This window comes from Thunnus thynnus, chromosome 23, assembly GCF_963924715.1.
Source record: "Thunnus thynnus chromosome 23, fThuThy2.1, whole genome shotgun sequence".
In the NCBI taxonomy this organism is placed as follows: Eukaryota; Metazoa; Chordata; class Actinopteri; order Scombriformes; family Scombridae; genus Thunnus; species Thunnus thynnus.
The window spans coordinates 6,737,844-6,976,429 of NC_089539.1; the positions used below are offsets into that span (position 1 = coordinate 6,737,844).

The 238,586-nt window shown below is 40.3% G+C and overlaps 11 protein-coding genes and 2 long non-coding RNA genes across 20 annotated transcripts in view; 7 read left to right on the forward strand and 6 right to left on the reverse strand.

Annotated features, from left to right (window-relative positions):
* Window positions 1-39,178, reverse strand: part of arid2 (AT-rich interactive domain 2) — a 40,677-nt gene extending 1,499 nt beyond the window's left edge. Inside the window, exons 1-21 of the mRNA XM_067581157.1 lie at window positions 37,060-39,178; window positions 36,843-36,936; window positions 35,817-35,914; window positions 22,475-22,608; window positions 17,175-17,393; window positions 16,722-16,789; window positions 14,897-14,966; window positions 14,341-14,591; window positions 12,859-12,955; window positions 12,551-12,760; window positions 11,987-12,151; window positions 10,444-10,522; window positions 9,784-9,918; window positions 8,849-9,063; window positions 4,646-7,110; window positions 2,466-2,620; window positions 2,170-2,308; window positions 1,842-1,927; window positions 1,383-1,506; window positions 759-850; window positions 1-274 (exon numbers count right to left, since the gene is read on the reverse strand). The exon at window positions 1-274 is cut by the window's left edge and continues 1,499 nt beyond it. Of these exons, the coding sequence (XP_067437258.1) occupies window positions 163-274; window positions 759-850; window positions 1,383-1,506; window positions 1,842-1,927; window positions 2,170-2,308; window positions 2,466-2,620; window positions 4,646-7,110; window positions 8,849-9,063; window positions 9,784-9,918; window positions 10,444-10,522; window positions 11,987-12,151; window positions 12,551-12,760; window positions 12,859-12,955; window positions 14,341-14,591; window positions 14,897-14,966; window positions 16,722-16,789; window positions 17,175-17,393; window positions 22,475-22,608; window positions 35,817-35,914; window positions 36,843-36,936; window positions 37,060-37,151 (5,100 nt within the window). The 5' untranslated portion in view covers window positions 37,152-39,178 and the 3' untranslated portion in view covers window positions 1-162. The remainder of the gene's footprint in view (window positions 275-758; window positions 851-1,382; window positions 1,507-1,841; window positions 1,928-2,169; window positions 2,309-2,465; window positions 2,621-4,645; window positions 7,111-8,848; window positions 9,064-9,783; window positions 9,919-10,443; window positions 10,523-11,986; window positions 12,152-12,550; window positions 12,761-12,858; window positions 12,956-14,340; window positions 14,592-14,896; window positions 14,967-16,721; window positions 16,790-17,174; window positions 17,394-22,474; window positions 22,609-35,816; window positions 35,915-36,842; window positions 36,937-37,059) is intronic.
* A 10,652-nt stretch (window positions 39,179-49,830) lies between these two features.
* Window positions 49,831-78,900, forward strand: gas2l3 (growth arrest-specific 2 like 3). 2 transcript variants are annotated; one of them, XM_067581650.1, is made up of 9 exons: window positions 49,831-49,954; window positions 62,309-62,364; window positions 69,937-70,123; window positions 71,248-71,366; window positions 72,286-72,427; window positions 74,029-74,092; window positions 74,175-74,316; window positions 75,406-75,510; window positions 76,211-78,900. In XM_067581650.1, exons 2-9 carry the CDS (start codon window positions 62,341-62,343, stop codon window positions 77,597-77,599), a joined length of 2,172 nt encoding a protein of 723 aa, XP_067437751.1. In that variant the 5' UTR covers window positions 49,831-49,954; window positions 62,309-62,340; the 3' UTR covers window positions 77,600-78,900. The 2 variants fall into 2 exon arrangements, with proteins under 2 accessions (XP_067437751.1, XP_067437752.1); XM_067581651.1 differs by lacking the exon at window positions 49,831-49,954 and adding an exon at window positions 59,933-60,103.
* Window positions 78,901-81,033: 2,133 nt separating this feature from the next.
* tm7sf3 (transmembrane 7 superfamily member 3) lies at window positions 81,034-95,098 on the reverse strand. The gene is made up of 12 exons (XM_067582536.1): window positions 94,828-95,098; window positions 91,266-91,420; window positions 87,438-87,588; window positions 86,922-87,042; window positions 85,012-85,183; window positions 84,676-84,853; window positions 84,398-84,484; window positions 83,696-83,776; window positions 83,388-83,540; window positions 83,171-83,271; window positions 82,599-82,761; window positions 81,034-82,482 (listed from the first exon to the last, which is right to left on the reverse strand). Exons 1-12 carry the CDS (start codon window positions 94,901-94,903, stop codon window positions 82,229-82,231), a joined length of 1,692 nt encoding a protein of 563 aa, XP_067438637.1. The 5' UTR covers window positions 94,904-95,098; the 3' UTR covers window positions 81,034-82,228.
* Window positions 95,099-96,053: 955 nt separating this feature from the next.
* On the reverse strand, window positions 96,054-100,348 carry fgfr1op2 (FGFR1 oncogene partner 2). The gene is made up of 6 exons (XM_067582537.1): window positions 100,084-100,348; window positions 98,504-98,640; window positions 98,111-98,228; window positions 97,715-97,857; window positions 97,471-97,584; window positions 96,054-96,886 (listed from the first exon to the last, which is right to left on the reverse strand). Exons 1-6 carry the CDS (start codon window positions 100,106-100,108, stop codon window positions 96,749-96,751), a joined length of 675 nt encoding a protein of 224 aa, XP_067438638.1. The 5' UTR covers window positions 100,109-100,348; the 3' UTR covers window positions 96,054-96,748.
* Window positions 100,349-100,371: 23 nt separating this feature from the next.
* Window positions 100,372-105,380, forward strand: med21 (mediator complex subunit 21). 2 transcript variants are annotated; one of them, XM_067582538.1, is made up of 5 exons: window positions 100,372-100,480; window positions 100,832-100,946; window positions 102,027-102,127; window positions 104,030-104,050; window positions 104,428-105,380. In XM_067582538.1, exons 1-5 carry the CDS (start codon window positions 100,439-100,441, stop codon window positions 104,605-104,607), a joined length of 459 nt encoding a protein of 152 aa, XP_067438639.1. In that variant the 5' UTR covers window positions 100,372-100,438; the 3' UTR covers window positions 104,608-105,380. The 2 variants fall into 2 exon arrangements, with proteins under 2 accessions (XP_067438639.1, XP_067438640.1); XM_067582539.1 differs by lacking the exon at window positions 104,030-104,050.
* A 1,973-nt stretch (window positions 105,381-107,353) lies between these two features.
* LOC137176028 (serine/threonine-protein kinase 38-like) lies at window positions 107,354-124,240 on the forward strand. Of its 2 annotated transcripts, none has more exons than XM_067582052.1 (14): window positions 107,354-107,725; window positions 114,899-115,038; window positions 115,441-115,492; window positions 115,589-115,711; window positions 115,887-115,970; window positions 116,320-116,443; window positions 116,913-117,067; window positions 117,200-117,302; window positions 117,430-117,491; window positions 118,475-118,592; window positions 118,791-118,914; window positions 119,087-119,182; window positions 119,301-119,392; window positions 119,664-124,240. In XM_067582052.1, the coding sequence occupies exons 2-14, from the start codon at window positions 114,905-114,907 to the stop codon at window positions 119,786-119,788; spliced, it is 1,392 nt and encodes a 463-aa protein (XP_067438153.1). In that variant the 5' UTR covers window positions 107,354-107,725; window positions 114,899-114,904; the 3' UTR covers window positions 119,789-124,240. The 2 variants fall into 2 exon arrangements, with proteins under 2 accessions (XP_067438153.1, XP_067438154.1); XM_067582053.1 differs by lacking the exon at window positions 107,354-107,725 and adding an exon at window positions 110,419-110,511.
* Window positions 124,241-124,562: 322 nt separating this feature from the next.
* LOC137176029 (uncharacterized) lies at window positions 124,563-130,592 on the reverse strand. 2 transcript variants are annotated; one of them, XR_010925777.1, is made up of 4 exons: window positions 129,147-130,592; window positions 126,550-126,700; window positions 125,757-125,825; window positions 124,563-125,050 (listed from the first exon to the last, which is right to left on the reverse strand). It is a non-coding gene; the product is annotated as an uncharacterized lncRNA (long non-coding RNA). The 2 variants fall into 2 exon arrangements; XR_010925776.1 differs by lacking the exon at window positions 126,550-126,700 and having other exon boundaries at window positions 129,147-129,648.
* Window positions 130,593-130,840: 248 nt separating this feature from the next.
* LOC137176027 (basic helix-loop-helix ARNT-like protein 2) lies at window positions 130,841-154,728 on the forward strand. Of its 3 annotated transcripts, none has more exons than XM_067582049.1 (18): window positions 130,841-130,948; window positions 131,151-131,308; window positions 141,086-141,197; window positions 141,315-141,353; window positions 141,438-141,479; window positions 141,713-141,870; window positions 141,955-142,037; window positions 142,131-142,223; window positions 143,952-144,069; window positions 144,246-144,395; window positions 147,464-147,698; window positions 148,158-148,264; window positions 148,524-148,674; window positions 148,919-148,974; window positions 149,084-149,195; window positions 149,445-149,535; window positions 150,151-150,247; window positions 151,686-154,728. In XM_067582049.1, exons 1-18 carry the CDS (start codon window positions 130,938-130,940, stop codon window positions 151,841-151,843), a joined length of 1,971 nt encoding a protein of 656 aa, XP_067438150.1. In that variant the 5' UTR covers window positions 130,841-130,937; the 3' UTR covers window positions 151,844-154,728. The 3 variants fall into 3 exon arrangements, with proteins under 3 accessions (XP_067438150.1, XP_067438151.1, XP_067438152.1); XM_067582050.1 differs by having other exon boundaries at window positions 147,464-147,673; window positions 148,158-148,259; XM_067582051.1 differs by having other exon boundaries at window positions 130,854-130,948; window positions 131,198-131,308.
* A 7,549-nt stretch (window positions 154,729-162,277) lies between these two features.
* On the reverse strand, window positions 162,278-187,222 carry zgc:162331 (uncharacterized protein LOC793007 homolog). Its single transcript, XM_067582171.1, has 5 exons — window positions 185,806-187,222; window positions 166,373-166,564; window positions 165,635-165,788; window positions 165,332-165,517; window positions 162,278-164,382 (listed from the first exon to the last, which is right to left on the reverse strand). The coding sequence occupies exons 1-5, from the start codon at window positions 186,077-186,079 to the stop codon at window positions 164,040-164,042; spliced, it is 1,149 nt and encodes a 382-aa protein (XP_067438272.1). The 5' UTR covers window positions 186,080-187,222; the 3' UTR covers window positions 162,278-164,039.
* Window positions 187,223-199,562: 12,340 nt separating this feature from the next.
* On the forward strand, window positions 199,563-224,053 carry slc13a4 (solute carrier family 13 member 4). Of its 2 annotated transcripts, none has more exons than XM_067582552.1 (16): window positions 199,563-200,044; window positions 208,445-208,573; window positions 212,306-212,442; window positions 212,584-212,759; window positions 213,083-213,146; window positions 213,655-213,694; window positions 213,820-213,891; window positions 214,001-214,185; window positions 217,681-217,800; window positions 218,045-218,146; window positions 218,577-218,678; window positions 218,975-219,084; window positions 220,079-220,200; window positions 220,357-220,518; window positions 221,585-221,722; window positions 221,951-224,053. In XM_067582552.1, exons 1-16 carry the CDS (start codon window positions 199,922-199,924, stop codon window positions 222,086-222,088), a joined length of 1,920 nt encoding a protein of 639 aa, XP_067438653.1. In that variant the 5' UTR covers window positions 199,563-199,921; the 3' UTR covers window positions 222,089-224,053. The 2 variants fall into 2 exon arrangements, with proteins under 2 accessions (XP_067438653.1, XP_067438654.1); XM_067582553.1 differs by having other exon boundaries at window positions 213,658-213,694.
* Window positions 224,054-224,911: 858 nt separating this feature from the next.
* On the reverse strand, window positions 224,912-226,517 carry coa6 (cytochrome c oxidase assembly factor 6). Its single transcript, XM_067582555.1, has 3 exons — window positions 226,316-226,517; window positions 225,728-225,883; window positions 224,912-225,426 (listed from the first exon to the last, which is right to left on the reverse strand). The coding sequence occupies exons 2-3, from the start codon at window positions 225,869-225,871 to the stop codon at window positions 225,328-225,330; spliced, it is 243 nt and encodes an 80-aa protein (XP_067438656.1). The 5' UTR covers window positions 225,872-225,883; window positions 226,316-226,517; the 3' UTR covers window positions 224,912-225,327.
* Window positions 226,518-226,556: 39 nt separating this feature from the next.
* On the forward strand, window positions 226,557-232,214 carry LOC137176326 (uncharacterized). Its single transcript, XR_010925853.1, has 4 exons — window positions 226,557-226,638; window positions 226,711-226,756; window positions 227,643-227,784; window positions 230,467-232,214. It is a non-coding gene; the product is annotated as an uncharacterized lncRNA (long non-coding RNA).
* Window positions 232,215-235,135: 2,921 nt separating this feature from the next.
* ptprz1b (protein tyrosine phosphatase receptor type Z1b) overlaps window positions 235,136-238,586 on the forward strand; it is a 58,738-nt gene continuing 55,287 nt past the window's right edge. Inside the window, exon 1 of the mRNA XM_067582550.1 lies at window positions 235,136-235,397. Within this exon, the coding sequence (XP_067438651.1) occupies window positions 235,334-235,397 (64 nt within the window). The 5' untranslated portion in view covers window positions 235,136-235,333. The remainder of the gene's footprint in view (window positions 235,398-238,586) is intronic.

Genomic DNA, 238,586 nt, shown 5'->3' on the forward strand with positions numbered 1-238,586 from the left:
GTGGTGGGGAGGGTTAAGGGGGCACGGCAGGCACGGCAGAAGGAGGGTCTTCGTTCCGGTTCCTGCCCTCTGCTCCCCTGCAGACCCGCTACAGCTCACCGGTGGCTTTCTCCTCTCGTCTCAGAAGAGGGATGAGGGGTGGTAGAGGTTGTCCTTTTGGCGTTAAGCCTGGAGCGAGCGCGTCAGTTCGTAAAGGCATTTGGCGAGCGTGGTGGAAACCTCCATGTTACTTAGCGCGAGCACGGAGAGGTGCGTTTCATGCCTCTTTACCAACCTGGGAGACAAAGGCGGAAAGGAATCAACACAAAGATAGTGTGTTCTCCCACAGTCCATCAGAAAACATTGACATCTAATCCAAACTGCTAGGGGTGAGCAAAAATAACTGAAACACAGGCATAAAAAAAATGATGAAGACCCTGTCAATACTCCCTGCTCTGTAGGTGGTTCTCTCCAACCGCCAATAACTATCCAGGTAGAGTTTGCAGAACTCCACTTTTAAAAATCATCCAACAACCCTGACTTGGCTTGTTACAACTTATGTGCAGCTTCATTCACACTGTAAATAAGCTAAGAGTGCCACAACTATCAATACTAGGATGAGGGTTGGGTCAGATATTTCTTGCCATGTTCATTGATGTCAAAGTTATATAGTTGGTGGCTCCCAGCTATTATTTGGTCAAAAAAAAAAAAAGGCTACAAGCAACAAAATCACTTACAACTGAACAAAAAGTGAACTCAACACTGAACAGGACACTTACATGCGACCACAGTCAGAGTGCTTGGCGATGTTCTTTAACGTTAAGGCAGCAGTTAGTCGTATGTGTTTGGTCACTGGTCCCTCTTTCTCATCCTGGAAGAGGGAACAAAGAAGAAATATGTTTAGTTTTATAGATGATAAAGGTTCGGTAGGTGTTGCGGTTGAAGACAGGCACTTGTTTGGACATATGGACAGATAAGACAAATGGTGCCTTTTATTGGTAGTGAGACAAGGACACTAGATTCATCTGACTGTCTTTACATCCATGCCCATTCTTAAAATGGTATATCACTCAAACAGTTTGTCTTTACAGTAGCAAATGCCACAATATGAGGAACCGTGAGTTTCTGAAACCTGCAGAATTTCTTTGATTCTGAAAGTTTGCCAACACTTTGTGCAAATTCCAATCTAATGAAGACTTGGAAATAACCAAATTCATTCCCTCCAGCATCTTCACTCAATCCTGTCCTGTGTATGAACCAAAAAGTGTAGGAAACACACAGGGATTTAAATCCACCATGACCAACACAGAGATTTATAAATCATACAAATGTATGTGTGTCAGAGAGAATTAGAAAAGAAACTCTGGGAGAAATGTGGTCTTGGTCAGAACCGCTCTACTCACAGTGAAGTCCCTGAAGACCAGGTTTCGAGAGCCTCTGCGTAGGGCCATGAGAGCTGCACTCGGATGATTGACGATTGCTTTCGGTGCTCGCGGTGCCGGAGTACTGCCTGCCACTGGCGGAGTCCTTCACAACAAATCATGCATAAACATCACACATTAATATCAGTGGTTAAAAATTCATTATTTTTATCTGCCATTAGACTACATTTTGGTTTAATATCCATCTAAATATTGCACCTAAATGAAATCGACCAGTCTAGAGTACAGAAAATGAGTTGAAGCCAGGTACAGCCAGACTTTCAGAGCAGCAAAACGTATTCTTAATGCCTCAGGCAATGAACACTTTAATAAAAATTCAGTGACTGACATTTTATACATTCTCATTCAACTACCAAGTACTGTATAAGGCACAGTCTCACACATCACTCACATAACAACAACAGAAAAAGGTATACGTACTGGGAAGAAGTCTGATTGGGACTCTGCGCCTGCTGCTCCTCTAGTTTGAGTCCAGCCAGCAAAGCCTCTCGAGAACAGTGCTTATCCTAGAAAAGACAAAACGCAAAGATTTTAGATCAATCTTGCACAGTGTTTTGTGGTTAGTTGTTTTATACGGTTGGTACGGTATCTTTTAATACTTCCACTGGACGACGCCAAAGTCAGAAACAGTGAACAGCTACCTTGAGAATTTGGGGAGTTGTAAACATAAAGTAAATCAGCTGTAGCTGCAGATATGGTTCCAAAGCCCAACCTATCAGTCTTCCACTATCAGTTTAAGGGGTCGTACCTGTAGATGCGTGATGAAGGACAGTCTCTGCCGAGGAAAAGGTTCACATCCCTCCCATTGACACTGGCCTCCATACACATCTTTTCCGCCATGTTGCGTTGCCGCGTGGTAAAACACCTGAGACGGCGTTTCAAACCACCTAGAGGAGAAAACACGGGACGAATCAGCAGAAGCTCCACAGCGTCTCAACTGAGGTTGATTATAAAGCAATGAACAAGAAAGAGAGAGAGAGACGGTTGGGTCCGCTATTAATCACTGGAGTAAAGGCAGCCTATCTACGCCGTACTGACACGTACCGTTTACAGGATTGCCACAGACACTTGAAGTTTTGCCCCTCTTTCCTGCTTTGCTCGGGTGGTGCTGCGGGGGTTTGCTGTGTTGGGAGGCGAGGGCTGTGGTTACCTGCTGGTGCAGGCTGGGATACAGGGGGCGGGGACGGGGTAACGGTAGGCTGTGGAAGAGACAAGATTGGAAAAGCCAAATAAATATTCAGCATGAGAAAAAAATTAAGACATCTTGAAGTGAATACAATAAACACATCTGGAAGATTAAACACTTAAAGATTACAACACCTTTCAACTATAATGTGACACAAAACACAATTCACTGAGGTCTTACTTACGCATGTTAAGTTAGAAGAATTATATTTCCCTTACATGGCGGCTATTTTTTAAGAATGAGATGATATCAAATCGTTGTTGGCTGAGATGTAACCTTGGCCCGTCTATTGGCAGAGGTTGTTCTCTCAGCTGCTTTGCTATAGGAGGTGGGTATCAGTGAGAGCCACATGGTCTTAACTGGCCTCACCTTCTTAACCTCCAAAATAACTCATCACATCTGGACCGTGCGAGCCCACATGACGTGTGAAGTGTGTGGATATTTTATTTTTGTTGTTGTGAGTTCAGTGCGACTTGAAAATTGTTTGTACTGCACCCTTTTCGCTCCTAAACACATGCCTTTTCAAGACGTATGATCGACTTGTTTAAAGTTTATGAACCGCAAACGATGAGAACGACAGATTTTCAGTGTCTGCAACCCATTTCCAGCGTAACATCATTGAGCTGACACTTTTCCTGTTACAGATGTTCTGTTATATAACAGAAAAGATGCATCCAGACGCATATTTCTATCACCTGCTCTTTGACACGTGGTTCATCAGTTTCGTGATTCGCACAGCTTTTGTCATAACTGTACAGTGCAACACGGTCACAGCATTTAATACATTAAAGCCGTGCCAAAGAATTGTAATGAGAAACATGATTCCACTCGACTTGTACGACCTACAATAAACACATGTGGCAGTGTTTAGTGTCAGAATTACTGTTTTAAATCAGCCCTAAACTAAATCACATTTTTTCACTTCCATCTTTAACACACATGCAATCTTTTCAAGCTGCAAATTTGTGGTTCCACAATATTGTCACACTTAAGTTTGTGGCCTGACACTAAAATATTACACATCAGAATCAAATACTGAAACCATATTAAAAAGGTACTCTGGAGTTTCTGACCACTAGTGGTAGTGTAAGGCAATGTTTTCCTGAGCTGTCTATGATTATCACAATGTCAAACATAATTTAAAAATCCTGTAGTCTTTGCTCAGTAGTAAAATGTCAATGGTGCTGTGTTCCTGAAAGCCTCATAGCATGTTGTAGCAAGAACAATGTCCCCCACGTTAACACCGAGTAGTGATACAGCTCATTATTTGACACTATGACCACAGAACAAGACCACAAACTAGAGCTTCTCGATGAATCAATTATAAATTATATCTTTCTCTATTGTAAAATGTCTTTTCTGTAGAAATTGAGCTGTTATAACGTGCATGAACTGATTATTTTACCTGGCCTGTCCTAACGACAGCAAAGTGCATGTGTTACTATTTATGCATACATATCTCAGTTTACAGGAGTGTCCTAATGATGGCTGGCTAGCTATCTGTCAACTTTCACATCCACGACAGGCATAGATTGAAAAAATATAAAACTTCTCACCAATCAGCGCTCTCAGTTTTACATTTGTTTTCGTTTATACTGTCGCTGTATCTCGGAAGAGATCAGTTTGATGTCTTGTCCAATAAAAAACAAACACTAGGGGCAAACTGAGCTGCCTCTCAGTTTGTTCTCAAACAGATTACAGTTGATAAACAACTTCATAGTCATAGCAGTACATATACAAATTAACAAAAAAAAGGATATGCATATGTTTTGAAGTGGGAAATACCACCAACATCTGACGGTAAGGACACACAATGTGTCTGATGAGTAATGCTGAATGTAAACAAACACGTTTCTTTGCAATGAAAAAGCCAAAGAGTACCTACTACTACAAACACACTCACCACAGACAAGATACATGACTTAGTAAGTACTCTAGTGTAGACACAGTTTGTGGCAGACCTGACACCAAGTCACACTACTAGAACACATTGTGGATAAATGTGGCTTACTGTGAAACTAACCCTACAATGACTCACCGTTGAGCCAGCTGCCTGTGTGGGCGAGCAGTTCCTCTGCTGAGTGGCGTTCTCTATTGCTACTTTGGCTACTGTGCTTGGGTCTGTTCCTGCTGGCACCGCCACCATGGTGGCACTGCTGCCGGCATTGTTGGGGTCACTGATGGTGATGATCCGCACTCCCACTTTGTTGGGGATCCCCGAGGATGCTGCCGCTGCACTGCGGTCCTCATTCTCAGCTGGCCTCTTGAGGCCTCGAGCCTCGGAGGCCACTCCATTTGCAGGAGAGGCAGCAAGACTCTGGGAGGTAACATTAACAGTGGAGGGGAGGGAGGAATTGGGTAGCAGTTGCTGTCTTAGCACAGGCACAGCGTGGCCTGGCCCCAAAGGTCCATTGGTTAATTCCGAGGGAGGCTTGGTGCCTACTGCCTGGGGTCCATTGGCCAGGCGCTCAGCCTGCTGGGCTTTGGCAGTGTCCTGCTGGGGAGGGGGAGGGCTAGGGAGAGGGGGGTTTGAGCTGTGACTCTTCTCAGAGGGGCCCACCTCCCCATTCCCCAAGTACTGTTTGGAAGCAATGTGATTTGGAATGTTTTTGTTAAAGTTGCCACCACTGTCACCCCGATCAAAGTCACACACCCCGTTGACTAAAGTCTTTTTGGGGTCGGGGTTGCCCTCCAGAGGGGTGTTCGGGCCAGGGGAGAGGGCCTGCTTCCCATTAGCAGGGGGACTCTCCGTAGCCGGGCCATTGAGTGCCCCCTGGCTGTTCCCTGAGTGGTATGGAGGTAGATTAGACTCCATGCACTTCCGACCATTTAGCAGCTTGGCACCTGCCGCAACATCGCCATTACTGGTTTTGCCATTGGAGGAGTCTCCTTCTGCCAAAGAGGAGTTCTCCATCACCTCTATCTTCCTCTCATGGATGTGCAGCCCTGTGGCATCCTTGGCCTCCTCCTCCTTTTGACAAATGATCTTGTCTCCTCTGAGGGGAGCTGGCAGTGGTGGTGGGGGTGGGGGTGGAGGTGGAGCTGCAGGGGCGTGGTGGGGCACCGTTCCAGTAGAGAATGGAGGAGGGGGAACACCCGGGGCCACCGCCCCCTGGCTGACAGCAGCAACAGCAGCAGTAGAGGTGCTGAAGCCAGTGTTGGGGACCACGGTGAATGTCACTTGTGCAGCTGCCGTGGGGCCCTGGATGATGGTAGCTGCCCCTGAGCTACTAGTGGAAATGAGCTGGCCTGGCAAGAGCTGGACTGTCTGGAGGGCCGGGGCTCCTGCAGCAGGAAGCTGGCCAGGAACCAGCTGAACGTTGAGCTGCTGAGGCTGAGGAGAGGGTCCCTGGGTGCTGTAGCCTGCCTGGTAGATGACCTGTGGACTGGGGGCTATCGTGCTGTTGGGAGGGGGCACCTGTGGAGCGGGTAGGATTAGTTTTCCTCCCGGCGTAGAAGGCCCTCGCTTTGGAAGCAGTAGCTGTTTGATCAAGCTGGACTCAGTGGAGGTAGGCTGAGAGGGAGGAGTTTGGGAAATAATTTGGAGCTGTGACTGCTGTTGATGCTGCTGTTGATGCCGTTTCATGGACAGTGCGTGGCTGACAGTTTGATTAGGCTGGACCTGGGTACTGGAGTGAGAGGCAGGAGGCGGGCAGGGGCTGGAAGCAGGTCCAGGCTGCCCGGCTATCTGGATAGTCTGGGCACCAGGAATGGCGGAGGGGTTGGCAAGAACGATCTGGTGTATGGCAGGGGTGTAGGCGGGGTTCTGCTGGGGATTGGGACTGACTATTACTACACTCTGCGCCTGCTGTTGAGGCTGCTGGTTAGGAGTGGCTATCGTCGTTGCTGGTCCACCTGACTGGTTTGGCGCTGGTTTGGGGGCGATATTCTGAAATGTGACACGTGACCCCTGGGAATTGGGCACACCTGCGATACTTAACGCCTGACCAGCTCCCACCTGGATGGAAGGGGAGGGTGCTGATACTGCAGCAACACACTGAGACTCTACCTGGGGAGCTCCACCCTGCGGCCCAGACAGGGGAGGGGTTTGAGGCAGGGGTGGGTGCTGGGTGATTGGGGGGCACACACCTTGCACCCTGGCGGTAAGGATGTGGCCCTGTGGTACCTGCTGAAATAGCGTGACAGGTGTCCCTGTGGGCAGCATGGGGGAGTGTTGCTGTTGTTGCTGAGCCGGAGGTGGGGCGGCAGGGTTCTGGGGGCTGTGGTTCTGGGTGGCCGGTGCCGACGTTGGAATCTGGACCACTGGACCAGGTCGGACCTGCTGCTGCTGCTGTACTGCTGCCAGAGGATTTGGTGGTAATTGCGGTGGTAACTGTGGAGGCACCTGTGGGGGCACAGGGTGCCGGGAAACAGTCGGGTGGCTTGCATGGGGAGGTTCCTGTGTAGTGAAGGCCATTGATGGGGCGGCACCTCCGGTGCTGAGGCTGGGGCCCGGGGCCCGGACAAACAGAGGTCCAAGGATGGGATGCCCGGGAGGTAAGCCTGGACACACATTAACACATAAACACACAGAAATGTTTAGGTCCAAGAACAAACAACATAAGCCCCCATTATCCTAGTTTAAAAAGAGCGTTTTCAATCTTTTGATTGACTTGTACAAAACCAGAACACTGTAATGTAAGTAGGGCCTCAGTGCGAGCTGGACGCAGACCGACAAAACACTGGAAGCACGAGCCACATCGTGGTGGCCAGCAGGGGGGAAAGGAGAAGGAGGCACCTGCACCGAGACTCCTCTCTCCCCCGCTGCTTCCGTCATCTCTCTCTTCGCTCTCCTCACCCCATGGCTCCTATCGGACCACCACCGAGGTTTCCTTAAGCTAACAACACCCACCCCCCGACCCCAAAGAAAGGTAACGTAAGGTGCTTTGATTTCTAACAGCATGCTTAAACAATCCTGGTGACGGGTGCATGATCACATACATTAATATATCACTTGAGGTGTTGTTTGAGTGAATAACAAAAGTCGCTGCCTGAATCAGGCAGTTTATTCTGCTAATGTGAAGTAATGTACAGTATGTACCAGTGGGCCTTTAACAATTGACAGAACAGGTCAATAACTAGGACAACACAATTGTGTAGTACAGCATGCAATGCACATGTTAACTAGATAGAAGTGTACAATATATATGGTGCAACACATTTGCCAACATGAATAATACAGGAGCCAAAAAAACTTCAGACTCAGACATATTTTAAAACCAGGAATTGGCTGGAGATTTACTACTGTACTCTGACTCTTAATTAATAGCAAGGAGGCATTTTCTGTTTAATTCACATCATCCCCTTAATCAACCCAAAGTGGGTCACATTTTTTGAGCTAGGTTGACTTTGTTGCTCAATACAAGCTATAATTGCTGTTCACATGATCCTTAATCCTGTGTACTTTAGCAACAATGTGTTGTGATCATTTCCCAAAAACATTAAACATGTAGTATAGCTGAATGGCCTGGTTCCTGCAGTTTTTCTAAACTTGTTTAATATGCTTTGATATATTTGAGATGCTAGCAAAGAGAAAATACCATTCAAACAACCAAGTGCACAGTATACTCAAATATTCAAAGAATTACCTTGTATGTTGTTTCAACCACAGATCTTCAAAATCATTTCAATTTTATAGATGCAAAACAAACAATGCACCACTGCTAAATGTCTTCTGTGTTCATGACATGTGATACAGCTTAGCTGCTTCCTTTCAATTTCCCATGTAAGCTCCTCCAAGTGACTTCTTTTCCTTTGATCATTTTCTCAATATGTTTGCCTTTGTAATTAGTTCAGCCATCTTGGTCCCACTGGTACCAGCTCTGCTCTCTCTGCAAATCTGCCAGCATCCTTCTCCCCAATATCACTTTTTTGAAGAGCCTTTTCTTTTCCTCCATAGTTCTTCAGCTTCTGACATTGTTTGTGCGATTAACTAAAAACCTCTTCTGTCAAGCACATCAAAACTGACCCGGAGGGAACATGTTATAAAAGTCAGCATCTTAGGTGGTCAAAAAAAGATCTGATGCATACGATTTTGTTAACTAGACAGATGGACTTTGATAATTTCATAACTTACTCATTTACACCCCAGGAAAAAGTTAACAGACTGGTAAATTATTAAGTAATGTAAACAAAACTAGTGCAGTTCGACAAAAAAAATGCCCATGTGTCTATCCAGTCTGATCAACGACAGTTCAGATATTCACAGGAGTGATGACAAGATTTGAATTCTTTGTTGTACCTGGAGGCGGGGCCTGAGGGTCTCCAGGAGCTTCCTGTTTAGCTGCTGGAGAAGGTGCTGCACCCGGATTCTGCTGCTGCTGCTGAGGCTGCTGGTAGTACAGCTGGATGGGCAGGGGGATTGACCTCCGCCTTAGCCCTACCAGGAGGATCTGAACTTGGCCGTTGGCCCTGGGCTCCTCTTGCCGCCGCATTGTGTGGTTTGGAAACACAGTCCTGTGGTGGCAGGGGCAAATTGGATCGTCACATGGGTAAACTGCATAGCTAAAATGCTAAAGGAAAGGTATTGCAATTCTCTTGCAGATTTACTGATCCTGTTTTACATTTTTTAGACTTTTTTTTTTAATTAATTCCCTTAAAGCCTTTCTGATGATATAGCACAGCTGCTATTTAATTCATAAAAAGATTTTACATTTCCTGTTCTACACACCCAGTAGAGAGTGCATACCCTCATGGAAAATAAATCTCATACAGGAAGCAATGTGCTTTATTTTCAAAGTTGCATTTGCTCTAAGTACTTCTGTGTCAAGTAGCCTGTGAATATATCATGTGGTACAGTCTTATCAAGCTGCTTATATTCAGGTTATTTATTTTTTCCTGTTGCATAATATGCACACTTCATATGTACGTTTTATTCAGACCTTTTTAGATAAAACTCTACAAGCCACAAATGTCTCCCATGCACTCTTAGACTAAGAAGCATCAATAAAACTAAAGATGCCTTCCAACAAAACATGCTACTATGTTGCTAGAGGAGTTATTGTCATTGTTAAAACCCACAACAGCTATGCTTTGTTAAAGCTGCTCTACAAGAGGCACGGATTTCCGTTGTTATTTCTGTTTTTTATCTTGACTCTGGTCAGGGAGCAGACATTACTCAGAGCTCTGTACTGGTGGAACATAAAAGCATCACACAGGGGAGGAGTCGGGACTGACCGCAGACATTTGAGGAAGCCATTGGAGTTCAAGATGTTACTTCGCCCCATTTTGCTGCACATGCCCAGGTACTCGGAGTACATTTCTGATCGAGACACGGAGCCCTCAGGGTTTGTCTCAAAGTGTGCGTTTAGCCTGTTGGAGAAACACAGACCGTAGGTAGAGTGGTTATTATGCAAACAAAGAAGCAATGTCTTATTTAAAAACAAGAAGAATGAAAAAAAAAAAAAAAAAAAAATCATAACGCATTCCAAGCGGGTCGACCACTAATGGGCTCCTCCAGTCTGCTTGTTGAAGTGTCCTTGGGCAAGATACTGAACCCCAAATTGCTCCCAAAGGCTGTGCCATCGGTGTGTGAGTGTGTGCTGAATGAGCATTAGAACTCCTGATGAGCAGGTTGGCACCTTGCATGGCAGCCTCTGCCATCAGTGTATGACTGTGTGTGTGTGTGTGTGTGTGTGTGTGTGTGTGTGAGAATGGGTGAATGCTGGCATGTAGTGTAAAGTGCTTTGAGCGGCCGGAAGACTAGAAAGGTGCTGTATAAATGCAGCCCGTTTACCCATTTACAGCATTAGAATAGAAAATGAAAATCAATACTCTATCTGTATCTATACTCGTTCTTCATTTCAATCATCATATGTCTAGATAAATCATTCTTACCATTGCAGTGTAAATTTCTCCCCATCTAGTTCAACAATACCAGGTGGTGGTTGAGTGGACTGAGCTGGGACCCTTGTTACTGCGGAGACAAAAAGAAAAACCAATGTAGGTAAATTCCTCCGTGTGATTTACTGAATGCTGAAAGAGGGCACTACAAAGCAAAAGAAAAAAAACACTGCCTATTGATTCAATAAACTTCAAGTTTGTTGCCTTCCCCAGGCCGTCCACTAGATGTCAGCAAACTAATAACTTTGCATTAGTGGCCTGTGGAGCACACTGACTGCAAAGGAACAACACTTCCAAGGTTAGCAGGGTTTGAGTCCCACCAGGGGTCACTTGTTATTTCACACACTCATGGCGCTGCCAGCAATTTGGGAAGCTGCTTTCACATCTGCACTTGATTCCTTTGCCACCTGCTTGTATCATGTTGGGCGGAGACAAAAGGACGATCGATTTTAAACAGAAACACATCTCAGCTTTTTGAATTGTTAAACAGGTAATGGAACTGGTGCAAGAGAAACCTGTCCATTTGATTAGATTCCCCCCCATAAAAATTCAAAGCAATGTATACCAGGTTACAAAGAAAAAGGATGTCATAATGCAGGAGGCATTTCAGCCAGGACTTTGGTACAAAACAAACAAGTTTTAGGAAAGGATACAGCACACGGCTCTAATGTTAGAATCTTGAGTAGCTGAGCAACAGGTGAGTTAATCAGTATAAGTGACTAAATGTTACAGCTTTGGGCAGTTGTGTACTATTAAACAAGTTTTTCTCTCTCTGCCCTAAAGACACAAACACAGAGTGAAATAAAGAGCTGGTTTGAGTTTAATAGATTTTAATAGACTGACCAAGTATCAGCACAACTGAAATTTAATTTGGTTTCTTCTCGGGTTAATTGTGGTGAATCTACTCTGTAGTAGTTTTAGTCAAGGTTGTTCAAGGTTGACTGAAGCTCATCTGGCTCAAACGTAACGTTTATGGGATTCCTCTGTTACTCTCTCTCTTTATACCATGGTTCACATACTGCGGCCACATTGTCATTATTATTCATATGTGATTAATTTGCAGAGAAATGTCCTTACGATCCTGGCATCTGAACTTCTATGAGCAAAGCCAGACTTTTAAAAAACGGCTAATATGTGTAATTTCACATATTTTGCACAGCATGTGAATAAGCTATATGCCAGATTTCCAGTGAACCGTAACAGTTTAAAAAGATTCAAAGTTGCATTGATTTCCCACACCTAGGTGTTAAAATTCACACATGAAAATCCTTTATTATTGCTAAAATCGCTGGTTAAGATCAGCCAGCAACAATCAGCTCTGCTCTTAATCTGACCATTACACACTCTACTCAAAGCAAAACAAGGATTGTATTATCCAATCATTTTACCCTCCTTGTAATTTTCCTGTTTGCCTTGCAGGGGGCAGAACGTACAACCCTTGTTGAGACAGAAACTTTGTCACAATTTATTAGCCTAGAGGGACGGGTGTCACAGATTGTGTATGAGGGACAGACGGAGGCGCTGCACAAACACTCACCAGGCGCTGGTGTTCCCTGCACGGCTGCAGGTACCTGCTCTACCAGCTGTGGTCGGACCTCGGCTGCCTGTTCGGCGTTGGCCTGATGCTCGATCAACCGCACCGCTGTTAGGGCGTCTGGTCCAAACGTATGAAGGTCAACCGATACTAACCGCACTAACAGGTCTAACAAGAAAGAAAGAGAAAGCACAGAGGAGCTTAGTTGAAACATGCAAGGACATTACAGCTATTACAAAGATATCCAGTGAGAACACAATTCAAATCCAAGCAGAGAAAAGAACACCTGAATACTTCCTGGGTAAAAGGAGAGCTAGATTGAAATTTGAGCCAGTTACTCATGAGTGGAGAGACTAGAGTGACAAAACTTGGCAGGCAGACAAAATACCAAATCTACTAAGCCCATGTGACTTAAGATTTCAAGCCCTGGGTTCACTTATTAAGTAGAATTAATCTGAATGACTCAAAATTAGGCAGTAAGTAAACTTTTCCACCATGGTTCATTTAGACCACAGATCACATGTTGAATGATGGTTAAAAACAGATATGATAACAGAGGATTCTTACCTATGCTGTGGTCGACAGACGCGATCTTGCTGCAGGGAATCTCTCCGAGCTGGGCCAGCAGGTACAGCACCTCCAAGGAGGCCATGAGGAGCATGAGGTCAGGCAAGGTGAGGAGCATCATTACCTCCCTGTACGAGTCCTGGTCCACATACTCGCAGATTAGCACGCCATTGTCCTCTGCTTTGCTGAGGTTGCCCAGGATCTCCATGGCTAAAGGAAACGCGACAACAATCATCACATTGAGGCCAGAGTTTGATGTCTGATCTACATCTGATTTATGCAAACAAACCCCGCAGAGAAAAACTCACCTCTCATTTTGAGGAACCTGTCTCTGGACATCAAGCATTTGGTGATGGTGTGAAAGATCAGATGGGTCGTCCGAAAGTCAACGGGATCCAGCTGAAGCTACGAGAAGTCAGGAGAAGATTTATTCGAGGATCCCACCGACCAATGAGTCAGCTTCAAAACATTTAGCAGAGTGGACAGACTGTCCTCCGCAGTATTATTCATTGAGATAACAGGCAAGCTGAGTAAGAGACACACTTTAACACCTATAGTATAGCTTTTACTATAGTTAAAAGCTGCAAGTTGGGAGGCAAAAATACAGCAATTTCATCATGACTCATTACAGGTCTTCACAACAAATAGTGAACCAAAAAGGTGCTCTAGTAGTATTTATATTGTTAACATTCAAAGATAAACTAAGGCTTTGCAGTACCACATCTACAGAATGTTTTAAGTGCCCAAGACCCAACCATCCAACTAATGACATCAAAGGCTTAACTGATTGTATCAGAGACTATATGCATGCAGTTTCTAAAAATAGAGGGCTGATTTGGGCTCATCTCTATATCTCATATTAATAAATCTGATACTGAAGCACTATGGCTTCAGAGCCAGCCAATATTTCACAAACATTTTCCATTTCTATGGTTTAAAAACAACCTTTTTTTTCTATGTTGGACTTGATGGTTTGGCCTGTATGTTTGTTACTACTAGGAGATGTGATGATTCACCTTGGGTCAAATTAATGTGTTAAAATTATTCTAAATAACAGACTGCCTCATGTGTCACAACACACCATCTGGCAGCCGTAGTCCTCATTTCTTCAGGTAGCTGCAGGTAGAGCTACATTTGATTTCGTTTCTAAACATACCGCCGCTCTGTCCCAGATGAACTGAACAGACATGTCTGTTTTTAACAGGAGCTCATTATTTATTCATTAATCCGTTTGATTTTGGAAGATAATATAAGCTTAGTTGCTTAGTGGCTATTCAGTAAATCATGACACTTTGTTGTCAATGCCACACGTTTTCATATTAACACGAGCTGTTTGCTTCATTATTCTGCTAGAAAACAACAAGCAAGTGATTCAAGTTATAACATACCAATGTATCATTCATGTCGAAAGCTCTAAACACCCCCACACACACACAATCTCTTATTAGTTCACTCAAACCTGTTCAGACCACCGCACCACAGACTGTTATGAAGTAGAGACAAGACGGTTTACTGTGTCACACTAACCTACATTTGGAAACATATCTTTCTCATCAGACACCTCATTTTTACTATATTACGGAAGTGACCCAAATCCATAACATCACGTTTCAAAAAGGTACTTATTCAAAGTTGGGTTGGTTATATTTGGCGAAGTGCTTTGCCACTGATTCGTAGTTGTGACTCTACATAGTTTTTCAGCTCTTCTGTCATACTGTAAAATGTCTCCATATTAATTTCCCTTTTTGCTCAACAACGTCCGAACCCCGAAACAGTAACACCAGACCCACCTCGGCAGCCACGTTGCCCAACGTGTCGAGTCCGAGCTGTCGGAGTGAGATGAGGTTACAGTGGGCACAGAGCAAAAGGAAGCGCAGGCACGTTCGGTTGGCCGCCAGCAGCTTGACGTTGGCCTCCTCGAAGGATAGGTTTCGCAGGATAACGGCAATCTGCAGCACCCGCTGGGCCTCCATATCACTGATACCAGAGTTCCGCGGCGGGTGGAAGAGGCTCTGCCAGCGCTCCTCAGACGACGTACCATCTGAAGACAGAACAGAAGAGGAACCATTTAGAGCTCCATGCTAGGTAAAAGGGAATGTGAAATGTGAAATGTGTATGAGATGGGGAAAGACAGGGAATATAATCTTTTTAAAAACCAAATGAGATCCATCCCCGTTCTCAATTACAGGTATTACAAAAGATAAATTAAAAAGGGAGTCATAGTAAAGAAAGTCTGTGCACTTGAGCATGTCACAGCATTTTAGGTGTCAATAAATACACTGTGGGAGCACACAGGAATGAACGCTTTTATTGCTTTGTGTGGCTTTTAGCTGTAAGGGCGTTTACCTTGTGCTGGGCTGCTCTTGTCCCAGATCAGCTCCCTGACTTCAGCGTCCTCTACCACCTCTTTCCAGAACTGCAGAGAAAAAAGCAGCTGTTAGTAACACATCTTGATGGATTGTAGTTACTCAATTATAGCCAAATTAGACTATGTTAAATTAACTACATAAAATGACTCTCATGTCATCACCAAATCAATTGTAACAACCCAAATCTCATGTTAGCAAAGCATGACTATCACACAAAAACCCACAAACTCAGGTTACTGGGATATCAGTTTACAGCCCGGTAGGCACTGCCAAGCTATACGCTTAATCTGACAGTGGTGCCATACCCATAATCATGAAACCATGCACCATGTTGTTAAAGTTGAACTGAAATTTGAATCCTCTACACTTTCTACTACAGAATCTATAATGATGCTGCAGCAACTGCGCATATTTTTCCATTTTTTTCAAAAGAGGATTAAGTTGTTTTTTGGGCATATTTGTGGAAACAGCGATTAAGCTTCAAGCCTCTGGGTGGGCATTTCCCATGGCTGTAGTTGACTGACACCTAAGGGCCGGCGTTGCTAGGAGACCGCCACGGTGCACTACTGACTGGAGTCTGTTACTGTCACTGTGTAGACTACAAATGTTGATATTTCCTCCCTATTTCAATGAGCCTAGATAGCACTGGTTATCACTTGTTAGCTGTTAAAGACACTTGTCCATTTACAACACTTACATTTGGGAGGACCCATCATGCTCTTAAGTTTGTATTCCACTCAGAAAGGGGAAGCTAGTTAGCCAAGCTTGCTAACGTTAGCAGGGATCCTCACTAGACAGCACCTTTTGTTCATTGTACACTCAGTGTTGTGTTCGTCACACGTTATTCAAAGGATGGAGTCCTAGAGAAATGTAGGAAGTACTCTGGTCACAGATGGAACTAAGGCTAACAATGTCAGCTGATGGGTTAGTTCAACTTCACAGTCTGAGTAGGAAGACCAGCCTTCCCTTGGATAAACCTCTCATGTTAGATACAATGTGACCATGAGCAAGATACTAGCTTCCTGTCGGCACTAGCTCTAGCTAACTGTAACCTCTGCGCTGTCTTAAAGTCCCAGTGTAACAAAAGTTGTAATCCTGTGTTTGCAATTGTTCATTTATCTCGTTATACGCCAAATATCTGTCAAAAAAAAAAATCAGACTATTTTTAAATCCCTGTATTTCCTCTTCCTGTAAAACCGTTTCAAATGTTTGACTCATCCTGCACTCAGGGACATTTACTAAAGTTCATCCAATGAAATGTGACTTTGGGCGAGTAAATAGCCACATTGGTCATATTAAACCTGTTTCACCGTTTGTGGGTCATAGCAGCTAACAGAGCGATATGAAGAGAGATAGGAGTAGCTCGGTATTGTACTTAACTCTGTAAGCCCTGCCCACTTTTTAGCAGTCCAATCAAATTTGATTTAAATCCCTCTTGTAACTGTACGTCTCTCAAATATTCCGTTTCACTGGGGAAATACGTCACAGTACAGAAGCTACAGAAGCTCCAACTTCTGTTTCACTGGGACTTTAAGGACTTAAAAGCCAAGAGAACTCACTCCTGCATCTAAAATTGATTGATTTCAAAGTGAATTGACCTCCATCCTGTTTTAAAGATGCCTCAGAGAACACTGCTCTCTGAGGTTCCACTGTGAGGAGCAACCACTATATTTCTGGCAGTTTTTGGTTCCAAGCAGCGTTAATTATATATACAGAACGGTCAAATAAAAAGACATATCCACTAGAACACATAACGGGTCACACAATAAAGATTTCTTCTTCTTTTTTTTTTTTTACTTTACCCTGACAAAGTCCCGGCAGGTTTTCTCCTTCCAGTCCGTCCCAAATACCCCGGAGAAGCTGCCTAGCGCTACAAAGGCACAGAGGGATGGTTAGAGGAAGCATCAAGAGTTTCAGCTTAGTATTCTTTGTCTCCATTCTCTTGTTCTTCAATTCCCCCTTAATAAATTATATCTAAGAAATGATAAGAAGCTAGCACCTTTGATCCTAGAACAAAGAGATGAGAGAAGGAGGCAGCAAATGGGGAAATATTTGCAGAGTCTTACCTGCAGAATAATTGTTCTACTCTAGAGCTGCACAATTAAGATTAAAATTAAGGTTTTTCTAAATAAAAGTACTTCTCTCAATAATTTGCATGCAACGTAAATGCACTTTTGACATCCACCATTTTCAATTACAGCAGACAACTAATTAAGTGAAGAGAGAAAAAAAAAAAAAGAAGCTCAGGAACGTACAGTCATCAAAGACGCCAGCGTGGGCCAGCAGCAACGTGACCAGTTTGGGGTCCTTGTCCAGCTGCATGGCATGCTTGCTCTCATTGGAAAGCAGAGTGCAAACGTTAACAGCAAAGTCCACTTCGTTGGGTAGGCCCGAAAGAAGAGACAGCACCAGTTTGTTGTAGTCACACGGCGGAGCAAAATCCGTAGACAGTCCATAGCTTTGGCGGAGATAGTCTGGTGGGAAAATAATAAACCGGATACGTTAGGGTAATGCTCCCAAAACTTCCAACTGGCAACTCATAAACTTAAATGTGGTGATGTAATACTAAGAGTTAAATACAGTTGTAGAAACGGGGAAAACAGAAATGGTTCTGTTGTATTTAAAGACTCACAATGAGGAAACTGCATATCCAGCCATCAAAGCAAAAGTGGCACATAAATTGCTTCAACATGTTACGCTGATGTGAAATATAAACCGTAGTCATGGTTACTACTACTGGAGTAGCTAGGGTGAAGAAATGAAGCATGCGAAGGCAGACCATAGTTGAAGAAAATGTAGATTTGGCTTTTAAAAAGGTGAAAAGTGAATATTAGTTATAGAATGAGAGATACAGAGGAAAGCCCTCAGTTGTACTACTGTTGCCTCTGTACACCTTTAACCAGTTTAGCCCAGATTTATTTTCCTTTAACTGAGTTTAAGCAAACCAAATGGGGCATTAAACTGTTGGGTAAAAGCTGTCTTTACTTCAAATTAGTTCGATGAGCCGTGTCTTGTCTGACCACGGAACATGAATGTTCTCTTAACTTTTAATTGTGTTTGTCTCTGACTCAAACTCCATGATGGGCTTTTTATAATTAAAAGACTTCTAATTCTAAATACAGTGTGTGGGAATAGAATCATTACATGAATCTTATTATTCAGCAGCTCTCAATGATAGATGATTCAGTCTGTGAGAGTGCAATCTACTGGATTAGAAAAAAAAAAAGAAAAAAAAAAAAAAAAAGGTTTCCTCCCATCCTGCGGTTTGATTTTCTATTATCAATCATTCTGTGTGCATAGGTGTCATTTTCAATACACTGGATGTTTCAATTTGCTGCAGAATCTTTGTAGACGGCTGCCTCTGGAAACCAATCATAACAGAGAGAGGAGTCCTGCTGAGTGAATTTGATTTTCATGCTGAAAAAGGTTTGCGCAGGCAAATTTCATTCAGCAGAGTTGCTATTATAGCTGCAACTGCTCCGTTCAAAACCCGCCTGTCTCTACTCGTCCTCCCCCAACACCTGCACTGTACAGCATCCCATCTGACACACGAGTAGGCCTGGGCACCATCTATTTTGTCATACCTTCCTGACATTTCACTGGGGTATATGAGGGTTTTTGTGTTAAAAAAAACAAAAGTAAACATAAAAAAAGCTGAGCTGCTGGTGATAGAAGTAATTGTAGCATGTATGACATTGTCTAGCCTACAATACTCTGTGTCTAATATGCAATTAGCCTACTTAGACAAGTCTTTCTGGGTTTAAATACTTGTACTTGTGAATAGATAGGAAATAAGTGCCTTTCTTCCATAGATCCTTGCTGGAGGACCCCATGACACTTGTTGCCGCAGTGGATACGACGCATCAGTGGGCTGAAGGGAGATGATGATGATGTGCTGGGTGGTGGTGGCAGTTGAATAAAATCATCTGGCTAATAAACTGCTTTTGTAGATGGAAGAAGAAGTCATCAAGATAAAGTTATAAGTGGAACTCGGGACTAAACCCAAAATGCTCCCACACTGCTGCAGAGGCATTTGTCTTTTTTTTTTAATAGTCCTGTAACATTATCTCCACCACTCACAGTCGCCAGTTCCACCAGTAAAGACTGACCTCTGGTGGCGCGTGCTGTGCACAATGATACATCACCTCAATACAACATTAAATAGAAAGAGGAGCGTCTGTGTTTTTGACGGTAGTGAAAATCATACCTTCAGGATTTCTACATATCCAGGTATACTGTAATAACTTGATACCGCCCAAACCAACACACAAGACATTATAAGTGAAGGGAACTAACAGTTGTTGTAGGCCTACAATCAAAACATGATGAGGCAAAGCAGACCACAGCTCAGCCAGACATTTCCAGAGCAACTGTCCAATAATGAATCACCACTGAGTCTCACCGTTTCAGCCCGGTTCTCCGACCTGACATTTCAAATGTGATTATTCCGGTGATTTATCGAGTACTAGAATAAGAATATTTTAAAAAATGCAATGACACAACAACATATTTACTCTATGAGTTGATTCGGCAAACTTGTTAGCAAACAGCTGCCGATTGACACATAACACTATGATTCATTTGGAGTTGTGTTTCTGGCCACCTGTCTAATGCTCACTCTCTTTTGGCTCTGCTTTTGGTCTCCACCAACTCCTGAGGGAAATATCTGGCTCTTCAGCTGCTAAATGCTCCGCTACGTTCACCAGCTAAGTCGCTAAATGTATGTTGGTGCCGGGCAGGTGGTGTACAGTGGGGGGTGGGGGGGTGTTTTTTTTTTTTTTTTTTTTTTTTTTTAGAGTTTTACAGCTGCCTGATGCAACGAGTGTGGTGTGAGTGAAACAACGGTAAATTTGTGGGCTGGAAACCCAAAACAATGAGCTAGTTACTATAATTCCCAAAGTACCAAGTCCCAAGGCATGTCTGCAAAATTTTAATTCTGAATCCTACAAGCGAAGCATTAGAGAAGCATCATTACTTCAAACTTACGATAACAAACTTTCAAAGAGAGTAGCATTGTCAAATGTTGGGGGGGGGAGCCGATGTGTTCTTTAATGTCTGACACCACAAACAAAAGTTCACCACTGTTTGTCGTGTGTCTCTTCCCGCCCCGGTCGTGTTTTGGAGTCAATGGGCTCAGCAGGCAGCGGGGCTGACAGAGAAAAGAGCCTTCGATTAAAAGGTTAGAGGCTCTAATCTAAACTGAGGTAAAGGGAAAAAACCAACAAGTGCTTCCCTCTTCCCTTCATCAATAACTGCTGTCAGGACAGTCAATCGCTTCAGAGCACAGCGAGACTAATGGACAGCTCGCATTCACTGTTGTGTGAGCGCCGTTTGACAGTACAGACAAGAGGTTGGCCTTGGCAAGTTGCACAAAAAACATTTTGTTTGAAATGTGATGTGGTTACTCAGAGGCTGCCCTTTCATGATGAAAGGCGGCAGCACGCTTAGGCTTAAAACATGATTAATCAATGCTTTTTTTTTTGTGTGTGCAGGCAACTTCCAAGAAAGGTGGAAACGAGCTGGAAGACTAACAATTACTGTAAACGCATGCTTCATAGCCTTGGTTCAAACACGGCAGCACTTAGCAAGGTGACTACTGAATTAAGTGAGTCACTATGCAATAAAAGTGATAAATGTGACGTACAAATAAAGTAGGCTCATGAACTGGACAAGTAACAAAAAACGGAGAAGAAACAGAGAAATTTCTTCTTTTTTCCTCTCTAAACTTTGCAATAAATGTTTTTTCTCCTCTGAAAAGCGAGTATTACTGAGGCAGACTTAACTGAACGGCCTGACGAGGCGGTTGGGATGTTAATAGTTGGTGTTCAAGACTACCTGCGTCATGAGATTATGAATAAAAAATCTCCATGTAGATTATGTTCCAAAAACTGCAAGCTTTTTTAGCAAACTTTAAATTGGCAGAACAACACTAACCAAGAGGTAAAAATGAAAGATGAGAAACCAACAGATGAAATTTAAAGAAAAAAAAAAAAAAATCAAAAGAGATGACTGCTTAATTGGAAGATGTTTGTACTGGTTTGAAATGTAGGAATATAATCAATTCGATGGTAGTTTTAGCTTCAACCCCCCCCAGCATTCACATTAGATAAACAAATGAACAGCTGATATGTTTTCATCACACACTACAGTGGATTTTCTAGCAGTTGAAATTAAGTGTTTGACGAGTGGAGCAATTTGTCAGCAACCGTGCAGCATGTAGCCTATTAGAGAAATTAAAGCTATCTGGACCTTAAAATTACAGTGTGCAATCATCAGGGTTGGCACTTTTTTTTTTTGTGATGATAGATTTCAAGGACTTTTTAAGCACTTTTCAAAGACAAATTATTTCAAAATTAAAGACCAATAATTCACACGGATGTTCACAAATAGCAGTCTAACCCAGCGCGGTGCTATACAAAGACTTGAAGGCTTTACTTTAATTAGATGGTGGTAGAAATTTAAGGCCAGGCACCGCTCGGGAATAAGGAAAAGAAAATCCTTTTATTCCATCAGGATGAAACTTTGCCAGATTAATATAGACCCAAATACAAAACTTTTTTTTATATAAAAAAAGAAATATAACAGGAAGAACATGTCGTCTTTATTGTCAACAAACTTCTGCAGCATCTCGACACATTGCATAATTATTTCAACAGCGAGCGCACGCTTTCATTCATTATTTTCTCCTGATAGCTGGTTGTTTTTGGCGTACATGACGATAGCTTGCGCCACTGCAGGCTGTGTGTGTGTGTGTCACCCATCCCTAACCAGAGAGGGGGACTAAACAATGCGGGTTACCTAGGTGACCAGCCGCATATTTGAACTAGAAACACCTATGAGAGAGCGCGACAGCCGATGACACAGCGCAGCCGTCAGCGAATCACTGCAGATGTATGAAAACGGCATCATTAGGTGAATTCTGAGATGACGGAGCACACGAGGCTCAAACTCTAGTAGGCTTTGAAGGACCTCTTTATTGCTCCAAGCACTTACAATATCTTGATTCTTTTTTTTTTTTTTACTTAAATCCAAACACTTTCAAGTACTTTCCAGACCCGTGGCAACCCTGAATCATTTCCTTCCTCATGGTGTTTTTTTTTCCCCTCTCTTGTGAAATAAACACAGCCGACATCGAAACAAACAGCTATTATTGGTTGAGAGACATCTCTATGCATATGCTTGACCTGTGGGCTGACCGGTTTCCCATGCATCTCACATACAGCTGTGATGAAGTGATGCTTTGCTGTAATCACATCTGTGAGGATTAAGTGTTTGAGTTGGCCAAGGGGCAGAGAGAGAGAGAGAGAGAGAGAGAGAGAGAGAGAAGACGGAGAGACTGACGGAGTGAACTTCAGAGAGAAAATGAGAATCTGAGTGAGACAGAAAAAACAAGAAAGTATGCAAATAGAAATTAAATCCATCTACCAGATACAGAAGTGAAAAAGTGAAAAGAAAAAGACAAAACAAAAAGAAAGTGAAAAAACAACAGCTGAACTCATGAATCAGAATGAAAAAAAAAAAAAAAGCTTGTGAATAACAAGTACAGCCTGCCTACCTGATACAATGTGTTGCTGGTAGTTATAAGAGCTGGGAATTGCACCAATTGGAAGAGAGGCTTTGGGATTCCCCGGCTGCGCTTCCTCATCATCCTCGCCGAAGTGGTGGACTTTCTCATACTTCTCCAAGTATCTGTGAAGGGGGGGGGAAAGAAAAGAAAAAAAGAAACAAAACATTCGATGAGCCAAGACTTGCTTGCTGTGAATTTGTTCTCTACTTTCTCTCCAACACTTGAGTCACTTTAAGATTTGTTTTCTTCATGTATGCGGGGCAGGCAACATTTTCCTACGAGCGCAGACGCCTTGAAGCCCAAGCGTCGTTCCTTCCTCTGTGATACTAGAGTACACACTGAGCTTCTATCGACTAAACACCAAGAATCCCCCATTAGAGGGGAAACGGTTTACTCTGCCACAGACTCTCACAGGCTGTCTCCTTCTCTGGTTCACTGCAACAACGTGAAATGTAAATGTATGAAGCTACTGCAGGTTTAAGTGGATGGCTTTGTCTCTTTAAGATTGATAAGCCTGTTTAGTTTTAAGCTCTGTTGTTGTATTAAGTTTGGGGTGGCTCCATCATGTTTTCTGTGCTTTAACTGAAGAGTATTCACACTACAAAAGAGAAGCTGCAGTGTTAAAAGATACAGAGAGAACATATACCTCTATTTGTTTAGGATTTCAGTAACTGGACTGTAAAAATGTAAATAATACACAATAACGAGGACATCATGTGGAATGTTAAAGGTGCCCTCTGGAGCATTCTTCTACACAAACAAAACTTATGTTTATATTCAGTATTATTCACCAAGATGTGTTTTCTCCAAGTCTAACACACGTGTTGAATGCATTTCCTTCCTCATAAAACATGTGCAAAACACCTTTTTTTTTTTTTTTTTTTTAAATCCAGTATGTTTATTAGCTAGCAGTCTTCTTCAATGACTTAGTTGGCACATGGCTAAGTTTGGTGGTGGATCACTGCAACCGACTGTCAATCGGCCAAACAGCATGAAACCGATGGCAGCACATGAGTCGCATCCGTCGGCCCATGCGTGATACAAACAAAAAGGGAGACCCCATCTGTAATGTAGTGCTCAATGACCCTACTGGTGGTTCAAAACTCCACAGGGTGCCTTTATGGTAGAAGCACACAAACTACCCTTAGAGAAATTAATTATGTTAAACACCAACCTGCTTCTTTCAATTTAAAAGCTACTGTATGGGGACATTTTTGATTTTTTTTTTTTTTTTTTTACAGTACACCAGCTGTTATACCACCCACATGTAAATCATATTACATATTTATAGGAGGAGAAACAAGCCGTCGTTGATGCGAGACAGAATCCTTAAATAAGAGTCACAGCTTTTAGATTATTTCAAATAGGGTGAGATGAATCACTATTTCTATATCAGGTTGTATCACAAAGGCTCTACAGCTGTACGTATCGTCAAGGAGACGACTCGCTGATGCAGCAAACCCCCACACTCTTTGCAATTAAAACATGACGAGGGGAAATTAATTCATGTGACTTTATAGGGCAGCCTACTGTACCAGGACAGTCAGTGTGACTGTCCCTCAATATGACGACTTAACCTTTCCTCTAATGCTTCTGACATACAGAAAACACTCATATTAATCAGTGGAACAACAGGATACCGTTTCTATCAGCTGACAGCAGGACACTGAAATGATTCAACGTAAACTCAACCAAACTACAAAGAGATAAACAAGTGGATAGCGAGCAGTGCAAGCAACCAGACAAAGAGCACCACCTACAGACAGCCAATCACCAACAGAAAATTGGAGGGAAAAGACTTCACAGTCTCTCCCATACTGTCAGAAAAACCACAGTAACAAAAACTGAGACAGTTGGAGAATTTCAAAAGCTAAAATCTTTTAGATTCTCGCTTAAATTCCAGATAAACATGAATCTACTAAAGGCAAGATATGTACATGAGTGTGAAACACTAAAGTGGGGCCATCCATGTGTTACTCTGCACATTCAGTGTAAATCACACAGGTCGATAGTCATTCTAAGATGCAGTTTGATGGCCACTTACACTCAGCACTGCTAGTTTAGAAGTTGTTTTCTGGCTTGACAGAGCTGGTGACCACCGTTTTTTTACCAAGACTGTGGTGCTTTCAGCCACATGAAGCATGATCCACTTAGGAACTGAGGCTAAAAATGAGCACCACATGAGATAAGCATGTCTTTGCATGACACAGAGCTGACGAGTGTCACTGCAGCAGAGAGCAACATTAGTCAGTTACATGACTGTGGGATCTTACAGTCATAGGGCAGTGGTGGCCTAAAGGTTGGAGGAGTGAGCTTGTGACCAGAAGGTTGTGGGTTCTATCCCCAGCAGGATAATTCAGGGGGGGGGCAAAGTGAAAAAGCAGCACTTGCCCCTCCCTCATTACCACCACTGAGGTGCCCTTAAGCAAGGCCCTTAACCCCATCTGCTCCAGTGGAGCTGCTCAGTTGCCGGCACATCAGACTGTGGTTGTAGTGTAATAATCATGGTTGGGGGGGTCTTTAGGGGGGAGCTAGCAGGTCAACAGTATATGCAACACAGAAGTGGTTTACATCATCTGAAAGCTGGGAACCTGAAGATTAATTTGAGATGCAGCACTGTGTGTCAAGTTTGTCTAGTCATAAATCTGTAATAAACATTGTGTTTTGGTTAGGCACCTATTCAAATTTTGAAAGTTTATAGTGTATAAGGGCTGAGGACATTATGATGGAAGTATATGATGGCCATTCACATGCTCAATTATGTCTCCGAAATTGCTGCAGCAATCTTTGGGTCGATACAATTTGTTAACTGTAAAATTTTACAATTTTTGACCACTCAAAAATGGATAAAAATTGTCAAAAAAAATCCCTCTAAAATACCACATTAAGACACCAAGAGGAACACTGAGATTTGGCATCAAAAACTTTTGACATTTAGAGATTTCTGTAAGAATGTTTGGTGATTAGATGGTGAGCATTTCTGTTTGGGGAAATTGCTCAGAAACCCCCTTATTGTCAATATACCTAAAAAAAAAGTCATCCTCTGATGCCCAAGGTCTCTAGTTTGTGGTTGTACAGTTTCATGAGACTGTGATTATCAAAGACATCACAATAGCTCAATTTATACAGTGAAAAAAAATGGTCTCACTACAATGAAACGGCTACTATGAGGACTAACGTCATCACACATGAATACAATCGGGCTCATTGAATCCACAACAGTCTCGGCTTTGCAGTCACACCAAATTCATGCAATTCCAAGACTGTTTAGGGACCCCGGTATGCTGAAATATATTTACACCATTTTCAGAATAGGCAAAAATAATACATTTATACTGCATGCAAAAAATCTGCATGGTTTTTACCCCAAACTGCATGGGATTAGCATGAAGTGGGCATGTCTGTGAAAGGGAAGACCCATTTTCATTCATGCCAGTTCTTAGCTTAACTTTGGATTGTTATTTCGCCTCCTACCATTGGATGCCTCAGGTCATCTAGTTTCATATGATACCAGAATCTTTACTCTAGCTTTCAAACTCAGCCCCCCACAGCTTCTGAAAGACAGTAGTGTTGGCAGAGGACACCAGCATCCTTGTTGAGATTAAGAGGTTAATACAAGTGATGTAAACGGGGTTATTTGAGTAATATCACTTCCCATCTCAACGGTGCAACAGTCTGTAGTAGAAACAAGTGACACAAGCAGCTGTGAGCCAACATCAAGCGAGCAATTCATCTGTGACTGTAATCCTTCTCCGTTCTCGCGTTCTCGTGAAGTTTGCACTCGACTTGATAAAAATATTCTCCACGAGCATGCAAGCATCCACTCAGGCTTTCTTGGATTTGAGAAACATCTCATAATAAAACGGGGGAAATCTGCCAGACAAACAAAACACACACACACACACACGCACACACACACGCACACGCACGCAGCGAAATACCTCAGCGGTGATAGTGTGGTGAACCCTGCCTGTGCGGCCGTGAGTCACCGAGCGAGCGAGTGCCTGTTTCTGAATGAGGCCCCGCTTGTTCATCATGGCCAAGGTAATCCCCCGTCCGCTGGCTGCTGGGTGACACGCTGGACTATAAATACACTCAGGCTTCATTTGTAGAGAGAGAGAGAGAGCGAGAGAGAGAGAGAGAGAGCGAGCACAGAGAGCGGGAGAGATAGGCCCCGCTCCTGAATGCAGCGTCATCAACCGCTGTCTGGGCACAAGCAGAAAGAGGCTAAAGATGGGTGGGTGCACAGGGGAGGGTGGGGGGGGGGGGGGGGGGGAGCTGGGGAGGGGGTCGACTGCAGCTGCTTGTGTCTGCACTTCCCCTTTTTTCATACACGCGTGATGAAAGGAACATCATTCCCCTCCCACTTGAGTAGCAGGCAACAACCAACCAGCAGAAACCACCGGGCTTTCATCATTTCTACTCCAACCGTTTAGGGAAATGTGTGTTTACTCTCGCTGCTAATGCCGAGGCGTGTTTCACCTGTACGTTTTTCCCTCCAAAAAAAAAACCAAAAAAAACAAGTGCAAAGGGTGGGGGGGGGGACCGACAAGGCTTAAGAAGCGATGAAGAGAGATGTGCGGTTGCAAACAGCCACTGTCATTAGGGGTTGTGTGTTATTTACGGTCATCTGGATCACACGAGTGCAGATACTCCTGGCTTCAATTACTCTCAGCTGCCTCGCTGCCCAAATGCCCTCAGTGTGGTGGCAGTGGTGGTGGTGGTGGTGGTGTGTGGGAGTCGAATGCCCCCTGCTGGATGTGGATTCAGACATACAAACACACACCCACTACCGATTTCTGGAGAGAAATGTTTGCTGGGAGTTAATGGAGCCCGCCGTCCGACACGGGCTGATGTGGTGGAAGGGTGGGGGGGGGATTTGCTTTGTCAATAATGACAAGATGGTTTATTGAGCAAATTGAGAAAATACTGTAAAACTTCAAGTGCAGACCACAGAGTGTAGTATGAGGCAAGTAAGTTGACAGCACTCATAAGACTCATATCCTTGACAGGCTTCAAATAATGAAAACCTCAGATACAGTAGTAACATTGTGCTCTGATGGTATTCCTGCACAAGTGCATCGCTTGGAAAGGTCAGCACAGAAGATTAAGCAATACTAATATGACTCCAATCTTTCAGGATTTCAAACATCTCCAGTCATGTCCAGTCTGGTCAATCTGGTTGTTTGTGACATTTACTGGGGTTCAAACTGGAGCCTTTTGTGGTAGAAGAATTTTCACACCAGTGCAAGTTCCTCCAGGTGATAGTTGTCAGGGAGAAAAAGTGCTCGTTTAGAGACCAAAGTTTGTACTTTTTTTTTTTTTTTCCAGACATAACCGCAAGTGTTGGCAATGATATTTTCTAAAAAAAAAAAAAAGGTTCCTTTTCCGTAGAGTAGTGTTGCTTTTCTATAGTGGGGAGCTACGGCTGGTGACCACTCTGGTTCATTGCCTTAGACTGTACATTTTTTATTTTGTAATTCTGTAAAAAGCTCCACTTTTTTTTGTCTAAAATGACTTTAGACGTTGTGTCTTCTTTCTCTGAGCATATCATTAATCATAAATGGGGTTTTTTTTTCCCTTGTCAGCGGTGAGGCTCAATGAATGCATGAGTTTTTTAAATTATTATTAAGTGGCATTAGAGGCAGTGTGCAGAAAATGACACTGGTGGAGACTTATAAGTAGTGTATCTCTGGAAATAGTGCTCACCACAACAAACCCCACTGGGGATTTTCTCGCCATATACATAAAGGTCTCCTTCTCACGCAAACATGTTAGGGACATTCTCTTGAATATTCTCTCTGACCGAGATACTGATTTCTTACACTTGGCCTGGACTACATGAAACAGAACAGAAAACTTTGCAAGTAAAATGACTACTTCCACTCCAGACCCACAGCCAATAGCTATATCTAAAGTCTACTAAAAGCTACCAGCAAAGAATCCATGCAAGTGCTAATGTTTTAACCGTACCCGCCTTTTAAAAAAAGTGGTGTAACAGATTCTAGCCAGATTGAAGCGCCACTGTCAAGTACAACGCAGAGCTGTCCATCTGCTGGTTAGCAAAGAGACTGAGAGAAAGAGATTAGGCTATCAGTGGTGGCCAACACTGCTGGAGGGCAGGTCAAATTACAGACAGGCTAAAAACACAAAGTCTTAAGAGCTTTCAGATGTTAAACGTGATAGCAAGTTTGCGCTACAGTTCTTATTTTGTTAAGAAGTCTCTCATTATGCTGTATATAAAAAAAAGAGGCAGAAACAGACATACTAGTCCACACAGTCTCGTCTTTATCCAGAACCGGTTGTCATCAGAGCATCTCTAAAGTCTGAGCAGCAGCAGCTCAGATGAGGCAGGGGGGAATAAAACCACAGCTAATGCAAGCCAGATCAAAGGCCACTTCATCCAGATGTTTCAGATGAGCAGGGGAGTCTATCCACATACGCAGTGAGGAGTGTAAGAGCAACACTGATGATGGTAACCAGAATAATCCCGTGACAGGTGTGAAAATGAACAACCGCCAAGCAGAACGAGATAGTGATGTGTGTCTGTGGTGTAAGGCTGGGAGATAGTTCGATGTTTTTTCTTTGGTTTTCTGTTTTCAGTAAAAACAGTGATGTCATAATAATGCGATATGTGAATATGTCTTTAACTTAACAGTTCAGGTGTGCTTCACTTTTTGACATTACATTAAACATTAACCATACAGCAGCCTCCAAATTATTTTAAATGTCTGATACATTTTTGGTGATTGCCTGTTCCAAACTCTGTCCATGTCTCCATTACAGGTGTAACAGTACAAAAAATTCACTGTTGGGTATGTACTTTGGTTTTGGGGTCAGAGTTCGGTACAATTTCGGTAACAGGGGGAAAAAAAATGGTAGGAAACATTTTGGTCCTTTAGTTTGAAAAATGTAAACATCTAACAACGGCTCATTGGTTGTAACTTTTAATGAAAGTTGAGTTGTGCTGCAGTGGAAGAAGGAAAACAACCTTTCTATTTCCTGCAAGGAGTCAGGACACCTGCTGACAGCCGACAGTTGTATGATGATTTATGATTAATCAGAACTGCTTCTTAAGACGTCTTATCCAACTACATCAGAAATCAAATATGTTTATAGTTGTTCAAATCGGCTTCACTCGAAGGCGACCGGCAGAGAGGGGAGGGGGATGGGGAGACGCCATATCAGTGTTTCCCCTACTATTGCCATGGAGGGGCCGCCCTTCAGACAAGACCCCCCACCCTCCTGATAGAAACAAAATGTGTATGTTATTTAGCTAATGTATGTGCACACTTTACTGTAAGTGCAATAAAAGCTTTGAGAGTAAAAAGCCAACATGAGTAATTTATTAATGTAATCCACGCAAAAGATGGACAGACGACGTCCCCGAACATCTGAAATTCAGGACAAAATAGAGAGTATTAGTCTTCCATGAAGGCGGAGAGTAGCTAGTGTGCGGTCGAGACAGAGAGAGAGAGAGAGACTGTGTGTGATGGTGAGGCTAGTGACCAGAGCAGAGTATGAAGTTAGCAGTAGATCTGTGAACATAACAGTGCAGCGTGTGTACAGTTTACGTTATTTGTCGGTGAATAAATGCTACAACTCCTCAAGACCCAAGTCAAGTTCCTGTGTCCTGCTTGCCACCTGCTGATTAAAGTGAAGGGAGTTAGCCTCAAAGTTAGCCACCATGGGTTAGCCTAACCTAAACAGACTAATAATGACAGCAGTAACACTACATGAACATGGGTAACCAGGGTAACTATGCTCAGCCAGCGCACATACGTCCATGAGCATGCTACCTGCATTCTATAGCTAAGTGGTGCACTGCAAAAATGTTCCAGGTGGAACTCCAGCGCTAGATTTTATTGTTCCGCATGTCAGATTAAGTGGATTATTTAACTATTTTGACAGTAATTGTTTGGGTCAGGGAGCGTACCCAGCTGAGGATAGTCTCATACCAAACCCATCATCCTGTACCCAACGGTTTGGGGCGACTACACATACCGTTACACCGCTAGTCTCTGTACAGTGTCATTAAATGATAGAAAAGCTGCCTCAAGAGTTTCTCCATCTTTGGTTCAGAAACTTTCATGGCATTGTTTGATATGCAGTCAGGGCCACAGGAGATTTCTATGACTGATACGTTTGACATTTTTTCCATGAGAAAATTAATTTAATATGTTTGAAATGGCATTAATTAAAATGCAGTTGCAGCTCCTTTCATGGCTAAAAAAAAAATGAGGAAAAGAGTATGTCATGCTCAAATTCACATGACAACTAAAAAACACATCTAATTGCTGGGGTCATGGGAGTTTTAGGCCCTGAATGTGGGCTCACAAGCTAGAAACGGTTTAGGAGGATTAATATTAAAATGTGAAACATTCAAATCTTGACTGAATTGAGTAAACCTGTATATTTGAGAGCACCTGTTACACATAAAGCACTGAAAACGGTTATAGTGAAATAATATGAAAGTGTGAAATGATGATTTTGCTGTATAGATTTTGCTGTATAGGAAGCAGCATGTTCAACTCTGAAAAAGAAAGATTACTGTGTGGTAGTTGATTCAGCAGAAAGAGGTGTCATAAAGTGCTGGTTTCTTTTTCTCTAATCACTGAGGACACTGAAAACTGGCCTTGGCAGCAGAGCTGAAAGAATAATATGCTCATATTCTTTTTTCAGTTTTAGTAAAAAATGAAAGAAAGAAATTGAGAACGTCTCCTCTGCAGGTGTTATTAATCACAGAAATGCTATTAATTAGCCCCAATGGTATAGCGCTGGAAGTCTGCAAAATTCAAATGTTAAGTCGGTCTTTTGCATTGAACATATGTACCTACCATACGTAGTGTTTACTCAACACAGATGGAAGTGGAGCAACAGGATGTAAATGGCTGCACTGAAGCCCTTGAGGGAAAGATGTATTTTTGGTGAGCATTCATTCATAAATGGTGCAATGCTCCTTTTGCACTTTGTAGTCGTTGGTTTACGTTGCACTGAAAGGCCGACTCTCTCCAAGTTGCCACTGAAGTAATTTGTGATTTTTTTTAAACTTAGCTATGACTTGGTGTATTACCTTCACTTGAGCATGCATGGCTGGATGGTGATCTCCAAGTTGCATAAAGTTTGAGGTGTCGGATCCTTCAGCAGTGACCTTTCTTCTGCAAGTTTTACAAATTGGACATCCGTCTTCTGTCCGTTCTTTATGTATCCAAAATACTTTTTTTTTTTTTTGGTGGATACATCGCTTCAATGTCAGGTCCCTCGATCTTTACCAGAACACTTCTTATCTCCTTAGACTACTGTAGCCCCCTTCCTCAAACACAAGTAAAGTGACAGGATGTGTAACTTTGCGTACCTGAACTTGTTGCAGCACGGCCTTTTAAGCTGGTAGACCAGGCTTGTTTTGGTTCCGCCTGCAGTTTGACGGTTATGCCTATGAATATATTTTTTCAACTGTCTAGTTTTGTTTAATTTTCCTCGCAGTACAACTGTTGTTCATAGAAAAAATACTACACCATAATATGTCCCTTTGAAAGTGAGAACAGAAACCCATATTTGCAAGATTGTGGTGTTTTAAAGTGTGGTTAATAGTGAAATCAGTTAATCATCCCTAATGACATGAGAGTATCTCAGAGCAACGTTCTCTTGTGTTTAAATTTCTAAACATGCAAAAAAAAAAGTCAGAAAAACCATTTCTGTTGAGATAAAAGGCACAAAAACGATAGAGAAGTTGAAGATTTGCGCTAACGCAGAAGATAAAGAGAGTGGTTCCCCGATGTTAGTGCCTCCTGGGCCTGATCTCCTCCCGATGGGGATGCAACGAAGAGGGCAAACAAAGGTTGAACCAGGGTATCCGTCACCTGACTTGGCTTCTGTATACAATGCGCTGCAGTTTGGAGAATAAGTCAAAGACTGTGGCGACATAAGAGGCCTTATTTCAAAACACCTCTCATTGACTCTCAAATTACAGTGTGTGTCTAGATGAACTGAATGGTGTTTTACTGAAAAAAAAAAAAAAAAAAAAATCAGGACTCAGTTGCCCCACGAGGGTTAAGAGCTTAGTACGAACCACTTCCAAAAATCATATGAAACTAATAACGGAGGAGAAAACCATGGAGACGTGAAAAAGCCAAATCAGTGTAGCCACATGAAAAGTGGAAGCAGCCTTTTTGTAACTCTAACCAGACCCATTGAAACACAGCGCGGAGTACAAACGTGTAGAATGAATGTAGTCAACTTATGGAAGTGTAAAAAGATTCTCTAGCTGGAGCGGGACTCACAGAAATAGATGTGGGGAAACAGGCAGATCCAGATTAACATTACACTGGCTGCTATATTTTAAAACTTCAAAATAAAAGGCTGTTAAATCATTTTCAAAATGTTCCTCTACTTTTCAGACTTTCAAGCATTTTCCTAGCCGTGGCATTTCATGTTCCAGATTTTATTGAAACACTTGCCCTTTATATCAGCAGTTCTGATTGGCAACATCTTACTGCATGTCTTATTGATCAATAACTCACTCGCTCTCACACCTGAACACTTCTTCATTTTTAAAAAGAAACGTATGTCTTCTGCTTGTGGTAATGAAGCTGGACTTAAACAGTGCTGCGTTTCTTCAACTGTGCCCTTAGTGTGTCAGTGTGATTTGATGCCAACGCTTTGATCCAGAGTGCGGATCCTTCCACCCCCCCCCCCCGAAGTTGGAAATGAAATCAGCACCGTTGGTAGGACTGATGTCGGAGCAGCGCTTCAACAAGTTGAAAACGAGCTGGAAAAATGTTTCTGGCAAGCATCTCTCACTTATTACCGAGTGACATTCAGATATCAAATAGACAGCAGCAGGAGCTGGCACTGAACTTCAGCGCTGCTTATTACTCCGCTCTGAGTGGGAAGTGCTGACCAGCACCGAGCCACATCACGATCGTCCTGTTCGTTTCACACAGGAGAAGAGGAAAGAATGGTCGACACGCACACACCGTCCTGTAGCAGAATCAGGTCGCAAGTTTGATCCCTGCTCCTACCTGCCAGCTCTTTCAAGAGAAGTCACTTTATTAAAAAAAAAAAAAAAAAAAAAAAAAGCATCAAGTACTAGAGTTGACAGCTTGAAACCACAAATGCCTAAAACTGAGCCAAAGTACAATATCATTCAATATTACTTGATATCTAATCATCATCTATTGTTCTTTGTTGTTTCATTCACAAGGAAAAAAAAATGCCAACACAGCTTAAAAATGCCCGGGCAGCCAGTGGTTACAGATGGTCATTGGATTGGATAATCAAGATTAACACCTGATATTAGCAAACATCCACCCAGCTTAAGTGTCCTTGAGTGAGACACTGAATCTGAACCAGTTCCAGTGAGAACATATCTGCCGTGTAACTTGCTATGACCTCTGACCAACTCAGATGAGGGCAAAATGAAAATTTCCTCCGCAGTGATTAAATTATGAGTGAGGAAAAAAAAAAAAAGACTAATTTCTATCCGCTAGTAGTCCTGGAGTGATCGCACTCTGTCAGCAAAAAGGCAGCGTGAGGGAGGAGAGGATAGTCTCTCTATTATCAGCCTTAGTTGAAGCAAGACCAGTCTAGCTGCCTGCTGCCTCTGACATCCACTACACCCGCGCTGCCTTAGATAAACTTTACAAAGTAGCTCCGACGGTTGTTGCGACACGAGTGGGACATCCAGCGTGTCGGTTGACTCAGCTGTCAGGCTTTTCTTTGCTATACCTTCCAAAAATATTTTTTTTTTGTGGGAATAATTGCATTGACTTAGAGGGTGAACACAAGCTGTTCTAGCTGTTCTTAGAAACACAGGTAAAGATTTCAGGAAAAATCATTAATTCTTAAAAAACAGCTGTGAGCTTAACAAAATAGCTCCCTACGATTCTCTGCTTCATCTTGTCATCTGCAGAAGAGGGATCGGATCAGACTGCTGGTATTTATAAACCGCTGTCTGACATAAGATAATAGACATTAGTTGGCCTGTGTCCTCCTACATTTTTTAGAAGCTCAACAAATCAGATCACTGACTTTCTGTGAAAGCCACTTCAGGCGCACTCAAAAAAAAAAAAAAAAAAAAAAAACTGAACCTGTTGGACAAAGACAAAAACAGATTCCTGTAGGATAGTGTTTTACTGAGCCTAGAAGGATAAGTTCTACTTTGAAATCAAATCCCAGAAACCCAACATCCTTCTACTATCGCTGCTTCTACCGGACGCACACAGCTAAACCACTGTCTTGCCAGCTGTCTGAGCTTCCAAGCCGACCATTACACTCAATTACATGATCTTGCTTTATAAAAAAGAAAAAGAAAAAGCTTTAGAGAATATTGTCATGCACACAAAATATGTAGCAGGTTAACGGTGGTTTGTGGTCATTATGGTTCTCAGGAGGACCAACATTACCTACAGTGGCGCTGCATGCCTACTGTACATGTGCCTGAGGTGTTTCTCCCTGCAACCAACACTGATGGAACTTATAAAAAAGGAACTACAAGTCTCATCAGCTGTGCACAGTTAAGAGATCAAATTAGCTGCTACACATTCAACATGCATCAAAAGCCAACTTAGATGAAGTGCACAGATAATTAGTCTCTGCTTATGATATCAACCAGTGATCTGCAGTTGCCCGTAAAAAATATCCGCGAGTGGCTACACGAGTTTCTCTGCTACAGAGGTGTAATCCCCTGCAGGCAGGTGCTAGTGATGGGAACAATCGTTGTATGGGAGGTGGGAGGGGAAGAAAAGGAGTACAGAGAAAGCAAGTAACACCAAAACCACAAATGCCAGCTGTTGGAGAGAGCTGCATTTACACCAGACTCCCATCACTGGCAGCTGACTGTGTTGAGACTTGGAGGCAGCATGCGATACACATTACAACACCAAGATCAGCGCGATCATTAGTGCTGTACCAAAACCAAGAAGCCCTCTGGCTACACCATTTACAGAAAGGGATAACTCTCACTAATTTATGATTTATAGCCGTTACAGACAAAATGCTCCTCGATGATGTTCTTCAAAAGTATGTTCCAGACTTTAAAAAATACAGAAGACACATGTGATCACAGATTTTTTTTTTTTTTGGTAAAAAGATATATAGTTATTTTTAAAGTTCTTACATGGAAAAGGAAAGTGAGTAAACATCCACTTTGTCATGACAAATGTACACAATACAGACCTTGCTTTGACTGTCAAAATATTGCACTAGTGCTGCTTCCTAGCAGAGGAGAGCGAAGAGGCTAGATCCTGCTGACTGCATCTTAACATTTGTAAACACTTCCCACATGCTACCTGAGAGGAACAGAGCTGCATGGCCATGCGAGGTTACTTACCGAAGGTAGTACTGTTTTAAAGCAAATGCAGCGTTGGAACAACTCCTTGGAAAGTTAAACTCGTCTCCAAGTTCAATCCATTGGTTTTTGTCAGAAACCTGAGAGGGAGAAATGAGTGCGTTAGGAGATAAAATACCGGCAACAGCAATAAAAAAAGAGCGGTTACACTGCAACCATCTGGTCTGCTACAGGTTCCCACAATGAGGCAATATCAGAATCCCTAATCAATAACTTTCTCAAACTGCTGAAAACATGTAAAAATGCTGAACAACATGAAGTTATCCGGCAGAGCACTTGGTACAATAGCGTTTAATTAGCTAACAATGTGTTTATTATCCGAAACATATTTACATTTGACACATCAGTGAGTACAACTGCCTGACTCCCTTTAGGATACTATCGTTACTGTTGAGGCTAGTTAGCAGTATAGCTAACAAGCTAACTTGACTTTTTTCCATTTTTGGCGTTAAAACCAAACGAGGCCAAACTCCCAACAACCATCCAAAAACAAATGCTTTTAGCTTGCGGCGAGCCGTGTGATTTTTAGAGTAGGTTTTGTACCGTTTACTGTATTCACTACATGGGCCTGTGAGGCCTACATTTTGTGATCAGCCATGAAGCCGAAGAAAGATGGCTATGGCGAGAAAGAGAAAAAAATCAAGCTTTCCCCGGGTGGAAACTGCCGGTAAAAGCCCGGGCGAGACGCTATGTCCTCCGCGGTGTTTTGCGAGGCCGGGCTCCGTGCCGATAATCGATGTTAAACGTGCCCGCTAATTTTGAGTCGCTCCAACTGCACTCTGACTCCGAGCGGTTGGACTCTCAATTCAAAACCACACAACAACACAAGCCACCACATTGCATAGAGATACACGGCAAACTAGCACAAGGCCAACACCGACACACTAACGTTGTGTTTTTTTTTTCTGGAGGGTTACACTTGTCCCGGGGTGCCCACACGGAGTTGTAGAGTGGTCCACCGACAGACAGCAGAGTGTGGAGAAAAATCCACTTTTAGTTCCCACTCACCTTAGCAAATCCACCCAAAGAGACGACTCTGATATAGAGAGCATTCAGATCCAGCTCTTTCCCACCCACGATAGGAATCTTCTTAAACGGCGATCTGAGGGAATAACACGGGAAATAAATGGACATATGTTTAAATAACAGTTGTGGGAAACTCACAGTCACATGCAATGCAGATTTAAAGTTGTATTTCTCGGGGATAAAGACGCCCCAATCTCACCCTCTGCTTTGGTGAAATTGCCGCAGCTCGTCCAGGAAAGCCTGTCCTTTCCTTCGCTGATCTGGTAGATTTTTCCCCGTCGAATTTGCCATTGTTTTTGCATGCAAAAACGGTTAAACCCCACTTCAGTCGCTTCTTAAGACACCAAGGATCCCATACTCCGCCGGCGCTCAGTCATTCGCGAAGCTGAGTGTTTAAAAAGTTAAAGAAATAGCTGGTAGCAAGAAGAGCGGCAGCTCGCTAATAAAGACTGATGCACACAGAAAGCAAGCCCGATTCAACCCCGGACTAAGTTCCAGCGAACAGTCAGAAATACGACCGATTTACCGGCAGATTAAAAACGCCATGGCAGAACGTGTTGAATTAATGCTTTTGGTCGCGGTTGTATTCGTTTGGAGTGGTTTGACAGTGTGTTACGGACGCAGCTCCGAGGCTATCGCACACACTGTAGAGCGGCAGAGGGATCCAGTTCTCAGACAAAAAGATGAGAAGGCCGCGGCGCCCGGCCTGCCATGCGTGCAGCGCCCTCTGCGGCCAAATGCGGCACTGCGCCGGCCAGAGCTGAGCGGCCGCTGGAACAATAGAGACTGTTTTCTTTTTTAGGGACCGTCTGACAACTCGTCTCACTGTTTGGAAAACGGGTCAGGAGGTACTTGGAAATGTCCCGTGGGGGGAGGGGATAACACTAATTAACATAGGTCCCTTGTTATCCCAACTTGGCGCGTAATGGAGGGCAACTCTACATTTTATTGGTAAAATACTATTTTATTATTCTGAAATAAAGCCTAAGTATGTGTATAACTGGCTTCAAAATTAGTATCTTACTTCACTGTTATTAGTTAAGTGAAGACAGGGTTTCCCACTTAGAAAACAAAAACTACTGTCACCTTTAACAAGGCCATGATTAAATACTTTTTGAAGTATTATAATAAATAATCATTTCAAATAAAATAAATTCATTCAAATATGGAGTTACTTAAGACTGCGGAAAGTCATATAGCTTGTTGACATTTAATATTTATCTCAACACTTCTAACTTCTTTGCACTATTCGTATCCTGTTTACAATTCACAGAAACTGTTTCACCTGTATATAGTCATTCCTTATGTATATTTATGAAGATTTGTTGTGTTGTTATTCTGTGTAAGTACAATGAGAGCCACTAAAACAAATTCCTTGTATGTGTAAACACATTTGGCCAATAAAGATGATTATTCTATAATAAGATATGGTATAGGAGCAAACTTCTGATGTCCAACAGAAATAATTCCTCTCAACATTTAAGAATAAAAACAGATCACTACTTCTATGAATACAAGAGTGATTGTTGTTTACTGGTTGCCATGTGCTTTTTCATGATTGACATCTGAAGGCTAAATTATTCATTTATTCACAAATATTCTTCCGAAATGCATCAATCTTTGTGTCTCATTTCATATTGAACAGTGTCGCAGTGCATCTGTGGCGGAGACTCTTAATTAAAAGCATGACACATATTGATTGATTTTCATGTTCAGCTCTATGCCGAACTTGATTTGGCTTAGTCTGACATATAGTGTCACTTGTTTTGCAATGTTGTTAATTTTGGAAGATTTTCTAAAAATACATAGACGTATTATGCTTTAAATTCAAATGCATTATCATTATTACGCACTTCTTCACTACCTGTTAAAGTATCAGTTTATTGTCTTAGATGTTAAAGTTTTGATTACTCACATATGGTCACTTCAGTATTTTGTGAATATTTTCTTGGAGCAATTTGCTGCTAAATATGTGCAAGCGTTGTGTTAAGCTGCTCCTATCCCTTGCTGACCACTTCACAAACGACTTTTTTATCTCATGGGATGGTTGAAAATTACTCCTGATCCCTTTTCCCTGCGACTAGCAAGGCGGATATCTTGTTGATGGGGTTACATTCAACCATTACACGTACCCCCTTTGCTCAATGAAAAACCTGTCACAAAATGGCGGAGACGTACGTTTACAGACCCCATTTTGAGGAATTGACACTAGACAGCGGAAAAGTGTTTGTCGTTGCGTGTGGTTTTCTATTTAGACCTCTTTTTTGTGCAAACAAACTGCGGCACACCGGAGTTTAACCTCACGGCCGTTTGGACTCCCCGCCCGTCGACCGAATTCTGGGCTAACTGGGCCGGTCGTTATATAGCATCGATAGCTTAGCAAACGGTAGCTAACTTAGCAACATTACCACCAAGCTGTTCTGAGCAGTTTGTGTTAATCCTATTAGCTGCTGACATCTCACGTTAACAGAAAGTTTATCTACTGTTCGTGCTGTGACCATATCAATATCAACCACTTTCCATCAAATAAATTCTTGTTTAAAGCGTTAGCATCGGCGCGTCCGATTCCAGTCCCCTCTTAAAAACTGCCAATATTGCTAACAATGTTACCTTCAAATGCTAGCAGCTTACCAGAAACCCCAACCATGCAAACTGGGATAATAAGATAATACGGTTTATCAACTTCATTATGTTACAGCTAACCCTGAGCTGTTTTCGCCGCAAGAAAACTGCGTCCATTTAGATTCGTTGTTGCTAACAGGCTAGTTAGCCGCCGTATTCGCCTTGCATACAAGCTGAATAGCTACTTTATTTGGTTTCCTTTTAACACTAAATGGTTCATGATAGTAATAATGATGCGACTTGTAGCTAATCAATAAACTGAATTGATGAATTAGCGTCGTTGGTCTCTACACTGCGTCTATTTGCCGACTTTGCGGGTGTAGCTACCACCACTGTATATGCAGTGTATTGTTGGCTAACGCTAGATAATGATCAGCACTGTATTTGTGAATCAGAGAGCTCAACGTTTAGACTGACAAGTAATAAATGTTATAAGTGTATAATTGTATTGTCAAGATGCGTGAAATGTTTTTGTTTCACTTGCTTGTCTGCTTAGTCATAATTTTGTTAAAGTCACTAATAGCTTCTTATTTACAACTGTAATATTGTGGCCAGTTCCCTATTGACAAACTTGCTCTTTATTCCACTCTAAATGACAAGAAGATGCACTTTGGTTGCATTTTAGTTGCAAGAAATGAATTGATGGACTTACTGTTTAGTAATTGTTCACATAATCAAGCAAAAATACTGTTGTATTATGAATGCTTTGATAGAAAATGGCCTGATTATTCTGATGCATAAATGCATTCTTTATGGTAGGTATAAGGTGCATTTGGGAAAGTAAATCAGTGCTGTTCTGCAGTTTTTCGTCTTACGTGTATTTGTGTATCTCTTTAGGACAGTGGTTCTCAACCTGGGGTCCTGGAATCCCCAGGGGTCCTTGAAGGGGCTCCAGGGGGTGCCCAGAAAAATGGGGAATATTTTAATTTCACTATTATTTGATTGACTATAAGTTAGCCCAATGAGAGAATGTGAAAGAATGACTACTGGTTGATTTGTTTCACAATCTTCACTGTTAATCTGCCAATCTACAGTATAGACAGTTATGGAATAATTAAATCTTATCAGATGGGGATCTCTGAGACTATATCTTATCAAACACAGGTCCACGGCCTGATGTGTATCAATTTGGTAGTCCCAGGTAATTAGCTTATCTTTTTTTCTTTTTTTTTTTTTAACAGAATCTAGGGATTTTTTCTTGGATAGATTTTCAGATTCCTATGTGATAGATGGACCATTTTGCCTGCAGAAAAACAACAGTTTCCACCAAAATATAGGTACAGTAAAATTAAGATATTATATGTCAGACCTGATATTGCAGTGGAAACGTAGGGTAAAATTTTGCACCTGCCATTAGCAATTAAACAACAACAACAACACATATTTCATACATGAACTTTCATGTTTCAGCTTAATTCAAAGTACCCTAACCATTCACCCCCAACAAATCATCATAATAGGCAGTCACCAGATGAATATCAGGTATATTTCCAGAAGTATTAATTTATGCTTTTATTCTTAAAAGATGATATACAGTATGTAAATTAATTTGTCAGTTCTTGAATTACATTATGAATGAATTTCATAAAGGTATACATCAGAAATGTAGGTTTAAAATCTATAAACATAAAACACACTGAACTTCAGTCCTCACCTCAACATCTTTGCAGCCAACCATTTATACTGCATTTTAAAAGTGATGAGTGGTGTGCAGTGACTGTGAATGTGCACTTAAAAGCAACACGGTCAGTTATGCCATCACACAGAGGTCCTCATCTGATGTGACAGCCAGTCCTCTCCTGGCATATGGCGCAAATGGGGCCAGTATGCCCAAGCTGCCTCCAAGCACCCAGACAAAAGATCCCAGTGGGAGGCTAACCGCGTGTAACGTCCTTACACTTCCCTGCTCACTGTGGCTTCCTCGCCTGAGGTTTATGTCTCTAAAGTCAGGGGGGGTTGGGAGGTGAGGTTGTGCTTGAGTTATTGGGTGGAAAGTGGCTCCATCTTCTGGCGGTTAGGCATCATGTCTAAATGACTAGACGGATTCGCATCGTTGCTTTAGGAACATACTTGAAAGGGATCAGTTGAGAGGTTTTACACTGGATACAGTCACAGTTGGAGCATGATGCATCCTGGGAGATTAGGGGAGGGAGCAGTGAGTGGTGACCTGGTGGCGACAGTGATCCTGATCTAGCCGGAAGTTATGCTGTGTTTATTGTGTATTTGTCTTTTGTTTTTTTTTAAAGTCAGTCTTATCTTTGCACAAGATTGTTGTGGATAAAATATTCATATATACATACATACATAATATGCATTTTGCTACACATCAAACAAGAAATAAGTAGCAGGCCAGAGAACTAAATGTTGTCGCCTCTTTATAAAGACTGCACCAGAAGCTGAATGATGAGAATTACAACTGCATTAAAACTTGTTAAACAGTCAACAGTAATTTATCCATCCAAATGTAATTTATCTATCATAAACTACAGTTATATAGTTTGTTTTCTGAGTTATGCTGGTTTTCTTTCTTTTTTTTTTTTTCTTTTTTTATTGGTGCAGAGTGACAGTACATACTTAGAGCTGTCCACTTGTGATCAGATCACCCAAGACACATGTTAATGCTAGGTGTGAACAGGGCCATAGAGACCAACAGAGGTAAAGACATAACATACACAGCTTACAAGCAACCACACATACCATAATGTGTACATTCAAATAGAGGAAACATCACAAAAACAGACAAAACAAATACAAAATAACGATGATTATAATAGAATAAAAGATGAAAAGATGTGATTATAACACACAAACCAGTTATGAACGTGTTTATGCTGGTTTTTTATTGTTTGCTCATAGCAAAGGGGATATGTAAATGCAGCCTATTAATGCGACTGAATAATCACAGTGGGCATTGTATTCTTGATCCCAAATTGAATAATTACTTGAATTAAATAGATGTTTAAAACTTTGAGTATGCTCCATAAAATATGTACAATATTGTATTTTGAGCTCGTGAACTCATAGATAGCCTTAGAGTAAAATGTATCCTGTATTGGTTTAGGTCAAACCCAAAAGCTAATATTGTAAGTTTTGACCTAAAGGCTTTGAGTTCACTGTATGTCAATTGGTTTTGGTGATTTGATTAATTACAAATTTGTAAGAGAATATGCACCACACAAGTACAATATGAAGTAAGGTGTGTGATGGATTATTAGCGGTCTTGTAGAGGGGTCCTGTGATAAAATATAGTTGTACAGCTTTATTATTTTAGTTTAGATTATGCTCACAGTGTGCATTTTCCCAATAAAGTTATTTTGTAGACAAATTTCCACAATCAAACACTTGTTGTAGCCTAAGAATCCTGGTTGCACTGTACTTAAAAGGAACTTAAGGGCGATAAAGTGCAGACATTATGCACAGAGAGCAGTGGGTGGGGGGTTAGAAGGCCCCAGGGCCTCCTAACCGGTCGGTCACCAAAGGTCACTGACGCACATCAGGGGATGATGTGAAATTATTTGAAAGATTAGTGGTTGAAAGACCAGTCTTCCACTTTCTCCACTCTGTTGTCTGGCAGCTGCCTTTAACAGCTAATATTAGCGTATGCATGCAAGTCAGTCTGACACAGTGGCTTTGATCTTTGTTAAGTTAAGTTAATTATGTCCACTGTAAATCTAAACTGGTTGGTCTTTAGTTATTACATTTTATTTTAATGTCATGAATTCAAGTGGCAGCAAGTCATGTAGGTCCAGGAAGCAGTATAATCTCACTGGACGCTGTGTTGTGATAATGGTGACCTTTTCGTGACCATCTCCACATTTTCACATCCCCTCGTCTCTTGTGGACATTTTCTGTGTTGCCCTTTGATTAAATGTTGCAGGAGGTTACACAACAAACCTTCCCCCGATTCCTCTTCAGAGGACAATTCACAATCTGGTTCATCAGCAGCATTGTCTCTTGGCTCTGAAATACCCTTTATCTTTAAAGCTCTTATCCTATATCACTGTTGCAGTGCTGAATAAAAGGTAATGCTTCTTAGTCAGTAAATTTTCTGGAACTCATTAAGTGTGTGTCTCAAAAAGCAGTTAAAGACGTTTTGTTTAGGCTTTGTCTGTATTAACATAATGTAAATTACACTTTTGTTTCCAGAAGTAAACCACAGAATACACAGGAAGGATGAGAATGTGTCAGTAAGGGGCACCGTTCACATATAAATATACTTGAAATTGTATTGTCCACCAAGACATGTTGGTTTCTAACCAAACTGAATATTTAAGAATAAGGATGATGCTTAAGAGATGTGGAACCTAACATGATGTCAGTCTTCAAAACAGGCCTTATATGACTAATCACGAGAAAGCTGCTGTCTTTGGGGGTGAATTTCCCTGCTCAGTGGTAGATCATCAGTGCTATTGAAGAGGGGGAAGGTGTTTCAGACTCTCTACACTCTTTTCCTCCACGTCTGAGATTTAAACCACCACCTTTTAAATCACAAGCACACACAAGAGCTTTTCACTGCATGTAATCAGATCATTCTTTTCTGTGCTTGATGATGATAAACTTCCATACATTCATAAAAGGACTGACCTCACAGTCTTACAATAAATGAATGAACCAGATTCAAGGAAATAAAACTCTAGTTGTGAAAAATAAGTAAAAGAGCAAAAGGTTTTAAATGGACAAATCAAAACAAAAGATGTGTCAACATTTTTTTCTGCTGCTATTTGCAATCTTTTTCTTCCTTTTTTTTTCAAAAATAGTGGCCAAACTATTTAATTAATTGAAAACTGATGCGTGTGTTTGTCCATTTTCATCACTAGGTGGCGCTTGTGTTTAAAGGTTGGGAGCTAGTTCAGGGCAGAGGCATGTTGAGGATTATCATGAAATATATCAGTCTGTCAAAATATTCAGTATCATCTTGATTGATTGTATGTTTAATGCAATGATTTACTTGTTTTTGTAGTTTTTGGTTTCTGTTGTTGCTGCTGTTCATATAGTAATCCAGCCACTGGCAGACTGGTTGGGCTAAAAAATACCAATACCCCCACAGTAGAGCAAACATGATAAAATGCCCTCTAAGATGCCCACACAAAGGAGAATACAGACCAAAGTTCTGTAATGGCTGTCTTAGTTATGGTAAATCAGGATGAAGGGCCCTCATGGGTGCCCTTTCAGTGGACGAAAATGCTACAGTGTCCTGTAAAGTGCCCACACAAGATGTAATGCAGTGCCTTATAAGCTGCCATTGTAATGGGGTGAGCTGGAGGTTCTATATGAGTCCTTCCAGTGAAAAAGAAAGTGGAAATAGTTTCCTCTTAGGTGCCCTCAGCTGTGAGAAAACATGATGCCATGATGAGTGCCCTTTCAGTGAACAAAAGAACATGGTGAAGTGCCCTGTAGGGCACACTGTATGGGAAAAAACATTGTGAAGTGCCCTTCCAGTCAAGAACATGAGATACTGTTCCCTATAAGATGCTCTTACGATGGAGTAAACTGGCTATTATGGTAGAAATTAATGTATACTTTATGTAGGCTGACCATTAGGGAAGTAAAGCACCCTTACATGTTGTAGCTGATATTATTCCATCCAGTTGATTTTGATACAGTATTAGTTTGCTCAGTCACGCCTCTTTAGATTGTTCTATTGTCTTTGGGTCAGTGCAGTCTAAGCTGCCAGTGATAACTGCATCTGTTGAACAATCATTCTCCAAACTGAAGCTGATCAAGATCCAGCTTCAGATGCTCTCAGATCTTCTGCTGTTGTCCATTGAGAGGAGCATCCCAATGGACCATAACGAGGTCATTAAGATTTACAAACTCATGGCCAAAAGAATTCTCTTTTGATTTCACCAATCTTGCTTCTCACTTCCCTGATAAGACTGCTCAAAACAGCTAACTCTCAAAATTATTAATAGTCCAATGTGTTTACTACAGATGTGTTTGAGAAATAAACATTTTAAACATTACCAATTCCCTGTATTTTATTACAGAGATGTCTACAAAAAATGTTTAAAAAGTAAATTCTTTTTACTACAGAGGTGTTGTTTTCCTTATACTCTGAGTCTTAACTAGGGATGTAGCCTTTTTACCAAACATGCATCGTTGTTCTGTTTTGATGGGGGCCCATTGAATGTATCAGGTACCCTTTATATTTTTTTGCCTCTGCCCCTCAGACAGCCTGAGTCTGCCAATGGATTCAGCCTATATACAGGTAATGCATGAGAGCTTTCCCATTTCCTGTTCAAGATACTCATGGTGTGGTAACAAGACTGCTCCCAGCTGGCCCTTAGTTCAGAAGGTGTTTAGTAGGTGATTAAGGAATTTGTTTCATTTGAGTTTTCCACAAAACCTTCTACTGCTGGAGCTTCAGCTCTAAATTCCCAGAATACACCCTAAAAACATTAAGCATCTTTTTTTTTTTACTGTGATCACTAAATGGAAGTGATGTTGCAACACTCCAACAGATCCTTCTCACAATCTAGCGCCCAGCTGTCTATATAAAGTATAAAGTATGTAATTACTTTCATACTATGCTGTATGGCAGTTAGTATACAGTACAAACATAAGAGAAAGCCAAATACTTTACAATTATGATTTTAATACTTTATTGCATATATATCTTTTATATGTCTGGATTCGTCTCAACAACTTGCACAATTTAAATTAATTTCCCACAGCATTGCATTACATTCTGAGACGAGAGTATCTACCAATACCGCATTCAAAAATCAAGCTAATTTATTATGTATACTGGCATTTTTTTTCTAATTATATTAAGAATACTCTTTGTAACATTATTGGCAATTGGCATGTTTGAAAACATAAAGGATAGCCTGCAAAAATAATTTTTTTAATTCATATTAATACTGGAGCCATCTGACATCCACAGTTTAATTTCTTTCACTTCATAATTATGTTCAGCTATAAATAGCTCCATGCACATTGCATTGTGGGACACAGTGTCCAATAACAACATGGACATTGTTTAACCTTTAAGTTTATTTCACTTGTGTACTGCATGTGCTTTGCAAAGCACAGAATTAGTATATATGATATGAATGTGGGACAGACGAGTCTCAGCAGGGTGAACACAGCTGTATCTAATGACATTAATAACTTGTTATCAGCTGCAGCTGTGTCGACCCCTCTGTGAAAAAGGCTTTTTCTGTTTGTATTGTTTGTTATTTACTTTTCAGAACTTTTTTTTGAGGATAAATTTGACTCCAGAGAGATATGTTGTTGAGCTGATGGGATTATGGACTCTTTTGGCATCTTTTTTTACTCTAAGTTGTGTCGTAATGTTCATTGTGTGCCTGAAATACAACACGTTTTCCACAGAAGTTTGACTTGTTACGACAGGAAACACACAGGTGTATCTAATAACACTAACGATGACTTCACTCCATTCATGTCTCAGGAAGCCACGCCAGTGAGGAAGCTTGTCCTATAGATGCGGGGCCCCGGAACAAGCCAACATTAATGCCTTTAATTGCTTGTGAGCTTTTCATCCAATGAAACATCTGCCATGAAAAGACTGACCATAAAATAGTTAAATACCCTTCAAACAAAGGAATTATATGAAACACATCCCCAGTGTTATGTGGCTTTTTCACCTGCTTTAAAGGAAGTATTGCATTGAATGTGTTTCCACATTTGTTTGTATAAAACAGACGAACTGGATATTTCACAATCAGCATTGGCTACAGAAAAGAATGCCCCATTAAGAAATGGTTCAAGGACGTCACAGCACCACCCGCACTGATCGATAGCTGGGTTGATTTCTTTGGAAGTGCAGTGTCGAAACAATAACACTTGTGGTTTTCCTGCTGTGCCAACCAATATCAGATTTTGGGAGAACTCAAACAAAGAATACCCAGAAAAACTAAATAAACAAATGCCCAAATAATGCTAAATGTCTTCTGAAGTCTAAACCTGTGTGAGAAACACACAGTTGATCAATAAAAACCATGTGCATGGACTGACATCATTTGGACCGAGTGTGCATTGCATCCAGGTTTTAGCACGTAATCTCTCTACAGAACAAACATGAGACTCAACATGAGAGTGAGTTTAATTTTATTTGAACGTTGACTGGATTTGTCTCAATAGTGTAGGATTGATTCAGAAATCACTGAGGGAATTCTCAAATTTTTGTTATACATTGTCATGTTTTATCTTAACTACGTTTATCTTTGGTTTTTGATTAAGGATCAGTTGAGCTGAGTTTGTTTAAAACGTGCTATTTACTTAACATGATGTTACTGATTAGCAGGTTATCAGGTCAGGAAGGCTGTGGTAGGTTGAACACTGTGTTTTCGGAGTGAAACGTGCCCTTGACTGAACCCTGGCACACAAGGCAAATGTTTAATCTTCAAAACAACACATGAATCCATTAAAGGGAGAGGCATCCTGCAGTAAAAGGACAATTAAACTCACTACAGTCAACACGAAAAACAAGTTTCTAAAAACTAGTCATCTACTGTAGTTGTGTGTGTTGTTGTACATTTTGACGACAGAACAATATCCAGTGTCAGGGAGCGTAAAAGGGTCGGCTGGCCCGACAGCTGGAAGACTGGCTGTTTCCTGAAGTATTTATAACAAAAAAAAGGTTCAACTGTAGGCTGCCATGGTTTCAGTCCACAATGGCAAGGGTGCGGCTGAAACACAACACAAACCAGTCCTCCTTCCCACTCATGAGACGAGACAGTCCTGAATAGCCCCTGAAGAGACACCTGGATGAAGGGGGGCTTGTCCGCCTCATTGTTTGCCACAAAGTAGGCCAGTGTCACTTTATATATGGCTCAATGATGTTTGTATGGAGACACAATGGTAGTCAACATCATTACCGTTCATTCACTATTTTCAGGGATGCCATGAAACAAGGGGCCCCTAATGACAGCTGAGGTAATACTGTTTACATGAAGTATTTTTTGCATTGCACAATGTGAACCAGATGTCATAGTATCTACCAATTAGACCTGAAAACATAACCAATGTTCCACACCTTTCTCACCTTTGTCCTGCACTTTCTTTTCAGTTCACAATCTGATTAGCATTTATTTTTCTTGTTGTCTTGTTCTGTCCACATTTTGTCTCATTCTCAACTTTTTCTGCCAGTCTTTCTTCGCAGTTCGTCCATAGTAGTTGAAACCATTGACTCTGTTTTGTACATGCATCACTATCAACAACAATCCTGCACAGAGGTTGAGATCTATATTAAACCCTTTTTGTTTTTGTGACATTTTGTGACTTTGTTTACTCAGTGTTTGTGGTCCAACAAACCTCACGACTGTATGTATAAAATTACTAACAATAATTGCACAATTTTTTCTATTTTATCCATCAAATATATTTGTTTCTTTTCTTCCAAGCTTATAAAAACCTAATATGTAGTATTAAAGTATTAAAGTGGTGACCTGTCCCTTTGCCACAAACTGCACTTCCACATTTGATGAAGGTGACAAAATACAAATATGACCATAAAGCATTGCTATCAGACCAGATAGGGAAATGTGTCATGTTTTATGTTATATGGACTTTGCATGAACAAATATACAGTCATTTTGTTTGCCAAAAAGTCACTCACAGACAATGCCAATGTACAGTTTGATGTCCCACACAGTGACATTACTTATCTATATATTTGGGGTCAGTTATAGATCCCAGAGAGGTCCAAACTCCCTGTTGGACCTTTTATGAACAAACAACACAAATCAGATATAGAGCATCAAATCCACTTTTTACAGCTGGAGTCTCAGAGCCCTCAGACAGAAGTAATGTGTCATATTCAGAAGCAGACTTCCAAAACATCATTTCAGTTTATGGGTTTTAGAGAATTCTCATAAAAGGCCATAAAACTGATAAAACAATAATAAGGAGTCCTCCAGACCCCAAACAAAACATTATGGTTAAAATGTATTGTACGAGTGCACTATTATGGAATTATAAACATATAATAGATTAAAAATATGATAAGAACACAGGTAAAGTACACAAGTGCAACTAAAAAAGCATGTAGAAAGTGGTTGGATTCCTAGTAGCATCTCTACAACAGTTAAATGAAGAGCTGAAAAGTAAGACTGCAAACAAAGAAAGTGAAAATAGAAGGAAATTTTTTTTTAAAAGAATCACTATACTTAGCTTATCCCAATAACCAACCACTTAAACAATGTTATCTAAAGACGTGGGACGCTTTTATAGCTCCAGCCACTTCTGTTTCATTGCTATGAATGGGTTTTCATCATTCAGTAAAATGACACTCAGGTGAGCGTGTGACCCCGCCCCCAGCGTACGGAGCGCTCTGATTGGCTGATTCGAACAGCGCTGCCCACAAACACACAACATTGGAGAACAAGAGTAACTCCCGATGACTGGAGTACCAACTCAAGATTTCCACAAGGAAAAAAAACGCTTTATATCGATACAAACGGCCCCGGCGTTTCTTCAGGAAGACTTCAGTCCCTTCACTGTTGCTGGTAAGTTTAAAAAGCCTTACTTTATCTCATTGCGGAATTACCGGGGAAAGTTATCCGAAAGTTTTCTCCGGTTTCTCCCCAAAATCCATGATGGAGCCTCGTGGAAGCTGTTAACGTGGTTCCGAGCAAAATGTAAAAAAAAAAGCCGCTATTTTAATATGAACTGAAGTCCAGTGTGTTTTTATGAAAGTGTAACTCTCGTAAAATATAATTACTTGTTTGTAAGCTGCTTGGAGCTACAAAAGAACACTATATGAATTATAATGGAAGTTAAATGTTAGGTTTTTTGCCTAAAATGTTTGCGACAGAGATGACTGTTAGCTTAAAGTCTATGGTAGCCCAAGTGACATTCACTTTCACCTAAACGCTGTGGTTATTGTTGGTTAAACGCTTCATTTTCCTTTTCACAAGAGCCATAATCAAGTTTAAATGAAGAGGGTGTAATTTTAAACCAATTTGCAGCTCTGCATTTGACTTTACTTTTACGTAATGGCAGGTAATTGACTCTGACAGGTCTGTGCGTGCTTGTGTTGAGCATGAAACAACAGTGTGCAGCATGTACACATTTATCCCTGATTTGCAGGTGGGAATGCATAGGTAAGAGGATCAGTGTTTACTGGTGCATAATATATAATCTGAGAGCTAGTGGCTGCTGATGTGTTGGGTGATAAATAATGTGAGGTGCGGTGGATGATGGGATTAAGTGAGTGTTGTGTTTGTGGAGAGTTCGTTGGTTGGTTAAATGCGCTTTCCTGTGGGAGAATAGCAGGCACTCATGATGCTGTTTTTGGATCAAAGCACACACACACTGATTAACATGCTTTATCCTGCTGGTGTGCCAGGACAATAAAGTTAGTTGTATGAAATATGAAGTCTTGAACATTTGACAATCCTGGTTTCCTGTTGGAGGAAAAAGGATGAAGTAAAGGCTCAGCAGGTGCTTCCTGCAAAGGGTGTGACAGCAGGGAAAGACCATTCATACACACACACTGCACTTCAGATACTGGTCATGAATTTATGGTGATGTTTATTTGTGTCCTTACGACAGCAAGATCTCTTCTCTTGACTTTGTGAATGGCTGTTTAATTTTAATTTGTGTTTCCACTATGATGTCTAGTCATTGGATTGGATTTTCTCCAGAAAAAGGAAGTAGATGAATGAGAACAGGCGTGTCATTATTATTCATCCTCACATGTTGTTCGTGAAAAATAAATATTGCTCCACTATAAAATTTTATTGTTCCACACTTGTATATCTTATCAACATCACATCCAACGATCGCCAACCTCACTATTGATCCAAACACCAATCAGCTGATGGGTAGTGTGACCCTGCTGGCTTAACCTGCTCAGCTGTTCACAAATTAACTGGTATCATTGAGACTTAACTCAGTGATCAGATTAGTGTGCTTCTTCTACCATGTTGAAATGTTAAGTTGTTTGAAGCTGCATTAACCAAGATCTTGTCAAAATCTACCTCCATATAAATCATATTAGCCTGAATCACAAAATGAAGCTGCAACAGTGAACAGTTCTTTTCCCACTGTTACTATTCTTATTTGCCCAAAAGAAATCCTGTTGTCAGTCTGGAGTTTCTCCAACCACAGAAGAGTCACGAGTTTAGACTTGCAAATTAACTCAGTGTGTTTTCTGAAAAGGCACTAAGTGAACACTGCTCTAGAGAAAATTGGACTCGCCAGCGTTAGATTTATTGTTTCTTTTCTATTTGCTTTCCTCTGGTGCATCTCAGAACTAACAGATTGCTAAATATGACTATTTAAAGCTGCGCTAATTAATTTTTTCTAAGTTAGTGATGGAAAAAAAAAATACTGATGTCTAATGTGAAAGGTGTTGCTCAAAGTGACAAACACAGAGAATTATCACTAAACTCTGCAGTTCTCCTCAGCTCTGTGGCTGGTTTTAGCATCTTTCAGCTCATTGTTTGGCTATAAATCATTCCTTATGTTGCTCTGTGTCTGCTGGATGTGTAAATAGGCAACTGTTTGCAAAAATGTGTGCTGTATCAACATTAATATGTCAATATTGTGCGTACAGCTTGTTGTACCACCGCCAAGTGGCCAAAAATATACATTTACTGCATCAAACTTCTCAAACTATTGCTTCTTGCAGCCATTTAAAGCTACAATATACAGAATAATATACAATATAAGTGCAGCTTTAGATAATTTAGAAGATTGTATTACAAGAGCAGTATACAGCTATGTATGTAGCTCTTTATGTTAGGTAAGGACAGTGCTGTTTGAACTGCACTAAAATCTTCAACTGGGCAGGATGACCGTGTACTAAAAGTGTATCTATTAAATGAACTTCTTATGAGTCCAATGTGACTTTTGTTTACAAGCCTGGATTCATTGTAAGTTGGCCGGCGAGCAAACCGATAAACAAATAAAAATGCAACAAGGTTTTCTACAATGGCTCAGACCAAAAAAGTGAAAGCTGAAAGTGTCACTGTAATGCCGTCGTGGTTTGAACTGCGCAACGATCTGTCACCACATCACTGACAATACAGTACGACAGTGTGTTTTAGACTAAGCTGTCACTGCCCAGCTTTCAATGAATGAGCACACAGAAGTAGCAACCCCAATTCTGCCTATCTTCATTATCACCATCTGCCTGATCTTTGGCATCAGGCCTGGCATTTTGGGCCTGTCCAGCCCCCCGAAAGAAGTTAAGACAGAGGCGTGCGCACACACACACACACACACACACAAAACGAACCACAGATGAGACAAAGAAGGGCACATATGGGCTGCGATGCTGCGTGTGTGGACACAATAGAGATGATAATGAAATCTCAGATTACCCCTCATTTATTTAGGGTACAGTTTATTGGAAGGGAGTGGGGGGGGGGGGGGGGGGGGGTTAGGGATAAGCGTGTGTGTGTGTATGTTAGGGATGTTTCTGATGGTGGATATGTTTGGTTCCTGTAAATCTAAAAAGCTGCACAGAAGAGCTGACATCATGCATTATTCATACATGATGGTTTGGATTAGTGACATTTGTATGAGTTCATTTCCAAAATGTTTCTTATGTTTAGGAAAACAAATAAGCTTTAAATACAGAATAGACTGACTGAAGGAAAAAAAAAAAAAAGTTAGCATTTTTGTCAACCACTACTGTTCCTTTTTTAAAATGTTAAAAATATCAACATGTCCTTCATGTCCTTTATGTTTGAGCTACCAGTCATTGAAAAAAAAAAAAAAAAGTAATATCTTTTAAAAGTTTTAGAATTCATCTCAGTAAACCTGATTTATTTGTTGGTTGTCTCTGGTCATGCTGCAAAGAAGCAGTCGCTGAACCAGTTGAACTGAGTTGAACTCAACTTATGTCACAGTCATGTGGTCGATTAGTTTCTGCAGACCAGTTCATGTCATAGCTCATATGAATGAAGGTCAACTGTTGTCTGAGGATTCAGCTCCTCCTAAATTACATAAAGTCTTCAAGTCATTGTTGACCTGTCAGTGTCAGTCTTGCACCCTAAACTGTAGCTTCTTTTTTGAAATGATCAGAAATTATTTTTTTCCCAAACAAACCTTAAGACCATCATCCAAGATGTGAGATAACTCAGCTATCTGTATTCTTTCAATACTATAATACAGCCTCATGTGGAGGGTGGTGAAAAATGTCTATTTGTGTAGATTGATATCACAAGTCAGTTTGTGGTCATAGATATTGTCATTTCCTGTCAGCACAGCCAGTTTGAGGACTTTGTTTTATTTGAGCACTTCTCTGTTCTCATTTGTTTCCATATTTGTCACTTAAAAACATCCTTTAATCACGGAGTTTCTCTCTACTCACTGAGGACCTAACAAGGAGGGAACACAGGTTTCTCCCAGCATGGTCTTAACTCTGGTGAGGCTGATTAAGATGAAAGGTGCTCCAGTTTTTAAATCCTACCTTTCTTCCCACCACACACACACACACACACTAACCAGGATTATTATGTGACAAACAAACCTGGCTAATCAGGCTGAACACGATGACCCCTCAACCTTTCACGTCTCCTTGGCCTGACCTTCTGTGAAGAGTTGGGAAAGGGGGGACGTGGCTGTTTGGGCTACAGAGGCTTATCTCAACTGACCCTGATAAGGCTTGTTACATGGAAATACTGGGGCTGTGAGTTTGGAGGTTGTACATTTCAATTTGTGAGGGGGGAAAAAAGTTAATTATTGGCAGAACTTTGTGATGCAGCATAACATATTCAGTATGATTTAAAATATCAGTTACCAGTAAAGGATATGGAATTCAAATGATTAATATGTTGACAATAAAGGAGGAGCCCTGCCATAATTCATAAACTGTATTTACACTGGCAAGTTTATGGTAGTAGATGTCCATTACAACGCCCTGTCGGTTTTGGCAGCTGGACAGATGTCACGTTTTTGAAATCAGTTTCTGCAAGCCTTCGTTCTTTCCTGGTTCGCCTTTCTGTCAACAGTTTTATATCCCAGTTCCCATTAACTGCTGGTGATGCACTTCTGTTCATTATGAGACGACCATCAGTTACAAACTCTAACAGCTGAGGAAACATCAACGGTCAAGTCTGCAGTGATCTCAGGTATTTCAAACTGCCAGCTCGCTGGGCGACTGAAGCAATGATGTAATTGCAGTTAGCTGGCCTCGTGTGTGTGTGTGTGTGTGTGTGTGTGTGTGTGTGTGTGGGTGTGGGTGTGTGTATGAGGTCAGCAGAAACGGCTCAGAGTGGGCATCCTGCCAGGCCTGCTGCAGCTTAAAGGATGCCGTGCCTGTGTTGGCCACCGCTGATTGACTCAGCTTCACTGATTGCAGACAACGTGTAGGAGGAGAGTTTAAAGAGGAGGAAGACAACACTGGAAATGGAAAATGGTTAAACTGGTGACATCATGGAACTCCATTGGAGACCTGGCTTGTTGGGGTTTGGCTGTTGCTCAGTTTAGTATTTTTGTCAAAGTCAGTAGTCTGAGGAAGACATGTTTCCAAATGTAGGTTACTGGGATATAATAAACTCTCTTGTCTTTGAGCTGAGGCCTCTGCATGTTTCAAACAAAGCAGATCATGTGATCTGTCACCTGACTACACATCACCCAACCCATTCATTCATATATTTCCCTAAAGTCTAACTAAAGTTAGAGGTGTGGAAAGAAACCATAGAGAACGACAGGCTATCATCTCTCCTTTTGAACACTTGAGTCACTGTATATTTTCTCTGCCAAAATATACAACTATTGCTTATATAGTTAGCTGCTGTTTCAAGCTTTGAAATGTGGCAAAATCCTTTCATCAAGTCTGCTAAGATTTATTGTTCTTTTGGCTTCCTGTAACTTGTAGACTCTGCAGGAAACCCTGAAGTTTAAAGTCCCATATACTTGAATAGTTAAGTCCTCTCTACGGAGAGACTTTGTTTACTTTAATTACTGGATTGAACATATTATCATTATAAGTACTTCATGAGACTGTAATGCTTACAGCAGAGTTACAGTTGCACAAAGGTGTCCTCTGACAAACAAGTCGGTTGACCCAATATGCTTTGCGTAAATTCACAGCTGATTGTATCTTCTGTTTACGGAGGGGTTTGACTCCAAGGATCATGTTGGCGGTTGTGTCGGCTTACGTGCAAGAGGTGTTGTGCTGCCAACTGATTGTCCCTTTTTAACCGACCTAGAGTCAGTTGCGTCGGCTCCTTTGCTGGTCAAGATTATGGAAAGCAGAGCAGGAAGCCTGATTCTTAGTCAGCACCAAGGGGCTTTGAAATCCCGAAGCTGACCCGGTGGCGTGTAGTGAGCTGTGGATTACCATCAACAAATCAAAATGGGATTGGCAGGTGGCTCCCACTCATTCAAGCCTTTAAGATGGGCTTTACTTACAGTGTCTCACCTCTAAAGGAAGACCGTTCCAACAAGGGCAAGAGGAAGGAGGCCAAGAAATGTTTAAATCCTTCTTGAAAGGGGGGATAGTCTTTTACCATTGGAAAACCATGGTAAGCAAGCGTGTACAGGCCCAGGAGGAACTGAATTGCTTTTGAAAGTAAAGTTCCATTAAAGATGTGGGGCTCACTTCTTCAACAGACCGTTGACGTATATTTACTTTTTTCATTCTCCTCCACTGAATGAATTTCCCACTCGACACAGTGCAGCCGGGCCCCATCTGTAATGAAAGGGGGGAGGCCGGGCTCTAAATGAAACGCTCCTCCGACAGGGTAATTAAGTCCAGACACAAAGGCTCAGCAGGAAGGAGTTTAATAGAGGAGGAGTTGGTATTCTCCGGGGGGAAGTTGGATCCAGGAGAACCCTTTTGGACTGCAGGGAAGGGGAAAGGATCTGGATGTTCACTGGCTCCGTGTACTGGCCTGAAGCCACTTCACACCATGAGTACTGGGGACACACACAAAGATATTACTCATGCATTTCTGTTTGTTCAAGTAATCAAATTAAATTCCTAAAAATAGGTCTTTCTCTCATCAAAAACCTCTTTTTAATAAGACTTTATCAAACAGAATCCTACTTGAGATATTTAGATGTAAAAGATATAAAACAGTGTCTAAAGGCCGGGGTGTGCTAGAAACACCATGGTTCATACAACCTGCTGTTGGACAATGTCTAAAGGCAAAACTGTTTATACCTGTTAGAAATGGCCACAACTGCAGGCCCGACAGAAGTTTAAGTTCCACCTACCTTTTCACCTCTGCACACCTGGCCTATCACTGTGGGACGCAGGTGTGATCATCGGATTGTCGGTTTCAGAAAGTTACAAAAATTGTTCTGATGTGGGGAGAGGGGGTTTCAGACATTATTCAAAAATCCAACATCACTTCGAAACACTCTGAGGCTCCGTCACTTGCATAATGGTGAAGAGTTCAGCCAAATACAGTTTTAAGTTGTTTTGATTTGAGGGGGGAAAAAAGCAGAAATTAGATGAAGACATCATGAGAAATCTGCAAAGTAGGAATGTTTTTCCATCTAAAATCTCTCTGGGCGTCCAGAGCCAACTAGTGAGGTATACAAAGAAGTGTGTACAGAACACATATCATCTTTTAACACATGCTCTAATTAAATGATAAAATAATTTTAACCCATATTTACTGTTTTTATTCCCCTGACACAAATACAATGCCACGTGGTGGAAAAAAAATCAAAAAGGACATCACTGCCTGAACGGTATTTTTAACTCATTACATAATGCGTTCTCATCTCTTTTTTGCACTTATGCACGGGTGCTCGCATGCATTACCGGAGTGCCGCGGGCCGCATGCGTGCGCCACGTGCTGCGTGTGTGTGTGTGTTATGATGACGGAGCGTCGTAGAGGTAGATGCACTCTGCTGTCTGGAATAGCGCTGATCCTCTTAACTGATTACTGGCTACGACTAGAAAGAGGCGACCTGCGTGGGGAACATGCGGACAGATGTCTCGCCCCCTCCCTCAGCAAAACACACACATATACACACAGTATCTATGTTTAGTTCAAGCTATAGGGAAGCTGGGACTAGATCCCCTTTCCTTTTAATAGACTCCAAGTCTATTATACTGGTCATTTGTTTCCGGACAAAGGCAATTCCACTAATTTATTCAGCACCTTTTCTAGGCAGGAATTAGACAAGTGTCAGGCACCCTAAGGAGAAAATAGACCCTTTAATAAGGAAAGGTAGGTGAACTAGTTGTGTCAGTTTAAATCAATACATCCCTTTACATCAGACAATTTGTAAATGTTCAGTTGAAGATGTGTTGGGGGGGAAAAAAAAGTTCAAATGCAGTTACAACAGTATAGAATCTGAATTTTACCCCTTTACCTGGAATCTGTGTTGTCTGTAACTAAAGGTGCATTGCTTTTACAAATGTAACATCTGGAAAGGTCATCTGACTTCTTAAAGTGGTCGATTCCATTAAATCCGGACTCAAATAGTAGTTTTCCTGAGGGGGATAAGACCTGAAACAAAGCTTTCATTCCACTCATAACAAGAAATACAGGTTAGTCAACCCAAACCTGAATAGGGTCTTTTGTGTACCAGGTTTCTGTGCCTCAGTTACTCAGTTAATCCCTGCTTTTAGAAATATAGAAATATATATATATGCTCATATTCTCCAAAACAGAACCTAATGTTTTAAAAATCTTTATGGAGAAATGGGGTCTTTAGAAAATGGTAAAATCCTAGTCAATTCTGTGAACAGGGTTTTTGCAGAAGTGTCCAATATAACATTGTTCATGTGAAACGCAGCTCTTTTGCATTCATGAGCCAAACAAACGACAATGTAAGTTGATCCACAAAGAGGCTCAACTGCATACTTGACATCTAAGAACATAATCTCAAAAACCGCTAGAACCTCTGGATGTGAAATCTTGTTTGCTGACAGATGGAGGAAAGTGACAGAGGAAACGGGATGTATCAGAGGGATGCGAGAAGAGAGATGGCATTGTCGGACTTTTTTTTTTTTTCTCTCTCCCAGCGACCGTGGGGGAATGTGCGTGGTAGTGCTCAGCGCACTGCCCTTTCCACTGGACCACTCCCAAGTTCACCACCACTATAAAATGTGTTTTGTCTTCGCCTCCCCTTTTTGGCATCGATTCTCTCGCCCTCCTCTGTGCTTGACATTTGACAGTGCGTGGGTGCCTTTGGTCCCTGTAGGTAGTCGTGCTCTCAGGCTCCGCCGGGGCCCCAGATGCACACAACTGGAGTCGAAAGCCAAAGATTTACCCTTTGTCCTCTGTTGTTGAGTGTGACCCTTCACAAACGCCCCCATGCTGAAAAGAAGCAGAGCCATTCTGGATTGTTCCTCTCTTCTGAAATCCGAAATGTCGTTGTTCCATCACTGTTTCTGGTTATTCCGCTTCATAGCCATGAGGACATTTTCCAAACAATGCTTTAAAAGACTTCACTACCCCTTCTGAGATCCTCTCAGGCTTGGACAAGCTTTTCAGTGTTGGTCAATGACCTTTCTTAATCAGTCAGTGATATTTCCATCATTCTTTTTACAAATCAAGTTATTTTCAGTTATTTCCGGCAATCACTCGGAGCACGTTGTGGTTTCGTTTTCCAAATTTCGGTCATTTGATCCACTGTTCATTGTAGTGTGTGCCACAAATAGAAGAGTTTCCATAGTTGTGTCTTACCAAAAGTAAATGGTACAGTGAAGACTTCAGGCTAATTTAAGGTGTTCACTCCTTTTTTTTTTTGGTTTCAGTGTTCACTCTTGTGCATGATTTAGTGCCTCAGGACATTTGATGCAATACTGTATCTAATTCAGTATGTTCAGAATGAGAGAATGACAGGGTGGATCCACTGCAGTCCCCGGAAGTCTTAATTGCCTTGTTAATACGGTACGTCTGAGTCAAACAACTCAAAACAGAGCCGGTTGCAACAGCTGTGGAAAACAAACGTCTGTGCAATGTCATGTGCTCTCTTGGAGTCTGCTCTCTCTCCAAGGCGCTTTTGTTCCAACACTTTTCCACAAAGACGGCAAGTGTCACCTTTTTCTTGATGCCTACAGCGCAACGGCAAACCATCAAAATACACCAAAGCCAGAGGCTCTGCAATTATTGTTTTCCTGCCTCCCACCTTAAACTTTCTGCTGAGTGCTGGTCTGGGAGGTTGGAGGAGTGCTCTGGTGGGCCTGGTGGGGGTGGGGGGGGTGGGGGGGGGGGATGAAAAGGAAGTAGAGGTAACCCCCCACCTCACCTCCTCTGTCCAATTTCATTCCATCCCGTTGCAGCCTGGCTGGGGAGTTCCTGGTTTGGCTGCTGGCTTGGAGATGAGAAGGAGGTGTGTGTGTGTGTGTGTGTGGTGAGGAGGGTGGCAGGCTAACAAAACAATGGAGGCTTTGTGAGAGGGTCCCGCCGTGACAGGATTGTTAGGGGGGGAGAGCAGGGGGGCAGTCAGGGCTTAGCGAAGCGTAGCCACTTCATTAGTCAGGGCTCTCCTTTTGCACCTCCTCCTCCCTCCCTCCCTCCCTCCCTCCCTGTCATCCTCTCGCTGCCTCTCCCTCACCGCTCACTCGCGGAAACCACAGAGGCAGAAGCCGCTCCGGCCGGATAGCGCTGAGAGCAGCGCAGGGTTTCGTGGCTCAGTGTTGGTAGCGGTGCCTAGGATGTGCTTCTGATGCTGAGCGGAGTTGTGTGGCGCAGTTTCCTCGCTCAGTACCGTACAGTTTTTGTTCCGAGGTAAGTCGTCTCATGTTGTCATCCTTCCCGTCCCATCCCGTCCTTGGCTGCTGACTTGCATCCTCCCCTCGGAGCTGCAGTTTTGGTGTCGGATGACTGGACGCAGCACTCTCGGGCAGGCCTTTTGATGAATAATTGAGGATGTGATTTTAGTGTCTGTGGTTATGGAGGCTTTTCTGCATGAGAACACAGAAGTTTTTCTGTTTGTCTATTAATTTCATCACTGCGCATGATGACATCAGTGGAAAACACTATCACATATAAATACTGCAGTGTAGAAGTTTCACAAACCCATTTTGGTGTTGAATTTTAGGATCATATGAGATGATATTTGTGTGTATGTATGTCAGTTTGAAATGGATGGGGGGGGGGGGGGGGATGGTGATGGGGGACTATTGCCTCAGCTGTGTTGACCAAATTATCAGTGTTATTAGGATCTACGTGCTGGTGATTGCTTTCTCCCCCCACCCACTGCCTCTCTTTGTCAAACACACATACACACACACACACACACCCTCGGGGACAGTTCAGCATTGGGGTAATCCTTCACATCCTGTGTGGGAAAGGGCAGAGAGGAGCACTGAGACTAACCCCGTCACTTCCTCGTGAGAAAGTCTGATCTACTAAAACTCACTGTGTCTCCAGTAAAAACAACGTCCTGGCTGACTTTTACCCAGAGGGCCGTTCGCAACATCCTGTGTTTATTCTGTTTAACCGTCGCTATAATGTCCCCTCGTTACTACTATATATCAGGGCTTGTGGCATCACAGCTACATGGTATTCAACATCAGCAGCTGACTCACCAGAATACCTGCAAAAAAGCAGAATTAATATCTTGTAAACTTGATTATACACTCATTACACAGTGAAAAATACTGTAAAGACTGATTTTTCTACGCTTCAACTAAATCACTATGGCAGTGAGGGAGAATAGTTAGAATAACAACATGTCTAAAATTAGTTTAAAAGAGTGAATGGACTTGATGAGATAATCAGGGTATGTCCTGAATGAAGCTTAAAAGTTGCTGCATGGAACTAGTAAAGCTTACAGTTCTTCTTACATCTCGTCCCATTAGTCAGAAGATCTGGTGTAGGGCTGGACGATTAACCAAATTTATTGAATTACTGATATCATTAAAACAACAAAGTGTCTGAATTAAATATACTGAAACTGAGAAGGAACCAATAAATGTCTCCACTTCAGATATATATTTATACTGTAATCAACAAGGGCAATGATATCATAAGAAAGCCACCATGAGAAAGACATTATCTACTAATGTATGGGAAAAATAATTATTGTTGCCTTCATCATTATTGAGGTAGACGTGACAGTTAACTGTGATATAGACTTTAGATCATGTCGCCCACCCCTGGGTTGGTGGGTGAATTATGATATAAAGCACATTGAGTTTACTTGTACTTAAATGTACTATATACATTTTGTTTCTTGCCTTTGCCTTACTCCAGTGGATGTTGATGCAGTTTACTTTTTAAGAAATAGTTTGACATTTTAGGAAATGCACTAATTGGCTTTCTTGTCAAGAGTTTAGGTGAGAAGATTGATGCCGCTGTCGTTTGTCTGTTTAAGTATGGAGCTAGAGCCGGGGGCAATTAGCTTAGCTTAGTTTAGCTTAACTTAGGATAAAGATGTAAATTGGGGAATGTGCTAGCCTGGCTCTGTTTATTAAATCTTTAGAGAACCTCTAAAGCTCACTGGTCAACATGTATGTTGTTTATTTACTCCATACATGAATCATTCAGCACTCCTGTGCTGTGTCTCCACTGGTTGTCTGGTGACAACAAGACTTCGGGAAGTCACTGCTTCAGGCTGTTGAAATATTTCCAGCTCATAACTCTTCTGTGTCCTTTCTTCCAGTGTTTACAATAATAAGCTTTATAATAAACTTCATTCATTTATTATGCTAAACTAAACTTGTCATGTCCTGGCTCCATTTAATGCATAGCCATGAGAGTGCTATTACTTTTCTCAAATACCTCTGGGGAAAGAAAGCAAATAACCATATTTGTTGCTCGCTGCATAATCAGATACCATGTGCATCATGATAAGCACTTTTCAGGAAGACAGATGAAACTTTGAAGTCCTTGTTCACACTCTCTCTGAACTGCAACGTGATAGAAGCACAACTGACATTTTGATATAATCTTTTTTTTCACCCATATCTCTGTCTTATCTTTCCACAGAATGAAGAAGTGAATAATCTGTGTTCGCAGTCATGGCTGTCCAGGCTGGCATCCAGGTAGGTTCATCACCATTTTGACCAATCCTGTGGACATTTTGGACCTTAGGCACTACTTAGCATGTGCAGCTACATATGCGTACCAAGTTTAAAATCTCTGCATTGTAGTTGGGCTGAGTCCTTGTTACAGAGGCCTCTTAAGGCCAGTCAGCACCATCGTTGGTGTCCAAGCAGTGAGTCATCACTATCTGTGGGCCAAAATGGGGTAGAAGTTCCCAGCCAGAGTCGTTCCAATTAATAAAGAACTGCAGACATCTGTCTCCTACTCCAACAACTGCGGCAAGCCCACCTGTGTTACAGCATGCCGTCTCGTTGTTGTTATGCATGTCTGACGTTCCACTGCTTGGACCCTGAGGAGTTTCTCCGCACATTTTTTAGGGGGAGTGGGTGGACTGTGCAACACTTTTCCTTCCCCTCCCAGCAACGGAGTGCCAACCATCCGAAAATCCAAAACAAACGTATCGTGTTACAGATTTGTCACATGGCAGCACCTCTTTAAAAATGCCATTTGTTTAGACTTGCTTTTGTGTAATTTTTCTATTTTCTATTTATGTCTGTTTTTTTATTGCGTTTTGTCTGTATGTATGGTTATGCTTCATTTCCTCTGTGAAGCACATTGTGATGTCTCTGCGCTCGAAAAGTGCTATATACTTACTCACTCTTTAAGAAAGCCTTTTCTCTGTCATCTGGCTTGGAAAGTCCTGGCCCTTCCCACCCGTCTTGGACCATGGATATGCAAAATATGTATCCCAGCGCTATGTGGATAACGTGGCAAGAACCCTCTCAGACTAATCTCGACATGTTGACGAGGCAATGAAAAGCCTCCCCGAGTTGTTGATTAACTGTGGTTGGATGCTGTAGCTTCTGACGCACCAAATTTACCCCAAGATCCTGTTTATTGGAAGGTTTGTTCCAGGCGATCTTTATGTTGGTGTTTGTAGTTCAGTGTTGCCGCAGGCTGCCTTTTGTTTCCCCAAAATGATTGTTTCTTTGTGCAAACTATGATTGATTAGTTATGAAGAAATAAGCCTTCAACTGACAATTTCAGGGTAACTTTTTGCTTTTTTTAAGCTTAAATTTGTTTTTACATAAGTGCATTCCATTAGTTATGACATACCTTTCAACACCAAAAAGCTGATAAAACCACTGTGTTGATTTAGGCAAAAACATAACTGTGAACAAGAAGTGTCGGAATGCTGGTATCAGTCACAATCACTCATCACAAAGATGCTTTTTTCAGCCACATTCTGAAAAATTAACTGAAAGTTGACAGTGTAAAAGGGTAAGGGGATGCAGAAAACAAACTAAAAAAAACTGTAACAGCAAATCTATTTTGTAAATCTCAATTTTGATACTTGAAAGGGAAACTGCACCTTATAAAAAGCGTCTTAGTTTGTAGAAAACAGTGGTTCACAGTAGTCCAAAGTGGATGATGATTTTGGTGTTGCGTGTTATCAAAGACACTCTGTGAATATTGATCCATATCAGATTGTAGTGATTCTGCAGAGACTGTAACACTGCAGTTACTTCCAGAGCTCAGCTCAGGGCTTCACTGCCCATGTAGAGCAGTCACATTGGATAACTGGTCTCCCTCTGACTGCTCTGCTCATCCATGCTGAAAATGTATTCACTCATGGAAGTATAAGTTGCATATGTGCACATCTATTAATGCAACAGTATAGGATAGTATACTACCAATGAAAAACATAATATCCGCATGTTTAAGTCTCGTGCCTTATATGGCTGAACAAATCTCAAATGTTTTGTAATGGCCACGTGCCTTGTTAGTATTTTCAAGAAAACCTAATGTGACTTGAATTTTTCTCAAATCTTTTACCTTAAGTTCAAATAGAAAGTGAGGGCATTCTCTTTGTTTGTGTATTTACTGACTTACTAGGTAAATATCCGGCCCTTTAGCTGCTAAATGTTCCACTATGTTCTCCAGCTGGTCGCTAACTTTGTCTATCTGCAGTTTGTTGCTGTGTAGGTAGATTACGGTGGGTTTATCAGAGCTTTCTCACTGGAACTAGCTGCTGGAAATGAGTCTGATGAGACCAGATGGACTCAACCAAAACTCTAAAGTTACATCCATAAAACCAAAACAATAAGCTGAAGGACGTTAAAATGCTCTGTAGATCTGAGGGGAACTGCAGAGTTCCGTGATAATTCTCAGCGGGTACATCACTAATAGTGAGCCCTTTCTCATTACACATAGTGATTTGACCCATTGTTTATCTAAACCTATTGAAAAGTGCAGCTTAAACTAAACTAACAATTTGTGACATGTGTAGTTCAGTGTTGGTGAGTCCTGTCACTCACACAAGTGGTGCAGCTTTTGTATGCGCTTTTTCTACCAAAAAGAATGCCCGAAATGCTTAAGTAGCTCTTTTAATATATGAAAAGAGCATTTTTTATATGATCCTAAAAGGTTAAAGGTCAACAACCACGTCATTCGAAGTTTTTAAAAACTGGGATGGCTAAGTAATTGCAAAGGAAACAATATTTCACTTGTTTTAAAGGAAGAGAGAAGCTTAATATTTGACAAAGCTATAGTGTAAAAACAGTCCATTTTTCTTTTTTCTACAGGCTCTTTCATCACACATACATAAATTATTGACATACGGCATGAAGAAAAGGTTTTGTAATACAATGAACAGATGATGGTCATGAGAAAAGCTTACATAATAAGCAAGAAAAATACTAGTGAACATTATAGTCAAGAGAAAAGATCCTGATAATACAAGAAACTCTGAAGTATAAAATTTAAAACCCTCTACCCTACTGTACATTTTCTGATGTGTTCTTGTTTCAAATCTATCTACCTAAAATGCTAATTTTATTTTATTTTTTTTTTAAATTCTGTTTCATACTTTATATTTAAAAACATATTCAATCCATGATGACATTTGGAATCTATGGCTTCATCAATCATTAGGATACCATCCCACTGGACTGTTTTTCCAGGAAGTTTGGAGGCCTTCAGTATAAGTGGGTCTGGTTAAGAGCATCAGCTGAACTCATAGAGCGTAAATATGACGTACAGGCACAAACTGATTCAAATCTCAACAGTAGATTGTATTTCTTTGCAGGATTACCAACTCACATTCCTGCGCCTAATGAGGACAGAGGTGGTGTAAGAAAAAAAGATTAACTGAGAATGCCCTGAGAGCGATGCAGATTTTAGTTTACAACATTAGTCTGCTTTAAAACCTGAATGCTCACTGGGGACCTCTATCCAGTCAGGTGACAGAGTACAAGGTTGGATTATCCCCACTGTTCAGTTGTCTTTTCTAATCAGCGCAACATCTTTTACATAACTTCTAAACGTTACACTGCGCTGCCTTATTTTCTAATTAGCTGGATGTCGGGAAACACATATGTTGTTGTGAACCTGCAGAGCACTGCAGGCAGCAGCCTGCCCTTCTGAACTGTTATGTAATGTGTGTGTGTGAGTGTGGGTTGGTCGGTTCATCTCTTTTGAAGTGAGGTAACCTTTTCAGTTTAGAACATCAGGTGTTTTTGCCACTTTCTCCCATGTGTGTGTTTGTGTGAATCAATCTCACATATTTTTTCTCGTCCTCCACTTCTAGGTTCAAAGGTCACCCTAGCAGGGTAGAGTGTGAGACAAAAAAAAAAAAACAGCAATGACGTCCTTTTTGACATCTATTCCAAACATTGTTTGCATGTCCCTAATCCTAACACTCCACTAACTGAAGGCCTCAAGGGCTGTTGGATCCACCTGACAATCAAATTACACAGTGAATGTATCAGATTAGCCAGTGATTCAAAGTTCAACATTAAAAGGCTTCACTGATTTCACACATGAATCTGTTTACTTGAACAGTTGTATAACGTCTTCTGTGGTTCTGGCAGAGGGGATCTAGATTCTGTAGAGTTTCATTATGGGAATTGAAGGAGCCAGCATTTTTGGAGCTTGACCCTTACTAGGGATTAAAAGTCTAGATATCTTTAGACCATTCTTTTTTCTTTTTTTTAATTCATCTCTTGTGAGTCTCCAAATTTTCTGGAAGTACAATACTCAATCACTGCAGTAGCCCTTTAAAGTCACTTCTTTTACAGTTTAAATGTAATGTAATGTAAACCACTTTTTTTGTGAGCCAATCAAATCTGATGGATTTGACTTCAGTCCCTCTTGTAATTATATCCTGCCCACATATTCCGTTTCACTCAGAAATTAGAGCATAACCACGATCTTTGGAAAAGTTACGTTTTTGCCAACTGATATCTAAATATATCCACCACCTACTACAGTATCGTTCTGCTAGCTACTACGACCCTCAAGCTACTGGTCAAGTGTGGTTTTATATGATGGGTGGGGTTAGATAGTCCCCCACAAATCACATTTAATTCGATAAATGTATGTACACGCCCCCAAGTACAAGATGAGCTATCAAAAATATTAACAGAAAAAATTTTTTTTGGTTAAATTATATAACAAAATATTGAAAACAGTGAACAGTGTTTCCTCAAAGCAGAGTTTAATCAGTGTGCAGTTAAGACAAGTTTCCATTTACTGAAGGAAATCAATGTTTCACTTTGTTTGGAATAAGAAGTTCCCTCAGTAGACTGACAGGTTTTGGTTTAAGAGTTAAATGCCAAATTTTAAATGGTTCTACTTAAATGAGACTAATTGACACACGCCTCATAAATTAGCATTATGAGATTGAAACTCCATGTCGCTCCCTGTGTTCCCATTTGAATTTCCCCTAATGTCCAGTAAGTTAAGAAAGTTTGGCCACACAGTCCGACAATGCTGCTTTGAAGTTACATCACACTATTTAAATTGACTTACACAAAGTATCCTAACCAGTGTTGTTCTGGCAACTCTGAGCATCAGCAGATGTACATTACTGTATAACGACCTCTCTGTTCCACTGCCCACAAGGTTTCCTGTTTGTGGGCAGAACGAACATGATGGATTAAAGGCCTCAACAAGACTCAGCCTTGTTTCAAGCACAATAACGCCTTGGATGCAATGTCCCAGTATTGCTCGATGACATGTGATGGACGCAAAGATTAAAGGCTGTATCTTAAACAGATGTCAACAAACTGGACGGGGGGAGGAGGGGGGGTCATCTAGAAGTGAGTTATGTAATGTCTGGACAAGTTGTCATAGTGCACATCTGCTGCTGATTTCTAGATTACCCCTCCCTGTGCCTGTAAACAATTAAAGAGTTGAAATGTTACTATTTTGTAAATATGAATTATATCCTTTTGTGTTGAAAGTACATCTAGCTATCTAAGTAAACAGACTACACAGATACTTTTCTGTGTCTCTTTTATATAAAAAACTTTATGGATAGTCCATATAAAAGCAGAGACAGCAGAGAGCTGAAGTATGAGAGTAATGGTAGGAACGAGTGTGACAGCAGGGATGGATATGAAGGGACATCAGCGTCAAGAGCTGCGATCAGTGTCTCGCTCCAGGCACTGAGCCCCGCACTGTGAACCAGAGCTAAACACCCATTTAAGCACTCAAGTGCAGCAGTGTCCGATTGTCTCTTTTTTTCACCCCTTTGAGTCTGAAGCAAAGGAAAAAGGTTGTCTTTGAGTTGGCAATGAAACATGATAAAAGAGTGATAAGTGAGCATGTTGGGGTCAGGTGATTGGAGATGGGGATGAGGTTGTGTGATCTTGAAACACAGTAAAGCACAGTGGTTACCAGGTCAAGTTGGAGCACGGTGGCGGTGTCGGAGTGTGCTGTGCGTGCTGTGAGCTCCACTAGAGCATAGAAGTGATTGTGGTGTGACGGCATCCCTGACCCATCCGCTCTGCATGGATGGGTTATAAAAATTCCTCTAATATTCTCACAGTACAAGGCTGAATGGTAACTAGAACAGCTCGAATCATAATGGTGTAATGTTGGCTCTTAGAGACAGTGTGCTGTGGAATAACTGCTCACCTACATTCAGGACTAAAAGAAACCCATAATACGGTGTTCCAAAAAACAGCTCACAGCATGCTAACAGTTGCTAATGAGCATTAAACACAAAGCTCAGTTTAGGCTGATTGGAATGTCATTGACCTGATGATTAAAAAGTTAATGGATTGCTAAAGTTATTACAAGTCATCCTGAGGAGGACTCGTGAGTGTTTGTACCAAATTTCAAGGCAATCCATCTAATAGTTGTCGAGACATTTCACTTTCAAATTTCAACCTCATGGTGGCGGTAGAGGAAAAGTCAGGGCACCACTAAAGTCATTAGGAGTCATTGTCTGGGAACCACGAATGTCTCCAAACTATTGTGACAATTCATCAAGTAGATTTTGAGATATTTCACTGGATAAGTAAAATGCTTGACCTGCTAGTGATGCTACAGGAAAAGTCAGGAGATAGCCAAAGTCGTTAAGATTCTTCCTCTGGGCACCATGAATATATGTACCTAATTTCATGGCAGTTCATTGAATAGTGGGTGTTTTCACACCTATAGTTCATTTGTTCTGGTCTGAAACAGTTGATGAGTTGGTGAACTTGGTGCGTTTTCCCTTTTTGGTTCGGTTTCTTTTCACACAGAGAAAAATCAAAGTGAGCCAAAATGCAGCACCACAAACCACGTGAGAACGTTCACGTTACTCATTAGTCAGATGTGTCTGGGGAGGGAGCAAGACTGTAAATACAGGAAGAAGAAGGACGTCCACTGGCCAAATACGACGTACTACGATGTGCTAGTCCAGGGCCGACCTCGATTCATTCTCCGGCTAGTTGTTAGCAACTGTTAAATTCGCTCGGTTGTTTTGGTCTGCACTCGAGTATGACTGCTATGTTCACAACTGCCCAAACAAATTGCGCCAAAGTGGAAAACCAATCACAGTTCGATTTAACTGGACTAAAAAGTGCAGGTGTGAAAACACCCTTAGTGGTGCTAAGGGAAAAGTTAGAGGATCGCCAAAGTCTTTAGGGTTCATCCTGCTGGGGCCATGAATGAAATATCATGTCAATCTGTCCAATAGTTTTTGAGATATCTGACAAACATCAACATGGCTAAAAAGATTTTTGACAAAAGTTTAAATGTTTAAGCTGAAAACCTTTTTTTAACACTCCAAATGAAGACATCCCATAATTAAATAATACTGCTTTAAAAAGGACTAGTGATTTTACTGTCCAGTGTCTGAAGTTAGACGTAAAGGAAGGTGTCAGTCTTATGAACGTTAAAGTTGAATGTGTGAGACCATGACTGATGAATGATGACGTAGCACTCGGATCAGATTAGGTAGATGTGTCAATAAGGGGGCAGCCGCACTAATCTGTTAGAATATTCTGCCAGACTTTCTGTTTGCTTCTAATCCGTTGAGTCATACAAGGAAATGATGTAAACTGTATTAATTGGATCATCTTCTGAGATCTTGCTGCTTGCTGCTGTTTTGCCCAGAATGCCTCTTAAATTATGATTCAGTAAATGGATGTTTATGAATATGTATGTCCAGAAAGGTTTAGCTCTATTACATTGTTTCTTTCAAGATAGATCAAAATCTGTCAGTCGACTTCCAGCTAATCTTCCTCCCTCTCTTCCCTTCTCTCATCCCCCCCATCCCCCACTTTTCTCTTCTCCAGGTATGGTTTGGCGAGAAGTTCGACGCCCCCTTGCTGAGCCCCAGGAGCCCTCGCAGCCCGTTGGCACAGCGGCACGGCCCCGGCCTCGCAGATGTCTTCCAGTACGACCAGTGGCTGGCAGTGCGACACGAAGCCACCCTGGTGCCCATGCAGGAGGATCTGGCCATCTGGCTCACCGGCATGCTGGGTAAATGTTGCACGCCTCATTTACTCTTTTTGCCCCCTCTAATAATCAGTGTTTCTTTGACAATAATCAGTGTTTCTCTCTTTTGAGGTGTAATATGTTTACTATTGCGTGGTTGTAAAGCACTAGAACGAGACAGTAGGACTGGATGTACTGCAGAGTAAATGTGTTCAGACCTGTGCACATTCAAATCAACACACAGCAGTTGCACGCTAACAGTTTCCCCCTCGAGGCTAGGAAAATACCAAAGCACAATTGACACGGGTCTCCCATGTAATTGGATTTGAATGCTGCCATTTCCAACCCGGCCTTAGCAAGCCACAGAAACAGCAGTGGAACAAAATCCCTCATTTCGTCGTCTCCGCTATTATACTGACATCTATTGTCCCTTAGCATACAATGGAGCAGTGAGGAAATTGAAACTGACTCTATTGTTGACTGGCGAAACCGCTGTTTTTAGAAGCGCTCAGACAGTTTTCTCACAAGGAATGTGGGCAGGTACCTCACTCTCAACATGAGTTATTGGTACCGTGACCGAGATGACCTGTATCCTACATTTTTAGACTTTTTTAAACCGTTTGACCGTTCTGATCGTCAATCCTGAGGGGCCTGGTGCTGCAGAACAGGTGGCGTGCAGTAGATAAAGTTTCAAGCCTCTGGGCTCTTCTGTCGTCGTGTGGAAAATAAACTTTTGTGAAGCAATCTTTGTCACTTAGTGTTATGGGCATTGTGGATTTAGTTCCCAATGTGAACTCAGTTAGATTCAATGGCCTTTTGTTAAGTTTCCCAGGGCAGTGATTTACAATTACGGGTCGTGGGAGTGCCACAAGTCGTTGAGGGGTCTGTTGGGGACTCATCTGTTTAAAAAGCAAGTTTTACAACGTGCAGACTTTTGTAAAGTCCCACAACAAAAGAAACTATAGAAAGAAGAAAACCCTGCTTATAGAATGAATTTTATGTTAATTGTTGTTCTGCACATGTTTTTGACCCACAAAAAGTTGAATTAAGGTAGAATAGTTTCATCTCTATGAAGGGCTCTTGCAGATGAAAAAAGTAGAATAATTAGCATTGTGCTTGGTTCCAGCGTGTACGTTTAAAACTCCCTTCTTACTTTCATTCTCATGCAGGAGAGGAGGTCAGAGCAGAGTTTTTCATGGAGGAGCTGAACAACGGTGTGAAGCTCTGCCAGCTTATTGGCGTGCTGCAGACTAAGATCGCCCAGAGCTGCCCCTCAGCGCTCTGCAAGGTGAGTCAGACAGCAGAGATGAAAATAGCTCGGACGCTCGTCCAAAGGGCAGCTTTCATGCTCACACACGGGGATGTTGGGTGAGAGCTCTGCAGGTCACAGTATGGACAAATCTCTCACTAAATTAATATGCTGGGTATGAAGTGTTCCTCTCCTATATATGTGGTGTCCTTTGTTACAAAATGTTACAGTTCAGTTTTCTGTTAAAGCGTACGAGCTGGAGGAGGTGGACTTTTATCACTTTATTGTGATACAATCTGGTACTTTTTAAAATTCACTTTTAGAAAACAAGATGCCACAATGTCATGATAAATTATACATGGATATTTCCAGATGCCTGCTGTGTAGACAGGCAGAACTTTACTAATGACGAACTGTGTCAATACAGGATTTGATAAGTATTATTGATCAGCCACACAGGCTGATTAAGAAACTCTGCACACATGTCTGTCATATTTTTTATTTTTTTTTATTTTTTACATGATGCATTTTTCATCCAAAGCCATCATTCTGCACCCCACTTAGCTTTCATCAAATCACACACTGACACTCTCACATCAAACTGACCAAAGCATTGATCGTAACCGTTTGCACTATTCATTACGCCACTAAAAACACACTTGAATATCTTACCTTAAAACTTCTTCTTCACCCATGTCTGTGCAAACTGTCCACCACCTTTTTAAAATCCAGGGCTCTGACTAAAACACTAGATGCTAGAGCTAACGGGGAGGTTTCCTTCATGGGGAGATAAATTATTTCCCATGCATTACATTAGCAAGTTATACACTTTAAAAGCACAAAAACAACTTATCCTAATTGCGTTCTAGAGTAAATGTTTTTAAATCTTCTTACTTGACTACATGTCCACACTCAGGTTCATGATGATGATTCATAAAGACTTTATTTTTCCTGACAGCTGTTCCCCACAAGGAAGGTTGCATGTAAGCGGGACGCCTCTCCAGGTTCCTTCTTTGCCCGCGACAACACCGCCAACTTCCTGGCCTGGTGTCGACACATCGGCGTGGAGGAGACCTACCTGTTTGAGTCAGAGGGCCTCGGTAAGAGCTGCAGCAGATATTACCAAAACTATTCTAAAGTAAACGCATCATTTCTTTCTTTGATTTTTATTCCTCTAGATGCATAAAACCACTCTTCCTCTGTAAACTGTTTTACTAGAATACCAACAATTATTTGTAAGGTTTTTTTAAAGGGACTTTTTATTTTTTTGAATTGAATGCTGAACATCTGAACTTTGGGTTTTTGGAGACAAGAACAGTTTGTTTTTGGTCGATTTGTCCTGACAACCCTCTCCTGGTTATATAGTCATGAATCTGTGCTGTTACTGCAGGAACACACAGTGACTCATTAAATTGTCACTGTTGATACTCTGGCAAAGTTTGATAGCTTGTCACGATCCTACCTCTCAAATAACCCGAAAAATTGTGATAGTGGCTCCTGCAGAGTCAAAGGAAGGTAAAAATCTACTTATCCAAGCAAGCAGAACTGAGCAGGATCTTTTGAAAAAGAACATCATCTTCGTCATGTGGTAAATGTTTTATTCCAGGGAGTCTAAGTGCAAGAAAACGTCCAAAGTAACTGCAGTAGTAGTCTTACACTAGTCAGGTCATGATTTTGAAGTAGAATTTTTTTTTTAAATGGTATCATGATGAGTTCTCCTGCAAGTACTTGGCTACTGTCACCATATTGAATCTCTGGAACTTATACATATTGGAAAAATATCCTCCTTTTTTCCTTTCTTTAGCTGTCATTTCTTTACAGAGCATGGCCAGAAATCAGGCTAAAAGGAGGTTTAGACCAAGTAAAAATAGGAGAAGTGTGTGCTATCCTGTGCAACATCAAACTGATACTGAAGAACTTTTTTTACATTTTTACTTGGATGTACATCTGTCTGCAGAAAACACTAACAACACACTTATTTAAACATCTAATCTATGCATATAATTAAACTAAACTCTAAAGTGTAGTGATGGGGTGAGAACAAGGAACGATGCAGATAACTTCAGCCCTGCCTGTGTCATTGATGACTCAGGAATCTGACACTTTGAGCTGATATGGAGGATGTTGAGAGTGTAAAACAGACTGGACCTCAGCCATAAGCGCATAATAACTTTGCAGAGCTGAAGAGCTGAATCTGTTGTTTAAGCCTTACTTCTTAATGGTTTAATAGGATCTGTCGTGGAGAGCAATCACCCTGAGTACTCTGTATGGGGGATCACTTCATTACAAGTAATGGCTCTCCAAAGAAACGGATTGGGGTGATTAAGAAAGAAAGCTGACCAAAGGAGTGCAGCACACCTGCTGTTTCAACAATGACAGAGAGATTCTCTTATTCTTTCATATCTTTTTTGTTTTGTTAATGACCTCCAGTGCCTTTTAAAGTTTTGCTCTTCAGTCCAAACCTTTGTTCTCTTCTGCTTGACTCACCCAACATCCCCTCAGGGAATAATTAACTTTACATTATGTGCTCATAATGTCACATTTTCAAACGTGGATTTAGTCATAGATCATCCTTGCCATCCTGTTCTGCCCTCTATACACTGTCTAAAGACTCAGAGAGCAGAAATGGCAGCTGCTTCTTCACATTTTACGTAAAAGTCAGGCTGTTAATTTGCGACTGCTGTTGTGTTTTGTGTCTCAGTGCTGCACAAGGAGCCTCGGCAGGTTTGTCTCTGTCTGCTGGAGATCGGCCGCATCGTTTCCAAGTAAGTCTCCAAGAAGCAGCTTCTGCTTTCAACAACTAAGCAACGGTTGATGATGCACCTGTTAACAATGCATGTTTGTCAGGTACGGTGTGGATCCTCCTGTGCTGGTGAAGCTGGAGAAGGAGATCGAGCTGGAGGAGACTCTGCTGATGACGGAGGAGCCGCCTCCGGCCGTCAAAACCTTCAGCGTGTGCTGCCAGCACGGCGGCCTCTACCAGCCGGGGGTGAGTTCTGACTGACAGCTTGAACGTATGAACAGGAAACAAGCGCCACATGGGTTTTAAACAGGTAGAACATGAAACTTTCCACCTGGAGGCAAGAAGCGTGGCACAAGAATGGCTCTCTTCTTCTTTTTCCGGTCAAATTACTGCCCTCAAACACTTGTCACTCATAATGGTGAGCTGTCATGTAGCCTCAGTCCAGATGATGGTGTTCACTGCTGGCCACACACGGACAGGCGATAAATTCATATGCGGTCTTGTGTTCTTCCCCATCATGCCCCCACTTCAAAGAAGTAAAGCAGCTGATCACGTTAGCGTTGAACATGTGCGACCCAGTTGAAGCCGAGCCAAGATGGCGGCAGGCAGCGGCTCTTGCCGCTTCACTGGCGCCCCACAGGGTACATGACGCATCACAGCCGACCACGTGACGCTCCCATGGCGTCCTGTGACTCGCTGTCACACGTGACCCTTAGGCTACAGATACGTGGCATCATACAGCCAAAAGAGCACACAGAGACAAACTTTCTGTTCATGCACCAGTGTGAATATTCCATCTTTTCCTCCATCAGCTCAACACTTCATGAATCATCTGTGATGGACAGTGTCAGTGTTGGGTGGGTTTATAACCAGGTCTAGCTCAGTGGGTAAAACAAAGCACTAACATTGTCAGTTGGGGGTTTTATTCCAAAAGGGCTCAGATATGCTAAAAATAACTGCACTCACTGAAGTGGAAGGCCTTTTAGATAAAAGCATCTACCAACTAGTATATTTATTCCCACATGTGTCGGCCCTTATATGTTCAAGTAGCAGCAAATAAGCAGCTTGGAGCAAATGCTGTCAATATGAGTTATTTCACTCTCACGTGTCATCTTCATCACCTTGTCAGTCGTATCTCATGTTGTACATTTAAACAACAAACCATGTGACTGATTCAGCGGGTGTAATTACATTATTGCTCACATATGCAGCCACCTGAGGGTGACACTAAATTATCTTCTAAATATAAAATGTTAGTCTAGATATGCTAACACGATCATATTACTGCTTTCAAAGAGTCCTTATGCTCCTCTATTGTCCCTTTCCTGCGTCTAGGAGCACGGCATGGACGACCCGCCCTGCAACTGTTCTAACAGAGTCTCCATTGAGTACCTGTCTGAGGGCCGCTACAGACTGGGAGACAAGACCATCTTTATTCGGGTGAGAGCTCTGAACACACACTCTGCAGTGGTAGTAGACTGAAGTGTTGGCTCACTTCACACAAGTGATCCAGATTAAATTGTCCCGTTCAGAAGTAGCAGAATGAGTGAAAGGTCAGTATTAGTATATTGTAGAAATACGTCTCGACTCTTTGTTGACTGGTGCAAACAAAAAGAGAACTTTTCTCAGACCAAGTAGAAGTACAAGTTATTTGCATACCGTGTAACTAAACTGCAACAGCCAATATGTCTAATGTTAAAACCTTAAGTACTTCATTACATCTGTTTAAATTGGTATCAGTTCAACCCTGCATGCAACTAAATCCTGTGTTCATATCCTATTAAAGTACATAGTACACATTCTGGCAACACAGGCTGCTTCCAGTGTGTGACCTGGAAAAGATGTGCAGCAGTCCTCACTGCATCACCGGATGCTGTGATTGGCCACATATAAGCTCGTTACCCAATAGCAGCGGATTGTTTTAGACGATTACATCATAATTACACTGCTCTCCGTGGTGCCAGGACTCAGGACAGACGATTATAGCTCTGCAGCAGCTATTTTAAGGGACTTCGAGGAATTCGTCCAGATGTCCAGAAAGATTTGTTTCATTTAAAGAAATGTTACACTAAACTTTAATGACCAGAGGAGGAAATTGACTTACCAAATGTTTTTTTTTTTTTTTTTTTTAATCTGTCAGATGCTTCATGGTAAACATGTGATGGTGCGTGTGGGTGGCGGCTGGGACACGCTGCGTGGCTTCCTGATGAAATACGACCCTCTGCGAGTGCTGCAGTTCACCACTCTGGAGCAGAAGATCCTGGCTTTTCAGAAAGGCCCCCCCGGCCTGGGAGGTCACCATGGCGCTGGAGCTCCACCTCCTCCTCCCGACATGGACCCCCTCGCCGCTGTCAACAACCTCATCTCCTCCTCCGCCTCTTCTTCCTCCTCCACTTCATCATCTTCCTCTTCCTCCGGCTCAGCCTGTAAGCCGTTGCCTGTGGCAGCTGCCAGCCAGTCGTGTCGGTCCTACGCCGCCTCTCCAGCCTGCACGCCCACGTTGCCCAGGAAGGGGGCCGCCGCAGCGCCCAAGAAGAACCTCCAGATGACATCGTCCTCCCCCAGGAAGCCCACCCAGCTGCCCCTGTCCGTCACCACCAAAGGCTCCTCCTCTCTGCCTGCTACGCCTGTGGGAAGCTCCTCAAGACAGTCTCCCAGCCCGGGGAGTCAGGGTGTGCATGTCCAACGCCGAGCTGTGACCCCATCAGCAGCTCCATCACCTGCCCCTGCAGATCCGAGCCCTGCCCCCAAGCCGAAGCTCAGACTGTCACCCCGCGGCGCCGCCCCTCAGCCCAGGAGCCCCGTCTGCCCCGAGCCGTCTTCCAAATGTCCCAAACCCTCCAGCCCCTGCAGCTCCCCCACCGCTGCCTCCGTGCCTCGCCCCGTCACTGCACCAGTACGGGCACCCACCTCTAAAGATTCCCGACCCCCAACGGGCGCCAACCAGCGCTCTCGCCTTGCACAGCGCCGTCCCGGTTCCCCAGCCTCGCGCCTCCGTCTAGAGGCGGCTAGGCGGGTGCGTACGGCAACACGGCCCGCAGCCATGCCAACTCCAAGAGCAGCGACGCCAACTCCACAAGCCCGGACACCCAACCCCAGCTCACGGACAGCCTCCCCAGCACTGCCAAAACCCGCCTGCTCCCTGCCCAAGAGCAAAGAAGCCACAGCCAAAGCTAAGGGGCCCGCCCCGACCAAGGCAGCTCCCGCCCCTCCACGAGGTACCACTGTCCCCGGGCGGGTCCCAGGGGGCAACACAGGCCCTCCTGCCGCCAGCAAAGCCAATCAGAAAACACCAGCCACAGCACAGAGGGCGGGGCGGAAGCAAGCAGCCACAGCTAACCCCATCAACGGGAAGTCAACTCTAAAACCTGAAGCAACTGCAGCGCAAGCCCTGGCCCCGCAGAAAACCAGCCCCAACGTCAAAGCTGTTAAGACCGAAATCAGCGTCAGTAAGAAGGTCCCACAATGCAAGAGCAAAAGTGAGGACCCCTACTTCGAAATGAACAGCAGAAGAAGGCAGAGGACGTAACGGGGGCCGAGGCCAAAATCCAGCAGGCTGGTAGCACACAGCTTCTTATCACAAACCAGCACTTGTTGGAGCTCAGACTCTTCAGATATATAAATATTGTCACTAATCCTCATCAGAATGCTTCTCATTTTGACCTTTTTGTGTCTGAAAATGTATTTTTGTTTGTTGAATTTTGTATATTATTTAATAGTCTTTTATTTTTAAATCCAAAAGGGTCAAAGATGTCATGTTTTGTATGTTTTTCGTCTTTGTGATGAATTAATGGTCTTTTTTTTTTTTGAGAGGTCAGCTCCACGTACCTACCTTATTAACACTAAAACTTGCACAATGTTTACATTTTCACCTTGGTTACATGTACAGCTGTTACAGTGTAAAATAATTAGTCAGAACAAAGGATAGAATTTTTGTAGAAATCATGTCGAAACACTAACCTCAAAGCTTCTTTTTTTTTAGCTTTTAACAGCCATGATTTAGTAAAAACGCACTTAGGTGAACATTTGCAGGAAAAAGATGAGTTTTTTTTGTTGTTGACGTGAGAAAGCAGCTTGTGTGCCCTGTTTTCTCCAACAGGTTACCAAAGTTGGATCATTTTTGACGGTCAGTGAGACAACTGGAACACAAATCATGGTTTCTGGTTTATTTTTTTGTCTCCAGTGAGAACATAGTTTCCACTGGCGGATGGTCAGATAGATATTTTTTGTGTCTGAATTTGTATAAATGATATCTAGTCGGAGGGTTTTTCTCGATGGCGCCGTACAAAACGCCAACAGGAAGGATTCTTTCAGTCGTGTGCCTTCATCAGAAATCTGTCTGAGCGGCATTAGAATGTATTAGTTGATTTTTTTTGGGGGGGGGGGGGTGAATGGTTTTTATTGATGAAAATTGCACAGTGTGTACGAGAACTCATGACTTTGGTTTGACGGTGAAAAGCCTGAGTCGTAGATGAACTACTGATCAAACGCCTCTTATCTTTTACCAGAAAACACTCAAAGGTCCTCCAGCGGCCGAAATCATTATAGAGCAGAATCTACTTGTTTTTATATGGTTTCTAATTTTTTTTTGTGTATTAAAATTCTAGTTTTCTATGTGGTGTTTGTGTATGTGTGTGTGTGTGTGTGTATATACAGTGTGTGTATATATTATATTATATATATTATCAGTGAGGCTTTTTTCTTGTTTGGCACTTTACAGAAACCTCTGTGTTTGTCACAATTTGAATGTTGATCCTGTTGATTGTGTCTCTCGTTACAGCTACCTTTTTGTCATTTTGATTAATAAATGGACAATTGTTTTAAAAATGAGCTTTATTATGTTTCCTGTGTCTTATTTAACATGTTTTCCTGTTTGCACGTTGTTGTTGTTTTTCTCTCTAAAGCTTCTGAAGTGCTTATAATATTCTGACTGGGAAAAACAAAACAGTTAAAGCAACACAGGTGATTAATATTATTAATAACTACAGGTGAAATGCTGTTGCTACTGTTTAATTGGCTGCAGCAGGAGGACAAAACGGTGAATGAAGGAAACAATATATTTTAAGGACTTGAGAAACACATTTTAAAGCGGCTATAATAAAGCTCTGTTAAAGCCTCTGTATGCTACCTGCCTGAAACCAAACAGTTACCGGCTAGCTGGTGAAGCATTTAACAGCTAAAGAGTCAAATATGTCTTTCAGGAGATGATAGAGACCAAGACAAAGCTAAAAGAAGTCATATTGGATTTATTTTCATTATAATAAAATGACTTTATAAATCAATGTTTTGTTTACAGCTTGTTTCTGCTGCTGAGTGACAAAAAAAGACACAAAATGAATAATTAAAGGTTTAACGTTAACTTATTAGTAACACCTGTGCTTCCCTACGACAACAAAATGTCTGCCGTGAAAAAGGCGTATTGACCTGATACATGCATGGTATTAATGTCTCCCTCACTCTCATGTTGGTTTAGTTACACCTGTTAGACTGAGACCAATTACACCTTTATCACACTTATGAGTACATTTGAATCTGGTGACTTTACATAAATTCCAGCAACCTGAGCAGAGGTCTAATCGGCCAAACTAAACAAAAACACCTGTGTTAAATGAAAATAAACTACAGTTTATTTGATTGTCTTTATCTGTGGTCATCCTTCTGTCTTCTCTCTAACTTCACATTCATTTTGTCTTGCTTTTATTTGGCCTTCTAAGTATCTCGCTTTTGCTTTGTCCATCAAAGCACTTTGTAAACTGTTTTTAAAGGTGCTATATAAATAAAGTTATTATTATTATTATTATTATTATTATTATTATTATTATTATTATTATTATTATTATTATTATTACAGTCTGACCTGGAGTATGTAGAAGTGAACATCATGATCATTTTTTTTAAAAGAAGTTGTCCAAAAGTCATCTGCTGTGCGGTGCTGCCCTCTAGTGGCTCTAATGAAACACTGCATCAGAGTTCAGTTGTGATTTACAGTGTATTGGATTATAAATAGAGATATAACTTAAAAAGAGAAATGTTGCTATTTAAAGCTTAAAATGTTAACTGCACTTCCCAGATTCTCTTTACCTCTTTCTAACAAATAACACCTTTTTTTCAAATGGATACAACTGTTGCTAAAAGTTTTATTTTCCACCCTGAATTACAGTTTTTTCTTCCTGTGTTGATATAGTCATTGTATATTCTGACTTTGCGTCTGCAAATAAACACTTTTCCATACTTTATATTTATGTTTGGTTCATGCAGCACAGCAGAGATCCAGAGGAGGAATGTCAGTTTAACTGGATTCAGCTGTTAACTGTGTAACTAATTAGTTTACTGAGGACCAGAGCCAATTAGTTTACAGTCATACAAGACATAACTGGACACTGACCTTCACAGCAAACTGCAGTGACCATGTGCATCACAGATTACAGGTGTAAGACTAAATTTCTCAGGGGAAAAAAACACATACTTTCCACTTCTATAGCTTGTCACGACCCGGCTCAAAGGAACCACAAAATGTGAAAACCACACATGACTCTATAAGGTGAAATATGTTAAGATTTGACCATCTGCACCAAACAAATACGGGACAGCATTTCACTCCCTTTTTGAATGTTTTAAACTAAAATCCTGATCCAATATGTGAGATCCAAATCTCACATATTGCACATTTAAAGTACAATACATTTATTTTAAAAAACTAAATTAAGTATGCAGTCAGTTCATCAGTAATGTGTGAGACTGTATATACATGTGAGCATCACTCCCACATCCCAGCAGCCATCACAAGCTGTAGTTTGATGTTTTTGCTCTTTGGTTTTAAAGTGATACAACTTCAGTCATTGAATGTTAACATCAATTGAAATGTTTGCTTTTTATTAACATTATTTTTAGCTGTGGAGCATCTTTGATTAAACCTCTTTTTTACTATTGTAAAAACAGCAAACCTGAGGAAAGAACAGCAGGAAGCTTTCACCTGTAGGCTTTTATTAAATAACAAAACATGTTAAATTACAAATTACAGTTGATCTCATATGTCAAACATGTGTCTGAATATTGTTTTGGATAAAAAAAAAATTAGAAAAAAAAACAAAAACAGTCATGAGACCAGAAAGTTCAGCTGAGTAGCTTAATAAAATACTGACAGACATTTACAGGCTTAAAGACCAAGTCGAAGGTTTCATCAGTCGTCTCGGTGCATCGTAGTCTAAAACCCTGAGAGAAGTCATGGCACATGGGCGACAAAGGTTAACAATCAATCAGCACCATGACGGCCAGAAGAATTCAATATATTAAAATCCAGTGTGAGAATGACTGAACTAAGTGGTTTAGTCACTTTATGAACACACAAGTAAGCAGGAGGTTAAAACATCAGTTTATAAAGAACAAACAGAAAGATGCAGAAACACTGTTTGTTCTTATTTTGTGTGAAAGATAAATTTTTAAAATTGTGCGATGTTGTGTTCATTGACTTTGTCAGTTTTTGCTTTTTGGTTTGTGAACTGCATCTTCAGTTTACTGACCTCATGACCCCGATATCACTGCTGGCTGAACCTTGAACGTAAAAAAGGGGAAAATGGCACATTTGGACTTAAACATAAAATCATTTGTCTTGTAAATTTTAAACCCAGTTTAAGATACACTGTATTTCATCTGTTAAACATCTGGCCTGTCTGTTTGTGACTTAGTGCAAACAGAGAAATGTGCAGAAGAGAAAAACATCATGAAGCATTCACAGCTACATTTTAGTTATTATAAAACAATTGAAGACAATCTGATGTCACTATTTCAGACGTTTTTAGTTCTTCTTGACCTGTTTCATTGATTGTTAAATATAATTGAAGTGTTTAATACAAGTGGCATTAGTTGTCAGGAGGAAATAAATGGTTCCAGTCTCTGTACAAAACCTTTAAAAAAATTGAAATCCACCTGAAGAGTGTCAGTGATATAATCCTTCTTGCTGTCGTTTCTGATGCTTTTACTCTGAGTTCCTGCACCAGACACGAGGAGCAACATTCCTCCTGATCACCACAAATCACTCTGGTTTCCTCGATACGTGGCAGTCTGAGGCTACACAGGTCAAAAATGCATCACAGTGATCCTTCCCGCTCTGGTTCAGACTCAAGAACCTTTAGAGGGAGACAGCGAGGGCGTCCAGGGTTTACAGGAGGAGAGGTGTGTGTTCTCCTGCCGACTCCGCCCGCATGGTGAGCTGCCGCGCTCTGGCCAGGAGGCGGTTGGGCAGCGAGGGGAAGTGGTGGCTCGGGTCGAGGACGTTGGTCTTGCGGCGCTCCCGTTCCTGCAGCCACATGAGGTACGGGCTGGGCGGGAAGAACGGCCGCGTTCGCTCGCGGTAGAGCTGCAGGACGATGCCGCAGACGCCGAGCACCACCCACACTGTGATCATGACGTAGTCTGGGCGAGAAGAGGAACACATGAAGACATTTTCAGGAGAATTTAATACTTCAACTGATATTTTGGTCTGTTTGCTTTCAGTTCTGCATTTTACAACAGAACAGTCGTTAACTCACCAAAGGTTTGGAACGGCACATCAGTGAACGCTGCGCTGAAGTTGTTGTTGAGGAAGCGTTTGAGGATGTTGAGGGAGATGTAGGACAAGCTGGTGTAAACGTAGGCGTTAATAGCCAGAATCACAGCGTAAGCACCAACAACACCGCATGTGGTGATGTTTCCCTGATATGACAGAAACACAGGAAACATCACTGTTACTCTGATTTAATAAAAAACACATTTATTTATTATTTCTTTAAAAACACGACTAAAAGCTGGAATATTGGCATGATGCAGGGAAATATTTCTGGATAAAATGATTTTTGTGTGTGTGTGTTTTTGTCAGGTATGTCATGTTGTTTATACTTAAGAAGATTGTTTCTATTTTATTTTGCTTTCTCGTGCTTTTCTCTGGGTTCAATGTACTTTCTTTCTTTCTTAAATTTTGTCTGTTTGCCTTGTTTTGTCCAAATTGGTCAAAAGTTATCGTGTGTGTGTGTCACAGCGTCGTTCTTGATACGACCACTAGATGTCGCCAAAGTAATCAACTTTCAAATCTTTAACATGTGGGTACAAGTGTTAAATCTGTTACCTCTCTGGGCCAACGCACGAAAAAGAGCGGTACGATGATCATGATGGAGCAGAACGTCACCCAGAAAACCACATCTGAACGCCTGAACACTTCCAGGTCACCTGAAGAAGAACCACAACACACACACACAAACATTTACATATTATATATACCAGCATTTTACCACGAGGGAGACTTTTTCCTCTTCGCCTTGTTTCCTAAAAGTGTGTTTTCATACCGAGAGGAGTGAACAGGACAGTGGAGGCGATGAGGAAGCCGAGCATCAGGCCGACCACCACGACGCAGGCCATGACCGAACCGAAACGCCACCAGCTCATCACCAGGAGGACCCCGCCCACCACGCCGATCAACGCTGACACAGCCAGACGGACTGCGGACAAGACACACACATACAGATTTTTATTGTCAGTCCATCCACACACACACACACGTGAGATGGAATGTAGTGTCTTTTTTGATACTTTTAGGGGCACAAAAGTTAGAAATCTAGTGGTTGTAGTCATGTGAAAGTGGAAAACAACTTACTGTCATAGTTCAGATCTGTGGTCCTTGTGATCAGCACAAAGAAGAAAAATGCTGCAAAGCTAAATCCCATGCAGAACAACTCTGCATGGTGAGAGAGAGTGACAGAAGAGAAGAAAAAGAATGAAAAGAAAAAAAAGAAACACACAGGATTACAATACAACTCAGCTACAGAAGCAGCACGCACACACACATATCCTGGCCCGATCACTGTGCACAAACATCACTAATGCTCCTGTAAATTCAGCAGCTGGAACTGGATGAGAACCACATGCTCCAGCATAAAGACTTTTCTTGAGAGGCAGACATACTGTATCGTATCTTCTGACTCTGCCACACCGACAGACTGATCACAAACTGCAGAGCCAGATCACAGTCATGGGTTCAGTTTGGAACAAATACATTTGTGCATCACATGTGAGGGAGACCACATGAGAGGCAGGACGCCGCCAGAGCAGGAGAGCTTTGTGAAATTTATTTGACATCTTCTATACAATATACAGTAATTACAAATGGAAACCAAATGGCATTACGGTAAATAAAAGTGTTCACCACAACAGAGCTTGAAGTTTCTAGGACGCCCGTACTGTCAATGGTGATGTTTACTTGTCTTCTGTTACTTTAAATTCACAAACATGTCTTATGTCTGATGTTATTCCAGATCACCAGATGTCTTCAACCACACAAAGACGTCAAACTACTCACCGCATTTGAAGAATCGGTGCCCAAAGAAGCAGACAAACAGGCCTGCCAGCCCGGCAATGGTGAAAAAAACCTTTGTTGAAGTCTTTCCTGAAAATTAAGAAAAGATCACTATAAATAATTAACTACATTCAAAACAAAGAAGGTCAAACCTTCTCTCATAGTGCACCTTTAATAAGCTCCATGCGATTTTGGAGGTAATAAGACACACACAAACAACATGAAACACATTCTTTACAACAAGAAAAGATATAATAAAGCAGTAAGATGATGGAGCTCACCAAGTGTTTGACAGCCGTCCAGAGTGGAGGTAAAGCTGCAGGCGTATGTGTGGACGGGGATGTAGGAGGCCGAGGTGTTTAACAGCGGGTCTCTGACGATGACTGAGAAGATGACGCCCTGGCCGGGGATGGAGTTGAACACCGCCATGGTCATATCTGCTGATGACAGCGTCATGACCTGCAGGGAGAGAGACCAAGATGTTTCGATGTTTAACTTTATTACTATTTTGCAGCTAAACATCAATCAGCACATTCTCCATCACTCCACACCCCCACCACCAACAGATACAGTTTTATCAATCCTATCCTATGTTCATTCATTTTTATGCTGCCCACCCGTTTGCCGTTCTCCATCAGGCCCTGGATATCCGCCATGGCCTGAATGCCACTGAACAGGCTGCGCTCTGATAGGTCGTTCTCAGGCAGGAAGTACTGGTAGACGTCGTACTGCAGCCGCCAGCGTGTGTTGCTTTCTGTGGAGGTGTCGCAGGCTGGAGGAGATTCACCCCTGACAAGAGAGCACAGTTTTTCCAACTTTAAGTAAAAAAAAAAAAAAAAAAAAAAAGATCCAATGATCCATCTCTAAACATGGAAACTTAATCATATTCATGTCTGAATGTCATTTCACTGGTACACCAAAGAGAGAGTGAGTGGGTGAGCATGAGGAAACAACTAAAACTGAAACTTGATATGGTATTTATGTAATGTCCTACTTAGTAAGTCTGTGGTTTATCAGAGTGTGAACTACAATTGTGGTTTAAACGCTGACAACTAGAGAAACCTGTGGAAACAGTCTTATATAAATGAGATGCATTCAGTAGACCTGCATCCACTGACCTCCTGTCTGCTGAATCACTGGGCCAGACACTCTATCATGACGTTTTGCTGTTAGGATCACCTTCTTGTTTGTCACATGTTTACACTGCATTAATGTGCACGGTGGACTATTTTAAGCAGTTAGAATACATCATGGATAATACTCGACAAGGTGTAAGTTCAAGGACTGAAGTTGGATGTTATGGAGGCTTAGAACCACCTGACCCTTTAAAAGTTGCGTGTTTACCATGAAGATTGAACGAGATGTTAAGATTCCTCCGTTCTGGTGTTTATTTCTTTATTCCAGAGATGTTTGTGGTAAACAGCCACAAACTGCCTGGTTCCTAAAATTTAGTCAACCAATTCATCTACTTTACTGTTTTGCTCTAAATTAAATTATGCAAGATAAGTGCCAACATCATTCAGAATGCAATGATGTGTAAAATAAAGAGAGGAGGACTTAATGCTTTATATCTTTCATTTCCTTTCTACATTGCATTCAGGGACTGCAGTAGTGAAGCACACTAATACTAAACAGGTCTTTTAGTGTGTTTTGTGTTCATGAAAAGTGACAAAACCACCGTGTAACGAGGCAGCACGTACAACAGCAGCTCAATCTGGTAGGTGTGGTCATCGAGTGGACTCAACTGATAATAAACGACAGCAGTCAGACACGTCGAACCAGTCGAGTTTTAAACACGTCGACTGAAGCGTTACTAACGGCAGCTGGAGACGGTTAACAAAGCCTCTAGTATTTGTCCGGACCGACGTTGGTAAAGAGCTGAAAACAACATTAATGCTGCATTATACGCATTGCTGTTTAGGATTCCCAAAAAGTGCACAAAAAAAAGCGTCTGACAACCAGTAATTCAGCCGGTGGAGAATAAGCGGCATTCATGGGGCAGTGGGCTCTTCTGTCTCCACGTGGTTACGAAGGAACAATATCTCTGTATATTTCTTGTAAGCTAAACCACAACTGCGACTGGGATACAGAACTGAAACCTACCAGTAAACATGCTGAAAGCTGCTCTTCCTTAAAAGCAGCAACCACTCAAATAAACAACACTTCACTGGAATTTAAATCAGTGTAGCCTGTGCTTATACAAGGGTCAGGTAATGAGACCACAGGGAGTGATTTAACAAGTGAATGAGTCCGCTATCTATATCCAGGATGGCTTTGTGACACAATAAGACATTCTTGAGAAAATGAAGTGAATACTATCAGTTAAAGCGGAGGAAGAGAAGGAGGAGGAGCTGTGAGAAAGAGATAGAGAGAGAGAGAGCATGAGATCATATCAAAGTAAATAAACAGTGAGGCGGATGGACGACGGGTCCTGGCAGATGTGACTTGTGAACAGAATTATTGCTGCCAAGAGCTGAGCAGGCTGAACAGGAAGTAGAGCAGACGATACCCGTCTGTGAGGCGTTACCTTTCATATCCTAAGTTTGCTGGTGCGAAGCGGATGGTGGTGTCATAGAGGTTGTAGTGGAGATAAACGTTCGGGTCGATGTCCAGGTTAAACTCTATGTTACAAGCTCCGGGCACCGGGTCTAAAACAGAGAAGATGAAGATGCATTTTTATTAGACTTTATGTCAGGCGTGTGGGGCTGACAGAAGACAAAAAAAAAAACAAAACCACTTGAGGCTTGGTGGCATCCTGCCGTGTCAGGATGACTTGTTGCAAGAGTGTTTCAACACAAAAGGGTAGGCGTACGAGCGACCACGCAAAATCAGGATCAGTGTTCACTCGTGGCTCACATGAGCTTCCTCAAGTCACAAAATATATTGAGACATTTCAGCTTGTTGCCCATTCTTTGATTTTTTTTTTTTTTTTGTTGTTGCATGAAACAGTAATGTGTAGCTTCCTTGTTCTTGTGCAAAATCTGAGTTGAGTGAAACAAATCAGGTCAGAGCAGGAACATGAGTGTGCAAAAGGAGAGTTTACCCGTGCTGGAGTACGGGAGGATAACACCGGTGCCTGCGACGGTCTCGTCATCAGGAGAGAACAGGAACAAGGAGAGGGAGGTCTGGCTCGGCTGGAGAGTCGACAGGAGGCCCGAGTCCACCGCCGTCAGAGAGCGACCTGTGCCGGGTATCTGAAGCGAGCGGGAAAAACATTTTATAAGCAGATGCGCACAAAGCAAATATACAATGTGATCAAAAACACCTCAAATAATCTTTTAAAAATCTAATGACTCTTTGCAATCTGGTACGTTTAGGAGTAAAAGCGACTGTGGATGAGAATCCTTTCACAGCACTGACTGACAAGAATATTTCCTCCTCTGAAAACATCACAACAGTTGTTTCTTTGTCTCACAGATGACCGTGTTATTAACTTCCACGGCCCTCACTGACGATTAGGATTCACTGCGGTTTACATCTACTATGACAGTGACATTTTTTAAACGGCTGAACTTGTGATGAGGTTAACGCGACCCTGCTCTGGTGACCAAAAGGTCGACAGAAATGTTTGTGTGTGTGTTTGGAGGGTGTCCTGGAGTCAGCCCCCCCCCCCCCCACATGCCTGGAATTTCTTTTCAAGCAAATTCTATTAGTTACTGACCGACTCATGCGATGAAATTGAAATGTATTCTTTTCATTGGCGGAGCAGCTCAGACAGGTTCAAATAAGTTCAGATAGATCGACTTCAAAGGAGAAGTCTGCTGATCTTCTGTGTCTGTCTTATTGCCCACAAATCCCAAAACTAACAATGAATTGATCCTACTGACAAGTTTTGTCTGTCTATCCAAAGTCTAAAAATACTCACTTTAAATAATCATTTGTGTCTCACGTGGTTTTTCCACAAGAAAAGTTCAGTTAACTGGTTAAAAATCCTTAAAATGACATCTACTCCTTCCTCCTCTAAGTCAAGCACTAATTCAACCAAGTGTGTGTTGTTGACAGCTGAGCTGGTGAAGTCCTGCTTCACATGAACTCGTTGGCTGACAACAACAGGATGTGTTTTACTGAGTGACAGAGATGATCAAGACGCGGGTCTCAGTTGACAACATGTAAAAAGTGCCACAAGTTTTTACCTCAGTGCAGCACATGTGTTGATGTTATAGAGGCGGATTTAGCTGAGAGGTTGTTGTTGTTTTAGCTCCACCATAGTGCATCTGTCAGAGTATCACAACCATGCAAATATCTTATTAACATGAACACCCGGTCTGACCTACACACACTGATTGATGGGTCGTCTTGCTTTGCGTAACATCATCACATGATGCTTTTTTTTCACCAGATGATGGAAAGATTTGGGAGATGGAAGGGTGAAATACTTTACTGAAATGAGAAGATATCACATTTAGAATTCAGAGAACAAACACGACATGGTGACACAAACAGTAAAGGGTGAACGTCGTCTCCTGCATATTTTCAGCGAGAAAATGCTGAATTACTGTTGTGTGACGAGCCTGGCAGCATCTGAGCTCTGTGCCCACATAGTATGACTCTCAGTCCCGCTGCTTATACAATAACTCCTTTGTATGAATCTAGTCTTGTTTAGACGGTGATACTGCATTCGATCCGGTTTGAATTTATCTAATGCGCCACACAGGCAGTGCGACATCACATATAGCAGTTACATCATTACAACCACAACTGTGTAAAGGATCTGCAGCTTTACATATATGTACATATATAGAAACACACACAACAATGAGTCAAACTAGTGTACTGTACGTTCATGAATAATTTTCACATGCTTTATAAATACAGACAGTGATGAGTTTTGTACTAGTGGTGAAATAACCAGAAGAAGAAATAATCACCACGGCTGATACAATAAATAACAACATAAAAAAAGGATCTTGCGGTGTGAGTGAAAGTGAGAGTAATAAAAATGCAAACAGGAAATTAGCGACAGAAAGATAACAATATATACTGAAGTGTGTGTGTTGGCTCTTTATTAACCTCTGCCTCTTTCATTTTGTGAACACACTTCCTTTTTTTTTTCTGTGAATTTCCTTTTTAGATTTGCTAGTTTTGGGGCTTATCTCCTCCATGTCGAGCTTTGACATTCATTTGCGTCACACGGACTTGTCTTTTTTCCAGGGAAGCATATTTTCTGTCACTGAAGGAAACTGAATTTGTTTTATTTTGTCCTTGTAAAAAAGCTCGACTAAAATTAGTCCGTCGGGTGCAGCCTGGACCCTAACCGAGCTTCTTTCCCCCCATGAGACTTGTGGGACTGACGCCAGAAGGTTTTTCCCCTCAGGGCTGCCCTGTCTGCCGCTCATGACCGCTGGACTGTACATCAGCTGACTGCCGCTTCTCACAGCGGGTCAGACGGCCTTGCTTACAAAGCCTCATTCATTAACCGGAGGTAGATCTGACTGCCTGTTCACAGCTATGAAGCATACCTACCATTTCACAGTTTAGTTTGCACTTTTACTGCTTCACACGAACACGCCGCTAATAGAATCACTCAATTAAGGACGGTGGTAAAAAACTGAAGTAAATGATTAGACATTTGATTTGCTGATTTAGCTAAAAATAATACATCTTAAACATTGAGCATCAATGAGCTTTCATCTTATATTATAGACTTTACTGCCTTCGCTACATTTTTAGTGTAACATCAGTGCATTTTACGTAGCGTAAAGATCACAACAGCGCGCGTGATGGAAGTAGTCAAACGAGCCTCGTGTGTTTAATTTCCCCGCGTTAATTAGCTTGATGTAGATTTATGTGAGCCAAAAAAAAAGTATGTAAATTCTGTCTGTGTGGGTTTTCCCTCTACTGCGCTGGACCCCTCATCTTAGCTGTGTGACATCTCAGACTCGATTTTCACGGCGGTGTGTGTTGATGGAAGCTAGTAGCCAACTCGGCTAATGACATCACGGATGTCATCTCACTTTCAGATCAATTAATCCTTATCTACAGATCCTTACTGTGCCGTAGTGTCTCATTTAATCAGATGCATTATTCAGCAGGAATACATCAAATAAAAGCAGTATCAATAAGTACTGATACAACAACTTACTTTTCCATTTCAAATCCTATAATAATGCATGTTGGGACTTAATATATCTGGTTTATATTTTACAGTGAGCTTAATCTTCTATTCTTATATGTTGGTTTTAATGTCAATCTAATATTTTATAAAATATTCCTCAAGTAGCTTCTGATGTTTCTGTTATCTGTATCACATTTTATGACTTAATACAACTTTTTCATTCATCATATCAAACATTAACACACATTCTGTTGTAGCTACTCAATGATTTTATGGTACTTTTTTCATGATATTAATGAGGGCTGCAGCTAATAATTATTTCCATTATTGATTAATCTGACAATTATTTTCTCTATTGGTTGTTTGGTCTATAAAATGTCAGAGAAGAGTAAAAAAAAAAAATCATAATTTCCATCTTAACATCACTAGTTTTGTTTCAGCAATAGTCTGAATATTCTGTTTATAGTCACATAAAACAAAGAAAAGAATCAAATCCTCACATTTGAGAGGCTTAAAATAAGGAATGTTTGGTATTTTTGCTAGAAAAAAAAAACTTAAACTATTAAATCTTCTGTTAATTCTGTCTGTGCGTCTTGTTCAGTTGCTCCCCAGATAACAAGGTGAAATGTGTCCGCCAGTTGTTTTTCACAGGCGCTGCTGTGCTAGTCAAAGCTGAAAAGCGTAGGTGGAATATTCATAACCCACCAACATCAGCATTGACACACATACCACCACCACGTCCGCACCGGCTGTTGCTGCCACTTTACCGCCACGAAACTCTGTCTCAAACTGTGAGGCAGACCAACACCTTCTTACCGTGGTGTAGGACAGCGTAGCGTTGCGGTGCTGCGTGTGGAACTGCAGAGTGACAAAAGCGACATCTGAGGGGATTCTGGAAACCACCACCTGCACCGTCTCGTTCTGGGAGACGCTCACGTTCTGGAAGGTTCCTGGCAGGAAGATCACCCGGTCTGCCACAGAGAGGGAAAAGTCAGATGTATTCCCATAAATGCATACATTTTTAAGTCAACAATCAATATCTTTAATATAATTTAATTGCTGCTGTGCATACACTGTATTCATGTTACCATTTCCCATTAATGGACAAGCATGTGTGAGTGTTTAGACCATGATGGGACACTATAAGGTGAAGTAGCAACTATTCAATCCTAGAAAATCATCTGGATAGTCAAGTAGTTGGTAAATATTGACTTATATGTAGCAATGCAAACATATAAAATAAAACTTTACATGATCAAATATGCACTACTGCTCGAAATCATCTCAGAAAATGTCACAAAAACATACAAATGGATAAATGAGACAAAGATAATTCACTTTGAAGTCGGGTTTTCTGCATCTTTGCTCTGCACGGAGCCTCCACCACATCAGAGACTGATGACTGATATCTGATAATGTAATAATTAAAAACCCATATCCACCCGATACACCAGCAAAACATCAAAACATCTGACTGAAGATTATCTTGCATGAGAAAAGCACATGGAAAGATTAAACAGTGAAAGCAGAGCAGACAAGTAAAGTCAAAAGTAAAAGTGATTTTTGAATGAATGATGAATTTAATCAGAGGAAAACAAAGACCTCAACGCTCACCGCCTGTTATGACTTTACTGTACTACCTTCCTCCTAGCCTTTCATTTTGCCTCTTGATATCTCTCTCTCTCTCTCTCTCTCACATGATTTTGCATGACCACTGTCACACCGTTACTCAGCCTGTGGACGTACACGATATTAAATTAAAAAGGAATTAAGTTTGTTTTCCCGTCTCGGTTCATCTCAAGTCATTTTGGGGATGAACAACGGTTGATTGTTGCCGGACACAAGGCGACATACAGTATTCTGTAAATACTCTGACATCACAGATAGCGGCTTTGCCAGTTGGTATTAAGCCAAAGAGGCGACCAAAAACCAGGTCAGTAGAACAAAAAAAAAAAAAGTTGAATGAAGAAGCGCTCTCTGTGTTTGGTGCTGACATACTGAAACATACCGTCACCATTAGCAACTGTTCATTCGAGATGTTTCTTGTTTGTAATATATTTGTCAGTTCTATCTTCAACTTCAATCTGCACGACCTTTGGACTTGTCAGTATCCAGCCAATCGTATCCGTCTCTGATCATCTGCTTACGTCAAGGCTGTTTTTCTTCTTCCTTATGATCTTTTCTATTTTGATGAGACGGTAATAATTCATTAACCTCGGATGTATTAAGCGTCGACTGTCTACAGCGTCTGAGCGGGATTGTGCAGAGAAAACACTGACTCTTGATTTGCTTCGCGATACCGTCCGTGACACCGTCCGTGACCGCTTCAACTGATGGTAATAATCTCTCGACGGGATCTGACGAATAAACAAAGAAAGATCTACGCAAAGTAGTTTAAAAATAACTTCATTCATTTCATGGGAGAAAATGTTTCACAAAGACTGAAACTTTAAGAGAAATCTGGATACTTTCCCACACTGTCATTCAACAAGCATTTAATCCTCACGCTATCAACCAGCGAGCTATTCTTTAACTCGACTTATCGCCGTCTGATCGAACCTTCGTCACTGTTTATCTCTTTTACTGATCGCTGATTGACTTAAGAGCCTCTAAAGTTTGACCAAGAGTTTCCTGATAGATTTTAAAGTTCATCTTTATCAGCAACAAGCGCAACATGACAAACCTATCTGTTCATTTGCCATTGCTTGTAACCTAGCAACCTTTAGTTTTTGTGTTTTACATTGTGTCCAAACAGACAAATCTTACAAATATCTGCTATTCTGCATGTATGTACGGTTTTGCTGTATGTTTGTTGATAAGTGAGTCATATCTTTGTCTCTCTTATAAAGAGAGAGAATGTGAAGAATGAGAGCTAATCTGCTGTAGATTTGTTGTTGGTTACACGTGCTGCCTGATCCATACTGACTGTTTACAGGTCAAACTCCAGCTCAGGACTGACCTGCTGCCTTCATTTTACAGACACGTGAATCAGTGGAGGAAATGTGAAGCACAGGAGGCTTGTGTGATGTAGAAACCATAATTCAGTTTATTTTATTGTAAAAAAATATACAGAACTCATCTTAAATATGTCAGCCAGTCAGTGTCCTATACCTAGGCACAATCTACTTATTCATTTAACTGTTCAGAGATTTTTTTTCTTATTGTTATTGATTTATTATTGTTTATAATTAGTTGAGCACTGTTTTGGATGCCTTTAAGTGACACTAAATTCATTTGCTTCAGTGGAAAGTTTGGTCTTCCATGATCATTTAAATGCTATTTCAGAGGATTTTCCACTAAGACAAAAAGAACATTATGAGTAGAGACGCTGAACACTCAAATTCAAAATAATTTAATACTGACAAACAAACAAACAAACAAAAACAGTGGTTACTTGAGCCTTGATGCTGCAATCTGACTTTCCACATGTTGTCAAACTACAGCAGATAGACGGCGGAGCATCAGTCTGCTTGTTATGTCATATCAGCTCGATGTCTGTCTACCAACGTTTGTTTACCAATCAGAACAAACTCCACTTGCTTTCACTGTCACTCTTTCTTACAACAACCACCATCTTGTTTTGGTTTTAAGGGCTCAAAATGTGGACGCTGTTAGATGAACTTTTCTATATAACTTTTACCAGCTAAATCACTTTTTATTACCCCTTCACATAGAAATGTACACAATAGCTCATGTAATGTTGTAATACTGTAATACATATTAGCAGGACATTGACTAAATATTAACTCAAAATTATGATATAGGAATATTGTGAATACGTTTCTGTGTTAAACCCCATAAAATATCAGTTTAATACAGTGGTTCTCATACTTTTTCACGTCAAGGAGCCTTAAACTGACACAAATTACACCACAGATCCCCATTTGATGAGATTTTTTCCCAGAGTTCCCCATCTGATAAGATTTCTGCTTTTAGATGTTTTATTACAGCAAGTGCATGAAACCATTGAGACCAAAATATTCATAAATTCTGTCACTGTGTTAATTATGGATGGGATTAGAGTGAAAATAAGTGATTCCCCTTTTTGCTGAGGACTCCCTGCAACCCCCTCAAGGACTCCTGAGGGTCCCGGACCCCACTTTGACAACCACTCGTCTAACATGCATTGTAATTGAATTCACTGCAGTTAAAGTATGGGGGTGTGAGATATATAAACTGGGCTAAATACACATTTTTAACTCTGTGAGAGAATGAAATATATTAAGCCAGCTAAAGCTACTCAACACTGACTTACATACAGTATCCAGTACCTTACGAGGCGACCTTTTAAGCATATTCACCTGTTTTAAAGGCTGAGACAGTTAATAGTGTTAGTATGGCTCGGAAGTGAAAGCACGTCAAATCACTTGTAACTCACTTTCCACTTGAGCTTGAACTTCACCCAATTCCAGCAGCAGCAGCAGCAGCAGCGGGCACCAAACCCAGCGAGACATTTTCCTCTTTACTGGACAACAAAACGCTTCAAACTGTCGGTCAGTGAAGTCATTTTTAGCCTCGCATTCTCCGGTGTTTGGGTAGTAGTGGTCCCTGCAACCGCAAAAGCGACATGCTTGACTCAAACCGAGAGGTTTACTAAAGCAGATTTCTCCCTCTACCGCTCTAACTACTTAACGAAGCTTCCGCGATAATCACGTAATATCCCGCGATAATTCCCGCCCACTCTACAGTTAAGGGACGGGTTCACAATTTTTCAAGTCAGGGACTCAATTGAACATTTTTCTTGCCATAATCACTCCTCCTGTTCATACTGACCATTAGAAGATCCCTTCATAATACATGTACAATGTAAGTGAGAAAATCCACATTCTTCCTTCTGTGAAAAATGTATTTAATGCAAAAAATTTGATGCTAAAAAGACTGTAAATGTGGCAGATATCAACTTGATATGACTAATTCAGACTGCTGAAGCCTCATGTAAGCTTCAGATAAACCTTAAAGTGCATTTTGGCCTTGTTCACCTACACTGAAAGCACATTTGAAGCGGATATTTTAATAGCCAGTGGGCACCTGACTGTTGTTTTAAGACAAACTTGAAAAATTGTGAACCTATCCTTTAATATTATTGAAGAAAAATCACTTCACTGCAAGAAGTAAATACCAATGAGCAACATTTCTAACAGTGTCTTTTTAGTTTGTCTGGTTTTATGTCCATTTACAGCCAGTAGGCAAACTGCTGTGTTTGTTGTATTTTGTAATTTGTTAATAATTAGACTATCAAACTATAATACAATAATAAATTCCAGAAGTTATTGGCTCACCTTCAAGTCTGCAATAATGTGCTTCAACCTTAGCCACGCACTTGTGACTATGGCACGATGGAATAAGCACATCTAGAGTTAAGCTGCTTTCTCAAGTACAAGAATCTCTAATCACAATAAGATATTTGTGTGGAATTTGGTCTTAATAAACTTTAAGTATTACTATTTAAAATCTTACCATTCTCCATCGATGGCATTCCATTATTCAAACTCTCCAAACGCCCCTAAAACGTTGTTTGTGGACCTTGGAAATAGCGGCAGAGTGGGAGATCTATGCTGACATATGATCTCAGACCATAACCAATCACAACATAAAAGACATTCATAATAACATGCTGTTTTATGTGCACAAAAATATTCTAAAGCAGTAAAAGCTGCAGTTCTTGATTTGTTACAGACACAGAAATGTACACCGGACATAATGCATTCTCACGCTGCTCTTTTCACTATTCTGGCTGGTTGTCGTTGGCTGTTACAACAGATCCTGTGTGACTGGTTGTGGTTTCCATTCCTGTTTTTCAGCTGCTGATGATTATGTTACAATAACATACTAACTAGTGAAGGTGAGAGGCTGCGTAGACATATGTTCAACCCAAACCCAACCCGAAACAAGGAAATCTGTGCCGTGAAACAGAGCGTGAAATAAAATCAATATGAACCCAACAGAGACTATTTCATGTTTACAGATTTATTTTAACTCAAGCCCTTCTTTTACTCATTCACACTTTAAAACCTTGCAGGCACCACAGGCTCATGCATGCTGGCAAAAATTAGCAAACATAACAGAAGTACCAACAAAAAAAAAAAAAGAGAGAAAAATGTGTGTGCACACTGCTTGTGTCTGAATCACCAGACAGGGATGCAGCTCTGGACCATCATGCTGAAAAATGCACCAGGAGAAGGGGGCAGATGGTTAGAAGAGTCTGTGGGGTGAGAGGTGAGGTGGTGTGTGGCAACAGACTGTACACAGTAGTGGCAGTAGTTGAGGGGAGGGGGTGGGGAGGGCAGTCAGTCTGGGCTCTAACTCTTTCGTAAGCTGACGTCGGTGCTGGTGAGCAGCGGCGACAGCGACGTGCTCTCTGATGCTTCTTCTCTCTTCAGAACCAGGAACGCTTCACGACTGATTCCCAGCAGCTCTCTGAGTCCACTGTTCTCCAGCTAGAACACACACACAGAAATATACAGCTATATGTTTGGAAATATAATTTCAAATCAGCATTTTATTGATATGGCTGTGACTAATGAATATTTTCAGTGTTGATTAATCATTGATCAATCGTTTTCATCTACTAAATATCAGAAAGTAGTGAAAAATGACCAGTGTAATTTCACAAAATCAAAGTTGACAAATTCAAATTCCTTGTTCAGTCTGACTGACAGTTGAAAACTCAAAGATCTTCAGTTTATTATCATAGAAAACAAGGAATTTAGCAAAAATTCACCTTTCAGAAGCTGTTGATGTTTATATATTATGGAAAATTGCCACTAAATGATCACTAGATTATCAAAATTGTTGCCAATTATTTTTCTGACAGTCAACTAATTGATTGACTAAATGTTTTTATTGTGTTTAGACATTATAGGTTAAAACAAACCTTTAACATCTCCAAACATAGGTCATAATAATAATAATAATAATAATAATAATGATATCAGAGGAGAAAGCTACATTACTACACATTGGGCCATGATTTGGGATTGTTGGAAGTAAATGTGTAACACGGTAGGATTTTTGTGTTTACCTCTAGTTGTTTAATCCTCTCTTCATCTTCACATACACGCCCTTCGTCCACCTCTATTGCCTTCCTCATCACAGAAGCCATCTCATTGATCTTGTCTATGTGTGCTTGCATTTCCTACAAAAAAGAAAGTGAAAGCAAATTTATTTATAAAGCCAGTGATGCTTGCAATTTGAATTCAGTCCAAAATCAATGTAAAACGTTGGAAGATCAAGGTCCAATAAGATATCTGGAAGACCTCACTGACCGTGGTGTGCTGCTCCTTCAGCTGGGTTACGATGGCGGGGTCGTCTCTCTTGCTGGCCATGAGAAGCCTGAACACCTGCTCCCTGTATTTGGTCATGATGAGCTCTAACGCAGACTGGTGTTCCTCCAACGACGTCCGTAGCTCTGCAGAAACAGTGAACACAGGCTCAGTGCATAAAACTATTACAAGGACATCTGTCAGCTTAATGTTGCCTCGCTGTGAAGAGTAAAACACACAAAATTGTGGTGGTAGAGACCACTATGTGTCAGCTCAAAAAAAACTGCTTGATGGATTAAAGAAATCCCTATTTTCTTTGACATGTGTCTTTCAAAAACGGACCACAGAGCAGCTCAATCATTCAACAATAGGAGACACAATCACAGATTAACCGCCTACCTTTGTTTTCCTGCTGGAGCTCTCTGATTTGACGGTTTTCCTGTTGGATTCCCAGGACTAGACTGGAACGAGGCCGATGTCGTGCAACCTGGTTCAATGAGTCAATCTCCTCCTGGTACTGCCAAAAAGAGACAACCAGACCTTCCAATGAACAACTGAAAGGGTTCAATCTACAATGTCAGATTGAACCAAAATCTTGCTGCTTCTCAAATGTAAATCATCTAATTTTTTAAAAAACTATGTCACTGCTTCATACTTGATTTCACTCTATCCACTAGCTCCTTTCAAACAGGTGTCTCTCCTTCATCAATTTGGTCTCAATGCAGGATTCCTCGACATGAAACCAGCATTTATATTTATATAAATCACCATCAACACCATGTAACACCCTACCTGCTTCATGGCATCCACTCGCTTGTTGAGGGATGTTGTCTGTTCAATTAAAATCTCTGCAGCGTTGTCATGGTTCCGAAGCCTTTCCACTAATGATTTGGCGTCTGCCAGGACCTTCTCCAAGGTACAGTTCATGCCTGAGAAAATACAGGTAATCATTAGGAACTACTATCGTGATATGAGACTAGATATCGTCTTAGATTTTGGATATTGTAACATCATGATATGGTATAAGTGTTGTCTTTTGCTGGTTTTAAAAGCTGCACTACAGTAAAGTGATGTCATTTTCTGAACTTATCCGACTGTTCTAGCTGGTCTATTATTTGTCTTTACCCACTTAGTCATTATATCCACATGACTGATGATTATTTATCAAAAATCTTATTGTGTAAATATTTTGTGGAAGCACCAATAAACATCCCTACAATATTGTCGCAATCACGATATCGAGGTACTTGGTCCATATCACCCAACCCTTTTTATAGCACAATGATGTTTCCATTTACAGATGGTAATATATTATAGGTTGGCAATAAATCAATTTATCTGATGTCTTATGAGTGATCAATTAAACGTTAGATTTTACTAAATAGCGTCTTTGGTTAGACTCCCAATGTCTGGTAATCTTTCAAGCTCACATCTCCAGTTTGTAAACAAATACACTTTATCTGTTATGTAAATGTAAAATATCTTGTTAATGAAACAATATGCTTGATATGGTCAAACACTGTGTTACTCAGTTTCGTCAGATGCGTATCACCATCTGTACTTTGCCTTTTAATCAAGATTTTATCTATAGGCAATAAATTGGGCTAAATAACACACATTATGCCTCATCAAGCAAGAAGTTTCACCACTTTCTGACAGGTAAAGAGTGTTACTATGAAGAATGCCCCTTCAATAATCTTTTTAGTGAATTGAACAGTTCTTTCACTGCATGGCTGCTCATGCCTCGATGCTCAACAGACTACTGAGAAGGTCCTTTGTGCCTGCCTGTGGCCTTCATGATTATTTATTACTGCTGGCTGTTAGGTCTTTACTCTTTATTTACTCTGAGGAGTTTTTATTGCCTTGTGTGTTTGTCTTACAAGGCAATAAAAAAAATCTATCTACTGACACACAGTACCAGTCAAAAGTTTGAACACAAATGAAGCTCCTTACATGTTCATCTCTAGATGGTGTCCACTTAGAGTCACTAAAGTAAATAAAATACTCAGGACAAAAATAAAGCAACCAGAAACTGACTAACCCTCCCCTCATCCTCCTCCTCGTCACTCCTTGGATGACAGCTGCTGTGTCAGCTAATTCAACATTACCTTGTTGTATGATAGATATATTTAGTTACCGGCACACCACATGTGTGTGTAGTTGTAGTAAAGTTATAGCCAACAACACCTTCACTGTATCTGATTCAGTTAATTAACTAGGAGTAACAATGATTAACATAGGAGTGTATGCTAACCGGTTAGCTGATTAACTAATTACACTAAAGCTGTCATGCAAATCCATTTAAGCCTCATGTGTTTATTTAACGGCTCGAGTTACCGTTATAAAGTGAAATAAAGAAAAAAAGACTGTACCTGGAGAGCTCAAAGTGCAAGACATTAGAAAAATGAAAAATATCTAGTCCGTTACTTCCTGTTGATGTTTAGTAGCTAACATTAGCTACAGGCTAAGTCCCCATCAATGAGCAACAAGCAGCGGCTCTGATGTAGCTCTATTCCTTTTTAAAAACACAAGGAGATGCCTGTAGACATGGAGGCGTAGATGTGAAGACTTTCTCCTTTGATGTAAAGTCAGTCTAAAGTTCATTAACAAGCTACAGCTAACCTAAACGCTAATATGACAGCCAAAGCTTCTCAAATACCGCGATATTTTAGGCTGTCTAGAACATTCACGCGAGAATGAGTGGGATTTTGTCAAATTACAGAAGACATGGCGGACAGGCTAACACAGCTTCAAGACGCTGTCAATTCGGTAACATTTGGAGTTTGTAGACGAAAATTTGATAGCTAAGAGTGTAAAAAGTTTGAATTTTACCTCTTATATTGTTTTAAGGTGGTTTCTATGGCGAGGTAGTCGCCCTATTATTACAGTAACTGCTGCTTCACTATCGCGTTAACGGCCTGTATCGTGAAACACGTTCAGTTTCAGGTTAATTAATGAAACATTTTCTGCGGTGTTTCAGTGTTAAAACGTCGGAAACATCACAGTTTCAGAGTTGACTGTGACAATATAGCAAGCGGTGACTGACTGGCGCGTCCTCCTAACTACCTCCCTGCTCATATGAAAGTGTAAATTAACTATATATTGTTTTGTTGTATCCAGCTTGCAGATCAATTTTGTAACGCCATCGGGGTCCTGCAGCAGTGTGCTCCTCCTGCCTCCTTCAGTAACATCCAGACGGCTATCAACAAAGATCAGCCCGCAAACCCAACCGAAGGTAGTTTATTTGTTCTTATTCAAAAGCCACTCCTTCATTCACTATCTTCTATTTACTCTTGTCAAGTTATTCTGAGTCATTAAAGTACATGAACATGTTTGGTTTATTCACACCCACCACAGTAGTTTGTTCAGTTTTATTAATAGCAGTTTACTGTGTCATGTAGTCAAGTCTATTTTATTTGTCTCTTCTACTCTAATATGCCCTATAATCTGTTTTTATGCAATAGACTGTATATTTTCTCTAATTAATAGTCAACATTAGTAATGTACCAGTGTACTGAGCTTATCTACAGGGTACTGTATCTCAAGATGTGACAAATAACAGTGAGTTTTATGTCACAGCAACATTGTTGTTGTCACAACACAGTTTAATAAACTTTTTTTGTAACAATTCACTTAAAATGTGTGCCAGTCTAAAAAGAATGTTTGTTTACCACTGATAAAGTTACAGCTCACACATGAAAATAATGTGAATCTATACAGATATGTACCTTTCCTTATACAACATTTCCCCACCTACCACCTACCCTCACTGTTATTATTACCCTACTTTTCCCTTAATGTTATCAATCTTATCTGTTTGCTAATGAGTTACAGGATAGAAAAACATGATTAGTTTATTATTTGGATTCAATTCTGGGGTGACCTCAGGTTTAAGGTGCTAAACACAAACTGCAACATCCCTGCTTTGTGTCTGGTGGAGCATTTTGTAGCATTTTATTCCCCATCTCTCTCTTTCTTATTTCCTGTCTTCTGTCTATTATCAGCTATCTAATGAAGGCAGAAAAATGCCCCGGAAATTAATAATTGAAAAAAATTGATTCAACTTCCCCATTTTTCTTTAGAGTGGGATTTTTTGTCATCAGGCCTTCATAAAATCTAGACATATCACCTTTATTTGAATCTTTTTGTTAGGCACCAATAAATGTCCTCAATATGGGATCATTAAAGTCTCTTTAATCTTCAATGTTATGTTTAAAATGATTACATATCTTGGAAGTATCTATAAAAATCTAATTTTTCAAGAAAATATTCTTTCCTCAAGTTTAACTCTTACTTTTTTTTTATCTCTATCTAGAATATGCTCAGCTATTTGCAGCCCTCATTGCCAGAACAGCCAAAGATGTGGACGTACTAATCGATTCTTTGCCAAGTGAGGAGTCCACAGCAGCTCTGCAGGTCAGCACACACACACACACACACACACACACACACACACACACACACACACACATTTGAGACATGCATTTCAATCCATTGTCTGCCAAAGTCATGACGGCAATCTGACCAGATAGGGTGTATCAGCATTTCCTACACAACTCAAAGTGTGTCATGTCATTGTCAAAGCCATTATTTTGATCAGATAGATGAAGCACGCAACGATTCCTTGTCTGAAAAATGCTCAACACAGACACACGAAAGCTTTGATTGTATTACTAGCTTTCAGTCAGCAGAGGGAGCCAGGTGACCTGCTTTCTACACTGCCAGCCCCTGTGCTGTCTCATGAGTATAGACCGAATGATTCTAATCTGTTTTCAGACCGCTCTCCTGGCTAGATGTTGGACACATAAAGGCTGTAAATAGACTGTGATATGAGTGAGTTAGTGGCCGATGTATATTTGGGATGACTGTCAGGATATAAGCTGATAGGACGACTTCTTTCTTTAGCTCTGTTTGTTGTCACTAAATCTGTAAAATTCCAAAACATGTGAACATAACAATAATAAGGATGTCACTGATGATCATGTTTCCTCTCAAGTTAAGAAAGTTCTAGCTTACATCATGCAGAAGTTAAGAATGGGAAGTCTCCCTAGAGAGCTGCATGCGACATACAGTCCTGTGAATGACCATAGTTTTCCACATCGCACTCTTATGACTGAACTCAAAAACTTTCCTTAATTTTTAAAAATGTTTTCCTTTCACCGGCTCTGCCTCTGTCAGTGGAGACAAAAACAACTTCTCAGAGGTTCATTCCACTATTTGGTTAACTTGAACCAAAGAAGGAGTACAGATCAACACTATTTCAGCTTTCTTTGGAAGTGCATGTGAGGAAACAGCCCTCGAATATCCTCAAATAACTATTGTACTAAAGAATCACAAGATGTCTGAAGTTCTGTCCAACACACAAGAGTATTTTATTCATCCCAGTGGGAATTTGCAGCGCTACAGCAGCCAAGTCACGACATGAATCACAAAATAAACTCAAAGAGGAAGGAAATAAAATAATAAAACCACAAAAGGCTAAAATCTTATCTAGAAACTGAACGAAAACAAAAAACAAGGACCATATTACAACCTGCATAAACAGTTCTAGTGCCTGGTAATATTACAGCATGTACATGGTTAGTGCAAGTCACAGATTCTATATATTGTTCAACCACCTTGAAACTTGAAGGATGTCTTTAGCAAAGAAGAGCTTCTCACCCTTACTAACAGAGGTGCTGTAAATTCACTATTTATGTCCACACTAATAAAGAGTTGTGTGTATGTAAACCCCATGTAGATCTTGTTTTTTTGCAACATAAGTATTTATAGGTGAGGTGATTTAAAAAATGTACCCGACTACCCCGATTGCAGAGCCAAATCTCCACATTGCTCTAGCTCATATACACTACAGACAAACTTCCTGTCAACAAAAAAAGAAGCTGCATATGTGTGCAGACAGGGAAGAACATGGGTACAATTTTAGAAGACACTCTTATGACAGACAGCTGTGACTATGAGGACACCTGTGAATCATTTCCCTTTCTTGTTCTCTCTGAAAAAAAAATCATAAACAAAAAGAGTCATTTCCACCCGTCCTGAATTACAGCTAGCCGGCAGCTTTCACCAAGTGGCACACTAGATCTGTTGACAGCCTGATATATAACAACTATTGATCAGTAAAACAGAGCACGACAATCTGCAGCCGTGAACATACAGCAGCAGACATTTCCTCTTTTACTTCTTGTGGTATTTGGTCATGCAGCTCTGGTTTCATGTTGCTGAGGTTTGTGAGATATTACTTCTGAAACTTGTGAAACATTTTCTCACTTGGGGTGAGTGAGAAAATGATTTTTTCTTGTTGTTTTTGTCGTTTAGGTGAACCATCCTTTAAACCAGGTATTTTTTTTCCTCTCTAGTTTCTCCATTTTTGTGGCTTAAAATATTTACCTAGAGTTTTGCTATTCATAATGTTTGGCGTCAGCGCTGAGGGATGCAGTTATAATAAAGAGTGCATCAGGTATTTTAGGGAGAGTGCCAGTCACAGAATCTCCTGTCTGTAATAACGAGGCTTTAGGATGAAGTGTGCAGCCTTGGTGAATCAGTTTGTATTGTTTGCTTGTGAATTGCTTGTTTGAAAGGCTTGTTTGCACCACAACTTTATTTGCATATAATTCTATGGGAATAAAGAGAAAAAAACCCTCTTAAATCAGTTGTTTGATGCACTAAAAAAAAAACCCTTGTCTTCTAAATGACCCTCTGTGACCTCTCACCAGGCGGCCAGTCTACGGCAGCTGGAAGAGGAGAACCATGACGCTGCAGGGCGCCTGGAGGAGGTGGTTTACCGCGGGGATATGCTGCTGGAGAAGATCCAGAGCGCCCTGGCTGACATAGCCCAGTCTCAGCTCCGCACCCGCAACGGAGCACCAAGCCAGCCTTCACCAGCCGAATCCTGACCTGCAACAAACACAGTACATAATGCAATTTTTGGACAATTTTTCATTAATTTCATTTTTTTTTTTTTGACCCTTGATTTCTACTCTCAGACACCAGCTGCAAGCCTCACAACACATGCTGAATGTGTCTGTGTCAAACAAGCTGTAAGACATCATTTGGTTGCTTATTTACTGTTTTATCTTCACACACCAGCCAGTGGTCTCAAGGCAAAACACACACATCTACACTCAGAAAAAATGTCCAAGTGGAAAAGACTAGATGTTGATCAGATTCATGTGGATGAGACTAGTAGGATTCCCTCACAGGTATGGATATGTACAGAAAAACAATGAAGGTGATATGTTGTTGTGCTCTTTGTACTCAGTTACAAAGACACAGACGTCTTAGCCTAAAAATATGTTGGAGAAGAGTAGAAGAAGATGTCTTAACATACACCCTGTTTTGTTTGTGGACATTTCTCTCAATACAAAGAGTTTGGAAAAATATGTCTTGATTGGCATAAGGACTGGTCTGAATGTGTGAACAGTCACCCTGTCAGGTTTTGTATGTTTTATGTATATGTTGTATATTAAGTCATTGTATCTCAGTCTGCTTTTGTAAATATTTATGACTGAAATGATTCAAATTCTCGTTTTGGTGAATCTTCACTCCCAAACCTCACAACACTCTGGAGACTGCTTTAAAAAGTTCAATCGCTGGGCTCAGTGTAACTCCATGTCTGATGATTCTTTTTCTGTTTTTTTTTTTAAATAAAGTTTGAATAAACACTGAAGGGGTTTCATTTGTTCAAGCAAATCAAGTTTATTCTGCTGTCGTCTATCATTCAACACAGGAGCATCAATAAAACACCTTAAATATAATGTATATAGAGCAGATGTGTGGTGGTCTGTAATGGTAGTGCTGCCATTTTTAGGAACTAAGCGCTGGTTTTAGCATATTTCATTATGTTTCAGAGGATTTCATAAGCAAGACAAGAATAGCACGGGGAAAAAATTTCAAGCTGTGTAACAGGAAAGAGAACCACTGATGACTTCACCATATACATATTTCAGGAACCATGAACAATTTAAGCTTGAGTGTGAAAAATCAGAAAAGTCGCAAGAATGACCAACACATTTAAGACACATTTTTGTGCTTCTTTAAAATAACAAAAAACAGACACTTAAATTACATTAACTACCCAGATTGATGTATTTCAATGACATCAAAAGCTCATAAACTTTTTTCTCTAAAGATGAGAAAGACCTTTTTGTGTGTATATGTTTTGTAAAGCTCGAGCAGCCTGAGAGGACCCAGGCAATCACAAGATGATTTATAGACCTGTGATTATATAAAAAATCTGGTAATAGCCTCTAGTTAAGAATTGAAAATCTCCACACAGCAGTCATGTTGTGTACAGCCTTGATTTCACTGACAGTGAGTCTCAGTGATTTTGTGCAGCGGTCTGAGCCCGTTTCAGACTGAACTTTGCAAAGCGTAGGCTGCAGGCCAGAGAGTTTATAGCCCAAATCTAAATATAGGTGCTGTGTCACAGCTCAGTGGGCCCCATTGATGTGAGAAATATAAAAACAGCCTTGTCTGCTGGACACCACACCCAGAGGTGTTAGCAGGGTACACCCACCTCTGTGCACGTTGACATCATGGCTCTAACAGTAAAGTCTCCAAATAAGGAGATTTCTGAAAGAGAAACTTCACCTACCAGCCTGAGCTGCTTTTTGCTGTGTTTTTGGCATGCAAAACCTTGTTGCTGCTGTTAGAGTTTTTCTTATTTTGACTTTTTTGGAGTCATCTCTTGCCACATACACCTGTTTGGTGTTTGTAGAGGAACACCTTTATCATATTAACACAAGTCTACAAGGAAATGAAGGATTCAGAAAGGGCAAAGACATTCCTAAGAACCCTTGCTGGGATGATAGGAGGAAATTAGTCAATTTCCTGTGGAATTTCTAGATTTTAATGGTGTGAAAGTGTGAAAATGGTCTGTGATGCCTAGTTTAAACAATGAACACATTTGATCTAGTTCTAGCCAAACAAGTTGCATTCATTTTGAACGTTTACACCAAAAATCTCAGATCTTGCTTTAGCAGAAATATCTCCTTGAATATTGCTTGAAGATGCTTGCGGTCTGCTTCAACTGTAATTTCATTGTTATCTTATCATATTTTATACTGCTTTTATCAGCTGTATTGTCACTAGGCGAAAGCCCTATAAAATGTCTTGGAAGTATACAATTTGAGGTTGCAGTTTTGCTTTCACGTTTGTATATTTTAATATAAATTCTTCATATACTCCCCGCCCCTGGAAATGTCTCTTAGTCCTTTCTGTCAATTAAAAACCTGCAATCTGTATTTTGATCTCAAAGTGACCTTTTATTGACCTTTCTTGTAGTTCATATGGCATTTGCTATTTTTGTAGGATGAAACTATTTTCATGGCAATGTTTGTGTAATATAATTCTAAGGAGTATCATAAGAATATATGAATAATTAGCAAGGGTGTGCTTTAAGCATAATTTATAAAATTATGTAACAAAGCTCACAACTACAGTAGCTACAGTTTATTCTTTCATTGCTGCAAACGCTTGTCCTGGAACAAAACCCTTTAGGGGCGTTTAAGATCTTCTTATTGGCTGATACGTTTGTCATTCAACCGTATATTGCGCATATTATTGGTCGGTAGAAACCACCAGGTCAGTTTCTTCATCGGTGATTGGTTCGTGCTAACGCCATTCAAACTCTACGTCGTTTCGTGGCTGGGGCGGTCTGATGAGCCCGACGGTTCCCAGGAAGCAGCGCTGCTTATTTGATACTTTATAGCGATAAAAACGGGCGAAACACTACATTTCGAGGTCAAGAGGTACCAATGTAGACAGTTAAATATGTTCAAATAATTTCAGGTTAGCTTGTTGCCAGCGTCAGAGGACTTTTGTTATGATTTGGCGTTGATATTGGTGATGTTTACTTCAGAGGTTCCTCTAAAGGGTAGCTAATAACTGGAGCTTCTAGCCTCCACTGCCTGAATATCAGGCAGAAAGACACGTAAAAACACCGTATATTTGTTTCACCTGGGTCGTGGGCTGGCGGCAAGCCAATAAGTGACTCTGGAGCAGGACACGGAGGTAGGTGGAAAATATTCCGTACAAAATGCTGTTCATACTGTCGTATTTGTATATATTGCTGTCACGAAACCTGCCAGACAGAGCGCTAGCATTAGCCAACACACAGCTGCAAACCCAGTATTTGTTTAAAATGACCTCATATTATTTAAAATCTGTAAGTATCTCAACAGTGAAATGTAGCTGGTAACGGCTGTCATGTCTGCTGTGACAGAGAGTAGTTACAGGTTTTGACAGAGTGGCACGAAAAGTGCTAGTTTCCTGTAAATCACCATAAACATAAACGTGTGTAAATGACACGCTTAATGCGGCTCCACGTTTACCTCTCAGGTGAAGGTGAAAGTGAAATACAGCACACTGGATTGACAGCCTGACAGAAGTTACACATTAAATATAAAAATACATTAAGAGTTAAAGAGTTACATATTTTACTTTAATTTTGTCCTCTTACACTTTGAATTGCAATTACTTGCTGTGGCAAATATATTTAAAATGGATTTTAAATGAATGTTTCTTTTTTGTAGTTTTTTTCCATTTTGAAGAATATCCTTAGGTTCCAGTAAGAAACACACTGTACAGCTATGAGTAACAATATGTAACAAATACAGGAAATAATACTGCATAGTGTATGTTTGGATTATTACTGAATAGAAAATACCCAGTATTATTATTAAGTTCCTGTTACTGGAATGTTATGGGGCTTTTTCAAAATGAAAGTGATTGTTTAGTTTGGAATACACAAAGAGGTTATAGCCTATATTACAGCTGCAATGATTACTGGATTAATTGCCAACCGTTAAGATAATTGATTAATCATTTACGTTATTTTTAAAGAAGTTTCTTTAGTTTTCTATGATGATTAACTAAATATCTTTGGGTTGTTGGTTGGACAAAACAAGACATTTGAGGACATCACCTTGGGCTGTGGCAGTCAAGTCAAGTCACTTTTATTTATATAGCACATTTAAAAACAGGAGTCAACCCAAAGTGCTCTCTAGTTGAGGCAGATGGATTAACACCTGCCTCAATACAGGTATACATGATTAAGGGAATAATACACAATGTAATACGTAGAAGGCAAGACTAAAATGAAAAACACTTAAAACAACTAAAATGATAAAATCAAAGTAACAAAATACAAAGTTAAGAGAAACTGGATAAATCCAACAACAAATGCAGTAAGAGTATGTTAAACCAATGGGGCAACCTCAGACTGAACTAAAAGCAAGAGAAAAGAGGTGGGTCTAAATTTGATTTGAAATTGTCGGTGTTGCAACAGGACTTAATATGGGATGGGAGACTATTCCAGAGCCTGGGAGTAAAAGCCCGGTCACCTGTGGTTTGAGGTGTGAGTGGTGACTAAGAGGAGTTGTTGTGAGGATGACTTAAGTGACCTGGGGGCAGAATATGGAATTAGCAGATCAGTAATATATTGTGAAGCTAATCCACTTAGGGCTTTAAAGACAATTCTGAATTTCATGGGTAACCAATGCAGGTGAGCCAGAACAGGAGTGATGCGTTGTCTTTTCTTTGTTCCAGTTAAAAGTCTAGCAGCTGCATTTTTAACCATTTGGAGTTGAGAAAGGGTGAAATGGGTCAACCCCATATGCATATATACAAGGAATTACAGAAGTCAAGCCGAGAGGTGATAAAAGCATGGATAACTGTTTCCAGGTCTTCATGAGATAAAAACATCTTTAATTTGGCTATGGTTCTAAGCTGATAAAAGTTGCTCTTCACAACACAACTGACTTGTTTGTTAAAATGCAATGAAATGGCCAAGAAGACACCAAGATTTTTAACTACATTGTGCAAATTGGCAGACAGGGGACCAAATGTATTGTGGCAAGTGACAGAGCTAGGAGGGCCAAATATAATTACTCCAGTTTTGTTTTCATTTAGTTGAATGAAGTTCTTCTCCATCCAGCATTTTGATGTTGTTTAGAGAGTTAAGGAGATTCTTCAGTGAGCAGGTGCTGTCAGGTGTAACTGGTAGGTAAAACTGTGTGTCATCTGCATAACAGTGATAAAGAATAGCCCATTGTATAACTCAAAGCCAAGGGGAAGCGTGTATAATGAGAATCAAAGAGGCCCTAAAATTGAACCTTGGGGGATGCCACATTTAATGGGAGCAGGGGATGAAGAACAGTTTCCTATTCTGACTGAAAAGGTTTTTTTCATTCGGGCAGGAGCTGAACCATTTTAACACTGGGCCCTGAAGACCGACCTCGCCCTCCAGGCATTTTAAAAGAAAGTCATGGTCGATTGTATCAAATGCTGTGCTGAGATCGAGCAGGACTAAAATGACACAAGAACCAGGATCGACAGAGAGAAGGATACCGTTATGTACCTTCAGCAGAGTGGATTCTGTACTATGCAGAGCTTTAAAAATATACTGGAATTTGTCAAAGTTGTTGAATGTGTTCAAGTAGGAGACCAGGGAGAAGACAACTTTTTCCAGAATCTTAGAAATAAATGGTAGCTTGGAGATGGGCCTGTAGTTGTTATGGTCATTGTGGTCTAGCCTAGGTTTCTTTAGTAGGGGTTGCACAATTGCATGTTTAAAACTTGAAGGGAGTAGTCCATTTGTTAAACAGCTATTAATTATTGCCAAAATAATAGGGCAGTTTGTGACAAAAACTTCCTTGAAAAGGCGTGGCAGCATAATGTCTAAGGGACAATAGGTGGGATTCATTTGTAAGACCACCTCAGACTGCTGGCAGGACGACACCGGTTGAAACTGCTGGAGGCGACTAACTGGATAATGTGGCTCTGAGGGATCACTGTTGGTGAGATGTGAGATCTTGTGTTGTCAATTTTGTCGGTGAGGAAATTCAGAAACTTCTCACAGGTTTCAGTAGTGGAAGCAGCGGTAGCAACAGCAGCAGCAGGATTTCAGATGGAGTTAATTGTGTTGAACAGAATTTTAGATCTGTGGGCATTTTTATTAATTAGTTCAGCATAATATGATGCCTTAGTTGTCTTAACAGAGCTTTAAACAATCTCTTAAAATTTCATGTGAGACTTGGAGTTTGACTTTTTTTTTCCATTTATTGACATTTTTCACCATTTTCTGACATTTTATAGACCAAACAACTAATCGATTAAGAGAGAAAATAATCAACAAATTCATTAATAAAGAAATTAGTTGAATGAATAGTTGCAGCCCTAGCCGATATATGTTGTTTTTCTTGTAAGCCTATGATCGTGTGTGTGTGTGTGTGCATGTGTGTGTGTGTGTGTGTGCGCGAGGGAGCGAGCGAGCATGTGTGCCCCATTCCTCTCTTTGGCGTCATGACTGAGCCCTTTCACTCAGGACGGAAAGGGTTTCCTGTCCAGTCACTTACAGTCCTTAAGGGTGGAGTGTGTGTGTGTGTGTTTGTGTGTCTGTCTGTGTGTGTGTATATATTTCCATATACACGTATTAACTGAAGAATTTTACACCAAAACTGAGAAACCCACCATCAGGGGAAAACATTATACTCTAAATCTTCTGTTGGGATTTTATTTTATTTCAAATGAACATAACAGATAACATATTTCCCTACACACACACACACACACACACACACACACACACACACACACACACACACACACACACACATAGTGCTTTACTCTGATATTTATTATCTTTCCCTGTCAGATAATGGAGGATTATTGCTTTGTTGTTATTTTGTTGTTGGTCTTTGGCTGTGTAGTGTCCGCCCATGGATTATCTACAGACCTCGCTGTCAGCAGTTGTTGTTGGAAATACTTAAGATCTATGGTTAAAAAGAAATAATCTATGAGGACTGATGATTATGCTGAATAACTGGGACCTTGTTTTGTTGAGGTACATAGTGATGTTGACTTGTTGAAATATCATTTTTTAACACTCTGAGCACCAGTAACAAAATTCCTTTCACTTCGTTCATATCGGGGTGGACAAAGACCAGATGAGGGTACAAAGTTCACAAGAAGTATACAGACATATAACCACGAAGATAATTTTAAATTGAAATAAAACATAATTAATTGTAACCCTATCATTTATTGGTGCAATTTGTAGATTGTAGTTGATTGCCAGATTAAGCTGCTGGTCCCTATTTTCGGCTGTATGCTTTAGTCTGTAAATATTTAGCCTGCTTTAATAATGTCTTCCTTATAAGAGCTTGAGTGGTGTAGGTTGTTTGTTCAGCTATGGGGTGGATCTGCTTAACTTCAAACCAGACTGGATCCCTTCAGTCTGAGCTAAAGGTCTGGCTGGCTGCGCTGTGATGCAACACTTTTTAACAGTTCGAATGATGCTTCATTTTCCACCTTGGTGGGAAAACAAGTGCAAAACCCATTCAGGCCCACAGAGTGTACACCAGTGGGTGTTTTGACATTTCACAGGTGTAAATAATGAAATGAATGACATCTGTTTAGCTGCTTCAGTTTCAGGGTCCTGGTGTCGTGCGTGCTGGCTCACTGTTGCACTGTCACGTCTCACTGTCACACTTGAATAAAGCAGAGCCATCGTTAATGTCGTTAGTAGGACCTGTGGTTTCCCTACTATGGCACAGCATGTCTGCTGTGCAAAATTTCTATCAGCTCAATACAGAAAGTGTTGAGCATGACAAAATAATGTCAAAAAGAATGTCTTGATATTTGAAACCCTGCTTTAGAGTCTGTGTTTATATTATGTAGTCAATCAAAATAAAAGGAATGTAGATGATCTTAGTCAGTGGCAACAGACAAAGACGTTTCAGTAGCAGAAAAAACTCTCCTGTCCTCCTACAGCTACTCCAGCACAGCGCTGCACTTCACAGCATTCTCACACCAAGAGTCTCTGACTGAGCAACCTAAATTAGCTGTTATCTGACCAAAAGAACTCTGGTCCAAGGATGAATGATGCTTCTCTGTTAAGGTGTTGTTGTACATACAGCATGTGACTCGGCACCGTAGCTGAAGAACACCTCAAAAATGTAACGTTACATAGGGCCTACATCGGATAAGTGAGATGTGCTTGCTGTATGTGATGGCCACGGATGCATGGTGATTAACATTCATCATTTTACTGGTGATCGTCAGTGCTGTTTCCCCTTCAAGTTGACCTTCGTGTGTTCAGGTAAAACTGTACAGAACTCAGTAACTTTACACCTTTGTTTGCAAAAGTCTCTAGCCGTCAGAAATCTAACAAAAACCACGCAGTTTGCAGAAGTGAGTCAGTGATTTTTTTCTCAGAAGTCAGGAAGTGTTGTGTTGTTCTGGGATTGTTGGGGCTGAGACGGGAAAAGGACCGGTAACCAGACGAAACATGGGTCCTATCTCTGGGCTGCAGGGCTGTTTTATCTCCGTGTGAGCTAATCAAGCCCATTCATGGTTTTCTAATGGCGTACTGCTGACGTGATTTGATGATGTACACATCCTCCGTCTTCCTCCTTGAACTTTTTCACAGCATCATTCAGTTTTGGTTTTTAATTCCAACAACACAATACAACTTGTAGGCTGCACCTCAGTATGTGTGTGTGTGTGTGTGTTCTCTCTGCTTTCTGTGGTTTTCTTTCCACTCACATCAAATCCAAGATGTCAATATGTTGCCTTGTGGAGAAACTCCTTCCCAATTTGTTTGTTTCACACAAGTGAGCACAGACGTATAGCCGGACTTGTGTGCTGCTCCGATCCGATGCATTGTTCTTGCCTTTGTTTTACTATCACCAGTAAAATCAACATCCAATCTCTCCTCAGCTGACCAGTACATTTCTGTCCTAAATTCTTTGGCGATTCGATATTATCAGAGACTGTGTGAAAATGCACAGGAATGTACACTGATTAAGATCTGTGGAGATGTCACTGATAAGTTCCTGGAATGAAACCCTGCAGACCATGAGCCATCCATGTGACCCTGGAAAAGACTTACCAGAATGTTTTTGTACCATGGGTACGACTTGGGCACCTCCTGTGAGTCTGTGGTCAAAGATTTGATGTCAGTTTCAGTGATGCTGCATTTAGTGAAAAGAGATTAAATAGCTCCAGATCATTGACCTCTATCCTCCTTTTAAATTAAAAGGCAATGTTTCATATCATTGAATTCCACTTGGTAATTTTGCACAAAATGACTGCTTCATTACACGGAAAACGTGCTGCAACATGTCATCAATAAGCTGCAAACATCTCAGCCTGGCATGCCTTCATCTCAGTGTTTATGCAAGAGGTTCAGGGAGTTCAACCAGTGTCGGTGGCTCCTGCTTTCTTTGGAATTCGTAAATCTACAGTATCTTGAGAACCGCTACCGTTCGTACATTAAAATCTCGCTGAGTGTTTCTCTAAAAAGAAAACATGCCATGATTAATAGTTTTGACTTTTTTTTTTTTAAGCTGTACTGCTTTAATAAGAGCAGTTTGTTATATTTGATTGTGGCATTTCATTTGTTAATGAGTTGCACTGCTAAATTGTTGATGTCTGTGTCAATAAACACTGTAGATGTTTTAAATATTGACAGTGTGTATGGAGCGGGAGGCAGTGAGGGGTCATTGTCGCTTCACCAATGACTCCTACTGATGCGTTGGGGTGCCTGCACAGAGGGGAACCCTCCCACACATTTATGTCCTCCTCACTGCTTTAGGTTTCTTAAGGTTTGAGGTTTTGGTAAATCTAAATGATCCTTCTTCCCTAATCTTCCAAGTAGTAGACCTTTGGCAATATGTCTTTACCAGCAAACTCCACACAGAAGGCACCAGCTGGCTGGCCGGCAGGTTGAGATCCAGAACCTTCTAACCGCTGCACCACAGTGCCTCATTAGATAGTAGTTTTTGGTTGTAACAGAGGAGCAATGGGAAGAGACAATGGAGAGAGTATACAGCTTTAATTTACACTAGTCACATCCTGATGCAGTTCAAGGTGCTTTATCAATTACATTTCTCTAAAGTTAAACTTAAGCTCCTCTAGTCACACTCAGCGGTTGAGGGAAGTGACGGAGCACCTTTCAAACTAAGAGAAGCTCAGGTTTGTGGCTCCCTGGAAAATTGGAGGAAACTTGGCAGACCTTTCTGAATCACACTAATACTTGGCTCTAAACTGTCCTTTGACATAGACACAGTTGCTGTTAGGACAGTATCTGTCCAAACTTTGCCACTCAAGTGGAAGCAGTAACTGTACCGATGAACACAACCTGATGTTTTTTGTTTTTCTTTTCTGTATGCCGTCTAACAGGATAGTATGGCCATGACGGGAGGGACTGCAGCTGCCCTTCCCATGAGCAACCACACCCGAGAGAGGGTGACCGTGGCCAAGCTGACACTGGAAAACTTTTACAGCACTCTGCTCACCCAGCACGAGGAGCGGGAGATGAGGTAATGGGATCCTTCCTTTTAATACAAGACCACTGTGGTTATCCTGCATGCAAATGTAGCTGTTGTTTAAAGCATCAGGTGTCACTCCATCCGCCACTGGAAAAGTTAACAATGCTGCAGTGTTTCATCACAGGTGTGAGCACAACAAAGGCCATCTCATAATCTACCTCTCACGTTCTCATATTACCTGAGAGCTGATCTCTAGTCCACTGTGAGGGGGTTACTTTTCACAATCTGAAAGGTTATAGGTCGTCTAATCCCTCCTTGTATCTTTCCACTCACAAATCTCTCATATTGTAAAGTAACTAGGAGTACAAGGAGGGTTTTTTGCCATATTTTTGCAGCCTTTAATTTGATTTTTATATTTTTAAAAGCAGTTTGTGCTTTTTTAAAAATTTCTAGGCAGAAGAAGCTGGAGAAGGCCATGGAAGATGAGGGTTTACCAGACGAGGAGGTAAAGGAAGCTCTCATTGTTCAAGAAAACCTTTTTGCTTTCAACTTTTTCTTCCTCTTCTTCAGCTGAATCAGTGTCTCTCTCTGTGTTTTGCAGAAAGTAATGCGTCGCTCGCAGCACGCTCGTAAGGAGACCGAGTTTTTGCGACTGAAGAGGACGCGGCTGGGCTTGGATGACTTTGAGTCCCTTAAAGTCATTGGACGAGGTGCTTTTGGAGAGGTACGTGAAAAGAAAAGAGCGGGAAAGCTCTTTTCAGGAGTGTATGTGGTTTCCGCAGTGCTCGTGCGCGTTTATCACAGTGTTACCACAGTGTTAGTTTCATTTCCTGTCTTCAAGCAAATTAAGGTGAACAAATATTTCCTGTGATTTTTAACTGTAAGGTCGTCTCCTTCAGGTTCGTTTGGTGCAGAAAAAAGACACAGGGCACATTTACGCCATGAAGATTTTGAGAAAAGCAGATATGCTGGAGAAGGAACAGGTAAAGTATGTAGTGTCAGCACTACAGGGTTGTTAAAGCTGCTACAGCATTATGATTACACTGCTGTAATTCTTTCCCATATGTCTTATTGCATCACATGTTGGAAGCAGGCTGGAGAAACAGCCATAAAACCTCCTTATACAAACAAACTCTAAAAACTCTTGACAGTGCATTTCCATCACTGTAGGGTACTGGAGAAATACAATTTACTGAACTTTGAGAATTTTAGATTATCTACTGCAGTGCATCATTCATGTTAAAAACTGTACACTGTCCCGATAAATAAATACAATAATAATACAATAATTAGTAGTGTTGTATGCTGTAAGTGTCCACTTTCTCTTTGCAGGTTGCTCATATCCGAGCAGAGAGGGATATTTTAGTGGAGGCAGACGGTGCCTGGGTGGTGAAGATGTTCTACAGCTTCCAGGATAAGAGGAACCTCTACCTCATCATGGAGTTCCTGCCCGGAGGTGCGAAATGATAATTGAAGGTTGATAAAAGGTCTCTCATTAGGGACCGCAGTTAAATTCAGTTGTCTGACTTGCAAGTCAGACAAAAATGATTGTATGGGTTCGCTGTTGAAGAGCAGAACAATCACAGAAACGAGGAAAAGTCCTGATCTTAACAAATCTTAATCATTTTTTAAGGGTGTTTTACATTTCCCAGACATCATGTCTTGTGAACATGTGAGCTGTGGATTTTCACTTCCTGAAGTTTGAGATTCTGTCTCTATCTTAGTGAAATCAATCAGTTTACAGAAACAAGAGCAACAGGAAAGAGCTAGCAGATATTGAATGATTAGAAAAAAACGATTTATCAAAATGTTGACAGGATGAATTTACTATTCTGTGTTATAAATCAGTGTAAGAAACATGTATTGGTGCAAAAATGTTGTGGATCGCCATTTTTAAAAGTTCTGGTGTCTGATCTCGTTGTCAGGTGACATGATGACCCTGCTGATGAAGAAGGACACTCTGTCTGAGGAGGCCACTCAGTTCTACATCGCGGAGACCGTGCTGGCCATCGACTCCATCCACCAGCTGGGCTTCATCCACAGAGACATCAAACCAGATAACCTGCTGCTGGACTCCAGGGTGAGATCCCTCCCACACACACACGTTTGTGCTGTTAAACTGAAATCTGACGTCATTCATGTATAAGATTTTTCTTATAAACACAAAAGTAATGTGTGACAGATGACTTATCAAATGTTTCTTTGCTCACAGGGACATGTGAAGCTGTCAGATTTTGGCTTGTGTACAGGACTGAAGAAGGCTCATCGCACAGAATTTTACAGAAACCTGACACACAACCCACCCAGCGACTTCTGTTAGTTAAAAACTAATAATCATAAGAAAAGTTCAGCATTATTGTAGCCAGATCCAGATGCATTTTTGATGTAAATATTCAAGTAATGACTTGTTTTTCCTCTCCTTTTCTTCTCTGCATTTTGCAGCTTTTCAAAACATGAACTCCAAGAGGAAAGCAGAAACCTGGAAGAAGAACCGGAGGCAGCTGGTACGAGTTTGGCATTTTACTGAGACTCTGTTCCAGAGCAGCTTATTGTGACTGAGCAGGTGGAGGAAACTTCAGTGTCTTGCTTAAGGACAGCCATTGTGTCTGTTGTGAGCTGTAAGCCTAAGAATGAACAGATTCATGTACATTAATAGCAGGTGCTGGATGAAATGAAAATTAGATCAACATCAGTGAAATTGGCCGAAGTTAAAGGCGCCGGTATACTTCATCAGAACTGCTTGTCTGATGTCTAAACCTGTTCCAGCATAACCCGACCCCAAGTCTCCAAATGTACCACGCACTTCTCATACTACAAAAATCCAAATTTCCAGCAACTTAATGAACCACATTAAAAATGTATCTTAAATTGTTACATTGTCTGATTTTTTTTTTGGAATCGGTGAAACAACAGTAAGAAGGAAAGAGAGGTGCACAATGTTGGATGCTGCAAAGCCCCCTGGTGGTCATTTATATGGTAGAGAAATGGCATGGAAATTCAAAGTAAAGTTTTGGAAATATGCATCAGACATTCAGAATAAAAGCAGGGAACTCTAATAATTTAAAAAACCCATCAATGTCCAAGTAATGTAACGCAGTATTTATTGAAAGCACAGATTTATGGACTGAAAACACACATGTTAACCATTATACAATTCCTCTGATAATGCTTTGTCTTCACATGTAAATTGTGCATTTACAATCAAGTAGGACTTGCACAGTGTTTAATTTATACACATCTGTAAGTGGCTGATGGTCACTATTATGTGCAGTATACAGGAGAGGACATGTTATAATATTTCATTTTTCTTACATATATTAATGTTTGATTTAATGAATATAAATAACAAATTACATTAGATTACATTAGTTAGAGGTCCATATCATTAGTCTCATCATTCCCCAAAATATATTTTCCCTCACAGTGTAATAATCTGTGTGCTCAGTTGAAATTGAATTCCTTCCTAAACTTTCTGTATGACTTTCAGGCTTATTCCACTGTGGGAACGCCAGACTACATCGCCCCTGAAGTCTTCATGCAGACGGGATACAACAAGCTGTGTGACTGGTGGTCTCTGGGTGTCATCATGTATGAAATGCTCATCGGTAAGCATGCATTTGTCTGTATGTGAGACAAACATAGAGGAAGGTGAGGATGTACACTATGAATTAATGAAATGAATACTGTACCAGATCATCAAATTACTGCAGATAATTAGCAATGTTGTTTTTTTACAATGTTACTTCTGCAGGTAATATTGTTGTATATGCGGCTTTTTAACAACGTCTTTTGGCTCTGTTCAGGTTATCCACCCTTTTGCTCGGAGACGCCGCAGGAGACGTACAGGAAAGTGATGAATTGGAAGGAAACCCTCGTCTTTCCACCTGAAGTCCCCATCTCAGAGAGGGCCAAAGACTTGATATTACGGTATGTAAAGATGAGTTCAGATGAACTCTCACTCACATGAATAGGACATGCCCAACATGTTTGTGTTTCCAATGAATATTTGAATATTTTCCTCCTGTTATAATAATGTGTATATAAAGTTTTATTGGATAATAATCATAATACCAGTCTGCTGTGTGTGTGTGTGTTTCAGGTATTGCACTGATGCTGAGAACAGGATTGGAGCAGTAAGTGTGGAGGAGATCAAAAGTCATCAGTTCTTTGAGTCGGTGGACTGGGAACACATCAGGTACATGAAGTTTAGGGTATATGACTCAGCTTATGCATAATGCAATTTCAGGAAAATACCACTCTTCAGCTTCTCATTTCTGCACTCGTCCATGATTCCTTCTGTTTTGCTTCCACAGGGAGCGGCCAGCAGCCATCTCCATTGAAATCAAGAGTATTGACGACACCTCAAACTTTGACGACTTCCCTGAATCAGACATACTTCAGCCAGGTTTGTCTTATGAATTATTCTGCCAGCAGCACTGCAGGAAATTCTTATTAGGAACACTAGCCTTGGGTCATGTTAGATCATTAAATATATTTACTGATTCAAAATAGACTCTCAAGAAAAAGGTCATTTATGTAACTTCTGAGCAACAACAACAACTCTGCTGTTGTATTCCTTGCTTATAACTCTCCTCTAATTTACACTGCATGGACGCCCTCAAGTGGCAATTAGAGTAATAATACCCCTTTTTGTTTGTTTTTGTGTTTGTGAACAGCCAATGCGACGGAGCCAGACTTTAAATCAAAGGACTGGGTGTTCCTCAACTACACGTACAAACGCTTCGAGGGCCTGACTCAGCGAGGCACCATCCCCACATACATGAAGGCAGGGAAGGCCTGACACGTTCAAACTGGGAGACGGTGTTGTGGAGAGAAAAATAGACGTTTACGGACACAGGGTCGGGCCATGGAGCCCTGCTGGTGCTGAAGGCTGCGCCATCAGCCTCTCAGTCTAAATTTAACCCTCATCACAAGTTATTTAGGTCTGCTCAGCCGCCGCAAGAACGCCAAGAGCTCGGATATTAAGGAGCGTTACCGCATTACCTCGGTTGTTTATATCGTATACTGTACATGTGCCGTCTTTAGCCATAGCTCTCAGGCCAGCTCACAAACTAGGACACTAAATCAGCATATCTGCATGTACAGCGGCATATTGCTTCTGGAGAGGATTTACAGTGGGAATGAGGCTTGAATACAAATCACTGCTTTGACATATTCACATCGATAGTTTCAACACTGGTGGCTAAATTAGCTCTGATACTGAAGACACGCTCTATACACTGTAGTCAAACTCTGGATTATTAGTAAGTATGAACAGGAACCTCTCACTTGTTCTCAGCCGCACTCTGTTCATGGATTTAAAGGAAAGTTCCAGCATGATTTCCAGTTTTGCTCACTTTATGCTTAAGCATTACTCAGTAATTTAAAGCTTTGCGTGGAAAATGTATCTTTAGTTTCAATTTATTTTTAGTCTACAGCTGGCAGAAGCATTTTGTTTGGGTTTATCTGTTGGTTTGACTGGGTTGTGTTCAACAGTAGACGGAGCCTTCAGCTTTTTATGTAAGAAGAGACAGCTTCTGGAGATGCTGCTGGTGCAAGTTGTTGTTAGCAAAGTGCCAGTGGATCCAATGGAAGTTCAATTAGCCTCAAGATTGTCTGAGACAATGTTAGAAATGTTTGTAATGTGCAGGGTGACAGCATTGTATGTAAATGTTGTAGGGTTATAGAGTAGATGAATGCTAGCTGCAGGGCTCTAGGGATGGCGGTAACAGTCAGTCGGTCTATCACTTTGGTTCCAGACTGAAATACCTTGCTATGAAATTTGGTACAGATATCCATGGTGCCCAGACAAAGTATCCTAACTTTAGGACATGTAACTTTTCATCTAGCCTCATCATTACATCAAAATTCCAATTTGACCAAATTAATGACATTCCCTTCAGCCTCTGCTGTACTTGGCTAATGTATTGATTAGCCAATGTCAGCATGCTAACTCTCTGAACTAAGATGGTAAACCTGCCACACATCATCATATTAGCATTGTCATTGTGAGCATGTTAGCATGCTGATGCTAACATTTAGCTCAAATACCACCTCACAGAGCTGCTAGCAAGGCTATACACTCTTAGTCTTGTTAGGTTCTGTAAGAAGTGTGTTTGTATAAAAGGTTAGAGGATGTTTTTTTAAAAAAAGTGAAAGGATTTCTCATGATATTAGTATAGTTTTCGCCTCTTCATTGAATTCAAAGTGTCTAGTTGTTTTCTGTGCTGTTTTGAACCGACTCAACTAAAAAAATAATTAGAAAATGTGAAAAACAGTAAGAATTAGCATTGAAGTGATCAAAAATAAGCAAATGAGCAAAAATTCAAATCATGCTAGAATCTTCCTTTAACCCTCATGGTGGTAATACACAGTGCGACTCTGTGGCGGCTCTGTGGGGCAACGCTTCCTGAATAGTTGCCTCAGCGCTGTTTACAGAGGAACAACGTGTTGCCAGGAAACATGTGAATGCAAGTCTACCCTGTGCTTGACATCCGGTACCTTGGAGTGCCGCCCATTCACATTGCCAAACAAACTGCCCGAGTGTGTCACTTCCCTTTACAGCCCTGTTGTTTTGTTCAGATCAATGCCCCAGTAATTGATATTTCCCCTGATTTTAAGTCTAATCAGTCTAAGGGCCAATCACTTCCTTCTTAGATGGACAAAACATGCAAAGTGCCTTTTTAAATAGCTGATAAATATTTAACCTGATATTTTATCAATGTTATTAGTAATTAATCAGAAGGCTATTAATTACAATTAAGGTGGATACAATAGAGCTGTTTGAGGGAGAAAAGCAGCAGCAGGAAAAAGCTGAGAGAAAAAAGGATATAAAGTTATTCTGACCTCACTAGTTAAGCTTTACAGGTCAATTTGTGAGCAATCAACAGTACAGCAAATACAAAACCCTGATGAGGAAACAGTGATCAAAGACAAAAGACAGGTTTATTACAGGTTGGGTAATAAGGAAGGGACTCATAAAAACATATTGCATCAAAGCAAACGCAATGAGCAAAGTAACTTCGTCAAGTAAAGATTCAATAATATGAGGAATGAAGTAAGAATAGATCAACATGGTGGATATCTTAGACACATGTATGTTTTTTGTCTTTGAGGTTTGTAAATTTCTGTTTATTTTGAATCAAGTTTTCATCGGAAGTTCTTCATGTTCTAAAAACCTTAAAAATCAAACTCAAGGCTTGTCTTTCTCAACAAAACAAACCATTTAACCATCCTGTCTGCTCAGAGTTGTGACTAGACACAGCGCTGAAAATAGTTACCAAAGAACTCTGATCATCACACGTCATGATCTGAACACACATTCAGATGTAGCTGTTGCTCACTGCACTTAACCTGAAACTACCTGTCATATAATATTTTACAAACACCTTTCAGAGAGAGCTAAACGTGGGTATGGAATAGTTTACTATTTCTGTTTCTACACTTGTCAGAAAATGAGTGTGCAGAGACAAATGTTTTTCAGTTAGCGCGTTTGTTAAGTGTCAAAATGCAAGAAATGCTATAAATGTACATATGGGAAAAGGAAACAGACTGAGGATGACTAAGTTCAGCTGTGGCCATTGCAGGAATCTAATATTTAACTGTTCTGGTGCTATTTTTGAGGAATTGAAAGGAATTAGGTGGTCTAGCAGGTTGATAGATTAGCTGTAATACACCTATACCAGTCTTTTATCTGTTTAAACTTTATTGATCCAGGCAGTCCTGCTGAAAATCTGTTGGCCATGAACGCCCCATCAAGACGGACAAGAAAAGTTGTTTGCAAGCAACACGAGCAATGTACAAATTAGGGTTGACTGATGTGTATATTTCTGCATTATTTATTATTTTTCATGTTTTTCTTGAAGGAATTCATAAATGAGAATTTGTGCTAATCTTCTGTGTATTTAAATTGGAAGATTTTCATGTCTTTTGGTTTCCCAGAATTCAAAGGGGTACTCCAGTGATTGCATCTCTGTAAAGCTGAGAGACTAAAATGATTAAATAATGCAACAGAGGCCCAGATATCTTAACTTTCAGTCCCTAGTATGATTAAAGTCTCCAAATAGTGAATCCTACACTTCCCATAATGCAATGTGATTACAGCCTTCTGTCTAGTAAATATCCATGTCTTTAAAAGTCCATGAACCCAGTCTGTTATTCAGGCTTTCTGTTAGGAATCTGAAGTCTCTGTGCTTTATATGATGAGGCTGAGATAACCCTGATGACATCATCAGTTTAGTCTTAGATGACATCATCAGGGTCATTTTTTCAGACCACAGAAAACATGATACATGATGTTTTCAAAGGTGGAGTGCCCCTTTCAATTACTAAAACAAAATGTCTGGAAACATACAGTCAATCAATCTGCATCACATCAGATGGGCAGCCCTGATTGGCTAGTATTTTTCCTCATAGTAAAATACGTATATATTGTATGTTGTAACCCAAATACAAATAACATAAAAGCTAAGACTGGGCTGTTGGAAGCTGCTGGTCGACAGCGGCAAGACAGATGCATGATGGGGGATTTTGTTGATGGCTACCGCTGCAGATCCTTGTTGTGTCTAATCACTGGAACACACTGACACAACCTGGAAAGCCAAACTGCTTCTTATATCACAGCCAAACAGTTATTCATGCAACCCAGATGGGAAAAGCTGTGTGTGTGCACGAGTGCGTGTGTGTGTGTGTGTGTGTGTGTGTGTGTGTGACAGAGAGAGAGAGAGAGAGAGAGGGAGAGAGAGAGAGAGAGAGGGTGAATGTAAGTGCAAGTGACAAAAATATCTACATTTTGATGAAGTAGACACTCAGTGCTTTTTGTTGTGATGTGACGTGCCACCTTTGTTCAATGTCAAACTCATGTTGTGTGTTGTAATAGAAAAGTTCTGACTATTATTTTTATTTCTTCAAAAGTAGACACTGAGGAGATGAAAGTAAATGTTTTTAAAAAAGTAAACGAAGGATAAATACTATATTTTGGATCTATACAATTCTACATGTACACCAGATGACTTGAAATCCATTACTATGTCACTTTATCTAAAGGGAGCTAAATTATTGTGACTTCATTTCTCCATGAGGTTTAGAAGAAAGAGTTCAGGATCTAGAAGAGAATATTAATAAAACATGCCACCTCCATCATGCGCTACGCAAGACAATTCATCCCCGAAGGACCAAACCAGCTTACTGACTCGCCTTGTTTGGTGTCAGTTGGATCGATGTCATATAATGTCATGAAAAGATAATTCCCTAACTTAGAGCAAAATATATGAATCCTTATAAACAAACAATTTGCTTCTCTGCCTCAGAAACCTCTGACTTGGATAATAATGTCGTTCCCCCCCTCCTCCCTCCTCTCATTAAAGCAAGAATTCAGTCTCAACACAACCTTGTAAAATGTTTTAAACCACCCTCCACAGGCCAGGACTATGTTGTGAGGTATTAAGTGTGATGATGTGTACATATTGTTGTAGACAACTGAAGGAACCTGTCTGAAGGAAATGCTCATTAATATATTCATTCACATTGATGAGTTTTTATGTTGGTAAAATGCTTAAAATAATAAAATTAAACACTTAAAGTCTCATGGTTTCTTTATTGGATCAAACACATGTTGTGACTGTGGCATTTATTTATTTCTACTGCATGAATTGTGCTATTATTTCTGGAAGAATGGGAACTTTTGATTATATGTCAGTAAAAAATTGATTCTTTCTTTTTTGCCGTAGGCCAGCAATATGCCATATTGGTGCCATACTGTCCCTTAAGACCATCAAATGTGCCTGTGTCCATTATTGCCGGTGAGCATCAAAACAAACAAACTGACCAGTCAATATTTTACATCTGCATGGCTGAACTTGGTATTGTCCTAACAAGTAACCTAACTGCAGTGCTTCCTTGAGGCAACAAATGGAAACACACCAGTTTAGGAATGAAATATGCCTTTAAACCATTAAGTTGTTAAATAGTCAGATTTGTCCTACCTTTTCTTTTTCTGACGGTGTGGCTGTTCTCCATCCCAAAATGCAACAGTGTGTCCACTTCAGCTCCTCCTTTGATAAATCTGAAATATGTCATCAGAAATGAGAACGTGTGAAAATTAGAAAATGCACAAATAAGTTGGCGTGAAGGTCTCAGGTCAGTGATATACAGTAGAGGGTTAAGCTGAGGGGTATGTGGCAGTAAAGTGAAACAGACGCATTGATAATAATACTTTTTGTTAATACAGTTTACATGTCAAAACAAAACAAAACAAACAAATTCCACGTATTTCTCAGACTCATTAGGAAATTTGTTTTTCATTTTCACAGCAGCCTAGTTTGCTGCTGTGGTTCACTGAGGCCAGTAGAGGGAGCTCTTGATACATCAGTGCATTTTCAGCTGCTCAGTGTGTTTATTATGAATGGGCACCAATAACTATACAGCTGTTGTCATGTGAAAACCTTTTATCTCCACGTTTGGTTGATCATTTCTATCAAAGGATTAAATGCTTCTGGCTGGTTCTAGATGGTTTGTGTCAAACATGATACTGAGAGATCTGTCGTCATGATGCAGGAGAAACAAGATTCAACAGGTGTTAATGTATATGCTGTTTAAATGCTCGAGATGTATCATGCTGCTCATCTGCAAACACATTCTTCACGCTTTAGAATCTGCAGGACACGTTTTCATGTCTGTCATGGTTGTAAAGAAAGAAACACATTTTCACCTCACTGGCAGCTCTATATAGAAAAACAACAGCAACATACACACAGTGAGGACAGACTCACCTTTGGAGGCAACAGGAGAGGGTGACGAGGTCAAACCTGTGCTGCTTAGTGGAAAATTATGTCTGTAGCCTAAAGCATAAAAAAAAAATCTCTGTTATCTGTTATATACATGTCGTGACCCGCAGCATAAGCATACAGTAAACGGTGCGGGTGCAAAAACTGCAGAGATAAAGAGTGCAGAATGCAAGGCTCACTGTTTTACATTAAACTGCAAATTTAGCATCTAATTATAAAACAAACAAACTCGTGTTTCTGAAGATGCTGGTTGATCTAATTAGTTGTTAAAATGCTTTTAGAGGCAGTGGAGGGAGAACATGTTGAGATGTTATTGTAAACACGCATACAGTTGGTCATTAATTATATTTCCCCCTAAACCATATTTTGAACCACATCATATTTCAATTGCCTATGAATGTTTTTTTTATTTCAGGAAGGAGCATATGTAGGCAGGACACAATGACACATATGTGAATAGCAACATAAGAGTTCATTTCAATTTTATTCAGATTATAGATCATAATCATTGCAGATAAACTACGTGTAAGAACATTTTCTCTCATCCAGGTGCAAAGCTGTCGTCCAATGTCACGCTTTCACGTGCAAAATCTCCGTTACATACACGGTTATAAAAGCACAACAAATCAAGTTTTTTTTTCCATTCAGCAAAAGTCTAGTTGTGTTAACCGGGTTTTTCTTAATCCATTTTCCCAATTAAGGGAAGCGGGTTTGTGGTTTACGTTAAGAAACGAGGTTACCACAGAGTGCAGACAACAAGGCTTTGCAGGTTACTCACGTGCTTTAAACGCACCTGGTGCAGAGGTGACGGTGCACGCGCTCCACTGTCATGACCCCGATATTACCCAAACCTGCAGAATGATTTAACCCTCATCCACCAACACATTTAACAGACAAGGACTACTGACTGAGGCCTCAAGAGGAAACTACTGTAAAAAACAACAACCATAGCAAAATGTTAACTTATCTCTTCTCAAAACATTAATGTCATCTGAAAAAACTGATCATTATTATTTTAAGAAAGTTACAGTTTATTTGCATATCGTGTAAAACAAGAACACATACTTTTATCCCAAGTACAGTCTTTACACAAAGCCTTCAAAATGACTGACATAGTGTCCCCAGACTCCCTGATAGTGTGTTATACTTTAAATTAGGACCCCTGGCAAACATGAACTCAATAAATAGTTCCATCTATTGGTGGAATTGGGTGCTTTTGACTGGGGTCCCCCAGGACACTAATACATTGGTATTTTTAAAAAGCACTAATTAAAAACAGAAACAGAAAACAATGATATGAAGTCATTAGGAACAAACTGACTGACAAAGTCATGAAAAACTGGAATGATAGAATAAAACACCTGTGAGATATGATGAAAAGTAAACAGTACCTCTGGGGTCATGTTTGTCATTTTGTATAGTGGATTAACTAGGAGATTACATTTAATCCACTGGTTAATGAATAATACAATTATCTTTATGTGTTATTTGACAGTTTACACAGAGGATAAAGATGGCACAGACAGAGGTTTACTTCCTATAGATTTTTCTATTGACACCCAGAATCAATTTAGTGTAGAATAAACACAGTATCATTTACTTGAAGTTTTTATTTACTTTACTTTTAATTTACATAATAGTTGCCTAATGTATAATTGTTATATAGGCTAACCTTTGGTATCGCTATAGTTAAGAGGTGGTGTCAAAATGACCTAAATTAGAAGACAATGGGTGTATAAGGAAAATATATCAGTTCTTTCTACAAAAAAGTTGCCTGACTCAGATTAAAAGTTACTACTACATCTGCTACATCAGATCCACTATATTTCAAGTCTGTCTTTATGTAATATTTATAGTCAGGTTTTCATATGAACAGTGAAACAGGTTCTGCTTGCTGTAATCATTCCTCCGCTTCATACTGGTCATTAGGAAATTCTTCCTAACGAGCTATCAGTGGAAGTGATGGGAGACAAAATCCATAGTTTGCGTTCTGAAAAATATATTCCAGAGTTTATCTGAAGCTAACATGAAGCTTCAGCAGTCTGAATCAGACAAATCAAGCGGGTATCTTCCAAACTTAAAGTGTTTTTAATATGATATTCCCTCTTGGTGTTTTTCCAGACAGTGTTTCCTTTCTGGGCTGCAGTGGTGGGACGGTAACAAAGGAATTAGGACAGGAGCTCGTTAAAACTGGTATGAACAGCAGGAAAACCCATTTCATTGTTCACAGGACCACCTGACTAGTGTTTTAAGACTTTTAATTAGATGTCCTGAGTTTTAAATCAGAACATCTGAACTATTTGCTGGCCGTATAACTGCAGGCTCAGCCTCGCTGAGATAGTGACATTCTTCTGCCGTGAGTAAGAAAAACACAGAGTGTCCGTCACAGGACAACAAGGGGTGGAGCTCACTGACGCAGAAAGGTCAAACAGGACGACCAGGCGAGATCCAAAGCCTCAAATAAAAATCCGTAGCACAGCATCACATTTACATCTTCAAATTCACTTGAAATGTTTAAAAACTTTGGTGTAAACTGTGTCAGCTTTTGTCAGTGAGATTTATTTGTCTTTTTAATGTCATAAATGTTTTAAACTCATCGAACCCTAAACTCTGAACAGACCAACAGGCAGAAACAAGCCTGGTGAGAATCTACCTCATACTGCTTTAAATGTGAAAAGGCTGTGAAGGTAAAGTACAGAAGCTAGCCTATTTGCATGAAATCAATCTGAAAACCATGGGGGAGGCTAAAGACCACTTAACTGGGGACAGCTTGTCCAAAAACTGATTTCTGGGTCAGTGGTTATGGTTAGGGTTAGGGTAAGTCTCCAGGAAATGAATGTAAGTCTATGTAAATTCCCCAAAAGTGACCTAGGACAACGTGCGTGTGTATGTGTGAGTGTGTGTGTGTGTGTGGATATCAATAGGTCCATTTGTAGTGGAGATGATAGGTTTTGATTTGTGTTTTATTGTTTCTGTTCATCTGCCAGGGACCACAGATGGAAATTAGCTGCTCTAAATCTGGTACAAATCATCTTTTCTCTTTGTTTGAGACTGATGTATTTTGTACATGGTCCCTGACACAAATACATTTTATGAACTAAACTAAACTAAAATGTTCTCCACACAAGTTAGCACAATGACTGTAAAGTAAAAAGCCAAAATATGCTCTTAAAAATAACGAATACTCTTATAGTGAGGTCGTTGGTAGAAATTCCTGATATGAACTCATCTGTCTGGGCGTAGATTCCTTGTGGTTTTATTACTCTATCACTATTACAATGATTTGAAATTCCCATAATATCCCCCTAAAAATGTATTACTGTACAGTTATACATACTACAGTATCGACATTTTTCGTGTTTCCTGTTCACTTACAACGCTTCCGGCTTGCTAAAGTGCACGGGGACACGGTACTTTCTCCGCAGACAGCCTTTAAATGGGTTAACGAGCCAACCGTCGCCACGTGACCGTCGAGTTATATAATATATAGGTCAACACGTTTCTCTCAGGCACGTGCAGCCTTTTCTCTTACGTAAAGTCTCGTGCAAAGGTCTCAAATTACACTATGTAGGTGAGGGCCAAAGATCGTCGACGTGAGGTGATGTACCACTTTGAGTTTTTTGTGTCGCCGGGGGAAATGAGGACATCATTAAAATGACGAACAGCTACATTGAGCAGAGTTTTGTTTTGTTGCTTTTCACATCATTTGTTGTTTCGATGAAATTCATGAGGATTCAACTGAACTGCCTAGAAATGTATATATAGTCTCACAAAACAGGGGCACGTCTAGAACAGTTTGGATCTTGGCTACATTTTTGATCATTTAGTTTCTAACAGTGTTGTATGTCAGTGTTGTACAATGTCAAAAAATTTAATATATATTTAAACAAAACACTGTCACATTTCCCTACTTACTGGCCACCCCTGCTAGAGCTGGATCTGGTACGGTAGACACCTTTTCATTATCTCTGAAGAAAGACCGAGTAGGCTATAGAGGAAAAAACTCAAATGAAGTAGAAACAATATTGGATCTCCTATAACAACATATGTATATGTGTATATAAACTGTATGTAAAAAGGACTGACTCTGATAATGACGGACTGACTCTGAATACAGTCTCCTACTCTCAAAAAATTGTTTTTTTTATTGTTACCTCACTTGGATGCTTGATCTTCACTGTGTAAAATAATGTATGTGCAGAGTTTGACACCTGAAAAGCTGTTTCCACATGAATCTGCTGAAGAAGGAAAGTTTCTCTTTGCCCACCTAATCTGAGTTGAAGATCACCAGTAGCTATGATTTTGTGACATCACAACTAATTTGGAAGCCAATCGTGGTCCGAATGTGGAAACTTGAAAGCATGCACATACACACAGAGAATTTACTTACAGTGAAGTAGGAAACATATCTTAAAACATGCCAGGAGGGGATATTTAAAATGTAGCTACTCAAACAAAATCCCATTTTAATCGTATAAATGTTTTAAAATATGGTTCACTCAGCGTGATTGTGCTGATCATGTAAATAAAGGCAGAGTAAGACGTCTTTCCTCTCACAGCGCTATCCGGAGGAAAGCAGAGTAGCACAGTCAGATCGGACGGTGACGCGCACGGCACTTTTTTCAGGTCATAAAAATGCGGGTATTACCGGAAGAATCCATATTTCACTGGTGCTGTCAAGGCTCTTCCGCCTCTGTTTGATATGGATCAAAAATATAATGTATTTAACGGTTTAAAATTTAATTTCCCATCAGACAATACGCCTTTAGACAAAACATCACAGGCCATGATCAACAAACTGTGTGCTTGAAATAGAAGATTCCACTGTAGCCAAAATGCGCTCATGTTTAATGGCATCAAAAGAACACGCATAAACATATACAGAGAATAAATGCATTTTAATAGATGTTAATTTTGAAACACTAGCCTATTTTCAATGCTGCGTTAATGGCACCGAATACATTTAAAGCAGAGTCTACCATTCTGGAAATATCATCCAGTTAAATCCAGAGAAATGTGTAATATATGTTTATTTGATTTGTTTTCATATTTTAAAGGACGCCGATTCATGACTGAGAAGAACTGAAATGAATGGACCGCAACTGGACTAGTAAATCAGCGTTTGCTCTGTCGAGTAAACTCGGGCATGAATGAACCAGAAAGGCGATGAAGGAGGAGTAAGTGTGAACTCTTTCCTCGCTTCCTTGTTTCCTAAAGGACATGGGTGTTCCCGTTCTCAGCCAGCCCTCACGTTCCCCCATCCCCACCCCCCCTCCCCCTACACCACCACCACCACCACCACCCCGCCTTCTTTGTAAAAAAAAAAAAAAAAAAAAAAAAAAAATGAAGTCAATTATACAACACCCTGGCTCTCCGCAGGTCCCTCCTCTCCTCATCTCCTCCTCTCCTCTGCATTACTACTACAGCTGGTGGCTCCACATGCGCCGCGGCGCTCCGTAGCCTCCAGCGGGCATACCGGCTCCAGTCTGTAGGCATGTCGGCCGGGGGCTCAGACGGGACGGCGGACCGGCCAGCAGGTAAGTGCTCCGGGACGGGTCACTTGGGGATAACAGTAGCCTACAATATGACTGTGTGTAATTCAGTTTGATACTGTTATTACCAGCGAGACCAAACATTTTCTCTCCTTTTCTTTGGCCGGATAAAATCAAAGCAGAGGTGACACTTCCAGAAAGTAGTTCTGAACTTCTTCAGTTCCTTATTGCAGCAGACAGTAAGCCCAGAGGGAGATGGTACGTTCACTGTTAACTTTTTGGTAAATTCAACTTCATTGTGTTCAGAGGAGGTGACAACACAAGCGACCACTTGTGACAACAAGCCGAGCGGGAAAAGTAACTGCCTACTGTGTAAAGTAACGCGTTACTGAGCTGTAGCAGCTGCACTCTTAATTACTGCACCTGATGCCGGGTGGCACAACCGGTAAACGGCTCTGCTGTCCATTCATTTTTTTTTCCGTACTACGTGCTCGTCACGCAGGGAGGGGGGCATAAACCTCATGGGACCACATGACCGTAACCATGACGACGGTTTCTTCCTAACCTTGTTAAAATTTTTGAAAAATCTCTAACCCTAAACTACTTGTTTCCCCAACCTGCCGGAGTGTTTGTATTTGTCTGACCTTCACCAAACTGGCCAGGAGCTTAGTTTGTCACGGGTTTGGCCGTGTATTCTCTCCCGTTCAGCTGCCTCCCAACTGGGTCAGTAGATCAGTAGAGCAGCGCTGCCTGCGCCGTACAGCAGAGGGAGGTAGTCGCTCCCAACAACAGTACAGTAATGTCAACCAGCAAAAACTTCTGAAGCCAGCTACCACTTGATCTGACAAAAAACAAACAAAAACTCTAACAAATGAACCTAACAAATACCAGAAAGTCACTTACTTAGTGCCACAGTGCCATTAGTGTTTAATCATACACAAAGGAGCTTAAAAACGTCACCCAATGTGATAATGTAGCTAATTTAAATAATTATTCAGTTACAGAGACATGCTACAAAAAATCTTGATTTTTTAAAATTAATACTTTTATATAGTAATTAAGTAAAAGGAGAAACTGTAACGGACAAAGTACAAGTATAAATTTAAGTACCATAAAGGTATCAAAGCCTTATTAGAAAAATGTCCATAACTATCAAAGGTAAAACAATAATCCACATTTCAGAGAGTTAAATGTTTGCTGTGATAATGTGTAACCTATTGTATAGGTGGTCTAACTAATTCATGTGCCATTGGTTGTTTAAACTTAATTGCATCATATTTTGTGAAAGTATGTCTGTGTGAAAAATTATGCTAATTAACTATTAACACACAGCATCCACAGTTTATTTATTTCAAAGCATAGCACAAATGTGTGTTTATTCAGTTGATTTCCCTTTTCAGTCAGATTTTCCGGTGGAGTCTACACCTCTTGTAACCTTAGTGACCAGATAATGGAAAAGAATGAAATATTTCCACTGACACTGAAAAAATGTCTCACTGAATGGAAATATTTAAGTGCCATTAGCCTATTTAATTTTTTTTTCTTAAGTAGGGACCTAGCACTTATACGATCACCTCCATTAGACTGGATAACTGGCTTTTAAATATAACATTTCAACTAAAACACACTTTTAAAGGTGTTGACAGTTTGACAAATTCTACATTTTTATTTATTTATATTTGAATAGCACACAATAAATACAGTTTTTAAAAGAAATATATACTTACAAAAGGACTTTATTCCTGTATAATCTTGTTCCAGAAACACCTGGCTAACTGCATGTGTCTGGGTAAAAGAGGTAAAGCCTCTGCTATAACTTTCATGTTCCATAGTCGTATTCCTGTATTCTCCGGTGTAATGTATATGCAGCTCCCTGCATAAAAAATAATTGTACTGTATGTGCTTTGTAACAAAGTCTCTAAAAAAGTCTCTAATTGCAAAACATCCTGAATACATGCATGTACTAGTTTGAGCAATTGCAGGAATTGTAGGTCAGTAAACCAGAAATAACCTAGAACATACTGTACTCTAACTGTAGGATTTAAGGCTCGCCTTCTCTGTATCCATCCAAAACCACAACACAGTGGTTATATTCCTAGGGGCAAGTCAAGGCAGTGAGCTCTGGCATAACGCGACTGTATAAATGTTTAAGGTGGATCAAAGCATACTGACCTTGAACTGAGGTGAAAAGACATTAGAAATACTTAACTCAATTGTGTTCTGCATGTCGCCCACTTACACAAAGACAGTCTGTGATGCCAAACAACTTTGCCTCTGTGAAGTATTTTCTTTGTTCCTGTATGCACAAATATCATGTCATAAAATTGTACAATATCATTGAGTGTTAATGTTTTTTCATAACTTGCAAACACAAAAAGTACACATTCTATACAATGAATACACAGCTATACTTCCACTACAGTATTTCTATTATTACCATTATTGCTACTACTGCTGATTTACTAAACTTACTATTACTGTTGTTATTATTACTACTGATATTACTACTACTACTATTGTAAAACTATTACTACTACAACTGCTACCATTTGCAGTAGTACGATTACCACTACTATAGTACCTTACTCACAATGGATTAGGGTTAGGGTTAGGGTTAAGATTAGGGTTAGGGGATAAGGATTAGGAGCATGTGTGATAAATAGTTATCCCAACATTTTTGACATTATCATAATTATTTAAGGATAATAAAATAAAAACAACCAACCAACAATTAAAAACCGACAGTTATCTCAAGAACACAAAATCTATATTTTATCACAAGAAAAAATCATGATACTACTGTCAGTAGATGCTGCTAGTGCTAACACTGCTACAAGTATGTCTGCTAAATTGCTGTAATATGTCCGCTATCACTACCAATATTACAAATGAACTGAAAACTACAATGAAGGAAAAGGGAAAGGATACAAGAACTGTTTCATTTTCAGCTAACAGAGTAAGTGCTGAGCCAAGTCGATAATATAGGGAAAAAGTTCAGAGAGAGGTTCTGTGATATTGCATTTTGAATGAGTAAGAAATGGAGGTGCAGTAAGTACACAGCAGGTAAGTCACTGTTTAGGCACACATTAGAGGTCTGAACCGGGGCCACTAATGGATTAATATCACTTCAAAGGGAAGTGGTCCCGGCTCTGTTGATGGATCTCGAAATTGTGTCCTTGAAACAGCCATCCGTGTTTCATATCATCAAAAGGAAGTGCTCTTGTATGCTAGAATGTGAATACTGTACAACCATTTACACACATAGTATTCAGGCTGGCTGTTTGGGAGAGTGGTGAAAAATGATAAAAAAATTGTTGCTTTGGGGATGAGGATGTTTTTACACTTGTAACCAAGACTGTATATGATTGTCGTGATTCCTTTGTCTGGAAATGCATATGCTGTCTCTCTTAGCCAAAGTATTGATCGAATGAGTCGCATCCTACACAGATAGTCTCTCGTTCTGCATCTAGTGTTTAAAGTGAACTGTTAACAATTTGGTCAATTCAATTTGAGAAAGTAGCTAATTTTAAATGTGCTCTGGTGAATATTACTGACTTATCGACATTAATATGATTAATTATGATAATTATTTCCTAAGTAATGCAAAAAGTGTTAATATGATGTGAAATTCAATATACTTTATGGAGTGTTGAGCATAAATGATAATAATTATATTACAATAATATTATTACAATATGTATTTGTATGTAGAAGCTATAGTCAGTAGTTAGCCACGCTAGCAAACTGGCAGGTTAAAAACTATAACCGCCATAAATAAATTTCATATACAGTTCATTCAGACAGTTGTGTAAATTTATGACTAACAGCTTTGGAATATAAGCTGCTAAATATAAGCTGCTAAATTTCCATGCTATGGGAATTTACAATGTAATGAAATATGATACATAAGTTAAAATAAATGAAGCACCTACCAAAATGCTACAGGGTAGTTTGCAATAATACAGTGTGAATAACCTCACGATTGAAGTCATTCATTCATTTTTGGACTAACACATACACTAATTGTAGGACCAGTATTGTATTGCAGGACCAATTTTGGGCTTTTTTATTGTATTGGCTTCGTAGTGGTTTGTATTGTAATAAGGATGTGGCATTGTGATATCATGTGTGTAATTGAAACAGGTCATCTATACTCCATTTTCCACCATCAAATACCTTGAAGTTATTCAAGTGGGACTAAAACGCTTGTTAGAAAAAGTGCTGCATTAAAGAGGTGCATGTAGGTCATATCATGCTCTCTCTTGCTTATACTGAGTTAGTTACACTTCTGTACATCTCCACCATTGCATTTCTGGATTTTAATACTAAGGTATGTCATCTGCTGCCCTGCAGGCTTGGCATCTTGTCAGCAGTCTTGTCACGACCGGAGCTTTTGGCTCGGGCGTGACTCAGAATGTGACCGTCTATACGTGTTCTCAAAACCGCACAAAGCAGGCACTGTCACTTTCTACATGGCACGTTTTATCCAGTCAGCTGGCAGTGCTCACACTAGTGCCTGCAGGGAATATTTCCCAACATATGAGGAAACAGGAAAAACAGTGTGACGATCGAGGCGGCATGTTGTGCGGCATCAGCGGTGGAGAGATGTGGTGGGTGGAAGGGAGAGCCGGCAAGCGTTCGCTCCCACATTCCACTTTTGCGTCAGAGATGACCCACTAAACTCCTCTGAAGGGATTAAAGAAATGATGTCAGTATAATTAAAGTCCACTCCAGTTCTGATCGAACTGTTTAAGATATGCAGGTTTGAAAAGCTTCCTGTGTTTGTTTATGAGGTGAGGTGGAAAGAGGCAGTATGACCTCTCAGCCATGCTCCCCTTACTTCTAGTTCTTCTTTCAGGAACATCTAAACAAAGTGTTGTTCATACATCACTGCAAAAGTTGAGGACGACATTAAAATGAACTTTAAAGCTTGAAAAATAAGTGTCCCTGCCAGTATTGTGAAAGTAGCAGGAAGTATGGGTTAACTATTAAATGATTATCATTAATATAAATTACTTTTCCTTCTCAAGTAAGAGTACAGTTGAACAGCAGGATAATATGGGTCAGTCATGGTCAACAGTCACGTTGAAAAGCTCTCTTCACTTTTATCAGCACTTTTTTCCCCAAATGGATGTCACAATTTGATGTATGGGAGTCCTGAGTGAGAAGTAGGTCAGTGTTACAGCATTATATAAATGTTAGGTAACACGATAGCCCAAACCCATTTACTCTCACGTGCCTTCTAAACCGACAAACTCACAGCATAGCTGGAGGTTTGGCGCCGTTCGATGGCAACCTTCAGCCAGTGCACCGAGAGTTCGCCTAGAAACAGATGACTACAGAGCAGGGCTGAGCAAATGCTTTCTGCTAGCGTGTGTGTGTGTTTGTGTGTGTGTGTTTGTGTGTGTGTGTGTGTGTGAGAGAGAGAGAGAGAGAGAGAGAGAGAGAGAGAGAGAGAGAGGAAGGAGGGGGTGTTGCATTGGCGGGAGACTAAAGAGAAACGAGAAGACAAAAGAGAAGAATTCTGGCAGCCCCATCCCCCGAAATGTTTTTGGCATACATGGGTCAGAGTCGGCTTTAAAAGTAGTAAATGCCTTTTTCTGCAGTTGGATGAACATTCCTGAGTGAAATAGCCTTTTAAAGACAATATCTGCCGCCCACTACTGCAGACACATTTATGAGTCATCTTGAGTGTTCTCAAAAAAAGTTGAGCTTTTGAGGAACCAAAAGATTTCAAATATTAATTGATATTCACGTAGTTGGAAAGCTGTTCTTAAATATCTTTCAAAATTAACAAAAAACCTAAATAAACAAAGTTTTATAGGCATGACCTAAAAAACTAACAGTGACCTCAATGATACACAAACACACTGTATGGGCTACTTTATGGTTGGCAAATATTTCTCTTTGCTGCTTTGTAGAGCTTAATTATTTATTTATGGAAACAAAGAAAGGCCATAATAATTTGAATCTTATGAGCAAGTGAAGAGCTAATTGTAAAATTTAACCATGACTGAATACTTAATTTTGAAATTTAAATACCACCGAATTCATAGCATTTAATCATACTTTATTTTGATAACCATCTGTTTTTAATTTGTGTAGTTTGAATTCCCCTCTTTGAAATTCTCAGGTCATTTCAAGACAAACTTTTTTAAGTATCATTTAGGGGTTCACAAATTTAGAAAAATCAATTGTTTAAATGTTCAAGGACGACACTGAGGAGGATTCTTGTCGTAGAGCGACCAGGATGACAACCCCTCTTCCCTCTTTGGGCACAACGGTGACGGACTGGTCCTGCCAGTGACCCATTGCTGCTTGACAAGTAGGCCTGTTTGAGTTGGCTGCTCAGAGGATGGAGACCCCTCTACCTCTTCAGCTGCCCTGACCTTGTGCCTTGGTCCCCAAGATGGCGCCCATCTTTGCTTATGCGCAGCATGAGTGAACTGCTCTACTGAACTCGAAGCCCCCGGCCTTGACCAGCTGTATCACCCGTAAGGCATCAGAGCAGCTGGGATCTCACCTCTGCCCCTAGCAGCCTCCCCCTTGCCCGCAGGGACTGGGAGGGAGAGCGCCACCGCAGCAGCGCCATCAGTTTAGCCATCTCACGGGGAGGGCAGGTGACCAAGCTCCTGCCAGCACCAGCAACCCCGGTCTTACCCGGCCATTCCTACCTCCTCACTGTGAACCAGGCTGGAGACTATACTACCGCCAGCAGCCTTATCCAATAGAGGGTGTAAATATTACATGATCTGAAGTGTTTTTTCCAGCACACACTCTGACACACAGGTTGATTAGAGTATTAGTGCTGTTAGCCCTGAGAGGCACTTCCGTGTCTGCTTGTGATGTCCAGGTGAGGGCCAGGTGCTGCAGCCCCAAAGAAAGATAGTGACCAGGACACCTCAGTGGACCGATTTTACCAGATAAAACAGGCCACAGGTGAGTGGTTTTTCTTCACTAAGTGTGCACAGCGAGCCTAAGCAAGAGCTGGGAGCCTCACTTAGCCTCGGGAGGTGTGACTCTCCGCCGCCCTCCATGACTGGCTCATTGGGGGACGGAGTGAGGGACACAGCGATGTCACTGTTAGCCTTAGCCACTTCATGGCCCTTTTTACTGGGGCCCCCTGTGTGCTTCCTCTCGTGACAGGAGGGGCAGTACGGGTGGGTCCATTCCAGCTCCCCCCGTTGATCTCATTGCCCTGCTGCTTACAGACAGTCATTTGGAATGGGTGAGGATTTTCAGCCCTCTCTCAGTCTGGCTGTACAGGACTCTGTGGAGGGGTTACTCACTGCAATTCGTAACGTATGTATCCAGCCAGGTGATTGGATGACATCCATAGACCTCAACGATGCGTACTTCAATGTCCGCATCTTACCTCACCTAAGGAAGTGCCTGCGATTTGCAGTGGGGGGTCAGAGTTCAGTATCATCAGTACTTCTGCCTCCCGTTTGGATACTCTCTGGCCCTGTGCATGTTCTCCAAGTGTGTGGAGACGGCGCTGGCGCCACTCAAAGAGAGGGGTGTGAGAATCTTGACCTGCATAGATGACTGGCTGATTCTTGCCACATCCAGGCAGGAAGTGGAAACCCACACAGTGCTGGTCATTCATCACATCACACAGCTGGACTTCGCCTTGGGCTGCTTTTGGACTTTTGGACACCATGACTGCACAACTGTTGGAGGAGCGTGTGGAGGCGATATTGCAACTGACCCAACGCATAAGACCCACAGCCTTATTGCCAGTGAGAAGTGTTATATTGCTTCTAGGAATGATGTCAGCGGCCCACCCGGTGGTGCGCCTGGGGCTACTGCACAAGAGAAATCTCCAGTGTTGGTTCGCACAACTCCGGCTGCACCCAATCAAAGACAAACAGTACATGCTCTACGTCCCCGCACTGGCACGGAGGGATGTGGCATTCTTGGACTCACCTGGACACCTCCGCAAGCAGGTGCAACTGGGGTGCATCTCTCATTACGTCCAGGTCTTCATGGACGCCGCCCTGGCTGGTTGGGGCAGGACCCTTGACCAGGCAAGCATAGGGGGCATGTGGTCGAGCTCCCCCCGCCACATCAACCTGCTGGAGCTCACAGCGGTACAGAAGGTGCTGCCCCACTTTGCCCCACAGCTGAGCAGGAAGCATGTCATGGTGAGGTCAGACAACACTGCTGTGGTGGCCTACTTCAACAGACAGGGGGGCTCAGATGATCAGCTCTGCACAAGATAGCGGTGTCTATTCTGACCTTGATTGATCAGAGATGGCAAGATGCCCAAGCAACACCTGAAAGTCCGTGACGGGAGGGGCAGGCGGGGTGGGTCCGTTCCAGCTCTCCCCATTGATCTCATTGCCCTGCTGCTTACGGACAGTCATTCAGCGTGGGTGAGGAACATTGCCTCATCCACAGGATGTGGATTGCCACCGGATGTCCAGAGGGGGTCCAATAGTGGAGGAGTGGAGCCTCTCCCCGGACGTCTATTAATCATGCACAGCCTATTTTTAAAATACAGGAAATAACAGAACCAGTAGTGGCCAATATTATCGATGCACTGAAAAGCTTAAAGAATGCTTGCAGGCTTGACACCAACTTTCTGAAATTACGCAAAGACTCTCTGATACGTCCGATTACACATTTGATTAATCTGTCATTCAGGCAAACAGTTGTTCCATCAGTTTGGAAGGTGGCCACGGTTACCCCGATCTTTAAATCTGGGGAAAAAACAGACATGGCTAACTATTGGCCAATCAGCATCAGCAATTTTTTCTCAGGGTGCCAAGGCAGAGCCTTGTACAGATAAACCAATAGCGAAGCCTTCCTAGAGGGCTATGCACGTACACATGGAACTGGAGTCACATCCATGTAACTACTATTTATGTCAATCAAATCAATCGAAAAAAACAGTTTCAGATAAGCAACTGGAAATTTGTGAACCCCTCCCCCCGAACTTAAAATGACCTTCTGGAAATTTGGAAGAGGGAAATTTAAACCACATACATTCAGATAAATGGTTTACAAAGTAAAATATTTTTATTGCTATCAATTCAGTGGTATTTAGATTTCAACATTAAAGATACAGTGTTAAGGATTTAGTGGCATCTAACACTGAGGTTGCAATTTATTCATCCAAGGTTGCAGATTGCAACAAACTGAATATCACCCCTCATAAAAGAAATGTAATGTGAATGAATGAATGAAATGTAATCAATGGATATGTAAAACAAACAGGATGCAACCATTTACTGAACTGTAATAACAGATAGGAACAGACAGCCATTTTTACCAGATGCCACAGTAATGCATAATTCAATCATTTTTAAATGACCACCACTGTGATTCATTTACAGGGCTTCAATTATGATAATATAATTTTTGTCAGTTTTTTGGGAGAGGCTGTGGGGCGTTGCCAGTAATTAACCCAAGATATCTTATATAGCCTGAAGGTGCACCTTTGTTCTTGTTTGCTTTCTGTTATCCAATCCAAGTGAGACCTTGCTGATTTGTGTGCATGTTATTTTTCTGTTTCTTCATCCACTTAAATTTTAAGGTCAATCAATTGAAATTAAAATAAAGCTTTCTAAAGCTTTGTTTTTCTACATTTGTTTCAAGGTCCAATCAGCTTGATTCTTCTGGATCATTTCTTTGTATTCAGTGCTCTGAATGAACAAAAAAGCCTAGTGGCAGAGCAAGTCTTATTCATTCATTCATTCATGGTGAATTATTAATAGAGCATCTGACCAACTAGTGCTACGGAGATCTCAAGGTTGAAGTGTTTATTTGCAATCTCACATCACTGGATGGTGGACTGTGGATGTTTTCCTGTATCAGATCCTGCTGCAGAGCAAGAAGGCCCAAGCCAAGCAGGCTCCTCGCTGCCAGCTGTCGAGCTGCCAAGGAAACGAAAGGGAGATGTGGAGGAGCGGTCAGACACCCATGTACAGTAAGAGGAGCTCTTTTTACTTTTTGTTCTCTGGAGTAAAATATGTTTACTGCACTATTCTTATTTTATATTACATCGCATACAATATTTTCCAAATATGTCCATTTGATTTTGCAGGCAAAGCCTCGACTTCCAAATGGATGAAGACCTCAGCAGGTACGCTGAGTTCTTGGCTTTTTTTAAAATGCCATGTAAATAAAAGCAAAGACAAATTTGATTTTGATTCCTTTTAATTTGCAGATCTGAAGGAGAAGATCAGCAAGTCAAAATGAAATGCTTCAGGTGATTCTATTTTTACATCAAATTACTGTGCCATCTATCTCTTAAAAAGCTAGTGTCTGACGTGACCAGCTAGTTCAAACAATAATGACATCAACAGTTTTAGAATAACTGCATTATGAATTTCAGGTTAATATTTTCTCCCCAAAATAGATGCAGGGGGTAGAATATTGTTCAAGAACTCTTCCTCTCAAGTTGAGTAGAACAGACTGTCTGATAGCTAAATGCGCCTACAGGGAACCTCACCGCCAGATTGAGAAGCGGAGGAGGGATAAAATGAACAACCTCATTGATGAGCTGTCTGCCATGATCCCCGCCTGTCAGCCCATGGCTCGTAAACTTGACAAACTCACTGTGCTGCGGAAGGCCGTGCAACATCTGAAAGCCCTCAAAGGTAACCATTAACCCATCTGGTATTTAAAAATGTCAGGGAGTGTCTATTCTGCTCCATCTAAGTTTGTGTCTCCTGTCTTTTCAGCTGGGACGAGCAGCGCCTTCACTGATGCCACCCACAAGCCTTCCATCCTGCCTCATGATGACCTCAGGCACCTTCTGCTCAGGGTATGTGTGACCACAACTGGTCCCATTTGATGATACATCTATTTATCCATCTATATATCTGTCTATTTATGTATTTATTTATCTACCTACCAGGCTGCAGACGGTTTCCTGTTAGTTGTGACTTGTGACCGGGCCAAAATCCTGTTCATCTCCGAGTCCGTCTCCAAGATCCTCAACTTTAGCCGGGTGTGTTAAAGTCCTACAACACACACTCATTTTGCTGTCATCATCAATTATGAATGTGAAAAAGCAGAGTTGCAGTGCATCCTGTTGGTTTAGCTGGCTGAGCATTTGTTTCTCTCTTTTGAACATTAAGTTATCAAAATCAAGTAATGTTAGTAATATTAATGGTATTGAATCTATGAAGTATGAAGCCTCGAAACTGACAAAACGTACTGAAAAGTATACCTCAAAATAGAGTTAAAAAGAGAGTGAATATTACATTCCCGTTAGGGCTGGATGATATGGACAAAATCAAAAATCATAATATTTTTAACCGAATACCTTGATATCGATATTGGGACAATATTGTAGGGATGACTATTGGTGCTTTCACAAAATACACAACAAGATTTTTGATTAATAATCATCAGTTATGTAGATATAATGACTAAGTGGGTAAAGACAAATAATAGAACAGCTGCAACAGTCTGGTAAGTTGAGAAAATGACATCACTTTACTGTAATGCAGCCTTTAAAACCAGGAAAAGACAACACTTATGCCATATCAGGATATTATTATATCTAAAATATAAGACGATATCTAGTCTCATATCGATATAATATCTATATATCTATAACTATCTATATATATCTATATCTATATCTATATCTATATATATTGCCCAGCCCTAATTTCCATACATTAGGTGGATATAAAACTGACTCCAAATGAATACTAACCTTGTTCCATATCTGCTAGATGTGAAGATAAGCAACTGTTTGCTAACAAGTTTGCCATATCAACTGATGTCCTCACTTTGCCAAAAAATCATGATCAATCATGAAAATCAGATAATTGCAGGTGTAAGTTTTATTTATTTTATCAAATGATTAATGGTAAACAAAAAAAGTAAAGCTTTTTGCTTGTTTTACTAGCTGATTGGAGATTAAAGGAAAAGTATAAAACTACATTTCTTTTTACACTCAATTTTAATTATTTATCTAACAATATTATTTATTGATGTATTTAGTCATATTTTTGACTCGTCTGATAAACTTTTACTTCGTTTTGTCAGTGTCAGGGTGCCATATGTAAACCTCCACTACATCTTTGTGCTGTTGCCACATGATCCTTTTGTGGTCGAGGAACCAAAACTTTACAACACAAATTTGCGTCAGTCTGCAGTTTTTGTGAGAAACAGAAACACATAAAACATTTTACTTTAACCCCGATGAAGGTCTGATAATACTGTACATAAAACTTAAAAATCCAGGTCAAATTCTTTCAAAATCTGCAGGGCTTGCGATCCCTTAGGTTTTATACATTTTCAAGTCTGTTTGTAGTGCTTGGCAGCTAGAATGACAACCACACCTGCTCTACATTCTTAACCACATTTTCCAGCTTTGAGACGGACTTTAGGCAAGTACAGTGGAGTGGGATGGAGATTAGAAGACACACAAGTGAAAAGCTTCCAGAGAAATTTGACTCTACATCTGCAGGGCAGCATGTGTTATTTAGGGGCTTACCGCTAAACCATGACTGGATTCATGCTGTTACAATTCTCTTATTGGTTCTATTCAAAGCCCTCATTTACAGTCCAGATACTTTTCCATTATGCAGAGCTGATAAATATTTTTAAATTAAGCAGTTTTGCAGTGCAGATGTAATAGTGCAACGTTGACAAGGACAGAAAAGTAAAACAGAGATAGGAAAAGTGTGTCTAAATGGATGTGTGTCATTTGTGTTCACAGGTGGACCTGACAGGGCAAAGCTTATTCGATTTCATTCATCCCAAAGACATCAACAAGTTGAAGGAACAGCTGTCGTCTTCTGAGTTATACCCCCGCCAACGCCTCATAGATGCTGCAAGTAAGTCCGTTGCCATGTCAGCGTTGACATTTAACTGAAGTTGACACTGTAACCATATGTGGAAGAGTTAAAGGCAACTGATCAACATGGGAGCCAGCTGAAATAAAATTCTAGCAAACTGACAACAAGTGCTATACAGTATGTAATTCCCATGAATGTTGTCTGTCTGTGTGCAGCTGGGGTTCAGGTCCAGGCAGATACCCCTGTCAGGGCATCCCACTTGTCTACTGGAGCCCGACGATCCTTCTTCTGCCGCATGAAGCACAGTCGGGTGGCGGGGAAGCACGAGGACAAACGCACGCTGCCCAGTACTTCCAAAAAGAAAGGTGGATCAGATTGTAATCCAGGCTACGAGGTTTACAGAGCACCCTCTCTGGCCAGCTTTACCTACCCATGTATTGATGTCATGACTATAGCATCATTTGAGAAATTTTGGTTTTAGTCAACATCCAACTCAGCTCAGTTAGAGATATTTTTGTCAAGGACTTCAGCATTTATAGGCAGCTGCGGCAGTATCAGCAGAGTAATATCTGTGTTAGGATATCTTATAAAGAAAAAAATTCAGTGTGAGTACAGAATGGGGAAAAACACTTACAGAACTTAATTAAACACTTACACTCCTCCCACTTTGAAACTCTATGACCTGCATGAATATGATTGGACGTGACAAGTTAGTTGATAGCCGCACAGCTGGTGATTGAGCCAGTGATTGTAAAGCATGAATGAAACAGCTAGTGTTATTCAGCTAATCCAATCTGACTTCAGTGCTCTTTATGCTTCAATATTCTTGTATATCCATTCAATTATAGAGGAAAGCTCTATTTCAGATAAATATGTAAAGACAGAGACTGTGAATCCCCTTCCATGACCACTAGTTCTCCAATCTGGGTCTATTGCTCCATGCTGTGTCCTATTTTCCAGCTCTGGATCAAGTAAGTATGTCCAAATGATTCTCAGATTTGCTCCACTTGGAACACCAGATGAATGGGATGTGCTGCTGAGGGCAACGCAGCAAGTGGCAGAAAGTTTAGACTAAATTCTGTTGGTTTTTGAAATAGACTCTATTGCAGTTGTCAGATTCTTCTTTATTATTGAAAGACAACAGTTCAACAGAAATTCAGATTCATTGTCAGAATCTACAGCATGTTTATAGACAGAGTAGAAATAAACACAGAAACACACTGAACCTCTCTGCTCCCCAGCTCCCCTAGATAAAAGCTCTTTTGGATCATCTGTATACCTCGTTCTTGAGAGCACTGAGGTTATTCAGTTTAGAGGAACTGCCTGATTGATTTTTTCTTGAAAAGGTGGAACTATTTAGTGTTGTGTGTACAGTCATGTTCGGTCCCGGACCTGCAGGGCTCAAACAGATGAGAAGGGGGGGGGGGGGGGGGGGGTTGTGTGTGTACCAAAACATTAATAAGATATTTAAATGTGTTTCTAGGCAATGAGGTCAGTGTTCAGGCAGTCAGTGGAAAACAAACTAAAAAAATAAAGAAAAAAAAATGGAACATTTATGGTCTGCTCAGGCTGCCAAGGAGGAAATAAAGAAATTATCTGATCTGGATCCTTTCTCCACCTGTTCGCAAAGGTTTGCTGGTGTTGAGTGTAAGTAGTTGAGCCTTATCTTTCATTCCTAAGCCAAGGCATGACCTAATGTCCATGGTAAAGATCAAGAAAGACATCTGTTTTATTTTGAGCACCTATAAACCAATTGAATGAATTTACACATTGATAGTTACTTAAATGTTGAGAGGAAACAAAACAATGTTTTTAGTAATGACCAAAATGTGATGACATATATACATCAGTATTGTCCATTGTCAAAATACACATTTCCTAACTTTGCACAATGTGGGTCAGTTTTCCTGTTTGATTTATTGGTGGAAGGAATTCAAACAGATGCAGCAATTTAAAACAAGTAGTCCTGCACAGGAAGTAGGTCAGCGTTACGGCATTGTATAACCACAAAGTAAGAAGGTGGTCAAAACCCCACTTACTGTAAAGCTGATTGCGGTGACAGAACCAGGAGATGTGGTGCCACTCAGTGGCAAAGCTCAGCAACTGCACTGTGGAATATAAGCAAGGGAAGTAGTGAAAATCATAGATCATATTGTGTTTAGCTGTCATTACATTTTCTCTCATCTGTTATATAAGAATAATATAATTTTAATGACTAAGGAAATCAAAATACATGAAGTCATCGATTTATTACTTTTCAGGTACCATTATAGCAGTCTAGTTAAATCTGGTTAAATGACCCTTCATTTAATAGGTTAAAGGAAAATGTGATCCTATGAAAAAACAGAACCAAGCATAAATCGATCCTACTAACAAGTACTGTATTCTTTGTGTATGCTAAACCTGATAACTGGGTGACATGTTCCTTCATTATGATGATCATGGGCAGTGTAGCCTTTATTGACCACATACATTGTTCTGGTGGCTTAAAGCTGCATTCATTGATTCAGCGCCACAAGCTGTAAATACAACACTAACATTACATACATTATCAATGTATGAACACTGTATTTACACATCCAGCAGATACGGGTTTGTGTTTCTGATTAGCTGGTGAATGTAAGTCTAATATTCACTCCATTTTTTTAGCTCTGAGGGAAACATCTGTCTGTTAATCTGTTAAATGCTCCCTGTTCACCAACTAGTTGCAAACTTCGTGTGTCTGCTGTTTGATGTTGGACAGGTAGTGTACAGTGGGTTTATCAGAGCTGAAAACAGATGCCAGTTGAGTCATTTGATACATTATTACTATAAAAAATATTGATTATATGAGCTTTACAAACTCACTAGAGCACCAGACATGTATTATCCTCCACAGCTGAAAATAGTCCCCAACAAATGCAGTATTTCCTCCTGTTTGAGTAATATTTGCTAAACACTGCAGTGCCCACCTGTTATAGGAAACTACTGAGCCTTTTAAAAAAAATGAAAATATACTATATACCTGTGAGCTGTTTTTAAAGATTTATGTCGTCAGTAGGGACAAGTGGGCGCCAGGGCTGATTGCCACAGGCAGCGCAGGGAAGACAAAGTATTTAGAGACTAGACCAGACATGACAGGATTTCATGACAGTAACAAAAATATATGATATACTGTATGTATAATGCCAGTCTTATCCTTTGGATCAAATAGACACTATACTGGACCCTAAATATCTACAGGAAACCATCTAATTTAAATAAATGGTGGCTTCCTAGTTCCTGTTTAGCTGGATACTAATACAAACAAGATGTTATGAATAAAATTGAAGCATGACACAAGTCAACATAACTTAATTCCATGGTGGTCCGGATATATTTACTTGAAGAGGTCAGATTTGAACTGTGTTTAACTTGATTTTGCATCATCTATTGCTTGCTTTTCTGCCCACAGACACTTACAGATACTGCACCCTCCACTGCACTGGATACATGCGGAGTTGGCCGAGCAGTCAGCTGGAGTCAGAGGGTGACGTGGATAAGGAAACCTCTAACCTGACCTGCCTGGTGACCGTATGCCGCTTCCAACCCCACGTGTCCCACCCGCCTTCCAAAGACATCAACGTAAAGCCCACCGAGTTCGTCACCCGCTGTGCGATCGACGGCAAGTTCACTTTTGTAGACCAACAGTGAGTTTCCCTGATTTTATCTTCCTCCAGCCGCACCATTTACCTTTCCCGTCGTGAATCGTGGATTTGTTATGAACACAGGGTTCCACTGAGCAAAGAAGGTCAGAGCAAAGAAGGTGTTGTGGTGAGGAGGCATACAGCACGTTTTGTCCGTTCACTGTCAGTGGAGATAATCCTTTCTGTCTTTGCCGTTGTTTCTCAGAAGGAGCTGTGCATCTTGATGGCATCACATGAAAATATCTTCTCATTTGTTGGGGAGTAATTTCACACCTCAAGTATAGTGAATCATTTTATCGCATTTCCCATGTGTGTGATGATGATGCAGATGTTCAAGGCTGACTTTCATCCTATTTTCATCGGTCACTGTTTTTGATGGGCACAATCCTGAGAGACAGTGAGAGAGAGACAGAGGGAGAATGCCAGAATAACCAAACCCCCTTATTAACCTCTCTCTCCCAGAGCCACGACAATCATCGGTTACTTGCCTCAAGAAGTTATCGGCACGTCGTGTTATGAGTACTTCCACCAGGATGACCTGCAGCACCTCGCAGAGAAACACAGGCAAGGTGATGGAGCAAAGCCACCACAGCTGGCAGATTTAATACAATATCTATTTATAATTGTAGCCCAAAACAAAATATCCACATTTAGAAAAATGTAACAATCCTACTTGTGTTTTTTGTGAAGTTCAAGAAATTGACCTTTTCTAATAAATGGCAACCCCTAGTACTAACCAACTGGCTACAAACTGTAGGATTTTTTTTGGGGGGGGGTTAAATGTTTCATTGTGCTTTGTCATGACACTTGTGTCCAATGTCTTGGCAGTTCTTCGAAGCAAGGAGAAGATCGAGACACAGTGCTACAAGTTCAAAGCAAAATATGGCTCCTATGTTTTACTCCAAAGTCAGTGGTTTAGTTTCACAAATCCATGGACCAAAGAAGTTGAGTTTATCGTGTCCTTAAACAGGGTTATCTCGTAAGTATTGATTAATTTATAAAGAAGTGGTTAAACAGCACCTCAGATACAGTGTCATTATCAGAGGTGTGAGTGTGAGTTCCTTACAACAAATCCTGACACAATCTACTTTACACTGATTTGACAAAACGTTCTGATGTAACATCCCCATGTTGTGCTTCATGATGCCATCTTAACACGTCTTTAAAATACAGTTTATATATAGTATGAATATAGCTGCTGAAATACTCCTTTTTACCAACAGGGGGCCTGGTCACACAAAGGATGATGAGGAGGCAGGCAGCTCAAAGGCACTTCAGGGTAAGAAATACATACTGTGTATTTATAAAGACATTTGTCTGTTGTTTGATTTTTTTTAATTTTTTTTTTTACAAAGGCTGATTTAACTACTTCCTTTCTTCTTCCACAGAGGACACAAAGCAAATACCCATAATTCCCGGTCTCTCAAGTGGTGTGGGCACAATGATCTATGCAGGCAGCATAGGGACCCAAATCGCAAACGAGCTCATCGACTCCTACAGGTGCATAATGTGTATATATGTATAAAAATTGTAAAACTAAATAGAAATGTTTATTTTCCCTCTGTATTTGTATAAGATTGGATGGGATGAGTTTTTGCTAAAGTGTTAGGGTATATCAAATATAAGCACAGGATATAAATAAGGTATATCCAGCCTTTAATAATAGATAAAATAAACGTAAAATCTGGATTTATAGTTATTTTATTATAATTACATATATTATATATTATTATGTGTTCCTACCTGTAGGATGAATTCTTCTCCATCAAGCGGTGCTTCCAGTCCGTTTGGGCCGGCTCAGGAGAAGTGTCCACTGGTTTCTCCACAAACCAGCAGGAGTGTGAGTGACCTCTTTATGTTTACAGCTCATTCACATGGAGGCACACAACACTCATTTTGTTAGCACTTACTATAAAGCTTCAGTCATAATTTGGCTTAGTAAACGTTGCGACAAAGGCAGGTTTAATGCAAATGCATGGCAACTGAAAATTTATACTATTGTGGCATAATGACATATATAATTTTATGCTAATTTTAATGTATTTTAGCTTTTATGCTAATTGTGGCGATGTGTGGTATTTTCTATGCAAATTACAGCTCTCTCATACCTATTATCAAATATATATTCAAACAAATTATTGGAGACATGAAGAGTTCTGATAATGTAGGCACATAATTAGGAGGCAACAAAAATATGTGTTGTCACATGATGGAATTATTCCATCATGTTACTAATACTTTTACTTACAGCACAGAGCTTTGTTTCCACCACTGCATGCTCACATGTCACATGTTACAGTGTCTCTGTAAGCCTGAAAGTCAAATGTAAGAGGTATCACACTTCTAAGAGAAAACAAAATAGAAAATTTTGTCTTTGGCTATTTCAACATTTTTCTCCTGAGTCTTTTGACATGGGGCCCTGTGCAGTGTTTTAACATTACATGACTTGTTCCAGCCGTCCAGCAGAGAGGAGGCAGCAGGCAGCTCATCACAGTCCCAGTCTGACTCAAGGACAGCAGCGGGTGCTAGCAGTTCAACTTCTGAAAGTACAGGTACTGTGAGTAGGATCATAAATCCATGGTATCACAGTTTTTCTCTAAATCTCTTCAAAGAAGAGGAAGAAATCCAAGCATTTCTTTTGACATTTTATACTAGCAAAGAGGAATAAAAGCAACCCAAACCTTTAGCCTCAAGCCTTCCTCAGTATGCTATCAAATCTGAGCTCAGCAGTCTAGATCTATACGGTTAACTCCACTATCCCACAGCTGCCTCAATCATTAGGTGGTCCAATTAGGTGATATAAGAGATGACAGAAGTAAAATCCAACATTTCTACAAATGCAGGTCCATGTTCTAAACATGTACACAATACCACCAAAACCTTTATTTCTGTGGGGCAGAATATAAAAGTAGATGTACTGTTCTACAAACACCACAGACAAAACTCTCCAATATCCACAGATGTTCTGAAAGCACTTCTATCTATAAATCATCTGCTCTTGTACAAGGAAAAGAGTTAACTGATGGGGTATCAGTCCTTGAGTACAACAGAAAACCTGTTTTTGGTTTCTGAAGTGAACAGTGATCTACTGTATAATGTTCTTTAAAACTTTTGCCCTCTTACTGCATTGCATACGGTCAAACGTGTACATCACTGAACATGATATTAAAAAACTCACAAAATTGCATGCAAAACAGTAAAATAATGCATTGCATCCTGTCAATGGATAATCTATGTAGTTACGGGATGTCATTTTAGTTTTATAGTTTCCCAAAACAAGAATTTGTTAAGATTAAGAGAAGTGGGACAAATGTACTATGTCACTAGCAACTGAAAGCATGTGGCTTGGCAAAAGGCACTCTAGGAAACAGTGCGAAAATCCAAGAGGATCCAACTGCAGACCTTATGTCTGGGGAACCTCAGGCCTACAAGTCAATGGGAAGGGACAAGGGTCCCCATGCATGAGACATGCCACTACCTTAAGGGTATCTAGAAGTAGGGAACTTCACTTCTGTTAGCCGTCTTTTCTATTTTACCAAAGAACTTAGTGTTAATGTTATTTTCTTTCTTGTAGTGTCAGGTGTGAAGAAATATTCACCTAAATTAGCTAAGACGCATCCTTGCAAGTTGAAAATCATTCAACTTAAGTGAAAAATTCTCACTTAGCTGAGGACTTAATGAATCTTGTTCATAAACATACAGAGACGAGAAGAAAAAGGAACAAGATTGGAGAGAAATACCAGAAAGAATTTGAGTTCCTGATGAGTTTGGAGTTCAGTCAGAAGCTGAACTGAACACAAACATGGTCCATTGTTAGCTAGCTTTCAGTTAACATCTGTACAGTTAATACATTGGCTGTTTGGGGCAAATAAAAGCTGTTTTGTGGTCAAATCTGTGCGAATTACACAAGGCATAAATTCACTTCGTGGTCTGTAAGAGTTTCCAAAGGGGGTCCTGAAGTTTTGTTTTGTGTCGCTCTGTCTCACCCAGGCGAGCCGTCCCAGCTGGACTTGGACAGCATGGTGGTGCCAGGCCTGAGCAGCTTCAGTAGTGATGAGGCAGCCATGGCGGTCATCATGAGCTTGCTGGAGACAGATGTGAACATGGGTCAAACGGGAGACTTTGAGGACTTACACTGGCCTTTCTAGGGGGCACACAGACCGTCAGTCCCTTCTTGTGCCGTTTTCTTGCTGTTTGCCAAGAACTTGGGCGTTCAGTCGATGTTTCCCTGACTGACTGATCCAGCCTCGCACGATTGAACCCACTGGACTTGTACCAAAGGCTGCAACAAATTGTACTTGAGGAAGCCTAAAGGACAGAAGTTTAAGTTAATAGGAAATGTTATGACTGTGATTACCCCTGGGCCCACGCCTAAAGGAAAGTGAGGTTAAAGTGTCCCTAGAGCCTGTAATGGCTCAGTGTCTTCCTCAGTGACACATCCTTAAGGGGCTTAAACCAAGACTTTCCACAGCAGAAGAGCTCTCTGTTCACTCTGTGCCACCCTGTTGCCGTCTATGAGTGACCAAGGTCTGGAGGTGAGTCAGACTCCTGCCATGTGCAGTGCTGCTAGATAAACTCCTCAAACCTTTGACATTTACAAAAGCTGTGGTACCCAGTGATAACTTATGTGTCTGATTGTTCCATTTTTTAAATTCTGTTTTTAAAAGGTCCCCTCCAGACACATTTGAGTCATGTTAAAAGAATACTCTGCTGAGTAATGTTCTGTCTGATATTGTGTCCAGTAATTACTGACAAGGCTATAAAGAACGTCTGTTCCTTCTCCTTCATTGAGAATTCGAGACTCTATGGATGTGCAAATATGGAGATGCCTTAGGCTTCACATTAGGTCCAGTCCAGGTGCACTCCAATTTTGAATATTATAGCTTATTCTAATCATGCCTTTATGTTCAGAAACGTCAGAAAGAATGTCAGCACACTGCAGCCATCATGTAGAAGTTTAATTGACTTTTACTGAGCTGGCCAAGCAACTTTCATACACTTTAACTGGCACAGAATCATCATATGATCAGAACACATACGCTCCGCTAAGTCTATCAATAGGTGCTGGGTGTATGCATAGTCAGAACGGATTATTTAAGAATTACTATAGTTTGAATACAAGTTGTGTCTGAAGTTCAAAGGATTAATACAGCCCTTTATCCACTACACATTTCAAAGGAGTCAGCAGCCATCAGAGAATTAGTGTAACCAAGTTTTTACATCTAAATTGGAATGCAACATTTATCACCACCAGATGACTGACTAACTAACAACAGCTATCAGCAATGAGACATGTGTCATGGAGAAAGCTTTACCTTGGGACTATTTTCAATAAAATAAATGCTTGAATATTGACTCTCGTTTACAGTTTTGGTCCCAGGACAGATAGTTGAAATGACATCTGGCTTTACAATAACCCAACCCTTCTGATCTCATTGGTGTCTCTGGTTTCTGGTTATAAAAGTGCACAACCCATTCAATTTCAAAACTTAAATCCTTCGACACAGGTTATCCCCAAGTTGAAAAGTAACTTTTTACTTAAGATTCAAAGTTTTCATTATGTACTTGTGTCATTTGCATATTTGACTATGCCTTCTACAATAGTTGTGATGGCCATATGCAGACATCTTAAATTTGAAATCTTCCCCTTCAACAGAGAAATGGGATAACGGCCAAACCACATCTGTTAAATGAAAGTCCAAAATACACGGGAAGTGACCATTTCTCCACAAGCTTGTAAAGTGTCTGCTTTCATATTGAATGTGCACTAAAGGACTGAGCCCTAGTATGCCTATACTGTGTTCATATATCACATACTTACTGTACTCCAGACAGTTCTGTGAAGAATCCACACTGAGCTCCTGGGAAAATATGGAAGGTCTACCATAGATGTTATGGTGAATGTTTTCCAATGTAAACAAGGGACAAGCCAACATGTTTTTAGGAGGAAAGATTTTATTACTGTTGCGTCATGTCTTATATCTCCCTCCCCTTACCCCTCCTGTTGTCACATAACAGTATTTGAACAGCCTACCACTGCACAGAAATTAGCCATTGTATGTGTGTTGCTAGGGAGACAATAATGTTGCAGGTTGTGTTTCTGAATGTTCCATTACCACAACAGCCTCTTGTAAAAGAAAACTCCACCCTGAAGCATCTCATCATTGTTTAAAAAACAGCTATTGGGAATAAACAATGCATTTATATAGGGAACAGGCCAAACTGGCCAAAGTGAGGTAATCCCAGCGACTCCAATACATATTCAACAGCTAAAAATGATTAGACGATTTAAAACATCTTAAGCTATCATCAGGTTTTGGCGTCATTCCCAAATTGCAAAAAAAGAGCAAAATTAAAAGAGGTGGGGCAGACCAACTTCCATATAAACAGTAGCTGGAAAAAGACCAGAATGCAATGCAGCCACAAGACAGGTTGAAGTTTGAGCAAAGAATATAGCACAATCATACCCACAGTGGAATAATCACACTTTCAAGCTATTTATTTTCACATAGATCCTACTTCAAGATCAGCAGGTTAATGACAGTTATCTGGCATTGGTAGGCAGATGGAAAGAAAGTTCACCAAAAAAGTAAATTACATTTTATTACAAAATGTCCCTTGGAATGTACTGTGGATTGATATTAACAGTGTATGAGTATGTGTGGGTGGATTTTACTTTTAAAATCAGTGACTGGCCTTCATACAGCACATGTAAACTCTGGTTATATCACTGGTTCCTCTAATCTTGAAAGCATAATGTGATTGTGTAGCCTTGAACACATGTTGTTTCTAACATTGTTCAATTGTAAATCAACCATTATGCGCTCTTTGTGGCTTTAAAAGCAAAAACAGTTGGTACTGGACAATATTTGCTGTTGCGATCAGTGCCATTTGAAATGGACACTAAAGAATATTGAACATGCCCTGCTATCAAAAGTGTCTGATATTTGTATGTGCAAATTGTTGTTGATGTATCTGCTGTAATGAGGAATGGAAGTTGAAGTCTTTTAAAGTAAAACAGTTTTTTCAGTAATTGTCTGAATTCCCTTTCGTCTTTGGCATCTGAATTTGTCATTCAGTTTATAGGTTTGATGCAGAGCATTTGAACATCACTTGACCCGAATATCCTCTGTAAAGGACTGTCATTTATTTCAATTTTGTCATGTTATTGGTCAGAGTAGATGTTAGTGAGATGTTAGAGCAATTACCATAATGCATATTATCATACCTGCTTATTAAAGTAATGTCAACTATTTACCTAAATCTCATATTTTCAAAATGGATGGATTTGTGAGAAGCTGTACAGTCACCTTTTCATGAAGTCTTTCCTCATTAAATCAATGCTAATGGATATAAAGAAAGGCAGAGGGGATGAGGATTGTTAAAAAGAGGCTCAATACCATGAAGTTTTGCACAGTCATTACTTCTCTGTTTAATGGAGATTTTGAAGATAAATTCAATTTAGTCTTAGTGTAATATATGAAAGGTTCAAAGTAAGCAGTTAGTTAGTGTAATTATTTTTAAGGCACATGGCTGTCTGTCCATATGTGGGTTACATCCTGGAATAAATACATATCTTATTTATATATATTTTCTGTAAAAACTGTTAACAACATGTACACAACAAAAGAACAAAAAAACCCCAACAAAAAACAAGTACGCAATTCCATAAAATAAAAAGCAAAAAACCCCAGATCATAACATTTATGTAAAAAAAGACAGATTTTGCAACCATAACATCATGTTGCAGGCTGTTCTCCATGCTGTTGCCTCTGACATCATAAGTTGTGTGGATTCATTATGGCAAATATAGTATTTAAATCTATCTAATATTTGGACTGTTAAGGAAGGAACAGTCAAAAGGAACAATCAAAATGTAGTAGGTATCAAGATATGTGATTTTGAGAGTACAATTTGACTTTATGCTGATGACACTGTACTACTTTTATCAGATTTAGAATGCTCCATACCTAATATATTAGTTATTATAAAAGCACATGGCATGTATCAATGAATCCAAATCTATCATTATTTTCCTAAATGTTATCCCCACTAATACAAACAAAATGTAAATTATTTTAAAATGTTTTACAAAGCTTTACATATGTAGTCCTAGATGTAAGTTTACAGCACAAGACACAACACTTGCTTTCCAGCTACACATGTATCTGAAGATAAGATAGCCTTCAACAATTGATTTACCTTTCATATCTAAACATCATTTTATTAACATTAATCCTTTAGTATCTTCCAAATAAGGCTAACTTCTACCCATTTTTCACTTGGAAGGCAGATAGACTGAGTTTCTACACAGTGAAAATGAAAAGACAAATGCACAGTAATACTAATTTAAAATTTTCCTTGACTAGTTTAATGATTGGTTACAATATTATAGCTTACAAAATGAGAAAACAATACGTCACACATTGACTGATACTGGTGCTAATATCATAATTCTAATGACTATGACTATGTGTCTATGCATTACTTGTCTTTCCTGTCCCTCTAAGGCAGCACATTTGTCTTGCCTTTGACAGGTAGAATAGAGGACCTATGAACACACCTAAGTTGGGGAATAACAGAGATAATTCAAAAATTTCACACAGGACCCGATCAATCATGACATTACAATACTTTATATAGAAGACCAGGGGAACCATCATCAGGACTGGGAGGTAGGACATCACAGCAGGCACCACAACAAACAAGACATTTTTCACTGCCCTTCTCTTTAGGGGTGACTCAGAGCGGGCTTGGTTACCAAATGTGGTGTGGGCAGGGCTTTGCTGCAGCAGTGACCAGAGCACACCCCCAAGGCAAGTGAGCATTAAGAGGAAGAGGCAGGAGATGATGATGGAAACAGGTAACACCATGTGAATTGAGCTGCCCACTAAACCTGTAAAAACAAGAAAATAGAAATGGTAATTTCAAAACATCACTTTCCACTTTTTGGGAACGAAGTTGCTTTCTGAAGTCGGTTTTACGAACTGATTATATTCTCAAAATGAAAACTACTGTTAAGGAAACATTAAACAGCTGGTGGCCAGACATTTCTAAAGGCCACATATTCAATGATACTGTAAACATCTCTTTTATTGGTAGAGACTTATTTCCCAGAAGGAGGAACATGGTAAGTTTTTATAGTAATTTAATGAAATAAAGTTTTTGTTGAGGTTGTTTAAAATGTTGTTTAAAATGTTTTAATACTTTCCTCATATTTTGTCACTGTTTGCTTGTATTTATTGATCGTGTAGCATTCTGTTGATTGGTTTTTCTTTGAAATTTGGGGTTTAAAGGATAAGGCTGTTACTGTGATTTGTTGACAGTAAGAAAAATACTGCCAGTCAAATCCTTTAAGAATTAAAGCATCCTTTTTTGTCCTCAAAAAGAGTGGGCCATTTTGTGGTGTAGCTGTGCCATGACTCATATTCTAGACTTAACTTTCTTATGAGTATTTTTTGTTGCCTGGCCAGTAAATTCAAATTCATCATATGTGCCCAGCAAATTCAGCAATAGGCCTTGTGATTGGACCATCTGCTGTTGCTGGAATATTTCTACCAAGTTTCTATATCGAACTTTCAGCCAACACTTACCTGTAGCCAAACAGAAGAATAAGGTGACCACCCACACCACAGCACAAACAGCCATTCTGTACTCCCACTTCCTCATTCTCCTGTACAGCACGGGTCTAATCACTGCCATGTAGCGCTCAATACACATACAGGTCAGCAGAAGGGGACACCCGATCAGGTTGAATATACTGAAGATTTCTCTTGCTTGCTGCACTGAATGTGCAGTGTTGGGACTTTGCAAGTCAGTGGCTGAATGATCTGGTGAATGGTTAGTTACAAGGTTAGCACTTGGCTTTTGCAATGGAATTTGAAGGCTCTCTAATAAGCCAGCTGGCTTGCTAACTGGCAGCTAACCCAACAAAAGTTTATTCAAGAGACAGATTTTACCACACTCTCCTGTCTCCCAACTGACTCCAAGCCATGCCTCTTTTGTGGTGCAGAGCAATTAAAATGGATGGTGAAACACAGCTAATATGATCTTCTTCACTTTTGGACTTTCTGGCTCTCCATTTACTCAAAGGCTGTATTGACATGATGTTTTGCAGTAAGTGAAAGGAACATCTTCTCAAGACAGAGTTAACTATAGTTAAACTTTATGTGAAAACTCTGCACAGATCCAAAATTGTGGCAACACTGAAATAATTACGCTCCAAAATTTCACTGTGATTGGTTGGTCTGACCAAGTCCTTTAAAGATCAGATTTTGCTAAAAAAAAAAAAAAAAAAGGAATAGTTTGCATGATGTAGCAAAATCATTGGAAATCGAATATGTTTATGGTTGCTCCAAACAGCCACACTCAAAGGTGGAGTGAAAAGCCTCATAGAGCGTCAAAGTGTCATAAAGCAAAGACATGGTATCATTTAAAAACTGGGATAACAGCTCACATTCTCAGACTGTCTGTCCTAGAAGGCATTTATTGTGTTGCACTTGGTTGTTCACATGAAAACTGGAAAAAAATGGCTGTAGCAGCGTTGCCAGATGGGAAATGTTAAAGTATCGTACCAGAGGCTTAAAATTATCGTATTTTGAGGAAATTATTGTACATGAGTCATAACCAAGAGAAAAAGAAAACATGTATTTATTGAGATGAACGACTTTTTGACACCACCTAAAATCTAACCATGCTGACATAGTTATATGATGCGTGGAAGGGGTAGTCTGATTGGCTGGAAAGACGTCACATGAGAAGAGATGTGTCAACACAGACGTAGTGATCCATATTTTACTATCCTGATCGTGTCAGGAAATTAATTAAAATGAGATAGTCTAGACTGATCACAACTACTAATACTAAGTGTCACAAAATGATCAAATTATTGCAAATTATAGGACTTTTGACATTCTTGATTGTACATCGTACAGAAGGCAAAATTATCGTACAAATACGATAATTATTGTACATCTGGCAACGCTGGGCCATAAACACTTGGTCCGTCCCTGTCAGGTCCACAAAAAAGACATGGTTGGACAACATGTCGTACAAACTAATTTTTTCAAGCATACCCTAACAAGTGTCTATTCTGCCATTGGAATGATTAGCTTTGTGACCAATCTCCATTCGTGCTCACCTGAATTATTTTTGTTGACCTGTTTAGTCACATCATAAATTATGCTGACAGGCATTATAGATAGGTAGATTATATCCATCACAGCAAGATTCACACCTAGGACCTGGAAGACAAAGATTTAGACATAATTTTAAGTTAAGTAAGATAAATTTTAAGAAGAGTTTCAAGAGTTGTGATGGAAACTAGGCCAAGGAAGTGCTGAAGTGTTCATTTCAAGTTTGGACAGTCAGACCCCACAAAATGCTCTGAGTGTCCTTTAGGATTGACTATGTACATTACACATCCAAAAGTATGCACCACAGAGTTTAATAAATACCCTGAAATCATCAGTAAATATTACATTTGAACTTCAATGATTTTATGGATTTGTTGTAGAAACATTCTATATTTGAAGTTTGAAGTTTGAGTCAGTCACTCTTATAATTTCTTAATTTATGATGAGAACCTGACAAGATCAAATGTTTCTTCAAACTATTAATATGCATCTATCCCTATCTCATGGTCAGATAGCCCAGCTGAAACAAACCTGCAAAATACTACCTTAATTACCTAATAATACCTTAAGGTGGGTTGGGAGCACTAAACCTACCTTTGAGGCTGACAGTGATTTCCTTTCCTTCAGAAATAGCCAAAGCAGGGCAGTGTTAGCCACCAATCCTGTGATCAAGATGAAAATATCAGCGGATTGCCAGATGTCACCCCACCCCTGTTCAGGACAGTTCGTTAAATTGGGTTTAAACTGGATCACATGGTTGTAAATGTCATAACGAGGCATGCTGGTAATCTCTGATCCTGTGTCACTCCTGAATGAATCCTGCCAAGTCAAGAGTGATCATCAGCATTTGACTTCATGTGTCAGACATGTGAAAGTTCTGTGTCATATACATATACATTACTTGTGAGTTGTGACCCCTGTAACTGTAACTATTGTTACAAATGATACTGTTGAAAAGAGTACATCCTTAAAAATGATTGTTTCTGTTTCTCTCTGTTTTGAATTGGGCTCTTGATATATATATATTTTTGGTAGTGGCTTTGTGCAAATTGAGAAAAGATTATTCTAGTATTTATGTACATAAAAAAATTGTATTGGCCTTTAAAATTCTACAGTAGCTGAACTCATTGCAAGATAAGAATAATTTCAGTTATGATTTATGCTGAAACAGCTGGTTCACAAACATCTTCACGTTCTGAATTGACTGTAAAGTTTTTATTTGACATAAAGATATCAATTTTGAAACTCAAATTCCAATTTAAGTCACAATTCAAGACATTTTAACACTATAAAAGTTTATAAACTATTAAGTATGTAGCAGCCCTCTCTTTAAATGCAGCTGTTCATCTTTTCTCAAATGTGTTCTTGTGTCTTTTGTGTTTGTTTTCTGGTCAAGGATTTTTTTCCCCCTCTTATTCTTTATGATTTTTAAAATTATTTACTTCATGTGCACAATCTGTCATACACTCACTTTAATGATCCTTTATTCAAGGTATTTGTAGTGATAATGTGTGGAAAGATAAATGTAAAAGTCCCCCATACCTCTTTGAATGTCTTCTGTCTCCTCCAATCTCTCTTGTAGTCTTTGGTGCTTACTTTCAACTGAGAGTCCCTTCAGCCCCCAACATGCAACTATATAAAGGGCAGATACTAAAACTAATGAGCAGGTGTTAAGTGTTGATTTTCCACCCTTATATGCAAAGAGGTATGTATGTTGTTTATATATCTTTATGGCACAGGTGATTTCCATTGCATTCAGTCTTCCAAATGCCTGATTTTACTATTTTTCCTTTGCATGGCAGAGCGTGCTTGTGGTCACAGAACCCAAAACCAACATGGTATCAGAAATAATCATATACAACCCACTCTTTCTTTCTTTCTTTCTTTCTTTCTTTCTTTCTTTCTTTCTTTCTTTCTTTCTTTCATTCATTCTTTCTTTCTTTCTTTCTTTCTTTCTTTCTTTCTTTCTTTCTTTCTTTCATTCTTTCTTTCTTTCTTTCTTTCTTTCTTTCTTTCTTTCATTCATTCTTTCTTTCTTTCTTTCTTTCTTTCTTTCTTTCTTTCTTTCATTCTTTCTTTCTTTCTTTCTTTCTTTCTAGGGACAACTGTTTAAAAAAAGAAATCAATAGTTTGATCATTCCTGACGGTCAGTTGTACAAAAAGTACAAAAAGTACAAAATACTTTTTTTTTTTAAACAAAGTTAATTAATTTTTTCTGACACTACTAGTTACAATTGATATTTTTTCAGATGAATTCCTCCAGCCCTGTTTTTTATAAAACCTTTTATCTAATCATTTGTCTCTTTAGATTTGAGAAGTCGCCCTAAAGTCCATGATAACCTGAATTCTCTTTGTTACTCATGTGCTCATTGCAATAACACAACCTGCACTAAGGACAGACAGACCATAAACATAAACGGACGCATTACTTGTGGGGTTGTTTACATGCTGAAATGGCCATGTGGCTTGATGCATGTGGGGAAGACAAAACAACAATTGAAAATTTGGATTTCAGAACACAAAAGCACTATTAGGAGACAGGATCCAACTTCTCCTGCAGCAAAATATTTTTTTTATAACACAGCCACACAATTACTAGTCTACGCTTTCAAGGCAGTGAGAAAGTGAATTGCAATAAGCGAGGTGACAACCTGGATCTATTGCATTTGAAATGTGTAGCATTGTGGATACATAAATTAGAACACACTATCGCCACATGGACTGAATGAAAAGCTAAATCTGAGGTGTTTCTTTACAAGCTAGGTTTAACTGTTATTATTTAGCTCTGATAAAAGTTGTTGGAAATGATACTGGAATTTGATTTTTTGTTTGTTCTTTTGGCTAGATTAATTTGTTTTGATTTAACCACAAGGTGGTGCCATTGGCCACAATACAGGTGACACAGATGATGGCTTGATTACTGAATGATGTAATTAACCTATAGGATGCCTTGTGTGATATTTGAAAATGTCTAAAAAGTGGTTTACACCCACTGTTCCTGTTTAGGCCCTGATGAAGACCTAAGCTGAAACCTTCAGTTTTTGATTCAGCACAATGTTTGAACATAGAAGTTGCGTGCTGTGTGCAGTCCTCCTCCTTCAAGCAGTTAAGAGTTCTGAGGCCACCAGCACCAGCATCAATGTGATGGGGTTGAAGTGCTTCTTCATTTACTGTAAATATGGCCACCATTACCATCTGTTCTGTCACTCAAGTCCAGTGGGAACAGACAAATCACTCCATCCATATCATGTGTCAGTGTCGCTCTGCAGGCAAATGAGGTCATCTCCTCATTTTCAGCTGTGATGACATGATAAATGATCCATCTTTCTCTGTATTTCCTGTCCCTCTTGTCTTTGTCTTCTCCCTTCTTTCTCTCTTTATTCATCTATTTCCCTCCCCTCTGTCAGAAATAGCACTCACTGTGCAGCAAAGACACAAGATGAACTGTTCAACTAGACAAAAATCTGTTTTTATTGCAGTGTTATTATTATACATCAGTTTACAGTATGACTGTCCAGTCCAAGCCGTTTACCCCCGGATACACACCCCCCTTCAAAAAAGTGTAAAGTGCAGATTTGTTAATGTGTCTACTAGAGTACTCCTATTACAAATAAAAAAAGCAGCTAGAGGTTAAACTCACTAAAAAAGCAACAGTAAAGGGGCTCTTGCAGAGTTTATGATTTCAAAATGCAGGTACGTACAGCAGACCAAGGGAATAATGAAAGTATAAGATTAATTATTCATTAAAAAATGAAATTAGAAACAATATGCAAAGCTGCAGAACTGCAGCGGAGCTTTAGAGAATTCAAGTGAATTAGAGTTTATTGGCCCTTCTCAAACTTTACATTTCAGTGCAGTTCCCCCTGCATCAAGGACAAAGCAGCACTCTCACAGTGTATCTGACAAGCCTTCATCTCTTGTTATAACTCACATACTGGAGAGAACCTGTGTCATATCACACACTAGCCTTTTAAAAATAAAAATCAATAAAGCAGAATTTTCTCTGATTAATAACTGATCTGACATTGTCTGAAGGTCTGTGTATTCTATTCAATCATGTTCCTAAAACCCATCTGGAGCCCTAAATGACTCTGCCAACATATTTTACCAGTAAAACTGCCAACCATAAAACAAGCTTTTGTTATAAATTATGTGACAGACTGAGTTACGGCAGTGCAGTCAGAGGAAAACCAAACAGAGACAGTTCATTAACAATTTTGGTGAGAAAAAAGGATCAACTTAAAACACTCACTGCATTATTGAGTCCATACAAACAGCACAAAACTGGCTCCGTTCAGCAGTTGCAGCAACAACAGAATTTTAATCACAGTGTGCTTGCTGCCCACAAATCCCTGTCGCCAATCCATGTTTCCCCACACAGTGTTGGAAAATACCAGGACATATTAACAGAGCTGTAAAGTGACCCAAAACCTTTGATTACATCACCCATGGCTTTGGTGAGATTTCAGGAGTTTAAGTTAAATCTTTAGCTTTAAAGCAAAAATATACATATATTTGTTGTTTTATTTTGGTCTAGATTAGATTTCTGTGGACTTGATAGGGAGGGAAGGTTGATAGAGATCATTTTCTAAACAATAAACTATTAAAAAATCAACATTGTTTAGAGGTTTGAGCTGCCTAAACACCGGCGGCCATTGTTGAAGTCCCTCAGTAAAGGTTATTCTTTCATGAGTGTCAACGGTTGAACTGAATTAGTACGTTTTAAAATAAACCTTCTAGTGTTCCCTTTACGACAGGCTACTTGAAGCTCTCTTATAATTTCTGACGGCTAAAAGAAAATAAGATCTACTCTTGTAGAAAGTGCGGTAGCAGTTCAGGAAGCATCGAGGGACAAGAAATCTAAGGTGTTCAGTTCCTGTTGAGTCCAAGTTGCAGGAGAAGTCCAGCAAGCATGCAGTAAGAGGGGGAGCTACTATGCGGGCTGCATCTCCATTTCTACTCTTATCCTTCATGTTTGCTTTGGAGCATCACATTTGCAGTCTTGTGTGGGAGAAAAGGACATGAAACAGTAAAAAGACTTCACGTGTCTCCAAAATGTGCCTGTAGATGTCACATCCAAGCTGAAAAGTGACGCTTTCTCTCTCCTTCAACATCTTCAGCAATGATGGCACAACACCCCGTACATCTTCAGATGTTGCCCCAACTTGATTTGTTTTCCTTTCATTTTTATAGAAAGTGGAAGGCGGAGCTACTGCCACGGCCGCTGTGGTGTTGGGTTAGGGTTGGGGTAGATTGGAGCCGGGGTTGGGTGAGGGTAGGCGGGCACAGCTGTGTTGGGGTTAGGCGGGTACGTCGGGGTAGGGTACTGTGCCATGATGTGAGGCTGAGTGTGGGTGGCTGTGTGGGTGGGTGAGGAGGCGGCAGAGGTAGAGGGGAGATGGAGGTAGACAGGGGCGGATGGAGCGGAAGGGGCGGAAGGGGCGGAGGGCGCTGTCGGGGTCGGGACCCTCTGCAGGACGACATGCGGGTAAAGCTGAGATTCGGAACGGTAGAGGCCGGGCAGAGAGGCCTTCAGCAAACTCTCCTGACTCCTGTGTGAAAGAGAGAAAGAACGAGAGAAAGCGATGACATAAATCTTTAAAAACAGATCTTTGAAAACAGGGCAGAAATGCTCTATATGTGTTTCATTTTTCAAACACTCGAGAGCCAGCCTAATTCATGCTTTTTAACTTAAAATTAGATGGGCAGCTAGATCCTTTCTGTTGCGAAGACTTCTGTCAGTTTGTTGAACTACAAAAACAAAAAATGTTTTTTGTAGCCAAGTTTAGCCATAACGGAATTAAAATGAACTAGTCACAGCTCATATAATTTGACATTACTGACATTTATCATTTTAAGCACTAGCTAAAAATGAGAAGCTGCTACCTGAATGTTTTATACTTTGCTCTTTGCTAATGAGAGGGATTCTTTTTAGCTTCGTATTAACTAATAAGAGATGTGTTAGCATAAGAGCTTAGCAAACATAATTATTTAGCTGTTGTAATAGTGTAGTAATAGTCTTCACGTGCCAGTCAGTTTATCAACTTGAAAACTCTCAATACTTAACCTCAGACATTTAACCTAATTATAACTGGTTTATTTGTTTTGATATGAGCACCATCTTAAAGGTAGAGTTTATTGGTGTGTCTGAGGGTTTTCTGTATTTTCCTGGTTTTCTTGAAATCTATCAAGTACTGATGAAGATCTACAGAGGAAAACCTTCATTTCTTATCATTTCCCTCTTTGTTTGAATACTTATGAATTAAATGACACTAAATGGAATGGAGCAATGTAATAAGGGGATGTTTGCAGGATCAAAAAATCAATTTCCCTCAATTAAACTTCAAATTTGGGTTACCAGTAGGCTGGAAAACTGTTCAGTGTTGGAGGAGCTTTATGCTTCTTTAAAGTCTCCTCCTAGTTTCTCTGCATTTTGTAATACAAAGCATGCTCCTTCATGCTGACTGTGGTTCTCTATAGACGTGAGTGCTGCCAGTTTACCTCTGGTATCCTCTGTTCTCATACCCACTGAGGCCTCCAGTCAGGTAGAGCGGGCTGTCCGGTGCCAGACGGGGGTTCATCCTCTGGGAGAGATGGAAGATCTTGGGAGGAGGGAAGGCTTCCCACTCACCCTCTTCTCTCTCCAGCCAACATTCACTGCGACGGGCTGAGCGCTTTTCTCTGCGTCTGAGGAGGAGAGCACTTTATCACTTTTGTGGTGCCCATATACCAACAACCAAAGGCTGGATGTAATTGAGGGATCCAACTGCAGGGGTTGTATTCATGGTTATTTTTTGCATCTACCTGCTCCGTCCCTCTTTTTTGGCTCTGTCCCGGCTGGATCGTTCCTGCAGACAGCAGATGAGGAAGGACAGGGACATGGTGAGGATGACGATGCCACTCACCACTGAAGCCAACACAGCCACTCTCAGTCCACGGTCCTCTGGCCTGGGGATCGCTGTGGGGCAAAATAATTTACACTGTACTGAAAAGAATCAGGTGACACTTTTATGTCTAAATAAACTTGTCTTTAAATTTTAGCAATACATGTGATATCATATTGGCACTTTTAAAAAGATTTATCCTGCAACAAATTCCATGTTCTTCCTCTAGAACCACCATTTTGCATACAGTCGATGTTTGGATGCTTTTTGGATTCAGTAACATTTCTGTTGCCTTTCCTCTATCCAGCATGATGTTAATTTCACATGACATGTTTGCATGTCGAGAGGAAACGTTAGAAACGTTCCCTGAGCATAAAAATGTGCTGTGCAAGTTCACCAGCATTGCTTTACATGCAAGCTGCAACCAGATTTCACGCACAACCAGAGCTGTGGAGTGAGAACTAGTCCAACCGCTGCAATGTAGTAGTTGTTCTTACTGACTGTAGGCGAAAATAGCAAGTTTAAAAAAGGCTTGGGTATTTTATGAAGATGTTTAAAACATGAGTCAGTAAAGTAAAGTGAAGCTGAAACTCTGGCTCATTTTCCCAAATATGCTTCTGTGTAAATCTTGTCTAGATCTCTGCTTAAACGTGCTTACCTTCACATACAGGCAGGTAGTTGCTCCACTGCGGTTTGCCATTCCTGACATTACAGTAGATTTTGTCGCTGCCAACCAGCTGGTATCCCTCACGGCACCAGAACGCCAAGATGCTGCCGACTGACACACCTGTGCCGCTCTCCACATAGAAGGAACCCCGACGTGGTGGCAGGACAGGGGTACAGGACAGACCTGAGGAGAGATAAAACAGATCAAATTTTAGATGGATTGCCATGAAATTTTGTACAGACATTCGTGGTCTAGAGGAAAAAGTGTAAACTTTGGGGATCTCGTGACTTTTCCTGGTACTACCAGCTGGTTATCATTTTTGTTTTTTAATGCAATGTCTCAACGACTATTGGATTAATTGCCATGGAATTTGGTACAAATATTCAAGGTTCTAAGAGGCTGAATCCTAATTTTGGTGATCCTCTGACTTTTCATTCAGTGCTACCAGCTGGACAAAGTTTTCACATCTTCAGTGAAAGATCTCAACATTTACTTGATGGATTGGCACAAAGTTTGTACACACATTCATGGTTCCCAGATGATGAATCCCAATAACTTAATACTGTAGCACTACTAATTATTTGATAGATTGTCATAAAATTTGGCACAGACATTCATTTTACCTCAGGGTGAATCGTAATAACTTATTTTCTGAATTATCATGCTAACATGTTAAAATAAGATGATGAACATGGTAACACTGCTGTTTCTGAGTACAGCCTCACAGAGCAGCAAGCATGACTACAGACGCTTAGTCCTGTTTAAGTAGTTTCACATAGTACTGGTAGAGTTTAAGTCAAGTTTTATCAGTCAAAAAAAGCAAAAAGCAAAACTCCAATTTGTTAGTTGTCGCCTGGTGTCTTGATCCATTGCACTCTGGTCATTTTCCTGCAATTAGGTGTATATATTTGTCTTTTTGGTATTTCTACAATGGATTTCTCTGTGTATTATTTTTGACTGTTGTTGCATAATGGCACTTGTAGAAAAAAGCTTCTCTTTGATCTGAGTGACACCATTTACTGTGTATCGTTGCCTCCAGAAGAGCAGGGTTTTTGGGTTTTAAGGTCTCCGGAGGGGGTTTTCTTTTATTGTGCAGGGACTAGTTGCAAGAACTGGTATAAAGTGCCTTGCACGATAGAAGGTAGGTGGAAGTCTTGTTGTACTCATCAATAGCTGTTAAGTTTTTAACAGTGTTGATGTCTTTTAATGACTTTAAACTGTCTATTTGCCCCACTATCTCTTCCTAATGCACCTATTTCCTTTTTCTTGGTCTCCCTCTCTGTCAAATATTTTCCTCCATTTCCCAGCCTTTCTCTTTACCACTCTCTCCCTCTTCTTTCTCTTTTTTCTTAGCTAAGGCCAAAGTGTCTGTTTTCTACAGTGGGATTAGCAGTTACACTAGATAGATAGAGAGAGAGGGAGAGACAGAAAGTACTATTTTTATCTTCCTTATGCTACAATACGCAAATACCTCTGAGAGGTCTCATGATACAGCAGCTATTGTTAGACTTTGCTGCAGGGATTTTTGAGGCTCTCAGGAACTCTCATGTGAACCTACAGCTTCGCTGGTTGCACAAAGCATCCCACATTTATCTGAAAGACTTCACTCAGACAGAAAGTAATGTTTTTTTTCTACATTATAGCACAAAGTGACTATCTGATATCTGCAGGGGGTTGACAAGGTTATTGATCAATGCTGATGACTCAGCAATTACTTGGCCAGCTGCTGGGATTTCTGGCTTCTAAAATCTCTGACTCGTACTTTGTTATGGCCAGTATGTTAGGCATGAATTTATGTGCAAAAACACTTCAACTGTATCGACCATAAAAACAAGATGATTAGATTGTTATCCAAAATTATATTTTACTTAAAATGAACTGAAAGGAAGGGTCATGTTTGCACTGACTATAAAGATGGTGGACAGCTTCCTGTCATAAACTAAACAAACCCCATCTAGCTTCATTATAGGTGCAATATTATTCATTTTTAATAAATTGAGTGATTTGGTAAGATGCATCTTCACTTGAATCACTAACAGGAGCCAACATTCACTAAAAAACATTCAGATGCACTAGATTTCAATTATGAAAATGATTTGTTTACTTTAAAGCTGCAATTGATTTTTGGCCACTTTTGGGTGCAGCACAAGGAGCTGTAAACACAACACTGACTTATTATCACCTTATAAAGTTGAGATGGTGAATGTGTTAGCAAACATTTACACATCCAACCGACACAAGTCTGAGTCATACTTCTTACCACCCAATGAATCTAAGTCCAATATTCACTCTCCTTTAAGCTCCTCCTTGGTAAATAAGTGGTACTTTAGCGGCTAATTGCTCTACTATGCTCACCAGCTAGCCGCTAACTTTGTCTGTCTGCCATTTGGGGCTTGGCAGGTAGTAGACAGTGGGTTTATAAGTCCTTTCTTTACTGAAAACAGCTTCCTGATGTGTCTGGAAACAAGACTGATGAGAGTAGTGAGAGTGAACCCAAACAGTACGCTAAAACTGTGGCCTGTAAAACCAAAACAATTAGCTGAAAGACACTAAAATGCTTAATAGAGCTGAGGGAAATTCTACGAGGGGTGATCACTATACTATTAATTTTTTCATTGTTAATATAAAAAAAATGATTAGTGCAGCTTTAAAAGTATTGGTCAGTTTAAAGGAACAATTGCTTTGAAGAAAAATTACAGCGTGATGTTGAGTGTTGCTGATGTTTTAATGAGTAATGGCCAGAAGGGCATGTGATGCTGCAGTTTGCTTTGCTGTGTCAGTATTAGTGTAATCTGTGTGTGTGTGTGTGTGTGTGTGTGTGTGTATGTGTGTGTGTGTGTGTGTGTGTGTGTGAGAGAGAGAGAGACAGAAAGAGATGTCATCCCAGTATAAGACCCTGTGAACATGCAAGCTGCTCTCTGCTGATTAGGAGCGACAGATGGGAGGATTTCTGCAGCGGTAGAGAAGGCGAGAGAGGATCCCGTGATCCTGTGTGAAGATGACAGCATCCCCTCCCTCTCTCTCTCTCTCTCACACACACACACACATAAACACACACACACATAAACATCAAGGCACACACACTAGACACGTGCGTAATGCGTACAGTACAGGGAAACAAGGACAAGCTGACTTGTTTTTAAAGGGGAAACTAAAAGCCATTCTGTTTCCCCTTAGAGACCTTTTACTGATGCTGTCACTCTGTGTGTGTGCAGTATGTATGTGAGCATGCCTATACGTGTGTCTATCAGGTGGTCACCTCCACAACTAAATGCTGAAGAAAATACTGGGGTATCAGTTGCTCCAGGGGCTGATAGCTGCAAGATTCCTTTCAAAACTTCTCTCTCATAGCACAACATCAATCATTTTTTCCACAGGTTTTGGTGTTTATTGATATCTGTCTAAGCATATTACAGTTATATGACTTGCATATTACTTGCTCAAACCACCTCAGCTACCTAAAATAGCTTCTGGTAGCTTCTTAAAATAGCTAGATTTATAAAACAGTTTGATAAAACTGATTGATATTTGAATTTTTCTTGTCATGGCCTCAATCCTGGTCTAAGCAGTGACTAGTATGCACATGAAGTAATAACAGGGATTGACATGATCATATCACTAAGTCTGCTGTTCAGATGAGCTTCAGTGAGTTTTAATGAAGCATGGACATTGAGGAATAGTTTATCTTAGCTTTTTTTTTTTTTTTGCCGATGCCAGGCTTAGCAAAAACTGTTGCTCTTTGAAAATAATATAATCCCGTCATTGTGTTTGAGAGATGTAAATCTCTCAGTGAAATAATACTAAGGGATCAAATTTGCATTTGAATGAAAGAGATATGATATTGTTTAATTAAAATAAGGTGGTTTTAATTATCATCTGAGATTCATCCCGTGACTTTATCGCTTCTCATTTCAGCACCAAGAGCTTGTTTATAATGATCTGTTAAACAGACTCACACATACCTCAGAACTGTTTTCTGCAATAACAGCTGCATAAATACCAACATTCTCCACACTAACATTTAAATTCATAGTATTCATTGTTTTTTGTCACTTGGGGGCAGTGGAACAAGCTGTAAACACATTGAGAAGTTATCATCTTATAAAGTTGTTATGGTGAAGATGTTAACGTACAGTTAACCAGAGCAACATTAGTAATCACTGGGAGTCATGTTTCTGGCCACCTGACAAAGTTAAGTCCAACATTTACTCTGCTTTTATCTCTGTTTTGGTCACCATCAACTCTTAAGAAAAATATCTGGCTAATAAATGTTACTACATGCTTCACTTTGTCGACCAGCTAGTTGCAAACTTTGTCTACTGGTTTTCTGGTGGCGGGCAGGTAGTGTGCCATGAAGAATTTTCACTAAAACACCTGTGTACTGCAGCTACAAATTGACAAGAGTGGTGAGAGTGTCCCATAACAGTAAATTTGTGGGGGCAATACCAAAACAACAAGCTAAAAGAAGCTAAAATGCTCGGTAGAGCTGAGGGGAATTAGGTTATAATTATCTGTGGGTTTGTCATGATCAATACAGTATAAATTATTTTGTGTTTATATTACAAGACCTATTTGGTTGTTTAATTTGGAGGACTTGTTGGAGCAAGTACAGTATGTGTTCTGGAAACTAACACCTAGTCATAGGACTTAAATCTGTAATGCACCTCCCAAGCTTCCTCACACACACAGACACACACACTCCTGCCTGCCAAAGAAAAAAGTCTTTACCTCTAGCTTATAAAGCCAGATAAAATATTGAACATATTACGTGACAGTGTGTGTCTTAAGACTCTAGTGGAGGTGGGTTTTTTTGCTTGCTGTTGCCACGGCGCAGCAGGAAACCCGTCGCTATCTCTACAAACCGTTGAAGTAACACGCTGTAGTAAACAGAGAAGAACAGCAATGCTGATGTGAAGCAAACAAACAAAACACCCCAACTGGAGCCCATGCAGCATCAATAAAAAGTGGAATTAATGCCGAATAGATTAAAAATGTGCGTTGGTTTTGGTGTGCAGTTGATCTTTCTGTAGTTGACTTTGGATGGAAGTTAGCTTGTGTGTTTGTGCATAGGATTTGTGTGTGTACGTGGCTGAAATCTGTATTAGTGTTCAGGTAGTGTGTGTTTTATACGCAGAGAGGAGACCACATTAGCTGTGTGTGTGTGTTGACTCTGCCGTCTGTTTGTTCAGTCCTGTTGGTTCGGCCCCATTCAGAAAAGCCTCTCTGTCATTGTAGGTTCCGTGGGTTGCCAATCAGAGAGTTCAGTTGCCAACGGGGCGCTAATACACCTCTGAGCCCTCAAACCTGGCAACCAGACACCATCAACCAAACATCCACTTTGCTGTATTCTTCTCTACCCTCCCACCACTCATCTCTGTCTCTCTGTCAGGGAAGCACTCGGAATAGTTTGTGATTAAATAAAGATTAGTTTCCCTACATTAAAGATTAAAGAAACACACACATGCACAGAATGAGTGAACAGAACAAACACACACTAGATGGATGCACCCATGTCATGCACACATGTATGATGAATGTGTGGAGTTACGCACAGATGTTATGTACAATGCATGCCTGTGCACACTCACTCACACATTTGTATTAGAATACTCACAACCTTCAGTCATTCCCAGGAGCGAGTTGCAGGGGAATATCTTTTACAAGAGTACTCCAAAGAGTGGTCGAAATTAGTGCACACAGCAAAGGCCCAGGTATCTTGATTTTTGTCCCTAGTATGGGTCAAGCTCCAAAAAATCTGGATCCTGTATTTTCCCTGCAAAAAGAAGTCCGTTTTTATGGAAGTCTATGAGAAAATGACCCTACTTCTTACTTGATTTATTACCTCAGTAAACAGTTTCCTAATGAGTTTATGGTCTCAATTGCTAGTTTCAAGTCTTCTTAAATACAGCATGATGTTCATTTTGTAAATTATGGTCCCATTTAGAGTGAAATAGATGATAAAGTAGCGTATTCTTTAGGGTGTGCCTACGTTGCGGTTGACATGGTTACGTAACGTAACCATGGCTTAACCCCAGAGTATAGGTGTAGCTGCTGCTATTTCAGTGTGTGTTTTCAATTCATGAAAGTTAATTATAATATTTTCGTCACCTAAAAAAGTCTTGTCCAGCTTTTGGTTGTGATAAAATACCCTCTCAGGAGTTGGAAGTTCAGTTTTTCCGGTGAGTACTTTTTGTTTTAATGGTTTTAGGCCTGTTTTTCAGGAATTTCGGAAATTAGCATTAGCATTTTCACTGTTAACTGTAGATTGTAAATGCACCTTGCTAACCAAGGTCCACATATGGTCACCTCTGGCTCCAAAAATCAAACATGGCAACGATCAAATCCAAGATGGCGATGGTCAAAAAGCTAAACTTCAAAACGGCAGTTCACAAACCAATGGGTGATGTCACGGTGACTACGTCCATATTTTATGCAGTCTATGATTATCACTTTATAAAAGTTGAATACATGAATAGTGTGTTAGTTAACAATTCCTTATTTACACAGCTAGCAGACAGAACAACTTAATCATTCAATTGGAGCCTATCTAAATGCATGCTAGTGTTGTCTGTCCATATTTCTGTCCATCCGACAAATGTTAAGTTTGAATATTTTTTTGGTCTTCATCAACTCCTGAGGAAAAATATCCTCCAATAGCTAGTTTTGTCTGTCTGCCTTGTGGTCCTGGTCCAGTAGTTTATGGTGGGTTTATCAAAGCTTTTATCAGCTAAAATCAGTTGTGAAGTTGCGAGTCATAAACCCAAAACGATAAGCTGAAAGATGTTAAAACATTGATGTGAAGGCAACTGCAGATATGGGTGAAAATAATCTGTGGATTTGTCATTACACGACACCCTTCTCACATTACACATTGTTACTTGATCCATTGTTAATATGAAAATGTGTTTTCTGCAATGCCTAGCAAACTGCAACTAGTTTTAATTGACACATGAGTGAAGCTGTTTTATTCTGAAAAACTTTTATTTGAAATCACTGGATTGTCTGCTTTCCTTTCAAGGAGGAATAGACCCAAGGGAAGACTCATGCTTTCCCTCTTTCATGCTGTGTCAGTTTTTCCTTGATAAACAATGGATAAAAATAACCTTCTTCTGTGTCAGACTTTACCAAATGCTAAAAGTCAAAGTTGAAGTTAATGTAAGATGGCATTCTTGGCTGACAGATGACTAGCTTCATCTCATTCATCCCTGTGTTACTGTCTGTTTCTTGAGTGTTTTTCGGTCCCTTTGCTCCAGCTGCTCTTTATGTGATCTGACCTCAAATAAACATGCCTCACTCTCCTCTCTATCATCACTGTATCTATTTCTGTGGCACCTCACTGATGCGCTGTATCACAACTGATTACCTAATCCCCCCGGCTCTTGCTCTGCCTGCGTAGTGTGTGTTCCTATGCAAACACATAAAGGCATGCATGTGTGCCTCTGCCATGTGAGTGCTTGTGTCCAGTGCGTACTTAATGCTTACCCTGTTTAGGTTGTTTTTGAAAAATTAATAGAATGAAATAAAGTGATCAAGGATACTTACTCGACACGCACAGTGAGATTATGCTGACTATGTGCAAAAACCAGAAAGCGAAGCTGAAAGGTACTCATGTTCTCCTTCAGTCAGCAGCTTTGACTCGATTTGACTGAGGATAATCTGTTCGGTTAAACAGAGCAGGGACATTTCAAACTACACACTTCACTGATTGACTGGTTCACCTCTCTGACGCCCCTGGGGCTCAACTGCCGCCATGTAAGAAAAAAGAATTATTGGCACTGAAAAAGCAGCACATTTCAGCAGGAGGCCTTCATCAAAGTTACATGACAGAGACAAGATATCTTAAATTCCTCGTTCTTCTCTTGCATGTTCAGCCATCGTGTCTGTCTCATTGTTTAAACTGGAATAAGTCAACTAAAACTCATTGTGGCATTCTGGAAATTTAGGAAACTGAGAAGTATACAGTAGGTCCTTGGTGGATATTCAGAAAGGTAAAAGACAAATTTCTATCACAAAAGAAAATTGGAAATAGATCTGAAGGGGATTTCTGTTAGCTTTTGGGACATTTGTATTTTTAAAAAGTACATTTCCAATAAAAGAGTTTTTGTTGAAATTTTTGTCTACTGGAGCACTTGTGTTAGCTTTTCTTACCAATTCTATCATTTGTCTTCTACCAACTCCCTCATTTGATCATTTCAAATCAATAGTTTGATATTTTGGGAAATGTGCTTTTTTCCCACTCTTTTGCCAAGAGTTAGTGGAGAAGATTGATACCATTCAATAAGTAGAAAGTGATATTGAACTTATCTTACTTGGCAAAAAAAAAGAATAAGCATATTTCCATATTGTTTATTGTTGAACTATTGCTTTAATTGATTATGCCTACTGTGATTGTGATTTTGTATGACACAATGTGCCGAAAAAACAGTTCAGATGAGTTAATTTGGGGTGCATTTGTCTTTGCTGCCTCTTTACTTTCATTCCTCCTGCCCTTCAGTTGTTACCACCCTTCTAAAACTGTTAGGGCAGAGAGAAGGCTCCTTTCAAATGCTCCCTCAGTGACTTTGTTCAGCGACTGGTGCTGTTTTTAAGCCGTGGGAAGGTAATAATGAAGTTGAGTCACTGCCAGCAGCCATATTGGATTGACAAGCAGGAGACAGAGGGAACTCTTTGTCTGTAGCTCGCCAAGCCCGCAGGGCTCAGGAGTGACGATAGTGTGTGTCACTGACAGAAATACCCATGGCTCTAAATGTGTGTATGTGTTTGTGCCTGTGTATGTACCTTGGCATGTACTGTACGTGTCCTCACAGAAATTCTTCTTGTGGTACATCTTTGTTTGTAGAAATACAGACATCATGTGGGCGACTGTGGCTAAGGAGGAAGAGCAGGTCGACCACCAATTACATGGATGGTGGTTCAATCCCCGATCCCATTGTCTGTGGGAGAGACACTGAACCCAAAATTGCTCCCACTGGTGAGACCTCGGTAGATCCATGCAAGGTACAAGGTTCCTTTGAATTTTAGCTCTTCGCTTAAACAGTGAAAGTTTTGTGTTGCCATATATACCATACATACGCCAACTTGGTTTTATTGTATATGAGAACAGGCAGATCAAACTGTCTGCGGATCTGAAGTGGTAAAGATTTTAGCATGGCTTCCAATACAAAAAAAACCCTCAAATGGACAGAAGTAATTGGCTTTAAAATGCACTACCTGCTACCAGTGAGTGTGTATGCATTTGTATTCCTGTGTGTTAGCGTGTCACAGGATTTCTAGGCACCAGAAATAGCCTGGAATATATAAAGGTAATTGGCTTTGCCTGTCAGATAATCAGATTAAAGTCATTGTAAGGTTTCACATTCACGTTTCAGGCTTTTAGTTGACGATCTTATCTAAAGAGACTCCGAGTAAGGAGTAAGCAGCTTATAGTAATCATGAGGTAGATGCTGTATTTAAACCTTAACATCAGTGTTTTTGTTCAAGAAGTTGGATTCTTTTAGAATATTTTTCCACCTACATAGAACTACCAGACCATGAATGTGGTTGCTGACCACTTAACAGCACACCATTGCACTTGTTTTATTCTGCAGTGATTCCTTTTTGAAGGACTATAACAAAACAGTGAAGGGAGGCTGATTCCCTCAGAAGGTACTGTTTCAGAAAAGTCTGTAAAGTATGCATTTTTTGACATAAAAGACAGTAAGGATTCACTGTAAACTCCTGCTTGACCAGATTAAGAGGTAGACTGCCTGCTACAATTGTTTGCAAAGTTTGGACACCCCTTGACAAATAACATATTTTTGTCATTTTTTAATTGAAAAGATGTAAACATAGTCTCTCTAGGATATGAAACATAAAACAATATTTTCAGCAAACATTAATGCATGTGATGCCGCTGCAACAGCGTCTATGTGTACCAGTTAGGAGTCCCGCCAAACAATTCTACTAAAAACTGACTTCTAATGGGTTTTTTTGGGAGTGGATCTTTCTGATCTAACTTATTTTATCACAGCTGAAGGAAATTATCCACCACCTGGAGACAGAAATCCGGGAATAGGACAGGATGATCGACGGCTTTGTATTGGTCGCTTCTGCACAGGCGAAGCATATCTCATATATGCAGTCGTCTACTCTTGCTGTTCCATTGACCCGATTGCCCTCCTTCCAAATGTCACAAGCCTTAATCTCAGACTCGGACATCTGCCCTGGACTCCTCTCTGGCTACAGCCATGGGACAGCCAAACAAATGACAGGGTAGGGCCCCTCCTCATGTCACAGAATGCTTAAGGAGGCTCTGATCAGAGGATCTGGAGGTCTCCCTCGCCCAGGGCCAGCAGAGAACCATTCTGCCAAGACGGACCCTGTCTTGGCACCCTAACTCACCTGTCCAGACCGCCCATCCACAACTGGTGAGTTCACCACATCCTGTGGTCACTGAACATGTGCTATTTTGTCCTGATTGCACTTAGTCTCCATCCCTTCATCCACCAAACTGATAGCTGGTGATTCCATAATCAGGAGTGTACGTTCCCTCAACACAGCCACACACTGCCTCCCTAGTGCCCCTGTCATCTTGGAAAAGCTCCTGGTACTACTGCCTTCCTTCCTGACCACCATTAAACGAATAATTGTTCATGTGGGAACAAATGACACAGTCCATCAACAGTCTGGGCTGACTAGAATATATTTTTAACACCTTTTTAACTTTTTAAAACAATGTGGCAAATCTGTCTTCATTTCTGGACCCATCCCCACACTGTCCCGCAGTGCCGGTCAATTCAGCAGTCCTCAGTGATGTGGTTTTTATTGACAATTTTTATTTGTTTTGGGATCAATTGTCCCTTTTTAAGAGAGATGGAATCCACCTGGACAAACTGGGCTAACAAATGCTAGCCACTAACGTTCAGCACGTGGTGCAGTCCTCTCCACATGACTAACTGTTCACACTCCAAACACAGCCCCTGGAATCCTCCTCCTCATTTCTGGTTTCATCTCAGGCTACTCTTTTCAGCTCTAGTCCCTTCCTACTGTCTTCCCCCTGTTTCCAGCTCTAGTCCCTTCCAACTGTCCTACCGGGCATTAGCACCTTCACCGGTTCATCTCCCTATTCAGACTGTTGTTACAGATAGGGCTTCCTGTCCACATTGCACTTTTAATTCTAAATGAGTTTATCTCCTCCACCCTCCTAGATTTCTTGTTCCTCACTGAAACTTGGACTCTGATGAATATAGCCAGCTGTCAGAACTTGGTCCTCCTGATCATAACTTTTTTTTTTAAGCTCACCCAGGCTTAGTGGAGGAGGTATTGCAGTCATTTAAAAAAAATGCAACTAGTGCACTCCCATTGCTTCTAATATTTACACCAGTTTTGAGGTTTTTATGTTTAAAACAGATGGTGCAAATCCTGTCCATGTGTAACTGTATATCGCCTGCCCAAACAGAATGCCATTTTCCTAAGTGAATTCTCTGAGTTTTTATCATCAGTTGTTTCAAACTTTTGGTAATTTGGTAACCGTCTGGGAATTCAGCCAACACCGCTGAATTTCTTGGAACTGGACTCTTAACTTTGCTCAGCATGTTGCCAGCCCAACTAACAACTGTGGCCATACCTTGGACTTAGGTATTTACACTTGATCTGACCACTGCCTCTCTGGATGTGGAGGATTTGGGTGTCTCAGATCATCAGTGTATCAGGTTCTCCACCTTGTTTCACACCGTCCCCAATCCTCAATTACCAACTCCCACTCTATAAATACATCTACTGCAAGTAAATTCTCAAATGCCTACATAGCATCCTCTCTACTCAGCAGCATTAAGGCCCAACCCCTTAAGGTGAACACAGACCAATTGGTCGCAAAGTTTAATTCAATCTGTGGAGACATCTTGAACTCTGTTGCCCCTCTGAAAGTAAGAAAACCTAGAGCCAAAACTCAGCCATGGCTGAACAACGACAACTGTGCTTAGGCAATTATGTAGAAAGGCAGAATGTAAATGATAAAAAGATAGTCTACAGGTTTCATTTGAGATACCGAAAGGTTGTCTGACAAATTATTAGCAATCTTTCAAAGCTGCAAGAGCAAAATATTTTGCCACCATTATCTCCAGAAAATTCCCACGGTCCCAAAGTTCTGTTCCACACAATTGAATCAGTTCTAAACCTTGTTGTTGCCACTGTCCTATGCTGACCACAGCCATTTGTGAGGACCACCTGCCCCTTGGACATTGTTCTTACTTACTTTTTAAAGGAAGTATTGGACACTGTAGGTCCCACAGTCTCTCTTATTATAAACAGCAGTCTTGCAAATGGAACTGTCCCACCCTGCTTTACACATGCAATAGTCCAACCACTTATCGAAAAGCCTAACAATGACAAATCAGAACTAAACAATGTCCGTCCCATCTCCAAGCTCCCTTGCTTGTCCAACGTACAAATTAAAAATTCCAATCAGGCTTCAGGGCTCATCACAGCAAAGAACCTGCTGTTCTCAAAGTCTCAAATTACCTACTTTTGTCTTTAGAAGACAATGGTAAATGTGCTGTTCTTTTAGACCTTAGCGTGGCTTTTGATATAGTTGACCATTGTAGTCTACTAAACCATCTCAAGGACCAGGTTGGCATCCAGGGCACTGCCAATCCATTTGAGGGCCCATTTTATGCTTTGTATATTCTTCCTTTAGGCTCTTCTGCAAGCACAAGCTCTCCTTTCACTGTTATGCAGATGACACTCAAATATACCTTCCACTGAGTCAAAGGGATTCCAACTCTATCACATCCATCCGTAATTGCCTCCAGGATGTGAAATGCTGGATGGCAAAAAACTATCTTCAGTTGAATGTTATATAAGATGGAAATATATGTTTTTGGTCCCTCCAACACCACCGGGAGTGTAGCGAGCCACTTAGGGCCACTGACATCGAACCTTTATGCACATGCCAGGAATCTTGGTGTCATCTTTGACTCAGCACTGAAATTTGACAAAGAGATCAACTCTGTGATGAAGGTTGCTATTTTCAGCTGAGGAACATTCCCAAACTAAAGTCCATCCTCTCACTCAATGATATGAAGACTGTTACCACCGCATTAATCTCCTCAAGGCTGGATTATTACTGTTCCTGGGTGCTGGTCAGTCCTCTTTGTCTCACCTGCAGCTGGTGCAGAATTCTACAGCGAGACTCCTAACTGGTACTAGAAAGAGAGACAGCATTACACTGGTAGTAGCATCCCTGCACTGGCTACCCATCAAATACAGAACAGAATTCAAAGTTCTTATTTGTTTTTAAAGCCATACATAGGTTGGCGCCCCTGTACATTCAGAACTTCTCTAGGCCTCTTAGATCCTCAGAACAATTGCTTTTAACTGTTCCACGATCGAGGCCAGTGGGTGAGGGAAATTGTGCCTTTGCAGTTCCAAAGCTTTGGAATACTCTTCTGCTTTTGATCAAGTGTGCCCCGTCCATTGACACTTTTAAGACAAAACTCAAGATGTACATGTTTGACCTTTGGTTGCTCTTAGTATTTTAGTATTTTTATAATCTTTTTTATAATATTTTATTTTTTATGAATTGATCTTACAAGTTTTATTCTGTTTCACATTTGTACACATATTTTGACATTGCCTCGTATTTTATCATTGCCATTCAATGTTGTTATTCGTGCCTTTTTACTATATTTGTGTCTTTTTACTACTGATGTTATTTCACTCGCTACTGTTGTGCCTTTTACTAAACATAATTTTACTAAACCTACCTTGAAATCCATCATGGGCTACCTCAAGAGACACAAGCTGAAGGTTTTGGAATGGCCCTCATAGTCCCCTGACTTAAACATTATTGAAAATCTGCGGGTAGATCCTAAAAGAGCTGTGCATGTAAGACGGCCCAATATCGCAGAACTAGGAGCTGTTTGCAAGGAAGAATGGGAGAAAATCCCAAATACAAGAATTGAAAGACTTTTAGCTGGCTACAAAAAGTGCTTGCAAGCTATGATACCTGCCAGAGGGGGTGTTACCAAGAACTGACTATGTGGGGTGCCCAAACCTTTGCACATGCCACAATGTTTTTATTTTTGTTCAATGTATGACATAAAAAGCAACTGAGCATTAACGTTTGCTGAAAATTATGTTTTGTGTTCCATATCCTAGAGAGGCCATGTTTACATCTTTTCAATTAAAAAAATCACCAAAATATGTTATTTGTCAAGGGGTGCCCAAACTTTTGCATACAACCGTAAGTAAGTGATATAGGCCTCATTTCGGGATTAAGCCTAACACTAACTCTCACACACTCTGTAGAGGTTAATTGGTTGTGTTACCGTGTTAATGTTAAGACTCATGGCTTTTCTACGGCTGAAATAACTGTTGCTCATCAGCAGCCTGCCAGGTCCTCAACAGGAGGTTGACCTGGATAGCTACTGTACCACTGCAGCTTCGCCAAAATCTTCGTCCGAACATGAAAAAAATGCCATAAATAGTACACAGCGAATCCTTTCTACCACATTGGAGGTCACTTATTTCAATGCATTATTCTTCAGTGTTTTGCTTTATCTGCTTAACTTACTTCTTCGCATTCCTATTTTCCTACATTTTCTAAAATGCTTTTTGAATCCCAATAGAATTAACTTTGTGACTTTTGCATTAAGCTGTTGGTTTGTTGTTTCTACATCTATATATTCATTTAAATACCTTCAAGTTTTTTTAAAGTATGAACTTTGAATGTGTAGTTCTGCAAACTGATACGAGTCTTCTGCTCACACTGCATGCATGCTGTGTGTGTACTTTGTTTCTGTTTACTGGCATAGAGAGCATACTCTATACCCTGCTTTTACTCCAGTGAACAGCACGTATATGGATATACTCTAATTAATCATGTCTATTGTGCTGAATACTGCCTGTCGATACTGTTAGATAAGACACAACAAGATGGACTCTTCATCCAAGAGCAAAACAGGTCAGTACATCCAGTTGTGAGAAGAGGTACAAACAGCAATAAAAGGTGCATTTACATGGAAATAAAATAAAATCGAAGATAAAGATGCTATTAAAACATTTCACAGAGAAAATAAACACAAGAAGCCCCACAGGATATAAGTGTGTGTAAATGAAGTCTGATATAGAAGGAGGAGCACCTGAGGACAAGCTAATCAATAGCAGAACTCTGATCAATTCATTTCCAGGAACAGCCCACGGAGAGGATTCCTGGACGAGCTGCATAATCAGTCAAGGCTTGTATTGACGGAGCCTGAAAGCCCTGATTTGATCCAACGCTCCAAGGCTCTGTGCGCTAAACCTTCACATGCCACCAGTTTTATTGATTTTAAAACAGTGGATTCAGTAAGCAGGCGTAGGGATGGAGGAGACTTTCACACTGTCTACCCTGAAGACACTGAATCTTTACCACCTCCAACTGACCTTCGACCTCTGACATCTGTGTGTGATATGACACTGAACAAGCTTTGTACACTGCTCTGAACTAATACATGAAAGATATTCAGGAATTGGTTTAATGGAAACAATGGATGTAGACTTTTTAAGGTTTTAAACATTTGGTTCTGTACAGTAAGTCCACTCTATATTGACATATTCAACCTACATGCTGCAAAGAGTCACTATAACAGTGAAATCAGGCCTACATGTACCCAGGGGGATACTCCTTCAGTTAGTGGGGGCACGTGGAAAGATTGTGGAGTAGCTCAACTAATAAGAAAAAACTGAAATTTAAATTTGATTAAAAAAACTAAAACAACAATTACATATTGAGACAGCTGCAAGACCTGAACACCATATGTTGTGGCAGAGAGTATGTGAAATTTAGGGCAAGTGAGCAGAGAGGTCTAAATAGTTAGCTAAAAGTAATGCTTGCAGTTCAAATAATAATAAATAATGCATAAACAGTAGGCTAATCCATTTATCTATCGCTTTAAGTAAATAGTTAACTAAAAGTAATGAATAAACAGTAAAGGCTTAGCTAAAAGTAATGAAAAAACAGGAAATGTTTAACTAATAGTAATGAATAAACAGTAAACAGTTAGCTAAAAGTAATGAATAAATAGTAAATGGTTAGCTAAAAGTAATGAATAAACTGTAAACAGTTAGCTAAAGGCAATGGGTAAACCGTAAATGGCTAGCTAAAAGTAATGAATAAATGGTTGAAATTGTTACCTACAAGTAGTAGTTAAACAATAAATAGTTGGCTAAAAGTAACGGGCAAAACTTTTAAATAGATATGTAAAATTGATTATTGGTGAAATAGCTAAGTGGTTGAAATAGATATCTAAATCGATGATGATAGTTAGCTAAAGGTAATGGGTAAATGGTTGAAATAGCTAAAGGTAATGATGGTTGAATTAGATAATTAAATGAATGAATGAAAAGTTCAAACTAATAGCTAAAAGTAATGGATAAATGGTTGAAATGTGTAGCCTCTGTAGAATTACTGACGCAAAGTCGACCAAATTGACAGAAACAGTTCAACTGTATGACAATATCCACTTTTATATAGATGATGATGTTGAATAACATCCAGTTTAAAATCACGTCAAATGAACATGTTTGGAATATGATGGCTGGTGTCCATGAAGGGATACTTAAGTTCATCTAACATGGCTGTGGGGATAGGTCTGATAAAAACGGTTGGGAACCCATGCATCAACTCTTCCTGGAAAGACACGTCCAGTTTTGTCTTCAATCAGTGGTTTTGCTTTTGGCTGCTTTATGAATCCTCCATGTCCAAAACCTCTGCATGTACAAAAGCTTTCTATATTTAACTGCTTTTATTTTATTGTCCTATAAATGACAACTGAGAAAGACTTTATCCTTGAGAAGCCAAAAACTGAAATGCCTAAAATGTCCAAACATAAACGTAGTTTTGCTTCTGTAATCCAGACCTGAGGGAAAGAGCCAAATAGGCTTAAATTGTGGTGAAAAAAGTAAACAAAATAAGGATCGCTGCTTTTATCTGTTAATGCTTGTGGGAATAAGTACTTTATACCGTCAAACACACACCACATGCACACAAACACACACACACACACGTGTACACACACACACACACACACACACACACACACACACACACACACTTTGGTTTTGAGAGCAATATTTTTAAGCACACCGCCAGGATTTTGAGTTTTTGGAAACTCTCTCAAATAAAAGCTCTGGTCTGGTGTAATTCATGCATGTGGTGTGATGTGGCAAGCAGCTGATCACCTGTGTATGTGTGTGCTTTTGTGTGTACGTGTATTATTAAAGTATAAAGGGCTTTCTGCTCTGTCAGACACAGAGCTGCCGTTATGAAATGAGCAACTGTGTTGTTTATTCTCTAAACCTTTAAGAAGATTGGTGTTGCTTGGGCTGAGTGCGTTCATTTCGTGTGTGTGTGTGTGTGTGTGTGTGTGTGTGTGTGTGTGTGTGTGTGTGTGTGTGTGTGTGTGTGTAATATGTGTGTATTAGGCACGTGATTTGCATTTTGTCATCTGCTGAAGGCTATTTATTCGTACACGTGAGGATATCAGCTGTGTGAATGATAAAGGGTGGGCGAGTGACATAAGAATAAATGTGAAAAATGAAAGAGAGTGGAAGGAAACAAAAGAACAAACAAGAAGTGACACAAAGAGAGAAGAAAAAAATGAAAAATAAGAGCAAAACAAGGAGCGGGAGAAAAAAATGAAGTGACAGAAAAGGCAATTAGTAGAAAAAGAGAGACAGATGAGACAGAGGTTGGAGAAAGTAAACAAGGAGTGAAAAAGTGACATGCAGTATAGACAGAGAGGAGAAAAGGAGAGCGAGACAGAGACAGGAAATGGACAGAGGGAGTAGAGGAGAAGAGAAAGGCAGCTCATGCTCCAGTGGAGGTGAAGTCATGCGAGTGGCGCTGCAGCTTTCTCTTCAGGCTGAGCAGCTCCAGCCTGGACATAACGAACTGTCTTTAACTGCATCACCTGCCACCTCACACACACACACACACACACACACACACACACAAACACACATACACACACACACAAAAGTGCACATTTGCTTGCAAGCACTCAATTTTCTGTAGTCTTAGTTAAGCATACAAGAGTTAGGCATAAACACACATGTAGAAACACTGAAGTTGGTACTTCTATACTTGGGTTAGGGGTAGTTGTGCAGACCAGCTTGTTAACAAAATACATTCTCTAGTCCCTATACAAACCATCACCATTATAATAATCCCAATCTTTACCCTAACCTTAACCTAAAGTAACTGTAACCTAACCCTAACTGTAAAACCAAGTCCTAACCCTCACACACCTCCCAAAACACACACATTCATGTACACGTGCATGCACTTGCACTGACAAATATGTGCACATGTATCAAACTGCACACCCGGATTTACTATTAATCAATAGCAAAGCAGAGTAAGTACACATGCTAGTACATTTGCGTGCACAAACACCATACGCACACACAACAGCTGCCAGGGTGATACAGATGTTTATTTGCAGTAATCAAACTTTGTCGCCTCCCTAATGAGTTTCGAGGGGGAAAATCAATAAGAACCTTTTAGTTTTGTGAGTGCTTTTTCTTGGGGAGTGATTTTAAGAGTAAGTCTCTTCTTGGATGGGTGATCACGCGAATAAATGCTAACCAGCTTTCAATGAATCCATGCAGGACCTGCATACCGAATTAGAGCTCCTTCAGTTATTTTCATTGAACTGTTTGCCCCTCAAGTAGTGTTTACAGTAGTGCTGGTTAAGTGTTAGGGTTAGGTTAAGCAGCCTATCATAGAAGATACTTGGGGTTAGGGCTAAGGTTAGGTTCAGGTCAAGGTAAGGTGAAACACAAACTGAAAGAGAAAGAGACTTAACAAGTATGGTTTCAAGAACCTTTAAGGACTTGTTGTAATTACTTGTGTATTTTCTGTAAATACCCACATTCGGTAAGATTTTTAAGGCCATTGGGAGCTATAATAACAAAACAACTTTTGATTATACAGGAATTGAGATTTAAGTTTTACTGGTGGTGTGACACTGATTGGTTAACAATATACAGTACGTATTATCTAAATCTAAACACTGTGGAGTCATCAAACGACAGTTGGTGACCAAGACAAAAAGTTTTGGATTTGGCAATTTAGCTGTAATTCCTGATCAGGTTAGATAATGGGTCACAGAACAGAGTGTAACACTGGGAGTGTGAGGTGTCATCTTTTGTCCAGAGTAGAGAGTAAACATCTACTTTTTCAACTACTACTTATTTCAATGTGAAATGAGGAGCTTCAGAGGAACAGCTTGGTCAACTGTTTCAATTTTGGACCTAATTGTACAACAGCTTTCTTTCAATGTAGACTCAACTTCACTTCAGGCATGCAGCTGAAAACTTTTTGTACACAAGAAATCATCATTCAACTTCACACAGATAGGAAAAAGGAAGGAATCAATGGGTTGTTTGACCGACAGACTAACCTGTATAGTTGCTGGTGGCTGAGGGAGTTTGTGTCTCTGTCTGAGCCTCTGTCTGTGCTTCTGTCAGTGTCTGGGTTTCAGTCTGCAGGTCCGGCTGCAGCTGAATCGTTGTGACGGTCCAGTCCTCCGGCAGCGACGTGGCAGCGGTGCTCTGCAAGCTTTCGGGGCTCAATGTGGAGCCTCTAGCCAGGACCAAGACACACAGCAAGGGGCTCAGCAGCACCCAGAGGTGGCTGCCTGCGCTTTGAGCTGTGGGTCCCACTTTTGGAAACATGGGGCCAGATAATGAAGAAGAGCTCTGTGAGAGGAAGAGGAAAAAAGGGAGGAAGGATTCACAGCATCATGCTCAGGAGTCTCAATATGAGGAAGATCCTTCAGGGGGAAAGTTTGTTGCTTCTTCTTCTTCCTCTTGTTTTCCCTTCTGTTTTCCTGCTGTCCTCCTCCTTCTCTCCTCTTCTCTTCTCCAGCTTCTTCACACTCTTTTCCTCTTGTCTGTCCTCTTCTTTTTCTCCCTTCACTCCCTTGGCGGAGAGAGGAAAATCCCCTCTGTGCTGCGGCTCATGATGCTGGAGGTATGACAGAGAAAGAGAGGGAGTGAGCGGGTGTGTGCGTTCATATGTGCATGTACGGTAGATCCAGCTGTAATCTGCTTGCTCTCTGCTCACTTGCCGTTGTTTTCTCTCCAGCCTTCCCTCAGCTCGTTCAGCCGTGCTCTCAGTGCTCACTCGGTTCGCTGCTTGCTCTCTCTCTCTCTCTCTCGCTCTCTCTCTCTCACTCTGATCTCCAGCTGGGCTGACTGAGCGCTTGCATAACAGTAACTCATTCGCTGAGCTGTGCTGAGCTGTAACTCATGCAGCCTTAAGTCCTGATATTCCTGGTAGCTGCTCTTTCCCTCTCTGCCCCTCTCACCCTGTTTCTCTCTACCTCTCTCTGTTGATTCAGTGTATTGAGTGTATGGACAGTTGAGGGTGTTGCTTGGAAGTTTACAGAGAAACCATTCACACGATCAATGTTTGCTATTGGAACACTAGCAGCTGGAGGGTAAAACTCAATGCCACCAGGCTGACCCAAACTGAATGTTCAGCAGAACATTAGCGTAACAGGCAGACGAGATAAACTGAACAGACAGAATAACATTGTCATCCAATATGTGGCTGGAGCATCAAAACACACAAGCTCCTCCAACTACAAGTGCAACATACTGTAGTATAGGCAGTGTGGGACTGTGAATGGCATATGCACCAGGTGACCAAACAATCACTGAATAACATAGGATGGCAGATATCTCAGGTCAAGGCTCTATTAGTCTACTTCCTTTCGCTCCTTTGAGGTACACAGTGTACGCAGTTTGAACAGAGAGGACTGTTGTTTGGAAAGGGAAGTGAGAAGTAAAGCTTAATTCTTAGTTGTGTGTTTGGAGGTTACTGTGTAGCGTCAGTGGGTTTATGTGTAAGCTCTGTTGCCTCACCGCAGCTAATGTGCAGCTTCTTAAAAATGGAACCATACTGTTGGCTAGAATTGTTCAGTACATGCACAAACAAACTTTTAATACAGAATCTTTAAACTGAACTGACTATACTGACTCACCTTTGTCACTGACTGAATTAGTAGCTTTTAGCAGTGGAGCTCACCTCACTGGTGACTGCAAAAAGAACCCATTGAAACAATCATGTCATTATACTTTTGCAAATATGTGGCTGCTGAGGGATTAACCTTATATAAAATGCTGTATATGACTAGTTTTGCACTGAACTGGATGTAACAGCTTGAACTAGCAACAATCTGAATATACTACTGAACAGAAGACTGTCAGAGTCAGAGTAGAGAGCTGAAGTGAATTCAACAGTGATGCAATCACTTAAAAAAGTGAACAAATGAAAGTGAACAGTGACTATGAATCTTTGAACTGAACTCAACGAAACGATTCCGATCAGCAAAGTGATTTGTAGTTTACGCCTCTAATGTTGGCGGGTACAGAGATGCCAAGTGGAGACTTCAAAAGCTGTGATTGACCAACTTAGACCACTTGTTTTAAACAAGTTTCCAATGCTTATAGTAAAGACGACATCCAGCAAGTTGAAGATATACTCAGTACAACTAGACATTTTTTCTGATCAAGCAAAATACTTCCATTGCTTGACATGGTCATCACTCTCTATCACACAGTGAATGAAAGGATGTAAACATGATCATTTTGGATAATAATGATTGCACAGCAGTTGTTTTGTTATCAACAGTTAGCTAGACAGGGCAAACCATATCATTGTAATTCTACTGTATATCATACAGTGAAGAAATATAAAATCAAAAAAATTTAAAAAATCAATTTGGGTTATAAAATTTAATCAGTATATGAATAACATACAACACATCTGTATAACTCTTAATTTGTACATGGAAGGACCACCAAACACCATGACAACAGATCCAGTTGGCATCAGCTATTGGATCCTCTGGCTGGCCGTCTTAGCCTTGATGTTTACAGTACAATAAGACTTAGGAGCAGTTGGATGTATCACGGTAAGAAAACTTACAATTTAAGTCTACTTTTATAGATGTGGCTGGTATACAACACACAAACCCCTTTATTATTAAAGAGTTAATTTAAAGGCAGAATGACAGTCTGGCCTGTATTTAGAATGCATTATAAACTCCTTTTAAATTATGTTTTAAAGAGCTAATTAACATATTTGCTTTCACTGCCAGCCAACCCACAAATTTCACTCTGCTCACAATCTGATGTGTTTGCACTAATTTCTTGTAGCACAAGCTGAACTCAGAAAATATGCATTTGCTAGTCTTCCATTGTCATTTGCCCTTTCTTCATACTTATCTACCATGTAGCTTTCCCACAAAATACTCTCAAGTCAGATGAATGTTTGCCCCCATTATCATATAATTATCAGGGTGACTTCTCCCACAGTCACTGATTATAAACTGATAGCTGACACAGACAACCTTGAGTGTAAAGAGTTTCTCTGGTGCTTAATAAATTCAACATGACTGTTTGTGAATCTCTGGTATTTTTCACTTCCATCCATGTGATGAAAAACGTGACTGTAGTACCTGCCTACTGTATCTTCCCCTGTGTCTCTGAGTGTGTGTGTGTGTGTTGTAGCTGTATGTGCGTGTGCATGCATCCTCATGTGGGACTGTGCGTGTTACAGGTAGATGCTCAGGTGTAATATCAACTTGATAGCTCTTGTTGATAGCTCTCTAGTCAGAAAGTCCATGCAAAGACATGAATAATTGATGCATGTGGGACCAAAAATAGGAGAGAAGGATAGCGAGAGAAAGGAAAAGAGGCAGAGCTGGAGAGCGATTAAGGAGTGAGAGAGGGGCAGACAGAGTGAGCGATGACATGAGATCGGGAGGAAAACAATCAGAGAGAGAAGGAAAGACAGCGAGAGATTGGAAAAGAAAGACAGATGAAGTGAGATCCGGCGCTTTTAGCCTGAGAAAACTGCCATCTATCAAATGTTCGGCCAGTAAACGGGGACGCAGAGGGCTCTGCTGCAGCAAACTACATTATTTACAGCCACAGCTTTGCCAAAGTGGACACAGGAAAGGCTTCAAACGACTGATCCAAGACTTTATTTTAAGCCATCAAATTATAGCTGCACTAGGCAACGTTTTTATGGTAAAAATACACCGTCCTATCAGTGTAAATCAGAAAATGAGGCTGGAACAGAGACAGTGGTTTCAAGTGTCAGGGTTTAATTAATGCTGGGAAATGCTCTTAATGCACATGAAGTGACAAATTGAAATGTTGGAGCAAAATACAGAACTTCATTATAGATAGTGATAAGTGAGTGCTCTTTCCAGTGAAAATCTCAGCCAAACACCAAATCCACCACCAGCTACTGTGTGAAGGGGGAATGTAGTTCCTCGGCATCAAGTTACATGATTTCTGGGTATAAAAACTGAACTTTAAAGATGCGCTTATTTATATATTCAGTGTAATGTGAAAGAAAGACATTGAAGTGTCTGACACAGAGGGAATTATTACCCAACTCTGCTGTTCCCCTCAACTCTACAGAGCTTTTTAGTCTCTTTTAGCTTGTTGCTTTGCTTTTCTGGTGATGTGTTTTCAGCTTCCTCCACTACACCCAGCTGGCCAAAAAAAAACATAAAACACAACAAAACTATAATGCAGCTTTCAATGAACAACCACTACATATCTTATGCAAGTTAAAAGCCTTAAGACAGTCAACTGATTGACTGAACTTGTCCAGTCTCTAAACTTAATTCCTGTATAATATCAAGTATTTTATTATATTAAAATTTCTGTTAAAATAACAGAAATTATAGGCTTGGTTTTGATGATTATTCAGCCTATATCACATGAAACGCCCAACTTCAATTCAGGAGTTGAAATCACACAATCTGACTGGTTAAAGACATGCTTTAATTGTGAGATTGTGTGCATTTTTTTACATTAGGAAAAGTGTATTTTTAGCCTGAATTGGCTCTTTGTCAGGTACACAGGGATCAGAAACATGGAAAATGGATGTTGATACATGATTTCATTCTGCTCCTACTCTGCTTTTTTCTTATTTTCTTGTATGCACTAATTTGACATTCACTCCTTCGACAGCATACATGTATGTATTATGTAAAAGCCATATTGCTCATGAGGATGTTCTTAACTGTTGTTATGATGGTGATGTGGCTGAATGAGGTACAGCTCAGACATTATGGGATTTTGTACACAGTAACAAGCTTACCTCATATATACAATATGCACTGAGTTGTTTGGACTCATGAATATAAACCCAGCCTTAAGTATACCATACTTGGGCTTTTTCTACCAATATGATGACTGACTATTGTTCAGCAAGAATGTGGTTTACTATTGTGGAAATTATAGTAAAATGGCAGAATACAAGGAGCTTCCATCCGGTTTGTTCATCACTCAGTCGGTACTTGTATAACTGTCTAACTGTACAGTATAACTGTCTTAAGTATATCTACTGTATTATCTCAAGTACTTGGTTTTATTTTTCTTATGTTTGACATATTTCAAACTTTTCACATCTTTCACAGTTTGATCAGATATCAATTACAAGTATTTACTATAAAGCCTGCATACAGAGTAAACGTCAAGAATCAATAATATATAGCATCCTTAATATGCTACTTGCAGCATTTTTAACATTAATAAACCATAACCACATTAAATATAAATCATACTATATGTATATCGAGTGCAAACAAATTAGATCATCAAAGGAAATGAGCTGGACTGCTTTACGGCACAAAACAGGAAGGTTGAGTGAATGTCAGACATGAGAAAGGGAAACAGAAAGCAACTGGTGTTGACAGATATTCATGATGCCATTCACACTTTTGAGACAACAGTGTCTGCCAGCAGGTCTGTGTGTGTTAATGCGTCCTACCAATAGCTGGAGTGGATAGCACTTGTGAGAAGGATTATGAGGATTAAGGAGGCAGCCAAGCAGAAATGGATGAGACGGATGAAATTCACATTTGTACCCGGGCCGTCACTCTTCATTCTTTGTTCAACTGGAACGTGAAACTAAGGTTTGTTTTTTTTTAAATTGTGCATTTACTGTAACACGAATCTCTGCAATAAGATAGTCAGCACAGCATGAGTGATCTGATCTGGTGGGACAACTTACCATGACAGTTTTTGCATTAAAAGTGCAACAAGAAAAATAAAAAGCTGTAGTTTTACAAAATGCAACTGTTTAAAGCACAGTTTTTGACCACTTGGGGGCAGCAGAACAAGCTGTAATCACAACATATAAAACAGTTGAATTCTTACACATCCAGCAGATGCAAAGTAACATTAGCATTCATTTGAAGTGGTGTTTCTGGCCACCTTACAAATGTATGTTCAACATTCACTCTCCTTTTCACTCTCTGTTTTGCCCTCCGCCATCTTCTGACAGAAATACATGGCTAAATAGCTGTAATGTAGCTGCTAAATGCTCCATTTTGTTCACCAGCTAGTTGCTAACTTTGTCTCCAGTTTGGTCCCTGGCAGGTAGTGAGTTACAGTGAGTTTTTTAGAATTTATTTTTTACTGAAGTTTTACTGAGTTGTGACACTGAACCAAACCAGAGAAGTTGCGGGCCGTCAAACCAAAACAATGAGCTGAAAGACGCTAAAAACTTTCTGTAGAGCTGAAGTGAACTGCAGAGTTGTGTGATAATGTTCTGTGAGTTTGTGACAGCTTTAACTTTACAGATAATCATTTGTTTTAACACCTGTTAAAGTGAAAATATTGAGCATATAGAGCAGCTTTAATATGTACATACTGAAATGTAAGCCATACTCCATGTCGCTGCTGTACTTGCACAGCTGCTATCGCTAGCCCGCTAGAATATCAAAACCAGCTTTCACAGTTTGGAGATGGTGTAAAGGAAATTAATTACTCCTCTTTTGTTTAAAATTGAAAGAAAAAAAGGCGAGCCTGGGGAACTATGAATGACTTATTCTGTATACAGCCGTCTGGAAAATGTTCTAATAATTTAAAATTCTGAAAAAAACATCACTGCATAAAAAAGACAGATAGTCCTCTTCTACTTATCAGCCAGACAGAGGAAACACAGGCTCACTCTGTTTTGATGAATAATAACACTATGTGCGCGTAAAGTGTGGTTAGTATGAGAAGTATTGAACATTAGACGTCTGTCTGTGCACACACACAAACAACCAAATAGAGGCAGTGGCAATCTGCAACTCTGTCACTATCAACCTAATCCCTAATACGATATCTTAGAGCACATTAAATACTGTTATATAATAGAAAAACACAACACACCAACACACACTCAGACTTTTCACACAGTCATCTATGTGTGTATGTGTGTATGCAATTCTCTCTCTCTCCCCCTAGCTTCTCTGTTCATGCACACATGCAAACACACATACTGATGCAGACACTGTGTGTATGCAGAGTCTGAACCCATGTATATGATCTGCATGTATTTGCACGTGTTATACTGTGACACTTTGGAAGTTTGGATATTTACGTTTCTCTGCGTTTGTGTGTGTGGAGCACAGCAACATTTAAAAAGCCAATAACCAGAGATTAATATGGAAATAGGATCACAGAGGTAAACGAAGGACACGACAGCATTTCACAGGGGGGTTCAAGTAATCTGTGGCAGCGGCTCAAATGATGGAGATCTGAAGAAATCCTTATGAGAAATCAGGGAATAATGAGGCAGCGATGAACAGAAGGCAGATCTGATTGGCTGTCAGTTTGATACTCTCTCCATCGCCTGGAAAACTTTAATTGTGTTTATTCCATCGACACTATTTCATTAAAACACTTTGGTACACGCTGTTTCTGGAAAAGCATGTGTGAGCTAAAAAAATTGTTTTGCTTGTCAGAAATGATCCATGATTTTACTTTGCAGGCAAACACAACAAACATATACTTGAGTTTGATGGATCAATATGTGCTGTTAGCACTGTGCTCGCATGGCATAACAAATAAACATGTTCTAATGGTAGAAATCCCACATTCAGATTGTCATAACAATCCAAAGAAATGATTCAATTAAAGTTTTTCTTGAAATCTTAGACATAAGACGTGAGAAAAAAAAACCTGACTTCATCTGAACCTCTGTGACAAAGGAAACAAAACATGGTGATAAAGGTATTTGTGCTATTTACAACTGGTATCCACAAACAGTTTTACATATCTATAGAATATGAAATCTTTCTTAAAGGTGTTCTTGAAAATAGAGTTTTATACATGTAAGCTTTTAGATTTATGTTTGCACTTGTAAACTCAGTTCTAAAAGTGTGTGTATTCAGGTATGGGCTTGCAAGTCTTAACATTCAGGTTTCTGTCTCTTAAAACTCTATTTTGCAAGTTTATTAATTGATTTCCAAAAAAAGCAGCACTAATCAATATCTTTTATATTAATAAAGGATCAAATGACCACACCAAATGTGAAAGGAGTCTCTCGTAGTGATGACAGCTCTACGGAGGGTTTTAGTGTCTTTCAGCTCCTCCTTATAAACTATTTAATTGACTATTGTTTAACAGTACTTAAATGTGCAAGCTTACAAACCTAAGATAACAATTTAAAAACTCTTTCTTCAAGCAAACCTTTATGAGTAATTTCATCTTCCATACTTATTATTAGAATCTGTTGTTCAATCTCACTCCGTTGGCCTCGTGCCTCTTGCTTCTCTAGACCCATCTGCTCCCAAACTAAGTCGACTCAAAACTTTCAGTACATGTGCCCTGCATACAACTCAGCTCTAGCAGCCACAACACCATCATACCATCAGTAAACAACTCTCACAGCACAGTCGGGTTCTGCAGATTGAAAAATCTTCACTGATTGGATTGATGCTTCTCCTGCTTTACTGCAGTGAAAGTACTTTACATTTGCTGAAGTGTTTCTTTTCTTTTTTTTTTTTTCCTGTGAGCACCGGTGGTGTCTTGAACTTCTTAGGGGCTTCTGATTGATTCCTGCTGTGACAAACCACATCTGACCCCAGAGAGGGAAAGCAGGGGTCAAACAAGACGGAAGGGGATTTGAAGGGCAAGGAGGTTGGATCAGGACTGGGAGGTGGCTGGTTGAAATCCTTGGACCAGCTGGGGAATAATCCTCCAGAAGCAACCTCTGCTGGAGTGTCTTTGAGCACTAATGGAAGTGTTTGGTTTGTAGTGCTTGATGTGTGGTAGTATTGGTGGGAAAACATGTTTCTTACAGATAATTATGCATTTGTTTGAAGGGAATAAAAATGACTTTTTAAGGAAGAAAATACCACACACACTGGTTGATTGACTTGGAGATGTTGAGAATTTCATAACGCTGCTCCTCCATCACTGAGGTAAATATGAGAGATGAAATAAGATGAAGTTATTGATCTGTGTGGGGACAATGGGCCATCACAGCAGCTGAAGAGAGATGTATAAAATAATGAAACATGAAGAAAATAAGGAAAGAAAAATCTGAACCAGAGAAACTTTAACAAACTGTAATCCGCATATGGTTTGGTTTACGTACATGCAGATCTCTGCTCAACTCCGCAGACAGAAACAGTGAACTGGTTGTAAATCTGCACTCTGAGGATTTAAGTGAACATCCGAGCTTTGGGTGACTCCCTGCAGCTTTGAGGTTAATTTGGGAGGCGAGCAGCGATGGCAGATTAGAAATCAGAAGTCAGACAGATAAACACGTAAATGCACAGTGACACTCTAAGAGTCTGGGAGACTTTGGGACCCCTGTAGCTTGACTGATCTTCCGTTTAAACTGCGCTGCAGGACCTGGCTGCAACCAGTAAGAAAGTGATTAGTCAATATTGTTCCAAGAAAGGTCAATGAGAGTGCAGCAGCAGGAAGGCACCTGAATATATAAAGCTTACACTAGGAATTCACTTCAAATTTCACCTTTGAAATTTTAAAATTGCAGCGTATTTTAACCATTTTATATTGAAATCAAGGAAATAATTGGTGTTAAAAAAGCATTAATGTGAATCAGAATTTAATCTATCTATCTATCTATCTATCTATCTATCTATCTATCTATCTATCTATCTATCTATCTATCTATCTATCTATCTGTCTATCTAAAAGATTAAAAGTTGTGTGTGTGTGTGTGTGTGTTTGGGGAACTGGCAGACAGAGATGGATTTATATTTTGGTGTGTGTGCGTGTGCTTTGCGTCTGCTTATGATTATGTGTGTGTCATATGGGTTTTGGATGTGACTCCTGTGTCCTAATCTGAGGTCAGAGTTTGCTGCAATCTGCCACTACATTTCTATTTACATTTCAGGTCTTTCACTAAGCTGTAATCCAGAGGGAAATGCCTTCCCCCTCTTCCATTAGTAACAGCAAAGGCGACCAACAGAGTGCTAAAAAGCCTAAAAATGATTTAAAAAAAACATCTCTGACCTTGACGAGGTAAAACACACCAAATCAAATAAATGTTTGAAGAAACACTAAAAAACCTAAACCAAGGACTAAATACTTTTAAAATCCTTCTGTCATCTCAAATGAATGGTTACTGTTACAACATGCAGTTTTTCAATTTCTCCATTAGGACGCTTGTCTCAGCAGTGTACATTTATACAACTACAGTCTAACACAAATTAATTGAATTAAAATACATCCTCTTTCAGTTCAGACAGAGAGGAGGCTGGATGCTGGTATTAACTAAAGGTTGTTCAGTATTTACATATTGGATGTGAAAGCAGCACATTTCAGCTCTTAACTCAAACCCCGGGAAGGCATACATCTCCATCTTGTGGTTCTTAGGTAGTATTGCAGCTTGATCTCCACTCCCTTATGCACCTTGACTGTGTGGTTCAGTGTCTCCACATGACATGGAGCCATTGGCATTGTGACAGAGCAAACACCAGCTGTGACTGACACTGGTGACTTAAGCCAAGAATACATTTGACTTGAACTAACATATGGGTGAAGGAAAACAAGCTGCTGATACAGTATTCAGCACCACAGCAGGCTGGACAGCTCCTCATCAGGCAAAACAGGGTTTTACAAAGGGCTCATATGAAAAGATGGTAGCTTACAGCATACTGTATGCATTATTTTTAGTGCATTTTTGGACTATAGAGCGTTGGATTTATACTGACTATAGCACTGAAGCAGCATTTAGATCATCATATATGAACATAAAACAAGCATTCTCATGAGTGTCTGGCAGCAATCATAGCCCTGCGGACTAATAGACAGGCAACACAAACAAGAGGCAGTGGCACCACAGCCAGCCTCTTATCCAATCAAAACCAGAGGGAGGAACTAAAGGACTCGCCAAATGATGGAATTACCAACTTCTCCTGCTGAGATGCACTGCAGGCAGTTGCCAGCCTACAGGAAGCCTGGTGTGACTTCCACTTATTAATTTGGTGAGTTAAGACAAACACTGTTAGTGTGTGACAGCAGACGGAGTGATCAGTTCTTGCTGAAAAATGATTATTTTTATTCAGTCTTGCTGATATACATATTTAGAAAAATGCAACGGGCTGTTCACTTAAAGTCCTGTGACAACTTCTCTGATGATGAGAGCCTGTCCAGTGACACAATCAAATGTGAGAATGCTTTAGCACTGCCCTGTGTGAATTAGATGTCTTATTAAACTGCATCTAAGGGAGCTACAATGTGCGGATTTTCATCTTTTTTTCATATATTGTTTCTTTGGTCCAGCACCTGTTTGAATTTTATTGGATGTGCACATCTACTGCACTTTTTGAAGCCTGTTTAGTGACACAATCACATGTGAGAATGTTTTAGCACTGCCCAGGATCACACACACATTGGAAACTGTGTGAGGTGTGAAACCATTGATAAAGTTTAACACAGTTTAAGACTAAAAGAGGTTTAGAGAGAATTAGCTAGCACTGATTGGGTTATGTAACCTCAAAGGTCCCACGAAGAGGAGAAACACACGCACCAAAATTGACGTAACTTGTAGATACATCTCTATAAGTTATATCCATACCAGTGTGTGTGTGTGTGTGTTTGTGTGTGTGTGTAGATAATAATTGACTCTGGTGTTTTTAATTGATCAAGTGTGTCTGTTGATTTACAGAAATGTTTAAAAAAGACCTATTTCACTGATTGACAACTTTTGAGGTTTAATCTAAACATTTTTTTTTAAAACTCAATAACATTAAAATAGAAAATTTCTGTCATTCACATGTCATTATTGTGGTAAATCTCACTTCTCCACTTTCAAACATCTCAACAGATTGAGTGGATAATCCCTTTAAATGTCTCCTTGCTTTCACCAGTCAGCCAGGGTTTTGTTTGCTGGACGAGAAGCTAAGAATTAATCCTCATTACACAATGCAGGAAAAGCTATTTGGTTAATTGGTGAGTTTAAAGGCCACATAATTCATGGCCTTCATTCCTTAAATCAGCCCGGTGCATTCAAGGTGTTTTGTAATTTCTGACTGAGGTCGTTCCTGGCAAGAAAATGTCACTTTATTGACCTGTAGTGAACTTTATGATAAGTGCAAACATGGAAAATGAAGTGATGTAAAGATTCACTCCTCCTCAGGACATCCATAAGTGGAGGCTGGTGTATAAACAAATAATGACTGACAATTTAGCAAAACACAGTTGTAATAATGTGAAAATATGAATTATACCTTCAGAGGAGAAGTTATAAATGTTGACCCTTAGAATGTCTTTATATCTATTAATAACGACATTATAGTGGGTTACAAACCATTTAATAAATGTGTATATACTACTTATAAATGCTAAACAAGGGGACTTAAAGTAAAGAGTTACTCTAAATGCTAACATGATCACAAAGGCAACACTAACATGTTGATGTTTAGCAGATAGTGTTTACCATGTTCGCCATCTTAGTTTAGTGTTTTAGCATGCTAACATCAATAATTTAGCACCTAGCAAGCACAGCTGAAACTGATGAGAATGTAATTTGATTGCAGGTGTTTGATCATGGACCAATTAAAACTTTGAGCTGATGATGAGGCTAGATGGTAAGTTAAGGAATCACCAAAGTTATCACAGTTCATCCTGAGGTGGACATGGATGTCTGTACCAAATTTCATGGTAATAAATCTGTCCAATAGTCGTTGAGACATTTCACTCAAAACCATAAATGTCAACCTCATGGTGGCCAAAATGGTGGACCAACCGACTGGCATTGCCATCCCAAGAGCCATGCTGCTTGCATTGCTAAAAGAAAAAAGAAGCCAGTGATGATGAGACTGGATTACCAACTGGGCAAAGCAGGCAACTGATCCCTCAGGGGGCCCGAAGGCTCAAACAATGCAACAAATAATTTCTTATTATTTAATTGACAACCGACTGCAAATGTTCTTGTTAATACTGTTTGAACTACTAATGCACATTATGAATTAAAATGATAGGAGCCTTAAAGCAACACCTGCATTATTAACTCCATATTCTGGAGTTAAAATCTAGTTTCATAATATCAGTATATATTGTGCTTGTATGGTACATTTTCTAATTAATAACTCTGTTTTAGTGGTGAAATTTGTTCCTATAGTGTGTCATGTCACAAGTCCTATTTGGAGTAGTTCTCCACCAGGTTTCTATCTGAGAAACATACCTGCTTGCACAGACATTCTGGGTCCTCTAGAGAGCAGTGTGTGACTGCAGCCTGACTAAGTGGTTCTTATCCTGGACCCCTGTGATCCTTGTGTGTTACTCTGAGCGTGGTTATCAGTTCAGTGTTTTTATGCTGTTTTTAATGCATTTTTGCACTTTGAATTGCCTTTGAGTATAAAATGTGCTATATTGATAACTTTTCTTTTTTAGGATTATATGATTTTAAACCAAATGATTAAATGAAACGAATTAATTTAATTCATCATTAATTAATCATGTAACAAAAAATTGGTCACACACACATATAAAGCCCTATATAGCCCTATAGCATGCTGTATGGTCGATATGGTCATTTTTATCTGCTGTTGTGTCCTGTAATGCTTCCTTTTCATCAATCCTCAAGTATTCTGTAAAATTCTCCTGTCTGTCTTTCTAATTTATCTCTGCAGACTTCCATTTTTATCTAGCATCCCTGATATTCTAATATTTTATTATGTCCGCAGTTTTCCCCTCTTACCCCTAATATTCTTGTTGAAAAGTTCTTGAAAAAAAGTGCTGTTCTGACCACTAGACCCATGCACACGCACACACCCACGCCCTTATGCAAACTTTACTCAACCCTGATTGGATGTGACACAACCAGAGGGTGGGGGCAAAGCTGTGGTTAATTAGCATACCTATCCAGCCTCATAAATGTGCCGGCAGCCTTACCTGACGCTTCAAACAACATCAAACACACAGAGGAAGAGAGAGAGAGAGGGGGTTTCGGGAGTAGTGCATGGTACGAGAGTCAGACACCGTTTAAGTAAAATTCAGATTTGACAGAAAGTTCAGGCAAGTCCACTCACCTCACAGAGACACACACAGGTCCGGTCACCGTTCGCGGTCTGTGCGTAAAAGCGCACAGCCAAAGCAGAACTTCACGCGCTCTCAGGTCTCCAGCTCTCCAAGGTCTGTGGCGGTTCGAGACTTTCCCCCGTCGGCCTTGTTGGTGACTTTCACGCCCGGTTCTGCTGTGTTGTGACCGGTCCGACCCAGAGCCCCGGGTCACCCATGAGGCTAGAGGCCGCAGCCAGGATGGATCTGTTCAGGAAGCTGTGGAAGGCGAGGAAGCTGATCGTTGTGGTGTTCATTCCACTGTCCCTGCTTCCCCTGCCGCTCATCCACCCCACCAGCGTGAGTAAATGAAAGAGATAATTATTTTCTTAATATAAATAGAAAAACAGAACAGAAATGAAACTTCTGTCAGTCAGTAATCTTCTAAATAAGAGAGATGTACTGTGTTATGTTGGATTTTAACATGACAAACTAAACAACTAGAATATTATACTAAAGGTATTCAACTGGAGATTACCTACACCAATGGACTTGGTGCAGATATGAGTGCCATTCAAGACCAAATCACTTGAAATTACTCCCTGGGTGCAATATGGGTCTAATAGGTGATTAATGTACCAGTGAGTGCAACAAAGACAGAATAAACTCATTTCTTGAGAGGCAAAAACTGCAACATTAAACTACCACATATGCTGCTTATACTCTTTTTAAATTATTATTATTATTAGAGTATTATTATACTCTTTAAAAAAAAGTAGGAGTTACTCAATCATAATTAAATAAACCAGATAATTTAATTTTAATAAATACCTAGTAAACATCCGGCACAGCTGTAAAAAAAAACATCCAGATGATCTGTTGATGTTGAGGCTCCTGGTTGCTGCTGATGGCTGCAGTGAGCTGATGGGATTTTGCTGTGTGTGTGTGTGTGTGTGTGTGTGTGTGTGTGTGTGTGTGTGAGTGAGAGAGAGAATCAATCAAAAGGCACACTGTCTTCTGTTTTGATGAATGCTTGTCCTGAGTTGTCCCGATCATCAGCTGAGCAGTGTGTGTGGAGAGGAGATGTCGCGACATGTTGATGAGATGGAGATCAGTGGAATAGAGAGGAGGGGTGGAGGGGGAGAGTGAACAACTTGATACTCATTTAGACTCATGTGTTTCTTTTTTTTTTGAGTGTAAAAGAAAAGATCTGTCTTACTCTGCCATGTAGCTCACGCTTGTTTTTAGAAAGATTTTCCAGAGAAGTGAAATTGCAGTGGAAACAATAGGATTATCTCAATCAGCACAAATCCAGTCTTTTGGAATAAAATGTGTTTCTCAGTGTTGCCAAGCCACAGAGTAGCTGCCTGTGTGTGAGGCTCAATGACACGCAGAGATTAAGTTTTGTTGCAGCACTGTGCTGTGTGAGTAGAAATGTCCAATGAAATAAGAAATATACAAAACCGTGTCATGTTGTTCATTCTCATATTTAGCCTTCATAGCCTTCAAATTTTCATAGTGTTTTGAAGCAATAGTTCACTTTTTGCCAAGTTATATGAAAAGATTGATACCACTCTCATATTTTACACTTGATATGGAGGTACAACTGGGAGTTAATTAGCTTAGCTTAGCACAAAGACTAGAAGCATATGGAAACAGCTAGCCTGGTTCGCTCCAAAGTTAAAAATATGCCTTCCAGCAACTCTAAAGCTCATTAATTAAAACGTATCACCTTTGTTAGATCTGTTTGTTTTTTTTAAATGTCAAAATGTCAATTTCTAGTTATACGGGGGGTTAGAATATATGCAGGACAGTTTTTTGGCCAGGTGCAGTGACTTTCTGCAATCTCATGTTCACTGTGAGGCTCCCAGACATTCCAGGGAGTCAGTTTGCACGGCCCAGAAATACTGCTCTTGTAAATTTGTTGCAGTTTTGTGAGTTTGAAGAATGAGTTGTCTGCTGCGTGTCAAGCTTTCAGATTCAGGGGAGTTGTACGTTGGATTTTGGAATTAATATAGGATCATGTTTAGTGAGGCTCAGACCTGCGTGATTTGTCAGCAGTCTGTTAAGTGGAGCAGCTAAAACCCTCCTTACTTGTTAACACACTCGCATGCCGGACTGCATGATTTCCTGTGAAAAGTATTTCATTTTCATTTCATATCCCGAGAAACGTCTGACCAGGTTTCAATTCTTGTGTCTTCAGTAACTGACACAGATGGTGGCGAACAGGAAACACAAATTTGAGCTTCAAAACGATCTTTCATAATGTTTTCCAATAGTCAGCTGTCTAAATGGTCCACATTTGTGTCACACACCAAAAAATCCCTTTTCATACAAATATCTATTCCAGTAATCAGGCTTTAACTTGTATGAATTCTCACCACTTAAAAACAACTGAAACACTCCAGTTTAACAAAGACAAAGGAACACACATATTCAACAAATCTTGTATTTCCCATTTCCCTTTCATCATGTCTTTATGAATTAAACATGTGAAACCAGTTTTTACCAACATTTACATGAAAGTAACACCTAGGAGGTAGTTGCTAAGCAACGTGTAATGATGGTGCAAGAGGGTTATAAATTGTGTTATAAATGAGCTCCTCTGTGTCACAGGTGTTTGTGTTTCTTATAACATCATTAATATTCAAAGAAACTGTTATGTGCTCGCAAGTTGTCTGTCAGCCAATCAGCGCAGCGTCCAGGAGCCTGTGCTGTTATGTGAGTGGTGGTGGATGTTTGGCAGGAGTAGATGGCGCAGGATGAGGCCAAGAAAGAACAAAAGAACAAAAACTTCACTACAAAGAAAAAGAAAGAAACAATCCAAGCAATTAAGTTATATAATCAATCTACCACCACACAGGATTTTGACCCCACGTGGCTTCCTTACGACACCAGGGACCCCAGACTGTTTTGGGAATGTGACAGGGGTTCGGAGCGAGAGCACGTGTGTGCGTGTGTTTGGAGCGGTACTGTGTCCAGCTGCAGCAGAACAGTACATCTGTTGGATGCAGTCAGGCCAGGTCAGAGAGAGAGGGACAGAAAGAAGACACAGAAATGCAGAACCAATGGCAGCACATGCACAATGCTCAGTAACCAGGCTTTCTTGTTTGTGCCATTTTGCATCCCCATATAAATTAAAAGCTTGGCTGTAAACCAGTTAAAGCATGAAGCGGGAGTGAGTCCAGCAAGACAGATACAAATACAGGTTCCCTGGGCTGCAGCAGTTAGTTTTTAAATTTACTCTAGTACATTGTACCTCTTAAGTATCTTGATTCTACATGAATTCTGATTCCCAGTGTGTGTGTGTGTGTGGGCGATGTTATAATGTTTGTAGATATTATTTTGTCCATATTTAGTGTTTCTCTTTTTCAAATTTCAATTTCAATTTGCGTTATTGGCATGATGTAAAGACATTTGAGTTGCAAATTATGAATAAAAATAGCTGAGTAAGAAAAAAAGGTGATTATGATACAAACATGTTATATAAGAAATTACAAATAATAATTACAATTACAAACAGTGAACATTCAAGAAAATCACCCTATCATCTTTTGTTATGGTCATAAGATGTGTATCCAGTCTGATTGTACAGATACAGATGTGTCAGACACTCCATATATTACTCATATGAATAAAAGTGCAATGTAGTTTGATGATAAAGGTATTTGTCATCTGTCTGTCCTGAATTGTTAATCTTACTGTTTTTTCTGTCCTCCCAATTCAGAAGAGGAATATTGTCATCATCACACAAACATAAAGGCTTGGAAGAGCTTTTTTTTTTTTTTTAAAACTTTAATAACATTTATATTTGATGGTTTAAAAAGAAAAATATGTAGGTTCTTTTCAAACAAAATTGTGGAAAGAGACAGAACAAAGCAGATCATTCCATTAAAAATGGTTTTGCAGTATAGTTACATCACATCTCACTTCATTTTACACATTTATAAGAAATAGTTTTGGGGTTGACTCATGCACTATGTATTTGCTTTTATTTGTGAAGCTGTTTTTGCATGTGAATCTTTATTTCTGCAAAATGCCATTTAGCTCTCTGATGATTGGTTCAGGGAATATAGGTTTCTTCCAGAGCAGCTGTGACCTGATCTGCCTATCAGGAGTCTTTAAGCTACTATGTGTTTTTTTTCTAAATACCAATCATCTCCATTTCCTAAGCTGACAACAGATAACAGAGAGTTGATGAGACAATCAATGGGCTTGTGTTACATGTTGAGACAAAGATTGTCCTGTCAGCTTTAAAACTTTGGGGTTTGATGGAAACTTCTCTCTCATCTGAATCGGAATCATTCTTAGGTCATGAAGGTTTAGACCCACATGTTGCAGACTGCAGCTGCATCATGAAAATCCCTGAAGCCACATCTGGCTCTATCACAATTATCTGTTAGTATAACTGCCAGTTAGGTTTGTTTTGACACTTTGACACTGTGTCACGTTATGGTTGCACCTCAGCTGCGTCACGTCTTTATTGCAAATCAAATGTCGACTGGAAGCGTTTCAGCGGGGGAACGTTTGTTCCTCAGCAGCCACATTTACTTAGTAGTGTATTTTAGCAGAGAGAGAATTGTATTCCTAATAACAAAGTCAGTAACAAATAAATGCAACAATAAAAAAACATTTCATTTAAATTATCAATAAATGTAGACATTTATATGCATTCACAAGTTAATTTCACACTTCACAGTCATGACCTGCTCTAGCAAAAGTAGGCCCAGTGTATATAGATAGCAGAGTGGAAAAAAAAAGCTGAGATACTCTGGTCACAGTCCAACAAATTAAACATCAATATACTTTGTTTGTAACTGCCCTCCAGAACAATGCATATCCTGTAAACTTTATCTGATCTAACACCTCTGAGCGCAGGTGTTCCCTCTTCAGTTCATTGTATATTGACTTATAGTGTCTTGTGCAGTAAAGAAGTATTGTTTTTAAAATCCCAATTTGCCACCAAATGCCCAAGACTGCGCTGTGTAATGGAAAAACTTGATGTGATTGGTCTAAAAAGCTCCACTGGGGCTTCAACCTTTTAGCCTTGGCAGTGTAAAAGTAGTGAAGCCTGCTGTGACACACACACAATCACACACAAAATCCCACACGAACATTGTCCATTTCACCTCAGGCACTCCAGCATCACATTCTTTTGCAGCCTCAGAAAATTAAGTGAACTTTCGCCTAATTAAAAGAAAAAAAAATCCCGCTTTTTGGCATCAGCAGCTGTTGTCTTCCTGTCATTCCCTATTTCCCTAAACACTTCCGTTAGTCTGAAAATAATCTGCAGGTAGGGAGAAAAAATCTGACCCCACTCTTCTTGAACTAAAATGATTTGAAGAACAATTACTTCGCGTGTTAACCTGCTTATTTCCCACATGGAAACAAACCTCAAAATCTGCTCTGACCTTTAAGCAAACTCAGGCTTTCTTCCATCAGGATACCAGCATGTATTGACGTCTGCTCTTTGACACGTTTCAGGATAAAGTCTGGTTATCGCAGCGGTTGCATCAGCGACTCAGTGATTCCTGCCTCTCTGCTAACCCAGCACTTTGGCTTTAACTTGCAAAACTTGAACAGTGAAAATGAATCACTGATGAATGTTTGAGGATCTGATTGAAGCTGCGGTCTTTGTGTGGCAACTATCCTCTGATAAACAGAGACCAATAATCAATGATCAGTAACTGCTGAATCAGACCATGTGGTCTATCTCTCTCTCTGGTGGTGTGTCTTGTCCTCTGTCGGTCATGTTTGTCTCTTTTTATCTGCCCATTTAACCTCCCAATCTGCCCCAACATCTCTTCTTCTTTCCGTTCCTCACCGATGGATCAACAGTCAGACCCTGTGTTTTGCTGTAATCCTGTTATCAGGCAGGCTCCTCGATTATCTCATGTTTCCTGTGAGATTCTGTTTGAGACAGACATGCTGATTAAAACTATTAAAACTACAAATGGAGAAAGACACTGGAAGGCTAGCTGATAATGAGCAAAAACAACTTTTGACTGAACTGCAGTTTGTGGAAGTGTTAATAAGTACAGTTTGCAGTTAACATCATGATCCTTGTCAGCACCAGTCAACTTTAGACACGATAAATTGGTAGCAATTCTTCTTTTAATGGGACATATTATGCTTTTTATGATTTTCTGTTATTTATATACTGTTATGATGTCAGATATCTATGTTAAAATGGTCAAAGTTTCAGAAGAAATGTAGAAATGCTCCCTGCAAGTCAAAAGCCAGGGCTTCAACCTGCTGTAAACGCTTTGTTTGCAAGGTTTTTCCATGCGTTGTTCATGTTGTCCATTCTCATATTTCGGATCAAATTTCAACTCAAACATGTACGGATGTATTTGCGAAGTTGACATCTTAAGTATAGAATGAATGAAAGAAGTGAAATCCTACTGCTACTGTTTGTTTACGTAGCTGCCGGAAGTTGGCCGAGACGCAGCTTCCGGAGGCTAACCAATCAGAACATAGTGGGCTCATCGGTAGGGGAGCCTTAAAGAGACAGGTGCTAAAACGGCCTGTTCCAGACAGAGGCTGAACTGATGGGGCGTAAAGAATCAGCATGAGTTAAATAAGGAGTTTTTTTGAACTGTAAATCATGCAAAGATTTTCCAGCAGAGCCCCAGATTAAAAATATAGACCTGGAAATGTGCAGAATATGTGCCATTAAAAATGATTTTGGATCCAGAGGCTCAGTTCAGTACTACATAAAAGCTGTCAGGAAAAATACCTTTCAAAAATGTAACAAAAACTGCATTTAAGAAAAATGTTTTAAATCATATATTCTCTCTTCATGAAGTCTGTATGTGTTGTGAGGGGATTATAACATTTTCTTTGATGAAGCCCCTTTGGTTAAGAACCCAAACACCTTGTACTTTTCTCAGTCTAATCCAACAGCTGTGCCTACAGCCTGGAAACACCTTTTTCCTCTTGCCAAGTTAAATCCACAGTAAAGCATCCTAAAAAGGACCACAGGCTGTAACTGAAGTCTGACATCCTGTGCCATGAAAGCACAAACTGATGCCAAACCACTTTGTTGTCAGTCCACAAAAAGTGTTCCCCAACTTCCTTTCTGTTGGCCTTTCTCCATTGGTACTTTTGGCTGTGCTGAGTTAAGCCAAGCCAGCACATGTATATGGAAAAGGGCTATATCTGGCAGTTTATTTATTAGTTTTCATTGGCATAGTTTCGTACTTAACCTTTATATGATTAAATTTATATTTTGGGGTCTTAAGAATGACATGTTTTTCATATACCTATTCATTCATTACACCACTGCCCATAAAAAGTATTAAAAACATCTAAGTCTAAATAAGATTTAGATCAAACAGTGGACAGCAGACATGGGATAAGCTTAAAGGGGTCTCATGTAATACACTTAGCAGGTGATTTGTCATATTAGAGTAATTTATTTCTGTAAAGTCCGTGGTTTAAATGGCTGTGAGGTATAAACAGGTCTGGACATGCTCCTGGAGCCCTGTGGCTAATTCTCCCCCCTCTGGGTTTATTAATTTGAGATTAACTGACCTGTTACTGGCAAGATATTTTACTGAATGTTCCTCTTACGTAAAAGTACTACGAGCTCACACAGCATGCAACAGAAGCGGGAACTGCTTAGTTTTAACGTGGGAGGCAATACTAGGCAAATAAACTGTATCCAAACATCAGATTAAAAACCATGGCTGAAAAACATGTGCAGCGACAGCATTTCTAACAGTGCTGTATGAATCAGTGGGAAGTGTCGACTTCATTTTGACTGATGTTGTTAGTGATCTTGGCCAAAATATTCTTCAGCAATTTGGGCTTTAATTGTTGACCTGGACCTGAGCACTATAAAAAGCCAAAAACACCCATCCTTATATTTGGGGTATAAAACTGTCTGTCTGGGTGATACAAAAGATTAATGAAAGTTTTAGAAATTTTCATGAGGTCACAAGATTCCTCTTTAGTTTTTAATGTTGGAGAGCATGTCGCTAAGCCCGCTGGTGTTGCAACAAAGCAGCGAGAGAGGCTGGTATGTTGATATTATATAACCATAACCAGATTAAAGTAACATCAGTATGTGTTTGTGTGTGTTTTTGTGTGTGAGTGTCTGTTAGGGAGGAAAAGTGTGGTGTACCCCGGTAGCCTACTAGTTAAGATGCATGTCGTATAACCGCACCGTCTACAGCAGTGGACCTTTGTTGCAAGTCACCTCCTCAGAGAGGGAAAGTGTGTGCAGCCCAGTTGTATTCTGTTGTACAAACCACACTTCCCAACACTCACACACCATACTGGTCTAGCTAAAATTTGCAATATTTGTAAGACGTTTGTGTGTGTGCTCATGAATGTGTGTGTGGGGGAATAAAATTGCCAGAAAAAATTTTTGGATGACATTATAATAATCAGTAATTGATTGTTATTACTATAAAACATTTCCTAAGCCTTTATTAATATGACTTTTGTCAAAATTAAACAAATGGTGTGACATTTTACTCACTCAGCTAGTCTGGCTCTGTCTAAAGGTAAAATGTTGGATTTTTACAAACTTTTTGAACTCACAGTTCCTTCTGCCAGGTTCTGCTTTACAAACACATTTGTGGCCCAGGAATGTAACGTTAGCAAAATTTACGAAGTTGCCAAACATGCTCTTTTTTTTCTAGGAGCTTTCTACTGTGGCATTGCAGGATAAAAAAGAAGTATGAACCTATGTCTCATCTGGTTGGAGATGAAGCATTCATTGTTCCTCGCTGTGTGTTTTTCTGCTTGCAGGAGGCATGTTGTGCGTATGTGCTGATGGTGACGGCAGTCTACTGGGTGTCTGAGGCCGTTCCCTTGGGTGCTGCCGCTCTGGTCCCTGCCTTCCTCTATCCACTCTTTGGGGTACTCAAATCCAGTGAGGTGAGTCAAATTCAAATGGCTTTATTGGCATAACCATAACAAAATACAGTATTGTCAAAGGAGCAGATTTTAGTATTGTAATTTTGGTACTGCTTTGTTTATTTTAAATTTTAATTATTACCTTACTCTTGTTCTACTTTTATTCATCTATGTTGCATTTGTGGGACCAAACGCAAAGACACATTCATTGTATACTTTCATACTCGACTAGTAAAACAGATTCTGATTCTGAGATTTAACATCTTTTCTTTACAAGAAAACCAAAGTACTTCTTAAACATGAATAAACAAAAGTAAGTCTGTTTCACTGTCTGTCTGTTTGGAATTCCAGGTCTGCAAATTTCTCTCAAAGGCTGATATATTCTCTTAAACTTTGAGTGCTGAGAAAACAAGGCTAATGAGAAAATGTTTCTCTCTTAAATAAACCTCAGAAAAAAAGTAAGAGGTAAAGAGCAGGAATCTGTGGAGCTATAAGACTAACTCTTATATTTATTTCTGTATTTTAGTTTTTCCCTCAAATATATTCTGTTTTATATTCGTTAGCAGCGCCAGCATGTTGTAGCATGTTTGATACTACAAATTTGAAGCTGTGTCAAATGATTATTTGGCCACTTGGGGACAGAAGAACTATGAAACAAGCTAACAGACACAATATTTACACATCCAGAAGAGCAACATTAGCATTCATTCTGAGTCTGTCAACCTGCTTAATAAAGTACAATATCCATTCTCCTTTTAGCTCTGTTTTTGTTCCACCACCAATTAAAAATATCTGGCTTTGTAGCTAGCTATATGTTCCACTTTATTCCCCAGCTAGCCGCTTACTTTGTCTGAGCCATGTGGTGCTGAGCAGTCTGCTGCTGCTGGAAACAGGTTAATGAGAGTGAAACAGGTTAATGAGAGTGCTGACACAGTAAAAGTACAGTATTGAAGGTAACTGTATTTTAGGAATTTATTTGAAAACCAAAAAAAGTCAGCTAAAAGAGGCTAAAAATGGCTCCATAAAGCCACAGAGTTGGGTGATAATTCTCTGTGGGTTTGTCACTGCTAAATGTGATAAATAGTATCTACATCACTACGTTCACGTTAATTGTGGCTCTCTCAATATACATATAAGCTCAGCACTGATAATTCTAATTCTAGCTAATAGCTAATTCTGATTGCTCAGCTCAAATAAGGACATAATTGGAGTAAGTGTGATGGAGATGAGACATGGAGACTTCCCATTTTTATCGCAATATTGAGGGTTTTTTTAAATTTTAGGTAGCAAGTTGCTGCCATAGTAAGATTAACTGTTATTGTAATATTACAGTGTTTCAACCTTTGTCACCCCAAAGGGGAAAAGTGCCAGAAACACTTATTTAGGGCAGGCGGTAAACGTATAGGGCTTATAACAGCAATGCAGGGAAACAGCGGGGCTATGATGAATACTGGGATATCCGGTTGTGATGTTGTGTTGCTCTGCTGGAAGTAAGAGTCAGCTGATCAGATTGCCGTATATGCGGATATACAGTAAGTCCAGATCAGAGAGAAAATGGGTGAAAGGCCTTTCTACACTCTGAACTGCTTCACTGTGGTTTTAGTATGTGAGAGCTTTCTTGGATGTACTACATATGAGTTTCCATGACTATTTTACAATAGTGTTACTTTACTGTTCCAGTGTAAATATGGCTGCCTGTCTGAGGCGTCGTCAGTCAGCTAAGGTTTTATCAGCCATGAGTCTGTGGAGCGTTGAGACAACCCCATTAACCTGGTGCTCATCATCATTATGTTTCTCAATGTTCTTGCATCTCTGGGTACATGCATTCACACATGCCTACACCCACCAATCACACACTTTACCGCCACTGCCATGCTTGGTCCATTACGCCCCATTGTAAAAATTGATTGGTTTGACTGATGATGAAAGCCGTCACTTCTTTTTTTACACCAGTAACAGTCTTAGTTTCCTCTCCATTAAACTCCATTAAACCCACCCCCCTCTTCATCTTTCTTATCAGCATTACATAAAAAGTGAGCTGTACGCCTCATGTGACCAAATCGCATTGACAGTGACAAAGCTGCCTGTTAACATTGCTGTAAGCCTCTTGTGATGGTGTTCTGTAAATATGCCAGCAGAGAGCTTTATGCAACGTTTCAGTCTATTATGGTAGTCCCAGTCTCCTCTAAACCTCCCCTCTCCCAAATGAACCCACTGTTGACGACTGGCGTGATGTCTATATGAAGCTTTACTAAATATGTACACACTCTGTCACTCATTGTATGTGTTCACTCACTTTTAAGTGTTGAATGCAACAGTATCAGTAGAACCAAGTCAGGCCCACATGTAATCTGGTGAAGATTTCCCATGATCAAAATAATCAAGTATTGGCTTTGCCTTAAGACCGATATTGAAATTTATCTGAGATGACCCTGCAACTAATGACCACTGAGTACTGCTTACTGGCTGTCAGTCTGAAAGAGATGTACAGGAGAACTGATTAACAGCTTTTTTAAAGGTAACTAATTTTGGGCTACAGAGCACAGACAACCAGTCTGTAAACTGAATACTGCAGCATTTATTGTGTTTCTGTGAAACATGGAACTGGAGCTGCAACAGTTAACTGGCAAATATTGCTAATTGATGAATCATTTGGAGTCATTTCTTAAGAAGAAAATTTCTAAATTCTCTGAATGCAGCTTCTCAAATGTGAATATTTTCTGTCTTCTTTAGTCCTTTGTGATAATAAACTGAAAATCTTCGGGTTGTAGACTGTTGGTCAGGAGAAAAAAAGACATTTGAAGACATCACCTTGGGCTATGGGAAACAATTTTTTGACATTTTTCACCGTTTTCCGACATTTTGTGGACCAAACAACTAATCGATTAATTGTGAAAATAATCATTGGTTGCAGCCCTGAATTGAACTCATGTCTCACGTCTCTACATTAGATAGCTGTGAGCATTTGCATTCCTTTCCTTGACTAATTCTCTTTCAAAATCCTCTTGGAAACAGACCTACTGCTCTGATTTCAGCATAGAAATATCAGTCATAGTCACTCTAAAACGAAAGCTAGAAAACTAGAGGTTTGGTACAGACCAAGTAGTTGAGTATTTTTTTCTTTGTTTATGCAAAAAGAAATGGAAGCTATCTTTCTAAACAAAGAAATTACATTGGTATTTATCAGCAGTTTTCAAAATCCTCCATCAAGTGCATGTAAATGACAGGAAGAGAGAGAGACAGTGAGAGATGGAGTCGTGCGTGAGGTGTCTGAAACAGTCCGGCAGGAGGAAGTGCAGCAGGTTTTAGGTGAGAGGTGAGGAGACGCGGGCTTACACAACGCAGTGAGGCCATGAACCCTGGTGGGTGGGAAGTAGAGCAGATTAAAAAGAACAAATGGCAAACTGTAAGTGTTGATCCCAACAGAGGACGATGAAGTAGGGAAGTGGGTGAAGGCAGAAAAAGCAAAAGACACAAGAGACCTACTGTATGAAGACAATTAAAAGAGCATTTCATTTTGTGCCACAAAACAATTTATAAAAGTGTTTACATATTTTAAAATGCCTTGGGAACCCCTAGGAGGAGCTAGAGGGTGTTGCCAGGGTGATGGATATCTGGGATTCCTTACTCAGTCTGATGCCACCGTGACCTGGTCCTGGATAAGCCCCCGAAAAATGCATGAATGGATATTTTAAAATAATAAAAATGTCATTTTTAAATTAACCATTTGAATCTTTGTGATTATGTGTTCAGGTAGCAGCAGAATACTGTAAAGATACCACTTTGCTGCTGATGGGAGTCATCTGCCTGGCTGCCTCCATAGAGAAGTGGAACCTGCACAAACGCATCGCTCTGCGCATGGTGATGATCGCAGGGGCCAAGCCTGGCATGTGAGCAGCACACACGCACCGTCACATGTTCAGTAAAGTGACCCTATTCAAACACACAAATATACACTCCTTGTGCTAAGTCTTAAGCGAACACCAGTTCTCTCAAGGACACACAAACATCTCGCTCTGTCTATCATCCAGGTTGGTGCTGGGCTTCATGTGTTGCACAGTGTTCCTGTCCATGTGGCTCAGCAACACATCCACCACGGCCATGGTGATGCCCATAGCCGAGGCCGTCCTGCAGCAGCTCATCTGCACCGGCCTGGCCGACAGCCACAACGACTCCGAAACTGCGGAGGCCACGGAGGATGAAAGCGGTACGCCTGGCTCTATCGCTGCAGGGGGAGGTCATTGAACTATGAAAGCTTCCCAGCAAAGACCTTAAACAGATGTTGATAGCATTGCTTGCACTAACAATACTCACAAGACTGTGTAGATAACTGGGGTGAAGTGCAGCAGTACTGTAGTTCAAGCAAAAAAGTAAAAAAATCATGTGATGTGTTAAGAAAGCAGATTGTGGATCCAGCTGCACCAGAACAATTGCTCTTAAACAGATAAACACTCTTTGAAATTCAGTGTGTAGTCCACTTATAGTTCTCTTGCTACATTTTGTAAATGATGATGATGATGTTGTCTGCAGCTGTTTCAAACAAAGAAGAAAACCTGGACAAGAACCAGTTGGAGATGCTCTATCGCAATGACAGGTAAACGTGTGTGTGTGTTTGTGTGTCCACTGGGTGTGATGTTAATATCAAATATTTTCCACTGTTTTCCCCATTTTCTTCTTCTTAATTGCAATTAGAGGCTGGCACTGTATTTTAAACTTGCTCGAGTTGTTCTGTCTTTTGTGTACTTTTACAATTTATTGTATTTTTTGACATGAACTACTTTTGTAAACAGCTTCCAATCCATCAATCAATCTTATCTTTACGAGGAAATTTGGTGTGCAGCCAGGTGACAGACATGTATCAGTTAAAAGCAACAGTGAAAAAAACAGTAACAAGACAATACAACACAATACGACTCAGATCCAATTAATAGCAACCCATCTTAAAGCAAAAATGAAAAGGTTTAAAGAAAAATCCAGCAGCAAACCAGACCTTCCCAGATTTTGCAACAGCCAAAGCCTGATAAAAGCTTTTTTTAAAACCCCAATCTTACCTGACGTCATTTTGTTATCTCATTACTGTAACTCTTCTTTTCTGCCTCCAGCAGCGACTGCACTAAACAGGAACTCTCTACACTCAGTGAGGTAAGACCTGTAAAGACTTTTTCTTTGCCAAGTAGACAGAACCCTACCCCTTAGAAAAGTATCAGCAGAGCAGAAGAAGAATATAATTGTCTATCTCCATCTATGTTTATTTCTCTTATTCTCAGGTACAGAGTGGGGAGGCAAATGGTTTGGGTTTGAAAGAGTTCATCAGACACACCAACGGACACTTGCCGCAGGTTAGGAACACCCACCCACCCACACACACACACACACACACACAGATTATTAAAAGTTAGTGGCAGGTGTGTGACTGTAAGGTTCCACTCTTTCTTCCTCTCATGTCAGGTTGCGATCGAAATCCCAAATGTGAAACGGGTGAGGGCCAGGAGAGACTCCCAGTATCCCACCAAGAGGGATCACATGATCTGCAAATGCCTGTCGCTCAGCATCACCTATGCGGCGACCATCGGTGGACTCATCACTATCACCGGCACCTCCACTAACCTCATCTTTTCTGAGCAGTTTAACACGTAGGTACACACATGCACACCCAAAAACACTTGTGCACTGAGGAGGAAAAAAAATCCTTCTACCCTGCTGGAAGGTGGTCAAGTAGAAACCCAGTGACAGAATCCGCTCAAAGTAAAAACTGGTATCAGAAAGATGTTTTAGCGTTAGCACAGGGTGACTGTAGACTCCATCTGAACTTTCAGGCCTGTTTAGAGCTTGTTTGATTTCTTTGCTGCAGTGTTGCTCTGACTGAAACCGTTCATGTTAACTTTTGTCTGGGGGGCACAAAGGGTCTGAGATCAAACTAATCAGCCTTTACAGTCCTGACAGAGCCGATTTCCTCCAGCCGCTGCACTAAGCCCGGCAGAATGGCCTCTTTCATGTCGCAGCTTGTTGGACAAAGGTCAGGTTTTGATTTTGCGTGTGTGGGGTTGTATGTGCGTGTGGCAGCGGTTGTACTCCTGAAGTGATGTTACCAGGAACAGCAATCAGTCCAAGCATTAAATATGAAAATCCCCAAATCAGACCTTTGAGTTTGAGTTTAGTTAGTCAGATGATTGCAAGTCAGACTGTCAGATTTAGTACAATAGAGAAATAAGGCACTCAACTTTTTTTTTTTAAAACATAGTTGAAGTCAGCTTCCATATATAAGGTGAGGGAGTTCTTGGTTATTTAGGTTGGTGTTTTTATGTGTGGGCTCAGGTCAGTCAGTCCAAGTACTGGTCTGTAACAAGTCCATGCTAGTACGACAAGGCCAAGTAATCATCTTGACGGCACACTTGACACTTGAACTTGTGACTGAGTTAAATGATCAATATCTAGTCTTTTGGGAAAGCTTTGTTTTTGTCATAACAGCACAGATACACATATACACATAAACATACTGCAAAGCAGTCGGTATAAGATCATTCACATATTCTGTGCTGTTAATCGGGCTCTCATTAGGCTATCTTTATGTCCTCATTTTGATGTCCTATGATCTGTTGTCCTTTTATTCCTTATTTTGTTAAAGTTACCGGATATTGTGTTACAGTCAAATTCAGAGGTTGCAGATCTGATCTTTTTATTTCATAAAGATGCTCATTTCTTAATGCAAACTATTACTTTACCTACAGTAAATAAGCTCTGATGTTCACTGATTAATATTATTATGTCTGGTAAATTGGTAAATTGATATCTAGGAATTGAGGTTTTGAAATGAAAGATATTTGCTTGTCCTGGTTATTGTACACATTATTTACATGTCATTAGAAAATCAAAATCTGCACGACAAGCAAAACAGGCAACCATGAATGTTATCAACAGGATATTGTGGATTTGATAGCTTCATTTTATTAGTGCATGTGTGCAGCAGCTTTGTCACAGGTATGTTATGTTAAGAGGTCATGTTTTCAGGTCCTGGTTTTGTGTTCTTCTTTACACTGATGTACTGTAAATGTTTGACATTTTTCTCTTAAAACTGTCATAACTCTTTGCTTATATCAGTTATTATCTTCCTGATAGTGATCACAGACTGTAGGCCATAATGTACCTACATTTATATTTATTAGTAGTGATTACATCAGTGGTTTTCATTGTTTTAATTAGATTTGAATCAAATTTGAATAGATTTTTCTGTCCCCAAACTTCTTATCTTACATTCACAGTTTATCCTTATTTATTCCCCAGTATATGATCCATATTAATAAATATAAATAAAAGTCAAGATTGATATGATGGATGCCTGAGGACTATTGAAGGGAGGGCTGAGTTGGTTTCTGCAGGACACACATGATCATCATCTTTGATTGTCACCTTTGCCCTGCTTAGAGAGTGCAGTGAAGCACGTCTGAGCAAACACACTTTATCACCTATACAGCTTTGGATGACACAACAGTGGAGACTTAGGAGTGCTCCGTTAAAGCTTTAAGTGCACAGGAAGATGAAAAACAGCTGATCAGAAGCAAGGTGCCACACTTCACAGATAATATATTCATATTGAAGTAATACACTTTACCAGAAATTCCTAGAATGACTAAAAAGCAGCTACAGAACATCATGGTTTGAGACAGATAGGAGCTAAAGTCAAAAGAATTTTTACAGCAACCATTGCTACATTGTGTTGCTGCTCGTTGGAATAAAGTTGAACTCTGTTAATCTCTTGTCAAGTTGCTGACATCCATCTGTCCATCGTCATTGTGCTCTATCGCTCTTTGTTTCTAAAAGCTCACTTTAGATAAATGACTAGTGATCAATTTTGACTCTTGTCACTGAGCCTGAATGGAAGATAAGAAAACTTTAGAAACTCTTAAAGAAGCTGCTACTATCACTGCTTCTGTTACTTTTGCACTTTTTCTTCATCGCTTAAAAGCATAATTTGGAAAACTGAGTTTACTCTGAAAGTTAAAGAACGAGTTCTAATCAAACCTTGGTAATATTTTTTTAAACTTTAAGTTATTGTATATCTTCTGGACACTGCATGAACAAAATATTAGAGACACTTTATCTTTTCATGATGTCTCCTGATATGGTTAAATTCAGTTAAAAGCCATTATCTGTTATTGATTTTCCTTCACAACAGAGGTTATGGAACTACAGAGAGGCACGTAGGTTGGGGGAAGATTTGCTTGGTGAAAGTGCTGCAGTATGAATGTAGGAATGCACTTAAAACAAATTATGTTTTCTAATGAAGTCAAAACAATAATTTAAAGTGCAACAATGACTGTTCAGTGACTCACTAACCAGGGCATGCTGCAGGTAGTCCTGCTGGTTTTACTGTCATGGCACAGAGTAGTGATACTCTCATTGAGTCAACTCTTGTCAGTGTGGAGAGTCAGATGCTGCTGCACAGATAAGACGACATGGATGACAGCAGCTGTCAGTCACAGCAAACACTCAAGACCAATGCGAGGTCAAAGTAGGGGCTTGATGGGTGTTGTATGGTTATTTTTAACCTGGATAAGGTCACATTTCCATCAATAAGTGTCATTGGTCACTAGGGCTGGGTATTCGTACTCAATAGCTTTAAGGTATTGATTGAAATAACCCAGTGACAAGAGTCAAAACTGATCACTACTCATTTATCTAAAGTGAGCGATAGAACACAATAATGACTGACAGAGGGATGTCAGCAACTTGACAAGAGATTAACAGAGTTATAATACCTCCATTCGATCCTTTTTGTACCCAGATCTAGAAAAAAACGACTATTTGTATGATTTTGCTCGCAGCCAATCACTGTAAGCATTCTTCGATTTAATGCGACATGTGATTGGCCCACTACAGCAGCAGCTACAACCCATACAGTCTGTGGTTATAATACTTCACTGTACAGTTTTTTAAATGATACCCAGCCCTAGTGGTCACAAAGTTCAGCATGGAAAGAGACTATATGTGGTATTTAAACATCAACATATCAAATATTCATGTATTAAATCAATGAAACATCATGTTATCATATAATAGACTATACATTTCAACCTACACACACACGCTGATATCCTAAACTAACTCTCTGTGTGTTTTTCTCTCTCTAGTCGTTATCCGGATGCGAAGGTAATAAACTTTGGCACGTGGTTCATCTTCAGCTTCCCCATCGCCATCATCATGCTGGTCCTCACCTGGCTGTGGCTGCACTTCCTCTTCCTTGGCTGCAAGTGAGTGCGTGTGTGTTTGGACGTGTGTTTTAGAGACTGTATCTTACTGTGCATGTGTGTGTGATTATGGTGGTGTCTGTGTCCTACTTGTCCACCTCCAAGTAATACATCTTATCATTATGGATTCATGATAATCCCTCTGTCTGTACGCTGTTGAGTTGTGGCGCCATTTGGTGTCCTGTGGCTGCAGGTGGGAGAACTCTGAGTGTATGTGTCAGGTCACCTCTTTGCTGTGTGTGTTCAGCTTCAGGGAAACGTGCTCGCTGAGTAAGAAACGCAAAACCAGGAGAGAGATGCTGTCAGAGAAGAGGATCCATGAGGAGTATGCAAAATTGGGACCCATCAGGTAATTTTACTGACTAGATGACACACTGATTTTTCAATTTCTTTGAACTTTTTGAGGTTGTGATCAAGGGAATTTGTTCAGTTCCTGTGGGGACTTTGAGGTAATATAATGGAATTTTATAAATGTGCCACTTCCCAGGAAAAAGCAGATAGGGTCTCCTCTGTGTTTGATACATTTATCATATTAAACCAGACTGAAAAACAGCATTAACACACCAGGAAGGAAGACCATTCTGAAGTGGTCTTAGCTACTGGGTGATTTTGAGACCATTAAAGGCCCAGTGAACATCTCAACAACACTTTTAGCACTAACCTGTATGTGTGTGCACCTTACTTATACACCAAGACATGACATTGTGGGGGAAATCATGTTGTCACTCATGTAATTGCTGCTCACAGGCTTTTGTGGTTTCTGTGTGTGTCTTTCCCAGCTACCCAGAGGTTGTGACCGGGGTTTTCTTCATCCTGATGACTGTGCTGTGGTTCACCAGAGAGCCTGGCTTCGTGCCTGGCTGGACGTCTCTTTTTGAGAAGTAAGAACCCACAGTGTTGCGACACAACACCACATGTGGTGTTGTTATCACTAACAGGTGTTAGTGATCAGCCAGTGACCAGTGGCTTCAGGTAGTGCAGTGTTTCAGTAACAAATACAAAAACACACATTAAACTATATAAAATATAATACAGTGTCTTGAAAAGTACTGTAAGATAGAGTTCAGTAGAGGTACCTTTAGATTAGGTTTACATACTGAACATCTATCTGTAAAAGACTGTTCCCTTTCTTCCTCTTCTGTATCTGTAAATTTTCTGTGTGTTCTCCCTCTCTTAGAAAAGGCTATAGGACCGATGCAACCGTGTCTGTCCTTCTGGGCTTCCTGCTCTTCCTCATCCCTGCCAGGCGACCCTTCTCCTCATCCTCCTCCAGCTATAGAAACACAGGTCAGGACTGTGCACTCCTATATTCAGCAGTGTTTGATATACCTGTTTAATGTTTGGTTTATTTCCTCAGTGCACCAGACGGGTAGGTTTAACATATCAGTACAAGTGAAGTTGAATCAAACACAAAGAAGTATTTTAAGTCATGATGATGTGCTAAGTTTGTGTTAATTTAAAAAAGGGTAAGGGAAACCTAGTGGAACACAAAAACTGAATATTAACACAAAAGTAAACAAACATGTATTTTTTCCTTTATTGAAAATAAGCAGTCCTACCACAGAATAAATGATTTTTAGAAAGCTTTGTAAACATGGAGCTCTGTTCATAAATCATGCACAAGCATTATTATGTTCTTATAATCCAAAACTTTGTGACAGAGTTAGAAAATCATACACAGTTACCTTGCGATGCTCTGGTTTCAACAGCCTGTGCAGGCTGATTTATTGCCTGTATGCTGCAGGTTCACTGGGTCACAGAAACCTGTTTTAACAGAAAAACTTTAGACTTCAGACACTGGTGTTTTTCACGGTTGTGCAACAGTTTGAAGAAAACTGGAAAAAGTCTGATATTTAGTGCTGACACTCATCAGTCCACTAACCCATAAACACCATAACCTGAGAGTGACACAGGTGATGTTCAGGCATGCAAACAACTGCAAACCATTTGTTTTTTCACAAGTTATGATGTTGAGAGGTAAATACAAACTGAACTAAATTATGTTCAAGAATTTTACTATTTTTAAATGTTATGGTACACAAGATTTTACATGTATTTACTGCTTAAGAACATATCTTTATCATTCAGTAGAAACTCATCTCATCTGTTTTTTTAATTCACAATATTCAAATCAAGAAAATAGAAAAAATATCGACATCAAAATAATTCAGATTCATAAATATGATGCTAATTTATTATTTGTTAATAAAAATCACAGATCACCCCCCTAGCTGGTAGTATTAGCTGTCTTGACACACATTCTGTGGTTTTAAACCATCAGATGATGACTCAGATTCGGACCCACTGGCTCCCATGATCACCTGGAAAGACTTCCAGAGACTGATGCCGTGGGAGATCGTCATCCTGGTGGGAGGAGGCTATGCGTTGGCTGCTGGTTGCAAGGTATGGTACCTTACATGTGTCAGTGTTGTATCTGTATCTCATGGATCCTCTGTCATGCTCCTGCTCTCCATCAGGGAAACAGTGCAACATTGAAAGGTTGATGTGACTGCAGCATGAGGGTGAGAGACTGACTGTAGTCACATGTATTGTGTGCAGGTGTCAGGCTTATCAGTGTGGATCGGCAGACAGCTGGAGCCCATGAGTGGTCTTCCTCCCTGGGCCGTCACCCTGCTGGCCTGCCTGCTGGTGTCAGCGGTCACAGAGTTCGCCTCCAACCCCGCAACTCTCACCGTCTTCCTGCCCATCCTGTCTGCCCTGGTACGACCCTCACTCTTTGACACACTTACCCTCAAATCAATGACCCGGTCCTTATTAATTATCATGAAAAAATATCACATAAAAGGGTGACAGAGAGTAGGAAAGATGAGTAGGGGGATTGCAGAAAAAGAGGACAGATTGATCAATTGGTAGTAATATACAATCACCATAAGCACAACCAGATCACCATCTGCAATTTGTGCAAACAAGCTGGAGGATGAGTTGGGTTTGAGCTGAGGGTCTGCAGGGGCCTGTAACTCATAGTGGGACTCTAGCAGCCTATTTCACCTGCTTGTAAGTTGGGAGACACCAAAGAGGAGATAGGCATTGTGAAAATTCTGATTTGTGTGTAAAGTATGTCATGTCAGATTTATGTCTACATATAAAAGTGGTACAAACAGGGTAGAAATAATCAGATTTAATGTACTTTTTCCATTTTATAACATACACCCTATATATGATGTGTGTCACATACCAGCCAAATGTGAACTTTTCCAGGTGGTGTCAAACAACCTGTTACATAAATATTACATACTTCAAGAGCAGTATGCATGCCACAATTCAGAGGGAAAGTCAAGCTCAGAAAAAAATGTGTAGCACAGTTCTAAAGTCTGCTCCAACATCACACACTTTGAATAAATAAACCAATGAAGAAGTAATTTCCTCTGTAATAACTTGTACTGGCACACTGGCAAAACAAGCAAACATGTTTCATCTACTTTTCAAAAGACTGTTTATGCAGAATTGAAGAAGTTTCTCTATAAAAGCACAGACTTCCGCATTAGGGGCCATTTTCAAATAACAGCATTACTTAGACTTTGCTTCCCCCATGTGGAGAAGTGGTTCCTAATCTCATATTGGTCAAAGGGAAAGCTAACGTACACGTGAGGGTGAATATGCTTCACTATTGCTCTGAGAATGTAATGGGCCTATGACAAAGGGTTGCTAAAGCAGTTTGTAACACTCGTGTGACCTCTGACCTCTCCCCTGTCCCTCACGTTCCCATCTACCTTCCTTTCTCTTCTTCCTTTGTTTTCTCTTTTTCTTCTTCTTTCCCGCCGTCCAGTCGGAGACTCTGCACATCAACCCCCTCCACACTTTGATCCCCTCCACCATGTGCGTGTCATTTGGGGTCATGCTTCCAGTGGGGAACCCCCCCAACGCCATCGTCTTCAGTTACGGCCACGTGAAGATCAGCGACATGGTACGACTCACACACACAAACACTCACAAAGTCACATGCTCGTCCTGCACCTGCAGCATCAAAAGGCTCGTGGGTACAGCGTGTCAAAGTTGTTTTACATAATCAGAGGGATGAAGATTTTTTACTTCTTAACTCCTGGTGAACCAAAAGACTTTTAGCATATTTCAATTTGGCTTTTCATTCATCCATACATTTATTTTATCTCTCTTTTCTCTTTTTCTTCTTCAGGTAAAAGCAGGTTTCGGGGTGAACCTGATTGGTGTGGCGGTGGTGATGTTGGCCATCACCACGTGGGGCGTTCCCCTCTTCAACCTGACTGAGTTCCCAGCCTGGGCGGTGGCCAGGAACATCACCGGGAGCTTATAACCACCGGTGGAGCGGAGCCAGTGGCAAGAAGAGGCCATGAATGACTGACTGAGAGACAGATAGAGTTTAAGAAATGGGGCAGTGTTTCTGTGAGGAAAGACAATAAGAAAAAGACATGTTGTGTCTCAAGAGGATGGACTTTTTTAGGCTGATTAGACTGCTCTTGAAGGAGGAAGATGGATGGAGGGAAGAAGAAGAGGAGGACGAACCATTACCTGTTGCTTAGACGTATGAATCAGAATTATATTACAGGGCATTACAACCTATCCAATGTTGAAGAAGAGGGCAGCCTTTGTCAAAGTGTCCACTACGGGGAGCTCTGACATCCAGCATAAACTTTTTTTAAATTTTTTTTTTTACATCTGTTAACAAAATTGGACAGAGATTCTGTTTTCACTGAATCACTAAAAGCTACAAACATATTTGGTGGTGATCAGGAACTGATATGATAGAAACAATAATGTACATTTTTAGTGTTCTCAGAGCCAGATCATGCCTTCCTCTATGGATTAGGCATCGTTTAGATTAAAAAAAAAAGAAAAAAGATAAAGCTATGTAGCCAATGTAGGCAAGCCTCTTTTTACTGCATGCTTGCTAAACTGCTGCTGCACTTAAACTACATGTATTGCTCTTTAGCCAGCCAGTATATATTCCAACATGGTGGGCTGGTGACAAGTTAGCTGAGAGTTTTGACTTTTCTTACACTGCTCAGTGTAAGAGAAAGAGATGACTGCTGTATTAAAGCAAGATTAATGCATGAAAAGAGGCTTCTACTGTGGCTGTCGATGTACTGTATGCATAGAGCTACTTATTATCAAGCATTTTGGATGTACTCATTATCTTTTCATAAGAGTCTATATGCTCTGTTTCTAGTGAGAAAAGAGCCTGTGCATATTAAGTGACAAACTGAAAGCCTGTACACTGTCCATATATGTTCTAAGCTGCTATCTGTATCGATTTTGAAGTCTAGACCTCTTAATATCTGCCTGATGTCTTTACCAAAGTTTCTGAAGATGACTGTGTGCTCTATCATACTGTGAGCATTTCAGTGCTTGTTGGTCATGTTTGCTCAAAGCACCTTGCAGTACCACTAGTGCCTTTACCATATACCATTGTCTGTTATACTTCAGTTTTAGCATCTGTTGAGGGAATCAAACCCCCAACTCTGACAGTGTTATTGCCTCACTGTAACCTCTGAGCAGTGCAGGAACCTGATTCTGTACCATCCTCCTCAAATCACAATGAGTCTTCCACCAGTTGAGATTGCTGATGATAGGAGTAGTGTTATTGCTTTTTACTGTACTTTTTACTTGACACCAAGAACGGATACTGTACTGTATACAAGTTATAGAAAATCCCAGGTTGGTCATACTGTAATGTTTTATGGTAACTCAATTTCTAAGCTTTCCTTTTCTTGTATTGTATCTTTTTTTTTCTCATTTTGTAGTTTGGACGAGTTGTAGACTTGAAGAGTTAGACACACTCCAGCCATCATTCTGTGTATTCAGCTGGGTGCTTATGATTCTACAAACGAGGCCCCTAACTGTGCTCCTTAATGACTTCTTTGTCTTCGGCATGTTGGTCGGACATTGCTTTTATGTGCTGCTGAATATATTTGAAATACTTGCAAATTTCACATGAACACTTTTAGAATTTAGACAATGAACTTGTGAAATCAGAGAAAAATTGACTAGTTATACACTTTATCAAATAGCGATAGCGACACTAATTATCACAACAAATTGTTTTTATGAAATTTGTTACGTTAGCATGTTAAGCAACAGGATGACTGGGTTAGGGATTTCGTGGAGATGTGACTTTCCACCTGGAATATGAACGCAGAAAGTTCTGATTTTGAGTTATTTTTGAATGCAGCATCCAAATCATTTAAGGAAGAGAGAAAGAGCGAGCGGGCACAGGGTTGTATGGTACAGTAGTTTGTTCAATCAATTGTAAAATCACTTTAACTATTGTCTGGTGGTAAAAAGGTGTGCACAAAACATTCACTGTACTGTGCAAAAATGTACAAGATGTGTTTTATATTTTTACACAAATTTTAAATGTAATTTGTGGCTTTTTTTATATCACTGCATTATAAGTTTAGGTCTTAGTGTAGGCAGAATCAGAGGCCTACGTTTTACTTTTTTGTAATTTATTCAGTTCTACTGAAGTTTTCATATATCTTGGTGGTGTCGCAGCAGTGACCTTCAACCCAGAGGCCACATACCTTTGTAAATACATACAGATTTGTAATATAAAGATAATGTGCCTTTGCTTGTTTCCAAATGAGCTGTAATATTCCGAAATTACATGTTTACCTTGATGTTTCATTCATATCCAAGTCAGGCACAGACTAGAGTTAGGATGACAAAAACAGTATACATGTACAATAATAAAACCACTAAAACCACTGAGTTCACTTTACTTTGTTTGCAAACAGCACAACTAATCAGTCACATGTTTGAGATTTTGCCCCATGAGTCTCACTCCTGGAATAAAACTATTAAGTGTCAGCAACCAGTGAAGATCAGAATGGAATTGGTAATCTCCCCAGTAGAATTTATTTGATCAAGACTCATGTTTGAGTACTCAAAAAATTAATTTAACCCAAACTGTGCGTGGATCCCTAAAACTCCACGCAGAGGTAGAACCCCACTATGTGTTTTGGATGCAGAATATAATGACTGCTCACACAAGTGATAGAAGTGATGCTTTGAACACTATCATAGAAAATTAATCTTGTACAGATTTAGCATGAGCGTTGACACAGACTAGGTATGTATGTGTGTGTATATGTGTAGGTACATGTAAGGGCTGCATGTATTCAAACATCAAACATCATTTTAATTTCCACAATAAACAGTAGTGAAGTTTGTCCACAGTGACAACATTACAAGTAATTTTCAGACGAAATCCAGACTGACTGAGAAAAGTGGATTCACTAATTATGGATGTTTTTGCTCTCTTGTAGTTTTGGTTTCTTTGTTATAAAGAATCTCACATCAGCTGGGTTGGATAAAATGAGCTGATGCCACTTGATTAGTATTCCTAACGCTGCCATTTGGAGCTGTATAACTTCCTAATGCAGCTTTCATCTCTGTACAAATAAATAAAGATGAAGGTGAAGCACAGGTACTCTGTCCACAGTAAGGATAGAAATCTCTCCAAGTCCTTCACCTCTGCCCCAGATCTGAATTAGGCAAAAAGTCTGCAGCCTTTGTCTGCCTGCTGTCCAGTGGTTAGGAGGGCTGCTGGGGGCCTTCAGCAGGTGTGAAACCCTCGGTCTGCATCTTCTCCTTGTATTTCAAGAAGTCTCTCCTCTTCGTAAAATACTTGACCTGCCGGCAGAGATGGGAAAGATGAGCAACAATCCTGCACTATTTTATTTAGACTGCATACAACCCTCACCTGGAAATGTGTTTTTTTTGTCAGCCAATGCCAAATTTTAACTTAAAAATTTCTTTCAGGATTGTCCCAGTCACTTTAAAAATATTGGAAAGAGTTTGCTCATAAATTCAAAAACTATCAAGGATTTTGAAGCACTGTTGATAGTCCAAACTTCTTCCTTTCTGACATCACTCAATACAGACTCCAGACCTTACTGATGCCACAAGTTAAAAAAAGGGGGGGATACTTTACCCACTGAGCAGGGCATTTTGCCTCAAACTCGCTCTGGAAGCTCTGGCAGGATGCAACGTTGTCCTTGTTGTCATCCAGACATTTCCAGAGATAGTCCCTGGCGTCCCAGCAGGCCTTCCTCTCTGCAGAGTTTGGAGCGGTCATCACTGCTTGACTCTATGAGAGATTTTAAAAAGGTACATAAAGGATTAGTTAATAAGCACTACTATGACTGCTGCTATGTGACAGGTAAACGGTTGAAAAACACCATTATGAACAACAAAAAGATACTGTACACTATCAGATATACATTAATCTATTATGATAGTCACTTCATTAATGCAATACTGCTACTTTAAGCTATCACAGTTTGAGTAGACCATACGTTCATATGATTTCCATCAGGTATACAATTAGGACTTAAAGTACTGTGGATTTACATCCGTATATCAGCCTCAAAAGACCAATATCTTAATTTAACCTACAGGAAACCACTGTATTGTATTTACTTTGATATTAGACTGCAAATAATATAATAATAAATCACTTTGAACTGTCACTCAGTAAGAAAAGTGCAGGTAAACTGATAGTAACTCAACTGTTACTCACTGAATGAAGGCTTAAAACCTCACAGAGGATTTTTTAGTCCCGACCACCGCTGCTGTTTGCCTCTGTCACTCCATAAAACCCGAAATATCGACCTAATAATGTTACTAAACCACAAACACAAGACTTTTGTAACGTGTTTGGAAAGGCTACCCTATAGCAGCAATGAGCCAACTGAAGGACGCGCACACTTCCTTGTCGCTGCGTGATGACGTCTGGAACGTGATTTACCAAACGTACCAGGTGATGGCGCAGTTTGCTAACAAGTGAGATGTTTGAAAGCCGTAAACGTTACTTTTGAATAAAAAATAGCTACAATTGTAAAGGTAAAGTTACAAAAATTACCCCAGACGATGCTTTTAGATACAATATGGTGTTTTATGTAACTTGTGTGACAGTTTTTCTTAGGCTGCCATCATAAATCCGACTGGAAGGATGCAACAGGTGAGACGGACTGATTGTTTTTTCTTTAATAATGTCCATTATCTAACTTACCTTTGTGTTTCTCCTTCGTGGCATTTCAGCACTGTAACTTTCGTGCGTTACATGGTAAGTTAGCAGTGTCACTGCTAATTTAGCAGTGTAACGTTATTTCACATTTGCTTAGTGGCTGAAACGTCAATTCTCCTTAAGGGTCACAGTTTAATTAAATAAACCACAGACAACATATATCGATAATCACCATAATCGCATTAAAAAAATGTTAAAGTGACAGTTTCTAAGCCCCGGTTTGTGCCAGTAATGCTAATACATAAGTTACAAACTGGGGCTAAAATGTTTCTATTATTAGTTGTACAGCTTGGAGTAAAGCTGAAACAACTACTTGACTTATCAGTTAGTTAATTGACAATATATATTTTACATTAAGTAAAATATAAAAAAAAAAAACAACTGAGCTACGTGCTATGTTGTCCTTTTGTTTAAATGAGAGAAATTATCTGCATAGGCTATCACAAAAGTATTGTAAAATTAAAGTGTTACAGTGAAGTAAGTTATATTCACTAAAATCTTAATTTTTTCCCTAAATTATTTGCACCTCTCCTCCTCAGATAGATGTGGATGCTGCAACTTTGACTAGAGGAGTATTGAGTACGTTTTTGTGTGTGCATTCATGTTCCATTCAGATCAAGCTGGAAAAACTCATTGAATGTTTTTCTGTCTTCGCTGTAAGCCTCTTTTCATCCACAGTACAACACGGGTTTGTCCCTGAGCTATGTGAACGTACAATAAAGTTTATGTGTATGTATGTGTATAGCTTGGCAGTGAGTAAAAGCAGAATGAAAATGTGTGTTGTTGATTAACTCTCTCTGTCTTTTTCTCACTCCCTCAGCCACAGTGACGGAGAATAGCCCCACTGGTTGCCATGGCGCTGAGCAGCAATCCATCTCAGTTCGTGTGCTTTCACAGACTGAAGGGAATAAAAAACAAGCACTCTGATGCAGGGGCAAGGTGCTCACGCTCTTCTTAGGAAAGTAAGTGGTTGTTGGCCCGTGTGCATGTGTGTGCATGTGACTTGAGTGTGTGTTTCTAGCTGCTTCAGAGACAAAACTTAATTCGCTATTTATGTCACACACCATTTACTGATCCCACTTCAAGTCTGTTTCCTCCACTGTCAATAAGTGTTTTCATGTTAGTGTGCCCAACTGTGAAGAATTAAACCCAAAGTTCCTGTCCAAGAGCTTTTTTAGAAAACATGTCCTTATGCACAAGAGTTCAAATACACGCAATCATTTCAAGTAGGGCTGCAGCTAACAATTATTTTCATTATCGATTATTTTCTTAATTAATTGTTTAATCAATGGATTGCTAAACTATAATTCAAAATTTCTCAGAGTCTATGATGATTTGTTCAGTTTCCTTATTTTTGCTGACTTGTGGTCCAAAACCTTGTCGTCACATTTGAGAAGCCTGAACTAAAGGACATTTGGCATTTTTGCTTAAAAAGTGACTGAAACGATTAATCATTTAGCAAACTAGTTACTGATTCATTTTCTTTCAACCAACTAATCAGTTAATCTTCTAATTGTTTCAGCTCTAATTTGAAGTAATGTGTGGAGAGTATAAGTTACTGCTGTGATGTCGTGTTTTCAGTAGAATTTTCACAGTCTTGCGCAGCAAGGGCAAAACAACATTTTCAAAAAAACTCCACTCTAGACATGGTGATTTTTCATTTACAGAAAATACTGATTTCATATGGATGGAAGACCAAGTACAAAATAAAATACAAGTGTTGTATCAGTTTAGAAAGCATCCACAATTGTCAGTTGAATTGGATAATTCATTTCACCACCACCATGGGTAGAGTTAGGACATCATATTTGAAGTTGAAGGACATAGAAGAAGCCACAAAGACTGTATTCATTTTCAGCTCATGACATACTCTAGACAGAAATCTACAACCCAGCTGTGTCCTACTGTTACACCAGAAAGCACGTCATACTAATGTTGGACAAATGTTTATCATTGTAAAATGTCTTTTGAGAGTCAGTGTAGAACCTAGTAAGAAAATCACAACAATCCAGAGCAGTTTATTTCACATGGCAGGACTTACATGCATTTGCTACAGGATGGCAGGCTTTTTTGAAAACATTAGAAGATGTTTGTCAGATAGTCCCTGTATGTATTGTAGGCTGGAGAGAGGGGACCCATGTGGCAATCACACCTCATTCTGACTGAACTCTTGTAAATGTCTCAACAAGCCACTCTGGCTCCACCTGCATTGATTCAGTACAAGCTACAGTGTATGAAGGATGAATTCAGTGGTGATGCATGTTGGGCTCAGGCTTTCATGTTAATAACTGAACGTCATTCACGGTGACCTTCCACCTCAGAAAATGGCTGTTTTTTGGAAAACCCAGTAACTCCAGCTGAAGTACATCTCCTCCTCTCTCCTCTTTTAGCCTTCATCATTTTCAGAGGTATTAGCAAGGGAGGATTAACCTATGACATGTTCAGAAAAACTAACAGGATATTATAAAGGTTATAACATCTTTTTTATGGATGAAATTCAAATTACATGGAAGTAAAAATTCAGAAGAAGAATATTGAAGGAAACTGTCGATTGACATGCAGCATTATCTTTCTTATTTCAACACCCGTCTGTATATTATTCCACTCTTTCATTGATGTACGCTTAATTCTGTTCTGGTTCACAGGGTTTTTTGAGAGTACAGTAATTTTTTCAAGAGTTCCCCAGTGGGAAATGACACCCTAATCACAGTTAATGGCTCAACCTGTTGGGTAGTGCAGGCTGTCATATATTAGTATGGGCTGCTGATGTTGTGTGAGAGAGAGACTTTCATTGGACTCTGATAGCTACTGTAGTTCTCTTCCCACCCTGTCTGATACTTTTATCATATATTTTTTTAAAAAAGGAAACCAGTAAGACATCTCATCCAGAGTGTTGGTTTCAGTCTATTAAAAGCATTAACGCATTTTCCATCACATTAGTTTGTTCTCTCTGCAATATTGTCAACAGCAGCCATCTGTGGCATCAGATTATTAGTGGAGAGAACTAGAAACACAAGGAGGGGCAGTTAGATTGCAGCAGTGTGATGTATTATGCAATCACAGTAATCATGACTAATGTTATAATGGAAAGACAATCTCCAGTACGTGCACCTGCCCCATGATAGAGAACGAGCTATCACATCCAGACATTAACTTCTTATCCACCATCTCACAAAAGTAATAAAAACATCAGTAATAGATGAACCAACCTCTTTGTTTGGCAGACTAGACTGTTCACTTCATTTCACACACCACTGCCTTTCCAAAAGCATCCTGGCAACGCCAAGAGTCACTTACTTCGTAGGGAAAAAGAGAATCTGGCAGTGGTCATGAGCGTAGTGTCACCTGTCAATCAGTGTCAGTTCAGTCAGGATGAAAGAGAAGGATGACAGTTCTTGACACAAGAAAGTTGGGTATATAGCCAGGTTTAGTTACAAGAGGGTTGTCAGGCATAGTCTGAATCTCCAGAGAAGACTGAGATGACAAGGTATATTGAGTGTCACCACAGTTTCACTCAGTTCGTATGACACAATGGACATAAGGAAAAATATCGACTGTTCCATCTTCACATTGCTTCTCGGTGAAACTAATTAGATTTTACACACCAGACAGTCTGGTTTGTCTTTGCGTATCTCTTTTTTTAGATTATGGAAGAAAAACACCTTTTAGTTCCCTCTGCTGTAATCGCCTCTTTTACTGCAGTCATTGTTTTCTTTGGTCACTGCAAGTTTTGGTTTCCAGTCGGTACAACTGCTTTCTGGCCATCCTACACCCCTCCGCTGGTAAGTAGAAAAGTAAATAAGTAACTAAAACTACTATGCTAGTGGTTTGGCACTTTAAATGTATGTTGTTGCCAGCCATTTTTCAAAGCATACCATACAGATTTCAAGTGTCAAGGCAATCGTAAACTAGTCATTTTTTCCCCATTCATTCAGTGCACTAATCAATATGTAGAGACCTAAAACATTTGAGCTATAAGTTCTATCACAGTAAACATTATGGGTCTAAAACATGCAAAACCACTAATATTGTCCATGAAGCATCCTAGTGAAAACACTTTATCAGCCTTTCTGTCTTTCTTTCTCCTCTCTTTATGTGTCTCTCTATCTTACTTTATTTCCTGGTGACTAATATAAACTGTCATATAAACACATTAATCAGATTCATGGGAGTAGGGTTAATGAGTAGGCAGAACATGCTCTACACATCTGAGTCCTTCCAATTTTCACCATGTGCTCGACACGAAGAGTATTTAGCAAGATGATGGCATCTTTTCCTTAGAGAGAATTAAGAAATTGAGAGAAAACATGAAAATAGAAAATTCTAATGGCATGCTTTTGGCACGCTTTTGATAAAAGAATTTATGTAAATCCGATAATCAGAGAAATTGTGGTTCAAAAGTGAATAATGTAAAATGTTGCAATTGGTGGTAATCTTCATTCTTCACATAATAAATAGACGTTTTAAGTCAAAGATGAATCAAAAGACTTGAAGATCTGTGGTGAAACCTTTAGTATGCCAGGAAGGTAAATATCAAATCCCAGTCAGACACACATACTCTGTGAAAAGGCCAAAACACACACACACACACACACATTTAAAGACACACACACTTGCTCAATTTCAGTTTCACCCTCAGAAACACACACACACAGATACAGATGCAGGCAGGTAGCTCTTACTATTTTCTGAAGCTTCTTGATGCGTATGATAAATGACAACATGTCAGAGTCTGGTCTGGCTTTTTTCCTTGCCTTTGAAAGACAGATGATCTTTAAGGTAATATGGATGTACAAGAATAAGAGTTTATTCATTATTAAATGGAGCGGATTCTCCCTAAAGGAACATTTTCTTTCAAGGCTGGTTCATAGGTCAGACTGCCTGTTAATTAAAGAGAACAAAGACACCAACGTTGAAAAGGTGCTTACAGTATATCCTTGCCTCTGATGTTTTCATGCTAATATGGTGTATTGTACAATATAAGCCTACATCAACACTACACTTTAGAAAACACTATTAGCACAGGCCTTTTTTTCAGCGCTTTAATTTACTGCAATAGTCACCCAAACAAAAGACACACACACCCACATTGCTTCATGGCAGGCATCGACGGCCAATGGCATCTCACACACATCGACCAGTATTTGTCAGCCCAGTGGTGTCCAGGATACTGACCTCCAGTTGCCACCACTGGAAGTCAATATCACAGTCAACTCAGAAATGACTGTCACTGTCATGGCAACAAGGGCTCAGACACACACACACACACACATGCATGGAATGAAAAACTGAGGTGGATACAGTGATAAGAAGACAGATAGGAAAGTTTTAACAGACAATTGGGTAATTTTTGGTATGTAAAAAAAAAAATTAACTATTGTATTGCCTCCAAATAAACATGATAAGTCAAGTTCTCTTCTCTGGTAACCAGAGAATCAATAAAACGTCTTTACTGTTTTCTGCTAGTTTTCTTCCTTTTTTGCTTGGTTAGCAGCGGGGCTTAAAGATAGCAGTCAGGTCTGTTGGGGAAAAAGGAAATGCACAAGTTAATGACTGGTATTCAGAAATTGTCATTGTGAAAAATTTAGCTGTTGTTCAGGTGTCCACACACCTGTCAAGGTTCCTTGGCTTGTTTACTCATGTTGTCACTCACAAATAATACCTTAAGGAGTTGTATGTACTGTACACAGGGCATTCTTGATTCATACAGGGACAATTAAGATAGCTTTGTTGCACCCTCTTAAAGCCAACCATTGCAATTTTGAACTTGTCATCAACCTACATTTTTTCATTATCTAAGAAGCAAAACCTGGTTTACATGTTAAAGACACAATTAAACGGAGCAACTTCGTGTCATATCAGAAGTGCTGACCCAAAGCAGTGGCATGCATCTTTTCCAGAAGAAATTCTTATCAGTGACCTCCAAAATATTTCACATGACGGACAAAGCAGAGTCAAATACTTAACTGTGGATGAACTCCTGTTGAGTTGTTGATCTTGTTCCACTCACTGTATGAATGCACAGTCACAGAGAGGAAAGAGAGAGCAAACACATAATCCATAATCCATAGCTGCCTGTGTGCAGTGAAAAGTAAATCAGCTTTCCACAGTAACAGGATTAGAGATGTGCCGCCATATACTGTGGTGAAACATGCTGATGGTATCAGTACCGCCATGCATTTCCATTACCATCATTACTGTGATTATCGTTGTTTTCAGAGGACAACGTGAAGACAGAGCAGCTCCTGCCTTCATTAGCAGTTTGATTTTGTTTAGCCACAGGGAAGGAGCTTTCTACTGGTCAAACAGATGCAGAATAACCAGAGAACCAGGCTGTCAAGCTCTAGCTACTCTGGACACGACTTTCCATATTAACATCAGCCATCAACCCACTGACGTGTGGCTAACTTATGGGTGTTTAATTGTAACTTTCAGTGATTTCTAGTCAACAATCTACTTTTGTTTACAGATGAAACTGTTTTTGATTGATATTATTTCCAACAAAGATGCAACATACAGATCACTATTCAGAGAATAATATCCAAGGTGATCATAGTGTGAAGTAATTTAACTTCAGAAAACTTGAATGATTATTGTAATAATACCGTTCATTGTGACATTTTTACCTACAATAATTGTACCGTGAAAATATGATACCAGCACATCCCTAAACAGGGTCTGAGAAGGCTCAGGATATTCTGCAGGAGGCGACAGCGCGCTGTGATCATTCATCAAACAGCTTGTGTCCTTGTGTGTGCACAGGTGTGGTTTTTTGAGATGATGCTGCTTCAGTTTTCTTTCTTTTTATACTTGTGTCAGTCGGCCCCAGCTCGAAACAAGCTGCGTATGTATGGAAGTGTGTTGTTGTCCGTGTGTGTGTGTGTTTGTCTGTTATATAAGACTCAATGGGAGTGCTTTTTTTCTGTAGCATTCATTTCCTTTGCTCTATTCCCTCTATTTTTGTCTGATAGAGGGAGACTGATGCCACAATCAACATGTTGTTATTCCACAAGCCAAACTCTCTTTTTCTCACAAACTTCTGCGCGCACACTCATACGTACACAGGCCTCCGTCCCGGAAGAACAGAGGCAGAGAGGATATTGTAACAAGCATCCGAAAAAATGTTGGTCCAACAAGTGAGACAAGGCTCCCGCATGAATTAAAGAGGATTATCTCTCATAATTTATGCTAATTAATGCACAGAGAGTAACGAGAGCAGCATGTTATTGTGTGACTGAAGCCTGTCTCACACACACTCACACACAAACATTTATAAGCTCCCACAACTGTGTGTAATTGCACCATTGAAGCCTGTTGCTTCTGGAAGTACACTCACTCATTCTTTTTCACAAAACACACACAAGCACACACACACACACACACACACACACACTCAGTACTATGCCATTGTGCACTTGATGGGAATCTTGTAGTCCAACCGCTGCCAAATCCTACCACGATCACAAATGCACACACACTGATTCCGCTGTGGGACAGTCCTGCCCGGGTTGGATTCACATTCTTGTTTCCTTATGTGCTTATGTGACGCTGCTTAAGTTCATCAATCCAAAGCCCTTCTTTCCACAAAATATCCCCCGATACTCAATTTACTCAAATATACTATACTCTCTCATGAAGAGTCACATTCCTAAATTGCGTGTCTGTGGCACTCAGCAGGGACATTGCAGATATTTGTAATGACATTCTGACCATAGCTTTGTGTTAATTTCCTATCTCTCTGTCTTACTTTTTAATAGGAACTCAATGTCATTTTGCACTCTTTCTTATTTGTGACAGTTATAATTATCAGATGCTGCATGTGCAAATACAGAAAATCTATGTCTTAGTGATAGATAGCACACATAACATAGTAGAGAAAATGAAAAGATGATGTCAAACTGCTACAAAGGAGGACGAGTGAATGATAAACAATCCTGTTAAACACCATAACAATAATATAGAATTACTATAGTCATACTGGGAGATAATAAGGTGAAAAAACGACCAATATACACTTATCATAGGTCATAGGCTTGTCACTGAAAACTCACTGTTTCACACCACAGATACTGCAAAGACATAATATCATAGGAAGCCTCTGCTATAGGAGATAGAAGCCACTAAATCTCAGCTGCACACACACACAGACACACACACACACACACACCATGTCCCTGTAGTAATATCATAAGCATATTATCGGAGTGATACAGTGATTTCCATTAAGGGCAGTGGGCGGCGCGCGCGCTCAGTCCATCTCTTTTTGCGATAAACGTGAGTGCGCGTCCGCAGTCATCCAACCAGCCCGCGAGACAGCACTCCTCGAACCAAACCCAGCCGAACCACACCGAGCCGAGCCAAACCAATCCGGGCATATATCCCTGCTGCCCCACACAGAGGCAGCAGAGGAGGAATGATGACCTGGTAGCGCATCTTTACGCACCCGACCCGCCGTCCGTCCCTTATAAACCCACATTTTGCCTCTTTACGTTCAATTTTCTCGCCGAGACCATGGAGACGGCAGTTTTCAGGACCGATATTTTCTTCTCCCAGCTGCTCCTTTTCAGCCAAATAGGTAAGAAACTGGGAAAGGAAAACAATTCTGATTTAATTGACTGTGGTGGTTGACATGTGATGCTGTTAAACGCTGTCAGAGATGGAGCGCGTCTGTTTTATCCCCGCAGATATTTAACATCCTGCACACTTCAGTCTGTGTTTCAAAATCTGCAATCAGCGGCAAAGAAAAAAAAAAATAATTTTACATGTAGATGACATTTGTTAGCAAATGCATTTTCAACATGCAAATTTGCTTCTCTAATATGGACTACCAGTAAATATTTCTGTCCACTCAAATTTTGTTTCAAGAGAATCATCTGCAATGCATGAAGAGATTTTTTGATCTTGCTTTGAACGTGTTGAACCGTGTTTCCAAACACGTTGAAGTATGAATGAAATGGCATGTTGTGCAGTGTGACGACGCTCTGTGTTTGCTGATTTCTTTTCGTGATACTGGATTTGGGGAAAGCGCCTCAGTTCATCCCACAGTATCTGTTGAACTTATTTGATAAAAGCGTTTAGTAAATGTTGCTTTCAGCGATATACTGTGTTTCCTACATAATTGAATTTGGGTCTCTTTCCTTGTGATACAAATCTGTAATAATATTGAAAAATCACATGATATTTTCAGAGAGACATTCAAACAGTGATTTAGGATGTGTTTGTGTTACTTATTTGGGAGTTCTCTGATCTTATGTGCTTAAATCATTGCAATGTTATTCCTTAAATATACATTTAAGTTCAAGTATTTTTTCCAGTTTTGCTGCTGAATGTATCAAATTAATCGCTGCTTTTCTCCCATAAGGGGATCCATTGTGGCATCCCGAATATCTAAAACTTTTCAGGAATCACCTGATTGATTTTTTTATAGACCATGTTGGCTATTTTTCAGCATGCTAGTGCTATGGCTGTACAGTTTTCAGAGTAAATTTTATAATGGTTTATTAAAAACATAATCACTTATGACAAATGTCAGTAGCAGCTGTTCAGGCACAGATCCCCATTTTTGAAGGCATCTGAGAGAAGGACTTGGTGCTGATTTGAGTAACTGTCTGGGTCGCAAGTGGGAAGTAAGACTGAAGAAGACTGTCATGTCGAAACATTGGTAACTTATTAAACTATTCTTACATCATGGCGAGAGCGCTTCTACCTTCCTTTGCACAAGTAAGACTGAAAAAACATAATTTGCAATTCCTCCAGTTAGTAACCAGGTGAATGAATGAAGTTTCATCAAAACCAGATTAGTTGTGGAGCAGTCATTTGAAGTCTTTGAGCATTCAGATTCCCACAACAGCATGGGGCCAAAAGGCATAATGTCTTTAAATGTAGTCAAAATAGAAAAGTGGCATCTGAGATGTCATATTTGAGCAAAAATCAAAAACACCATTTCTGCTCTCTGTTGTGGTGTATGGTTGATTAGATAGCTTTGAATTATATCAATATTTCTATCTCCATTTGAAGTTCATTTGAAAAACAGATACAGACATGCCATATTCAAATTCACATAACACCTGGAGTGATCACTGAGGTCATGACATGTGGGACATAGAAGCAGATTCATGGTCCTGAAAAAAACTGACAAACCCTTACTTCAGCTTTAAGTTAAGACTTAATGTAAACTACTCACAGTGAGGTATGTCTCATCTGTTTTCCATTAAATGGTTGCCCAGACAGGTAGACAAAGCCTTTCTCACTTAAGTTAAAACTTAAAAGGAAAGTTCACGATTTTTCTGGGGACCCTTTTGAACACTCTGAAGGACCCTGGTGGATCCATAGCATTCAGTAAAAAGCATCGGTTGACATTTCGATTTTCCATTTGAGCCTGTTAAAATGTTTCACATTGATTCTAAACTAGGTTATGTCACTATTTTATTTTAATCATTTGTTTGTTCCAGTGAAGAGCAAGAGATGAATCTCATGACATTCAATTCAGGGAGCTGGGATCAGAGGTTTTCAAATGTTTTTATGTCCCAAACACAAACCTTTGTGTTCCCATTTGATGAGATTTTGTGATCGGATTAACTCAGACGACGAGCCCATGAGACATTTTTTTTAATTTAATATAACTCGGTACAGAAATAGACAAATGGTGATAGATGGGGTGAGTGGACACTGTCATCCCCCCTCTTTTAAATGGTTGTTTCTAATCACAGCAGAGTTGCTGTTACTGCTCATGTTTCTTATGATTAAGATCATACTTGACACTTTGCTTGTTGATTCACTTATATGGCTGCAAGTTAACATGTATGCAACCATCTGATGCTAGTTGGTTCATTTCCCTTCAAGTGTTTATATTAAAGATTCTGTTTTTCATTAGTTTAGAAAGACTACTCCCTGCAAGGAGATACTGTAGAGCATCCTCCAGCCATCTGTCCCACAATATGCCTGGATACCACTCAAAAATCACACAGACACATTTTCTTGCTTGGCCTCTCACTCACACTCGTCCAACTCACACACACGTCCAAATCACTGTGATGTTGCAGGTGCTCTCATTGTGGCCTTGTTGGTCCAAGCAGTTCTACCAGTGAACACAGTCTTCTAGCAAGAGTCCTTCACTTTGCCATATGCTTTTCAACAGCATGGTTCCCCCTATACATCATACATCTGACTTCTCAGTGGTTTTCACACCTGCTGCCTGTCATTCCATATGTGCTGTTCAGCAGGAAAGGGAGCATCTCAGCATGTAATCCTGTTTTAATGCGTCCAATATTTAGACAGTAACTATATGTTGATACAAAACCTGTGTAAATGGAAATTTGAGTTTTAGTATCTTGTGATCCAACTGGTTAGAGATTTAAAACTAATCTGATTTGGCTCAGTGTGGTGGTCATGTCTTTTTCTCTGGTGTTCGTACCACCATGCACTAGACCTCACACTTTCTACTTTCTTCCACTCAGCTTTCCAAGCTTGAAAAACTGCATCTCCCATCCATTTTAGCTTGCACTTTTGGGGTTGTTTCCTGTAGTTAGTAGTGATTCTTGCTGCTAACAAACTGCATTACAGTTCTTTAATTATATGACTGACAGTCATATTTTGAGGGGTCTTGGTGCAGTGATTGGTGCCACCAGAGCTCACGTGCCATGGCTCTCACTCTCAAACTGGACAAAAGATATCAACACTGCAGAGTTTGGATAAACTGATCGAACATGCTTTCTGTGAATGCAGCCTGAATATCTGTCCGAAACGCCTCTAATGCCGAGTGAAT

Coding starts and splice junctions, on each gene's coding strand:
- coa6 (XM_067582555.1), bottom strand. CDS start 225,871: ATGACCGCTCCAAACTCTGCAGAGAGGAAGGCCTGCTGGGACGCCAGG. Junction 225,427..225,727: donor CAAAATGCCCTGCTCAGTGG/GTAAAGTATCCC, acceptor CTCTGCCGGCAG/GTCAAGTATTTTACGAAGAG.
- fgfr1op2 (XM_067582537.1), bottom strand. CDS start 100,108: ATGTCTTGCACTTTGAGCTCTCCAG. Junction 98,229..98,503: donor GAGTGGATGCCATGAAGCAG/GTAGGGTGTTAC, acceptor TCTTTTTGGCAG/TACCAGGAGGAGATTGACTC. Junction 97,585..97,714: donor TGAAGGAGCAGCACACCACG/GTCAGTGAGGTC, acceptor TCTTTTTTGTAG/GAAATGCAAGCACACATAGA.
- slc13a4 (XM_067582552.1), top strand. CDS start 199,922: ATGAGGCTAGAGGCCGCAGCCAGGATGGATCTGTTCAGGAAGCTGTGG. Junction 212,760..213,082: donor GGCCACGGAGGATGAAAGCG/GTACGCCTGGCT, acceptor TGTTGTCTGCAG/CTGTTTCAAACAAAGAAGAA. Junction 219,085..220,078: donor CTCCAGCTATAGAAACACAG/GTCAGGACTGTG, acceptor TTAAACCATCAG/ATGATGACTCAGATTCGGAC.
- LOC137176028 (XM_067582052.1), top strand. CDS start 114,905: ATGGCCATGACGGGAGGGACTGCAGCTGCCCTTCCCATGAGCAACCAC. Junction 115,712..115,886: donor GACGAGGTGCTTTTGGAGAG/GTACGTGAAAAG, acceptor CGTCTCCTTCAG/GTTCGTTTGGTGCAGAAAAA. Junction 118,593..118,790: donor CATGTATGAAATGCTCATCG/GTAAGCATGCAT, acceptor GGCTCTGTTCAG/GTTATCCACCCTTTTGCTCG.
- zgc:162331 (XM_067582171.1), bottom strand. CDS start 186,079: ATGTTTCCAAAAGTGGGACCCACAGCTCAAAGCGCAGGCAGCCACCTC. Junction 165,789..166,372: donor CTACCTGCCTGTATGTGAAG/GTAAGCACGTTT, acceptor TTTGCCCCACAG/CGATCCCCAGGCCAGAGGAC. Junction 165,518..165,634: donor AAAAAAGAGGGACGGAGCAG/GTAGATGCAAAA, acceptor TCTCCTCCTCAG/ACGCAGAGAAAAGCGCTCAG.
- tm7sf3 (XM_067582536.1), bottom strand. CDS start 94,903: ATGTCTCGCTGGGTTTGGTGCCCGCTGCTGCTGCTGCTGCTGCTGGAA. Junction 84,485..84,675: donor GGACGGCTGTCAAACACTTG/GTGAGCTCCATC, acceptor CTTAATTTTCAG/GAAAGACTTCAACAAAGGTT. Junction 83,777..84,397: donor GCACCGATTCTTCAAATGCG/GTGAGTAGTTTG, acceptor CTCACCATGCAG/AGTTGTTCTGCATGGGATTT.
- LOC137176027 (XM_067582049.1), top strand. Junction 141,198..141,314: donor CGGTCAGACACCCATGTACA/GTAAGAGGAGCT, acceptor TTGATTTTGCAG/GCAAAGCCTCGACTTCCAAA. Junction 144,396..147,463: donor CAGTACTTCCAAAAAGAAAG/GTGGATCAGATT, acceptor TTCTGCCCACAG/ACACTTACAGATACTGCACC.
- gas2l3 (XM_067581650.1), top strand. CDS start 62,341: ATGGCTGTCCAGGCTGGCATCCAG. Junction 74,093..74,174: donor ATCGGCCGCATCGTTTCCAA/GTAAGTCTCCAA, acceptor CATGTTTGTCAG/GTACGGTGTGGATCCTCCTG. Junction 75,511..76,210: donor ACAAGACCATCTTTATTCGG/GTGAGAGCTCTG, acceptor TTAATCTGTCAG/ATGCTTCATGGTAAACATGT.
- med21 (XM_067582538.1), top strand. CDS start 100,439: ATGGCGGACAGGCTAACACAGCTTCAAGACGCTGTCAATTCG. Junction 100,481..100,831: donor TTCAAGACGCTGTCAATTCG/GTAACATTTGGA, acceptor TGTTGTATCCAG/CTTGCAGATCAATTTTGTAA. Junction 100,947..102,026: donor GCCCGCAAACCCAACCGAAG/GTAGTTTATTTG, acceptor ATCTCTATCTAG/AATATGCTCAGCTATTTGCA.